At 42.0% G+C, this 288,358-nt stretch overlaps 1 protein-coding gene across 1 annotated transcript; it reads left to right on the forward strand.

Moving 5' to 3' along the window:
• The first annotated feature begins 33,696 nt into the window (after window positions 1–33,696).
• Window positions 33,697–222,600, forward strand: LOC106584045 (uncharacterized). Its single transcript, XM_014168854.3, has 60 exons — window positions 33,697–34,240; window positions 54,527–54,591; window positions 67,453–68,831; window positions 77,010–77,063; window positions 81,884–81,937; window positions 97,963–98,016; window positions 98,698–98,751; window positions 108,087–108,131; window positions 108,814–108,867; window positions 109,424–109,468; window positions 111,887–111,940; window positions 112,600–112,644; window positions 113,698–113,751; window positions 115,463–115,507; window positions 125,009–125,062; window positions 125,220–125,264; window positions 125,944–125,997; window positions 126,348–126,401; window positions 127,444–127,497; window positions 136,799–136,852; window positions 136,991–137,044; window positions 137,994–138,038; window positions 138,235–138,288; window positions 141,990–142,034; window positions 149,813–149,866; window positions 152,170–152,223; window positions 157,539–157,592; window positions 158,983–159,036; window positions 166,753–166,806; window positions 166,998–167,042; window positions 168,986–169,030; window positions 171,852–171,905; window positions 172,938–172,991; window positions 173,115–173,168; window positions 175,575–175,628; window positions 176,346–176,399; window positions 176,518–176,625; window positions 176,840–176,893; window positions 178,519–178,626; window positions 186,074–186,127; window positions 187,681–187,734; window positions 197,857–197,913; window positions 198,350–198,403; window positions 199,939–199,992; window positions 200,101–200,154; window positions 203,460–203,513; window positions 204,852–204,959; window positions 211,406–211,513; window positions 211,774–211,881; window positions 213,631–213,684; window positions 213,820–213,882; window positions 213,966–214,019; window positions 214,711–214,746; window positions 215,593–215,628; window positions 215,965–215,991; window positions 216,992–217,045; window positions 217,532–217,700; window positions 217,883–217,992; window positions 219,355–219,588; window positions 220,392–222,600. The coding sequence occupies exons 1-60, from the start codon at window positions 34,185–34,187 to the stop codon at window positions 220,536–220,538; spliced, it is 5,160 nt and encodes a 1,719-aa protein (XP_014024329.3). The 5' UTR covers window positions 33,697–34,184; the 3' UTR covers window positions 220,539–222,600.
• The last annotated feature ends 65,758 nt before the right edge of the window (window positions 222,601–288,358 follow it).

Genomic DNA, 288,358 nt, shown 5'->3' on the forward strand with positions numbered 1-288,358 from the left:
CAGACACGCTTATCCAGAGTTACTTGCTCAACTAAGGTAGTTAAACAACATACGGTACCGTCATAGCAAGTAAACATTTTTGTAACCGTTACTAAGAATGTTGTTGCTGTTCGGCCGGCTACTTGCAAATGTATTTTTATATTTTAAAATACAAGAATATATGTATTTTAATTAAATACATCACAAAATACAATTATATTTTGAGTTTATTTTGATGCATTGATCTCTGTGGTATTTTGTATCTGTATTTTGTAATTGTATTTTTGCGATTTTTAACCATCCCTGCCTCTTGAATTTAGCTGCTGTCTCCTGTTGTCAGGCCGATGCCCTCCTTCAGTAAGTTCCTGCAGTAATAATACAATTGTATTCTATTTCTCATTATAGGGGAGAGAAATAGACTCACTTAGGAGTTTGACTCTCAATATGGCTCGATGTGATTTAGTTGTATATTTTATTCTGCACAAATCATATATTATGAAGGTCATACCAAAGTAAAGTCAAATTTCCCAGCATGCTCTAATCAACACCTCACGGCACAACGCCTCTCCCCTATTTGACCTATATATTTTGTGTATGTATGGTATGTGTGCTGTTTTTAAATGTATGTAGTTCTGTCCTTGAGCTCTTCTTGTCTATTAATGTTTCCTCAGCATGACCCTTTGGAAGGTAGGATGTGGCGGTGACATCAGCACTAATGCAGCCATGGCAGTCATGGAGAAAACACTTGTTCAACATGGCCCAAAATGGACTTAATGACTGATACAGCTTCTAACCGCAACCCAGCATGGTCTCAGAAAGTCCTTAAGCAATCAGTATGCCCTAAGATGAAATAAAAGGTGTTGAGTCTGTCATGTTGCTTCCTCCTTCCCATAACTCTTAGTCATGTCTGTCATCCACTGAAGTCATCTGTCCGTGTACTGTAAGTCTGGTATTTTATTAGGATCCCCATTAGCTGTTGCGAAAGCCGCAGCTACTCTTCCTGGGGTCCACACAGAACATGAAACATGATATAATACAGAACATTAATAGACAAGAAGAGCTCAAGGACAGAACTACATACATTTAAAAACAGCACACATACCATACATACACAAAATATCTAGGTCAAATAGGGGAGAGGCGTTGTGCCGTGAGGTGTTGATTAGAGCATGCTGGGAAATGTAACTTTGCTTTGGTATGACCTTCATAATATATGATTTGTGCAGAATAAAATATACAACTAAATCGCATTGAGGCATATTGAGAGTCAAACTCCTAAGTGAGTCTACTTCGTTGTTTAGTTTTTTTCACCTGCAAAATCAGTAATAAGTAAAATAATGCTGATTTGCAACCTATTGGAATCTAGCCTGAGTTGAGATATCCAACAATATTCACCCACAATCTGCATTTGTTAGAAAACAACATTTGGGAGACTAACTAAAACATCTAAACTGGAACAGCCATTTCAGTAATGGGTGCAATAAATCCAACTAACACATATTGATTAGTTTAGAATTGTTCTTTTAAATCTTTGTGTAGTATAACGTAAATTAATTAATTGATGTAATCAATCAATGTACATGCAAAAACATAGATATTGAAACAAACAATTCTAAAAATCTAATTGCAATAGAGCATGCTGGGTAATTTAATAATGATTGGTGTGGTTTGGCAGACCAGCTAGAGACCATGCTGGTCCAGCATACAAAAAAAAAAAACGTTATCCAGGGGTCTTTGTAAGAGTGAAATGCTTTGTAAGTGTGAAATGTGTGAACATTTATTTTTTTTGCATATCAGGAAGGATTCTTTACTGCTGTGAGGGTTATGAAGAACCATCCTGTTCTTTCCTTCTCCACGTTTTCCTTTTATGCCATTAAATGCTACACTGTTAAAAAGTTCCTGTAATTTCATGGTACACTACAGGCTACTGGTTGCGGTGAAAGTAAGGTAAACAACAAGTTACTGAAATTTTCAGCTGAATTAAGTTGTTATTGCTGTAAAAGGACACTATACTGCTGAATGCTGTTTCCTTGAGACTACAGTATAGCTCACTTGGGATTTTAACTCACAACCTCTTGGTTGCTAATGACCTGAATTTCCTGCGATGCCACCAGGTCTGTGGGCATGACTGCAATTGGCCACAGATTTAATGGCAAGAATACATTTCTGCACTTTGCTAAAAGTTGCCCAGAATCAAGTCAATAATGCTAACATAAAAATAGCAGTGCTCAGGTACCTGGGGACTAATTTATGAACCTTGAGTAAATTGGCATTTATGAACCTTGCGTAAATTGCCATGCGCCATTTCATACATACACATGTTTCCTGTTATATATCAGACCCTCCATTCACCTTTTATCATGACAATAACACCCTTTATTTGCTGTAGGTCTATAACTTGAAACTATTGGCATTAACCCACGGCATGCAAAATACCAATTGTTGTTTAATATTTAGTTTATCAACAGATTATTGGGTTTCTATGTCCTGCCTTGGTATAGGCTCTGAGATTAAATAGGCAATGATGTCACGCTCCTATTGCACACCAATACTGTAGCCTACCCATACTGTCAAATATTTACAAAAGCTACCAGTCTATTTACTGCGTTGGCAGGATGTTTTAATCTTTAGTGGTAATTTATGCTTTATCTGGAAAAGGACTGTGTCCGTTTTCAAAAGAGAAAACAATGGCAAACTGTTTTGGACCTGTCAGCAGAACGTTTTAATTCAGCAATGTTTCGTATCAACTTTTCCCCCAACCTAAATATGATGGACTCCTTGTGTATTCTGAAACATTGTCTAAGGCAGGCTACAAAAAAATTATGCAATTATTAAATTTACAGTAGCTTACTAAGGCTTACTTCAATGTAAAATGTCAACTGTTCTACTAGGTCCAATTAAATGAGGGATGCGGATTATAATTTGTGGTAGCATATGGCTCCTTTGGGAATATGAACCTATCACGGCCAGAAAAGGTGAGGAAATAAAACAGATTTTCTCTCCTCAGTAATGGCAAATGGCTGCATTCTTGTTCATGTTTTTAGTTTTTTTATGAATACGCTTTTCATCATATCCCTGATTTGCTCAAAGTGCTTACTTGCCAGCTTTGAAATACAATATTACAACCACTAGCAGATGTGTGTACGCACGTTTGCAGGGAGGTGAGCACATTGTCATGTCAAGTTACATTTTTATATAAATGCCAAATTTTGCATGAACTGGCGCATGCACATTTTGGGGTATATTTTGTATATACGCACGGTTTATAAACGAGGCCCCAGGGTTGGGTAGGTTACTTTCTAAATGTAATCCGTTACAGTTTCTAGTTACCTGTCCAAAATTGTAATCAGTAATGTAACTTTTGTTAAATAAATGCTTTGGGGATTTGAACTTACAAGATTTTGGGCGGAAATGCATTAATGTTTCAGCAGTGCCTCCAGGTACATCTTTATTACCAAGAACATATATCCACACTCATTTAACATTTTACATTTTAGTCATTTAGCAGACACGCTTATCCAGAACGACTTACAGTTAGTGCAATCATCTTAAGATAGCTAGGTGGGACAACCACATATCTCAGGCATAGTAAGTACACTTTTCCTCAAAGTAGTTATTAGCAAAGTCAGAGCTAGAAAGGGTGGGGGGTGGGGGGGGGTCATCAAGTGCAAATATTGGTTTAGGAAGGTTATGTAAAAATAGAAAAATGGAGGAGGTAGCCAAGAGACCAGAGGTGGCAGAACGGAGTGCTTGGGTTGGGTTGTAGGGTTTGAGCATAGCCTGAAGGTAGGGAGAGGCAGTTCCTCTTGTTGCTCCGTAGGCAAGTACCATGGTCTTGTTAGCTAGGTTTGTATGCGTTGCTACTTTGTATGCGTTGTTGGTTGGCAACCTTTTACTTTACGTTTTTTGGAACAGATTCCTGTTGGAACGTTCCACAAATTATACCCACCCCTTCAAGCCTATCAACTCCCAAGATTAGGCTGGTGTAACCGATGTGAAATGGCTAGCTAGTTAGCCGGGTGCACGCTAATAGCGTTTCAAACGTCACTCGCTCTGAGACTTGGAGTAGTTGTTTCCCTTCCTCTGCATGGGTAACGCTGCTTTGAGGGTGGCTGTTGTCGATGTGTTCCTGGTTCAAGCCCAGGTAGGAGCGAGGAGAGGGACAGAAGCTATACTGTTACACTGGCAATACTAAAGTGCTTATAAGAACATCCAATAGTCAAAGGTATATGAAATACAAATCGTATAGAGAGAAATAGTCCTATAATTCCTATAATAACTACAACCTAAAACTTCTTACCTGGGAATATTGAAGACTCATGTTAAAAGAAACCACTAGCTTTCATATGTTCCCATGTTCTGAGCAAGGCACTTAAACATTAGCTTTCTTACATGGCACATATTGCACTTTTACTTTCTTCTGCAACACTTCGTTTTGCATTATTTAAACCAAATTGAACATGTTTCATTATTTATTTGAGGCTAAATTGATTTTATTTATGTATTATATTAAGTTAAAATAAGTGTTCATTCAGTATTGTTGTAATTGTCATTATTACAAAAAATAAAAAAATAATCGTCCGATTAATCGGTATCGGCTTTTTTGGGGGCCTCCAATAATTGGTATCGGCGTTGAAAAATCATAATCGGTCGACCTCTAGTACATGTACTGATAATCTATACTGAACATAAATATATGCAACATGCCACAATTTCTATGATTTTAATGAGTTACTTTCATATAAGGAAATCAGTTGATTAAAATAAATAAATGTGGCCTTAATCTATAGATTTCACATGATTGGGCAGAGGCACAGCCATGGGGAGGCAGACACAGCCAATCAGAATGAAATTTTCCTTATTTTATTTAAGAACAGAAATACACCTCAGTTTCATCAGCTGTCCAGGTGGCAGGTCTCAGACGATCCCGCAGGTGAAGAAGCCGGATGTGGAGGTCCTGGGCTGGCATAGTTATACGTGGTCTGTGGTTGTGAGGCCGGTTGGACGTACTGCCAAATTTTCTAAAATGACGTTGGAGGCGGCTTATGGTAGAGAAATTTACATTAAATTCTCTGGCAACAGCTCTGGTGGACATTCCTGCAGTCAGCATGCCAATTGCACGCTCCCTCAAAGCTTGTTTCATCTGTGGTATTTTGTTGTATGACAAAACTGCACATTTTAGAGTGGCCTTTAATTGTCACCAGCACAAGGTGCACCTGTGTAATGATCATGTTGTTTAATCAGCTTCTTGATATGCCACACCTGTCAGGTGGATGGATTATCTTGGCAAAAGAGAAATGCTCACTGACAGGGATGTAAACAAATGAGTGCACACCATTTTAGAGAAATAAGCTTTTTGTGCGTACAGAAAAATGTATGGCATCTTTTATTTCAGCTTCTTAGACATGGGACCAACACTTTACATGTTGCGTTTTATATTTTTGTTCAGTAAAGTATAATGTTACATTTCTCACCAATATTTTGAAAATAAGGTGCAATCATCGCTGTACTTTGAAATGTAGGGTGTGGCAATGTACAGGTGGGGTACATTAGCATATTTCAAATATATGTATATTTGTATCAACCATCAGTGGAAGTGTTGTACCAGTTTAAGTGGTTGATGGTTATGTTGTCAAAGGTTGAACACTTCTTGGCTCTGTCAATTTTGATATTTTTTGTAAGCATGTGTGATATTAAGGAGCTGCATTGTTAAAAGGTTGCTGTGCATTTAATATTAACCTAATGGAAGTTAATTGTTTGGAAGTTGCTGTGAATTTTGCATTACTAAATTAACAACTACCAGTCATTAAGTTATTGTAAAATTCAGTTACTAACTGCTAGTAACTCATTGTTAACTAACTGCCAGCTTAACTGGCAACCAGATGTCAGTAAGTTATTGTAAAAAACTAGCGATAGGGAAATGACACTTCCTGAAGCATTGTTATTTCTTTTATTATCATTATTTTTCCTTTTTCTCCCCAATTGGTAGTTACAGTCTTGTCTCATCGCTGCAACTCCCTTACGGACTCAGGAGAAGCGAAGGTCGAGAGCCATGCGTCCTCCGAAACACCGCCCTTCTCAGCTACACTGCTTCTTGAAACACTGCTCACTTAACCCAGAAGCCAGCTGAACCAATGTGTCAGAGGAAGCACCGTCCAACTGACGACCGAAGTCAGATTGCAGGCGCCCCGCCAGCCACAAGGAAATCCTGGCCAGCCAAACCCTCCCCTAACCCGGATGACGCTGGGCCAATTGTGCACCTTCTCATGGGTCTCCCAGTCACAGCCGGGCTGTAGTGACGTTTCAAGCACTGTGATGCAGTGCCTTAGACTGCTGCACTACTCGGGAGGCCCAAGCATTGAGGTTTTAAAGACAATTGTATCAAATAGGTTCATTAATTAAGGATTTAATCAACAAAGTGTACTGTACACTAGTGGCACTTGCTGGTGAAAATAATTTAAAGCAGACAAATTATTATAGATGACGTCCCACACTGCCTTTTTGTCTTCTACTAAACCAATACCAAACCAATCAGGTGGTTGTTCGACGAAACAAAGCTTCGGATGTCATTGATCCCGTGCTTCTGATAAAGAGATACAGGCATCAGCACATTGCTTCGAAATACATTGCGTAGCGATCTCAGAGCATGCCTCGGAGCTCCGGTATCAAACGTAACCTCACTACTAGCTGCCAGTAGCTCGCTGTCCGTCACACCTACTAAACATTCTTTGTGGTGAGCACACTTGGGACCCAGCCTCACCTGGCCTCAATCTCTCGGTTGGCAGCAAACAGACCTTCCTGCCACACCATCAGGTCAGTGAGCGTGACAGAGATCAGCCACAGTAAGTTACTGTGAATTTTACAATAACTGCTTGCAGCTAGCTGACAGTAAGTTATTGAAAATGTGCGCTATTTCTATGCTTCCCCGTCTTAAGTTTAGGTTTTGTGTCGAACTTTCGGTTTTGTACACCAGTTCAAAACTATGGCACAGTTGTCATTTCGACAGATCCGTCAGTGCTGCTGTGCATCACAAGAGACTTCACAAATGGGAGTTGTATAAAACATTTTTTACATCATTGATGCAATTTCAATGTTGATTTGTGTATCACCAAATTTATTGATATGATTTCATTGCAACACTGCTCACTGCATCCAAGTTTCTTAACATATGCGTTTCAAAGAGCTGTCAGTTAAGGCAAGCTCATGAATATAAGCTTCCTGCCCACTCATCCTGTCTTTTCAAACTACCTGGTATTTAGCCATGAGAGAAAGTACTTTTTCAAAGATGTTGAGCATTTTTATCCCCCCCCAAATATTATGGGTGCTATTTTAGTAACTTAAAAAAGCTATTTTAAATGGGAATCAGACTTACTTTTTCAGGACCTTTTTAAATTACTAGAAAATGCACAGTAATCGCTTAACAGTGCAGCTCTTGAACACAACACACTCTTACGAAGATTGTAGAACTAGGAGTAGACAAATGAGATGCTCAACTTTTGTCAACATAACGATTAAACCACCTCAATTGGTACAACACTTTAACTAACGGTTGGCAAAAGTCAACATATTAGACTTGGCCCTCAAATATGCTAAGGTGCCCCTGCCAGCACATTGCTCCCACCTACATTTCAAAGTGCAGTTAAAGTTAGATAAATAAGTAATATTACAACAATAACACCTTAATTCAACTGTAAAAATACTGTATTTGTACTGCAACTCAGTAGTCGATAACTTACTGTCAAATTACAGGTAATTTTTAATAGTGTGTACATAAGCACCTCAGAAGTGTCCTATAAGTATAACTGAAGAACCTGTCATTGGTTCTACCTTGACCAGAGGGTTCTTCATGAAAGGGTTTTAAATGGAACTCAAACTGGTTCCCCTACAGCGGGATTTCCCAAGGGGTGCACGTTTTGGGTTTTGCGCTAACACTATACAGCTGATTCAGATAATCAACTAATCATCACACTTTGATCATTTTAATCAGCTGTGTAGTGTTAGGAGAAAATCCAAAACGTGCACCCCTTGGGGTCCCAAGAACCGAGTTTGGGAAACGCTGCTCTACAGGGACAAATCAAAGGGTTCTACGTGGCACCCAAAAGGGTTCCCCCATAGCGACAAATAACAGAATGTCTATTTGGTCAAATCTTTTATCAAGCCTTATCATACCCAGAGATCCTGTAGTGTAGCAGGAAATTCAGGTTTGCAACCGAGAGGTTGTGAGTTCAAATCCCAAGTGAGGTCGACTCAAGTAATCAGAATTCTGCTGGTCTGCAAAATCTAGCCCATCATTATCATATTTCCCAGCATGCATTATTGCAGTTTGATTTTTAGAATTGTTTGTTTCAATATCTGTGTTTTTACATGTACATTAATTGAATAATTAATCAATACATTTTGTATACTACACAAAGATAAATAACATACATTTTCCAACTAATACAATCTGCTAGTTGGACTTATTGCACCCATTTACTGAAATGGTTGTTCCAGTTTAGATGGTTTAGGTAGTCTTATTCATTCATCTTTCTAACCTTGACAGTCATTTTGAATGCAGATTGTGGGAATCGATTAGCTGGATTCGAATAGGACTTAAACATAATTTTGCAAGCCAACATAATGTGACTTGATACTGGTTTTTCTTTAGCTTGTGCTGATCACCAGTGTCCAAAACACAGCGGATGCTGGTCTGCCAGCTAGACCATACTGTTCTGCCAGCAAAACCAGATAGACGATGACGGTCAGCCAGCAGAACCACTTAGACCATGCTGGTCAGACCAGCTTGACCAGCAAAGACCAGCACGAAGCATCATAAACCATCTTGAAATATATGAGGGTCTATGCTGTGTTTTTTTCAGAAGGGTTATTATCCGTGTTAGACGATTATCCTGTTGCATTAGCTGAACTTTACACAGAAATACAAGTACACAGCATCAATTACTACCACGCTAACAGTATCACCAGAGATTTAGGAAGAACATGTCTGCCCTTTCAAACAATTATCTCATCCCTCTCATGAAATTAAACAGGGATTAAGTAGGAAGGGAATTCTAGTTAGCAAGCATAAAGGTTCTCTCTGTTCCAAGGCCAGCTCAGCTCCACACAGACTTTACGCTAGACAAAGGACCAGCTTCAAAGATGAAAGTCAGGTCAAAGTCAGTTTCTGTTCTCAGTCTTGGTCATGCAGCTTCTGCCACAGCTACTACACCTCTCCTTTCCTCTTCTCCACCCACAATTCATCACTGATCATCACTGGGAAACAAAGCGTGTCCAGGGATATTGTAGAGTTATCCAACTACTCCACAGCCTAACTATAGCTCTGGCCAGCTTTTCTCAATAAAGACAATTTGTTTGAATTGTGGCAGATACATAACTTTTGTTAGTGATGCATGAAAAGTCTGTCCTATTTTGGCTAACATAGTGATAAAATCATACCTTTGCATTACACTTTATTCAACCCATCTGGCATTAATTCAGATCTATTGTATGTGCACCTGTGTTAAGATTCCCATAGACAAATCACGGCAACATTTCATTGCTCTCTGGCTACTTAGTCTCGAAAACCTGACCCTAGGCTACACCGTAACTAGGGTCTGGTTTCAATGCTGGACTCTTTTGGCATAGAGGAACTAGGTTACTCTCTACTTACTTACTTTATCCGCTTGAATAAAATACAAAATAGTTGCTAGCAAGATGGAGATCAGAGGTTATTTTTAATGAGTGCTAGTTTGCATCAACTACAGTACCTTAACTATATAAAACATGTATATTTGACGTTTTAGTAATTTAGCAGATGCTCTCAACAAGAGCGACTTACAGTTAGTGCATTAATCTTAAAATATCTAGGTGAGACAACCACATATCACAGTCAAATATACAGGATACTGACGTTCCATTCCAGCTAAACAATGGATATGGTTTTGCAAAAAAACACATTTTCATACATACTGTATCTAAACTGTATGAATAAAAAACTGGAGAACACACACACACACACACGAAAAAACCCATAAGCAATCATTTCCGATAAAAAAAACACAGTTGTGAAAAATGATCGGATACAGAATTTTGTAAATGAACTCAATTTTTACCCAGAAATGATTTGATATTGAGATAACAATGGCTGCATTGGACCTTTCAGTCTGAATATTGATATATTGACGCTATGTGTCACCAATTTTTGTTTGCTAATATAGTGTGTTGTCAAAATCATATTTTACACCAAAATAAGTTTATTTTTATAAAAAGTAAATTTACCCTATTCTTAGTCCACCGTACGTTTCACTGACATACCAACCACACGGTTGACATTTGTTTTGTTGAATTCTTGCTTTTTAGCCTTTATATTTTAAACGCCTAGAGTCGATGCCTGCATGAAAATCGAAATCCCCAGGAAAATCTGTCTGTTTAAGCTAAATATATGGGTTTTTTTTGCATGGACTGCGTCTCAATCCACCACATCCTCCAATGTCGGCCTTCCACATCTGCGGTGGAAGGTTGCTGAGCTACAGCGGTATTTGTCAGACCAGGAGACATCCCGTAAATTGGTCTTCTCACGAAAGGGTTTGGCCTAGAAACTAATTTGACAACTCTATGGAAAGATGAGACCCTCACTTCTGTCTGTAGCGGCCAAACAGTTTGGCTACACACTGTGACCCCTCTATAGAAAGGCCTCACAAGACTCGTCTGAAGGTAGTTCGGTACCAGTTAAAAAAATTAATGGAAGTATACAGTATATGGAGGTAGTTTGGTGCCAAAGAATTGTTAAATATGGGTCAACTTTTTTATAATAACTTCCTGATATTTCTTATATCTCTCAGATATAGGACAGACACTTTAAAACAAACTTCCTTTGGATTTATTTTTTGACTATCTGATTTTGCATGTATGAGTCTGTTATTCAGTGTGTTTCTATGGGCTAATAGCAGTAAGGTAGTCATTTATAGTTTACATATACAGTGCCAGTCAGACGTTTGGACACACCTACTCATTCGAGGGTTTTTCTTTATTTTTACTATTTTCTACATTGTAGAATAATAGTGAAGACATCAAAACTATGAAATAACACATATGGAATCATGTAGTAACCCAAAAAAGTGTTAAACAAATCAAAATATATTTTAGATTCTTTAAAGTAGCCACCCTTTGCCTTGATGACAGCTTTGCACACTCTCTCTGACAATGAATCCACAGATAAAAGGGGTAACCTAGTTAGTTTCTAGTAATCTCTCCTTGTTCAGTCTTCTTCTAATGTGGATTTTAAGGTATGTGTACATATATTTTGCATCGCTCGCACACGCAACGAGGCCGGTGTAATCAACATCTTAGACATTTTTTCAAACACAAAAGAAGAAGAAAATGGACTACTTTAAAATGGAGATAGCCTCAATGGTGTTGTCCATGCTGTCACCGATGCCGTAATGGCACAGATACAAAGATGAGACCTCTTTCCATCTCTATGACTAAAACCCACTTCTGTCTTTTCATCAGAACTTTCATGATCTACCTACATCCTTCCAGTGCTCACTGATTGTCAATTCTCCATATAAGTTTTGGCACCCTATTAGAGTTAGTATGATGCTCAAATGCAAAGATGATCATAAGTACATACAGATGAAGAAATATATCTATCGCTGGACACCCTGTACCATTTGGCACCCAGCAAGTGCACCAATAGACCTACTATACTAAATTATCCCCTAAGAAATAAAGCGCATGTCTTCAGTTAAATTGTGGCAAAGAAAGGATGGCTGTAAAAGAGTGAATTTTCCTGGGTATGTTCCTGGGTTGACATTGTTTATGCTGGAGAACACAGGTTTTTCCTCTCTCCTCCTCGGTAACAGAGAGAAGGGCATGTCATCAGTGAGGGTTTGGGGTGGGGGCCTCATTGAACACTGCGCGATAGCAGAGCAAACCCACCAGGGAAAAGCACAGGGGGAAAAGAAAATGTGGAAAAAGTATTTCCAATTCAAATGGAAAGTGCACAGAGCAAAAAGTCTAATTTACTGACGGATTTGATTTCCCTTTCTCTTTTTTTCGACATTCCCTTTAGTTTTTTTTCTCAGGTAGACTACAGTTAACTGTAAGCACAGACACATACAATGCTATGTTCCCTGCTCTGTGTTTTCCAGAACTGCTAATTGAGCATGTTCAGGAAACCATAAATGTTCAACACCGGTTGTTGGCGGTCGGAGACATGAATGTGATGGGGGAGGGTTGGGTATCAGTGTGTTCTGAAAGTTGACAGACTTGTTTTTGTGGCTTTGGTTGACTTCTGCAATACATGTGGAAAAAAAATTATAGATGAAAAAGAAAAACACATTTAATTCACTTGTTTCAAAAGAGGTGTATGCTTCTCTTTCTCTGCCAGGTTGAACAATAACACTGTTCACAGGGAACAAATAAATAAGTGTTTTTATGTGACATTCAACTCCAGCCTGAAATCCATTTATGTAATCCAGTCCAAAATCATCCATTGAAAAAGATGAATAATGCTCTACTAGAGGTTTAGAGGCCCTTTCAACACAACCATCATCATTCCAGTGTGGTTTTAGAATCCAGAGTGCATCCAGGGTTTAATTTGGCTACACAATCCAGGAGTGTCAATGTCTCCCTGTCTGTTTCTCTCTTTGGTCTGGGAATGTGTTGTCTCATGCTGCAAGTCCATTCTTACCTTCCAGCAGCCCAAACCACCCCTCCACCACACTAGACCCAAGAGGGTTACCTTCCCCTGTTCCCCAAATCCCTCTCTCCCTTTGGTCCCAGACACCCTCTTGTCCCTGAGCTCCCCTAGTTCCTCTCTTCTGTTCCTTCTCTCCTTCTACCTCTTCTTTTCCTCCTCCCATGGTCCTTGTGGGCCAACAACACATCCATCTACCAGCCCCGGTACACTCTGACTACCCTCGTGGCTTGTTTCGGCTCTACGCGGCTCCCTAACCCGACTTCTCTACCCAACCATCTGTTAGGCACTCCCCCAACTGTTGTTCACACTCTCCCTCATCCCCGCTCAGCGAAATCGCAGGCCTGTGTGACGGGTGGCAACTCACAAAACTGGACAGAAATTACACAGCTCCTTCACTCACACGATTACACAGCTTCTCTGCCTCTACCCCTCCTCTAATTAGAGAGGGTGGAATGTGTAGTGTCAGGTAGTAAGCACTGTGTTCCAAATGGCACCCTATTCCCTTTATAGTGCACTGCTTTTGACCAGGGACCATAGGGCTCTGTTCAAAAGTAGTGCACTATATATGGAATAGGGTGCCATTTGGCACTTAGCCAAGGTAAAGGTATCAGGTAGGGATAGGACTGTCTACCTGGACTTTCTACACATCACTTTCTCTGTCTGCTTGCCGACTACCGCTTGTCAGCCCAGTGACCGATGAGGTGTGAAGTCTGTTTACCTAATATATAGTGTGTTTTGAAAGAATACTTTGCTTACATTTGAGGTTTCCTGATAGTATGCTGTGTACATACTTGTGGAATTCCACTTGAGAAACCAAAGTCAATCGAGTCCAATCTACTTTTTCACCACAATCTCTTTCCTCCTTTTTCTATTTACCCAGCCGGGATTGACTTTGGCTGGAAGCAGGTCCTTTGAGGAAGAGAGCGTTTCCACACACACCACATTTACAAGCTTTTACAGTGAAATGTGCAGCTGAAAGAAAGACAATATGAGACTGACTGAACCACATGGTGTTTGGATCCAGTCTGCAGTAGGAAGTCAACTTTCTGCTGTTCAGATTACAGTAGAAGGGTGGAGTGGTGGAGGAGAGGAGAGTTGGAGGGGATGGAGAGGGGGAAAACAATAGAGCTGTGTTCGAATACCCATACTAACATACTGTATACTACATACTTAAATAAGCATCCCCCATTCAAAAAATGTAGAACCAGGAACAGATATAGCACTTGGTTCTCTCCAGACCTGACTGCCCTTGACCAGCACAAAAACATCCTGTGGCGTACTGCATTAGCATAAAATAGCCCCCGTGATATGCAACTTTTTAGGGAAGTTAGGAACCAATATACACAAGCAGCTAGGAAAGCTAAGGCTATCTTTTTCAAACAGAAATGTGCATCCTGTAGCACAAACTCAAAAAAATGTGGGGACATTGTAAAGTCCATGGAGAATAAGAGCACCTCCTTCCAGCTGCCCACTGCACTGAAGCTAGGAAACACTGTCATCACCGATAAATCCACGATAATTGAGAATTTCAATAAGCATTTTTCTACGGCTGGCCATGCTTTCCACCTGGCTACCCCTACCCCGGTCAACTGCCCTGCACCCCCCACAGCAACTCGCCCAAGCCTCCCCCATTTCTCCTTCACCCAAATCCAGATAGCTGATGTTCTGAAAGAGCTGCAAAATCTGGACCCCTACAAATCAGCCAGGCTAGACAATCTGGACCCTCTCTTTCTAAAATTATCTGCCGAAATTGTTGCAACCCCTATTAGTAGCCTGTTCAACCTCTCTTTCATATTGTCTGAGATCCCCAAAGATTGGAAAGCTGCCACGGTCATCCCCCTCTTCAAAGGTGGAGAGACTCTAGACCCAAACTGCTACAGACCTATATCTAACCTACCCTGCCTTTCTAAGGTCTATGAAAGCCAAGCTAACAAACAGATCACTGACCATTTCGAATCCCACCGTACCTTCTCCGTTATGCAATCTGGCTTCAAAGCTGGTCATGGGTGCAACTCAGCCACGCTCAAGGTCCTAAATGATATCATAACTGCCATCGATAAGAGACAATACTGTGCAGCCATATTCATCGACCTTTCCAAGGCTTTCGACTCTGTCAATCACTACATTCTTATCAGCAGACCCAACAGCCTTGGTTTCTCAAATGACTGCCTCGCCTGGTTCACCAACTACTTCTCTGATAGAGTTCAGTGTGTCAAATCGGAGGGCCTGTTGTCCGGACCTCTGTCAGTCTCTATGGGGGTGCCACAGGGTTCAATTCTCGGGCCGGCTATCTTCTCTCTGTATACATCAATGATGTCGCTCTTGCTGCTTGTGATTCTCTGATCCACCTCTACGCAGACGACACCATTCTGTATACTTCTGGCCCTTCTTTGGACACTGTGTTAACTAACCTCCAGATGAGCTTCAATGCAATACAACTCTCCTTCCGTGGCCTCCAACTGCTCTTAAATGCAAGTAAAACTAAATGCATGCTCTTCAACCGATTGCTGCTCACACCTGCCCACCCGTCCAGCATCACTACTCTGGACGGTTCTGACCTAGAATATGTGGACAACTTCAAATACCTAGGTGTCTGGTTTGACTGTAAACTCTCCTTCCAGGCCCACATTAAGCATCTCCAATCCAAAATTAAATCTAGAATCGGCTTCCTATTTCGTAACAAAGCATCCTTCACTCATGCTGTCAAACATACCCTCGTAAAACTGACTATCCTACCGATCCTTGACTTCGGCAATGTCATTTACAAAATAGCCTCCAACACCACTCAACAAATTGGATGCAGTCTATCACAGTGCCATCCGTTTTGTCACCAAAGCCCCATATACTACCCATCACTGTGACCTGTACACTCTAGTTGGCTGGCCCTCGCTTCATACTCATCGCCAAACCCACTGGCTCCAGGTCATCTACAAGTCTTTGCTTGTAGCAAACCTACTGGTCACCATAGCAGCACCCACCCACAGCACGCGCTCCAGCAGTTATATTTCACTGGTCACCCCCAAAGCCAATTCCTCCTTTGGCCGCCTTTCCTTACAGTTCTCTGCTGCCAATGACTGGAACGAACTGCAAAAATCGCTGAAGCTGGAGACTCTTATCTCCCTCACTAACTTCAAGCACCAGCTGTCAGAACAGGTCACAGATCATTGCACCTGTACATAGCCCATCTGTAAATAGCCCATCCAACTACCTCATCCTCATACTGTATTTATTTTGCTCCTTTGCACCCCAGTATCTCTACTTGCACATTAATCTTCTGCACATCTATCACTCCAGTGTTTAATTGCTATATTGTAATTACTTTGCTACTATGGCCTATTTTATTGCCTTACCTCCCTTATCTTGCCTCATTTGCACACATTGTATAAATACTTTTTTACCCTCCTGTATTATTGACTGTATGTCTTTTTATTCCATGTGTAACTCTGTGTTGTTGTTTGTGTCGAACTGCTTTGCTTTATTTTGGCCAGGTCACAGTTGTAAATGAGAACTTGTTCTCAACTAGCCTACCTGGTTAAATAAAGGTGAAATAAAAATAAATAAAAATGAGTATATGCTACATACTATAACTTAATTTTAGTATACTGTAAACGAACAGTATCCTTTAAGATGAGCGTACTAGCCCTTCACCTGTGTACTGGAAGTTGATGCTGTTGCTCTGCAACCTCTTGCTAGCTAGTTAGCATAACAAATTACTAGTTAGACATTTTATGACTTCGGGTGTGTTCTTAAATTCAACCTGAACTGCCAGACTGCACTCGTAAATTCAGAACGTTGTCAGATTGTCCGTTTGTAAATTCAGAGCGTTTCGCTCTCGGAGCACATACTGGATGCTTGGGCCGAGGAGTATGGTTGATTTGAGTGTTCTGACCTTACAACGGCAGTCAAGCACCCAAACTAACATTGCCTAGCTTTTTCCAGACACAAATGAGACCACTCTGACCATTTTACTCGCCCTAGCAGAGCTGGTTAGGCAGTTTTCATGTTATCCAGAGTGTTGGTGACTTTAACTGTGCTGCTGGCAACAATTTAATTATGTTTTTTTTGCCGACGTTTACTGACACTGGCCATATTCAACGGGTGTTGAGCGCTTGTAAATTCATTATTCTGCACTCTGGTACACTCAGACGAGAGTGCTCTGAAATTGGAGTAGATAGCCAGAGTGAATTTACGAAAGCGCCAGAATGTCCATTGAGAACGCACAACGACAATACCATTTAGCTAAGCTAAGAATGGCGGGAAGAATCAAGTCAATAAATGTTGGGTAGTTAGCCTATAGTTAATGTACTGGCAAGTTTGATGTATAAGTAGCCAACTAACATTAGGGAATGTTAGCTAGCTAACACCCTACCGGTACATACTGCTGTAATGATATGCTAAGTGGTTCGTAAGGACAGGGTAGCTAACAAATTGTCAGCCAACATAACGTGTAAGGTAACTTATTTGAAAAGTCATTACTTTATTACATTTTCTTAACATTTGTCATAATTAGTTAAAGCAATGAATTTGTATCCGCTCTCGTTGTACTTCGGCTGCATATTTTCCATAATTTCTTCAAATCTGAAAACGATGTGAAGCCACGCCCATTTCCTGAATTGCATTATGGGTCTTAAAGTACGGAAATAGTGTCCTCTGTGTGTATACTTCATATTTTGGCGAATTTAGTACGACATCCTGGAACTTTTAGCATACTAACTATATCCATACTATGACCAATAAGCATACTATATACTCAATTCACGTCACAAATAGTATGGTTAGTGCGTTTACCGTAGTATGAGTATTCAAACACAGCTTAGGTCTTTGAGGTTTTGGACCATTGCCACCTCCTGCACACATATGTATGATGCATTGACAAAATGTATTTATTGACAAAATGTATATACACAATACATTATTTTGATGCAGAAATCATGTAAGCATGAATCAAATAAGAGTAAAATGTATTTGAGCACTTAATCATCAGTTGAGATATGCATGCGTGTGTATCTCACTTAAATCAAGCAAGTGAGCGTATCTAAAGTTAGGATTATCGACGGGGGGGGGGGATTTCTGATCATGTAACTTTGATGTTCTGTCAGGCTTTTGTCTTCTTTCTTTCTTTCTTTCTCACACACTCCACATGCTACTCTCATCAGCATCCCCTGGCCTGCATGTTCCTCCAGCTCTTCTTAGTCATTTTCCAGGAACACTGTCCCATTGACAGCCGTTGTGGCTCCATCTGGCTCAGTTTCGGCAGATGTATTATTTGTATAATGCATGAGTAATGAAACTGTAAGAAAAGGCAACTCCGTATGTTTCAGAGGGGTCAGTGAACAAGCGGAACAGACCTGGGTTCAAATACTATTTGAAATCATTGCAAACACTGAAGCTGTTTGTTTGAGCTTGCCTGGTTAAATGGAAAAGTCCCAAAAGTTGTAAACCCCATCCATCTAGGCACTTCAGGCAGAATAAAGCAAATTCTAAAAGCATTTGTACGATTCCAAATAGTATTTGAACCCAGGCCCTGTACGAAAGAAGTCTGTCTGTCTGTGGGATGGATAGAGGAGGTATAATCGTCTGAGTAGTGGATACCACTTGGTCCTCTGCTGTTTCTCTCTGCCTAAAATGTTATCGTTTTTTAATACATGATGGACTCATTAATACACATCTGGACATGTGAAAAAATTACACTGTCTATTTTTTCCCCGATTCAAAAGAAGACGTCGACTGCTGTTGATTTCTTATGTGTCATAAGATCAAATTGAATAATCTGACAGGCCTCTTTCTTTCGAGGCCATACTATGCATTCACAAGTTCTACAGTACACAACAATAAGAAGTTTAAAGTGGAACTGACAGCATTTTAACTACTTTGCAGATATGAAACAAACAGACAATCATAATATCAGTAAAAAATATAACATTTCCAGTTTACGCTACAAAACCAACTTCATAAGAGGTTTTAAAAATAGGTTATATTTAACTCAACATTCAATGACGTACACTAAGGCATTGTTGGCAGAATAGATGGATGCAGTTCAATACATGATTAATATAATTCACCAATATATTTCTTGGTAGTCTGAAAAATATTGCTATCAGGTTGTAAATCACAGCTGGCCTGGTACATTGTTTGCTGCCTCCATTCGGGATGCACTGTTTCAGTTTCAATGACTCAATATTTTGGACAAAAACAGACAAATGTAACTAAGGCTGGGAATGTCAGTACAATCAAACTAGCAAGGGCAATGATCATAAGTCAGTCATAATGTGACTAATATGCTAGCGTATCTATCTATGTAGCAAGCTAAAAACACAGAGCCTAATGTTAGCTTGATAGCTAGCTAGCTTGTTACCTAGGAGGACATCATGTCATTGGAGAAGCGGGTGAGTGACTGACTTTTTTTTCGGTGGCTACACAGCTAGAAATGCACGTGAATCGCCTTGCTAACTAGCTAGCTATGCTGAACGACTGTTATCCAGTTAGCACATATATCTTGCGTTCGCAATTCACTCTGGCTAGCTATCTACTCCAATTTCAGATCTCTTGTCTGAGTGTGCCAGACCGCAGAATAAAGGATGAATTTACGAAAGCGCGAGACCCGCTTAATATGACCGGTGTCAGTGAACGTAGGCAAACAAAGTAATAGTTAATCACGAACGCTCTATATAACATGTAAACAGCCTAACCAGCTCTCCTAAGGCGAGTAAAATGGTCGGTGAGGTGATCTCTAATTTGTGTCTGGAAGTAGCTAGCTTGCAAGCTAGCCATCTTTAGCCAGTTAGCTTGGGTGCTTGGTTGGGACAAAGCATGCAATGTGTGTTTATCTAATGTTCTTTTGTTAGATTTTAGCTCATCTTGCTCTGGCTAGCATTAGTTGTTGATCTTGTTGTTGTTTATGTGCATTTACAGAAAGATAGCCTACCTTTTTATAGTTGTTTGATTAATAGGACTGTAAAATTCCCAAATGTAAGAGGAATCCCGTGTTATTTAGCTAAATATTTGCAGTGTATTTTATGGCTTTTGCCGAATGTGTTCTAATGATCTAAAGTCATGCTGTTGCAACTACATGTAAACACACAGTCCAGTTCAAAGTGAATGATTGCAGGCCCTTGTGGCAAATGGCTTGTTTGCATATAGGCCTACTGTACCTGATTGGCTATGGCGCACTGTTCTGTATAGACTCCGGCCTTGGACAAGGTTTTATTTACTGCAGTGTCTATTAATTGTCCAAACGCACGGCCGCTTTCCCACTCTGTATTGCTATAGAGTTTTCACAAATGCCTTAGTATTCGTAATTCCCAAACATTCTAAGAATTTATGGAAACGTGAAAATGACCATATCTAAGTGCTCGCTTGTCAGAAAATGTAAAAAAAAGTGTAATTCTTCCTGGGGGTGTATATGAACAGATTTGAATAAGATTTCATGTTGCTAAAATGCTGTATGTTACACTTTAACTATGTCCAAGTCATAGAGTGAATGAAAAAAGCTAATATTAAAGTAGCTCTTGCCATTCATCATTGATGTTTGATAGGCAGCACTTCAACACTTGTTTTCATGGAGGTAGAAAGGAAAACATCTGGCCAAGGCATTACTATCCTGAGATCCTCACTGATGGCAAATGCAGTCACATCCAAGCACATGCTCTTTTGTCCTCAGAGACTAGACTCCCTTTGATGGGGAAAGAGTGCTTGACTTGACCCACTGCGGAAGGATAGCTCTGGTTCGCTCCATGGTACAATGGCCATCAAATGCACCACAGTACTTAAGGCGCCATAAGAATAATGTCATCCGCTATCATTCATAATGCCAATTGCTATGCCTAACAGACTCTAGTCTCTCAATTTCTATGATCAAGAGCCATGTGCTGTTCTCAGTGGGTCCTAGACTTGAATTTTAACATACTTCACATTTTTAGATGGCTAGATATTTTGCTTTTATGCTTCTTTCAAAGAGCCTGCCAGGCTCGCTGAGCTGAGGAGCTCCCTCTGTTCCACCTGGGGATTTGAGAGAGAGAGAGGACGCTCAGCCCAGCCACAAATGTCAAATGAATCACTTATCACATATCACACTCAAGTTTAAAGTTTTATTGCTACGTTCTCCAGTACAGTGAAATGCCTTTCTTGCAAGCTCTATAAAGTAAAGTAGAACAAAAACACAAGAGAAATAGAAATAAGAGGAACAAGAGAAAGTAAGGAAGCTACAGTATATACCAGGTCATATTTACAATGTGCAGAGATACTGGAGTGGTGGGGTGGATATGTGTTTTCTCTCTGGTGTTGTTTCTACATCCTTAGCTAAATAACATTCACTTTTTACTACCACTTCAAAGAGAGTCCCATACTGTAGCAGATTGACAGAACTCCCATCTCATACCGTAACACTCCCTCAATAGTGATGCTAAGTCTGTGAAGTCCAGAGATATTGTATATGTCCCTTCAGTTATTTAGACATAGAATAGAATAGACACATACTAGACACAGACACATGCTCAGATTTCCCCTTTGTTTTTATTTTACCAGGATTGGAGTATATGTTGGTTTTTCCCCCTCTCCCTCCCCTCCAGTGGTCTTTGTTTGCAGGCTTGGTCTGTAAGTAGTGTTACTATATGTCCGGATGAGCAGAAACCTTAGTGGGGATGACAACTCCTCTAAAGATGAACTAAGGTCTTCACTAAAACCTGATCGGGCACTAAAGCCTGTCGGGCTGACTACGTGCCACGGACGTGAAGCTGGGTTCATCTATACCAGACTGGCCCAGGGTATGAGGTGTCCCAGAGATAACCTCATATTAAAATTTATCTCCAGGTTTCTATAGAAGTAGTTGCATCACCTTAGTCCCTGCTTTGTCTGCTTCCTACATTAAAATAGAAGCCATGGCATAGCCCATTCTATTCTTATGTTCCTAAGTAGAGGTAAGGAACAGTTAAAATATGACTGGGGGAGGGGTGGTCCAAAATAGGGGAGGGTTGTGTGGATTCTTATTGGGCACAGGGGAGGTTAGTGCATTTTTCCCCTGGTTTACATTAGCTGTTTTGCAGGCTTTCCTATATAATTTATTCCATCCTAGCCAACTTTCCCCATCTGCTTGCATGCACCTCCCCAATCACAGGGTTTTGGTACTTTCCTTATAACTACATTGTTAAAATAGAAAAACTCAAAACACCATTGTGTTGTGAAACCATGAAAATTAGTGCTCCTAAGATGATATCTGGTGTTTGGAGGGTGTTTGAATGTAAAGCCAATATAAGTGCTTTGATACACTGAATGTGTTTCAAAACAATTGGGTGTTTCAGAGAAATTCCACTCTAAGGGATCATTTAATCTAAATAGGTTTGCAGGGACCCCCCCTGGGTGATTCACAAACTCAGACAGGTGACAGCACACCAAACGTTCAGTTGAAACTCTCCAAAACAATCCCAAAAAAGAATGCGTCAATTAAAATGTTTGTAACATTTTTACAGCTAATGGCCGCTACATGCTTATGGTCCAAGTTTATGCTACATGTAGTTGTTAATTGACACGTCATTATTTGCACCGCTTGCTTGTTTGCCTACTTACAGGGGTTCTCAAACTTTTTTCATATCTGAAAATTCGAGACCCCAACCATGTGAAAATAACAGCCAATGTTAACTTTTTATTTGGGGCAATGGCAGTCAATTGATAAAAAAAGTATTTCTGATTGTCTTCTCAACTCAGCATTCAGTAACATGAGAGCTCAAAGGGCGCCATAGTTCTGTGCGGGCGCTCTCTGGTTTAATTGTATATTTTAGGTTAACCACATTACAATGATTTTGAGATACATACACTATATATAGGGGTGGGATTTACCTATTTAATGGGATTTCCCTATTTAAAACAGGGAAATCCCATTGAGGCCAAGGCCTCTTTTTCAAGGGAGCCCTGCACACAATCTTACAAATTCACAATATTACATTTCCAATGCAATAAAAACATACAATATTACAAGCAATGTAGTTAAGAAAAATAACTTATAAAACACAAAAAACAAACATATTCCTCAGTTAAAAAGTAATCAACCACATTGACATTCATATTGTTATCTTGATGCTGTATTTGCATAGCTTCTTTCATGTACAGTGCCTCCGGGAAGTATTCAGACCCCTTTACTATTTCCACATTTTGTTACATTACAGCCTTATTCTAATATTGATTTAAAAAATAATAATTCCCCTCATAAATCTACACACAATAACCCATAATGACAAAGCAAAAATAGGTTTTGAGAATGTTTCCTAATTTATTAAAAATAAAACCAGACATATTCTATTTACAACTATTCAGACCCTTTACTCAATACATTGTTGAAGCACCTTTGGCAGTGATTACAGCCGCAAGTCTTCTTGGGCATGACACTACAAGCTTGGCACACCTATATTTGGGGAGTTTCTCTCTTTCTTCTCTGCAGATTCTCTCAAGCTATGTCAGGTTGGATGGGGAGCGTTGCTGCACAGCTATTTTCAGATCTCTCCAGAGATGTTCGATCAGGTTCAAGTCTGGGCTCTGGCTGGGCCATTCAAGGACATTCAGAGACTTGTCCTGAAGCCACTCCTGCATTGTCTTGGCTGTGTGCTTAGGGTCATTGGCTGGTAGAAGGTGAACCTTCTCCCCAGTCTGAGGTCCTGAGTGCTCTGGAGCAGGTTTTCGTCAAGGATCTCTCTGTACTTTGCTCCGTTCAGCTTTGCCTCGATCCTGACTAGTCTCCCAGTCCCTGCCGCTGAAAAACATCCCCACAGCATGATGCTGCCACCACCATGCTTCACCGTAGGGATGGTGCCAGGTTTCCTCCAGACGTGATGTTTGGCATTCAGGCCAAAGAGTTGAATCTTGGTTCCACCAGACCAGAGAATCTTGTTTCTCATGGTCTGAGAGTCTTTAGGTGCCTTTTGGCAAACTCCCAGCGGGCTGTCATGTGCCTTTTACTGAGGAGTGGCTTCCATCTGGCCACTCTAACATAAAGGCCTGCTTGGTGGAGTGCTGCAGAGATCATTGTCTTTCTGGAAGGTTCTCAAGAGTGTGCAAAGCTGTCATCAAGGCAAAGGGTGGCTACTTTGAAGAATCTCAAATATTAAATATATTTTGATTTGAACACATTTTTTGGTTATGATTCCATATGTGTTATTTCATAGTTTTGATGTCTTCACTATTATTGTACATTGTAGAAAATAGTAAAAATAAAGAAAAACCCTTGAATGAGTAGGTGTGTCCAAACTTTTGACTGGTACTGTACATACATACTACATTATCCACCGGCTGGCCAATCCTAACCAAAGCCAATCAAGGCAAGGATCACAGACTAAATGGCAACTGAACTGTCAAATGTCAATCATGTCATCTAACACAACTGTACTGTGATTCAATCGATCTGAACAACCTTTCATGCCATGTACCATAATCTAGGTATAAAGACTGAGGTCAAATATATTAGCATAATGTATGACTGATCGATCACATTGAGCCCTCCCTCACGAAAATGTACTACTGAATTACTACTCATCAGTATTACACAAGATACACACAAAACCTACTAGTTTTACTACTTGATTGCTATTGAGATGTTTAGTAAAAAAGTAGTAGTGATTTATGTAGTAATTTAAGCAGTAATGAGTGGTAAATTGTGACATTTCTGTGAACATTAAATATTTCCAATTCAAATCACTACATAATTCTTCCTGAATGACTACTGTGTAACTACTGAGCTTTTGGGTATCTACTACGTAAAATCTACACATTCCTACAAAATTCCTACCTCCCGAGTGTGGTGTCAGGAAAATAACCTCACTCAATGTCAACAAAACAAAGGAGATGATCGTGGACTTCAGGAAACAGCAGCGGGAGCAGCCCCCTATCTACATTGACGGGACCGTAGTGGAGAGGGTGGAGAGTTTTAAGTTCCTCGGCGTACACATCACGGACAAACTGAAATGGTCCACCCACACAGACAGCGTGGTGAAGAAGGCGCAGCAGCGCCTCTTCAACCTCAGGAGGCTGAAGAAATTTGGCTTGTCACCAAAAACACTCACAAACTTTCACAGATGCACAATCGAGAGCATTCTGTCGGGCTGTATCACCGCCTGGTACGGCAGCTGCTCCGCCCATAACCGGAAGGCTATCCAGAGGGTAGTGAGGTCTGCACAACGCATCACCGGGTGCAAACCATCTGCCCTCCAGGACACCTACGCCACCCGATGTCACAGGAAGGCCAAAAAGATCATCAAGGACAACAACCACCCGAGCCACTGCCTGTTCACCCCGCTATCATCCAGAAGGCGAGTTCAGTACAGGTGCATCAAAGCGGGGACCGAGAGACTGAAGAACAGCTTCTATCTCAAGACCATCAGACTGTTAAACAGCCATCACTAACATTGAGTGGCTGCTGCCAACATACTGACTCAACTCCACCCACTTTAATAATGGAAAAATTGATGTAGTCAATTTATCACTAGCCACTTTATATTATATAATGTTTACTTACCCTACATTACTCATCTCTTATGTAGATAGTGTACGCTATACCATCTACTGCATCTTGCCATCTGATGTAATTAAATGTATCACTAGCCACTTTAAACAATGCCACTTTATATAATGTTCTCATACCCTACATTGCTCATCTTATATGTATATACTGTACGCTATACCATCTACTGCATCTTGCCATCTTGATGTAATGTATCACTAGCCACTTTAAACAATGTCACTTCATATGTTTTCATACCCTGCATTACTCATCTCATATGTATATACTGTACTCTATACCCTCTACTGCATCTTGCCTATGCCATTCAGCATCACTCATTTATATATTTTTATGTACATATTCGTATTCATTCCTTTACACTTGTGTGTATAAGGTAGTTGTTGTGAAATTGTTAGGTTATATTACTTGTTAGATATTACTGCATGGTCGGAACTAGAAACACAAGCATTTCGCTACACTTGCATTAACATCTGCTAACCATGTGTATGTGACAAATAAATTTGATTTGACATGTTCACTATTGAATTAATACACAATGCCTACACATTACTGCTGTATGCCTACTTAATCCCTATTGAATTATTACTGCAACCTGTGCATGTAGTGTTATCACTACTGAATTGTTCGTAATCCTTTTTCATTTCCTACATAAACCATTTTGAATTACTATTGAAAACTGCCACATGTACTATTGTTTGCCTATTCAAAATCACTATTGGCATCTTCTTTTCAGTACTATTACTACTAGACTAGTGCACATGTTATTTCTTCAAGTTTCTAACTGTACATATATCATCAAACAGTTCATAAAGAGCTTATAAAAACACTTTAATTAATTACATATTATATTACATATTTACACCTGCTAATCCCTTTGAGGCCTTCTTCATTCAGCTTTTACTTAAGTATCTAAAGATCCTCTTCTTTGTTGAAGCCACATTTCTCCACCACATAACCTTTACCTTTTAGAAAATAAAGTCAAGCACAAAAGACAACCAATTATAAGCCATTATCAATCATCTGAGGTTGCCCTAAGTCATCAGAGAAAAAACATTTGATAAACAATTTTGATTTCTTACCAACAATGGCCTCCAGTCATCTTTTGTCAAGGGCCTCCTTGGCAACAGGTCAAAATAGGTATGTAGAATGGGTAAGTATACTAGGATGAACATACTGTACAATTGGATGCAAACACATACTTATTACCTACTGTAGCATGAGGAAAACAGAGGCTACATAGTCACATTTCAATGGGCTAGCAAACAGCTAGGCTATACACAATACATCTCCATGACAACGGCAAAGACCATTTTGGCAAGCGATCTTTTTGATGTTGTAAATAGTTATATAAGCGGATAAACAATGACATTAAAGTATTCATAAAACATAAAGGAAAGTTAAACGTAGAGATGGTGCTAGCATGAGGGCTATGAAAGACAGGATGATGAAGGATGTAAAATGAGTTCATTCGGGAGTCAAACAGTAGCTAGCTAACAACAATCAACTACTTCCTGTTTTGTCTTCTGCGGTCACGAGCACAGGAAGTGCAACCACTAGGTGCAATATAAAGAACGTCCACTAGATGGGAGTAAAGCGTCTGGCTTCAGTTTTGCAGTTTGTTCGCTAACATTAGCAGTCATTGCGTGCATTTTCTTCTTCTATGAATGTTAAATTGAAGGCCATATCTCACTTTATTTTTGAAGAATATGAATGTGATAAATACTGTAATGACCTGACTACCCAGGGTCGTCACAATACCTTACAGATCTTTGAACTATCTTACTTTATCAATATAAAATGTGAAAGATGTGATAATGTCTTGTTGTCATTTGATAATTTGCAAAGAAAAGATAAAGCATTTGAAGTAGGTTTGTACTCATAATTTATTATCCTGGACAAAACTATATTTTCTTATGTCCTTTGATTGAGAATAAAGGCGTCCGCATACACATGTTCAGGTTTGCTCCTAGCAGAACTCGGCTAGGCGACGTGAACGTCTGCGCTCGCATACTCCCTTAAAATACCCTCGCTTGAAAAACGACAAGAAAGCGGCAATATTACTGTTTGTCCCTCTTGAGACGGCGTAAACCAGTACACGTTCTCCAAATAGTCCGAATTCATCTATGATAACTCAAGAAGTCTGTCATTAACGTTTTTGTTGAGGTGGTCTTAATCGCGAATTTTTACATCTAACTAAGATTTTTGGTGCAGTATTTCTGAAGTGAAAAAATGTGCATGAAAACTAGTCATCTGTCATAGAATGACAACAAACACTTCATTAAAGAATCCCTACTGTTGACCAATCATCAAAGAAGGGGCGTAGACTTCGGAACTTCATCAAGCCTCAATCATTTTTTTATTTTTGCTCGAACAGCTGAAAAAAAAAAGCCTGCCGAACGCTACCGAACACCAATATGATCAAAAACAGCACAAAATGTCATCATAATATATGTGAAAACTGTTTAAACAGGGAAGCATACAGTAAGTTTAATGTACATTTGACCTTTTGGAATTATCAATGTTTGTCAACACACCATATAAGAGCAGGGATTATAGGCCTACAATAAGAGGGACTTCCATTTACAGTATTTGGAAACTCCAAAAGAAGGGATGTAAGTCTGCACTAGACAGGATTGGAAACGCCATAATATTGTTTAGGAGCTTTAAAGAGAGGAAGCAACACCAAAAGAGAAGGGATCAAATTTTGCCCTACACAGAACTCGAAACACCATAATACTGTTTTTAACCTTTTCCGGGTACATTTTATTTTTTTAATTATTTCACCTTTATTTAACCAGCTAGGCTAGTTGAGATCAAGTTCTCATTTATAACAGCGACCTGGCCAAGATAAAGCAAAGCAGTGCGACACAAACAACACACAGAGTTACACATGGAATAAACAAACATGCAGTCAATAATACAATAGAAAAAAGTATATATACAGTGTGTGCAAATGAGGTAGGATAAGGGAGGTAAGGCAATAAATAGGCCTTAGTGGCGAAATAATTACAATATAGCAATTAAACACTGGAGTGATAGATGTGCAAAAGATGAGTGTGCAAGTAGAGAAACTGGGGTGCAAAGGAGTGAAATAAATAACAGTATGGGGGATGAGGTAGTTGGATGGGTTATTTACAGATGGGATGGGCTATGTACAGGTGCAGTGATCTGTGAGCTGCTCTGACAGCTGGTGCTTAAAGTTAGTGAGGGAGATATGAGTCTCCAGATTCAGTGATTTTTGCAGTTCGTTCCAGTCATTGGCAGCAGAGAACTGGAAGGAAAGGCGGCCAAAGGAGGAATTGGCTTTGGGGGTGACCAGTGAGATATACCTGCTGGAGCGCGTGCTACAGGTGGGTGCTGCTATGGTGACCAGTGAGCTGAGATAAGGTGGGGCTTTACCTAGCAAAGACTTATAGATGACCTGGAGCCAGTGGGTTTCGTGACGAATATGAAGCGAGGGCCAGCCAACGAGAGCATACAGATTGCAGTGGTGGGTAGTATATGGGGCTTTGGTGACAAAACGGATGGCATTGTAATAGACTGCATCCAGTTTGCTGAGTAGAGTGTTGGAGGCTATTTTGTAAATAACATCGCCAAAGTCAAGGATCGGTAGGATAGTCAGTTTTACGAGGGTATGTTTGGCAGCACGAGAGAAGGATGCTTTGTTGCGAAATAGGAAGCAGATTCTAGATTTAATTTTGGATTGGAGATGCTTAATGTGAGTCTGGAAGGACAGTTTACAGTCTAACCAGACACCTAGGTATTTGTAGTTGTCCACATATTCTAAGTCAAAACCGTCCAGAGTAGTGATGCTGGACAGGCAGGCAGGTGTGGGCAGCGATCTGTTGAAGAGCATGCATTTAGTTTGACTTGCATTTAAGAGCAGTTGGAGGCCACGGAAGGAGAGTTGTATGGCATTGAAGCTCGTCTGGAGGTTAGTTAACACAGTGTCCAAAGAAGGGCCAGAAGTATACAGAATGGTGTTGTCTGCGTAGAGGTGGATCAGAGAATCACCAGCAGCAAGAGTGACATCATTGATGTATACAGAGAAAAGAGTCGGCCCGAGAATTGAACCCTGTGGCGCCCTCATAGAGACTGCCAGAGGTCCGGACAACAGGCCCTCCGATTTGACACACTGAACTCTGTCTGAGAAGTAGTTGGTGAACCAGGCAAGGCAGTCATTTGAGAAACCAAAGCTGTTGAGTCTGCCGATAAGAATGTGGTGATTGACAGAGTCGAAAGCCTTGGCCAGGTCGATGAATACAGCTGCACAGTATTGTCTCTTATCGATGGCGGTTATGATATCATGTAGATGCACCCGGACTCTGGCAAGGTGTTACAAAAAGTGATGTTACATCACACTATGTCATGTTTCAGAGCACCTCAGGATGAATGTTTCACCCATGTGTTTCAATACTCCAGCAAATGTAAGATTTCGTCTCCTGTTAGGTGGTGGCAGCTCAGTTGCCGCTAGTTTTAGTGTTTACAAAGCACTTTATTTTAACAGTGTAGTACCCATATAGGTTGCCACCATCGGCTCTGGGCTCATATTTATCACACTCGCACCTTTTTGATATTTGCCTCTCCAAAGGCCACGAAACAACATGTTTCATTGCACATAATGAGTCTTATTATCAGAGTTATTGACCTCACAATAAGCCAGATTCAAGTAACTTCCATGACAGTTTTGTGGCGCTGAAACGTGAAGCGGCAGCCAGGCGCAATCAATCTGGAGGTGAACAGCACATGGTGCTGAAATTAGGCTAATTCAAGTAATTCATTTCAAGTTTTCATTTTAATTTGAATTAACTAACACGAGAGCTTTTGTTTGGAGCCTATTTCTTCCTTATAGGAAATAAGAGGTAGGGCTACCTGTTTGACAGATTAAATTATACGCTATCCATTGATTTGTCTGCCAATTACTCTAATAGTGTCACCACTCCTTAAATACCTGTGTCCGTGAAGGGCTTGGTGTGTTAAGTTAAAACCAGTGCTTGAATTGACAGGGTAGGCCTATGAGGGTAAGTTATTGCCTACTTTTTGTTTAAGATAATGGCGAAAACCATACCCCTTGTTAGCTTAAGACAGCGTTTCCCAAACTTGGTACTCGGGACCACAAGAGGTGTGTAACCGGTGTGAAATGGCTAGCTAGTTAGCGGGGTGCGCGCTAATAGCATTTCAATCTGTGACATCACTCGCTCTGAGACCTTGACGTAGTTGTTCCCCTTGCTCTGCAAAGGCCGAGGATTTTGTGAAGCGATGGGTAACGATGCTTCGTGGGAGGCAGTTGTTGATGTGTGCAGAGGGTCCCTGGTTCCAGCCCAGGTAGGAAAGAGGGACCCTGGTTCGGGGCGAGGAGAGGGACGGAAGCTATACTGTTACAGGTGCACGTTTTGGTTTTTGCCATTAGTTGATTATTTGAATCAGCTGTGTAGTGCTAGGGGGAAAAAAAACTAAACGTGCAACCCATGGGGTCCCGAGGACCGAATTTGGGAAACACTGGCTTAAGATTTTGAAGAAACTAAAATTGATTCTGATTATATAAAGCGATCTATAACAATGCTTTCTCTGTGACACTTTATGCTAGAATCGAAATGCACAAGAAAGACATCTCTAATGCAAATGGGGATATATTTGGGTCGTCTCTATGACATTCAGAGGTTGAGCTATAAAGTTATATAGCCGAGAAGTTAAAAAATATACTTCGCTTGGGACGTAATCTAATAGGCCTACAATGTGTAACTCTGCTATCAATTGAGCATTTCACTTTCTGTAAAAGAGATGTTTAAACCCAGGCCACTTTTAGGAACGCACTCATATCAGTAAAAAATATCTAATTCCCAGTTCATGCTACAAAACCAACTTTAGGTTTTAAAAATAGGTTATTGTTAACTCAATTCAATGACGTACAGTAAGGCCTCGTTGGCAGAATAGATGGATGCAGTTCAATGGATGATTCATATTATTTCACCAATACATTTCTTACTAGTCAAAAAAATATTGCTATCAGATTGTAAATCACAGCTGGCCTGGTACATTGTTTGCTGCCTCCATTCGGGATGCACTGTTTCAGTTTCAATGACTCAATATATTAGATCATAAACAGCTGAATATAACTAAGGCTGGTAATGTGAATACAATCAAACTAGCAAGGGCAATGATCACAAGTCAGTCATAATGTGGCTAATAGGCTAGCGTATCTTTATGTAACTATTAATTTAGCTAGATAAAAACACAGAGCCTAAAGTTAGCTAGCTGCTGGGAGGGTGACATGTCATTTGAGGAGTGGGTGACTGATCTACTTTTTCCCCGCATATCGTTTTTCGGTGGCTACAGCTAGAGACCCAGATGTCATCTGGTTAGCTAGCTAGAAATGTGAATCGCTTTGCCAAATAGCTAGCTATGCAGAACTTGAACGACTGTGATCCAGTTTTCATCTCTTGCGTTCGTAAATTCAGTCTGGCTATCTACTCCGATTTCAGAGCGCTCTCGTCTGTGTGCCAGAGCGCGCAATACCTAATAAATGTACGAATGAGCAACACCGCTGAATATGACCAATGTCAGTAAATGTTGGCTAAAAGTAGCTAATTAAATTGTTGCCAGCAACACACTCACTAATGCTCTAGATAAACAGTCTAACCAGCTCTGCTAGGGCGAGTAAAATGGCCAGAGTGAGGTGTTTGGAAGTAGCTAGCAAGCTAGCTAGGACGCTTGACTGCCGTTGTGAGGAACGCTCAGATCAACCCCACTCCTCAACCAGAGCGTCCAGTATCAATAGTGCAGTGTGCGCTCTGAATTTATGAACAGACAATCTGACAACAACGCTCTGAATTTACAAACACGCTCTGACACACTAGAGGCAATTTAGGACCGCACCCTTTGTTGTCAATCAAATTTATTTTGGCATCGATCAAATAGGTGGATAGGCAGGCAAGTTCCCATTCCGTTGTCAAAACGTGGGTTGGGACAAGCATGCATTGGCAGGCAAGCTGCAGATCGAGCAGGCTACTATTCCCCATCTTTACCAGTGCAATTGTTGACGGCCAAGTAGTTGAAAAAGTTGGAGAGGTTTTATGTAATGTTACCTCATTAGATTTCAGCTAATCTCACTCTGGTTAGCATTAGTTGTTGATCGTGTTGTTGTTGTGCATAACTGTAGGAGAGAGAGCCTACCTTTTCATGTTTTTTTATCAATAGGACCATAAAGATCCCAAATGTAAGGACTCCCGTGGTAAATGTGTAGAAATCCATTCAGGTGTATTTTGTGGCTTTATGAGAATGCGTTCTAATGATCTAAAGTCACGCAGTTGCTACTGGCGGTAAACACAGTCCAGTTCAAATGAATGATGGCAGGCCCACGTGGCAAATGGCTTATTTGCATATAGGCCTACTGTTGCTCTGATCTGCTATGGCACACCGGTCAGAGTAGACTCTGGTCCTGGACAAGACAGATGTTTTTATTGGTTTTATTAACTGCAGTTGATTAATTGTCCAAACGCACAGGCGTTTTCCCACTCTACATTCCTATAACATTTTCACAAATGCCTTACTTTACATCATTCCCAAACATTTTATGAATTCAAGAACGTGATATATGACCATTATAATATATACGTGAAAATGACCATATCTAAGTGCTGGCTTAGCAGAAAATACAAGTACAAATAAATAAAAATAAGTGTCATATTCTTCCTATGGGTGTACATGAACTGATTTTAATAAAATTACGTGCTGCTAAAATGCTGCCAGTTCCACTTAAAAATGTCCTGCATCGGGCCTCTGGGGTGGAAGGGTACATTTTGAAAGTATGCTAATGATTAGAATCATATGATGTCTTAGGTTGAATTATTTGCAAATTGTGACAGTTTCGTTGCAAACAAGACACTGGGTTGGCATCAGAGAAATGTGGCAAGATGAACGCATAGGCCTATCTCTCTGTCTATTCTTCCCTGAAACGTATGTTTTCATTATCCACCTTTCTTTTGGGACTTTTTGAGAGCGACATTTTTCATTGCAAGGAATCTGATTGTTTTGCGCTAATAAAAAGTTGGGTACGCTATCTGTTTTTCCCTAATCAACGCACAGAGAAATAGACATAGGCTACAAAACTAATTTACGAGAGACATTGTGTTATTGTCATTGATTTGATTGTGTACTACCAGATGTGTTCAAAATCGTGTTCAAAATCGTGTAGATCTATGAATTTGGCAGCTATTATATTAGCTAGCCGATGTTCTGGCCACTCAATTATTAGCTTAGAAAAAGTGTGGTATTAAAAAGTATGATAATGTAATGTAGCCTAATCCCAATGTAATATCACAACTTCCACTTCACTTCAATATATACTATTCTTAAAGTTTGGCTTATCGCCTTTGTGAGACCATACCATTTAAATTGCATTTTTTGTTACATTTCGGCTCTAACATTGATCATCAATTACATAAATGGATGGGGCATTGATCAGAACTGTGATGTCACAAGTCAGTATTGGTGAAATCTAACACTAGCTGCTACTTGGGATGAATACGGACGGCTCCTCATGTATCAGTGCAAGTCAAGGCAAATGCAGAATCTACAGCCTGGAGGTTAATAAGAAGCTCTCTACTATCTCTGTCGGTTGGAGACCACTCAATAGAAAACATCAGACTCGGATACCTCTTATGCGCACTGTAAATACCACATTTAAATATTGTAATTATTTGGCGCACTGCTCTGCTCTTCATACATTGATTCATATTTACAGTCACTACTTGCGTGCGCACCTCTTTGGTAGGTGGAGAGAAAATAATAATCACTCTCCGCGAACCCCAAAGCAAAGGAGTTGGGAGAAAATTTGAGTGAGTGGGAAAGCCGTGCTTGCTCTTTGGACTACATACAATGAAGAAATTCTAAGGTGGCAGTCTTCATTCATTTACGCTTCCTTTGGCTGTATGTAACCAAGGACTATCTCATGAACCGGTATCCTCTTGCGTGAAATTCTGTTTTCACTTAGAACTCTGCTTCCTGGACAAATGCATACAAATGCATTTAGGAGCCCAACGGACAAGGAGTGGACACGTTTCTCCCACAGCAATAACGTGAGTAAGAAATGAGCCTCACGGAAAAATTCATAGCCTAATGTAAGACTATTCGATTGTAAAATGCAAATAGAAATAGAAGTAATGCAATAGAAATGGATATGCAGTATGTAAAGTGCAATTTAACCAATTTTCCTTGACCAAACATAGGTTACACTTGCCTGTTCTGACAGGTCTGTGAGAGGAATCAGCTGAGTTTATTTAGCTTGTTGGCATTTTTCCATAAACTATAGAGTGTGCGCTGACCAGCACCAGCCTATAATAGCAAGTAGGCTTCTGTGAAGCAGAGATTGTAACTTGTTCGACACAAAAGAGAAACAATCGTTTCGGCTCAATTGGTTGTTAAAAATCTAATCATAGGCTAAATTAATTAATTGGGTGATAAATTCAGCATTTATCTTGTTGCCCGCTAGCATTCAGCCAACACTCTTGGCTTTGACCTCAGTGGCGGTTCTAGACCATTTCAACTGGGGGGGCCAAGCTGGTGCCAGTTGTACTGTTAGAGGGGCCAGTTACATTAGCCGTTATTGTTGTCATATCGTTTTCTTCACTGCATTGCAGGCATTAGCAGGCAAAAGACCATGTTCATAATCATCATCGTTGCCACTGTCTAATAGGATGTAAAAAAAGAACGATAGCAAAAATTAGTTATGTAAAAATGATTTCATACTCCACATTTAGGGGGGCCACAAGGGGGTCCAAAATTGTTCACATGGTCACTGGCCCCTCCCCCTGAACCGCTAGTGTTTGACCTCTCCAACAGTCATGTTGTACGCACAATTGATCTACCAGGTAATCCTCTAAACCCGGTTCTGGCTGCAACCTGGTTCCATCCTGCCCTCATTGCAAAGCTTTGTTTTTTTTTTGTTAGTCTTTTTTCACATAGGCTACAAGTAGCGTAACTGTTCTGTGAAATTTGGAGACCAAGTTGCCTTGCGCAACAATGATGGTGCGATTATCTGAGGCTTGTCCCAACAACCGGTCTTAACAAAAAGTTAGACCTCATTGGTATTGGCTAAACAAACATAAGGACATAATGCTTTATTATGTTCAAATTTCCATCTAGGCATGCTGTTTTTGCAGTGCTGTAACATTTGGCTGGGACTGTGGAGTGGTATTGAAATTCACATGCTCTTGGAAGACCACAGAGCATGTAGGACAGAGGAAGAAACGTTGGCAAGACGTCTGTTGCCAAGGAGTCTTTTTTTTATTAAAATGGAACACTATATGATCTAAAAGAGTAAAGCCAGACACACTCACTGTTTGTACATGTGTTTTGTATGTGTCTTATTCATTTGCCTTTACAAAAGTATGTATTGTGCTTATTCTCCCTGAGACAAGTAAAGTGTAATTATAGGAAGGTTATTATAGTTTTGTTTAATACTAGTTTTTATTTCTATTTGTTCTTCGATTTTTATTTTGAATTCAGTTTAGTTTTTGTTAGTTTTCAGACCTGATTTGCTAGTTTCTATTTAGTTTTTGGGAGATACCTGATATTTTCCTTGCCCCCCAAAAAACAATACCCCCCCCCCACACACACACACACACACACACAGTCTTGTACAGCTAACCTTGTGAGGACACACAATTCAGTCCCATTCAAAATACTATTTTTTTCTAACCCCTAAACCTAACCCGTACTCTTACCCTAACCTTAACCCAGAAACCTTAACCCTAAACCTAACCTGTACTCTTTCCCTAACCTTAACCCTAAACCTAACCTTAACCCAGAAACCTTAACCCTTAACCCTAAACCTAACCCTAGCTTGTAACCCTAAAACTAACTCTAGCTCCCAACCCTAAACGTAATTCTAACCCTAACTCTAATTCTAACCTTAACCCTAAATCCCCTAGAAACAGCATTTGACCTCGTGGGGACTAACAATGTCCCCAGTAAGTCACATTTTTGTTTGTTTACTATTCTTGTGGTGACTTCTGGTCCCCACAATAATAGTTAAACATGTCCCCACAATAATAGTTAAACATGTCCACACACACACACACACACACACACACACACACACACACACACACACACACACACACACACAGGTCTAAGGCACTGCATCTCAGTGCAAGAGGCATCACTACAGTCCCTGGTTCAAATCCAGGCGGTATCACATCCGGCCATGATTGGTTGTCCCATGGGGCGGCGCACAATTGGCCCAGCGTCGTCCAGGTTTGGCCGGGATAGGCAGTCAACTTTACTGACTTGCCTAGTTAAATAAAGGTTACACACACACACACACCACGCTGACCAAAAAGTTATTTTGTTGGCATTTACGTATGTCCCCATTACCAGTAAAACATAATCAAAATCTATTTCTTTAACTTACTTACTGTGCTGTTTCGTTGGTCATTTGTTCAGTCATTTCATTCTCAACCAGGATTTCATCTTACATCATCAGTGATGTTTCAGCTCTGTCTGTCCGTGGCCTCTCTTCCTCGTTGCACACTGTCACTGTGTCCATTTCCATCTTGTCCAGCTGTGTATGTAACATTTCACCTAAACCCTGTTTCTTGTCTGCATCGAAGTAGCGGTCTTTGTACCTAGCATCGAGTATGGTGGGGACGCAATAAAGAGGCTCAGAGAGAATACCACCGAATCGCTTGTTCACAATCTCAAGTACATTTCTTAGTTAACCCCACGGTCTGTGTCAGAAGTTTTGTTGAGCAGGCTTTTCAATGCCATGACAGAGGGTATGACGTCTGCTGCAGACGCAGTTGATTAGCTTATTTCTCAAGTCAGTTGTTTGAGTGGCGCTAGGAGTGTATTCATGTTTCCAAGTTTCAAACTTGTTCTCAAATGCTATTGAAATGGCAGCAGCGGTATGAGAACCAGCACATTCTTGAGCATGCAATACGGCTTTCCTCAGTACGAAATCCTCGTCGACCCACTGTGCTGTCAGACTCAGCATGCTCATGGGGTTGACATCGCTGGTCCAAATGTCAGTCGTGACGCCCATAGCAAGTAGCATAATGAATTCCATTATCTTGGCGTTATTGGATTTCACCTTTGAGTTGTCTCGCTGAAATGTTCTTACTCTTTCAAATGACTGCTCAACTTGTTTAGTTGTTGGAAGTGTGCGCTTAGTATTTTTCTGCTTTTGTTCTGTGTAGCGCTGTATTTTTCGTGGCGTCATCACATCATCTACTTATGTTATGTATGTATGCACGTCAGCTTTGACATCGGTTTTGCACATCGGCGTTAAACTAGACATCGGGCCAATTTTGCCACTTTTAGCTAATATCGGCCGATTCCGATATGCTCGCCGATATATTGTGCATCCCTAGTTTGTTTTGTGCTTTTGGGATGTCACTTGTGACTCCACACCCATTTTGATTAGCTGAGGTGATTTGGTCAATAGTGAGACTCTCTATCTAGAAACTATTTATCCTTGATTGTGATACAGTATTGGAAACATTGAACTCTCAACTTAATTATCATGCCCAAAAATGTCTCAAACACATTTACTTGAAGAACAGTGTAGATGCAAAGTTTGGTAATAGAACGACGGTTTGTGCTGTGTGTGCCGTCATTCTGTTACCAAACTTGGCATCTGCACTGTTCAATTAAATGTGTTTTTGTAAAGATTTCAGTGAAAATTGTTGAAAGTAGACCTTGTGCATAGAGTTGTGTGGTTTAACTTTGCAATCATTGGTTTTTGTTTGACATGCATTTTATGATAAACCAGAGTCTCAGCATCACTCCATTACTGTGGAATTGACCAAATACAAAAGATACAGTTTGGTCCCTTATAGAAAAAAAGACAATTTTACATGTGGAAAATTGCATGTGAAAATGTGTTTTTGAAACACTTCACATGACATTTCCAACTACAGTCTCACGTCAGAATTAGACATTCATCCATGTTTCTCTTTAGTCCAATTTCGAAGTTGTTTCAAACGTGTTGTAATGTTAAGCTAAGGCATTAACTCCGAATGGTTAAGGTAAGGGTTAAGGTTTGGGATAAGCTTAAAACAAAAATCTAAAAAACAACTTTCCGTCAGTGGATTTGAACATGCAACCTTTGGAATCAGAGGCAGATGCTCACGTGAAAGTATGTGGCTTTGGAACACTACACATGTGAAAACAAAAATATTGTTTTCAACATTGTGTATGTTTTGTATATTTTATTCAATCTGTCCTCACCTGGAATTTGAAAATCACAACCTCTTGGTCCACAGTATTCCGATCTTCCTGCTACGTCACCATGCCTGTGTTAATAAATTATTTCACCTGTATTCTTACAGGTCTTTGGACTTCAAAGTGAAACTCAGCTTTGCCAAAAATAAACTAAAGAAAAACTATTTTATATATATATATATATATATATATATATATATATATATATATATATATATATATATATATATATATATATATATATATATATATATATATATATATATATATATATATCATAGCCATTCAGGAGTAACATGGAAACAGAATAATATGGCCCACCAACATTAGACAACTATACAGAAAGATCTAAAATTGCTGAGATAAGTAAATTAAATCAATAATGAGAGAATAGTCAGATTAATTGATAATTAAAATAGCAGTGCAGGTGGCGCTCTTTTGCTAAGTGCAGAGATGTATTATAGGTAATGAATGTGTATGCAAATGCTACATACAGTGCATTCGGAAAGTATTCAGACCTCTTGACTTTTTCCACAATTTGTTACGTTACAGCCTTATTTTAAAATGGATTAAATAGTTTTTTTCCCCTCATCAATCTACATACAATACCCCATAATGACAAAGCAAAAACAGGTTTTTAGAAATCTTTGCAAAAAAAACTGAAATATCACATTTACATAAGTATTCAGTCCTTCTACTCAGTACTTTGTTGAAACACCTTTGGCAGCGATTACATCCTCAAGTCTTCTTGAGTATGGCACTACAAGCTTGGCACACCTGTATTTGGGGAGTTTCTCCCATTCTTCTCTGCAGATCTACTCAAGCTCTGTCAAGTTGGATGGGGAGTGTCGCTGCACAGATATTTTCAGGTCTCTCCAGAGATGTTGAATCAGGTTCAAGTCTGGGCTCTGGCTGGGCTACTCAAGGACATTCAGAGACTTTTCCCGAAGCCACTCCTGCATTGTCTTGGCTGTGTGTTTAGGGTCATTGTCCTGTTGGAAGGTGAACCTTTGCCCCAGTCTGTGGTCCTGAGTGCTCTGGAGCAGGTTTTCATCAAGAATCTCTCTGTACTTTGCTCTGTTCATCTTTCCGTCGATCATAACTAGTCTCCCTGCCACTGAAAACATCCCCACAGCATGATGCTGCCACCACCATGCTTGATGGTATTGGCCAGGTGATGAGCGGTGCCTGGTTTCCTCCAGACGTGACGCTTGGCATTCAGGTCAAAGAGTTCAGTCTTGGTTTCATCAGACCAGAGAATGTTGTTTCTCATGGTCTTAGAGTCCTTTAGGTGCTTATTGGCAAATTCCAAGCGGGCTGTCGTGTGCCTTTTACTGAGGAGTGGCTTCTGTCTGCCCACTCTATCATAAAGGACTGATTCGTGAGTGCTGCAAAGATGGTTATCCTTCTGGAAGGTTCTCCCATCTCCACAGAGGAACTCTGGAGCTCTGTCAGAGTGACCATCGGGTTCTTGGTTATTTTCTACCAAGAACATATCCACACACTCAAAAATAAGAGAATGGTTACAGTACAATGTTGTGCCCTGGATTACAAAAAGGTCAAGTAGCAATTCTGTTTGATTACCACGGAAAATACTGTAGTTATCTAGTAAACTTGCTAGCTACTTCCGTAGCAGCTGAACACATTCTACCGGCAAATTAAACACATTCAATGCAACTCCGTGGAAGGTCAGTTCCACTCCGCCTGTGCATTGGGAAACACACCTTCCACGTCGTTCACTATTTTCCATAGAACGCATTGCCCCTCGTTGATTATCCCTTACATAATGGTACATTTCTCTACACAATATGTTCGATGTACAGTCAGGTACAATCATTACAGCACTTTGAAATGTAGGTGGTGGCAATGTGCTGGGTTGGGCTCATTAGGATATTTGGGGGCATGGTGTAAAATATGTTGTATTTGTGCCAGCCGTCAGTGGAAATGTTGTATGAGTTTACGTGGTTAGTGAAGGTTATGCACCTCTTTTGACACTTGGTTTGGCAATCAGTGTAAGAACTTGTGACAATCAAGAGCTGCACTCTTAAGATGTTACTGTGCATTTTTCAGTAGCTTAATATTCAATAACTTGCAGTCAGCTAGCTGCAACTCAGTTATTGTAAATGTCACAATAACTTACTGTAGCTCATCGGTCACACTCACTGACCTGATGTTGTGGAAGGGAAGTGAGTATTACAAGGACATACTGTCGCAACTAGCTATAAAGGAAATATTATGTCTCTTTGGTATCACATGTGCTTATGTCAGCCTTTAACAAGGCTGGAGAACTGACAGTGTACAAGTGTATGCGAGTTTAGACGAGGGACTCAAAAACCATCCTACCAGTCGGCATAGCGGGACAAGAAAGCAAAAAAGATGGTGACGCCAACAACAAGCCAGCACTATGGTATGCATTGCTATGGTGATTCCAGTAAAAAAACGGTGCAACTACACATCCAGTAGAAAACAACACTAAGGCAGATAGTTTAAATATTTGAACTCTGTCAGCAAGTTCTGTCTACTGTGGAGTGACGATTTTCACCGTTTTGCGCTCATTGAAAACACTGACATCCGTTTACCGTCTACCATCTACCTCATACCATGTAAACGCAGCATTAGCGTTAATGAACAAAATACAACAGAGCATATTTGCTGGGATGACATTCCCTCTCATTGGAGACCAAAAAGAGCTTGCTGAAAGCCAGGCCTCCAATATTCTGATAGGCTGCCGTGGCTACAGTATGCTGCCAATTAACAAGTAATGTTTGTCAACAGAAGAGTCAGCGAAGCCATAGTACGTTACTAGCATGTATTGCTAGTGGCAGCCAGGTGCCTGTAAGTTGTGTGAATTTTACAATAACTTACAGTGAAGAAAATACAAATTCACAGCAACAAGTTGCCCTTAAATTACCAGAGAATTCACTTCTTACAGTGCAGCTCATTAGTGACACGTGCTCTAACAATGTTTACACAACAGACGGCATCAAAGGAGGTGTTCAACTTGCATCGGCATAACCATCAAGCACTTAAACTGCTACAACATTTCCACTAACACAAATACACATATTTGACCACATCCCCAAATATGCTAATGCTGCCCACCAGTACATTGCCCCCACCTATCAATGATGACCATTCCTTATATTGTACCCCAGGGGAAAACACTGTACCCTAGCCATACACTTATTTTTTTGTGTGTTAATACATGTTCCAAGTAAACCTAGTGGCGCTGCAGAAACACTGATGCACTTAACCAAGAGACTGCAAATCCAAATCCCTGAAGCATTCATGTATACTCTGTCAAGTGTCCTTCAGCACTGCTAGTTTTACGTTGATGTAACGTTGGTGGTGATAATTGGACAATTATTTACTTTATTCTGGGCAGCTTTTAGCAAAATGCAGGAATGTATTCCTGTCAATAAGTCTACTTCCAACATCTACTTCCAACTCACACTGTCAAACACGTAGATCCCCTGAACGCAGCTCACTTTCCAGCCCACTTTCCAGCTCACACTCTCAAACACGTAGATTCCCTGAACACAGCTCACTCTGCAGATCCCAATCACCAGAATTCTGATCACCTGTTCACACACCTGTATGTCATTATCACACACTATTTAGTTCAGTTCTTTGCACCCCATCATTGTGAGGTATTGTTTTTTTTTTTTGATGCACTTCTCTATTTGGAGCGCTGGTTTTCCCGTAATTTAATCCTCCAGTGTATGATAGTTTTTGCCTGCCTCACTAACGACGCCTTTTGCCTATTCCCTGCCAATACTTTAGCCTATTGGATTTCCTGTTATCAACCTATTGCCTGATCTCCCGGACGACGTTACTAGCCTTTTCCCTGCCAGTACTGTTGCCTTTTTGGTTTATGACCTTCTGCCTGCCTCCTCCTGCGGTCCTCTACAATAAACACCTGCTGCGCCCTGCGCTTGAAACCAGCTTTCTGTCTCCCATCGTGTTCATTACACATATCTCCATATGCTCACAAAGCTGGTGGTGTAGCAGGATATGTGGCAGGACATTTCAGATTGCTAGCGACCAAGGTTTTAAATTAAAATACTAGATAAGTCTGAGTCCCAAGTGTGGTCACAGTACAAAATAATATATATATATAATTATTATTATTTTTTTACAGTAATTGAAATCAGATTAATTTTGCATACTGTCATTTTAAAAGAAATAACATCTTCAAGTTGGTGTATACTGTAAACAGTATACATTGCAAAATGCAACAAAAAAATAAACGCAAAATGCAACAATTTCAACGATTTTACTGAGTTACTGTCACGTCCTGACCAGTAAAAGGGGTTATTTGTTATTGTAGTTTGGTCAGGGCGTGGCAGGGGGTGTTTGGTTTGTGTGTTTCGGGGTTTTTGGTTTATGTTCTAGATTATCTATTTCTATGTGTTTCTCTAGCTTGTCTATTTCTATGTTAGTTTTGTCAATGACCTCCAATTAGAGGCAGCTGGTTGTTGTTTTCTCTGATTGGAGGCCATATTTAGTTGCGTGTGTTTTCACTTGTGTTGGTGGGTGGTTGTTTCCTGTGTAGTCTGTGCACCTTACGGGACTGTTTTCGTCGTTTGTTTTGTTTAAATGTCTTCTCTTCAATAAAAATAAGATGATCAATATACCCGCTGCATTTTGGTCCACTCCTTACGACTACAGTTACAGTTCATATAAGGAAACCGGTCAATTTAAATAATTGAATTAGGCCCTAATCTAGGGATTTCACATGACTGGGCAGGGGCGCAGCCACGGGTATGCCTGGGAGGGCATAGGCACACCCACTTGGGAGCCAGGCCCAGCCAATCAGAATAAGTTTTTCCCCACAAAAGGGCTTTATTACAGACAGACAGACATATTCCTCAGTTTCATCAGCTGTCCGGGTGGCTGGTCTCGGACGATCCCGCAGGATGTGGAGGTCCTGGGCTGGCGTGGTTACACGTGGTTGTGAGGCCGGTTGGACATATTGCCAAATTCTCTAAAACAACATTATGGTATAGAAATTAACATTACATTCTCTGGCAACAGCTCTGGGAGACATTCCTGCCGTCAGCATGCAAATTGCACGCTCCCTCAAAACGTGAGACATCTGTGGCATTGTGTGACAAAACTGCACATTTTAGAGTAACCTTTTATTGAACCCCCAGCACAAGGTACATCTGTGTAATGATCATGCTGTTTAATCAGCTTCTTGATATGCCCCACATGTCAGGTGGATTATATTGGCAAAGGAGAAATGCTCACTAACAGGGATGTAAACAAATTTGTGCACAAAATTGGAGAGAAATAAGCTTTTTGTGCTTATTGAGATCTTTTATTTCAGCTCACGAAACATGGGACCAACACTTTACATGTTGTGCTTATATCAATAACCAGTTTTGGTATTGCCCTTGCTACAGCATCCATGTCTTACCTGAGGTGAATACCCTGCCATAGTAGATGACCACTACACAGTGTCTGTGATGGTTGAAGTGAAGTCAGAGTTTGTCAGAATAATGAAGTTACACCTTGGGGTCACTTCATGCAGAACAACACACACAGTGTTGAACATTCTACATTAACCACATCACCATATCTCCTCTTTGGTAATCAGCCTTTGTCAAATGGGTCTACTGTATGGACAGCTAATGTCTATCCTAACACATTCCTAATATTGAGTTGCACACCTTTTCGCCCTCAGAAAAGCATCAAATGTCAGGGCATTTTTTTAATTTTACCTTTATTTAACTAGGCAAATCAGTTAAGCACAAATTCTTATTTTCAATGATGGCCTAGGAACAGTGGGTTAACTGCCTTGTTCAGGGGCAGAACAATTTTTACCTTGTCAGCTCAGGGATTTGATCTTGCAACCTTTCAGTTACTAGTCCAACGCTCTAACCACTAGGCTATCTGCCGCCCCTTGGACTTGAAAGCGTTCTCCATTAAGTGGACTTAAAAAATGACATCAATAAGGGATCAAAACTTTCACCTGGTCAGTGTATGTCATGGAAAGAGCAATTGTTCTTAATGTTATGTACACTCTGTGTATATAGTATCATGTAATAATACTTTTTTGTGTAATAACATACTACACAATAATTACACGATGATAACTGATCTGAAACGGAATTTGGCAATTTGTCTGTCAACAATTAATGTTTATCATCTCTAGTTCCTATAAGTAGCTGAGTAATAACATCTTGGTTACCAAAGCAGTCGTAAAGTAACTATCCCCCTGGAATAAAGGCAGGCAGTTTATCGTAAAGTGATCCCTTCTGGGGTAATCAGTGTCTGGTAGGGCTTTTGGCCTGTCTGTTTGAGAGAGTGGAGAGAGTGGCCTTGCCCGAAATCTGGCTTGCCTACTGCTTACTTACTGCTTACTTATCTGCATACTGTGTAGTAATTGTACTACGTACTATTTAGCACATACTTTTTAGTAAAAAGTATGCAGTATGCCACGGCCGAAACATACTACTTTTGGTGCGATCAAGACAACGGGGAATTCAGAAATCAAACGAGCTCAGACTGGGGAAAATCCTGATGTTGGTGATCTTCAGGTTGGAGAGGTTAGAGCTCTAGAATGATGACTGAGTTTCTGACAAGTAATTCTGAGTTGAATGACCTTTCAAAGCGATCTTTCCAACTCTAAGCACCTTTATTTTTTGAGTTCCCTGTTGTCTTGAACACACCATCAGTTGTTTTTTGCTAACGTTTGCTAAGTAGCTAGCATTTGGAACAACATATTTTAAGGTAACTTGAGTGTACCATAGGAGACCATCTCTCCCACGCTGCTCGTGTTCACGCTGCTCGTGTTCACGCTGCTCGTGTTCACGCTGCTCGTGTTCACGCTGCTCGTCGCTGCTCGTGTTCACGCTGCTCGTTGGTGAGTGAATGCTCCTGTTACTTATCGCTCCCTAACTTGTTGACCGGTATTTTGGCTGACTGCCAGGCAATTTACTGCTTGTTCTACAGCACCAACTTGCAAGTTGGTCATCTCCTACTCGTATAGTGTATGTGCAGCCAGGATCCATACAGTGAACAAGTCCTCCGCTTTCTCTCTGTTTGCCATTCTGGTGTGTGTTGCTTGTGTGTTTGCCATTTCACTGGCTGTGCTTGTTTTGGGAGGGGGGATGTGAGCTGTATTTGCAAACCCACTGTAACTCATAGCCAACCTTTAGTACATTCCTGTCAAGAAGAGACCCGGATGCCCAGCTAGCCTGTCGTTTCAAATGGAGGTGTTTAACAAACGTTTTCAATGCTGCAGGAGCTGTGTTTATTTTGCTCTATTCCGGGACAATGTGGACCGTCCGGACTTTCAATGTAGCAACTGTTTCCTTGCAGAGGACTACAGGGGCGAAGTGGCTACTCTCAACAAACAAGTAGTGAATTTACATGCAGTAACTTACAAGCTACTGGAGAATCCACATCTGCCTACTTTCTGTTTCTCTTCTACTCCAGTAGCTGGACGCCGCTCAGGCCTGGTGGGAGTGTTGCCACCATGTCTCTCCACAGCCGACTGGCCAGTCCTCTACATGGATCCCTCTCCGAATGGAGTTAGTAGGATGCTTCTGGTTTACTTAGTGGATGTTCCTAGTCTTGACCCTATCAACCAGCATGGAGGTACGTCACTCGCCGTAGAATTAGAAAGCAGCGGCCTTTGACAATATGGGCCTCAATGGCTGTGGGAATCCTGGACCGGATACAGACTTCAAACAGCTTCGCTGCCCTGGATCCAGAGGTTCCAGCACCTAATAAAATACCAAAAATACCTTAATCCCTGGGGACTTCCACTTCAAGTTCGAATCTGGAGGTAGCTGCACCTCCTTCCCCTGTTCTGTCGCCCTCTCCGATGGCTTCTACAATGAATGAGGCTTCGTTGGTTATGGGAGGCTCAAAATGGGTGCCAAGAGTTGCAGACGTGCGAGATTACGCCTCTCGCAAGTTTTCAACGGGTCACTCAAATCATGCGAGGTGTAAGAATGGGCTGATTTCTTCTCGCATCTCGCCGGCTGTTGTTTTAGGCAGCTATATGGCAAGAAACGTCTCCGTTCCTGGAGCAAAAACCCTGTGCTACCCGACTGTAATAACGGAGCTGTGAGTCGGGAAGCAGGTGCAGGTGAATAAAACAACAAAACCAGTACCGAGACAATTCCATAAGGCTACATGCCAGTAAACAAGAACAATGCCAACTGGTGAGAAAACATAAGGGAGTGACATATAAAAGGGAGGAAATTAAGTCCAGGTGTGAATCATAATGATTAACAGGTGTGCATAATGATGAGTGCCAGTTGTGCGTAATGATGAATCCCAGGACTGGTGGTTAGTATTCTGGCAACGTTTTACGCCACAGGGGAGGAGCAGGAGAAGATGTGACACTGGCTGAAGCATTGACTGATCAAATCAAGCTCCTCAAAGGTACAGTATCTGAACTGGTTGTGTTAGGAGATCTAAATCTTGATTGGCTTACACATGCCTCAGATCAGTTTAGGAGTGTTTGTCTTGAGTTCAACTTGACTCCGCTAATAATGAAACCCACTCAGATTAATGTAAAAAACCTAACAAACTCCTCATTGACTGACCTTAACCGTCGCCATAAGTATTTGGCTAGTGGTGTTTTTGCAAATTATATCAGTGACCACTGCTCTATTGCTTGCATTAGAGATATCAAATTGAAAAACTCTGAACCTCGTATAATTGTGAGGATACATTTTAATAAATTATTGCCGAGGTGTTCTTTCATGATCTATATTATTCAGAGGATTTGTCTACTAGCTGCATAACAGACACCTGTTTTGGTACTTGATTTTTTCTAATCCATTTTTCCTCTCTGGCTGATAAACATGCCCCTCAAGCAACTCCGAGTCAAAAACCAAACTAATCCATGGTACTGTCTTGTACTCTGTGGTGGAAATTCAGTACTGAGAGAGACTTGTTAATTTCTTCAAACAATCATCTTTATTTAATATTGATTAATTATTGCAATAATGAAACCATCTATTTTTTTCCCCCTTTTTTCTCCCAAATTTAGTGGTATCCAATTGGTAGTAGTTACAGTTTTGTCTCATCGCTGCAACTCCCGTACGGACTCGGGAGAGGCGAAGGTCGAGAGCCATGCGTCCTCCGAAACACAACCCAACCAAGCCACACTGCTTCTTGACACAACGCGCATCCAACCCGGAAGCCAGCCGCACCAATGTGTCGGAGGAAACACTGTACACCTGGCGACCTGGTCAGCGTGCATTGCACCCGGCCCGCCACAGGAGTCGCCAGTGCGCGATGAGACAAGGATATCCCTACCAGCCAAACCCTACCTGACCTGGGCTCGAACCCAGAATCTCTGGTGGCACAGCTAGCACTGCGATGCAGCCACCCGGGAGGCGCAGTCCAACAGTCTTGACTGACTGTTAGGCTCTTAGCCTAACTAAAAACAATTAAAAAATATATTATATAGGCCCTAAAAAATGCTTAGTCATTTCTAACCTTCCCATAAGCCACCTTGGTTATCTACACACAGCCTTCCCTGTAGCTCATTTGGTAGAGCATGGTTTTTGCGACACCAGGGTTGTGGGTTCGATTCCCACAGGGGGCCAGCACAGGGAAAAAAAAAGAAGAAAAAAAAAAGAAATGAAATGTACTGTAAGTCGCTCTGGATAAGAGCGTCTACTAAAATGTAAAATGGTGTTTTACCCCCAACCCGGCTTAGTTTCCCAGATGCCAGGAAGATGAGACAATGAGGCATTGTTCTAAACTCGTCCAGACTATCTCTATCTCGGATCACACACACCACATCTTGTCTATGGAATGCCAGCTTTTAGGTTTTTATCACCAAGTCATTGTCAGCTCAAGCTATCTCTAGTAAAACCATATGCCCAGATTAGCTGCAGGGTGCTAGAGTGGAGACCATAAAACACAGCATGAGCATGACAGAAATATCTTACTGTTTGTTAAGTAAATAATTGTTACATATCCATCAAACAAGGTGAATACATCATTTTTCTATCACAACTCTCAGACCTCCTCTTGATAATAAATCAAGCCTGAGCCAAGGCTAGACAAACTGGTTCATTAACTGATTGGCAGCTATTTAGGCAATTGAGAAATAGGTGCACTGCTTTGGTTAAACATGCCAAATCAAACTACTTCCTTAGCTCTATGGCAGACACAGTTAGTGATCCCTCTAAATTCTGGAAAACTGTTAATTCACTAAAGCGGGGTCTAAGCAAGTATTTTAGACTCCTACATCATTACTGGAGAAGTTTATATTTGTGATGCCTTCAATCAGCATTTTATCTGGGCTGGTTTCAAATTTGAAATAAATCGTGGTCCTACTGTTCTTCCCACATACAGCCTCCAGCTGCCTCCATGGATGGTCAGTCCACCTCACATGACTTGGGAAATGGTAGTCAGGGTTTATATTTTTGGAAACTCACAGAAACAGAAGTCCTAGCTGCCTTTATCAGCAATTTACACCAAGAAGTCATTGGGGGTGACAATTTGGACCCGTCTTTGCTTTAGTATGCAGCGCCCCTCATTGCTGGCTCAGTAACACACATTTTTTTATTTAACTTTAGTATCAGGAAATATTCCAAAAGTGTGGAAAGCAGCTTTTGTGCTGCAACTCAGTAAGGGCAGGGATAGTAGTGACCTCTATGATTATCGACCAATTTCCAGCCTCCCTTGTCTTGTGAAAATCCTATCAACTGTATCATTCAGAGGATTTTCTTCCTTTTTAGCATAATGCTAGATAATAAAGGACAACGAAAGAAGGGATTAACTCTTTATCTCGAGTGTAGCCTATACACTGATTGACTGGTCTTATGGCTGACTGTTTCCCTATGTTGGATGTTTTCAGTTTGACATAAAGTGCCATCCACTTTGGTACTCAACAAGGCTTTATAGACTATAGCACTGGGTCAAGTCCCAGCATAAAACCCATTCACCTCTTTCCCCACTGAGCTACTGAGCACAGAGACATACCTTATACAGTGCAATTTATTTTTAATACATTTGCAAAAATGTCTAAAAAAATCTGTTTTTGCTTTGTTTTTATGAGGTGTTGTGTTTAGATTGATGAGCAATTTAATCAATTTTAGAATAAGGCTATATTGTAACAAAATGTGGAAAAAGTCAAAAGGGCCGGAATACTTTCCAAATGCACTGTAGCTGCCAGTCATGTCCACAAGACTAGAGGATGGCATCTCAGGCCACAGGTCCATAAAATGCTTCCAGGTCAAAGGTCAATAGAACATTTACTGAAAAATGTGCTGTTGTTTTGCTGGCTCACATTTGCCTGATGACTCCCACTGAATTTTTCCGCTGCTCTATCGATCACTATATACTTCTGTCTGAATCGTTCGTGGTAACAAGAGGCATTGTACAAAACAATGTAATCAGCGATTGGATCGTCTGTAAACAATAAAAGTATCAAAGGCAATGACGAATTTTCGAACCGTTGCTTTACTCACGTGTGTTCTGGTTCTGGGCCAACCTATCGGTTTCTGGGACCAATCAGACGATCCGAATGTGTTCGCATTCTAGAACGGTCGGTTTAGGAGTCAAATCCAGACTCATTGCAGAGAATAAACAAACATTTGTGGGTGTGGTGTGGCGTTTGGCCCGGAGCAATGAGTCTATGTAGCCAGGCTTGGTTTAGATGGTTGAGTCTTGATTTGTTATTATGTGTTTTAACAATAGACACTTTAGACAATGAAACTATCAAACTGACAGTCTACATTTGTCTGTGCTTTTGTGATTTGTCTGCAGGCTTTGGCGATTTGCTTTGTGTTGTTTTTCTACAGTAAGATTGTGATTTGTAAGGATCCAAATAGGCGTGGCACAATTACTGTATAACCATGTAAGCGGTGGTTATGGATGAAGACCATCAGGAAAATAAAATAACCGTCATAACTGTTTATTTGTTTTTAGAATTTTTTTTATTTTTTTATTTGGGAACGAACAGCTGACTGAAGTTGGGACTGCACGGCATTCATGCGGTCGAGTCCATTTCTGCGATAACATGGACTCAACGTGATAAAACTTTGTAGCTCCTTGCTGAAACAAGCAAGGTGTTCAAATCAAATACCAGTCCATGTGTTTAGCAGATGTTATTACGGGTGTAGTGAAATGCTTGTGTTTCTAGCTCTAACAGTGCAGTAATATCAAACAATTTCACAACAATATACACAAATGTAAAGGATTGGAATTAAGAATATGCAAATATTTGGGCGAGCATTTGCGCGAGCAGGATAGAATACAGTATATACATATGAGATGAGTAATGCAAAATATGTAAACATTATTAAAGTGACTAGTGTTCCATTATTGAAGTGGCCAGTGATTCCAAGTCTATGTATATAGGGCAGCAGCCTCTAAGGTGCTAGTGATGGCTATTTAACATCATTTAGCAGTCTGATGGCCTTGAGATAGAAGCTGTTCTTCAGTCTCACGGTCCCAGCTTTGATGCACCTGTACTGACCTCGCCTTCCGGATGATAGCGGGGTGAACAGGCAGTGGCTCAGGTGTTTGTTGTCCTTGATGATCTTTTTGGCCTTCCTATAACATTGGGTGCTGTAGGTGTCCTGTAGGGCAGGTAGTTTGCTCCTGGTGATGCATTGGGCAGACCACCCTCTGGAGAGCCCTGCGGTTGCGGGCGGTGCTGTTGCCGTACCAGGCGGTGATACAGCCCGACAGGATGCCCTCTATTGTGCATCTGTAAAAGTTTGTGAGGATTTTAGGTGCCAAGACAAATTTCTTCAGACTCCTGAGGTTGAAGAGGCACTGTTGCACCTTCTTCACCACACTGTCTATGTGAGTGGACCATTTCAGTTTGTCATTGATGTGTACGCTGAGGAACTTCAAGCTTTCCACCTTCTCCACTGCTGTCCTGTCGATGTGGATAGGGGGGTGCTCCCTCTGCTGTTTCCTGAAGTCCACAATCAGCTCCTTTGTTTTGTTGACGTTGGATGAGATGTTATTTTCCTGGCACCAAACTCCCAGGGCCCGCACCTCCTCACTGTAGGCTGTGTCATCATTGTTGGTAATCAGGCCTACTACTGTTGTGAGTGGCCACGCAGTCATAGGCGAACAGGGAGTACAGGAGGGGTCTGAGCACGCATCCTTTTGGGCCCCAGTTTTGATTATCAGCAAAGTGGAGGTGTTTTTTCCTACCTTCACCACCTGGGGGCGGCCCATCAGGAAGTCCAGGACCCAGTTGCACAGGGCAGGGTTCAGACCCAGGGCCTCAAGCTTAATGATGAGCTTGGAGGGTACTATGGTGTTGAATGCTGAGCTATAGTCAATGAACAGCATTCTTACATAGGTATTCTTCTTGTCCAGGTGGGATAGGGCAGTGTGCTGTGCAATGGCGATTGCATCGTCTGTGGATCTATTGGGGCGGTAAGCAAATTGAAGTGGGTCTCTAGGGTGTCAGGTAAGGTAGAGGTGATATGATCCTTGACTAGTCTCTCAAAGCACTTCATGATGACGGAAGTGAGTGCTACGGGGCGATAGTCATTTAGTTCAGTTACCTTTGCTTTCTTGGGTACAGGAACAATGGTGGCCATCTTGAAGCATGTGGGGACAGCAGACTGACCATGACCATCACAGCCCTAGATCCAAAGCTTTAGCAGTTGTCATACCTTAGCAGTTGATACCAATGTATGATATGTTGTCAAAGACATTTGTGAAGTTGTACTAGAACCATTGGATTACCGTGTTTGCACTGTGGTTGAGTTCAGTGTAGCCTATAGGAGGGAACATGATGCCAGAGTTATGGAGGATCAACAGCTATGGATGGTTTGTTGCCACTAATTGATTATCTAAGGGGGCTGCCAATTAGCCACATAAACAATATCGCTCTAAATGTCGCTGCTAACTAAATCACATTCTGCCAGTTGTCATGAAACATTATTAAGTTAGGAAAATTGCCTCCCTTTATTTTCCTTATGCTGATTATAAACAAGAGCTAAGTGGATTTGGCCTTGTTTGCCAAGTGAAATGTACTGTGAATGGCTTCCACTCTGTGCTTCCCTTAGATTTCCCCTTCATTGAGCCATCGTAAGGAATCAAAGGGCTCTATTCAGTCTGTATCACTGAAGTGTTACAGATTGCGTGCTAGAAATATAAAGGTAATTTCCGATTGAGCCAACATATGCAATGTTTACAGTGAATGCAGTCTCTGAACATTGCCTTGTAATAGCTACTGTAAATTGGACAGTGCAGGTAGATTAACAAGAATGTAAGCTTTCTGCCCATATCAGATATGTCTGTGTCCTGTGAAATTTTCCTCATGCTAATCACATTAGCCTATGTTAGCTCAACTGTCCTGGGGGGCACCGATCCCATAGAGGTTAACAGCTTCTACCCCCAAAGCCATAAGACTGCAGAACAATTAATCAAATGGCCGCCTGTACTATTTACATTGACGACCCCCCCCCCCGTAAGCATTTTACGGTAAGGTCTACACCTTTATTTGTCACATGCAATCTAAATGGCGCATGTGACAAATACGATTCGGTTTTTATTTGAACAGTAGTTAAGATGGGGAGAGGTCTGTCCATAATAAAGTGTTGCTCTGCCGTCTTAACAACGCTATAAACAGGGCATGTCCTACAGGTCCTAGTTTTGTGAAGAGGGACTTAGGAAAATTACAATTGTCCCAGAACAGGGCAGCACGGCTGGCCCTTAAATGTGCATGGAGAGCTAATATTAATAATATGCATGTAAATCTCTCTTGGCTCAAAGTAGAGAATAGATTGACTTCATCACTACTTGTATTGACATGTTGAATGCACCGATCTGTCTGTTTAAACTACTAGGACACAGCTCAGACACCCATGCATACCCCACACGACATGCCACCATAGGTCTCTTCACAGTCCCCAAGTCAAGAACAGACTATGGTGGGAGGTGCACAGTACTACATAGAGCCATGACTACATGGACACTATTTCACATCAAGTAACTCATGAAAGCAGTAAAATCAGATACATTTTTAAAAAACTGATAAAAATACACCTTATGGAACAGCAGGGACTGTGAAGAGACACACACAGGAACAGAAGCGCATACACACACATGATAACATATGCACTATACACACACATGCACATAGATTTTGTGATGTAGATATGTGGTGTGAGATTCATTGTAATGTTTTTAAGATTGTATATATCTACCTTAATTTTGCTGGACCCCAGGAAGAATGGGGATCCATAATAAATACAAATACAATTAAATTGCAATTACCAAAGTATTATGTAACATGCTAATAAAATGTTGCTCCAAAAGTAATGGCAGTTTTATTACACGAGCACAAGAACAGTATAATGTTAAGTGTTGACAATGCTAACGGTAACAAAACTGTAACGGTAACAAAATATGGCTATTAACTGTTGAAAGGAAACTAAATATCTAAAAACTGCCTTCTGGAATCAACTACAGCCAAGGTAGGTGGGAAATCATGTTAGTTTCTATTCTGAATAAACTACCCCTTTAAATATGTTATAGTGTGTGATTGAAACCAGAACACTGGACAAAAGTTTGAAGTTGTTTTTTGCTAAGCATATCCAACTTTCTTGTTTGTTTGCAAATGGCTTTGAATTTCTCTGCAATATTTTCAGGTATGATAAAATGAATAGCAGCTTTCAACCTTTTCAGTGGCATGCTGAAAGAGTCATACAATTTGCCCCCCCCCCAAAAAAAACACTTTACACAAAGCATAATTGAAACTATAGTTACCCCAGGTCTTGTACTTTCCCTTAGTTTCTTTCCCACATTTTCTCCAGCCAAATAGTATCGGGACCCACGGTTCAGAGTATATCAGCTGTGACGGAACCATGATGTCCTCAGTGTCAGTTGCATAAAATGTTTAGTTTGTTGTTGATTTATGACTGACGGTCTGATTGCAGTGTGGACAGACACTGCTTCCCAGTGGCCGTAGTCTATAGGTCACAATCTGCAGTGCTGCTAACTATGATTAGATGTTTGGGTCGTAATGAAGACTCAGAGCGCAGTATCCATGCTGGATGGTTATCATCTTACTTGTCTCTTTAGGTATGATTTGCGACTCGGATCCATCGACTCAAAATCAAGGATGTCTCGTATTTGTTTCCCCATGTTCCTTTCCTTGACTGTGTCGTTTGTCCCTGTAGGAGAACCCTCCTTCTGCTCCTGTCAATATGCACATTGTCTGCAGAAGAAGACTACCGAGCACAAGGTAAGCAGCCTCCACCCCCATCTCAACTCCATCTCTACATTGTAACAGTCTACACCAAACCTATGTCTGCCCCGCATCCATTAGCCATTTCTGTTGCCATATTTGTCGTCTGTTGTGGATGAGAGAGTGACCTTATCTAGCTATAAAGGGATGTCACTTTACAAAAGCCTGGTTTACTATGGCCTGTTCTTTCCTCCAAATGGAAACAGTTTAGCCATTTAAAGTTTTGAGTGTTACAGGGGGCTTGTGTGGGTGTGATAGGCATGGGTCTTGGTTGGACCAAGTGACATTTCACTTGTTGGCACCAGGCAGTATCTGAGAGGGAGGGTGAATACTGACTCCTGGTTGTAGAGTTGGAGAATGCCAGTACTTCTAATTTGTTGTTGCCATTGCATTTACATTTACATTTATGTCATTTAGCAGACGCTCTTATCCAGAGCGACTTACAAATTGGTGCATTCACCTTACCATTGCTTTAGGGTTCAAACTTGCCCAGAGAATGATATTACGTCAAATAAGTGATTTATGACATTACGCTATCATCAAGGACAAGAAATCTTCTTTGTTATGTGTTATTATTGGTATGTAGAGCTACTCTCCTCTTCCCATTCTTTTTTTAAAACCCTTCTTTATATGCTCTTGGTCCTCAGGTCCTAGAATACAGGTAGAGACAGCCCAAATAGCCTCCATTTCTTCCTTCCACTGACTCTTTCACGTCTCTCGCTCTCTCAAAGGTTCCAAAAGATAAGACATTTCACATATCATATTATGTGCAAATAGTTAAAGTACAAAAGGGAAAATAAATGGACAAATATGGGTTGTATTTACAATGGAGTTTGTTCTTCACTGGTTGCCCTTTTCTTGTGGCAACAGGTCACAAATCTTGCTGCTGTGATGGCACGCTGTGGTATTTCACCCAATAGATATGGGAGTTTATCACAACTCCCATATTTCAAATGTTTTGTGGGTCTGTGTAATCTGAGGGAAATATGTGTCTCTAATATGGTCATACATTTGGCAGGAGTTTAGGAAGTGCAGCTCAGTTTCCTCATTTTGTGTGCAGTGTGTGCATAGCCTGTCTTTTCTTGATAGCCAGGTCTGCCTACGGTGGCCTTTCTCAATGTTAATTTGTAATAATTTTTTGTTGTCTCATGATTTGGTTGGGTCTAATTGTGTTGCTGTCCTGGGGCTTTGTGGGGTCTGTTTGTGTTTGTGAACAGAGCCCCAGGACCATCTTGTTTAGGGGACTTTTCTCCAGGCTCATCTCTCTGTAGGTGATGGCATTGTTATGAAAGGTTTGGGAATCGCTTACTTTTAGGTGGAGGAAGAATTGAATGGCTCTTTTCTGGATTTTGATCATTAGTGGGTATCGGCTTAATTCTGCTCTGCATGCATTATTTGGTTGAATACTGAGGATATTTTTGCAGAATTCTGCATGCAGTCTCAATTTGGTGTTTGTCCCATTTTGTAAATTCTTGGTTGGTGAGCGGAAGCCCAGACCTCACAACCATAAAGGGTAATGGGTTCTATAACTGATTCAAGTATTTTTAGCCAGATCCAAATTGGGATGTTGATTTGTATGTTCCTTTTGATGGCATAGAAGGCCTTTCTTGCCTTGTCTCGCAGATCGTTCACAGCTTTGTGGAAGTTACTTGTGTTTAGGCCGAGGTATGTATAGTTTTTTGTGTGCTCTAGGGCATGTATTCCCAAACTGGGGTACCCCCAGCGGTACGCGCAATGCCGTCGGGGGTACACCAAATAAAAATGTGATTCACATTTTTATAACTACATTTAATTGTAATTTTTATTTTTTATTCTTCACATTTTCAAACAGTCCATTTAGTAAGGCCCGCATCCATAGAGACACATACCAACTCTACTGGTAGTACTGCTGAAATACAGTTGAAGTCGGAGGTTTACATACACTTAGGTTGGAGTCATTAAAACTCATTTTTCAACCACTCCACAAATTTCTTGTTAACAAACTATAGTTTTGGCAAATTGGTTAGGACATCTACATTGTGAATAATCTTTCCAACAATTGTTTACAGACAGATTATCTCACTTATAATTCACTGTATCACAATTCCAGTGGGTCAGTAGTTTAAATATACTAAGTTCACTGTGCCTTTAAACAGCTTGGAAAATTCCAGCAAATTATGTCATGGCTTTAGATAGCTTCTGATAGGCTAATTGACATCATTTGAGGTGTACCTGTGGATGTATTTCAAGGCCTACCTTCAAACTCAATGCCTCTTTGCTTGATATCATGGGGAAATCATAAGAAATAAGCCAAGACTGTAGAGAGACTTGTAGACCTCCACAGGTCTGGTTCATCCTTGGGAGCAATTTCCTAATGCCTGAAGGTACCAGGTTCATCTGTACAAACAATAGTACGCAAGTATAAACACCATGGGTGTAGCGGGGTGCGTAATTGGCGGCAGAGAAGTCAGGCGCAGGAGAGCAGAACTGGGTAACAACCGAAGATTTGTTAAGCAAAACCAATGGCATCCAGAACAACAAGATAAATGGGCACAAAAATAACCCATTGTGCGCTCACGGGGAACGTGCACAAGCACTACAATAAACAATCCCACACAAAGACATGGGGGGGAACAGAGGGTTAAACACAAAAGTAATTGAGGGAATTGGAACTAGATGTGAGGAAAAACAAGACAAAACACATGGAAAATGAATCGATGATGGCTAGAAGACTGGCGACACCGACCGCCAAGTGCCGCCCGAACAAGGAGAGGACCTGACTTCGGCGGACATCATGACGAAGGGACCACGCAGCCGTCATACCGCTCAGGAAAGAGACGCGTTCTGTCTCCTAGAGATGAACGTACTTAGGTGCGAAAAGTGCAAATCAATCCCAGAACAACAGCAAAGGACCCTGTGAAGATGCTGGAGGAAACAGGTACAGAACTATCTATATTCACAGTAAAACGAGTCCTATATCGACATAACCTGAAAGGCCGCTCAGCAAGGAAGAAAAAAGCCAGACTACGGTTTGCAACTGCACATGGGGACAAAGATCGTACCTTTTGAAGAAATGTCCTCTAGTCTGATGAAACAAAAACAGAACTGTTTGGCCATAATGACCATCGTTATGTTTGGAGTAAAAAGTGGGAGGCTTGCAAGCCGAAGAACACCATCCCAACCGTGAAGCACGGGGGTGGCAGCATTTTGTTGTTGAGGTGCTTTGCTGCAGGAGGGACTGGTGCACTTCACAAAATAGATGGCTTCATTAGGAAGGTAAATTATGTGGATATATTGAAGCAACATCTCAAGACATCAGGCAGGAAGTTAAAGCTTGGTCGCAAATGGATCTTCCAAATGGACAATGACCTCAAGCATACTTCCAAAATTGTGGCAAAAAGGCTAAAGGACAACAAAGTCAAGATATTGAAGTGGCCATCACAAAGCCCTGACCTCAATCCCATAGAAAATCTCTGGGCAGAACTGAAAAAGCGTGTGCAAGCAAGGAGGCCTACATACCTGACTCAGTTACACCAGCTCTGTCAGGAGGAATGGGACAAAATTCACCCAACTTATTGTGGGAAGCTTGTGGAAGGCTACACAAAATGTTTGACCCAAGTTAAACAATTTAAGGGCAATGCTACCAAATACTGATTGAGTGTATGTAAACTTCTGACCCACTGGGAATGTGATGAAATAAATAAAAGCTGAAATAAATAATTCTCTACTATTATTCTGACATTACACATTCTTAAAATAAAGTGGGGATCCTAACTGACCTAAGACAGGGAATTTTTACTTGGATTAAATGTCAGGAATTGTGAAAAACTGAGTTTACATGTATTTGGCTAAGGTGTATGTAAACTTCCGACTTCAACTGTAGATAATAAACAAAAGTGTTACATTTGCTCCTGCCACGCCCTCTACTGCTCATCCTGTGGTGTCTCCTTGACCTGCCGCCACTCCCCCAGTGCTCTCTCCCTCTCCCTGTGTGTGTGTGTGTGTGTGTGTGTGTGTGTGTGTGCAGAGACAGGTGCTGGAGTCAGAGCAGATCCCCACCAGCTGCAACCTGTTCCATAATCAAGACCTCTCAAATACTCAGTCCAGACTGCCAGATTGTAATTTCTGCTCACTAAGTCTACGTTTATAGTCGTTTGTTACTATTTAGATCCTGTCCCAACCCCTCTCGCTCCAGCCTCCGCACCTGGTTTCCTGCAACCCGCCCGAGCTTCCCCTGGCCTGCACTCCATCTTCCCTCTGTGTTTCAATACATACCTTGTTTAGGAGACATAGCAGTCTCCTTGTCTGAGTCTGCTCTTGGGTTTCCCTGTTCCACTCCGCGTAACAAAAAGTGAAATAAGCAATACAAAAAAATAACAGTAAACATTGCTGTGAGACGGAGTGAGAATGTAGTTGTACTCCCAGGTAAGGCCCTTGTTTCCAGTACCACTGAAGGCCACAATCTTTAGTCAGGCAGCTTGAAGATGTGTTGCCATCCAGGCCTATGTCACAGCATGCAGTGGCCTGATAGGGATATGACGACAAATACATTACGTACTTTTCCTCACCAAAGCCATATTAGCATTTACTGCACATGTTGCTAAACAATTCAACCATTTTGTTAGTGTCGCTGATAAATGGAAATTCACATGCTATATTCAGTTCATAAGCATTTACTAATACCTCTAAGGCAGTGTTTCCCAAACTTGATCCCCCCCATCGGTGCACATTTAGTTTTTTGCCCTAGCACTTCACAGCTAATTCAAATAACCAACTCATCAACAAGCATTGATTATTTGAATCAGCTGTGTAGTGCTAGGGCAAAACACTAAACGTGCACCGGGGCGGGGGAACCCTGCACTAGGACACAGGTATGCAACCCTGGTCTGGGAGTGCCACAGGCACGTCACGTTTTTTATTTAACCGACCTGGAAGACCAGGTGTGTTGAATTTAGGCAATCACTGAACTGATCAGTTGATCAGGGCTGTGTTCAGTACATAAAAACGTTATCGAACGTTCCATTGAACGGAAATGGTTTTGTACTGAATGACTAGTTGAAAAACAGGGAGGGGTTGTGGTTGCCTGCGGCACTCCAGGAACAGGGTTGCCTACTCCTGCTCTAGGGTCTTGTGGTGAAAGGACTGTTGTGCAAGGAATATGACAACAGCTTTCTTCCAGGGCCCATATTTACAAAGCGTCTCAGAGTAGGGCTAGTGATCTAGGATAACCTCCTCCTTGTAATTGTACGTGGTGTGAAGCTAGCTAGCTAACCTCTGTGTTGTCATAAGTGCATTGTTTGCTCTATAACCTGTTGATTCATATTCCTTGCGACCGTGATATATAGGCCAAAAGACAGAGACAATAAGAAGACACAGTGTCAGAATAAATTCACCCACACCTTTGTTTTATCACAAAACTAGATAGTAACCTCTGTCCAGTGAAGTACACAAAGCATATTGCATGTACAGTAACAGACAGTTACATGACCTAAAGCACGGTCAAGTAAGTTAATATTTCTGACATTTCCGGACCACTAAACAACTATTGATTTTGAACCAAGCAAGTCGTAAAGAAAACAGGAGCTGCCTCCACTGTTCCAGCACCATTTCAACTACAACATTTCAACATCATCAAATCACATCTGCTTAGTCTAATACAGTGACAACTAAAAGATACCAAAACAATTTAGTCCAATCAACATAAGTTAAATATGATGTGGCTGTCCATGGTTCTGATGTTTGTGTGTGTGTGTGTGCGTTTGTGCAAGTAGAAAAACATGTTGACTCACCCTACTTGTAGAGAAACGGTAGTGCCATCCTCATCTGTCATGTTGACGAAACGGTCTATGACTCTGTCACATAGGTAAACGCTTTTACTTTTTGTTGTGCTAAGCTACCAGGCTAAAATGCTTGCTCGCTAGCCTAATTTCCTTTTATGGGAAACATTAGCTAGTTAACATTTATCCTTCTACAGTGAGGGGAAAAAAGTATTTGATCCCCTGCTGATTTTGTACGTTTGCCCACTGACAAAGAAATGATCAGTCTATAATTTTAATGGTAGGTTTATTTGAACAGTGAGAGACAGAATAACAACAACAAAAATCCAGAAAAACGCATGTCAAAAATGTTATAAAATGATTTGCATTTTAATGAGGGAAATAAGTATTTGATCCCTCTGCAAAACATGACTTAGTACTTGGTGGCAAAACCCTTGTTGGCAATCAGAGGTCAGACGTTTCTTGTAGTTGGCCACCAGGTTTGCACACATCTCAGGAGGGATTTTGTCCCACTCTTCTTTGCAGATCTTCTCCAAGTCATTAAGGTTTTGAGGCTGACGTTTGGCAACTCGAACCTTCAGCTCCCTCCACAGATTTTCTATGGGATTTAGGTCTGGAGACTGGCTAGGCCACTCCAGGACCTTAATGTGCTTCTTCTTGAGCCACTCCTTTGTTGCCTTGGCCGTGTGTTTTGGGTCACTGTCATGCTGGAATACCCATCCAAGACCCATTTTCAATGCCCTGGCTGAGGAAGGAGGTTCTCACCCAAGATTTGACGGTACATGGCCCCGTCCATTGTCCCTTTGATGCAGTGAAGTTGTCCTGTCCCCTTAGCAGAAAAACACCCCCAAAGCATAATGTTTCCACCCCCATGTTTGACAGTGGGGATGGTGTTCTTGGGGTCATAGGCAGCATTCCTCCTACTCCAAACATGGCGAGTTGATGCCAAAGAGCTCCATTTTGGTCTCATCTGACCACAACACTTTCACCCAGTTGTCCTCTGAATCATTCAGATGTTCATTGGCAAACTTTAGACGGGCATGTATATGTGCTTTCTTGAGCAGGGTGACCTTGCGGGCGCTGCAGGATTTCAGTCCTTCACGGCGTAGTGTGTTACCAATTGTTTTCTTGGTGACTATGGTCCCAGCTGCCTTGAGATCATTGACAAATCCTCCTGTGTAGTTCTGGGCTGATTCCTCACCATTCTCATGATCATTGCAACTCCACGAGGTGAGATCTTGCATGGAGCCCCAGGCCGAGGGAGATTGACAGTTCTTTTGTGTTTCTTCCATTTGCGAATAATCGCACCAACTGTTGTCACCTTCTCACCAAGCTGCTTGGCGATGGTCTTGTAGCCCATTCCAGCCTTGTGTAGGTCTACAATCTTGTCCCTGACATCCTTGGAGAGCTCTTTGGTCTTGGCCAATGTGGAGAGTTTGGAATCTGATTGATTGCTTCTGTGGACAGGTGTCTTTTATACAGGTAACAAGCTGAGATAAGAGTGTGCTCCTAATCTCAGCTCGTTACCTGTATAAAAGACACCTGGGAGCCAGAAATCTTTCTGATTGAGAGGGGGTCAAATACTTATTTCCCTCATTAAAATGGAAATTCATTTCTAACATTTTTGACATGTGTTTTTCAGATTTTTTTGTTGTTATTCTGTCTCTCACTGTTCAAATAAACCTACCATTTCAATTGTAGACTGATCATTTCTTTGTCAGTGGGCAAATGTACAAAATCAGCAGGGGATCAAATACTTTTTCCCCTCACTGTACATCTAGCTACATATTGAACTTCCATCCCCTCAGGCCCTGGGGCACAACGATGTATGAATTAATGGTTGGATCAGAATTGCCGTTATAATCATTGGCCAGTACGGAGAATTAATAAGTAAAACCACAAGTCCAAATCCCTGTCGCCATCAATGGCTAATTTAGGAACAGGCCAATTTTAGCTAGCTGGCTAACTAGCCAGTAGAGGACAACAACACAACCAGATGCAACATTTCAAGTTTTTCTGTCAATGATGTTTACTCTCAATGGAATTTGATAAGGAGTGACACCAAAATGCATGCTGACTTTCCTTGACATTTATTTTTTTGGTGCGCCAGGACCATTCACAGTTGAGTTCGCTCAGTTTAGCTCAATGCTAATTTTGTATACTTTTTTTGTCAAGGGAGGCCAGATGCTCGCTGGCTTCCCCTGCCTTCAATGCTAAGGGCGGCAACAGTGTCATACTTGTTTGGACCAGACAGCATCAGATAGATGGCCTACACGTAGAGAAACAGAGTGGCACTGTTTCGCTCACTCAGATGCTTTCTCCTGTGAGATACATTCAGCCTCGTACGAATTGAAGGAAAATTATATGAAGCACAGTGAGACGAAAGATAAAATATTTTATGTATTTTTTGTTGTTTTTTTAACCTTTTTTGGGGAGGCTTCTCTTGGCATCTATGAATACACGCCACTGTAGCGAAGGTGACCTCTGTTGGTGGGGGTAAGCTAACGTTAGCTAGCTTTCCCCAAGCAGTTTGAAGACAGCTGGCTAGTTAATGGCATTTTAATCAACTTTATCGATCAATGAATAGCTAGCAAATATATTTGTTCACAACAACCTCTCCCTCAACGTGATCAAGACAAATGAGATGATTGTGGACTACAGGAAAAGGAGGACCGAGCATGCCCCCATTCTCATCGACGAGGCTGTAGTGGAACAGGTTGAGAGCTTCAAGTTCCTTGGTGTCCACATCACCAACAAACTATCATGGTCGAAACACACTAGGACAGTTGTAAAGAGGGCATGACAAGCCTATTCCCCCTCAGGAGACTGAAAAGATTTGGCATGGGTCCTCAGATCCTCAAAAGGTTCTACAGCTGCATCATCAAGAGCATCCTGACTGGTTGCATCACTGCCTGGTATGGCAACTGCTCGGGCTCAACCGGAAGGCACTACAGAGGGTAGTGCGTACGGCCCAGTACATCACCGGGGCCAAACTTCCTGCCATCCAGGACCTCTATATCAGGGGGTGTCAGAGGAAGGCCCTAAAAATTGTCAGAATCTAGCCCACCCTAGTTAAAGACTGTTCTCTCTGTTACCGCATGGCAAGCGGTACCGGAGCACGAAGTTGAGGTCCAAAAGGCTTCTTAACAGCTTCTACCCCAAGCCATAAGACTCCTGAACAGCTAATCAAAGGGCTACCCAGACCCCACTTTTACGCTGCTGCTACTCTCTGTTTATAATCTATGCATAGTCACTTAAACTCTTCCTACATGTACATATTACCTCAATTACCTCAACTAACCAGTGCCACCGCACATTGACTCTGTTCCGGTACCTCCTATATATAGCCTCACTTGTTATTTTACTGCTGCTGTTGAATTATTTGTTACTTTTATTTTCTATTTTCTATATTTTACTTATCTATTTTTTACTTAACACTTATTTGTATTAAGTTCTTAAAGCATTGTTGGTTAAGGGCTTGTAAGTAAGCACAGTTGTATTCGGTGAATTTGACAAATACAATATGATTTGATTTGAACTATGTGTTCCTTGTAGCAGCTAGTCGACCTAAGTCTTTGATGCATGCCTCCACACGAAAAAAGCCATAAATCAGTAGATACGTCATTTTCAACAGTGACCAGCACTGTATGTGAAGCTAGCCACAATAAAGATTAGCCATAATAGTGGAATTTGCGGTTCACCTTCAAAATAAAGGTCCCACATTGAAACGGATACAAATAGTGTAATCATGTCATATTTGCACTAGATGATGCTTGACAAGTTTGGAATGTTGTTATATAAATTCAACAAAAGAAATCATTTGTTAATTTGACAAAGGAAAAATTAGTTTAAATCGCACTGTGTATGTATTAGACTTCATAATTGCATTGGGGGCATACATATATTTCACAGTATAGCCTTGCCTATGGATTGTGGATCAATGAAATGGGGTATCAGCCGATTCAGTGACACCCACAGAACACAACTGTGAAGAGTTTACACACATATTATCATAGCAGCTCTTATTGGAGGACTTTGACTGTGGGAAATCGCCTCCTCAGTCAGTCTATTGTGCGTGTTAGACATTCATATTGCAATGTACATTCTTACCTATGGGTCCATGAAATGGGGTATCAGCCTACTCAGTGACATCCACAGAAGAGTTCACATCAGCTTTTCCCAAACTTGGTCCTGGGGACCCTAAGGGGTGCACGTTTAGTTTTTTGCCTGAGCAATAAATAGCTGATTCAAATAATCAAAGCTTGATGATGAGTTCGTTATTTGAATCAGCTGTGTAGTGCTAGGGCAAAAAACAAAATGTGCACCCCCCTGAGGTCCCCAGGACTGAATTTAGAAAACACTGGTTAACACATATATTAACGTCATAGCTCTTATTGCAGGACTTGTGAAACGAGCCACATTAGCTCACCAGTGAAACTACTATGTGTATCGAACATTCATATTCCAATGTACAGCCTTACCCATGGATCTTGGGTCCATGAAATGTGGTATCAGCCTACTCGGTGACATCCAAAGAATACAACTGTGAAGAGTTTACACATAATAACATCATAGCTCTTATTGCAGGACTTGACTGTTGGAAATCACTTCACTATTCAGCCTATTGACTGGTGAGCTAATGTTGCTCATTAAACGGCATTTTTCGAAATACGTACAATCTTATGCCGTTTACAGTTCAGGCATAGATCTATTTCCAAAGATAATGGTCTCCAATGTCACTCTGTTTGAATCTCCATTTTAGAGTATTCTATGATCGCTGAATCCATAATGCTTTTTGCTAAGTGTTTCCATGTGACTGTTTTAATGATACAAATTGGACAAAGGTAAATGTCAGCAACCATATGTTACCCCTTCCTCCCCAAATTTCTGCTGTTAACATTTATACTACGCTTTTCTAAATAAGTTATCACCTGTTCCATTTGACCTGTTACCAAGATGAAAGGTCGCAAGGTCGTATATGTGCAAGTCGTTCTAAAATAGCTGTGTTACCGCTTTGATGTCTGATTATTTACCAGTCTCCGTTCTTTTTACTGTGGTGAGTGTGGGTTTTGCATGCCCCCAAAGAAGCTATATCCTTTGCCATATATCTTATGCGTGCGCGCATGCAAACTGCTGGTGAAGTTCTCTTCACTCCTGTTCTGCCAAATCAATAAACAGTCTTTGAAAAGCTCCCTGAGCAGCTCAATGAACTTGGGGGTATGAGCTGTTTCAAAGGAAACTAGTGTTTCTGGATTAGCAATGAAAATACCTTCCACTGCTCTTTCTCCTCCAACTCCTCCTCCTCCTCCCTCCTACCCCTCCTCCTTCTTCTCCTCTCCTACTCTTCCCGGGATCTCCCCACTGACATTCTCCTATTTCCTGGATTCCACTGAGCGTCCACATCAGTCTGCCAGTTTGCCCTCCCTCCCTCCCTCCCTCCCTCCCTCCCTCCCTCCCTCCCTCCCTCCCTCCCTCCCACACACACACACACAGTTGTCTTCTGTAAAGCCGTTGAGTTTTGATTCCTTTTGCTTTTAATGTCCATAATATATTTAATACCTCTTTGTTCTCATTTGTCATATCATATGCTTTTTCCAAAATATTGTGCCGTGCTGTTGACATTTGTAATGCTTCCTTTAGCCATGTTATACCCTGATTCAAAGCTTAGATAGCTACTGTGCTGAGAAAACGCTTCACTGCTTTTTAAACTAATTTTTAAACACTGTTCTCTTGCTGAACTTCAATTTAAGCAGGTCTGACATGTAGTTTGAGGAATCACCTGGGAGAGAGGGAAATTCATGACTCAGCAGGAGAGAAGATCATGAATCTGTGGTGGCAGATTGATTCAAACAGGCCGTTTGAAACACACACACACATACTGTACTGTACCATCTCTCTCTCTCTATAGTCTCCTGTCTGGAGATGATTGTTGACTACAGGAATAAGAGGACCGAGCACGCCCCCATTCTGCTGCAGTGGAGTAGGTTGAGAACTTCAAGTTCCTTGGTGTCCACATCACCAACAAACTAACATGGTCCAAGCACACCAAGACAGTCGTGAAAAGATTGACTGAAAAGATTTGGCAGGGGTCCTGAGATCCTCAAAAGGTTCTACAGCAGCACCATTGAGAGCATCCTGACTGGTTGCATCACTGCCTGGTATGGCAACTGCTCGGCCTCCGACCGCAAGGCACTACAGAGGGTAGTGCGAACGGCCCAGTACATTACTGGGGCCAAGCTTCCTGCCATCCAAGACCTCTATACCAGCTGGTGTCAGAGGAAGGCCCTAAAAATTGTCAAAGACTCCAGCCACCCTATTCATAGACTGTTCTCTCTGCTACTGCAAGGCAAGCGGTACCGGAGCGCCAAGTCTAGGTACAAAAGGCTTCTACACAGATTCTATCCTCAAGCATGAGACTCCTGAACATCTAGTCAAATGGCATCCACACCACTGCCATTCTCTGTTGTCATCTATGTATAGTCACTTTAATACGTCTACCTACATGTATATACTACCTCAACTAACCGGTGCCCCCGCACATTGATTCTGTACCGGCACCCCCCTTTATAAATTGTTATATTTTACTGCTGCTCTTTAATTACTTGTTACTTTTATCTCTTATTTTTATCTGTATTTTTTTTTAAACTGCACTGTTGGTTAGGGGCTTGTAAGTAAGCATTTAACTGTAAGGTCTACACCTCTTGTATTCAGCACATGTGACTAATAAAATTGGATTTGATTTGGAACCCAGCTGCATGGCTCACTTGCCTGGCTGTCTGAGGAGGATTAGGTAATCTGTGATGTCAGTGCGGCCGAGCCTTGATCAGACCTTCCACCTATATATTCACTTCATGTTCCTCTTCTACTTGCTTTCCTTTCTTTTTTTCCCATCATTTTCTTTCTTCTTCTTCTATCTCCTTTCGTACCTCCTTTTGCCCTAGCATTTGTATATACAGTACATTGAGCAATCCCCTACTACCACCATGTTTCACTGGAGGTAGTAATGATGTTGATGTCCTCTTCCTATCACTGTTTGTAAGATTTTAAGATGTTGCACAGGTCTGACTGTCTAACTTACCGCTCTCCCCTCTCTCCTCCACAGGTGTCGATATCCTCCATCAGCTGGGCCTCACCGGCAGCAGAGAGACTCTCTCCTCTGGGATCAGCTCGCCCTCTCCTCCATCCTCATCCCCAAGAGCCGGGGTCCTACTCAGCCTGGATGCCCACATTGAAGCCCCCACAGGGAGCCTGTTCCCGCCGGAGCTCAGTGAGGAGTTTTCTGTTGTGGTGAGCCTGAGCTCCTGGCGAGCGAACAATGCTTTCCTTTTCAGCGTGCGTGACAGCAGGAACAAGCTGCAGTTTGGTATCCAGCTGCTGCCCGGGAAGGTGGTCGTGTACACTGCCGAGAAGACCTCCGTCTACTTCACCTATGACGTGCACGACGGGCGTCAGCACTCTTTCTCTGTGGGCGTGAGGCCACGCTCTGTGTCGTTCCATGCGGACTGCGGAGCGGTGCAGCAGAGAGAGCAGACGCTGACCCGGTCACAAACGCTGGGGTCAGGATCCGGAGGCCTGCTCACCTTAGGAAGGATGAACTCTAAAGCAGCCCAATTCCAGGGCCTCATATGCCAGCTGGATATCTACCCCCTGGCCCAGGCTGCTGCGCGCTACTGCGACTACCTTAAAAGACAATGCCGGCTGGCCGACACTTTCCGATGGCCCCCCGGCTCGGATATGGAGGTTTCCAGCTCCCTGGCTTTCTCTCCTATTCCTCTTTCTCTGGAGTCCCAGATGGTGGTGCCCCCCTTGTTGGCTGTAGACTCCCACACCCAGCAGACCTCCACCCCGGCCGGATCAGCCCCCACCCCCTCTCTGGAGGGGTCCGGGACAATGTATTTAAGCCCCTTAGAGCAGCTTCACCTGGGGGTCAGGATCCAGACCCAGAGCTCTCTGCTAGAGCACCTCAACTCCATCCATACCCCCGTCACTGCTGGCCACAACAGCCTGTCCTCAGGCACCCTCAGTGGGCTGGAGGCCCTGGGAATCACCCGCAGAAGTACCACCCCCAGTTCCAGATCCAGCCCAACAAGGCGCTCAACCAGGCAGTCTCCCCAGTCTGAGAACGACATGGAGGAGAGGAGCCCCAGGAGGCCCCAACCGTTCACCACAGACACCTCAGGTATAAAATCTCCTGTTAAGCAAACTCACTTAAAGGATGGCCAGAGGAACAGCTCCAGCTCCAGGCCTTGGGACTCTAACACCCAGCTCCAGCCCACTGACCACCTCCTGGACACCCAGTTCAGACCCAATGGCACCACCCTGTACCGGGAGAACCAGGTGGAAACCTCAGAGGAGCATGACCAGGAAGAGGCCTACGATGTGGACATGGGAGGCTACGACTATGGATATGAGGATCCAGACTACTTCTACGGAGACTATGACGGAGCTTTCCCCGGACCCAAAGGAGAACCAGGTCCTCCGGTAAGTGTTTGCAATACATAAATAGATTGAGAGTATGTTGAAAACATTTCTTTAAAGTGTGTTTCCCGCAAGTCAGAGCAGAGGTGTGCATGAGCAATGGGGAACAATTAGCAATTAAGCCTCATTTATGGCGATTATGCATTGAGTGTTCTGTTGGCCCTCTTTCTCAAACACATTCAATAAAGCAAAAAAATAAAAATAATAATAATAATTTGGCAGGGCTTTGTATTGATTTAGAGGCAAGGTGATGGTGTCGAAGCTCTTTTTTTCATGTATCAACAGGTGGTTAAAATAACATGTCATTCCTCTTGAAATACTGCCAGTGACTCGTCCTCACTCTTGTGAGAGTGGGGAGGGGTGTAATTTATAACTGAGGGTTGCTCCTATAGCCTACCGACAAAAGAGCATCCAACAGGCTGACATCAGCTAGCTAGCTGTAGAGGTATTTTTTCTTCTCTTAATTGACAACAAGACTGTACCATTCTGTCATATCGGTGACGCTGATCTAATGCTTATGGCCCCATGGCAGCCTCAGAGGAACACAGCTGATTGAGGTGTTTCCAAGTCAGTGGTGTTGCTGCTCAACCTTTCTCCTCAAGGACTTAAAGCCACAATCTGTCATTTATTTGATAATTGAAAAGCAGTAACTATAATTATTGCAGATTGTACCTTTACCGAGAGTAAGTCCGAGCCTAACTTCTGTTTCTCTAATTCAACTCCATGAGCCTAGTGCTGGTAGACATATGTTTTGGAGGCCAACCAAACCTGGTTACCAGGAGGTAATAAGTCAAGGAGTCAGATATTGACTTGCTTTTCCTTCCTCCTTGACTGAAAATGCAGCCATTTTTTTAGCAATACTCTCTGACAGGCTCCATATTTAGGATGTAGGGTCAGCGCAAAGACAATGGGTCAGTGTGTGATTGTGATGTCACCACATCCCATCCTGCACTCAGCGCTCCAGATTGAGAATATGGCTATGTTCCGTTCAGCGTTCTCCTGTGCTCCATACTCTCCCATGTTCAGTGCTCCCTGCTCCGTGCTTCATTTGCCTGCTCTGGAGTATGGAAGTACAGTGAATGGAACACCGAAAGTATCTCATCCTCAGATAGGCTTTGGCTTTGGCTCTGGCTCCAGATAGTCAGTATAGTAGCATATATTAAACACAGGTGATGTATATGAATAACCCTTTAAACCCTTTATTTTACAGCCCATTATTTAGCAGATACCTAGCTAGCACATAATGTTCTAAGAACCATATGTTTCTTAGAGCTTGGTGAGCACGTGGTTGTCCTATGGTTATTTTGTATACAACCTTCCCACAACTTTCTGGGAATGGTGCAGGATAGATGTTTGGCTTTGGAACATTCTCAGCACATTTACAGAACTTGACAAAAAAAATCGTATTTTTTTGGAATGTCATTACTTTAATAGAACGTTTCCTAAAAGTTCAAACATGGAAACATTTAATTGCAATTTTGGTAATGTTCTAAGAATGTTCTCCAATGGGTTTGACACTTGGAATGTTTTGAAATTGTTCCAAAAACATTAAGAAACAATGTTGTTCTGTGGGAATTTCAGTACTTCAACATAATGTTTCCTACAGGTTTCCTCATGGTTCTATTTAAAGTCATGTTCTCAAATTGTTCTCAGTATGTTAAGAAACAACTTTCTTCTGTAGGAATTTAAGTACTTCTACAGAACATTACACACAAGTTCCCATGTGGATCTATTTAATGTCATATTGTTACTACATTCTGGGAAAGTTCTCAAAAATGGTGTGACTTAAGAGATGTTTTCCGAACATTCAGATAATGTATGGTTCTCTTTTATGTCAGTTCTTGGCAATATTCTGTGAATTTTTTTTTTTTTATTGTACACATTAACATCAATAAGCTCAATTACGTTCTCAGAAAATGAAGAAAACTTTCCATAAAAAAACAATAAAATGTTTATACGTTCTAAGAATGTTATTTAAAAACGTACATTCCGCTATAAGCATCAACAAAACTTTGTATACCCTATCTTGTTAAGTGTGTTCAGGTGTGTTGGCCGTGCTCGCTAATTGGCCGCAGCTGATCCTAATGAGTTCTTGTTCCCTTTGAAATGGGGTCTGTTTGAATAAAACAAATGAACAGCTTTGTCTGCATAAAAAATCCTGGTGGTGCAGTGGATTTATTCCATGGATAGAGAACAGAAGATCAAATGTTTGAATCTCACTGATGCCATGTCAAGATAAAAAATAAATGTATTTTTCTGATTAATGCCTACAGAAATTAATTTACATGTGTCATATCTGTGCTTTAAGTTCCAAAAAGTTAATCCAAAATCAGCTAATAGTGTTATTAAAAGTCTTATTGAAGCATTCAGTAAAAGTTTTAAGGAAGTAATTCAAAAACCTCCAAATAACCTATAAATGTCTGTTCTCAGAGCGTTAATAAAATCTCCAAAGAAAACGTTCAAGGAACCAGAGATTTTTTTCTCTTCGTTTTACTGGTCAGGAAACGTATGGCTTTGTTTCTACAACCAACTTCCAATGAACCATATTTGCTAACTGGGTAGTTACTTTGAAATAACAAAAATTGCAATTACCTACTACTTGGTGCATTAACATTTTTCTATTTTGATTGAGCATCGTTGAGATTTGAGATCCAGTTTCACTCAATGCTGGGACGTGAGAAGAATGTTTGGGGGAGTTCACCCCAGCTGTACAGACACTTCAAATGCACTTTAAGAGGGAGGAAGTACAGATTACTCAATCGTCACCTTCATGATTCACATCCTCTTTCTGAAATACCTTTCACTGCTGGTACTATTAGTGCTACCTAGCCTCGTTCAACCATGCTGAACAATAGTGAGTGCAGCGTTAAGTCTGGTTTATCCAGGCTAAGTGTTACCTATAGTAGACAGCAAATTAACAGATATAGTATGGAAAATACTGTACCATAAATACAGTTTTAAGGTTTTGTTGGGCCCAACACGCAGTCAGCAGCACAGCTGTCATGCTGCTAATATTATCAACAGATCTTTGTTTTTTTTTGCGTGAAGAAGCCTCATGGTCTCAATTGGCCCTGTTGTTATGGTGAAGAGAAGGCGGTAGTAGTGTAATCACTGTTTCCATCACTGTGTGTGTTGGAGTGTGGCTCCATGAGCAAGCAGCTGTTTCTGTCACTGAGACATTCTGTCTTTGTCCCTCTGATATAGACGGAGAGGAATAGAATGTGCAGGACTTCCCCATAACTGCTCGCACGCACACATACAGTTGAAGTCGGAAGTTTACATACACCTTATCCAAATACATTTAAACTCAGTTTTTCACAATTCCTGACATTTAATCCCAATAGAATTTCCCTGTTTTAGGTCAGTTATGATCACCACTTTATTTTAAGAATGTGAAATGTCAGAATAATAGTAGAGAAAAGGATTTATTTCAGCTTTTAATTCTTTCATCACTTTCCCAGTGGGTCATAAATTTACATACACTCAATTAGTATTCGGTAGCATTGCATTTAAATTGCTTACGTTGGGTCAAACGTTTCACGTAGCCTTCCACAAGCTTCCCACAATAAGTTGGATGAATTTTGGCCCATCCCTCCTGACAGAGCTGGAGTAACTGAGTCAGGTTTGTAGGCCTCCTTGCTCGCACACGCTTTTTCAGTTCTGCCCACAAATTTTCTATAGGATTGAGGTCAGGGCTTTGTGATGGCCACTCCAATACCTTGACTTTGTTGTCCTTAAGCCATTTTGCCACAACTTTGGAAGTATGCTTGGGGTCATTACCCATTGGGAAGACCCATTTGCAACCAAGCTTTAATGATGTCTTGAGATGTTGATTCAATATATCCACATAATTTTCTTTCCTCGTGATGCCACCTATTTTGTGAAGTGCACCAGTCCCTCCTGCAGCAAAGCACCCGCACAATATGATGCTGACATCCCTGTGCTTCACGGTTGGGATTGTGTTCTTCGGCTTGCAAGCATCCCCCTTTTTCCTCCAAACATAACGATGGTTATTATGGCCAAACAGTTCTATTTTTGTTTCATCAGACCAGAGGACATTTCTCCAAAAAGTACGATCTTTGTCCCCATGTGCAGTTGCAAACCGTAGTCTGGCTTTTTTTATGGCAGTTTTGGAGCAGTGGATTCTTCCTTGCTGAGCGGCCTTTCAGGTTATGTCGATATAGGACACGTTTTACTGTGGATATAGATCCTTTTATACCTGTTTCCTCCAGCATCTTCACAAGGTCCTTTGCTGTTCTGGGATTGATTTGCACTTTTCGTACCAAAGTACGTTCATCTCTAGGAGACAGAACACATCTCATTCCTGAGCGAAATGACGGCTTCGTGGTCCCATGGTGTTTATACTTGCTTACTATTGTTTGTACAGATGAACGTGGTACCTTCAGGTGTTTGTAAATTGCTCCCAAGGATGAACCAGACTTGTGGAGGTCTACCATTTTTTTCTGAGGTCTTGGCTGATTTCTTTAGATTTTCCCATGATGTCAAGCAAAGAGGCACAAAGAGTTTGAAGGTAGGCCTTGAAATACATCCACAGGTACACCTCCAATTGACTCAAATGATGTCAATAAGCCTATCAGAAGCTTCTAAAGCCATGACATCATTTTCTGGAATTTTCCAAACTGTTTAAAAGCAGAGTCAACTTAGTGTATGCAAACTTCTGACCCACTGGAATTGTGATACAGTGAATTATAAGTGAAATAATGTCTCTGTAAACAATTGTTGGAAAAATGACTTGTGTCATGCACAAGTAGATGTCCTAACTGACTTGCAAAAACTATAATTTGTTAACAAGAAATTTGGGGAGTGGTTGAAAAACAAGTTTTAATGTCTCCAACCTAAGTGTATGTAAACTTCCGACTTCAACTGTACATGCACATACAGACAAATAAACACACCTTTTTTGTATCCCTTTATTTATTATTTTGTATCATTCCATAATAGTTTTTCCACGACTGTCTGTGTGTATTATGTCCTGACCGTCATACTATTTCATGCTGCTGTTTAGCAGCTTGCTACATTGTGAACACAGTGTCATGGGAGTGTGATTCCTCAAAAAACAAGGTTTTAGATTTTCACGACATTTATCCATAGAAGGATCCTTTGAAGGAAAGTGTTTTGACATATTTTTGAAATTTTGAGTTGGAATATTTGTGATATTTTGTTTTGTCTTTAGGAGTTACAAGGCAAGAATGAGTGTCACATGATGCTTTACCGCTTGCTCTGTAATATTAGTGGTATTTTGATTTCAATAACACTTTTCTTACCTTAATATATGAATCTTGGAAAATATTAACATGAATATTGAAAATGTACCCTTTTTGATTAGGAAAAGTTTTTGATATATTGTTAAACATAAAATACTCTACGGGAATATCAAAGTTCCAGACTGGAATCTGTGCAACTTTTAGATCCAATTTGTAAGCATTACTAACAGAGTGAATGTGAAAATGGTTCAAAATGGTCACCGTTTGCTGTTGATTTGCAGGGTGTGGAATGATACAAGTAAAGGGAGGACTGTGATTGGTTACGCTGCCAACTATGCCACTTTCTATGTATGAAATGGGTAGTAACTTTAAAACTAGCAGAGATCCCACTCTGAAACTTTATGTTAACAATATATACAAATATTTGCCAAATACATTCTTTCTTTTTGTATATAGTCATGTTTATATTTTCAATATTGTGTGTATCAATGTGTCCTAATAGCAGAGGCTGGTGCTCTTGCCTTAGTTGAATTTTAACTTTCAGATTTTTATAATTTTACAATTAACCATGTGACAATGATTTGAGAAATGAAAACGTAATAATTGAAATTAAAATGTGCCTATATATCATGACTTTCACTCAGATAGGTAGAAATGGTAGGATAAATTGTAAGCTTCCCCAAACTTGAAACTTACGAGCTGCTTATGGTCTTTACTATAACACCCATTAATGTTGTAAATGACTATTGTAGTTAGAAATGGCAGATTCTTTTATAGAATATCTACATAGGCATACAGAAGCCCATTATCAGCAACCATAGCTCCCGTGTTCCAATGGCACGTTGTGTTAGCTAATCCAAGTTTATAATTTTAAAAGGCTAATTGATCATTAGAAAACCATTTTGCAATTATGTTAGCACAGCTGAAAACAGTTGTCTTGATTAAAGAAGCAATACAACTGTCCTTCTTTAGACTAGTTGAGTATCTGGAGCATCAGCATTTGTGGGTTCGATTACAGGCTCAAAATGACCAGAAACAAAGAACTTTCTTCTGAAACTCATCAGTCTATTCTTGTTCTGAGAAATTAAGGCTATTCCATGTGAGAAATTGCCAAGAAACTAAAGTTCTCGTACAACGCTGTGTACTACTCCCTTCACAGAACAGCTCAAACTGGCTCTAAGCAGAATTGAAAGAGGAGTGGGAGACCCCGGTGCACAACTGAGTAAGAGGACATTAGTCTAGTTTGAGAAACAGACCCCTCACAAGTCCTCAACTGGCAGCTTTATTAAATAGTACCCACAAAACACCAGTCTCAACGTCAACAGTGAAGAGGCGACTTAGGGATGCTGGCCTCCAATTGTTTAAATGGATTGGATCTTTATATACACTAATTCTTGCCTTGTAACTCCTACAAAATCATTATTGAGTCTTAAAGGAGGCCTGGGTAAGACCAAAATATATTCATGTTCCAACTTTAAGTAATTACTTCTCAATTATGATTTAATATAGTTCACATAATTTCAGTTTGTGACAAAACAATCAGTCATTGTGTAGGGAATCATTGTACCATCTAAACCGCTGTGAAATATATTTTCCATAACCAAAAATATTGTATTTTCAGCTGTTTGAAGCTGGTGTACAAAACCGAAAGTAAAAGACGCAAAAATTTAACTTAAGAACGGGAAGCATAAAAATAGCGCACATAGAACATATCTACTGCTTCTTAGACTTGCTTTCAATGAGAATGACAGATCTATAACAAAAATGTCTATGTGCATTTGGTCGGGTTACCGAAGAAGTTACATATTGCAGCTTTAACAAAGTATTATCGGCCAAACTGCAAGCGAAGGCTTTCTGCACCACTGGTAATCAGCATTGACATTTCTGACTTTGACTTTGTATCTCAGACTCATCATTAAAGGAAGTAACATTGATTTCCCATTAGCATCTAAGTTGCTGTTTATCATCAGTGTGCCGGACAGAATGGCTAAGTAGCATCAAGCCTGCGTGTCCGCCACATAAACTATTTACATTACAATTATGCATGAATTAAACAGAACAGGCAAGGCTACAGTATTTGCTGCTTTCTCCCGCCCAGTCCATTACTTTATCCAATCCTCAGGTGTGGGACAAATGGTGGACATTTACTTCTACTTAATACTCCTCACTTTATTTTAAACATGTAGTGTATTTGAGGTTTAAAAAAAGGCTTCTGTAGTTTATAATTTCCACTTTCAGACATGATTTTCCCTTACACAAAATGTATCAACCTCTACAAAAATGTCCATTAATTATAATCCACTTAATAATGAACATTTTCTGTTGCTGCAGGATTATTTTCCCACTGTAGCAAACTGGCTGAAATTAAGATCCTACATCTGTATCCCGTTTGAGAGAGCCAAGCTGAAGTCTGACTTGTTTGCAAGTTAGCTCCTTACTCCACATCTCTGTGGATGTGTGCATTTGTGTAAGTTTGTTATGAATGCGTGGGATGGAAAAAAAGCTACCACATAACATACCAGGTTTAATGTAATCTAAGTCATGTTTTACAAGTACTGTACTAGAGTCTTCAGTTCCAACTCTGTAATTTAAAAGTATTCAGCACATTCGTTTTTTTCCCTCTCTTTCTTCTTTTACATCTTGGGTCGAAAAGAACATGAAGTGGAATCATACCATGCTTTTCCTCCATGGTTGTTTTGCCATGACAAAGAGTTTATCTTCATCCCAGAACTGGCTTGAGGCATAGTACTTCACGCTCATCCAGACAATGTAACATGATATCACCATCCTCTCAAAGCTTTGCCTCCTTTGATTTGAAATTGTCTAGGCCTCTTACATAAATACAGTATCCACCTACCCACATCTAACTGTACATTAAACAGCATGTTATCACTTCTCAATTAGCAAGTTATTTGTGTGTCTGTAACATCTCTCTCGCTCTCTCTCTCAATAACAGGGTCCTTCTGGTCCCCCTGGTCTACCTGGTCCTGCTGGGAAGAGAGGAGCTCGGGTGAGTACTGCAAACCATGTCACACCTGTGGTCATGTGATGCCATTGTGCTTCGGGAGGTGCTACACCCCTCCTTGAGGTGATACTGTAAACAGATTGAAAGAAGATCCCTTTCCCCAGATTTGTTTTAACCCTAGCAGTCTTGTACAGTGCTATATGGTGCTATAAAAAGTTGTTTTTTTTAGAGGATATTACAAGGTCGTGCTGGCTTTTGAAAAGGATTCTTCAGAGTTTATTTCAGGACAGGTCTTGAAGTGGCTAGTTCTGGTTCTCCGTAAATTGAGGTCAGGTTTATTGTCCTGATGAGGCGTGTTCATACCTGAGAGCACTGATACACACAACGCTGACACACACACTCTCAACACTGACACACACTTTGTGACTGAAAATGCATCACTTACACATACACTTCTCAAAGCACTCTCACTCCATCAACAGTCCCAACAGACATAGCAATGACACACGGTCTGCGAGTTGATATACTTCTCTATGCACTTCATCACCATTAATCCACAGACACAAGCTAGACACAAGCCAGTTGTCAAGACCAGTGATCCAGCACCATTACAGAGCTGCCGACGTTCCAAAAAGAACCAGGGATGAGCTGTAATGGTGCGTATGAATGAGATAGTCCTATGAGAGGATAATGCATACATGTTTACTTTACTGTAGGGTTGGGCGGTATAAAGATTTTCATATCGTCATACCGTCCTTCTCTCATTCCGGGATTTATAGTATTGTCGGCTTAGTACACAAGGGGACGTAGCACAAGTACTAGCGGATTTCCATAGTACTAGCTAAATATGCTAATGAGCGCAAACGAAAATAAACTAATTGCAAAGACAGGCAATCCAGCTCATAAAGTTCTACATATATAGGTAGCAGGTACAGAATACATTTTTGTTGGTGAGTTTGGACATTTACAAGCAAATGTGAACGAGAGACATAGTGCAAATGAACAATTTTTGGATGCATGGTAGTCTGAAGGAAAAACAGCACTGACTCTGGAGCAGCATGTGTACAAGCTGTGTCTTTGTGGTGTCTGGAGTCACTAGGGCAACGGAGCCTTCTTTCTCTGCTCTGAGAAGAGGGGCAGAGGAGCAGACTCAGGGGCCGGGAACCGAAAGGATAATTTTTTTTAGGATATCAAGATAGCAGTGGCAGCTGTACAGGTAACTCATACAAAGCCCTTTGACTTCTCAAACATGGCAGAAAGCTAAGAATATACGATACCCCATCTCCTCATTAATTCAGCGACATACTTAGCTAACTAGCAAGTTAAACCAAATACACAGCTGGACTCACCGGCTCCTGCTTTCTCCCGTTGTGCTCTTTACAAGCAAACGTGACTCGCTCAACTGTTCTGGGGTCTAGGGAACTACGTTAAGCTTCATAATGTAAAATAATGTGACAAGTGAAATGAAGAACATAATCTCTGTCTCCTAACGTATCGCACAAGTTGGCTGCATGTATTCACTTAAATTGGCTACAAATATTAAAATTTATTGAAAAACTTCAAAGAAATAGTTTCAACGGTATTGAAAGTATTGAAAAACCATCCTGTGGCTATTTCCAAATACCCCAGTATACAGTATACAGTATATATTGTATACTGCCCAAGCCTTCTTTACTGGCTCTTGGAGCATCAAGAAATCAGCTCCTGCTGCTACATCAGTACAGTGCTGTTCAGTGCTGTTCAGTACGTGTCTCTGTTCTGATGTTGTTGAGACTAAATTGTACTATAGTAGAGTTTGATCTCTGAAAGCAACGCTCTGATCACTGACCACACTGAGATCATTCAAATCCAATCAAATCAAATTGTGTTGGTCACATGCGCCGAATGCAACAGGTGTAGTCTTTACCGTGAAATGCTTCAAAAAAGACATTTGCACAAAAAAAACGCAATAGTAACACAATAAAATAACAATAACGAGGCTATATTCAAGGAGTACAAGTACCTAGTCAATGTACAGGGAAGTAACGAGGTAGTTGAGGCAATTGAGGTAATACAGCATGTACATTTAGATAGGGGTAAAAGTGACTAGGCAATCAGGATAGATAATAAACAGAGTAGCAGCAGCATATGTGAAGAGTGTGAAAGTGTGTGTTTTGTGTGTGAGCATATGTAGTGTGTGTGTGTGTGTGTGTGTGTGTGTGTGTGTGTGTGTGTGTGTGTGTGTGTGTGTGTGTGTGTGTGTGTGTGTGTGTGTGTGTGTGTGGTGTGTGTGTGTGTGTGTGTGTGTGTGTGTGTGTGTTGGAGTGTCTAATGAGTGTGCATAGAGCCAGTGGAAGAGAATCAGTGCAAAAAAATGTATAAAAAATGAATAATAAACGGGGTCAATGTAAATAGTCCAGGTGGCCATTTGATGAACTGTTCAGCAGTCTTATGGCTTGGGGGTAGATGCTGTTCAGGAGCCATTTGGTCCCAGACTTGGTGCTCCGGTACTGCTTTCCATGCGGTAGCAGAGAGAACAGTCTATGACTTGGGTGGCTGGAGTCTTCAAAAAAAATGTAGGGCCTTCCTCTGGTATAGAGGTCCTGGATGGCAGGGAGTTTGGCCCCAGAGATGTTCCTGGGCCAAACGCACTACCCTCTGTAGTGCCTTTCCGTTGGATGCCAAGCAGTTGCCATACCAAGCAGTGATGCAGCCAGTCCAGATTTTTTATTTATTCTTTATTTCACCTTTATTTAACCAGGTAGGCCTATTGAGAACAAGTTGTCATTTACAACTTGGCCAAGACAAAGCAAAGCAGTGCGACAAAAACAACAACACAGAGTTACACAAACAAACGTACAGTCAATAACACAATAGAAAAATCTATATACAGTGTTTGCAAATGTAGAAGAGTAGGGAGGTAAGGCAATAAATAGGCCATAGAGGCGAAATATTTACAATTTAGCGTTAACACGAGTGATAGCTGTGCTGATGATGATGTGTAAGTAGAGATACTGGGGTGCAAAAGAGAATAAGAGCAAGAGGACAAATGACAATATGGGGATGAGGTAGTTGGGTGTGCTATTTACAGATTGGCTGTGTACAGGTACAGTGATCGGTAAGCTGCTCTGACAGCTGATACTTAAAGTTAGAGAGGGAGATGTAAGACTCCAGCTTCAGTGAGTTTTGCAATTCGTTCCAGTCATTGGCAGCAGAGAAGATGCTCTCACTGGCTCAGCTGTAGAACTTTTTGAGCATCTTCAACATCACTAGACATGTTTTGCTCTTAATGTTCTGGCATTTCTGAACATTCTGCTATAGAGAATGGATATATATATATATATATATATATATTTATATTTAACTAGGCAAATCAGTGAAGAACAAATTCTCATTTACAATGAAGGCCTTCCCCAACCAAACCCTAACCAGGACGACACTGGGCCAGTTGTGCGCCGCCCTATGGGACTCCCAATCACAGCCGGTTGTGATACAGCCTGGAATCGAACCAGGATCTGTAGTGACGCTTCTAGCACCGAGATACAGTGCCTATCACAGTTAGCCAGCTATACTCAGGAAGACCACAGGTGCACCTCTCTCTGTTTTATCTTTGTAAAGTCTTCTTTATTACACACCACGCCTCTTGGTTACGCTTGTTTAGTGTGTGTCAGACAGACAGGGACCCTCCAGCAGCCAGCCAGGCAGCCAGTAAAAGTTGTCTACAGGTAAACTACTGTATAATGGTAAACACTTGTGGGACCCAACTGTGGAGACATATGGTTTACATGCAGTGTGGTGACCCATAGAGGCATAGACATTCAGAGGGAGGCTTCGTTATGGGGTGGAAAATGACTGTAATGGGTGATTGTGTCTGTGTGGGCTGCGAACTCTGCTGCCTCAGCAAGATACAGACCTCCAGACCTCACTGTGCTGTACTCACCTGTATTGTACCTTAGCTAAATCCCACACTCCACAGGTGGCAGCATTTTATGCACAGAGAACAGACCCCCATTTTAAATAATCTGCTCAGGACTGAGAGAGGAAAACGATAGGGAGAAATAGGAGGAGGGGGGAGGAGAGAGTTACAGCGATAGAGCGAGATGGGTAGTTAGATAAATGGGGAGAGGAGGGAGGGAGGCAGAGGGGGAGAGAGATCCTTTGTTATGGGGTTTTACTGGAGTCTCAGAAAGTAGAGAGCCGGGGGAGAGGTTGGGGGCTGGGTGGTAGAAAGAGACTGTGACACCACAACACAACTCAGTGTCAAGAGGACACACAGACACCTTTAAAACTAGGTGTGGGTCATCATTACCCCTACATTAAGTCTCTGTCATCTCCTGATCACAGACTGATTACTGTTATGAGAGAGAGCAGAGTCTTACCTCATAGCTTTAGTTTGTAGTGAGTGTTTTAGAGAGAATGCAGCTTAAGTCAGGCAACAGCAGGGGTGCAGATGTGTGTGTGTGTGTGCGCACATGAGCATGCACGTGTGGTTGTTCCCACATGTGTGAGTTGTACTCAAAGTGAGTGCATGTATGTTATAAGGTGTTCCCTTGAAAGTGCACTCTTGTACGGTTTAAAGGTAGGGCATAGTTTGGCACATGAAGAAGAAAAATGTGACATAAAATATGTGTAATACTCAGAAAAAGTCTCGCTATATCTCATCACAGCCTACAATCACTGACTCATTCAGCAGTTTTATCTACCTTTAATCTTTGTAGCTAAAAGATGGGAACTGTTGCTGACATACAGTATGACTAATTCACTGTACCGTTTACACCTTCTGTAGAGACCCATCCACTTAGCAATAATGCTATGCTGTCGTTGTGATCTAGTAGATCTACTGTAAATGAATCTCTCTCTCTCTCTCTCTCTCGTTGTCTCTCTAGGGTCCTACTGGTCCACATGGAAACCCCGGCCTGCCTGGTCTTCCTGGTCCCAAGGTGAGTGCCCTAATCCTGGGTTGGGGGGCACAGACATCCCCCTTGAGCTCCAGAGAGAGCCTTGTTAATGTTGTGGGATGTGGAGTCCCCCAGGGGTCAGCCAGGACCAGTTTTATTGACAGGGCCCTGGCTGTAATGTTCAATGTCATACTCTGACTCCCAGACCCCTTTGCTCCAGAAAAAGGTAATGTCTAATCCTAGTGGGAGGGAAGCAGTACCTAATTAGTCTCTGAAATCCCAGACCTAGGGCAGCAACAGCACTAGGTCTGGGATTAATTACAGATTCTCATGGCAACTTCAAAAAGGGCCAAAAATTGTTCTGGGGAGGGTCCTCTTCAGACAGAAGACTACAGACAGAATGCTCCCAACAAATCACGAGGCAGACATGCCAGAACGTTATAATTCGAAACCTGAGTTTGCCGGCAAAATGTTAGCAGTAGTTTTAGTAAAGGTAGTTGATGCAAACTAGCCACTTGGGAAATGTAGTCCTTAAAAATACCTTCAGTGATCTTCATCTTGATAGCTACTATTTTGTGTCCGGGGATGTTTATGCTAGGGCATCAAGCGGTTAGTGCAGTGATGTAGGAAAGACGGATGTCCCAACTCTGCCCTTTCCTCTACACTGTAAAAATAGAAAGACTCAAAACACCATGATTGTGTAATGAAACCATGGAATAATGGTGCACCTAACCTGAGATCTGGTGGTGGAATGTAAACCCAATGTAAGTGTTATGATACACAGACAGTGTTTTAAAACAATAAAAGTACTCTAAAAGACCCAAAGTGGTTTTTCAATCTGAATATTAGTGTTTTCAAGAAAGTGTTGTTAAAACACTTTTGGGGGTTTTCGGTGCATGTAAAAGGTGGGACAGGCGGAAGCTGTAATTGAATCCCACTTCCTATCTTGCCACGTGGCTCTGTTTTTAGAGGATTGTGGGTATTTCAAACATTTTACACAGTGTTATATGCATGTTTGAAGAAAGACAAGTATACTTCTATATTAGTATTAAGCAGCTTGTTGTACCATGAGGTGTAATGGTGAACAAATATCGAAATCTTCAGGCAAAATGACATCAGTTATGAGACAACCCATTCCCACATATCCAACTTTTAATGATAGAGGCAAATTGCAGTAAAACCTCTAGTTACTACTGTGCTCAACAATACCTGCCAAAAATGGATTAAACTGGCAAATGATCAGATACATAAATCAATGTTAAACATTAAAGTACTCCAGAAGAAGTGATCTAATTTAGCAATAGACAGGATTTGAAACACCACAATAGTTTTAGAGGAAACGACACCAAAGGAGAAGGTATCTAATTCTGCACAAACAGAACTCTAAACATCATACTTGTGTTTTCAACCTTTTCCATTAGTGCTCCCAGTCCCTGGCAAGGTGTTGCGTAACACTTGACTAAAGGATGTTACAACACACCATGAAATGTTTCAAAACATCTCAGGACAATGTGTTTCAATACTTTAGTAAAGTTAAGGTTGTCTCCTACGCATTGGGGGCAGCTCAGTTGCCACTAGTTTTGGTGTTACAAAGCACTTTTAACAGTGTATACCAAACTGATGTTCTATACGTACAGAAGTGTTAAGCTGGTACATTGTGGGAGGCAACCCGTCTGTCTAGAGAGACTAGCATCTTACTAATCTTGGGGTCAACGTTATGATTTTTTGTTTAACTTCTGAGGAATAGTACTTCATTTAATATTTTGTCATTATGGTTGGCAATTTAAATGAATGGTAAGCAACATTACTCTGGTACAGAGTGGGTGGTAGGTGCCTAATATTGAGATAAAAACGTATATCGCTATGGTGCTCAGATCAACGTGTCTTTGGAAGGGATAGACTCTTCTCGGGCTCCCGAGTGGCGCAGCTGTCTAAGGCACTGCATCTCAGTGCAAGAGGCAGTCTCTGGTTCGAATCCAGGCTGCACCACATCTGGCCGTGATTGGGAGTCCCATAGGGCGGTGCACAATTGGCTCAGCGTCGTCTGGGTTTGGCTAGGGTAGGCTGTCATTGAAATAAGAATTTGTTCTTAACTGACATGTCTAGGTAAATAAAAGTTACTTTTCCCAGGTATTGCTGTGGTGAATAGCAGCAGCAGAGTTTTTAGGTGGAAAGTGCCCCGTGGGCATGACAGAGGCCTTTGATTGGTTGTTATTTGCTGATGGAGGAGGGGAAAATACCTGTGTCTGTCATTTGATTGAGTAGGCAGTTAAAGGGGAGGGGCGGGACGGGAAAAGAAGGGATGGTGGTTAAATAGATGCATGTAAAAACCCCTGCTGTTGGTGAGGAGGAAGGGGTGTTGATTAATTTCATCTTGAAAGAGAAGGATACACATGTATTTCCCTAAATTATAAGATAACCTTGCTGTAATGTGAAGTCTCTGATGACTTTTAATGCAAGGGGTTGACTTGACCTCAGTCCTGAACTGGTGGGTCCATTAAATTTACTTGCTCAAGTTCACTCATTCCGAATTAGGCTTAGATGAGCAGAAATATAACATGAATACTAACAGTGATTGTATTAAAGGCTGACATCGGCAATATTTTCTGGATTATGTTTTAGTGATGATAGCTTGATGTACCGGCTCTGTTGATAACTAATGGACTAACAATTCCGAACCCTCTGATTGTAGATCTGTGCCTTTAGGGCAGTTTCCATATTTTGAAATCAAATTTAAATGTGGAGAATTGACTGCATATGCAAGACGTTGATATGTTTAAGAAAATTTACCGTAGAAAATTCCCTGTCTACACTGAATTCGAGGTGCTCCGAAACCGGTAGCAGATGCTCTTCTCAGAAAACCTCTTTCCTGAAAAGTCGTGATTCTGACAGAGAATATTATGACATGGAGATCTTACAGCCATTTTAATAGAAACGACAACATTGGGGCCCACCAGATCAGATCATATGTTCTGAAACATACAGTATGTGATTATACTGTAATCTCCTAAAAGAGCTGGCCAAATTCATACCATTCATACCATATTTAGTACCCCCATAACTTGCAGTGCGAGCAATGATGATAAGCATCATTGCTCAATAGCACTGCGATTGTGGGTTAGGGCTTTTAAGTTCACCCCTCAGTCTACAATACCGTTCAAAAGTTTAGGGTCACTTAGAAATGTCCTTGTTTTTTAAAGAATAGCAATTTTTTTGGGCCATTTAAAATAACATAAAATTTATCAGAAATACAGTGTATTTACAATGTAATGTTGTAAATGACAATTGTAGCTGGAAACGGCTGATTTTTTTAAATGGAATATCTACATAGTTGTACAGAGGCCCATTATCAGCAACCATCACTCCTGTGTTCCAATGGCACGTTGTGTTAGCTAATCCAAGTTTATAATTTTAAAAGGCTAATTGATCATTAGAAAACCCTTTTGCAACAGCACAGCTGAAAACTGTTGTCTTGATTAAAGAAGCAATACAGCTGGCCTTCTTTTGACTAGTTGAGTATCTGGAGCATCAGCATTTGTGGGTTCGATTACAGGCTCACAATGGCCAGAAACATAGACCTTTTTCTGAAACTCGTCAGTCTACTCTTGTTCTGAGAAATGAAGGCTATTCCATGTGAGAAATTGCCAAGAAACTTAAGATCTTGTACAACACTGTATACTAATCCCTTCACAGAACACCGCAAACTGGCCCTAACCAGAATAGAAAGAGGAGTGGGAGGCCCCGGTGGACAACTGAGCAAGAGGACAAGTACAATAGAGTGTCTAGTTTGAGAAACAGACGCCTCACAAGTCCTCAACTGGCAGCTTCATTAAATAGTACCCGCAAAACACCAGTCTCAACATCAACAGTGAAGAGGCGACTCAGGGATGCTGGCCTTCTTGGCAGAGTTCCTCTGTCCAGTGTCTGTTCTTTTGCCCATCTCCCTGGGATGTCGTCACTTCATTATTGCCCGCACCTGCGCATTCATGTGAGTTCATGTGAGGCGAGACATTTTTCAAAAACGTTTTTCAAGACACAGGAGAGGTCGGGTTGAAACATTACTGATGTTTCACGTTAAAAATGGGCCTAAAGATTGATGCTAAACAACGTTTAACATGTTTGAACGAACGTAAATAGATTATTGTTTTTTTACTTTTCGTCGTGACTTTCCCCCCCCGCCCTACTTTTGAGGAGCCTACCGAAGCGCTATCAACATGGAATAACTTGGAGTTATTTGGACATAAATTATGAACTTTGTAGAAAGAAACCACATTTGTTGTGGACCTGGGATTCCTGGAAGTGCCAATGGATGAAGATAATCAAAGGTAAGGGATTATTGACAATAGTATTATTGATATTAGATGGTGCTAACCTGTATATCCGAGCCTATTGTTCTTAGCACAGCACCCCGTTTATTGCAAAGTGTGATTTCCCAGTAAAGTTATTTTGAAATCTGGCAATGCAGTAGCATTTACGAAATGTTAAACTATAATTATTTGAATGACAATATTATAATTTACCAATGTTTTTGAATAGTAATTTTGTAAATTGTAACGTTGATTCACCGGAAGCATTTGAGGGGAAAAAAAATCTGAATTTCACCGCTACTGTAAAATGCTGTTTTTGGATGTAAATATGAACTTGATGGAACAAAAAATGCATGTATTGTATAAGATAATGTCCTAGGAGTGTCATCTGAGGAAGATTGTCAAAGGTTAGTGCATAATTTTAGCTGGTTAACTGCTTTTGGTGACGCCTGTCTTTGAATTGACAAAACATTACACACAGCTATTTTCAATGTACTCTCCTAACATAACCTAACTTTATGCTTTCGCCGTAAAGCCTCTTTGAAATCGGACAATGTGATTAGATTTAGGAGATGTTTATCTTTCAAATGGTGAAAAATAGTTGATTGTTTGAGAAATTGAAATTATTAGATTCTTGCAGTTTTGAAATTCCCGCCATGGTCTCTTGACAATAAATCCCAATACCGGGATAAGATCCCCAAGAGGTTAATGTTTTATTTTTATTGGCGAGTCTGAGATATGTCTTTTTCTTTGCAACTCTGGACAGAGGAACAAAAGGTACCCAATTGTCATACTTGAGTAAAAGTAAAGATACCTTAATAGAAAATGACTCAATTAAAAGTGAAAGTCAATTAGGAAAATTCTACTTGAGTAAAAGTCTAAGTAAATGTAATTGCTAAAATCTACTTAAATTAAATCTACTTATATTGAGCAAACCAGACTGCACCATTTTCTTGTTTTTTATTTATTTATGGATAGTCATGGGCACTCCAACACAGTCATAATTTACAAACGAGTACTTTTGTGTGTCAGGAAAAATGTATGGAGTTAAAAGTACATCATTTTAAATTAGGAATGTAGGTAAGTAAAAGTTGTAAACAATATAATTAGTAAAGTACAGAAGTCATTTTTGGGGGTAAGTAGTACTTTAAAGTATTTTTATTTAAGTACTTTACACCACTGCTATTTGCCATATATTTTTCAACTGTGCTGTTTCAAAAAAAGTTCTGAACCTTTCTATTCTCATAGGTTCTACAGATTGTAAATTAGCAAAAATATTTATCCATAAGGGTATTATTATATTATTGATCGATTGACTATGACTTTTCAAATCACCCAGCAGTGCTATTTGCAGAGTTAGCTTCAGGTAAATGTTGCAATTCTTCAGCCATTCCTGAACCTGCGACCAAATACAAAATACATATGGACACTACCAAAACAAATTATTTAATAAATCAGTCTCTTGCAGCAAAATCTGCAGAGCTGGGATGCTTGTATCCTCGTATATCAGAGTAAAAAAATATGGGCTGGCGCACACCCAGAGATAATAATTTTGTGTAGAGGTGCTGACTAACGGCGAATAAACTATAAGCTATAAAAATAGACAGTCACACACTCCATATACAGTTGAAGTCGGAGGTTTACATACACCTTAGCCAAATACATTTAAACTCAGTTTTTCATAATTCCTGACATTTAATCCTAGTAAGTATTCCCTGTCTTAGGTCAGTTAGGATCACCACTTTATTTTAAGAATGTGAAATGTCAGAATAATAGTAGAGAGAATGATTTATTTCAGCTTTTATTTACTTCATCACATTCCCAGTGGGTCAGAAGTTTACATACACTCAATTAGTATTTGGTAGCATTCCCTTTAAATTGTTTAACTTGGGTCAAACTCTTCCAGTAGCCTTCCACAAGCTTCCCGCAATAAGTTGGGTGAATTTTGGCCCATTCCTCCTGACAGAGCTGGTGTAACTGAGTCAGGTTTGTCGGCCTCCTTGCTTGCACCCGCTTTTTCAGTTCTGCCCACAAATTTTCTATGAGATTGAGGTCAGGGCTTTGTGATGGCCACTCCAATACCTTGACTTTGTTGTCCTTAAGCCATTTTGCCACAACTTTGGAAGTATGCTTGGGGTCATTGTCCATTTGGAAGACCCATTTGCGACCAAGCTTTAACTTCCTGACTGATGTCTTGAGATGTTGCTTCAATATATCCACATAATTTTGCATCCTCATGATGCCATCTATTTTGTGAAGTGCACCAGTCCCTCCTGCAGCAGAGCACCCCCACAATATGATGCTGCCACCCCCGTGCTTCATGGTTTGGATGGTGTTCTTCGGCTTGCAAGCCTCCTCCAAACATAACGATGGTCATTATGGCCAAACAGTTCTGTTTTTGTTTCATCAGATCAGAGGACATTTCTCCAAAAAGTATGGAGCAGTGGATACTACCTTGCTGAGCGGCCTTTCAGGTTATGTCGATATAGGACTCGATTTACTGTGGATATAGATACTTTTGTACCTGTATCCTCCAGCATCTTTACAGGGTCCTTTGCTGTTGTTCTGGGATTGATTTGCACTTTTGGCACCAAAGTACGTTCATCTCTAGGAGACAGAACACGTCTCCTGAGCGGTATGACGGCTGCATGGTCCCATGGTGTTTATACTTGCGTACTATTGTTTGTACAGATGAACGTGGTAGCTTCAGGCGTTTGAAAATTGCTCCCAAGGATGAACCAGAATTGGGGAAGTCTACAATTTATTTTCTGAGGTCTTGGCTGATTTCTTTAGATTTTCCCATGATGTTAAGCAAAGAGGTACTGAGTTTGAAGGTAGGCCTTGAAATACATCCACAGGTACACCTCCAATTGACGCAAATGATGTCAATTAGCCTATCAGAAGCTTCTAAAGCCATGACATCATTTTCTGAAATGTTCCCAGCTGTTTGAAGGCACAGTCAACTTAGTGCATGTAAACTTCTGACCCACTGGAATTGTGATACAGTGAATTATAAGTGAAATAATCTGTCTGTAATCAATTGTTTGAAAAATTACTTGTGTCATGCAAAAAGTAGATGTGCTAACCGACTTGCCAAAACTATAGTTTGTTAACAAGAATTTGGTGGAGTGGTTAAAAAATAAGTTTTAATGACTCCAACCTAAGTGTATGTAAACTTCCGACTTCAACTGTATAAACTCCCAGTAATTTATTAGGTGATTTACCCAATAAATTACAGGGTGTTTATATATGGCGTGTGCGACTCTCTTTATTTTCATAAGCTTATAGTGTATGCCCATATATAACATTCTATTGGTTGCAAGATTTTTGTATAATAATTTCAATTGAAAAACTCTTTATTTTTGAATCTGGCATAGTTTTGTGTATCAGTTCATAAACCATGTGCCATGAAATTGGTACATCAAAAATCTCTTCCCGCTCTCCCTCTCTGCCAGGCTGCCCTTCATTACGCACACCTGTCACCATCATTACGTGTTTCAGGGCTCACTGTACTCACCTGGACTCCTTCACTGTTGATTGCCCCAGCTATCGGTTTGTTCCTCCATTGGTTCCCCGTGTCAGCATTGATGTCGTTATGTATTCATGTCCAGACGCTGTCCTGTTCCATGTCCATTGTTAATTAAATGTTCAATCCCTGTACTTGCTTCCCGTCCACCAGCGTTGATCCTTACAATTTTCTAATCTATGTGGCACAGCTGTCATTTTTTTGGTCCTTAAATTAAACTGGTTCACAATTTTCCTTAACCAATTTTGGTCTTTAATGCACGGCCGACAGACAAGTTCCTTACTTTCTCCACCTTCCACTTTTGCGGTAATGTAATTTTGGGTAGAGCAGACATTTCCATATATTTTTGTTAGCCACATGTGACATAACTCCACCAGTCTTATTTATGATCTAATTTACAAAGATTATACACATTTTTTTCTCAATTAGTATATATGAGTTTAACAATAATATTATATTTATTTAATGTTGTATCTTACATTTTGATGGCCATAATAAATAGACATGCCGATAATGGACAACCTTGTTTTACTTCTCAACAGTTTAATACTTTGAAAAGTAGCCATTATTTACTATTTTACACCTAGGATTACTATACATAACTTTGACCAATTGTATAAGAGATTCTCCAAAACTGAAATATTCAAGGCATTTATATATAAATTCCAGTTGTACTTTATCAAAGCCTTTTCAAAGTCAGCTATGAATACCAGGCCTGGTTTCCCAGATTTTTCATAGTGTTCTATTGTTTCCAGTACTTGTCTTATATTATCTCCAATGTATCGTCTATGTAAAAAACCTGTCTGATTAGGATGTATAATATCCAACAATACCTTTTTAATTCTATGCGCTATACATTTTGCTCAAATTTTTGCATCACAACACTGAAGTGTAAGGGGCCTCCACATTTTTTTCAATGGACTGGATCTTTATATTTACCACTTGGGTCCTGTTTCAGTAATAATGGAATTAGACCTTCTTGTTGAGTAACTGATAATCTACCCTTTTTTATATGAGTGGTTAAAACATGCTAATAACGGTCCTCTGAGTACATCAAAAAAGGTTTGTTTTACCTCAACTGGTTTTCCATCCAGCCCTGGAGTTTTCCCAGACTTAAAGGCTTTAATTGCCTCAAGACGTTCCTCCTCTGAAAGTGCCCATTTGGCAATGTCTGGTTGTCTTAACTCACCACGTACACCACTAATAAGCTGAGCTTCTCAGTAATTTTTTCTTTGCCTCACACATTGTAAATAAAGTCTGTTTTTTTTACATTCATTGCAAATTATAGTTCCTCAGTATTTGAAAAATCTTTCCAACAGTCACGGCCTCGATAATCACCAAGCCTCTGTGTGAATTAGTAAACTATCATGATCCGATGTTCCCATATATCCAGTGGAAACATCCTAAAAAACAGCTGTCTGTCCCGAGCTCACTGGCGTGGGAAACTCTGAGAGCCTGGAATAGGATAGTTGATGCAACGTTGCAAGTGTGCTAGCAACAGCTTTGGGCCAATCCAGTTGATGATTTGATACAATGTTGCACTTCACTAGCAATAGCTCAAGTCAAGACAGCTTGAAGGGAGGCAGACAGGCGGAGTAGAGAGATGAATATGATTGAAAGAACAGGAATTTTAATCAGGATATTTTCTACTGTATTTATTTCTCGGCTTTAGGCCTATGTATTTTACTTAGTTAACGATGGAAGTTATAGGCTTACTGCTGCATTGGCCTATTGGTTCTATGTGCTAATTTCTTTAGCCGCCAATGGACCACAGTGTATCAATGTGTCCTAATGGCAGAGGCTGGTGCTCTCGCCTTTAAATTCAACTAACTTTCAGATTTTTATCATTTTACTTCAGACTTTATGATTAACCATGTGACAATGATTTTGACAAATGAAAATGTAATTATTGAAATGATAATGTGCATATATCATAACTTTCACTCAGATAGTTAGAAATGGTAGGATAAATTGTAAGCTTCCCCAAATTTGAAACTCACGAGCTGCTTATGGTCTTTACTATAACACCCGTAAAAAAAAATGCAAATAGGCAAGCGCCTGCACACACAGGAGGTCATGTGAAAAAACGTGCCCGTCTATGGATATCAAAGGACCGTCCAATTGGTTCGTACTGGTTCCGGCCATAAACGGTTTACTGTTTCATGTAGGGGCTATGTGATTGTTTTGTTCTTTACCTGAAAATGATGATTGTGAAACGTTTTCCCAAGAATATTGTGTAACTGTATAAGTGGAAGAACACACCTGCTTCCCAGCCAGCCTTTCCCAAACCTCTGGAATCCTGATGGTTAGGGGTTTATTGCTGTTGGTTTGCCTCATATGGGAATTGTATTGTTCTTGTCCTATTCAATGGGAATATAGAGACGGGACAGGGAGACTCGTTTAATGTCTTACATGTGGTAATTGAGATAATTTCCTTATTTATTAGCAATTTAATTACTTTAATAGCTTAAATTGCTGTTCTTGTGTGACGTTCAAGATGGCCATCAATGTGGATGGATGCATTGTAGGCTCGTCACCTTTCTCATCTGTATCACGAGTCGTCATATAAACCATAAAAACAGCTGGAGTTTTTCAGACTCAGCTAGCTCTGACAGGGATGTGGGATGTGGGCTGTGCTGTGCAGACGGCTGTGGTGTGGTGGCTGTGGCCAGGTCGTTAACCTAACCTTGTCTGTGGTGAGAGTTGGTTGGGAGTTGGCACCAGACGCCCCTGTAGTTGGTGGGTAAGCTCCAATTCAAACCCTACCCATTCACAATTTGGGAGTGTAAACAAAAACATTATACAATTTCATTATGCTGCCCCTTGTCAATTTCACTATAATTCTGATGTGAAAATAGTATTTCTTTAAGTGGATAAGTGTAGGTTTCAGTTGTTTGTGCATAGTTGGACAGAAAATTGTACTTTATGTAAATCTCCCTTACTGAAAAACCACATGATTGGAACAATTAATATGTGAATTTTCACATGTGAAAATGTTGTTTAGGAACATTACACATCACATGTGAAAACAAAAATGAGTCGTTATGATACACAGTGCTTTTAACAGTGTTTACAATTGACATATTTGACGTACAGTGCATTCGGAAAGTATTTAGACCCCTTCCCTTTTTCCACATTGTTACATTACAGCCTTGTTTTATTTAAGTCAACAATCTCGTCAATATACACACAATACCCCATAATGACAAAGTGCAAACAGGTTTTTAGACATTTGTGCACATAAAAAAATAAATCCTTATTTACATAAATATTCAGACCCTTTGCTATGAGACTCGAAATTGAGCTCAGCTGCATCCTGTTTCCATTGCTCATCCTTGAGATGTTGAAACAACTTGATTGGAGTCCACTTGTGGTAAATTCAATTGATTGGACATGATTTGGAAAGGCACACATCTGTCTATATAAGGTCCCACAGTTGACAATGCACTTCAGAGGAAAAACCAAGCCATGAGGTGGAAGGAATTGTCCGTAGAGCTCCGAGACAGGATTGTGTCGAGGCACAGATCTGGGGAAGGGTAGCAAAAAATGTCTGCAGCTTTGAAGGTCCCCAAGGACAGTGTCCTCATTCTTAAATGGTAGAAGTTTGGAACCACCAAGACTCTTCCTAGAGCTGGCCGCCCAGCCAAACTGAGCAACCAGGGGAGAAGGACCTTGATCAGGGAGGTGACCAAGAACCCGATGGTCACTCTGACAGAGGTCCAGAATTCCTCTGCGGAGATGGGAGAATCTTCCAGAAGGACAACCATCTTTGCAGCACTCCACCAATCAGGCCTTTATGGTAGAGTGGCTAAACGGAAGACACTCCTCAGTGAAAGGCACATGACAGCCTGCTTGGAGTTTGCCAAAAGGCACCTAAAGGACTCTCAGACCATGATAAACAAAATTCTCTGGTCTGGTGAAACCAAGATTGAACACTTTGGACTGAATGCGTCACATCTGGAGGAAACCTGGCACCATACCTACGGTGAAGCATGGTGGTGGCAGCATCATGCTGTGGGGATGTTTTTTAGCGGTAGGGGCTGGAAGACTAGTCAGGATCGAGGTAAAGATGAATGGAGCAAAGTACAGAGAGATCCTTGATGAAAACCTGCTCCAGAGCACTCAGGATCTCAGAGTGGGGCGACGGTTCACCTACCAACAAGTCAACGACCCTATGCACACAGCCAATGTCCTTGAGTGTCCCAGCCAGAGCCCGGACTTGAACCGAATTGAAAATCGCTGGAGAAATCTGGAAATAGCTGTGCAGTGACGCTCCCCATCCAACCTGACAGAGCTTGAAAGGATCTGCAGAGAAGAATGGGAGAAACTCCCCAAATACAGGTGTGCCAAGCTTGTAGCGTCAAACTAAAGAAGACTGGAGGCTGTAATTGCTCTCAAAGGTGCTTCAACAAAGTACTGACTAAAGGGTCTGAATAGTTATAGTTCAGTTTCTTTATTTTTAATACATTTGCAAAAAAATGTAAAACCTGTTTTTGCTTTGTCATTATGGGGTATTGTGTGTGTATATATATATATATATATATATATATATATGTATGTATGTATATGTATATGTATATGTATATGTATGTGTATATGTATATATATGTATGTGTATATATATATATGTATATATATATATGTGTATATGTATATATATGTATGTGTGTATATATATATATATATATATATATATATATATATATATATATATATATATATATATATATACATACATGTGTGTATATATATATATATATATATATATATATATATATATATATATATATATATATATATATACATACATGTGTGATATATATATATATATATATATAATATAATATATATATATATATATATTACAATATGGCTGTAACGTAACAAAATGTGCAAAAAGTCAAAGGGTCTGAATACTTTCCGAATGTGCTTTACATGACTACATTGTGTTTGTTTATTTATACATTAATTATTATTCAACATGTCGTCACCTGGGATTTTAACTCACAACCTCTTGGTTCACGGCATTCCAATTTTTCCTTCTACACGACCATGCCTGTGTTGATAACTGATTTCACCTTTGTTCTTACACTTGAGTTCAAAGCGAATCTCAGCTTTGCTAAAAATAAACTCAAAAACTATCATATTTATCATAGTGTCATACCGGTCGTATTGAGGAGACCAAAACTCAGCGGGTATAGTGATCATCTTCTTTATTTACTAAATAAAGTGAACACTTAAACGAAAACAATAAACGACAACCAACAGTTCTGTAAGGTAACACAACTATACAGAAAGCAACCACCCATAAAACACAAGTGAAACGAACACAACTAAATATGGCCTCCAATTAGAGACAACAACAACCAGCTGTCTAATTGGAGGTCATTTCCAAAAACCAACATAGAACTAGAATAAACATAGAAATATAAAACATAGATCAAAACCCCCAAAATATCAAAACACCCACAACAAACACCCCCTGCCACGCCCTGACCATACTACAATGACAAATAACCCCTTTTACTGGTCAGGACGTGACACATAGTGATTCAGGAGTAACAATGAAACAGAATAATATGCCCCACCAACATTAGACAACTATACAGAAAATCCTCAAATTGCAAAAATCTGTAAATGAAATCAATGAGAGAATGGTCAGATTCATTGATAACTAAAATATCAGTGCAGATGGCACCCTTTTGCTAACTGCAGATGTGTACTTTACTGCTAAAAGTTGCCCAGAATCAAGTCAATAATTGTGCGATTACACCAACGAAAAAGTAGCAGTGCTCAGGGACATTAACGCATTAACGCTCTCGGGATTTGAACTTTTAACCTTTTGGTCTGTAGTGCATTAAAGTTCACCTTTAAAAAACACAAAAACAACGGCTTTAAACTGTATAACTTATCAATGCACCATCATACCAGTTTATGTAATGCTTAACTTTATAATGAATGAATATTTGGTTACAGAACTGCTATTTCTTACTGATCTCTACAGCTTCCCTTCAAAAAGGAATCCTTTGAAATGATGTCAACTTATACTGGATAAGTTACTGGCTAGCTAACGTGGTACCCTTCCCCAGATCTGTGCCTTGACACTATCCTGTCTCGGAGCTCTACGGTCCATTCCTTCGACTTCATGGCTTGGTTTTTCCTCTGACATGCACTGTCAACTGTGGGACCTTATATAGACAGGATGTGTGCCTTTCCAAATCATGTCCAATCAATTGAATTTACCACAAGTGGACTCCAATCAAGTTGTAGAAACATCTCAAGGATGATCAATGGAAACATGATGCACCTGAGCTCAATTTCGAGTCTCATCTGAATGCACTGTATTACACAAGATCATGTTTTCACATGTTCACATGTTGTCACGTGTAGTTTCATGTTAGCACATGTGGAAATGTTGCATCCCCATGTTGTCACATTTATTTCACATGAGATCATGTTTTCACACGTTATCACATTAACTTCACATAAAATCTCATGGATCACGTAAAATTTATGTGGTTTTTCTGTAAGGGCTTCGGGACCGCACACAGAGACAGCAATGTCCTGTTTTCCTCTCTGATTTGTCAGAAAGAGGGCTCAGACATTGATGGATGTGTTCTGGTGTGCCCTTTGACCCTGTAGTGGACACCATGGGAGACCAGCGATGGCCCTTGAGGCTTCCCCATTGGGTTCTTTTGAAACATCCTAAATCACTATAGCTAACACCACATACACACACAATGACTCATCCTCAGACCCACACTGGAGGCGGGGTCGGAGAGAGAGGAACTCTTTGTCTTTGTTTGTAAATTGTGTTGTGAAGTCTAAGGGATGAAGGGAAGAAACAGAGGGATGAGAAAATAAAAAAACAAGCAGACCTGTGTCTGTCTGAGGTCCCTGGTTGATGTGCTGAAAGCTGAAAAGCTTCAGTTTGACGGTTGTTTGAGCGCAGCATGAAATGTTATGACCAATGGCTAGTGGGATCTGATAGAGGCTTTAAATGAACGCCATGCACTGTTGACATTTTTCAAACAGAGAAGAGAAGAAGAGATAGAATCAAGGTTTCACTGCCAGTAACTTCTGCTGCGGTACAACACACACACACACACACACACACACCCCTTCCTGCCCTTAACAGATGAATGCTTGAATGGGCTGTCAGTCAAAACCAGTGAAATGTAATGCTCAAACCCCCGGAGAGAACTACTTGTTGAGAGCAGGTAATCAGTAGTGATGAACAGGTATTGTAGTATATGCCTCTGAGGTGTCACCTGTACTCGGGCAGAGCATCCCTTGACCAGACAACCCAGAGTCTAAACATGCACTTCTGTTAAGAGGGTAAATAAAACAATGGCTTAACATTTGTCTCAGGCCCCGAAAATGTGGATTGTATGTCATTTCGTGTTTAGGCGTACTGAAGTAAGAGTACTCAATGGCCTGGGAAATGTTTGGACTTTCATTGAGTGGAGGGTATAGAATAACCTTGAATTACTGTGACATGTTATGGTTAAAAAGGGGAAAGTAGGTGTCTACAATGCAATCATCCTTTTGTAGCATTCTGTCCCTTTGTTAGTGTGTGTACGTTTCCACTGTCTGTATAGGGGTCCCGTGTGGTTCAGTTGGTAGAGCATGGTGTTTGCAACGCCAGGGTTGTGGGTTCGATTCCCACGGGGGACCAGTACGGGGGGAAAAATGTATGAAATGTATGCATTCACTACTGTAAGTCGCTCTGGATAAGAGCGTCTGCTAAATGACTAAAATGTAAATGTAAAAAAATGTATCTCCTCAGCTCTGGGGTGGCTTTGTAACTCAAGAGAAGCTTAGGACCCATCCCCACCAACCAATCATAGTTGTCAATAACTTAGTCAGGTCTCCAGTCATTGGCTGAGACTTGAAAGATGCTTTGCAGAAAGCCATGTCAACCTTAACGGAGGAACAGCACAGATCTCATAAAGGAGATAAGAAGTGGTGTCTGTAAGTCACTCACACATCACCCCTGAAGCCACTGAGGAGTTTAGTTTGTTTGGAAATCTTACCCTGTGTGAATGAGCCTATCACTTTGTTGTTATTGGAAAAGACGGTACTGTTGAATCGGGTGGCGAACTTCGCCACAGTAAAGAGCAGCACAGATATTATTTTTTTTACCTTTGCACTTTGATCCCCCCTGTATGTAGTGGAGGAGGTTCTGGCTGCTATAAATAAGTGCTGACCCTGACTCTCTGTGTCACTGTCAGGGATCTAAGGGCGATCCAGGACTGTCCCCAGGCCAGGCCCCCCCAGGAGACAAGGTAAAGAATGATCTGACCTAGTCTAGTCTGGCAGCAGGCAGGCAGGCAGACAGACAGACAGACAGCATGGCTTTCTCTCTCTGTTTCTCTCTCTGTTTCTCTCTCTGTCTCAACATCTAACTGTCCCTCAATCCCTCGCTACTGGTTTTTCTGTCTGCTTTCCATCTTCTGCTCTCACTCTCATTCTCTTGCCTCTCCTTATTCACCCCTTCAAAAACCAATACTTCACTCAACCACTCTGGCCCCGTATCTTTCAACTTCACTTTAGCAACATCTGTTCCCTTTTTCATTTACTCCACAACTACACGTTTAGAGGTTTTCTAACCCTTCGTTCTGACCGGTATTTCCTCCTCTCCTCTCTCACTCTCTCAATTCATGCCAACTTCCTTGTATCATTCTCTTCATCTCTAATCATATCCTGTACTCCTCTGATATTTATCTTCTGATATCTTAGTGTCTCTCTCTGTAAAGCTTTGGCACAGTTGCTACCTATTATCAGTCAGTGATATTTCTGTTGGCCTGGGTTCTAACCATTTCCAGCTGCAGCTCCCTGTTTCGTCTCATTTAATATCTGCCTTCTAATCCTTATCTGATATCTCTTAATAGTTACAGTTCATTGACTTGCTAATAACTTGTTGGATCAAGTCTAACATTGTCATGGTTTTCTCCTTTTGTTTCCAGGGTGACAGAGGTCCACAAGGCCTTCCAGGTCCAGATGGGTTTGCAGGTCCAACGGTAAGAGTTTAACGGTTATAACATCGGGGCTTTTTTTTAAACCTCTGGCTGTGACATACTGTAAGCATATTATCTAAAGCAACTGTCATTCCATTGGCTCTTTGAAGGCATAAATGATGAGAACTGACCGTGATCCAATTAGATTATCAGATTGTCATTTAATGAGTTCCCTGCATGAGCTTCTGTTCTGAATCTGAGCTATTTCCGCTCGCCTCACACATGATGTTCCCGCTGTATAAACTTCATAAGTATTAGCCACACCTTAAGCAGAGGCCTCCAGTGGGTCCTGGCTGTGTTCAGGAATCAGGATAATGTTACCCATTCACAGAGAGGGTCTGTCTCTCAGACAGGGGCCGGGGAGCTCCTAGTCCTAAACCACCTCAGCCCACCCTGCTGTCGCTCCATAGGGCTGGACACACACGCACACAGATACACACGCACGCATGCACACACACGCGTGTGCGTCGCCCCGGGACCCGTCTGCAGCCGGGCTCCGGGACTCCTTGCCTGAATCTTTAAGAGTAAAGGCATTCTGAGGGAGGTTATGGCCCCTGATGACAGGCACACCATCCGATGCCTCTTCAAAAGAGAAAATGGCATGAGGAGAAAGAGGAAGCAGAGAAGGAAACCAATTAAATTCATACATCAGCACGCACAGCTCACACAACTCTCCTCAGTTTAGTCTCAGAGATGAGAGCCCTTATCTGTCTCAACATGCAGCAGCTGGCTGTGGACTGCTACTTTAAGCCGCTAGCCCTCCTCTGTCTGTCCCTCAGACCTGGGTTCAAATATTATCCTTTCAAATAATGTAGCTGTGCTTGATAGAGCTTGCCTGTTGCATGGAACCAATAGAAAACTCCAGGCAGGCTAAAGCGAACACTCAATATATTTGAAAGATTTCAAATAGTATTTGTACCCAGGTGTGATCTCCAAAGGTTGGCCTTTACCTTGCCTCCCAGGAGGACACAGACCAATGTTTGCAGTAGCTGAACCTAATACCCAGGCCATCAACTGTGCCCTGGGAAGGTATTTTCAGAGGAAATGACTTCAGCCTAAGCCCCTTACCCCCGAGTAGGCTTTTTATTGAGTGTGAAGGTTCCTGTGTCACAACCTAGGAAACGGTGGAGGAGAGGAGCTACACGGAAACGCAGGCCTGTTAAAAAGGTTTCGCTCTACTGTCCCCCCAAAATATGAGTTAGCTAACCTACTTTTAGCAACAACATTTGTTGTTGTTATGGCCGTCAATGACAAATTATAAAGTTGAAGATAAAAACAACAGGGTTTTAAATGAACGAAAAACTCAGTTGCATTACAGTTAGAAGGATTTGTTGTTTGTTAAAAGCTTAGGATACTCTTTGATTGTACTACTGGTCTGCCCAATTCCGCAACATGCTAACATGGATCACAAACAGACAAGTCTCAATGTGGATTCTGATAGAAGCTCAATCCTGTGGTTCATTGCCTCTAAGATCAATTATATTCATTAATAACTTTACTGAAGTGGGCAACATAGTCAAAACCTTTGTGATTTACAGCACCCTACTAGCATGGAGGGACTGTAAGAAATACCTGGGCATTTCCTCCCAAATATGTTCTCACTCGCCTATAGTATGCAACCCAGACTTGCCAAAAGCCCTGAGTGATGCCATCTTTAATCTTTGGCATACTCTAGCGATCAGGACCTTTTCAGACCTGTTTCATCAGAAAACCACTATACTGAAATCCTTTCAAGTGAATTCAATGTGCCAAGATCCATAAAAAAAATAAAAAAATCTACAAATTAGGCACGTCATTTCCTCATTTACTTTCAATGGGAGGTTTAGAGCTCAGATGAATGAAATTGAGTCCCTTCTTGCTACAGCACAATCCATTAAAGGTAAAATATCTTATATCTATAGACTCCTTTCTGAGAAAGGGCGTTCCTCCTTTACTCCTTTGAAAATAATCTGGGAAAAGGACCTTGGTCTGACTATCAGTGAAGAGTTATGGGTGGATGTTTGTGACAGGGTATACTGCTCCTCTACTAATGTAAAAATGAAAGAATCTAATTACATTTTTTTTTACTAATTGTATTACACCCTAGTGAGACTCCATAGAATGAATACATACATTTCTCCTGACTGTAAAAGGTGTACCTCTGAAAGTGGAACCTATATGCATGTGTTTTGGAGTTGTAGAGAGATTACCAGATTTTGGCACTCTATACATACTGTGGCACAGAAAATACTAGATGTATAGTTTGGTATGACCCCGTGTATCTATCTTCTTAATGCCCAGCAGGAATTTGTTCTTGATCATGACAGAGAACTTGTTTATGACTATCACATACTTTGCTAAGAAATGTATTCTTCTATTGTGGGCTTCCAATACTTCTCCTACGTTTAAAATGTGGATTGACCAGATTGTTGACTTTCTTTCTCTTGGAAAGCTCACTTATGACCTCTGCAAGAGACAGCCCAAGTTTGATAGACTCTGGTCTCCACTCCTCAACTATATTTCAAATGGAAAGAGTAAATGGGGTGATTAAGGAAATGGACAGATACATGTTGTGTAAGGTGCTGTTATTACTAATTCTTTGCTTGTCGTCTCAGCTAAGGCTGGAAATAGCTAATAGGAACGCTGATAGTGCTGCTGAAGGTTTGTTTGTTTTGTTTTATATTTTCTTTTCTTATATTATTTATGTCTGCCACATCCGTGAATGTGGAATGTGTTTTGTAGGTTGATTGAAAACTTAATAAAACTTTAAAAGCTGAGGATAAGCACTAGTTTACCTAAATTCAGGATCTGGCTGTAATACAAAGACAGGATTATAAACAAGCCGTCTAGGCTTTGAATGAAATATCTCATTTTTATTGAACCGTTTATACATTTTATATTAAATTATTATTTCGGATTTCCCTCGTAATCCAGTTGTTTTCTGCTTTAGATGTTTCTCATCATGTTTTATGGTAAAGACGAGGAGTACTCAGTTTCATGAAGCATCCAACAAGTTCATTTGTGTTTACGCTCATGGAATGTATCCTGGTTTGACTCTATCAGAGTTAACTGTCATAAGACCTCTTTGGGCTACAGTGTCAAGGAATACTGACCAAGCACAGTCACTTGTATTATACATTCAACTGACCTACATTTAGACACAGTTTAGCATCAACTGTTCATTTATTTGACATCTGAATGTTTTCTGACCGGTACAAGACCTTTCTTGACACTATCAAGTATGGTTGAATGGTGGGAACCCGGTTACCGAGATTTACAAAGATTTACCACCCACAACCACTCCCTTTTCCTGGGATAAATAACTGCGAGAAACCTGTAAATGATAATTCATTATTTATATCAACAGCATGACGCAAAATGGAACTGTTCAATTATATGCAATGTCTATATCTGGTTTCTCTAAGGCCTTCTTTCTGCTCTCTGCATCATCAATCATCAACGCTCATGGTGGGGACAGACTGTCCATCTCAGTATGGAGTGCAGTTCACAATGCATATAGACCTATCATCTCATCATGGTAACTTTTTTTCTTGTGACAGGTAGGCCTACATTTGCTGCAGCATAGCCTATTCTACAGTAATATAAGGACTGAATGTGTGTCTAATTTACACATCTCCGTCTGTCTTTCGGGGGTCACCATATTGTTAAATGTAAAGATAGATTTTTTTTATTGCAGCTTTAGAGTTTTAAAACAGCCTATCACTTGAATATCGTTGCTTTAAATCAGAGCACGCACGAGCAGTCTGTCTCTACATAAATTCCATTCAAATTGCATCCAAAATAGATTATCCTGTTCAAGATATTCTAGCCTACCTCTTTCAGGTAATACATTCAATGCAGTATTAGCCTTATAGCCTCTGTCTCTTGCGCAATACATACTCACCTGTGCTCAGCTGCCCTCTCTCCCTAAAAAAAAACGCTCCTGTCACGCTCTGACCTTAGAGATCCTTTTAATTCTCTATTTGGTTAGTTCAGGGTGTGACTAGGGTGGGCAATCTAGGTTTTCTATTTCTTTGTTGGCTGAGTATGGTTCCCAATCAGAGGCAGCTGTCTATCATTGTCTCTGATTGGGGATCATACTTAGGCAGCCTTTTTCCCTCAGTTTGTGGGATTTTGATTTTGTATAGCTGCTGTGAAGCCTGCAGAACTTTACGTTCATTTTGTATTTTCTTTGTTTTGTTGGTGTTCATTTTAATAAAGGTAAAATGTTCGCTTACCACGCTGCACCTTGGTCTAATCTTTACAACGAGCGTAACAGCTCCTTAGCCCTTGGAGACCCATGCAGGAAATTAAGACTAGAATAGTTTGCTGGACATTGTCTTTTTTACTTTCATTTCTTATATCAATAGTCTATTCGAAGAGGGAAGCAAGCTCTTGTTTACTGTGATTGCGGTAGGCTATAGCAGTTATTTATTCAGACCCATAACCGTTCAATCTACGTGAAGAGAAGTGAAAGCCATTTGCATCTAAGTCTAGTCCTATATTATTTAAGCATGTCATTAGAATAATGGTAAAATAACACTAGGGGAAATATTATGAAAGGTGTATATATGTGTCAGCCTACTAATTATACAAATAGGCCCTATTATATTTCAAAATCAAATTCGCTAGCCTATACATGTTGTTATGTGTACGCTGGGAGTTGGGAAGTAAGTACAGGGAGTGCAAATGTAATAATAAATAGAACATAGTACAAACCAAGAAACACGAAAAGCGTACAGACATGAAACAGAAACAGAGTCAATAACGCCTGGGGAAAGAACCAAAGGGAGTGACGGATATAGGGAAGGTAATCAGGAAGATGATGGAGTCCTGGAGTCTCATGAGGCGCAGGTGCGCGTAACGATGGTGGCAGGTGTGCGTAATGATGAATAAACTGGCGGAGAGGGGGAGCGGGGTTAGATGTGACGGTACCCCATCCCTGATGCGCTGCTCCAGCCGCAGAAGAGGGGCAGTCCTGAGGACCAGGAGCGGGTCGTTCGCTTCTGCTGAGGCGCGGGAACCTGTAGAGCCGGCCGAGGCGCGGGAACCTGTAGAGCCGGCCGAGGCGCGGGAACCTGTAGAGCCGGCCGAGGCGCGGGAACCTGTAGAGCCGGCCGAGGCGCGGGAACCTGTAGAGCCGGCCGAGGCGCGGGAACCTGTAGAGCCGGCCGAGGCGCGGGAACCTGTAGAGCCGGCCGAGGCGTGGGAACCTGTCGCGCCGGCTAAGGCATCCCCGGTTGCTTCGGCAGCGGCACCTGGACCCGACGTCACCAGTAAATCCCTGTTGCTTCCCTTTGGTGAGGTGTGATTCTGTTTCTGTGTTATATGTCTGTACGCTACTCGTGTTTCTTGTTTTGTTCCATGTTTCATTTATTATTAAATTCACTTCCTGTACTTGCTTCCCGACTCCTAGCGTACACGCTACACATGTAACTTTGTAGGCTGCAGGTGCTGCACCAGAATCGCATGTTCTCTTAGCTTTATCATGGTTTGAACGAGGTGCGTAATTCCATTCCATATAATACAGTATAATACATTACGGTACAGTAATACAGTTCACACTAAAAAAGATTAGCCTACTGGAGCTTGTTTCATTTATTTACCCAAGAGAGCATATATATCTACATATGTTTTTTGGGGGTTTGTCTGTCGTGCGTAATGTGCAGTAGCCTATAAACCTATATCATACAGTGCCTTCGTAAAGTATTCAGACCCCTTGAATTTGTCCATGTTAGGTTACAGCCTTATTCTAAAAAGTATTTCATGTTGTGCTCATGAAATGTATTTCATGTATGTCTCATCAGGCTCAGGTATCATCAGGTTCAGGTATCAGGTATCATCAGGCTCAGGTATCATCAGGCTCAGATATCATCAGGCTTGAATTTCTGATCAAAGTTTTAATCAAATACAGACAGACCTATTTATATGCTTTATATGCTTTTGAATGACACTTCCTGTTTTGGCAGGAAATACTGGGTTACCTGGGAGTAAAGTGATTTGTTCTCGGGGTGGAACATTTGTAAAATACGGGAAAATATCCAACTCTTCGAATCAAGGATTACTGACTAAGCATATTCACTTAATTATACAGTACATTCGACTGGCCTCACATTAGAGTGATGTCAGTATAGCATCAACTGTTATTTCATTGGACATCTGTTTTCTAGCTAGTCATGGTAAAATTGTGAAATGTTTGTCCTTGTATGACTGTCTTTATGAAATGTGATGATATTTGAAGTAAACCAGATCAAAGTATGAAGACCAAAGTATGAAAAATGACTGTTACTTCTCCATTGATAAAGTTTGATCATAAAGTTACTGGTCCCCCTCTCCTGTGTCAAACACTTGGGTTCATTATTAAGGGGACAAGGTGGCATCCCCTTAACGCTCATTTTAATACACCAATAGTAACATGATCTTACCTAATTTAAATAAATACCGCCTTGGAACCAACATTGGAGAAGGCGTGTTTGCAGAGGGGCGTGGTTTATATAGCTAGATAGCTACTCTACTGGTGCCAAAATTTGACTGTAGGGTGTCAGAAAATATAATTACAAGTTTACCCTATTCATCAATGGCTAAGATACTATATGCTTTCATCTGTGTCTGGTGTTAGCTTCCGTAGTTACTGGCTACTTAGGTCTTCAGCCAGCATAGAACAAAAGGGGGAAAGGGTTGTTCAAAACTCAGATGCAGCTGTCAAGTCAACACATCTGTCAGTGCTGCTGTGCATCACAAGAGACATCATTGATGCAATTTCAATATTCAAGTTGCTTTGTGTTAGTGATGCGGAACAAAGCTCCCTGAAGCATTGACGCTTTCCAGCCAATTGGGTTGAAAATAGGTTCATTAGCCGAGGCTTTGAACATCACAGTGTACACTAGTGGCACCTGCTGGTCAAAATAATTTAGAGCAACCAAATTATGAAAGATTATGTCCCACACGCTGTAGCGCAGGCGCGGAGTAACCTTTTTGTCTTCTATCAAACCAATACCAAACCAATACCAAACCAATACCAAACCAATCAGGTGGTTGTTCGATGAAACAAAGCTTCGGACTTCATTGATCATGTCCTACTGATAAAGTGGTACAGCCATCAGTACACTGCTTTGAAGCAAACTGCTTAAAGATTTTGACGCATGCCTCGGAGCTCCGGTATCAAACGTAACATCCATACTTTGGGTATCACCAAATTTGCTTAAGATGATTTTACTGCAATACTGCTCATTGCATCCAAGTTGTTTGACATAAGCTTTTCAAAGAGCTGTCAGTCAAGGTGAGCTCATGAATATACAGTGCTTTCGGGAAGAATTCAGACCCCTTGACTTTTTCCACATTTTGTTACGTTACAGCCTTATTCTATAATTTATTAAATAAATGTTTTTCCTCAATCTACACACAATACTCCGTAATGACAAAGCGAAAACAGTTTATTAAAATAAATAAAAAATAAAAAAACTGATTTACGTAAGTATTCAGACCCTTTGCTATGAGACTCAAAATTGAGCTCAGGTGCATCCTGTTTCCATTGATCATCCTTGAGATGTTTCTACAACTTGATTGGAGTCCACCTGTGGTAAATTCAATTGATTGGACATTATTTGGAAAGGCACACATCCTGTCTATATAAGGTCCCACAGTTGACAGTGCATGTCAGAGCCAAGCCATGAGGTCAAAGGAATTGTCTGTAGAGCTCTGAGAAAGGATTGTGTCGAGGCACAGATCTGGGGCAGGCTAACAAAACAATTCTACAGCATTGAAGGTCCCCAAGAACACAGTGGCCTCCATCATTCTTAAATGGAAGAAGTTTGGAACCATCAAGACTCTTCCTACAGCTGACCGCCCGGCCAAACTGAGCAATTCGGGAAGAAGGGCCTTGGTCAGGGAGGTGACCAATAATCCGATGGTCACTCTGACAGAGCTCCAGAGTTCCTCTGTGGAGATTGGAGAACCTTCCAGAAGGACAACCATCTCTGCAGCATTCCACCAATCAGGCCTTTATGGTAGAGTGGCCAGATGGAAGCCACTCCTCAGTAAAAAGGACATGAAAGCCCTCTTTGAGTTTTCCAAAAGGCACCTAAAGGACTCAGACCATGAGAAACAAGATTCTCTGGTCTGATGAAACCAAGATTTAACTATTTGGCCTGAATGCCAAGCGTCACATCTGGAGGAAACCTTTCACCATCTCTACGGTGAAGCATGGTGGAGGCAGCATCATGCTGGGGGGATTTTATTCAGCAGTGGAGACTGGGAGACTAGTCAGGATCGAGGGAAAGATGAATGGAGCAAAGTACAGGGAGATCCTCAGACTGGGGCAAAGGTTCTCCCTTCCAACAGGACAACAACCCTAAGCACACAGCCAAGAACTCAGTCAGTCAGGGGCCCTGTATTGGGAAGTAACGATTCACCGATACACTGTAAGCATCGGTCCCGAATTCCAATGTTTATTAAGATAAAAGTGCATCGGTCCGCGGTCCCTAAATGTCACATGCATCGGTCAGAAAATGTATTAAAATGCTATGAATTGATATGCCTCAGATTTTGTTTTGATTGTTAAGGTTCACCATCAGCAATAGCTTTGGTTGTTTTGCTTTGAACAATCGGAGTATATGGTCATTTTTAGATATACAGAGTAAAGTTGAAAATGTCATAACAAGGACACCAATCACAATTGGCCGAAGCGAGAGGAGAAGATCACTCTGTAAAAACGTCCAAACGGTCGAAACCATTCGATTTTGAGATGGGGTGGAATTTGTGAACAATAAATATTTATACTTTACTAGCTCAAACACTTAATGTGCAAGTTAATTAGTGGGTGATGGTGATTTCAGAACCAATCTGATAGTGGTACAGTAGATGCCTAGTCTACATTAGGTGTTAGGGATGTGCATCTTTCCCTTTCAAGACAATTTGACATGTATCTAGACACATGGGCTCAGGAAAAATCTGTTTTAGTTACAGGAAAAATCAGTTTCAGTTTGAAATGATTCGGTGCGATTCAGTTTCATTAGAGAACAAATCGATTATATTTGGTTTGATGCGATACGATTCAATGCATTAACATTTGTTGTGTAAACACATTCATTATTCCATTCTTAATTAAAAATCTGCTGCTGATGGAGCTCATGAGCTGGGCACATCTCTGAGCTGGATCTGTCTGAGCTGATGTGTGTGTGTGTGTGTGTGTGTGTGTGTGTGTGTGTGTGTGTGTGTGTGTGTGTGTGTGCGCGTGTGTGTGTAAATGATGTATGACTATGGTGTATGTACTATGTAGGCAACTGAGCTGAGCCATAAGAGAGAGCAGGTGATATTCTCCTCTCAGTCTCATTTAAGATGTTTTCTTTCTCTACCTGCAGGGTCCTAAGGGCTATCCAGGGCCACAAGGACAGCCTGGAGAACAGGTGAGTCGTTAGTGTTCATTGTGTCAAACTTGTCCCTTTTTATTTTAGGAAAAGGCCAGGTCACTGATCTCATTATGGACCATTTTTGGGCTAGAGCATGACACACACACACACACACACACACACACACACACACACACACACACACACACAAACACACACACATAAACACAGAGAGAGAGAAAGAGTCAGGCAGCTGTAGCCTGGAAGTCATTTGGTATAGTCACTCTTCAGCTGTCTCTGTATTGTCACCAATTCCTCAGCCACTCAAGAAGCTAACAATTAACATGTTTCCCCTTTCCACACAAATGTCCTAAAACGGAGTGCACTCACGCAGCACACTAACAAAGTAAATTAAGGTGTTGAGATGACTTCAGCACCAGGTGCCACTCTGTGCCCCAAGGTGATTGTTCAGGCTGGAACTGGAAGGGGAGGAGCCAGAGAGAGAGAGAGTGTGTGTGTTCTGCTACAGTCTGGCTGTACTCACTGTCTTACTGGAAGCACAGAGGAGGGGAGGGGGATGGGTGAGGGCAAACAGTGGCTGTTTTATTCCTGAGTTGGCAGCATTGGCGAGGGCCAATGTTTATCTTCTTTCATCCCTCTCTTTTCTCTCTTTTCTCTCTCTCCATCTCTCTCTCTCTTTGTCTCTTTCCCCCCCCCTCCCCCCCCTCCTCCTCTGCAGGGCATACCGGGACTCCCAGGAGTGTCTGGGGATGCAGGTTACCCTGGCAGGCAGGTGCAGTGAATATGCTCCAGATTCCTCCATCCGTCCTCTCGGCTTGATTACATTGCACAGAGTTCCACATCACTTCCTGTGTGCTATCATATTGCTGTACTCAAAAATGCACATCATGTCCACCTGTCTCTCCCCAAACTACAGTAGTGACACACTCCTCAGTCTCTTTAGTGAAAAAAACTGTCAACTAGTGACCTTTTTGCTTGAAATTTTTATTCAAATAGCTAACACTTGACTCCTTATCATTTTGATTTCAACTATATATTGAATAACAATTATTTTGAAGAAAGGTGTTGTATAAGTATAATAGACGACGAATCTTTGAACTAAACGTTTGTGCACAACAATGATAACAAGGAAGTGTAATGTAGCTGAGAGTATGACTGGCATCTTTCCTCATTCCTTTTTACTCCTTAAACAATTAGTCTATGCAATCAAATTATTAATTCCCTACCTGTCTAAAATGTACAATTTAGTGTTTTATGTGTGGAAGTTTATTGTGTAGCAGACAGTCTCTCTTCACTGTATTGTGTGATGCTGCTCTCCTTTGTTGCAGGGTTTGGCTGGGCCAGAAGGTAACCCAGGTCCTAAAGGTGTACGTGTAAGTACAGCTCCCTACTACCCTCCCCTCCACTTTACTCGGCTCTATTAGAAGGAATAGTTAATTTCCTGAAGGGATTACCTGTCTGCTCCACTGGGAACGGCTGATCTATTAAGAGGGCCTGTGTTGTGTTAACAAGGTGCTGGCTCCCACTGCAGCAGATTCCTCTGGGAGCAGGTCTGGGATCTGTTTTCGCTCAGTCGAGCTTCTGCTCTGTTGCGAGAGCAGCTCATTCCTTTCCCCAGGAAGCACAGGCGTGCTCTCCCTCCGCTAGAGAACAGAGGGAGGGAAAAGAGCATGGGCTGGAGCATAGATAGAAAGGTTGGGAGGAGGGTATGAAGAGGTAGGTAAATTAAAAGTAAAAAAAAAAGGTGTAAGGAGAGTCCCTCAGTTTGTCATTTTTGTTTATGCCAACATGATGTCAGAGACAGAATGATATATCAGCCTATTAGGGAAAACTACAGGGCTCACTGAGTTTGAGGACATCTCTAGTAGTTTTCCATTGGGGGGGAGGGAGGGAGGGAGGGGAGGGAGAGAGAGAGGGAGAGAGAGAGAGAGGGAGAGAGAGAGGGAGAGAGAGAGGGAGGGAGAGAGGGAGAGAGATTTAGTCTTGCATCCATGTTGTATTATGTTTAAGTGAAGGAAGAAACCAAAACATAGCAGATAAGCCACCAGTCCGCCACTATCCCACACTGCTGTCTGCTCTTATTATAGAAGTCTCCTGTCCCCCACACTGGACTAGACTCTGCCTCTTCAAGTGTCCACTCCTCTCCCTTTTAGCTAGTTAGGATGAAAGCGAAAGCTTGCCTTCCATATTTCCCTCTCATTTTAGTGGTGATTTGTGAGGTAATGGTGATGAGGCGTTATTTGCTATCGCCAGATGAGTATTATGTTCCATACTGATGAAATATGGACATGCCTGATCTCCTCTCTCTGAAGCGGTCAGCAGATCGTAGCCTGTCAGCAAAGAGGGATGAGTAATTATGAATTTAAATGTTTTGAAAGATGCACCGCTAGTTACTTTTTTTTTTACAACAGAGTGGAAAAATGGCCGCATGTCACTTTTCTTCTCTCGGGTGGTCAGCAGCTCTTAGCCTGTCAGCTAAGAAACATCTTTTTTAAGGTTGCACCGCATGTTACTTTTCAATCGAGCATGGATAATTGGCCACTTGAAACGTTTCTATTTGGCTCTTAGCCTGTCAGCTAAGACAGTTTTTTCCATAGATGTAACTTTTCTAGTGAGCAGCATGGATACAGGACCAGTTGACCTGCTTCCCTAGCCATGAAACACTTCTATTTCACGGACGGAACTGTTTCGGCTGAATGAGACCTCGGTGAAGAGTTCCTCTGACAGAAAGATGGAACGGTAGAATGAGAGAAAGGAGAGGCGGAAAGATGGAGATTTATCCCTCTCATATCTGTCCATGAAGCCAGACAATGTATCATTAGGCTGATCGCTTGGCTTCAGTTTCAAGTATTTTTTTTAAAGTCAAAGTGTGTGTGCTTGCATATTGCATTTTTATATTTTTGTATTTAACCTTTATTTATCTAGGCAAGTCAGTTAAGAACAAATTCTTATTTACAATGACGGCCTACCAAAAGGCAAAAGGCCTCCCGCGGGGAAGGGTCAGGGATGAAAAAAATAAATAAAAAATATATATATATGTGTGAACATGCCAGCACTAGAGTAGGGGTATATCATCATCGCTAATCTCTGATCTGGCTACAATCAAGACTGCTACATACGTTTACATACCTGACATGCAGGATTCCCAGAACTCAGTGAGTTCAGAGACACTATTGCTTTGATGGGCTTAAGATAAACCTGTTCAGGTATTCAACAGTCTGCTACATGTCACTGTGGTTTATCTGAATCAAATCAAATTGTATTTGTCACATGTGCCGTGAAATGCTTACTTACAAGCCCTTAACCAACAATGCAGTTAAAAAAATAGAGTTAAGAATGTATTTACTAAATAAACTAAAGTAAAAAATGTGAATAAAAAGTAACACAATGAAATAACAATAACGAAGCTATATACAGAGGGTACCGGTACCGAGTCAATGTGCAGGGGTACAGGTTAGACATTTATCTACTATACCATCAGAGAGATATGATGATTTATCTCTATGCGTATACTCTACTGTAGGTCCAACTGTTCAACTTCCATTGTCTGAGGGTGACTGATGAATCTTCATTTCAGTAATGCCCCGATGTCTTATCCATCAGTAGACAACATAAAGATATGTTGTTCTGTACAATCTGTCCAAATGATGTCTTCCTTAGATGTTGATGGTGGTTTTAAGACTTTATTACGTGGTCGTACACGCTCATGACAAGTCTTACTTTGCATTATACCTCCAGGCAAAGTGTTACAAACTGGTTCAGATGTACTGTATGTGTGCTTTGGTTTTCAGGGTTTCATTGGGCCTCCTGGTATAGCTGGTTCAGCCGGGCAGGAAGGGGAGAGAGTAAGTGTCACCTTGATTTATGCAGCATGTGCACCTAATTAAGTGTCTGTCAGGTAGGAGACATTGTCCTCTTTGTTTGCAATAGGTGTAGGATATAACCAAGTCTACTGGCTAACTCATCCTATCAGTTGTACTCCTCTTGAACCTTCCATGTAGACATGGACAGGACGAGGGTCGTCAATATCAGTAAACTCGGATCTAACCAAAGGCAATTCATGTTGCATTTCATCTATTTCGGAGCTATTAAGCAACAGGAAAATATGTGGTTAGCCCTGTTTAATTGTATGGTTTTATTTATTGATCCAAATGTTTGCTGATACTGACAAAGCAGCTACAGTGATCTCTCCTCAGGGAGTTCTGATAAGGACAATAAAATGTCTAATAACTCAATTTACCACAATGCAATGCCATGTTGTATCAGTGGAAAATATGCTCCTTCATCATGAAATAAATCATAAGTCCCCTGGACCGTAGTACAGTGTTTATGATCCCTTAATAACTCAGCTTGCTCTCTTAGCCTGGCAGTAATGTCTAATAAAAAAACCTGGATGATTCATTCTGTGAGGGAGGTCTTGACTATGATTTTGTCATAGATGAATTACACAGCAAACGGTAGTCAACTTTCCTCATCTGAGAGTTTCCTTGTGTTTTTTTCCCAGGGTATTCCCGGTCCTGTTGGGAAGACCGGTCCCAAAGGAAAACAGGTAATGGATTACACAACACCACACAGCTTTGAAACCAGTGATATTCCTGGACAGGGGGGAAAAAAGCGAATGGTCCGCATACATCCTCTGTCAATAACTGTGGTGGTCCAGTTTGTGGAAAACGTCATGCACTATCAAGAGGGTCGAACGGGGAGATGAGAAGAGTGGATAGGATAAGGAGAGTGTAGAGGAGAGGAGATGAGGTGGGAAAAATAGAGGTCAGAAAGAAGTGTTATACAACCCATAATGGTGTACATCTGCTATTCCCACAGAAGTAATCATTTACCCTCAACACAGGAAGCCCTAAGGAATTTTAAAGCCAAATCTTGCCTTCATCTGTATTCTGTGAGTGTTCATTGCTAATGTGCAAATGCACTCGGCATATTCAGTGCCAAAAGTAACAATTCACACACAGCCAAAAATAGATTACTCGTGAAAAAAAAACAACCTATGGACAGGATGCCAACATCATGAGGATATGCATACCTTGGCATTCAACTTGGCATTTGAGTGAGTCTCTCCCACTGCTAGTCAGGTTGGCATAGGAAAACAGTGTCTCACATACAGAGATGGAGTAACCAAAGGCATGACATAGCAAAAAAAGCAATAAAAACACAAGTGTCAGTGAGCAAGGCATCTGACAGCTTCTCTATGCTGTGGCCAGCTGGGATACCGAGTGGGCCGATGGCCCAGACCAGGCACACCAGCATCTGACTGTGAGTGAGTGGAGAGGGGTTATCAAAGCCTCTTTCTCTCTCTCTCTCTCTCTCTCTCTCTGGAACTGGAACTGGAACGCTGGGGATGGAACACTCAGAGCTGGAAGTTCTGGAACACAGAGGAGAGAATGGAGAACATCAGAACATCCCACCATATGCAAATAGGCAGGTGTAGACAGGCAAGGAGGGCCAGCGCCCTTTGCACTGTGCCATCTGATAGGCCCACAATGAAGAGATTATACCCAGGAGCATCTGAATATCTAAAGGAGCCCCTTAACTCCTAACTGAACTGCCAAAATTGTGTAAATTAAAACTTTTGTCGTTCTTTTGTGTGCAGGGAGTTGTTGGAGATGTTGGTGAAAGGGGTCCTCCTGGTCCTGATGGCGACGAGGTAAGATCTACGTCCCTCCTCTTAAAGGGATAGTCCGAGATTTTGGCAATTAAGCCCCTTTTCTACTTACCCAGAGTCAGATGAACTCGTAGATACCATTTTGATGTCTCTGCGTGCATTTGAAGCAAGTCGGAAGTAGTTTCGCGAGCCGTTGCTAACTAGCGTTAGCGCAATGACTGGAAGTCTACAGGCACATCCCAGTCGCTGAGCTAACGTTACTTAGCAATTTCCTTCAAACTGCACACAGAGACATAGAAATGGCATCCATGAGTTCATCTGACTCTGTGTAAATAGTTGCCAAAATCTAACACTATCCCTTTAAATCAAATCAAATTTGTCACATGCGCCGAATGTAACAGGTGTAGACTTTACCGTAAAAAGCTTGCTTACAAGCCTTTCCCAATGATGCTGGGTCTAAAAATAATAATAGAAATTAAAAGTAAAATAGTAACACAAGAGGAATAAAATAAGATACACAAGTAAAAGATCCATGTGCAGCGGTATGAGCTATCTGAGGTAGAGAGTACGTGACAGCAGGGTAAAGTTACTAGGCATCAGGATGGATAATAATACGAGTCACCTAAAGAACAGAGTAGCAGCAGCATATGATGAGTGTAAAAGTGTGTAAGTGTGTTTGTGTAATGTGTATGTATGTGTGTGGGTTGTGTGTGTGTGTGTTTGTGTATGTGGTGTTTGTGAATGTATTTGGGAGTGTCAATGTGGTGTGTGTGAGTGAGTGTGTATATGGTGTGTGTATATATAGTCTAGTGTGCGTATGGTCAGTGCAAGATAGTTTGGGTACCATTAATTAACTATTTAGCAATCTGGTTATTTAGCAGTCTGGTTATTTAGCAGTCTGGTTATTTAGCAGTCTTATGGCTTGGGAGTAGAAGCTGTCTCAGAGCCTATTGGTCCGAGAGCCGATGCTCGAGTACCCTTTGCCCGTTGGCCTGTTTCCGGTTGCCAAGTTTGTATACTCTATTCAGTCTCTAGCAAAAAAAAATCACACTCCAGGAACAATGTTGTGCACCCCTGCTCTATGACTTTTAGGAGATTAGCTTTGCTGAGCTGAGTTGTGCCATGTACAATATATAGACAGAGCAATTGTTCTCTTTTGGCCTCAGAAACGCCAGGGTTGACTCAACCGTATGGTTTAGATTAGAACACACTCTCTGTACTGTTTCTCTACGTCTATAGCTCTGGATGAATGAGCTCAGCCCAGGCCCAGCAGTCAGTAACGTTGTAGAGCTCAATGTGTTGAGATGATCTGCAATCCGTTACAATTTCGCAGGGCTGTCTGTGTTGGGCAGATTCCAACAGAACAGCAGGTACAGGGAATCTCTTTATAGAGCTGGCAAAGTATGCTGCAGATTAGCAAATTGGATGTTTCCCCTCTTCTGATTGTTCTGAGCCTGTTTTCTTTTATTGATTTAAAAAGTTTTGTAAAAGCACTGTTTAATGTATGTAGACTGAGAAGCAACAAAGAAGAGAGTGTGGTTCATAGCACAACATGGTTTGTGTTATGATTAGCTGGATCTGGGTGTGCCAGACTGCGTGATATTGTCATTTGGAGAAAAGCTTTACTATCCTGTGTGTGGCCCGAGCGTGTGTGTACGTCTGTGTGTGTGTGCCTGGGTGCATGTGTGTGTTTATGTTCACATGTGTGTCCATTGCTACCCTGTACTCATGATGTTCCTGTGGTGTCCTATAGGGGCCTGTTGGTGGGACTGGCATGGGTGGCTTCCCTGGTCTGAGGGTGAGTATTACACAACATTACACATCAGCCTTTTTAGGGAGTTTTTCCTAGCCACCGTGCCTCTACATTGGCATTGCTTGCTCTCTGGGGCTTTAGGCTCAATTTCTGTATAAGCACTTTGTGACAGCTGCTATTCTAAAAAGAGCTCTATAAATACATTTGATTAATATCTTTATTCATCTGTTGTGTTCTGGTCAAGGTCTAACGTTTTTATCTTTATGTCGTAGAGGTTGACGTTTACTACAGTAGTAACTTAGCACCCACTTTGAATGTGGTGTGCATTCGTTCATTTCATCATTCATTCATTCTGGTATGTTTGATTTTGATGCAGTTTTGGGAAGATGTTGGGATTTAGTAGGGTCTGATGCTGTTGATTCCTCTCTACAGTACTTCTCTCATGCAGATGTAGGATCTTAATTTGATCACTTGTTGCTCAGAATTGTCCTGCAAAGCAGGAAATACAAACGTGCGTCGTATTTGAGTTTTAAAACGCCTTCTGAAGTTTGTAGTTTCCACTTTGAAATATCAGACTGGATTTTCCCTAAAGAAAAATGCATCAGCCTCTACAAAAATGTCCATTAATTATAATCCACATAATAATTCACATTTCTTCTTGCTGCAGGATTATTTTCCTGCTGTAGAAAACTGGCTCAAATGAAGATCCAGATCTGTACAGTGTATTATATCCACATCAAGCCCAAATCAAGCCCATTTGTCTGTAGATTAAATGTTTTTGGATAACTGCTTTGTATACTGGAAGAGTAAAAATTCTGATGAATGGGGAATCTGCTCTGACTTGCTCTGATAAATGGGAATCTCTAACTAGTACCAGTCGTTTCTTGGAGAGGTAGTGCCAATACTCCAACCAAGGTCATTTGTTTTGAATGGTAACAATATATTCCTCACCCTGCCTACTTGTGACGCGCTTAGTGCTGTGCTCTGCAGGTCATGACTGCCCTGCCAAAGGTGGATTACCAATATTTGATTAACTTTAAAGACATGGCGGCCTGTCAAGCCCTGAGCTGAGTGAGGGAGAGAGAGACAGAGAGAATGAGCGAGTGAGAGAGACAGAGAAGTAGATAGAGAAAGCGGGAGGGCGAGCGAAGAGACCAAAAGAGGTCCCACTTTAAATTACGTTCAGCTTATAAAGGCTCCTTCATAATGCCTTCAGAAGCACTACATAAGTGTTACAAAGCATTGTTAACCGTATGTCATGTTTTATAAAGGGTTCATAAATGTGGCATAACTGTGTGTAATAATCACCATTGTCAAATGTGACGGTGAGACGTGACTATGAGACATGGCTGTATCTAGGGGGATTGGTATTTAGGTGAGCCTGCTAACTACATTTAGGCTAGCTAGCAATTGTTGTGAAGTCACTGAAATTATTTGAAATAACCATTGAGGTAGCTACAGTATATAATCTAACTAAACACTTAACTACTACAAACTACAAACAAATTTAAATGACAATAAATAAAGGTTAACTTATTTGTTTTTCGCTGTTCAGTGGCAGCACAAATGGGCATTTGATTTACTAACTCATCACATGATCAGCATCTCGTCAGCAACACTAAAAAAGTACTTCCGGGACACGGAATTCCGAACATTTTCAAATTAAAGTGCCCCACATAAATGTGTCAATAACTATAAATGATATATACAAATAATTGTCTAAACATTAACAATGATTCATATTTGTTCATATTTAAGTGACATTTGCATTAAATGTGGATTTTGAAACATGTTCCAATGTCAAATAAATGCCCCCAATGCAAATAACTGTATAGAGTTGAAGTCAGAAGTTTACATACACCTTAGCCAAATACATTTAAAATCCGTTTTTCACAATTCCTGACATTTAATCCTAGTAAAAATTCCCTGTCTTAGGTCAGTTAGGATCACCACTTTATTTTAAGAATGTGAAATGTCAGAATAATAGTAGAGAGAATGATTGATTTATTTCAGCTATTATTTCTTTCATCACTTTCCCAGTGGGTCAGAAGTTTACCTACACTCAATTAGTATGTGGTAGCATTGCCTTTCAATTGTTTAAACTTGGGTCAAACATTTCGGGAAGCCTTCCACAAGCTTCCCACAATAAGTTGGGTGAATTTTGGCCCATTCCTCCTGACAGAGCTGGTGTAAGTCAGGTTTGTAGGCCTCCTTGCTCGCACACACTTTTTCAGTTCTGCCCACAAATTTTCTATAGGATTGAGGTCATGGCTTTGTGATGGCCTCTCCAATACCTTGACTTTGTTGTCCTTAAGCCATTTTGCCACAACTTTGGAAGTATGCTTGGGGTCATTGTCCATTTGGAAGACCCATTTGTGACCAAGCTTTAACTTCCTGAATGATGTCTTGAGATGTTGCTTCAATATATCCACTTAATTTTCCTCCCTCATGATGCCATCTATTTTGTGAAGTTCACCAGTCCGTCCTGCACTAAAGCACCCCCACAACATGATGCTGCCACCCCCGTGCTTCACGGTTGGGATGGTGTTCTTCGGCTTGCAAGCCTCCCCCTTTTTTCTCCAAACATAACGATGGTCATTATGGCCAAACAGTTCTATTTTTGTTTCATCAGACCAGAGGGCATTTCTCCAAAAAGTACCATCTTTGTCCCCATGTGCAGTTGCAAACCGTAGTCTGGCTTTTTTTATGGCAGTTTTGGAGCAGTGGCTTTTTCCTTGCTGAGCGGCCTTTCAGGATATGTCGATATAGGACTCGTTTTACTGTGGATATAGATACTTTTGTACCGGTTTCCTCCAGCATCTTCTCAAGGTCCTTTGCTGTTGTTCTGGGATTGATTTGCAATTTTCGCACCAAAGTATGTTCATCTCTAGGAGACAGAACGCGTCTCTTCCCTGAGCGGTATGATGGCTGGCCCCATGGTGTTTATACTTGCGTACTATTGTTTGTACAGATGAACATGGTACCTTCAGGCGTTTGGAAATTGCTCCCAAGGATGAACCAGACTTGTGGAGGTCTAGAGTGTTTTTTCTGAGGTCTTGCCTGATTTCTTTAGATTTTCCCATGATGTCAAGAGTTTGAAGGTAGGCCTTGAAATACATCCACAGGTACACCTCCAATTGACTCAAATAATGTCAATCAGCCTATCAGAAGCTTCTAAAGCCATGACATAATTTTCTGGAATTTTCCAAGCTGTTTAAGAGGCACAGTCAACTTAGTGTATGTAAACTTCTGACCCACTGGAATTGTGATACAGTGAATTATAAGTGAAATCATCTGTCTGTAAACAATTGTTGGAAAAATGACTTGTGTCTTGCACAAAGTAGATGTCCTAACTGACTTGCCAAAACTATAGTTTGGTAACAAGATATTTGTGGAGTGGTGGTAATGACTCCAACCTAAGTGTATGTAAACTTCCGACTTCAACTGTATGTAATACATATTTACTTAGAGCAAGAACTATTCTCGGTGCCACAGTAAAAGTGTTGTAGGGAATACTCTGTAGGGTCTGTTGAATGTATATATGCTGTCATTTCAAGAGTTTTGCTGGCCTTTTAGTCCACCCATTCCATTGGCGGCTGAATCACATCACATGTGCGCTTACTACAGAAAACCTGCTAACCAAACAACAGTACAGGGCATGCTCACTGAACTAAAGGGCAGCTACACACAAAAATGTTTTCCCAGACCTCAAAAGTCATCACCTGATGTGATTTAAGCATTACTGTGAACACAGAAAATCCAATTTTGTTGTTTATCTATTTAAAATAGTGTAAAGAATCTGGGGTAAACCAGATTTTTTTTTAGGAAATCCGAAACCTGGAAAAACAAAACCAAGAAAACAGAATTTGGGGGGGGGGGGAAAAGAATTAGGCAATAAAATATAACTGATTTTAAATGTCCCTACCAAAATGTTTTGGTACTTTAGTGTGTGTGTCATCCTGCATCACATCATTTTGGGGTAAGTTGAGGTCAGGTCCAAAACTGACTATGCACCCAAGAGGTTGGGCCATCCAAGAAATGATTTCGTAAAATATAATATAATTTTATCCAAAGTGACTTACAGTACAGTTATTCGTGAATACATTTATGTATGGGTGGTCCCGGGAATCGAACCCAATATCCTGGGGTTGCAATGCTCTACCAAGATGCATGACAGGGTTATAAATGCTTTGTGAAGCCTCAATTTAATATGATTTATAAGGCCTTTATTAAACGGTGCTTATGTCACCCTTTATAAAGCACAGAATTATGTAATATTTGACGTAGTGGGTTATGTCACATTTGACATTGGTGGTTATGTCACACTTTTATGCCACATTTATGAACCCTTTAAAGCATGACATACGGTTGTAGATGATTTGTAACACATGTATGTAGTGTTTATAAAGGATTTATGAGGGCTTACGAAGCCTTCACAGGCCTGGGCAATTCCAGTCCTCAGGGGCCTGATTGGTGTCACACTTTTCCCCCCATCTCTAGCAAACACACCTGATTTAAACTAATAGCATTTTTAACTGAAGATCATGATTACTTGATTATTGGAGTCAGCTGTGTTAGCTGGGGCTAGGGCAAAAGTGTGACACCAATCAGACCACAGATGACTGGAGTTGCTCAGGCCTGCTATAAGCTGCACATTATTTAAAGCTGGAGAGAGAGAGAGAGAGAGATAAAGAGAGAGATGGAGAGAGGGAGGCAGCCCCCCTTAGAGAGCCTGTCCTAGTGCTGTCTCCTGAGAGGGAGAGAGAGTGGGATGAGTGAAAGAAATCCATAGCAGCTCTTACCTAAACTCATACATACTCCCATGCCATTTTAAGGCATCAAAACATGTCAAAGTGTCCATCCAGGCCATATAAACAGTATAGTGTTGCACGTAATGATAGATACTGTATTACCTCCACCCATGACCTAGCCCGTACCCCATCCCTCATACCCCCATGACCTCCATAACCCATTCCTCCCCACGGGGCTGCTGAGGTGAAGTGAGGTTTGGTCCCTGACCCTGGCCTCCCTGGGAAAGCTGTGTTGGCCGGAGCATGGGAGGTTGGGAGGTTGGGAACCCTCTCTCTCCATCAGACAGATTTACGGGGTCACCACGAGAGGTGCTCAGAGGGATGGAGATTCCTCAACCATTGCCACGGCATCCGGCCATAACTCAACCGCTACACCTTAACTCAACCCTAACTCAACTGCCACGCCAAGATCCTCACAGAGTCTGACTTGCCTGAACTAGTGACACAAGATGGCAGACAGGCAGCATGACTTACGTACCCCGGGAATTTGATCTGACTCAGATGGAGGGCTCTGACCCATCCCCACAAATCAAGCTGTTCTCTGGACAGGACACAGCATGGACATGGTCAGATCAGGCTACTGGAGGTTAGGCCTACCAGGGAAACGCAGCCAGCTCTGTTCCAGCCGTGACAAAAAGTTGAGGCTACATTTGTAGGATATAGATCATCCTGCTCTTATTGCTATTCAACATCACACAGATTCTCTTGCATTTTCTATTCCTGGTGTACTGTATGTCTATGACAAAAACTGTTGAGTGATCATCTTTGAGAAATAGTTCACGTAAAGTACATACATTTAGGATGAAGTATTGAAGTGTAATGTATAACCCAGGAAAGGACACATGATGACAGGTCTCGATTTGTTAAACTGAATCGCTGGCTGGTAAAGTTGCCAATTGGATAAATTCCGTTCATGTAGTTACATACTGTGCTCACATATTTATAGGCCATGTTATGTTTTACAGTCACTAATGTATTGCCAATTCAATACAACATTATTGTAAGTGCAGGTACTTTACATGAAATATTACTCAAACATGATAATTTTGAACAGCAGCTCTACATCCACGATGTCTCCCTGTCTGAAAAGCATCTGTGTGGGGCTCACAAAGACTTTACGAATGCTTTGTCAAGTCTTTACAAGTAATGGTTTGTTTAAAGTGAGACCGAAGTGGGTCTACATGAATGGCAGCCTACAGTATACAGGGCTCTGTCACGTCAGACATTTCGCCCCAGAGGAGAGGCGGTCCCACAGCAAATCCCAATTCAACCCATCCCAACTCTACGAACCCGGGACACTTCCATCATGCTGGAATTAGAATCCCATGTCTTCCAGGCATTTGTTATGTGAGAGGAAACCCAACTAGTGTGGCGACTGATTCCTCATGTCACTCTGCCCCCGCCCCAACCCCGCCCCGTGAGGAAGTCTTTCAAATTCACATTTCAAACAAATTGGTGGCACCTCCTCTGCTGATTGATCCACATCTATCTCTCTAGCCCACACTGTCACCCCTGCCGTCCTTATGCAGGAGACAGACATGCAGGCCCGAGCCCCTCTCCACCACTATTCCTTACTCCTCTCCTTCTGTCCTCCAAAACTCATATTGTTGCTTCAATTTTTTTCCCCCCCTCTACTTTTCCCTTGAAGCATCGTTACCCAATTCTGGAGAGCTTCATTATAAACAAAGTCGTGGCAGTGAGCCTCGACGCGGTTAGATCCTATAGCATGTTCCCACAGTACAGCCATGATGGATCAGATCTGCTTGGTGTTTGCCATTTTGACTGACAGACTGGGTTGTATTGTGTGGTTGGGTTAAGTCGTCTCCTATCCATCATTGTTATTTCTGTGTGGTTGGGATTTGTGTGTCTTGTCATTAAACAAAACCCCAGAACACAACCAGTACTGTGGTTGAATGGCTTTCTGCACTGATGCTCATCACCCTGTTTACATACTGTATATGTGAATGCCTGAGTTCCCTTCCCAAATGACGGTGGAATGGGAATCGCTGATTGGGCTTGTGCTGTATGTTTGACCCAAACTCAATCTGTCCATTTTAAACCACACATATAAAACAAAATAGGACAAAGGGTTTTACCTTTTCTTCCATTGACGTTTCTCTCCAGGAAAAAGAGAGAGAGAGAGTGGTGTGTGAAGCTTTGCATTCAGAGCCAAAGCGTAATAAACTCTTAAATGTACACACTCTAATGGGGCCAACACGCACACATATAATTTAATGGTACACATTCCATAGGTCTGATGTGTGTAACATATATGATCCTCTGTTACAGTGGCGTTGTGTTCGATTGTTTTAAAGGAATAGAAGGAATTCACCAATGTGGTTTTCCTGAAGTTTCTCTAAATCATTGGTTTCTCATGTGGGGAGGGGGAGAGGGAGGGTGGGAGAAAGGGAGAGAGAGAGGGAGAGAGAGAGAGATTGAACCCTCTCGCAGGCAGCAGGTGGTGTCCATCTTATCTGTCGTTCCCCCGTATTGTTGCTGTGTGTGGGAAATTGAAGTTTGATTCACTGGATCAATTGGTTGGCCCTGAAAGGAGAGTGGTGGGGTATCGCCTTACACCAATTGTCTGTTCTCAGCCCGTAACTTTCATATGCCCTCAGTTGAAAGCGTTCTTTATGAAGTGCGTGCGATTTGTCTTCATCCCGCCGTGCCATTACCCAGGGAGACTGAGCATCAAACACAAAATCATACTGAGACCAGATGGACCTCTGCTTTTAAGCCACATGTCCTTAATGACATCGCATTAAGCTCTTTGAGGGGCGCTGGATGCTCGCCGGATGGAGTTTCCTCAACCGTTGCCAAGGCAGCTTTGTGAAGATTCACAAAAAAACGGAACTCATCATGAGGGGCCGCAGTGGCTCGTGGGTCTGCGTACCCACATCCATACTCCCAATTCTACATTCCATTTTTCCATGGGGCGGAGAAAAGATTTTCGATTTTATAACTAATTTCATGCAATTATACTAATTTTGCCATGGGGTGGAGGTCAATGTTTGCAGTTTTTAATATGATAACTGATGATCAATGGGCCCCACTCCGGTCGGCAATTCAACCATGCTTACTACAAGATAGCTGGCCGCTTGACTACCTTACCAATCTAAAAAATGTTTGCTGACATGGGCTAATTGAGTGACTGCTGATGCACTACCAAATTTCGAAATTGCACCTTGTGTATTCTATTATTTTAACTCTCAACAGTAAGTTGAGACCCCGACTCATTTCACCCCTGCATTAGAGGCTCCCAAGTGGTGCAAGACACTGCATCTCAGTGCAAGAGGTGTCACTGCACCACCTGGTTCAAATCCAGGCTGCATCCCATCTGGCTGTGATTGGGCGGTGCACAATTGGCCCAGCGTTGGCTGGGGTAGTCTGTCATTGTAAATAAGAATTTGTTCTTAACTGACTTGCCTAGTTAAATAAAGGTCAAATAAAATTTGAACAAAGGACAACTGCTTTCAGTTATTCATCCTCAGCTGCTCTTACCTCTTCCACTAAAGTCTCCATGCATACAACTGATTATTTACAAAACCACTCCATGTTTTTCAACTGCATTCACTTATTAATTCTCAGCTGCTCTTATAGTACCTGTTCTCTGAAGTCTTCATAAATCATAATTTACCACGGTACTTCTCACGTTTTAGAACGTGAAGAAGCCTTACTGGTTTCTGTTATCTGAAGTCTTCATAAATCCTAATTTACCACGGTACTTCTCACGTTTTAGAATGTGAAGAAGCCTTACTGGTTTCTGTTATCTGAAGTCTTCATAAATCCTAATTTACCACGGTACTTCTCACGTTTTAGAATGTGAAGAAGCCTTACTGGTTTCTGTTATCTGAAGTCTTCATAAATCCTAATTTACCACGGTACTTCTCACGTTTTAGAATGTGAAGAAGCCTTACTGGTTTCTGTTCTCTGAAGTCTTCATAAATCCTAATTTACCACGGTACTTCTCACGTTTTAGAATGTGAAGAAGCCTTACTGGTTTCCGTGACAGCGGCTGGCAGAATCTTTTGTATAGGTTAAAAGTAGGAGGAAGCAAAGGTATCTGTCCAAGAGTACAGGCTGGCTCTGATGAAGGGAGCCGTATCTGTGTTTGTGCTCGTACTTTATCAGTCCCTCCTGTGTTGCTGGAGCTGCACTTCTCTCCAGATCTGGTGACAATCCCCTCAAAGCACAGTATTGGGTAACAGAGCCACGCTGGTAGGCCAGTAGGCCTGGAACGCATAGAATCACTTACAGAGCTGGCCCTCGGTCCCACGCCCTCAGCCCATGTAATTACAACGATTAGAACAATCATTCAGACCCATTTCCAGCAGCACAGTGTCTGGTCACTCCTACCATGTCCATGTCACAGCTGATTAGATGTGACGTTACAGTTGTGCGTGCGCTATGTTCCAGTCACGCGTCCGCACGTGTGGACGGCCCAACTCCGAACGGACACTTTGCCAGCACAGGCACAGCTTGGAAGTCATCATAGGCGTTGACTCACAGGAATGTAGTGTTTAGGTCCCAGGCGGTAACCGCATGTGTCAAAATAATGGGCTGCGAGTGGGGAACGGATTTATTGGATGTTTCTTGTGAAACATGTCCTTCATTGTCTTGCGCTGTAAATCTGAGCCAGTATAATACATACTGTATACTTGATGAATTGTGTGTGTGTTTGTGTGTGCGCGCACATGCGTGCGGTATCTTACCCTACTCCCCCTTCTCTCCACAGGGAGACCCAGGACCTGAGGGACAGCGAGGACTGACTGGCATAGTGGGAACTATGGTAACTACCCAACCTCTCCTCTCTTTTCCGTTCTCTTCCGTTTTCCAGTCAGTCTCTCTGCATCTACGTATATCGGTCTCTGTATCTTCCTCGGTTCCCTTTTTCAAAATGGCTGCCACTGAGGACTCCCTCCTCTCCTATTCCCTCTCTCTATTAGGGCCTGACTGGAAATGTGGGGCTGCCTGGATTGAAAGGTGATAAGGTGATCTAAATATTTATATTATTGTGAATGATCTATCCCAGTGTGTGGATGAGGAGAGTGTGTTTTACGTTCAAGTACATAGTGAAGGGAATGAGATGGGAGTAACAGAAGAGAGGAATGAGGATTTGATATGCAGTACAGAACCTAGAGCCTAAGAGTTATTCGGCTGTCTCCATAGGAGAACCCTTTAAGAAAAACATTTTGGTTCCAGGTAGAACCCTTTTGGTTCCATGTAGAACCCTTTTGGGTTCCATGTAGAACCCTTTCCACAGAGAGTTCTACATGAAACCCGAAAGGGTTCTACCTAGAAGCAAAAAGGGTTATCCTATGGGGACAGCCGAATAACCCTTTGCGAACCCTTTTTTCTAAGAGTGTACATCTCAGTACAGTATAAACTTGAGAAATAGAGATGTGTTTTTTAGATGTCTTTTCCCCGTTCTGGGTCTGTTGTACCCCTGACTATGATTGTTTCCCCTTTCTAATGATTATACAGTTCATCGATCAAACTCTTGATCTTAGTTGCTGCTTGACTTTGGTAGGATGTATCTCCTATAGGATGGGTTAGATAGACACCTGAACATGGATGGGGAAGTGGTGTGTCCCTCCCTGTGTTGTTAACACTGTTCTCTGAGGAGCAGGTTGTTTGTGTTATATCTCTGTGTGATGCTGTAACATTCAGGGTGAACCTGGACTAAGGGGGGAACCAGGAAAGTTTGGTTACCAAGGTGACAAGGTAGGTTTCCCATCCGTCTGAATATGTTTATTGATTTTAAACTATGCTGGGTCCCTTGCGATACACACACACACACACACACACACACACAGTGAAGATAAAGCCCAGTGCTGCCTGTCAGAAGTGTGATGTAGAATTAACAACCTCAGGTCCCTCTCACATTGTCTATCCACACACACACACACACACACACACACACACACACACACACACACACACACACACACACACACACACACACACACACACACACAGACAGAGAAAAAAAAGTAAAAGAGAGGGAGTCAGATAATGAGTGATGGAGAGAATAGGAGCATAAACATGTGTTGTGTGTTTGTTTGTGCCCCCAGGGTGCTGCTGGCTTACCTGGACCTCCTGGACTCCTTGGGAAAACAGGCCCACCTGTACGTAGTGTGTGTGTGTGTGTGTGTGCGCACCCGTCACATAATTAATGTAACGACCCCAGTAAACACCCTGTACCTTTTAGCGACTTGCACTTTGTTCCAAACAGACCATATAACTGTCCGAAACTCAAACTCTCTGCCTGAAAACTAATATGACAAATTCACGCAACATATTTAGACCATCTGTTGGGTCCTGCATGAGTCGATTACAGTCAACAAGGGAGTATGTTCTATAGTCCTAGCATAGGTTATTTTCTTTAATTTTACATTGAATTAGTATTTTTAGCACAGAAAGCTAAAACCTGCGCAGTTTGGCATAGTATTAAGTGAATATACCGCAAAGACGCTCCCATATTTTAAAGCTAAAGCTGTCCAATTACGTGTATGCTTCACATCTGCCTGAGCAAGTGTTTGCCCTCCCTGGCATATCCACTTGGGCTGCAGACGCCAGTCAGTCAGCCACTGTGGCATCACAGCAAGACCATATGAATATTTGTTCTGACAAAACAAATAAACACCAAACCAAAAAAACTCTGATAATACTTGTATTTCCCTTTTGACCCACATTTTAAATCGCAGAATATCATAAGTGGCACATAAACACAAGCCACATGCAGGAACAAATCGGATGCTCAAGGGGAGGGGGCGTTACTGCCGATCCAGGAATACCCACATGCAGGAACGCCCCGAATTGCGGGCCGCAATCACACACCATTGGTCACTGTGGCATCACAGAAAGACCATATTAATATTTGACAAAACAATACACACCGTGCCTTCCTTCTCAGAAACATTGGCAACTGTCAAATAGAGTGATGGTGAAGACTTACTACAGAGAAACCGATATTATGAGTGCCAAGCTTTTATATGCCTTATGTTGTTTTTGTGCAAAATATACATTATGCATGTGTGGGTGTCTGTGTGTGAGAGTGAAAGACAAGAAGAGAGAAAGATGCTTGGCATTCGTTAAGTAAAGGTAAAAAAAAAAATGTTTTGATGTTTCCACTGTTTGTGTTAATGTTTTCATGTCTCTGTTTGACAGGGTAAGATGGGTGACATCGGACCGCAGGGACCTCCCGGCCCACCAGGACCTGAGGTAAGACAACTAAACACTGATATCATTTAAGCCACACTATTTTAGATGTGTGATAGTACAGTCTGTAGCATCCTAATTGAGCTACTGATAATGCTCAGTATTCTATCATAAACTTCTGTCATATAGCGCTATAAATGGTAAAACAAGCAAACCGAACCAATCATAAAAACATATCATCCTGATCTAAACGTCTGTTCCTACACAATGTTGTTTTAGTCAGGTTCAAATTTTTGCTCTGTTGGGAGCATATCGTGCACCTGTCCTATTACCTGTCAGAGATTAGATTGTTTCCAGTTCCAGTTTCAACTTTATTTTCCCAGAGGGAAATTAGTGGCAGGGATGAGACAGCAGAGATGGGACAGCAGAGATGGGACAGCAGAGATGGGACAGCAGAGATGGGACAGCAGAGATGGGACAGCAGAGATGGGACAGCAGAGATGGAACAGCAGAGATGAGACAGCAGAGATGAGACAAAGAAACGGCCCCTGCTCTATTACCTGTGTTCTGTCCAGAGATCAGGTTGTAAACAGATACACCGGGAATTTGTATTTATTTATTTCACCTTTATTTAACCAGGTAGGCTAGTTGAGAACAGGTTCTCATTTACAATTGCGACCTGGCCAAGATAAAGCAAAGCAGTTCGACACATACAACAACACAGAGTTACACATGGAGTAAAGCAAACATACAGTCAATAATACAGTAGAAAAATAAGTCTATATACAATGTGAGCAAATGATGTGAGATAAGGGAGGTAAAGGCAAAAAAGGCCATGGTGGCAAAGTAAATACAATATAGCAAGTAAAACACTGGAATGGTAGATTTGCAGTGGAAGAAAGTGCAAAGTAGAAATAGAAATAATGGGGTGCAAAGGAGCAAAATAAATAAATAAATAAATACAGTAGGGGAAGGGATAATTGTATGGGCTAAATTATAGATGGGCTATGTACAGGTGCAGTGATCTGTGAGCTGCTCTGACAGCTGGTGCTTAAAGCTAGTGAGGGAGATAAGTGTTTCCAGTTTCAGAGATTTTTGTAGTTCGTTCCAGTCATTGGCAGCAGAGAACTGGAAGGAGAGACGGCCAAAGGAGGAATTGGCTTTGGGGGTGACCAGAGAGATATACCTGCTGGAGCGCATGCTACAGGTGGGTGCTGCTATGGTGACCAGTGAGCGGAGATAAGGGGGGACTTTACCTAGCAGGGTCTTGTAGATGACCTGGAGCCAGTGGGTTTGGTGGCGAGTATGAAGCGAGGGCCAGCCAACGAGAGCGTACAGGTTGCAGTGGTGGGTAGTATATGGGGCTTTGGTGACAAAACGGATGACACTGTGATAGACTGCATCCAGTTTATTGAGTAGGGTTTTGGAGGCTATTTTGTAAATGACATCGCCGAAGTCGAGGATCGGTAGTATGGTCAGTTTTACGAGGGTATGTTTGTCAGCATGAGTGAAGGATTCTTTGTTGCGAAATAGGAAGCCGATTCTAGATTTAACTTTGCATTGGAGATGTTTGATGTGAGTCTGGAAGAAGAGCTTACAGTCTAACCAGACACCTAGGTATTTGTAGTTGTCCACATATTTTAAGTCAGAATCGTCCAGAGTAGTGATGCTGGACGGGCGAGCAGGTGCAGGCAGCGATTGGTTGAAGAGCATGCATTTAGTTTTACTTGTATTTAAGAGCAGTTGGAGGCCACGGAAGGAGAGTTGTATGGCATTGAAGCTCGTCTGGAGGGTTGTTAACACAGTGTCCAAAGAAGGGCCAGAAGTATACAGAATGGTGTCGTCTGCGTAGAGGTGGATCAGAGACTCGCCAGCAGCAAGAGCGACATCATTGATGTACACAGAGAAAAGAGTTGGCCCAAGAATTGAACCCTGTGGCACCCCCATAGAGACTACCAGAGGCCCGGACAACAGGCCGTCCGATTTGACACATTGAACTCTATCAGAGAAGTAGTTGGTGAACCAGGCGAGGCAATCATTTGAGAAACCAAGGCTATTGAGTCTGCCGATGAGGATGTGGTGATTGACAGAGTCGAAAGCCTTGGCCAGGTCAATGAATACGGCAGCACAGTATTGTTTCTTATCGATGGCGGTTACGATATCGTTTAGGACCTTGAGTATGGCTGAGGTGCACCCATGACCAGCTCTGAAACCAGATTGCATAGCGGAGAAGGTGCGGTGGGATTCGAAATGGTCGGTAATCTGTTTGTTGACTTGGCTTTCGAAGACCTTAGAAAGCCAGGGTAGGATAGATATAGGTCTGTAGCGGTTTGGGTCAAGAGTCCCCTCCTTTGAAGAGGGGGATGACCGCAGCTGCTTTCCAATCTTTTGGAATCTCAGACGACACGAAAGAGAGGTTGAACAGGCTAGTAATAGGAGTTGCAACAATTTCGGCAGATCATTTTAGAAAGAAAGGGTCCAGATTGTCTAGCCTGGCTGATTTGTACGGGTCCAGATTTTGCAGCTCTTTCAGAACATCAGCTGACTGGATTTGGGAGAAGGAGAAATGGGGAAGGCTTGGGCGAGTAACTGTGGGGGGTGCAGTGCTGTTGACCGCGGTAGGGGTAGCCAGGTGGAAAGCATGGCCACCCGTAGAAAAATGCTTATTGAAAATTCTCAATTATAGTGGATTTATCAGAGGTGACAGAGTTTCCTATCCTCAGTGCAGTGGGCAGCTGGGAGGAGGTGTTCTTATTCTCCATGGACTTTACAATGTCCCAGAACTTTTTTGAGTTTGTTTTTGCAGAAAGCAAATTTCTGCTTGAAAAATCTAGCCTTGGCTTTTCTAACTGCCTGTGTATATTGGTTTCTAACTTCCCTGAAAAGTTGCATATCACGGGGGCTGTTCGATGCTAATGCAGAACGCCACAGGATGTTTTTGTGTTGGTTAAGGGCAGTCAGGTCTGGAGAGAACCAAGGGCTATATCTGTTCCTGGTTCTAAATTTCTTGAATGGGGCATGCTTATTTAAGATGGTGAGGAAGGCATTTTTAAAAAATAACCAGGCATCCTCTACTGACGGGATGAGGTCAATATCCTTCCAGAATACCCGGGCCAGGTCGATTAGAAAGGCTTGCTCACTGAAATGTTTCAGGGAGCGTTTGACAGTGATGAGTGGAGGTCGTTTGACCGCTGACCCATTACAGATGCAGGCAATGAGGCAGTGATCGCTGAGATCTTGGTTGAAAACAGCAGAGGTGTATTTAGAGGGCAAGTTGGTTAGGATGATATCTATGAGTGTGCCCGTGTTTACGGCTTTGGGGTGGTACCTGGTAGGTTCATTGATAATTTGTGTGAGATTGAGGGCATCAAGCTTAGATTGTAGGATGTCTGGGGTGTTAAGCATGTCCCAGTTTAGGTCACCTAGCAGCACGAGCTCTGAAGACAGATGGGGGGCAATCAGTTCACATATCGTGTCCAGAGCACAGCTGGGGGCAGAGGGTGGTCTATAGCAGGTGGCAACAGTGAGAGACTTGTTTTTAGAGAGATGGATTTTTAAAAGTAGAAGTTCAAATTGTTTGGGTACAGACCTGGATAGTAGGACAGAACTCTGCAGGCTATCTCTGCAGTAGATTGCATCACCGCCCCCTTTGGCCGTTCTATCTTGTCTGAAAATGTTGTAGTTAGGGATGAAGATTTCAGAGTTTTTGGTGGACTTCTTAAGCCAGGATTCAGACACGGCTAAGACATCCGGGTTGCTAAAGCAGTGAATAAAACAAACTTAGGGAGGAGGCTTCTAATGTTAACATGCATGAAACCAAGGCTATTACGGTTACAGAAGTCATCAAAAGAGAGCGGCTGGGGAATAGAAGTGGAGCTAGGCACTGCAGGGCCTGGATTCACCTCTACATCACCAGAGGAACAGAGGAGGAGTAGGATAAGGGTACGGCTAAAAGCTATGAGAATTGGTCGTTAATGACGTCCAGAATAGAGAGTAAAAGGTGCAGGTTTCTGGGGGCGATAAAATAGCTTCAAGGTATAATGTACAGACCAAGGTATGGTAGGACGTGAATACATTGGAGATAAACACTAACCAGAACAGCAATGTACAAGGAATATTGACATTAAGGAGAGGCATGCTTAGCCGAGTGATCATAAATGTCCAAGTGAGATACAGACAGCTAGCCGGGCCATAGGTAGCAAGCTGGCAGAAGATGGAGGGAGGTCTGTTTTTAGCCACCACGTGCGTTTCCATCTGTAGATTAGTGGGGTTCCGTGTGGTAGGGGGGACCAGTCCAATTGGCAAAATAGTTATAGTTATAGTGGCCCAAGAAAATTGTCCGATAGACCTATTAAGATAGCAGCCGATAAGACAGCTAACGATTAGCGGGCCGCAGATGGGCGTTCAGGTTACATCGCGACGGAGGGGCCAGTTGGATAACTCCCTCGGCAGATAACGTCGGTAGTCCAGTCGTGAAGGCCCGATGGGGCTCCGCATCGGCAGTAAAACGGGTCCGGATAGGTGATTGTAGCCCAGGAATGGCTGATGGAACTCTTCAGCTGGCTAGCTCCGGAATAATTGATGTTAGCTCCGGGACAAGACGTTAGCCAATAGTCACTCGGGTAGCAGCTAGCTAGCTGCAAGATCCAGGTGTAAATGTCCAGAGCCTGCGGTAGAAATCCGGGGATATGGAGAGAAAAATAGGTCCGGTAGGCTCTGGTCTGAGTCGCGCTGTACAAAACTGGCGATAGCTTTTCGAGCTAAGGGATAGCTGATGACCGCCAACCGTGGCTAGCTGAACTCCAACGTTAGCCAGTGAACTGGCCAGCCTCTGGCTAACCTCTGGCTAGCTTCTGTTGTGGATTTCAGATTTGAGGTAAATAATACTTTTTTTTAAATTGGTGAGGCGGGAGAGTGTTTTGAGGTTGAGTTTTTAGAAAAAAATATATAAAAAGATATGCGAAGAAAAGATGTAAATATATACAGTATATACACGGGAAACGACAAGAGGAGGACAACGGACATCTGACTGCTATGCCATCTTGGAAAAAGAATGTGAAAATACAACGGTACAGGATGGAAGTAACTGATCCTCCAGTCCAAACACAAACATGACACTATAACTACACGAACACCATAAAACCCTACCAGCCCCACGTCTCTCTCTGTGTCTTTACTCTCTAATTAGACAGTGTGTAAAAGCAACTTGGGCACAGGTCCATATTAACTATAGTTATTGCCTGATAGATGCCAAAACAAAGGCACTATCACTATGGTTTCTCCCAGGTTGTGTCATACACAAAGATACTTACATAGATACACACACAGATAAGACAGTGTGTAGAAGCAATTGGCACAGGTCCAGTGTAGTGAATTGTTTTTTATGACTGCTACATATCTACAGTACCAGTCAAAAGTTTGGAAACACCTACTCATTCAAGGGTTTTTCTTTATTTTTTACTATTTTCTACATTGTAGAATAATAGTGGAGACATAAAAACTATGAAAAAACATACAGAATCATGTAGTAACCAAAAAAGTGTTACACAAATCAAAATATATTTTATATTTGAGATTCTTCAAAGTAGCCACCCTTTGCCTTGATGACAGCTTTGAGCACTCTTGGCATTATCTCAACCACCTTCATGAGGTAGTCACCTGGAATGCATTTCAATTAACAGGTGTGCCTTGTTAAAAGTTAATTTGTGGAATTTCTTTCCTTCTTAATGCATTTCAGCAGATCAGTTGTGTTGTGACAAGGAAGGGGTGGTATACAGAAGATAGCCCTATTTGGTAAAAGACCAAGTCCATATTATGGCAAGAACAGTTCAAATAAGCAAAGAGAAACGACAATCCATCATTACTTTAAGACGTAAAGTTCAGTCATTCCAGAAAATCTTTGAGAGTTTCTTCAAGTGCAGTCGCAAAAAACATCAAGCGCTATGATGAAACTGGCTCTCATGAGGACCACCACAGGAAAGGAAGACCCAGAGTTACCTCTGCTGCAAAGGATATGTTCATTAGTTACCAGCCTCAGAAATTTCCACCCAAATAAATGCTTCACAGAGTTCAAGTAACAGACACATCTCAACATCAACTGTTCAGAGGAGACTGCATGAATCAGACCTTCACGGTCGAATTGCTGCAAAGAAATCACTACTAAAGGACACCAATAATAAGAAGAGACTTACTTAGGCCAAGAAACATGAGCATTGGACATTAGACCGGTAGAAATCTGTCCTTTGGTCTGATGAGTCCAAATTTGAGATTTTTGGTTTCAATCGCCATGTCTTTGTGAGACACAAAGAAGGTGAACAGATGATCTCCGCATGTGTGGTTCCCACCGTGAAGCATGGAGGAGGAGGTGTGATGGTGTGGGGGTCCTTTGCTGGTGACACTGTCAGTGATTTATTTAGAATTCAAGGCACACTTAACAAGGATGGCTACCACAGTATTCTGCAGTGATATGCCACCCAAGTTAAACATGTGCTCTTTATGACTGAATGTAAAAATGAGGTGAATTCAAACATTTAATACTTCTCAAAAGGCACTGAATTGGTGGAACAACCCATCTACTGTTTACATTTTCCCATCCCAAGAGGTTAAATAAAAGTAATGACTATGGTAAGTGCCTAAGTAACTGGGTTGACCGTAACAGGTTGGACGATTTCAACTTAAATCAGCTGTAAATCCCCTCGTGAAAGGGGGAATGGAAGCTTGTGTGCAACAGGGAGTGGCAATTGAATGCAAGCTTCACAAAAAAATAAATAATCACTAACAGAATCCACCACAAAACACAAGTAAATGGCCAAAAAGTGTAGAACCAGCTCACCTACTTTTACACTGTCATTTGACTAGTAGATGTTCAATGTTTCTTCTGAAATAAATATTTAAAAAGGAATAGTTTCACCATATTAAAATGAGAGTTCAGTTCACTTAACGCGGGTTGGCATTTATTGGAATGGCTCATGTACTGGAGGCTACGCTGCAGGGTATTCACTAGCTGGCACAGCCACAAAGTCATAAAATCTCATTTTAAGCACAATCCTAACCTTAATCTTAACCACATGCTAACCTTATGCCTAACCCTAACCTTAAAGCGGCAATCAGCAGATCAAACAATAACAAAGTTAATTCCCTGGCTCTGTGTTGGTAAAAAGCTGAGGGATGAGGCTAGAGAAATGTAACTACTCTCAAATTAAATGACAGAGCTATGGATGCAAGGAATGACTATCCATGATATGAAAATAGTTTAAACCATATAGTGTTTGTTTCCATTGACTTTTTTGCAAACATTGGAGTAAAACAAGCTTATATTATGGTTTCTGATGGGGTACAGCAGTTGAATTGAGCTTATGAGGTAAGTTATATTCTTCAATAATCAATGGGTACATATCATTTATTTATGAGTCTATAAATGTATGTAGCAACTGCAGATTGACACTACTTTTTTTTATTTAACAAGGCAGGTCAGTGAAGAACAAAATCATATTTACAATGATGGCCTACCCCAGACCAATTGTGTGCTGCCCTATACGGACTCCAGATTACAGGCAGTTGTGATACAGCCCGGGATCAAACCAGGATATGTAGTGACACTGCCAATGTCATGCCTTAGACCGCTGCATTTTTTTAACTAGGCACATCAGCTAAGAACAAATTCTTATTTACAATGACAGCCTACCCTGGCCAAACCCAGACAACGCTGGGCCAATTATGCACCACCCTTTTGGATTCCCAATCACAGCCAGATGTGATACATCCTGGATTTGATCCAGGGTCTATAGTGATGCCTCTTGCACTGAGATGCAGTGCCTTAGACCGCCGTGCCACTCGGGAGCCCTTTTGACTTGGCCCAGAGAGATTCATCCCAACAAACATCCACATGCTCAGGCAAACAGGGTTGACAGACATAAATGAATCACTAATCACATGAAATAAATAATCTTCAGAAATGACTTTGTCAAAACAACAAAATAACCAGGGCTTTACAATGATGGAAAAAACTTGGAGAAATGTTGGGGTTAAGTTACTTAAAATCTTTGTAGAAGTCACAGAGGGTGCATGGAGGGACAAATTATGAATTTTACACTGTAGCAAGTTTTTCTTTCATAGAAAAAAATCTGATTGATTAAATTCACCATGTGGTCTATATTAAAAGACACTTTATTTAATATAGGCTTTTAAAATTCAATATTGGTGCACAATTTCTACTTAACATTTGAAATGGGTGCAAAAGGCACTCATTTCGTGGAACGACCCAGATAAGCAAACAGATAAGACACGGTAGTGAACTTGGGGGACAGAGTCCAACCTGGGAGGACAGGATACACTCGCCAAGCCAACTGAACCATCTGAAAAATACATTTATAGCACTCCTTAAATCCATTACAGAAATAGATAAAGTAAGCTTTCCTTCATCCCTGTGTCACATTGCTTTTGATTTACTCTCAGTCTAGCATATCTAACAGATAGGAGATTAGGAGATCACCAGTAAAGGGAATAAACAGATCCTGTAATGTTCTTGATGTGTGCATGTCATGTGAAACACATGTTTTATCAAACTGAATCCAACAACGGCTCACTTTTCTTTATCGTCCATCGTAGAAACGTTAGAACTCCGCTTTATGGGTTGTTGTATTTCCACTGTGTGTTGCCTTGTCAAGATCAAAGAGCCCAGAAAGGTTCACTCCATTTAACCCTATTAAAATGCCACACCTGTAAATCTGATGGGTCTCCATCCATTACTCCCTCTCCCCCTCTCCTCCATCAACTCCCCCCACACCGCTCCAACCCCTCTACCACCCCTGTTTTAACTGAGCCAGCCATGCCGTACTGAGGCAGGTGTATCTGACAGTCTTCACCCAACATCGCTCTCCATCACCCCCTTTACAGCATGTTCCGATAGTCAGGGCTTAACTGTCTTCTCTATAAATACGTATTTATCACTGTTGCCAACTGTGGCTTACAAAGGGGCAGTGTGCTCTCTGTTCTCATAATTGAGAATCCGTAAATAAAGTAGTCTATTTAAAAAAAAAAAAAAAGTCAGTGGATCCAAATGAATCCCTCTCTCATGACCCTTACCCTGCCACGAATGGCAATGCACGTGCATGTAGTCACGCTATGTGGAAATCCTACTCTCTCTTTCTGTACGCAGACATACAGAAATGAGGATGTTATAGAATGGAATATAAAGTAATTGTATACATGTAGGTGTGTTCCGGAGTTCAGGTGTGTTGTGCTAGATAAAGGTGTGGCGTCAAATTTACACGATCACATCAGTCATGTGACTAATGATGTCAGTCAAAGAACTAGGTGGTTCCTTTTAAACTCCTTTTTTTGTACTCTTGTCTTGTCTTCTCAGGGTTTTCCTGGAGACATCGGTGTGCCAGGTCCCAATGGCCCCCCTGGACCTAAGGTATATATATAAAAAAAGAGGCATGAACTGTTTTCACAACTCAACTCTATCCCAGAAAAAAAGACTTAATCCTCAGTGCATTTTTTTCCTCATGAGGGTTAATGTGTATGTTTTCACTAATATCCTGTTCTGTTTCAGGGTCTCCAAGGTGCCAGAGGGCCACAGAGACCACCAGGGCCAAAAGGAATAGAGGTAATAGATTTGTATTCTCCCTTTCGATCATCACTAAATAGATTACACTCAAAATACTGCACAGACACATCTAATCAAGCAGGTAGCAAGCCAGATCATTTGTGTAAAAGGAGTTCAATTAAGATAACGTGTTTGCATTGGATTATGAAACAGAACAGCGAGTTCATAGAGTCTGTTCATACTCAGCATTTGAACCTGCCACCAGTATTGAGGCACACGTTACTAGTTACAGGCTGTGCTGCCAGGCTCGGGTTGTGTGGAGTGGTCCCAGGGCATGTTCCACTGTACAGTATGATGTCATGATTCATCACAGGGTGCTAATAAAAACAAGGCAGGCCAAGCCCGGGAGTTTTCCAGGCAGTAGTGGAAAATAAGAACAGAATTCTTGGCAGTGTGTACAGCGTGTACAGTGTTAGTTTTGGCGTCCAACTCAACTGTGGTACAGAGTTGGAAGGTCCCACGCTCTCTTTCTCTCTTTCCTGGCACAGAGTATTATTGTATAACCTGTAAGAAAATGCTGTGTAGTTCAATCACTATAGCATTGATGTAATTCACTTTCACTTAAACTGATCAGAGAAAATGCCTCAAAGCAGAACATGTTTCGTAGTGGAGACAGAAATCAGGTATGCTTAACATTGTATTTATCAAATGCTCCTTCGGGTAGTGAACATGGAGAGAAACATCCAGGTGACTTTGATAGAGGGAACACAATGATTGATGGTAGTACACACCCACCCACCCACACACACACACACACACACACACGCTGTTGCATGATCTACAGTATGTGGCATGAACATTGGTAGATCTATGCACATGGGATGAGATGAGAAATTGGGATTGTTATTCAGCCAGTGTTACTGCCAGTGCCAAGTGATATTACCATATCTCCATATCCAGCTGTATGCAATGTATTGCACTGTGTTTAACAGTTTTACTGTGTTTTCAGGGTGATGAGGGGCCCCTTGGCCTTCCTGGCGGTCCTGGCCCCCCTGTAAGTGTCTCCAGCCTGCCATCCTATCACAATATAGATAAACCACTGTGCATGTTTTCCCATTGGCCCCAACCTCCACCCTTCTCCAGGTGTTTCACATGTATTAGTTATTGCACAGGAAGCAATATAGATGAGATGTGATTCTAAACAAGCATGAGTATCCTGTAATCAACAGTATTCGTTTTCATTTTCTCAGGGTAGACCTGGAAGGAAAGGCTACATTGGCGAATCTGGCCCAGAGGGACTGAAGGTAAGAAATTACTATCAGCTTGAATACCTCCCACCAGAGGAGGCTGGTGGGAGGCGCTATAGGAGGACGGGCTCATTGTTTTGGCTGGAATGGAATAAATGTAATGGAGTCAAACTTGTGGTTTCCATATGTTTTGATGTGTTTGATACCCATTCCATAATTCCATTCCAGCCATTACAATGAGTCTGTCCTCCTATAGCTCCTGCCATTAGCCCCCTCTGGTACATACAGTATTGGTCTGTTTAGACAAACCACCAGCCACCCAGACAACGTAATGTGAGTCGATCAAGTACATTTGCTGATATGGTCGAGTGTGTGTTTGTCTAACCATCTCTTTCCATTGGCCTTCCACACATGTTAAGTGTCTAATCGTGAGCTAGCTTTCCAGAATGACAACAGTAAGCCATAACCAGGTTGCCAGGAATCCTCCTTTTTTTATGAAAACACACTATCTAATCAACATGTCTTGGTTAAACGTTTTTTCTTTAAGTTAATGAAGGGTAAAATTCCAGACTTGAGTTTGAGTTGCACCCAATTTTGCCGTCAGAACAGCCTCAATTCGTCGGGGCATGGACTCTACAAGGTGTCGAAAGCTTACCAGAGGGATGCTGACCCACGTTGACTCCAATGCTTCCCAAAGTTGTGTCAAGTTGGCTGGATGTCCTTTGGGTGGTGGACCATTCTTGATACACACACAAACAAACTGTTAAGCGTGAAAAACCGAGCAGTGTTACAGTTCTTAACACACTCAAACCGGTGCGCCTGGAACCTACTACCATAACCCATTCAAAGGCACTTCAATCTTTTGTCTTGCCCATTCACCCTCTAAATGGCACAAATGCACAATCTATGTCTCAATTGTTTCAAGGCTTAAAAATCCTTCTTTAACCTGTCTCCCCCCCTCCATCTACACTGATTGAAGTGGATTTAATAGGTGACATCAATAAGGGATAATAGCTTTCACCTGGATAAACCACGGTCAGTCTATGTCGCGGTTCCTCATGTTTTGTACACTCAAAACCACTGATCACGTCACACCATTCATTCCTATGTGAAGACTCAACAGTGCTTTGAAGCCAAATTAAGTCGGTGAAGTTGGCTTCTCATGGAGACATGACATGCACAGTTTGAGCTACTCCAGGAAGTTACGTTGCAGGCTAGCTCAGTGTTGTCCACTCTCATTGAGTAAACTGAGTTGAAGGCTGACCAGGGTACTGCAGGCTGCCATTAGCAACTAAATATCCTTTTAACTTCTTCTGTGTGCGATTCTCAAATAATCAGTTCAATGACATACTGTACATCTGGTATATTAGAAGCAATTATTGGCACTGTGATTTTCTTAAAAAAAATTATATATATATATATATATATATATATATATATATATATATATACTGCTCAAAAAAATAAAGGGAACACTTAAACAACACAATGTAACTCCAAGTCAATCACACTTCTGTGAAATCAAACTGTCCACTTAGGAAGCAACACTGATTGACAATACATTTCACATGCTGTTGTGCAAATGGAATAGACAACAGGTGGAAATTATAGGCAATAAGCAAGACACCCCCAATAAAGGAGTGGTTGTGCAGGTGGAGACCACAGACCACTTCTCAGTTCCTATGCTTCCTGGCTGATGTTTTGGTCACTTTTGAATGCTGGCGGTGCTTTCACTCTAGTGGTAGCATGAGACGGAGTCTACAACCCACACAAGTGGCTCAGGTAGTGCAGCTCATCCAGGATGGCACATCAATGCGAGCTGTGGCAAGAAGGTTTGCTGTGTCTGTCAGCGTAGTGTCCAGAGCATGGAGGCGCTACCAGGAGACAGGCCAGTACATCAGGAGACGTAGAGGAGGCTGTAGGAGGGCAACAACCCAGCAGCAGGACCGCTACCTCCGCCTTTGTGCAAGGAGGAGCAGGAGGAGCACTGCCAGAGCCCTGCAAAATGACCTCCAGCAGGCCACAAATGTACATGTGTCTGCTCAAACGGTCAGAAACAGACTCCATGAGGGTGGTATGAGGGCCCGACGTCCACAGGTGGGGGTTGTGCTTACAGCCCAACACCGTGCAGGACGTTTGGCATTTGCCATATAACACCAAGATTGGCAAATTCGCCACTGGCGCCCTGTGCTCTTCACAGATGAAAGCAGGTTCACACTGAGCACATGACAGACGTGACAGAGTCTGGAGACGCCGTGGAGAATGTTCTGCTGCCTGCAACATCCTCCAGCATGACCGGTTTGGCGGTGGGTCAGTCATGGTGTGGGGTGGCATTTCTTTGGGGGGCCGCACAGCCCTCCATGTGCTCGCCAGAGGTAGCCTGACTGCCATTAGGTACTGAGATGAGATCCTCAGACCCCTTGTGAGACCATATGCTGGTGCGGTTGGCACTGGGTTCCTCCTAATGCAAGACAATGCTAGACCTCATGTGGCTGGAGTGTGTCAGCAGTTCCTGCAAGAGGAAGGCATTGATGCTATGGACCGCACGTTCCCCAGACCTGAATCCAATTGAGCACATCTGGGACATCATGTCTAGCTCCATCCACCAACGCCACGTTGCACCACAGACTGTCCAGGAGTTGGCGGATGCTTTAGTCCAGGTCTGGAAGGAGATCCCTCAGGAGACCATCCGCCACCTCATCAGGAGCATGCCCAGGCATTGTAGGGAGGTCATACAGGCACGTGGAGGCCACACACACTACTGAGCCTCATTTTGACTTGTTTTAAGGACATTACATCAAAGTTGGATCAGCCTGTAGTGTGGTTTTCCACTTTAATTTTGAGTGTGACTCCAAATCCAGACCTCCATGCGTTGATAAATTGGATTTCCATTGATTATTTCTGTGTGATTTTGTTGTCAGCACATTCAAATATGTAAAGAAAAAAGTATTTAATAAGATTATTTCTTTCATTCAGATCTAGGATGCGTTGTTTAAGTGTTCCCTTTATTTTTTTGAGCAGTGTGTATATATATATATGATGATTGACCACGAAGTTTGCCATTTTTCCATTCACTATAATGGGGGAATCCTGTTTTCTACTAACAATGCCTGCAGTACTGATATCAGCCTTGAACTTCCGGGGCTACAATGAAAGGAGCAGTCGGTTTCCCCTGCACAATGCCTTGTGCCATCGTCTTCACTGCGACACAATGTAGCAGAGGTTTATCAGTAGGAATTCCCCTTTAGTGTTTTCCTCAAAATGCCATGCAGTAAGTCAGAGTCTCTGTATTGGGTACTTGGGTTAGTTGGTTGTCTAATAGATGTGTTGCACCTCATTATTAAGAAGGAATTCTCCCTGGGCTGTCATTAGAGCATTTTTACATTTACATTTTAGTCATTTAGCAGACGCTCTTATCCAGAGCGACTTACAGTAGTGAATGCATACATTTCATAATTTTTTTTCTCCGTACTGGTCCCCTGCGGGAATCAAACCCACAACCCTGGCATTGCAAACACCGTTGCAAACACCATGCTCTACCAACTGAGCCACACGGGACCCCAGAGCATAATGGCAACCCACAGGAGTGAAAGAAACAGAAACAGAGGAAATCAAGAGCATCTCCATGTGTGCTTTAATCATTTGTTTATTAACCCTGTGCAAGCTGTTGATCATGTGGAAGTGCAACCAACGGCTGGATCTTAATGCACACAGAAAGCTAGCTGACTAATGTTCTGTTTTGATGTTCTGGTTTTCAGGGGGAGACGGGGGAACTTGGCGGCCTTGGAAAAAATGGACCGCAAGTGAGTCTGGTGTTTTGAGCTGACAGTGCACACATGAAAAAACAGCAGAGCTAGCGGCAAGATGAGATACTTCCAATTCGTTAATGTACAGCAATTGGAATAAGTACTTAAGCCACTACTTCCTGCCGAGAACATGAAGGTTTTCATTATGTTTTTCCCTATCCCCATAGTATATGAAGAACGTTGATGTAGAGTGGTTGGTTGGTTGGCTTTCGTTAGTCTGAGTGCAGTGATGGAGATGTAAGGGTCCTTAAGGGGATTTGTAGGGTAGGGAGATGGAGGAAGGAGGAGTGAAAGGATAGAGGAGGAGGTGATGGAGGTAGTGGAAGAGAAGGCAGGGAGGAAGAGGTCGAGGATGAGGGGTAGGGAGGCGGAGGATAAATAGAGAAGAGTAGGAGGCAGGAGCATAGAGGAAGCTACATTAGTATTGTTGATGTCTTGCTGTTATCCTTCTGACCTACAGTTCATGTAGTCCTAGAGAGGAATTTGCTCCATGCATAAAATGAGTGTGTTTCTATCCAGACATTGGCAGAGCACCACTGTAGAGTATAAGGAGCTCCAGTGAGTGATGTTCTGTGGAAGTGACCTCATTTTGGACTTGCGTTCTTTTGTTTGTGCGAGACCCAATTGTATGGGGAGTAAAAATGTCTCGTCAAGGAAACTAACTGCATAACTGGAATCGTGTTGTTGCCCTTAGCAACATACACAAACTGTACATGTATACAGTATAAATGCGCTACAAAACAAAAAGAATGACTATCCAGATGTTTGGCCAGTGTCTGAATCAATCTATGATAATCAATCTTCATTCATCAGTAACAAGTATTTTTAATGGCTCCAGCACTAATGGAACAAAAACATCAGTGGCCCAACTAGTTTTTAAAATATCTGTGGAATAATACAATCACTTTGGATTGGTCTAATTAACTGCAAAACTGCAATGTTTCAAAAGTCTGCCTTTGTTGTTTTATGGTCCTGATAGTCTTCTGATACTCAATACAAACACAGCAACATGTTTTCCTATGCAAGAAATCCACACACAAGCCTCGCTTACATCTCATATCTTAATGCATTATGCCTCTCTGTGTTCATCGGGCCCCGTAATGCTTATATTTGCAGTATGTGCGTTGTGGAACCCACTGCCACCAAACACGCCTTGTGTGTGTCTGATTGTATGCATCCCAAATGACACCCTATTCCCTACATAGTACACTACATTTGACCAGAGCCCTGATCAAAAGTTGTGCACTATGTAGGAAATAGGGTGCCATTTGGGACATAATCTTTTTTTGTTGCATAGAAGAGCAAATATCAGAGGTCTTAAACCACCCACCACAGACTGTTGCTAGCGAGCTAGGGCCCTTTGAAGCCAAGGAGCCTCAGGCTCCATGTAAAAAAAAATATCTGCTGGGAAAACACATGGAGGCTCTAATGAAGGCCATTACATCACTTTCCAAATAAATATCATCTGGAAGGTCTGAGAGAGACTGTCGACAGGTTGGCTAGCTGCTGGTTAGCCCTGGGTCAGCATATTCCTGGGCTGTTTGTGATTGTGTTCACTAAGGCTTCATTGTGTCACCCTGAGAGCCCTTACAGCAACATGTTGCCCATAAACTGTTTGAACCGATCATTTATTGGGAGTTTGTAGGAGGTGCTGTATTTTGGGCCATTTCAGGGTGACCCCCCAATCAAATCACAGTAATAAAAAAAATGAAATGCCTCTGAATTTAATTACTGCCGAAGGAATTGACAGATCCGTGGCTTGCTTTGAAACATGTTTTTAATGCTGTCTTTCCAGTACACTCACACATGAGACTAGTAGCACTTGACAACAGAGAATGTCTTCGTTCTCTTCTACAGTACCTACAAAGGTCATTTCAGTCTCTCTCCTTGGCTGCTGCTCTGCTCTACTTATAACCTTCACTGTGACACACATCTGAACCCAGGGCTAAGAAAGCAGACAGACACACACACCTGAGAAAGCAGATCGCTGCAGACTGAGCTCGAAAACTGAAGCCCCATCTGAAGAGGCCCTGTCATAGAGAGAAAGCCCTTGAACCAGTTTCCTACTGTTAAATGATACAGGATACTAGTCTTGGGGGTTATCCAGATTGTCATACCTTCATACCGACCTTGTGCCATACCGGGATATTCGGTAATGCAGGCACTGAACACAAGGGGCATTATTTTCTAACCCCACTACCTCTGTAATCCGAATGTTAGCGATGCTAACAAGTACATGTCAAATCCCATAGAGAATACTAAGCAAATGCTAAACAGTCTCTGACTAAAACTATTTTAAGGAAAGACATCCCAGCTCATAAAGGTATACAAGTAACGAAAAAATGCTACTCACAGTTTGCGGCAAAAACTGTAAGACTGGCCAATAGCTACTACCCCCAGACCATCAGGCTGCTGAATAGCCACCACTAGTCAGCTACCTGCTTCCCCCCCCCCCCCCCCCAGGTGAAATGGAGCTGTGAAATGAAGATAGTGTTCTTCTTTTCACCTATCTTCTTTATCTCCTAACGTATTGCAGAAGTTGACTGATGGTATTTACGTAAAAAAAGTACCAACAAATATTAATGTCTTAAAAAACTTACAAGAAATAATTTCAATGGTATTGGAATATACGGTATACCGCCATGTTGTCCCAATTCATGCCTCAATTAAGGGATTTTGTATGGATCTGGAAACACTAGTGTTCCCATGCTTCCCAAGGCTGCCTGCCTTTGCCTTCACTCACAGACACTACAGTACAAATCAGTTGCCTGCATGCCTGGGGCTATGCTGGGACTTATTCCTTACAGTAGAGATGTGTTCTGCGGTTGCCTACTGTGTTTTCACAAGTTAGTTTGTTGTTTAATTAATACATTAGAACAGACAGGAATGTACATACTAGCTATCTGGTTTGCACCCACTCTTATCACAACAGCTGTGGATGATTAAGACTCCGATCCACACACAGAAACAGAGACTCTCAACTGTCACACACAGGAGTGTTCAGAGGACCCAGTGTACTGTACAGCACTGCAGTGTCTGTCTGCGTGCGTCTTTCACACCTCTGGCCATATTGCCCCAGCCCCAGTGGCCTCTCTGTTTAGCAACTGCCAGACGGCATTGGCTTTACATTTTCCAGGAAAATCTCCCTTCTTCCTCCCCCTTTTTTCCTCCCATCCTATTTTCCCACTTCCTTCAATCGCATCAACAACTAATGGAGTCCAGAAGTGTGGTCACAATTCTGGCTCTGTGTATGGCTCTGTCTGTCCCGATCCCCGCTCTATACATCCCTCTTCTCAGACTCAGACTGGAGTTCTACAGACTACATCTAACCTGCCACAGATGTGTCCTGTCTCTGTCAAACACACCACATATTGAGGAACTAAGACTTGATGGGGGAAAGATGGAAAATACATTTTGAAAAAGACAAGAAATATAGCCACAAAAAACACACGTCGAAGTAACAGTACGTCTCTTGTGCAACAATGAAATATTGGTCATGCGTATTTGCCTCACACATAGTAAGACAACAGTGACCACACTGGGTTTAGTGGTTGGCCAGACTGGGGACGTTTTCACCAGCCTCCCAGGATGCACTGGAGGCAGGAGACGCTGCTCCTCTCGTATCCTATCCACTCCTCTCCTCTCCGTCGACACTGGCGCTGGGCCAAACCTCAGCCCTTTATCCAGCCCTTCATTCTCATTTTTACATTAGCGTGCATTCTCTTTGTTAGCCAGCGTTTTAGGCGAAGGTCAGTAGGATGTTACATCACTCTTCTAGTGAGAGTAGAACTGCTGCTGTAGGCCTACTACAAAGGACTGGGTGGCAGAACACAGTATAGAATCAAATCACTTTTGATGTGCCGAATGCAACAGGTGTAGACCTTACCGTGAAATGCTTACTTACAAGTCCTTAACCAACAATGCAGTTCAAGAAGTTAAGAACATATTTACTAAATAAACTAAAGTAAAACATTTAAAGTAAAACATTTAAAGTTACACAATAAAATAACAACAGGGGTTACCTACCGAGTCAATGTGCGGGGGTACAGGTTAGTCGAGGTAATTTGTACATGTAGGTAGGGGTAAAGTGACTATGCAAGATAATACACAGCGAGTAGCAGCAGTGTAAAAACAGATGGGAGGGGTGTCAATGTAAATAGTCCAGGTGGCCATTTGATTAGCTGTTAAGCAGTCTTATAGCTTGGGGGTAGAAGCTGTTAAGGAGCCTTTTGGACCTAGACTTGGTGCTCCGGTACCGTTTGCCGTGCAGTAGCAGAGAGTACAGTCTATGACTTGGGTGACTGGAGTCTTTGACAATTTTTTGGGCCTTCCTCAGACACCGCCCCGAGTATATAGGTCCTGGATCGCAGGAAACTTGACCCCAGTGATGTACTGGGCCGTGTGCATTACCCGCTGTAGCGCCTTGCCATACCAGGGGTACGCGCAATGCCGTCAGGGGTACGCCAAATAAAAATGTGATTCACGTAAAGAATAATTATAATAATTGTCTTCACATTTTCAAACAGTCAATTTAGTAAAACCCGCATCCATAGAGATACATACCAGCTCTACTGGTAGTACTGCTACTACCAGCAGTACTACACCTCCACCTGTCAACGACACAAGTTGTTCTGCTTCCACGAGCACATCCAATGCTAGCATCAGTAATTCTACATTTGTTGTTAGCCTAGCTAGCATGGACACTGACAGTTGTGAATCTGATGCAGCCTGGGAAAGCAACGAACAACAGACAGGGACGTTGGACCATCGAAGAGGCACAAATATAATGAGAACTACATTCATTTGGGGTTCACTTACACTGGGAGTAGTGCCTTTCCTCAGTCACAGTGTGTTATATGTGTAAAAGATCTATCTCACAACTCGATGAAACCTTCACTCTTGCACAGACATTTAGAAACAAAACAAGCCAATTTGAAAAATAAGCCACTGGAGTTTTTTGAGTGAGAATTAAGGATACCTTTTGAGTAGGTAGACATGTATAAAATCAACAGATAACATTAATAAGAAAGGGCTAGAAGTGTCTTATATGGTGAGCTACCGAGTGGCTAGGACGGGCAAGCCCTATACCATTGTGGAGGACTTAATTATTCCTGGTGCCGCGGATATGGCTGGGACAATGCTGGGGGAAAAGGCCAGAAAAACTATACAGACAATGACTTCATCAAACAACACTGTTTCACGATGCATCAGTGACATGGCAAGAGATGTTTTGAAACAATTACTGCTTCGCATACGAGCCAGTGAATTCTATGGGTTACAGCTGGATGAGTCAACAGACGTGGCGGGCCTGGCACAGCTCCTGGTATACAATTGAAGTCGGAAGTTTACATACACTTAAGTTGGAGTCATTAAAACTCGTTTTTCAACCACTCCACATTTCTTGTTAACAAACTATAGTTTTGGCCAGCGTTTTAGGACATCTACATTGTGCATGACACAAGTAATTTTTCCAACAATTGTTTACAGACAGATTATTTCACTTATAATTCACTGTATCACAATTCCAGTGGGTCAGAAGTTTACATACACCAGTTGACTGTGCCTTTAAGCAGCTTGGAAAATTCCAGAAAATTATGTCATGGCTTTAGAAGCTTCTGATAGGCTAATTGACATCATTTGAGTCAGTTGGAGGTGTACCTGTGGATGTATTTCAAGGCCTACCTTCAAACTCAGTGCCTCTTTGGTTGACATCATGGGAAAATCAAAATAAATCAGCCAAGACCTCAGAAAAGATTTGTTGCAGACCTCCACAAGTCTGGTTCATCCTTGGGAACAATTTCCAAACGCCTGAAGGTACCACGTTCATCTGTATAAACAATAGTACGCAAGTATAAACACCATGGGACCACACAGCCGTCATACCGCTCCGGAAGGAGATGCATTTTGTCTCCAAGAGATTAACATAATTTGGTACGAAAAGTGCAAATCAATCCCAGAACAACAGCAACGGACCTTGTGAAGATGCTGGAGGAAACAGGTACAAAAGTATCTATATCCACAGTAAAACGAGTCCTATATCGACATATCCTGAAAGGCCGCTCAGCAAGGAAGAATCCACTTCTCCAAAACCACCATAAAAAAGCCAGACTACGGTTTGCAACTGCACATGGGGACAAAGATCGTACTTTTTGGAGAAATGTCCTCTGGTCTGATGAAACAAAAATAGAACTGTTTGGCCATAATGACCATCGTTATGTTTGGAGGAAAAGGGGGGAGCTTGCAAGCCGAAGAACACCATCCCAACCGTGAAGCACGGGGGTGGCAGCATTATGTTGTGGGGGTGCTTTGCTGCAGGAGGAACTGGTGCACTTCACAAAATAGATGGCATCATGAGGTAAGAAAATGATGTGGATATATTGAAGCAACATCTCAAGACATCATTCAGGAAGTTGAAGTTTGGTCGCAAATGGGTCTTCCAAATTGACAATGACAAGCATACTTCCAAAGTTGTGGCAAAATGGCTTAAGGACAACAAAGTCAAGGTATTGGAGTGGCCATCACAAAGCCCTGACCTCAATCCTATAGAAAATTTGTGGGCAGAACTGAAAAAGTGTGTGTGAGCAAGGAGGCCTACAAACCTGACTCAGTTACACCAGCTCTGTCAGGAGGAATGGGCCAAAATTCACCCAACTTTTTGTGGGAAGCTTGTGGAAGGCTTCCCGAAATGTTTGACCCAAGTTAAACAATTTGAAGGCAATGCTACCAAATACTAATTGAGTGTATGTAAACTTCTGACCCACTGGGAATGTGATGAAGTAAATAAAAGCTGAAATAAATCATTCTCTCTACTATTATTCTGACATTTCACATTCTTAAAAGAAAGTGGTGATCCTAACTGACCTAAGACAGGCGATTTGTACTAGGATTAAATGTCAGGAATTGTGGAAAATTGGGTTTAAATGTATTTGGCTAAGGTGTGTGTAAACTTCCGACTTCAACTGTATATAGTGTACGTGGTATATTATTGCGGGAGAATATTGCGTTAACGGGCCTAAGATCACCATGCTCAATGCCATGTGTCAGCTGGAGTGGTGTAAAGCTCGCTGCCATTGGACTCTGGAGCAGTGGAAACGCTTTCTCTGGAGTGATAAATCACTCTTCACCATCTGTCAGTCTGACGGATGAATCTGGATTTGGCAGATGTCAGGAGAATGCCACCTGCCTGAATACATAGTGCCAACTGTAAACTTTTGTGGAGGAAAAATAATGGTCTGGGGCTACATCATACAATGGCATTCTAGACAATTCTGTGCTTCCAACTGTGTGGCAACAGTTTGGAATTAGATTTTTCGATGAGCAGGTGTCCATATACTTTTGGTCACATAGTGTATATGCCTCTCATTTCTTTATCTACAGCAGTGTGTAGCCTAGGAATATGGCTTGTGAATACTGTGAAAGGAATGTCTGTTTTTATTGCCTTGTTCATACAACCCCAAATTAGCATTTGACATGATTTGCATTGCCTCATTACTTTTTAGCAACATAAAACATTGCATGTACTAATTAATTACAACTGTTGACTTTAATGTGCTCAAATTTCATTGAGGGATTTCCCCTGGTTCCTTAATTGTAATTTCCTTTTACAAGCATGTGATTGCAGTGCTTTCCCCATCCTTACATCACCATTACATAGTTATCTATGACCTCTATGAAGATACTGATGGGTGGGGATCATGTCTCCTCTAATAGACATACTTTACCCGGATGTTTGTATACTATTGATCTCTCTCTCTCTCTCCCTCTCTCCTTTGCAGGGTCCAGCGGGCCTGATCGGGATGTCAGGGGGAGTAGGAGAAGCTGGTGAAAAGGTAGCATGTTTTTTTTAGGGCCATTAGGCTGTCAAAGTAGACTTAGACGTCTACAACAATAATATCACAAACATCACCCAGCCATTGCTGTGTTCCTACTGTCTAGATTTCAACCTTCCCAAGTTCTCTCATGTCACTCCGCACACTCCACTGGCTTCCAGCCGAAGCTCGTTTCCACTACAAGACCATGGTGCTTACCTACGGAACAGAAAGAGGAACTGCCCCCCCCCCCCCCCCCCACCCCCACCTTCAGGCTATGTTCAAACCCTACACCCCAACCCGAGCCACCTCTAGTCTCTTGGCAAAGAGAAAATAGATAAATAACCTGGACTGGCACTTGCACTTAACCCCCCCCCCCCTTTCTAGTTCCGACTCTACTGATAGCTACTTTATTTCAGTAGCTACCTAGCTATTTTAAGATGAATGCACTAACTGTAAATCACTCTGGATTAGAGCGTCTGCTAAATAACTCAAATGTAAAATGTAGATTTCAGTAAACCAACCATGCATGCATCTCAATCTCACACATTGAAATATAACTTGCAATGTAAAGTGGTCTTTTCCACTTTGTGGCAAAGAAAGCAAATGTGCGCGCGCACACACACACACACACACACAGACACACATACTACACACACACACACACACACACACACACTCACACACATACTACACACACAGGGCTGGGTCATAAGTGAGTCATTTTAAGTGCTGATGCTGTATGACGAGAGAGACACCATCGAGGCTGTTTCCCCAACTAGTTCCTATGCTGAAAACCAGTGGTGGTCGGTGCCGTTTAAGATGAGGGAGGATTATTTTTTTTCATGAGCATGGCCTTATTTCTATTACAGCATGTTGGATGACTGTCATTCATATTCCATTCACCCAGTTCAACGTAACATCGATAGCGTTAGGCTACTACGTGATACTCACATTTTCCCTGTACCCATCATGAGGTTGCTACAACCTAACCAATGAATGAAAGTTTACTTTCATCGAGAGAACTTTGAGTAATCAAGGTGACAGACAGTGACACGTTCAATACCGCCTCGCACATATCTAGCTGATCTAGGGTGTAATCATTAGTCCACCAGTTGCAAATGAGAGTTTCTATTGGACAAATACAGGTATGTTTATCCCCGTTTCATTCAGTTTAAGAAAAGTTTTTTAACGGAATCGACGGAATGAATACACTCGCAGATCACACGCTAACACAGTTCACTTTCATAGCAGCCACATAAAAACAGCATGATCACTTTGCTCGTTGTGTATATAACTCCTTCTCGCAACTATGTACTCGCTCTCCTCACCTTTTCTCCTCAACTTTTCCCTTCGCTTGTGGACTTCAGTGCACAACACATCAGCTGTCTGTGACAAGATGAAAACAACTTTCCAAGTCAAACCTTCTTATCATGACAGCTAACCACTACACACAGCCTTCATCGTTGTCACCTCATAGTCAACATACTGTAGCTACTAGAACTAATGCGTTAGTGAACCAGCTACAATCATGCAGTACAGTGTACTGTTTAGCAATACATTTATAAAAGCAAAAGCTTACCTTGACTTGGAAGAGTTCCAGAGTTGGATAGGCATAACCAGCTAGCTAACTTACTGCAGTATCCTCCTCTGTTTGATCATATGGTGCAAACTGAAAGTATTTTGAAAGTTACATATCTTCAAAACTTCATTGCTGACTAGCAAAACATTCTGGGTCTATGTCAAGAATGGACTAATGAAATAAATACCAAAATATCGTTTTTGGGTGGAGTTTTCCCATAGATTCAAGGCCTGGGTTTAAGAGCTGTAAGTGCAGCGTTAGGTGGTGAGCTTTGATAGTTTGATGTATGAAGGTTAATAGTAATAATAGTTATACATGTCTGAATTATAAATGTGTTTTTTTGCATTTCCCAACTCTCCCTGAGAGTGGGGTCACAGCCTGAGTCTGCTATTGGGGCGGCAGGTAGCCTAGTGGTGGGCCAGTAACCGAAAGGTTGCTAGATTGAATCCCCGAGCTGACAAGGTAAAAATCTGTCATTCTGCCCCTGGTTAACACACTGTTCCTAGGCTGTCATTGTAAATAAGAATTACTTCATAACTGACTTGTCTAGTTAAATAATAATTTAAAAAAAGATCAACGGTGACCCTGGAGCAGATTCTTTTTATTTTTTTACCTTGGCAGCTCAGGGATTCGAACTTCGGCTACTGGCCTAACGCTCTAACCGCTAAACTACCTGCTGCTCCGTTGAGGTTGGTTCAGCGGTTAATGATCCCTCTCCTTTCCTGTGTCTTCTGTTTCTCAGGGAGGCCGTGGTCCTGCAGGTCCATTGGGTCCTCCTGGCGAGAAGGGGTCCGGGGTAAGTACCGAACGTCTACGTATGCACCACTTAGCGAGGGTGTCTGGAACTGTTGCGCTAGTGGCATTGCATGTCTGTGAATGATGTAGTTGTGGTCCATCTCTGAGTAGGAATGCTATTTCATATCTTTGGCTTTCAGGCCTGACTACCTGTCGTAGTGTTCCGTATACTGTCATTGAGTGATTCTTCACAAAACCAGGACACTGAAAAACATGATTTGTTGGATTTTCACTAAATTGAAACTATGGAATTGTCATTTGGGAGGAAGGATTGTTGACATACTTTTAATTACAAATGTCAAATATATGATGAATAATTAACCAAAGTTGGCATATTTATGACATTTTGGCTTTACCCAGGCCAATATAATTTTTCATCTGTAGGTGCTACAAAGCAACAATGTCTGTCATTTGAAGGTTTACAGCTTGCTCTGTTGTATGAGTAGTATTTTGATTTCGATACAAAAATTGTATATACAGTACCAGTCAAACTTTTGGACACACCTACTCATTCAAGTGTTTTTCTTTATTTTTACTCTTTTCTACATTGTAGAATAATAGTGAAGACATCAAAAATATGAAATGGCACATATGGAATCATGTAGTAACCAAAAAAGTGTTAAACAAATCAAAATATATTTAGCCACTCTTTGCCTTGGTGACAGCTTTGCACACTCTTGGCATTCTCTCAACCAGCTTAGTGAGGTAGTCACTTGGAATCCCTTTCAATTAACAGCCTTGTTAAAAATTAATTTGTGGAATTTATTTCCTTCTTAATGCATTTGAGCAAAGAGAAACAACAGTCCATCATTACTTTAAAACATGAAGGTCAGTCAATCCATAAAATGTCATTAACTTTGAAAGTTTCTTCAAGTGCAGTTGCAAGAAACATCAAGCACTATAATGAAACTGGCTCTGATGAGGACCGCCACAGGAAAGGAAGACCCAGAGTTACCTCTGCTGCAGAGGATAATTCATTAGAGTTACCAGCCTCAGAAATTGCAGCCCAAATAAATGCTTCACAGTGTTCAAGTAACAGACACATCTCAACATCAACTGTTCAGAGGAGACTGCATGAATCAGGCCTTCATGGTCGAATTACTGCAAAGAAACCACTACTAAGGACACCAATAAGAAGAAGAGACTTGCTTGGGCCAAGAAACATGGACATTAGACCAGTGGAAATCTGTCCTTTGGTCTGATGAGTCCAAATTTGAGATTTTTTCGTTCCAACCGCCGTGTCTTTGTGAGACGCAGCGTAGGTGAACGGATTATCTCCACATGTGTGGTTTCCACCGTGAAGCATGGAGGAGGAGGAAGTGTGATTGTGTCGGGGTACTTTGCTGGTGAAACTGTCTGTGATTTATTTAGAATTCAAGGTACACTTAACCAGCATGGCTACCACAGCATTATACTGTGATACGCCATTACATCTGGTTTGCGCTTAGTGGGACTATCATTTGTTTTTCAACAGGACAATGACCCAACACATCTCCAGGCTGTGTAAAGGCTATTTGACCAAGAAGGAGATTGATACAGTGCTGCATCAGATGACCTGGCCTCCACAATCACCTGACCTCAATCCAATTGAGATGGTTTGGGATGAGTTGGACCGCAGACTGAAGGAAAAGCAGCCAACAAGTGCTCAGCATATGTGGGAACTCCTTCAAGACTGTTGGAAAAGCATTCCAAGTGAAGCTGGTTGAAATAAAACATGTTTAACCTTTATTTAACCTGGCAAGTCAGTTAAGAACATTCTTATTTACAATGACAGCCTACCCCGGACGACGCTGGGCCAATTGTGCACCGCCCTATGGGACTCCCAATCACGGCCGGAAGTGATCCAGCCTGGATTCGAACCAGGGACTGTAATGACACCTCTTGCACAGAGATGCAGTGCCTTAGAGTGTGCAAAGCTGTGTGCAAAGCTGTAATCAAGGCAAAGGGTGGCTACTTTGAGGAATCTCAAATTTAAAACATATTTTGATTTTTTTAACACTTTTTTTGGTTACTACATGATTCCATATGTGTTATTTCATAATTTTGATGTCTTCACTATTATTCAACAAAAATAAAGAAAAACCCTTGAATGAGTAGGTGTCCAAAATGTTGACTAGTACTGTATATATGAATATTGAAATATATGAACATAACTATTGAAAAAAAGTACATTTTATTTGTCTAAGTTCTCAATATTAATGTTGAACATAATATACTATTTGAGCATATCAAAGTTCCAGAGTAGGTTCTCTGCTAGTTATGGCCCATTTTATACAGAGCAATTGGCATAGGAGGAAATGTAAACAATCACATGGCTCTCCTTTCACTTGTATCATTGCACATCTTGCAAATTACTAGAATGCTCACAACTTGGATCATAAAAGAGATCCAACTGGAACGTTGATATTCCCCTAGAGTATATTATGTTCACCAATATATTGAACAATTTGCCAAATCAACAATTATTTATTTTCAATATTCATGTTTATATTTTTCAATTTTCATAAATGACTTATTTTTTTTTTAATGAAATCAAAATACTACATATTACAAGGCAACCCGTAAAGCTTAATTTGACACCAATTGTTGTTTTGTAGCACATACAGATGAAACAAGATGGAGTCTTAAAGGAGGCCTGAGTAAGGCCAAAATGTTACAAATATGCCAACTCTAATATATTATTTCTCAATTATGCTTTTAAATACAAATTTCAAATATATGTCAACAAGCCTTCCTCCAAAGGATCATTCCATTGATAAAATGTTCTGAAAATCCCCAAATGCTTTGTATTTTTTTTCCTGGTTTCGTGAGGAATTACTCAATTGGAGCCTCCAGATTCTTAGTCAGTCCTGTATATTGTTAGTATGAATGCTGTGTTCCAGCTCTTCCCCTTGGGGGCTCTGTGAATGATCTTCTCCTCTGTAGCTCTGACCTGTAACTCTCTGTCTGTGAGTGCTCTCCTCTGTCTGTGACCTGTGTCTCTGTCTCCCTTTGGTTATGTCCTGTCTGTCTGTGATCGCTGTAGTGGAGCTGAGCTCTTTGAGTGTTGTACTGTTCTGTTGTGTATGTCTGGAAAAAGAGACAGAGAGAGGGGCTGGCCCATGTCATGTCCCTAGCTGGCCTACGGCCTGTGGTGGACAGATAGACAGACAGGTCCAGGTTTGTGGATATGGTCCCTTTCCTGTGCTCCCTGCCTGGCTGGCTGGCTGGCTGGCTTGCTCCCTGGCTGGCTGGCTGGCAGCAGCCCATTCTGTCCGTCGGATAAGTGATGGTGGCCCTGGCCAAATCTTCCTGTCCTGTAACACAGCCACACTTCAGAGGACCACAACCACAAAGTCAAGGGCTTCAGGAATAATTCAGTGTTGATGTCAACCTTCTTTTCTAACATTGTTTTGTTTGGAGAAGATGGGATGGAGTTTCTCTGTAAAGATTATCTTGCTGAGCTCAGCAATTTTCTGTTAGTTGACTGTTGCCATACTTCTGTACAACGTTGGACACACACTGCTCCCTGTACTAACCAGAAGTCGTGGTCCTGTTCTTTACTCTTGTTGTGACGCTCTCTGGCCTTAGTTTGAGCTTAGTGCGCTGAAGGGGAGACGCTTCTCAATAAATCAAGGAAAAATGACATGGCCCCAGTCCACTAGAATGAACATCTTCCTTTGCATATGTATTTCTGCACATATAGTTGAAGTCGGAAGTTTACATACACCTAAGCCAAATACATTTAAACTCAATTTTCCACAATTCCTGACATTTAATCCTAGTACAAATTCCCTGTCTTAGGTCAGTTAGGATCACCACTTTATTTTAAGAATGTGAAATGTCAGAATAATAGTAGAGAGATTGATTTATTCCCAGTGGGTCAGAAGTTTACATACACTCAATTAGTATTTGGTAGCATTGCCTTTAAATTGTTTAACCTGGGTCAAATGTTTTGGGTAGCCATCCACAAGCTTCCCACAATAAGTTGGGTGAATTTTGACCCATTCCTCCGGACAGAGCTGGTGTAACTGAGTCAGGTTTGTAGGCCTCCTTGCTCATACACACTTTTTCAGTTCTGCCCACAAATGTTCTATAGGATTGAGGTCAGGGCTTTGTGATGGCCACTCCAATACCTTGACTTTGTTGTCCTTAAGCCCTTTTGCCACAACTTTGGAAGTATGCTTGGTGTCATTATCCATTTGGAAGACCTATTTGCGACCATGCTTCAACTTCCTGACTGATGTCTTGAGATGTTGCTTCAATATATCCACATCATTTTCTTTCCTCATGATGCCATCTATTTTGTGAAGTGCACCAGTCCCTCCTGCAATAAAGCACCCCCACAACATGATGCTGCCACCCCCGTGCTTCACGGTTGGGATGGTGTTCTTCGGCTTGCAAGCCTCCCCCTTTTTTCTCCAAACATAACGATGGTCATTATGGCCAAACAGTTCTATTTTTGTTTCATCAGACCAGAGGACATTTCTCCAAAAAGTACCATCTTTGTCCCCATGTGCAGTTGCAAACCGTAGTCTGGCTTTTTTTATGGCGGTTTTGGAGCAGTGGCTTCTTCCTTGCTGAGCAGCCTTTCAGGATATGTCGATATAGAACTCGTTTTACTGTGGATGTAGATACTATTGTATCTGTTTTCTTCAGCATCTTCACAAGGTCCTTTGCTGTTGTTCTGGGATTGATTTGCACTTTTCGCACCAAAGTACGTTCATCTCTTGGAGACAGAACGTGTCTCCTTCCTGAGCGGTATGACGGCTGCGTGGTCCCATGGTGTTTATACTTGCGTACTATTGTTTGTACAGATGAACATGGTACCTCCAGGCGTTTGGAAATTGCTCCCAAGGATGAACCAGACTTGTGGAGGTCTACAAATTATTTTCTGAGGTCTTGCCTGATTTCTTTTGATTTTCCCATGATGTCAAGCAAAGAGGCTCTGAGTTTGAAGGTAGGCCTTGAAATACGTCCACAGGTACACCTCCAACTGACTCAAATGATGTCAATTAGCCTATCAGAAGATTCTAAAGCCATGACATCATTTTCTGGAATTTTCCAAGCTGTTTAAAGGCACAGTCAACTTAGTTTATGTAAACTTCTGTCCCACTGGAATTGTGATACAGTGAATTATAAGTGAAATAATCTGTCTGTAAACAATTGTTGGAAAAATTACTTGTGTCATGCACAAAGTAGATGTCCTAACCGACTTGTCAAAACTATGGTTTGTTAACAAGAAATTTGTTGAGTGGTTGAAAAACAAGTTTCAACTGTACTTCACTTTTCTCTCTAATTGTCTGTCCTTTATTGTGGTTTCTCTTTTGGTCCAAGGGGTATCCAGGCTTACCAGGAGGTCCCGGTGCCTTCGGTTTGCAAGGCCCACTTGTAAGTGTTCATCAACTTCACTAGGATATGAACTGTGTTTGGATCCCACTTTATAGAACGTTTGGATGGTTTATTCTATCCTCCTCATCCCCTCAGGCACTCTCTCTCTGTCTCTCTCTTTCTCTTTCTCTCTCTGTCTTTCTCTCTCTTTGTCTCTCTCTTTCTCTCTCTGTCTCTCTTTCTCTCTCTCTCTCTCTCTCTGTCTCTCTCTCTTTCTCTCTCTTTCTCTCTTTCTCTGTCTCTCTCTCTCTTCCTCTCTCTTTCTCTTTCTCTCTCTTTCTCTCTCTCTCTCTTTCTCTTTCTCTCTTTCTCTCTCTCTCTCTTTCTGTCTTTTTCTCTTTCTCTCTCTCTCTCTCTCTCTCTCTTTCTCTGTCTCTCTCTTTCTCTGTATTTTTCTCTTTCTTTCTCTTTCTCTGTCTCTCTCTTTCTCTTTCTCTCTTTCTCTCTCTTTCTCTCTGTCTCTCTTTCGCTCTCTCTCTCTCTCTCGCTCTCTTTCTCTCTTTCTCTCTCTTCTCTTTCTCTCTCTGTCTCTCTCTTTCTCTTTCTCTTTCTCTCTCTTTCTCTCTGGGTCTGTCTTCCTCCCTCCCTGTGAGTGCTCACTTGTGGGAGAAGAGTAGTTATATTTTCCTCCTCTCAGTTGGGCTTGTGACACATATAAATGATTAACTTAATTGAGTGAAGAGATGAAATACATTGACTCCCCTGATTCCTATTTAATCTCTGGTCTAAGCTATCGTAAACACTTTAATTGTGGGATTAATATGAATACTTAAATCGAGTGGGAAGCTTTGTCATGAATTATATTTTTCCATCGCCTTGATTTGCACTATTAACACTTAACATTTAACTGAGTAATTCAATATCAATTAGCCTCTTTCCCACATTAAAGTCTGGCCTTCCGTAAAGACAGTTCTTCACTAGACTGATTGTTAAACAGCACTGAATAGCAGCTTATTTCCTCTTGCTCATTTGGACTGTCTGTAGGCGACCGGGTAGGGTTGATAGATTTTATATACAGTAGATAGACAATGCTCATTTAGCCTCATTTAGTCAGTATAAACACTCTGACTTAATACAACATCCTCTGCAGCATCCACATCCATAGCTGGACGATCAGATCACACACCGTGTGATCAAGAACAGGTGGAATGTAGATGATCTTCTGCTCCATTTCAAACAGAAACAGTCTGAATTTCTATGTAATTGATTGGATAACGTCTCACCTGTGACCGTGCAACTGAATTAAACGGTCATGAATTCTCTTGAAGACATTCAATAACAATCTCTCTCTCTCCAACCCCTCCCCATCGCTCTCTATCTCTTGCCCTCTCTCTCTCTCTCTGTCCACTCTCCCCCTGCCTCCCTCTTTCCATCCCTCTCTACGTCCCAGGGTCCTCAGGGGCAGAGGGGTACACCAGGGGTCCCTGGGTCAAAGGGCAGAAGGGTAAGAGAGCTCTGTTTTTGCCGCCATCCACTCTGTTACCCCCCTCTGTTCAGTTCTACCTGATGAGTCATCCGTAACGATGTGAGCTATGATGGACAACTGGAGCCTAACCGTGATTTAACCATAAACCCTAACCCTGAGTTTCCTTCATCAAACACCAGTGTAACGTTTCATCCAAGAACAGTTCATCTGAAGATGAGAGGTGAGGGTGATTAAACAGCGTGTGTTTATTCTTCACTGGGACTATGATCACATTATTAGACGCTGACAATTGTTTTACGAGCACCGTAAAGAAGTGAGTCAGAGATTACAGGGCTCAGGCGTTAATGTCGAGCTGGTGAGACATCTTGTGGCCTGAAAGGAGTATGGCACTTACAGTACATTGACATAGTACTGTACATAGCAACCATGGACTTGACATATTTGACATGATCAAAGCTAATGGAATCTTATGATCTGTGGTGTGAGACTGCATAAGATAGCCTGTCTTTCAGCAGTAGTATCACTGTTGTTAACTCTAAATCAGTTGACTGAGGGCTTTTCACTATACTGTAACCCTACGTAGGCAGGGACTTCTACAGAAGATTACTGTGTCTGTACTAGTCTGTGGGTAGAGATTTATTAAAGTGCGATGTTGTAGACGTCTCCCTTGTAGATTCCTACATTTACTGTAAATCCTTTCACAAGTGATGGATGGTTTAGACCAGCGTTTCCCAAACCTGGTCCTCCAGTACCCCCAACATTACACACTTTTGTTGTAGCCCTGGACAAACACACCTCATTCAGCTCAATGATGGCTTGATGATTAGTTGAATCAGGTGTGCTTGTCCAGGGTTACAATAAAAATGTGTACTGTTGGGGTACTAGAGGACCAGGATTTGGTAATCACTGGTTTAGACTACTGTGTCGAGGGTGTGAGGTGACTGGGTACTCTGCGTCAGTGACTACATTTACATTTGAGTAATTTAGCAGACGCTCTTATCCAGAGCGACTTACAGTAGTGAATGCATACATTTCCTACATTTTTTCTCTGTACTGGTCCCCCGTGGGAATCGAACCCACAACCCTGACGTTGCAAACACCATGCTCTACCAACTGAGCTACACGGGACTAGGTAGTAGAGTAAGTGCCTCTGCCCGTCCGTGGTGCCAGTGTGCCAACCAGGTGGGTGGTGCCAGGGGCCAGTCCAGTCGGTGCCATGGCCAGTCGGTTGCAGTGTTCCATCCAAATGTGCATTTATATCAGCAGACAGAAGTAAAGAGGACATGCTAACGAGAGACGCAGAGTTCCCAGTCACCACGCACTCACTTTCACTGTGGTCCGCTAGCACTCTCCCTTCATTTTTTATCCCTCAGTCTTTCCTGCTCTCTCATCGTCTCCTTCTCCTGTCTCACCTGAAGCACACAAACAAGATATATTAATTCCATACCCAGCAAACATGACCCCATTGGCACCATGTGGGCATTCGGAGAGCAAGGTGGGCATGGGCTGGCTTCCATTAAATAGTACCCGCAAAACACCAGTCTCAACGTCAACAGTGCAGAGGCGACTCCGGGATGCTGGCCTTCTAGCCAGAGTTCCTCTGTCCAGTGTCTGTGTTCTTTTGCCCATCTTAATCTTTTATTTTTATTGGCCAGTCTGAGATATGACTTTTTCTTTGCAACTCTGCTAAGAAGGCCAGCATACCACTGTTGATGAGACTGGTGTTTTGCGGGTACAATTTAATGAAGCTGCCAGTTGAGGACTTGTGAGGCGTCTGTTTCTTAAACTAGACACTCTAATGTACTTGTCCTCTTGCTCAGTTGTGCACCGGGGCCTCCCACTCTTTCTATTCTGGTTAGGGCCAGTTTGCGCTGTTCTGTGAAGGGAGTAGTACACAGCGTTGTACGAGATCTTTAGTTTCTTGGCAATTTCTCACATGGAATAGCCTTCATTTCTCAGAACAAGAATAGACTGACGAGTTTCAGAAGAAAGTTTTGTTTCTGGCCATTTTGAGCCTGTAATCAAACCCACAAATGCTGATGCTGCAGATACTCAACTAGTCCAAAGAAGGACAGTTTTATTGCTTCTTTAATCAGGACAACAGTTTTCAACTGTGCTAACATAATTGCAAAAGGGTTTTCTAATGATCAATTAGCCTTTTAAAATGATAAACTTGGATTAGTTTATACAACGTGCCATTGGAACACAGGGCTGATGATTGCTGATAATGGGCCTCTGTACGCCTATGTAGATACTCCATTAAAAATCAGCCGTTTTCAGCTACAATAGTCATTTACAACATTAACAATGTCTACACTGTATTTCTGATCAATTTTATGTTATTTAATGGACCAAAAAAATAGCTTTTCTTTAAAAAACAAGGACATTCTAAGCGACCCCAAACTTTTGAACAGTAGTGTATAGTTTCATTTTTAAATTAATATTTCTCAAAACAACAGATTAAACGTATTTAGGCCAAGAGATCCGTGGAATAAGTTTAGAGGGTGTAATAAAATACAATACAATGTAATATTATTCATCTACAATTTATGTTCTTAACAAAGGGCAACATGGCCTTGGGAAGCTCACAGGAATATTGGTATCCACAGTGCTCCACCAAATATACATTTTTCAATGTAATAATTATTGTGATCCCCAATGATTATATAGTTTTACATAAATGCACTGTAATTTAAAGCTAGAATCATTAGTTGCTACGTGCATTTTTTACCTATTGAGTCTTGAAGAATATAATTTAGAAATGCCTCAGGAGCTTACTTTAACTGTTGTACCCCATCAGAGCCCAAAATATAAGCTTGTTTTACTCAATGTAAACAATGTAAATGTAAACAAACAGTGTATAGCCTCAAAACATTGGTAAAACTATACTTTTTATATCAGTCCTTGCATCCATAGCTGTCTATGAATTTAAGAGTGGTTACAGTTCTCCAGTTGTGGAATTGCAGAACATTAGCTTGAAAACTGCTAAATGTTTTATCCGATGCCAAGAAGTGGGCCTTTAAAACGTTTGCTGTTTTAATCTCACTCGCGTTATGAGGGGGTCCCTGATGAATTTCCTATTACAAAAGGGTTCCCGCTGCCAGAAAGTAAGAGAACCCGACAGCCCATACCAAGCCCAACACAGGCTAGTTTACAACAGCCAAACCCACACCACCCAGTTTGAGGCAGATTAAAATATTTGGGGTCATGGTTTGCATTTTAGATATTTATCAGACACTCTTATCCAGATAGATTTACAGGAGCAATTAGGGTTAATTGCTTTGCTCAAAGGCACATCGACAGATTTTTCATCTAGTCAGCTTGGGGATTAAAACCAGCAGGCTTTCAGATACTGGCAAAACACTCTTAACCGCAACGCTGCCTGCTGCCAGTTCTTTTGTGCAACCTACTGAGAGTGTCGTTCCAGTTGTAGTGTTCTGTTGTGTGACGTTAAAATGTGTTATATTCTTGTACACTGCCAATTATTAAGTATTTTTAAAAAGAGTTAAATAAGTGCATATGACATATGAGAACCGTAGCCCTTTGCGCTCAAACCCGTATACGAGTCAAAAATGGCAGATTTGGGCACTGATAAACACCTAAATTGGAACGTAGTGGCTTTACAATAACATGCTATACATGACGTCAGAGCTGTGGCTCGGCGCTTCACAGTGCTGTATGGTTTTGTCTGACAGCTGTACTGAACTTGAGCACCTTACCGCGACCAGAAGTTGCCCAATCCCTCCTGCTATTTGGGCAAATTTGGCAAATGTTTTGTTGTCAGACTGATGCAAATGCTGTAAATGAAGAGGACTCGATGTATTTTGAAAGATGAGATGTAGAGGATTATAATAAATACCGTCATACAAGCAAGCCAAACACCCATGAGTCCAAATGTGCATATATGCATCAAATTAAATTGTAATAAATACATTATAGATAAATCAATTCCTATTAAATAAGGCTCATCTGCTCAATGTGGGAAGCCTAAATGGGGCAAATATTTTAGCCTGCATTTGGCCCACATCGTGCCAATGTGGGCATGTTTGCTGGGAAATGAAGGGCTTATTTCAGGCAAAGTGAGGGCTGCCCTCACCAGATATGGGCTGACCACACTGGGCAAATGCCTTGGGGGCCAACGTGGAGCGGATGAACAAAAGAGTTTACATGGGGCAAATATTTGAGCCCGCATTTTGCCCACATTGTGCGAATGTGAGCATGTTAGTTTGGTACAAACATTCCTACATAGGCTATGATTCTCACAAATGTTTCTCTGCTGACACACACTCAAAACACATGACACACACACACATCCCATTGACTGTATGCTCAGTGTTTACTATAAACCACACTGGCGTTGCCATGCGGTTGGTAGCATTTCTTGTTTTGTTAAGCCATACTATAGTTCTCCTCAATCACCCTTCATAAACAGACATGGCTAATAGACATATCTGATCTTTCCGTTGAATCACAACACACGCTACATCTAGAACACTACAGAACTTCTAGAACCAGAACACTAGAGTGTTTCGTTACAGTAAATGAGGAAAGTGTAGTGTTGGCAATGATTTGATTGCCCTCTGGTATTTTGGGAACATCTGTTCTGATATAAACATACATGACTGTATACTCCAGTGTTTATCGCTCGTGTACTACGGGCTAAAGTACTATACAGCAGCAAAGCGGTACAGCTCAGGTCGTTGCCAGTCTACGCCGCCACCTGGCCAATCTTACAGTTGTTATCTTAACCCTACTCATGGCCTTCTCTTATGGTTCACCCTCCAAGCTATAAAGACATAACGCCTGGGTGATACAATGTGGCACACTTGAATTTGGCCTAGATCAGGAAGAATCGTATTCCTTATGTTACGTTTACAATGCATTATGTCACAGTGTATGGTAGGACAAAGAGAAAGTGCATTCTAGGAATAGTATGTGACCCAGTAGGCTGGGAACATACAGAGGATCTCTGTATGTTCCTAGACTACAGGTAACTGCCAAAATAAAGGAAACGCCAACAGGAATATTTTACTTTCACCCCTCTTATCTCTTTCTCTCTGATTTATTATCCCTAAGAGCAATTAAGTCTGGGAAGATGGCACGCTTGGTCTCAGGACTGTGTTTTTTATTGCTCCGTTTGATGATCTTACATAACTATACAAGATATTACCTGCAGTCAAATAGTAGATATGACCCAGTAGTAACTACATGTAACTGCCAAAATAAAGGAAGCCACCAACATAAAGTGTCTTAATAGGGCATGGGGCACCACGAGATGCCAGAACAGCTTCAATGCGCCTTGGCATAGATTCTACAAGTGTCTGGAACTCTATTGGAGGGTTACGGCACCATTTTTCCATGAGAAATTCCATCATTTGGTGTTTTGTTGATGGTGGTGGAAAACGCTGTCTCAGGCCCAGCTCCAGAATCTCCCATAAGTGTTAAATTGGGTTGAGATCTGATGACTGAGACACACACACACACACACACACACACACACACACACACACACACACAAAACCCTTTAGCTCCTTTGAGACCCCTCTTTCAAAGTCACTGAGATCTCTTCTTCTAGCCATGGTAGCCACAATAATGGGCAACTGGGCATTTTATACTTGATCCTAAGCATGGTGGGATGTTAATTGCTTAATTAACTCAGGAACCACACCTGTGTGGGTGAAGTATAAAATACTGTATCCCTCCAGAGCCGCCCCTAGCCTTTTGAGGGCCATAAGCAAGATTTGGTTGGTGGGCCACCCCACCTCACAGGCAAAACATTTTAGTGGACCCCGTCTTGCTGCTATTCTATACATTTTGCCATGGGGCGGAGGGAAAATCTTAAAATTGTGTAACTTATTTCATGCAATTCTACACATTTTGCAAGGACTTATGCCATGCTAATATGATATCTCAGTGAGCGTGACTAACAAAATCAATGGGAGCCCCCTGGTGGTCAGGGCACGTGCCCTTTGTGCCCGCTCGGTAATTTGCCCATTATTGCTAAATTTAGATAGCTGGCTAGATTAATTTACCAATATAAAGAATTGTATCAGACATGGGCTAATTGACTGACTGTCAGTGACTGACAAAACATTTAGAAACTGCACCTAGTGTATTCTACTATTCTAACTCTCAAAAGTCAGTTGAGACCGCAACTGAGTTCCTAAAAAACTGGTCATGGGGGCCCCTAGGGGCCGGAGGCCCTAAGCAACCACTTCTGTCGCTTATGCCAAGGCCAGCCCTGTAAGCGTTTCCTTTATTTTGGCAGTTAACTGCATATGTGGACTATGAACTACAGTAGTACTATAAACTATTACCTGCAGACAGACAATAGCTAGGGGCCAATAGGTCAGTGTGACGCATAATCCTTTACCTCTTGACCTACTGTCTTTGTGTCTTTCAGTTGTCCTCATTGACCTCACAATGTGTAATATCGCTCGGCTATCTCTGGCTTTGATATCTCACTTGGCTCACTCAATTGACCAATTCAAGTAGGGGTTGAATTTGAGTAAGATTTAGTATTAATGATAAGTGTGTGTGAACTTCAACAGAGGCGTCTGTGCTAAGCCATATAACTGACTGGGCGAGGCTTTTGCAATAGTGCTTGTTAACTAACCTGAATGAGCCATTCACCAAACTGTAGCCTACAGCTTTAGGATCAAGTAAAAAAAAAAGTAGCAATTTCCAATTCAGCTAATTCAATTTATCCTTGCATTTCTCTCTTTTGATTTGGCCTGACTAGCGGTGGCTCTGCTATCATTTTGCTTGGCCTTGACAGCCAGGTGGACATCTGGCCGTGTATGATGGAGACCCATATATTATATCCACTCACTCACATAGCTGTGTTGAATAGTTTTATGAGTAAGAAAACACATATTTTGACTCTGTTTGACTTATTTTCCCGCTGTATCTTTGGCCCGAACCAAGGTAAATGTCGTGTGTAGCTTAGCAGAGTCCACTATAAGCAGACAGAGCGGCACAGTCCAGTAAAGCACACACACACACTTCTTAAGACTGAATGTGGCTTTTTACGTATAAGTATTAAGGACAGAGTGGGGGAGAGAGAGAGAGATGGGGTTGCTGGAAATCCCTACCTGTGAGGCAGGAGAGGAATGTTAGAACCTCAGGGAGTGACACAAAGAGGAACAGACACAACAGTCCAACCAGACAGGACTGGAAGAGCACAGCATCAAAGCAGCCTGGAGGGGTCTTATTTAAAGATGGCTATCTCCATCCTCTATCTGGGCCTGCAGAGAGGGATTGGTGCTTGGGAGGTCGGGGGGGGGGGGGGTTAGGTAATTACTCCCAGGTTGTGGATATTAAGTCTCTATGGAATTCCATGTGTTTAAAGAAAATAAAAAAGGCCTGCACAGTACACTGCTCCCATATGCTGCTCTCAACACCAATGCCCCTATGTATTTGATACTCCCTTTGCTCTTGCCTCAACCCCATTATTTTATTGAAACATTGTAGATGATTTGGTTAAACCCATATCCCATATTGTACACTACTAAGTAGTTGTGTGTGTGTGTGTGTGTGTGTGTGTGTGAGTGTGTTGCCTGTATTTACGAGTGCCGTTGTATGATGTGACCGTTGAGTGGTTTGTAAACAGAGTTGGTTACAGAGAGGACTAAGCTGTTTCTGTGTCATAGAGACCCGGCACACACACACACACACACACACACACACACACACACACAGACATGGCTAAGCAGCTGTGTTTCCGTATCATAGGGGCCGAGGGGTGCAGAGGGTCCACTTGGGGAACCAGGGCCTGAGGGCACCAAGGTAAACATTCTTTTAAACATATTCTCACCCTCCGAAGAATAACATAATGTATGTCCTCATTTAACCTACCTGAAAACCTTGTTCTGTGCACTTTGACCTGATTAAAAGTATCTTATTGCTGCCTCACTGAGATGTCTCTCTTTCTTTCTATCGCTCTCTCTCCCTCTCTATCTCTCTCTCTCTCTCTGCAGGGAGAGCAGGGTGAAGGTGGAAAGAAAGGGGAGCCTGGGTTCATTGTGAGTACTCTGCATTATTTTGGGGGTCACCTGACTTGAAGGAGTGAAGTGTTTACTTTCTGCCACACTTTCTTGTCCCCAGACCTAGCACAGGCCTCAAGAACGTGTCTGATTTTTATTTAACATCAGCAAATGTGTACACAACGTGTGTGTGTTTGTGTGTGAGTTTGTTCCTGTGTGTCACTGAGCATGTTTCTGCACATGCCTCTGTTCTTATACTGACTAGAGTGCACATGGAAAAGTCTCCAGGAGACCACTAAAAATAATTGAATCTCAACAGCAAGTCCTTTCTGGTTCACCTGACTAATGACAGGCCAGAATGAGACAGGGTTACTTCCTGTCACCCCTGCCTCCGAAATCATTCTACAGAACGGACCCCACTGTTAAAGGAAAAATTCACCCAAAACCACTCATTCCTTTAATTTACAGTGTTAAATAACACTAAAGAACAATATTTTTTTGTGAACAAATGTTTCATTTTGGCGTTATAATAAGGTTGGTAGCAACCTGGAAAATTGTTGTGGAAATCGGTTGCAGCTCAGGTCGACCACAAAATCCACAATGCAATGGTCTCTCTATGGGCCGGCTGGTTAGCAAACATTACTACACACAATAATACCAAAGACAATATCAGCATGTAACGTAGCTAGTTAGCTGTAAAATCAACCAAACACTATACATTTAGAAGTCTACAATCTCACTATGTTCAACCTGCAGATTGATGTGCCTCACAGAGTGGAGTCTGACATTCGCAACAGCAGATATACTTTTGAGGAGATGGGAAACGTTGCCCATGATACTGTAAGTCAATGGGCTGCGCGGTGCATTCTGGGCGATTCTGGGACAAGGAGCTCTATCCTTCAAGGAGTAAATGGGAGTGTATTGGGCTCTAGGTCAAAAACATTAGCACGAATTTCGTTAACAATAAGTACAGCATTACAAATATTTTCCAAGATAATTAACCATGCGATGCACACTGGAGTAAAGAGGCAGACAAATAGGAAAAATGTGCTAGACCCTCCGTTAAATTACACATTTCTCAAGGTAGGAATATCGCAAAAATATGGTCAATGGCTCATTTGTGTTGGAGCCATTGAAAAGAACTCCAATATATTAAACATATGTTATTCCTACATTTGAATAAAAAGGTTACCCTTGGGACGCTATGAGCTAAGGTTTAAAGTGCCGTTAAGATCTGTGTGGGAGATCATTACACTTTAAGGTTTTTATTTGCGGAGTGTGCCATTCTTCTGAAGGCTATATCAAGTTATAGTCAAATAAACAACCTCTTCCAGCTCACAGTGACGAAACCTGAGCTAAAGAGGAGGTAAAATAGGCCTGCTCTGTATTTTGAAAGTAATCACTGATTCTCTTTTTGTTTTGGGGGGGGTGAAAAACATAAAACAACCTACCCCCTGGCTTTATATTTTCTAGTGTCATTGTCTCCAATTAGGTTGGGGCGATTTCATTAAAACACATCCTGTATATTGGGTAGAGCCATTGGCTAAAACAGCAGACCCAAAGGTCGGATGGAGAGTCAGGGGAGGTACTTGGATGAATCTAGATGAGTGTAATGGTTCCTAACATAACGGACCAGTGCACTTGCAACATCTCTGACTCTTTGATGTCCCTATGTCATAATATTATGACCGCAAAAGGATACATTTCTGTTGAAAGTTGGACAATAAAGCATCTCTTCTAATCTATCTTTGATATCTTCAGTGGCATTTTCTTTTACAGAGGACAGTTCAGTTAGGAGCAGTAATGTTAATGGGTGAACTATAGTACCTCCACTAAGTTGTGGACATCCTGGACAATGGAAGACATTCATAAGACTTACATAATACGAAGAGGTGCATTTAGTCCACTAGGGATGGTACTGGTACACTCATCATGCAATTATCGTCCCTGACCCATCTATTCCATACCTTTTCCTCTTGCAGGGGAAAGCTGGCGGTCCAGGGGAGAGAGGTCTACCAGGGAAACCTGTGAGTACCTTGCATTCACCTATAGTATCTCCGTTTCCTTTGACAGGTTTGATTGAAAGGTTCTATAAGGTAAAGATACCTACCACTGTGAACAACAACACCACAGCTACATGAGACGTACTAAAAGTCCTGGCCCCATAAAGAAATTCCACTACAGCGTCCTACCTGTAATATAAGCCCTCATTAAAAAGGTGCACTAAAACAACAAGGTGTGTATAAAAGACACATTTGATTGACTAAAACAACCGAGAGTCAGAGGGATAAATTGAAGTGTGTGCGCGTGTGTGTGTGCATGTGGGCGCTTTCGGTGTGTGTGTGTGTGTGTGTGTGTGTGTGTGTGTGTGTGTGTGCGTGCGGACACATGTGACTGTTCCACAGTGCCCAGACCTTGAGGTCTGTCTGGCTGCGGTGCGCTTCCACTCTCATGTGTCCCTGGCGGCGGTAAACGGAGACTGAGACGTTTTAATGTAGAAACGGTCTTTGCAACGAGGGGAAAGATCTGCGTTTGTGCTTAGTTAATGATGGATTGCAGAGTTGAAATATAATCGTTGAACTACATAGCAGTTCCCTACTGAAGGGAAATGAATTAAAGAAACACGTATACCAAAGTACTTCGTATTAACAGTGAGCTGCACATAAATGTTGGTGTTGGCTGCTGTCAGCCAAGTACACACACCTTTCTCTCTGTGTCTTTCTTTATCTCTGTGTGGCCAGAGGTGATGATTGTCAATGTTGTGCTCCCGAGTGGCGCAGCGGTCTAACGCACTGCATCTCAGTGCTTGAGGCTTCACTACAGACATCCTGATTAGAATCCAGGCTGTATCACAAACAGGACGTGATTGGGAGTCCCCATAGGGCGGCGCACAATTGGCCCAGCGTCGTCCGGGTTTGGCCGGTGTAGGCCGTCATTGTCAAGAAGGATTTTGTTCTTAACTGACTTGCCTGGTTAAATAAAGAATGCATAAAATAATAATGCCGAATAGAACCTGCTGCATGCTCAATGAATCTTGAATCCATTCACAGATGCTTGGCCGGTTCATTTAGTTTGATAAATGACCTATTTTTCAGCTCTCTTAAGTCACGCCTTGGTGTACGACTTGACAAGCGATGTTTGTAATTGTTTTTAACTGATGTGTCGCTGCGCGCACACACACACTAGCAGCGACCTGTCCTGCTCAGTGTCTAAATGCCATAATTTGTATAAAGCGAGGTCTATGAACACAGATCAGTTTGTGTGTTTCAGGGGGAATGGGTGTAGTTACCGTGGGTGTTAAAACAGGTCATTCTTCCTGAGCGGTAAAACACACAATGATGCAACTGAAAAGCCCCACTGTCATGACATGGTGAGCCCACGAAGTCCCTATCCCCATGAACCATCTCTAATGTACATTGATGTACAGAAGAGTGGAGTTTTAGGTTGGGGTGCGGGTTCCGTTGAGCAGAGTTTGATGCTCTTACAACAGAGACCCTCTAATCCTCAAAATTAAATTCTTTAAAACTACAAGGAAAGATTTTCCATCCAACAGTATGTTTACTCCAGTATCTGACAGTATGTCTACTGCCGTCAGGACTTAAGTTAACATAGATCTGACAGGCAGCGTAGAGGAGCTGTATATTCTCCCCAGTGACCTCTAGAGCCACAGTGCCATCTTGTGTTCAGTGTTGCAAAATACATATTTGAGGGGCAGTGAGACTGCAAGTGTGGTACTGTACTGAAGTCATCTGAAGTCATACAGTATATATCTCTCTATCAATCTTCACTAAAACTAAGCTGCGGTTGAATCAAATATTTATGAATCAGAGGACGGTTGCGTGCACTTTATGATAGCGACATTGACGAATGGCTTCCTTAACCTCCACCATGCTTAGATCAACAGGCTGGATGTTCTGTTCAGTCCTCTCTGACACATTTTAGGAACATTTGTGCAAAACAAAGCTTTGATTTACAGTTTTATTAAATATATTCCCGTCTTATGTTGACTCTTGTGATTTACAATGTTTTCAGCACTCTGTCTCTAAGAGTTCTGAAAATGACCATTCCCGTTTCTTTCTTTTTTTTTAATCTCTTTGTTTTGTGCTGTTGTACAGACATATTTCATTTGGTTATTATGTTATTTGGGTATTTTGAGTAATGCTTTACACTTACCGTTACAACAGGGGTTGTAAATAGTAGAACATGTAGTGGTCCCTTACTGGCACCTCATGTGAAAGAGTTACAGTACTACAGAGATAGTTATGTCATAGCCCAACTTTAACATCCTGACTTTGCACTTCTATACTAAGTGTAAGTGGAATTTGTAACTCTGTTGTTCTGAATGATGTAGAATTTATTTCAGGGACAAAGGAATATGACACCGACGCTGAGATGGCTAAGCTCTGTATATTTTGTTTCTAACATCGCGTAACTTTGTAACCACAGTGGGCAAGCGATGTGTGTAGAATATCACGCTGATCATAGATGAATTCAGCGACATAATATTTCAGATCAGATGTAATACCTTTGACACACCACTGAAAGCCACAGTCAATAGCTTTTCCCCAGTTGTAACAGAAACTGTTGCCCAGTGTTTGTGTTCAGGATGCTATGGATCAGATTCAAGAGTCAAGTTTATTGGCTTGTCCCTTCCCAACTTCTCAACGGGGACTTCTCAATTCCTGGAATATTATAATTCCCCCCACTTTTTTTCTGCATGATTTACTGGTTTGTATGTTTGCTTCTCTAGTCTGATCCGATCCATCGTTAGTCCCTCTGGTAGGCTCTGTATCTGGTTCATCCTGTAATGGGACTATATGTTGGTGACCTCTGACCTGTCTCTCTCAGGGGAAAGCTGGGATCCCTGGCAGCACTGGAGAGAGGGGAGCCCATGGTGAACCAGTGAGTATCAATCAGTCAATCAATCAATCGAACAGTTGTCACAGCGCTTTACAGTAACCCTGCCTAGACCCCTAAACACATTGGCTGCTTGCACACTAGAAGGAATAAACCTGACCTCCCTTACAACCTGATGAGGGACAAATCTGTGACATACTGTGACTGACTGTTCTGTGCGAAAAATGTCTGACTATCATTGTGAAGTGGACATTCATTAGTACAACGATTAAGCCTCTCTTTCTCCTGAGGCATATCCTGACAGGGTAAAACATGTCAAGCTGTCGCTCTCAATAGTTTGTTCACCCAGTCTAAACATTTAATCAGCTCTGGTATTACTCAACCCCCCTGTTAATCAGTGGTTCCAGGGCTCTGTGAAACACAATCAGGGAGGAGCGGGGTGATTTTCATGTGGCTGATGGGATGTGTGTGTGGCTTATTTTTCCAGCCTTTGATACTGACTGTGCACGTGCTCAGACACACATTAGACACACGCACACAAAGGGAAGGAAACACACATGCGTGCACGCACAACGACACACACATACACACACTTTACCCCCATATTAGCCCTCTCAAGAATAAGTCCCCAAATTCTCATATTTCATGGGAAACAGTGGAGAACCCCTCAAGAACATCAACAATGTCAAACAAATATTTGCCTAAGTTAATTCAATAACCCCCATATCCACCATGGTTTACGTTATGTTCAGATTATTTGACTAAATTATTTCAGTAACCCCCATATCCACCATGGTTTACGTTTTGTTCAGATTATTTGACTAAGTTATTTCAATAACCCCCATATCCATGGTTTACGTTTTGTTCAGTTTATTTGACTAAGTTATTTCAATAACCCCCATATCCATGGTTTACGTTTTGTTCAGTTTATTTGACTAAGTTATTTCAATAACCCCTATAGCCATGGATTATGTTATGTTCAGTTTTTGCCTTGCACTCAATCAAGCCATGATCCACCACATCACATGACATCACAGTAACCCCTGAGACCACTGATTGGCTGATTCTCTCCTCTAGGGGCCCAAAGGACCCACGGGGGACGTAGGACCTGATGGAGAGCAAGGACCTGAGGTAACTGTTGTTTAATTTAAAGACTGGTTTGCTGTGAATTTCACTATACATCTGGACACACTCGCTGACTCTTTCTCACACATACACACTTTTTGTCTTACTCCTCTTCTCTTTTCCACACAGGGTGTTCCTGGCGGAGAGGGGGAACCGGGTCCAGTTGGAGAACCTGGGATAAAGGTCAGTGTTCTGGAGAACTACTGATTGTGGATTTAAACCTCACAAAACAAAATGACAGCCAGACACATCCAAGGCCCATCCATCAGTCTTACTACAGCTCAGACTACAGCTTCGTAGATGTTACGTCTCTTATTTAGGGGAGTCTGAGCAATTCTTGACCTTTTCTGATTGACATTTTGGTTTACAACGCGTTCTGTGAACGTCGCAGGGTCAAGCGCTTTATAGCGCCAGAAAGCCCCATCTGTCTGCCTTCCGCTACCACTCTGTCAGCGGAGCTGACTGAAGTGTCAGGTTTCACATACCATATTTGATTAAGGAGTGATGTGTCAAATTTTTTGGCTTAACCAGACAAATAATCAATTTACTCTCCCTCTGAGCGACGGGGCCCAGCCTAGGAGACGGCATATTTAAAGGGGACAGTCTAGCAATTTCAGCAATCGTGTAGTGACCGGAGGTTCGGCTCTTTTTGCTGAATCTGATCTTTTCAACTCGTTCAGTCAAAAGAACAAATCTTTCGTTCATTTGAGTCAGTAATACCCAGAGTACGCAGGGCCCCCTACCAGCGAACGATGAACTAAAAACTCGAAACAATCACAATACTGCCATCTTGTTCACCATAGGGGGCTTATTGGAGCGGTCATTTGTGACTGAGCCTTATAAAAGTCTGCTTCAAACAATGCACATTCGTGATTGCTAGGCATACAAATACAATCATTTATTGACACCTTTGAAACGAGGTCTAGCTGCAGCCACAACCGGACTAGATTGTGAATGACTCTTGGCGGAATGCAATTGCCTGACTGCCGCCCGTTCAGGGAGATTATTTAGCACCGTATCGTTTGCGAGCTGCACCACCACCCTATGTAAGGACCGACACTGGAGTAGAGAAGCAGGTACGGGGAGTCAAACATTTAATCGGAACAGACCAGGAACAAGACAGGCACAGCGTCAGCACACGGGTATACAAGGACATATGACAATCGATGCTGAAGCGGGAAACAGAGCGGTGGAACAGACAGATATAAGGGAGGTAATGACAGAGGTGACTGAGTCCAGGTGAGTCCAATAATCGCTGATGCGGGGGAAGACGGGTGTGCGTAATGATGGTGGCGGGAGTGCGTAATGCTGGAGAGCCTGGCGCCCTCGAGCGCCAGGGGGGCAGAGTGGGAGCAGGCGTGACACCCTCAAGCGATTTGTTTTCTCGAGTTCAAGTGTTGAGCAGAGGAAGGCTGTGTATGTTTTGGTTCTTCAAAGCTGTGTCCATAACATTCAATAATCAATTAATTGCATTCATTCTTGCACCATGTGATCAATTATCCATGATCCTATTATCCTAAACATGTGTTTTTCTGCTTGCAGCATGATCTTTTTTTTCTATGTGTATGTGATATACAGTTGGTGGTCGGAGCACGTCTCCAGAGCCACATTGCGGCCAGCAGGTCAAACAAGACGGATTTAGAGCTCTCAACATGAAAAAATACTCAATAGATTTGGAGAATTGAAACACGTTCTCTGCGTCACAGAGGAATGAAATCACGCTGTGTGTACAGCTGAAGTTGTAATGAGTCTACAGACATTCAAATGGTGTCTCTGTTGCTCAGAGGAGGCTTGGCAGAAAGTGCTATGTCGTTGGTTATATGAAATGTGGCCAAAATTGTAGTATCACTAAATAAAATCATATTTATTTTACAGTTATAAGGTGAAATCTTATAGTAAGTCATTTATAATTTAATTGTATCGGCATTTAGAAAGCCTTTCAGTCATTTGTTCTATTTTAATATTTTCATAATATTTGTACTATGTACTTGAGCTTGTGTCCTCAAATGTAAGTACACCTCAGCAATGTATAACAATTTTTAACAGAAAGGTGAGTTCCAGACCTTTCTAGAACTATGCAGCATTACTAGTTAAGGGTTATGGCCGTTTCATGAAAAATGACTTTTTGGTATGTCTATATAGGCAGAAATCTACATTTGCCATAACGTCTAGTTTGCCGCCTAGCCTACTCCCCCATTGAACTTGTATGGTTGATGTACCTCAACATGATTAAAGTTGCCTTAGGAAAGAGGGCGATATTTCAATGTTAAGCGGACCCAGGTCCTATTAGTAGGCTACCCACAATCCTCAGGGAGGGTTATGGCTTCTGTTCTGTGAACTCCTGATCACCCCTGAGTGGCTGTTAGTGTCCCTCTGAGAGGTAGGTGACCTCGTGAGCACTTGTGTGAAAAAAGGCGGTCAACACTCGCAAATAAAGTACTTAACATGTCAGTAATACTTTATTTTCAAGTCGTTTTACTCATGGGCTACAGCACCTAAAGACTCAAATACATAACTTAGAGTTTAGCTTGTCTTATCGTCTTATTTTTGGATATACTCCTGAGCACTTCTGTTGTTGTGTCCCTGCAGGGCGATGTGGGGCCGTTTGGAGGAGAGGGGGAACAAGGACAGCAGGGAATGAGAGTGAGTCCTGAGTCCTTCAAAATACCTTTTAATCTCAGTCTATGATTCTAATCCTGCTCTGCTTGTGTTTGGGAGAATCCGATATGCCAGTATATTTACTCTGCCCTCATTTGATGGAGGCGTGTAAATCCTTGGGCTGGAGACGGCCCGGAGAAGGCCAGGGCAGCGTTGCGACTGATTTGTTTTTGTCTTTTGGACTGTATCGATAACCTTTTAGGGATGTCGGAGGAGCCCGTCTCTCTCTCTCGCTCTCTCTTTCTCTCTCTCTCTTTGGGCAAGAGGAAAGCCCCGCGGAGACTTAGAAACTCCCCGTAGAGAAAGAGAGGGTCCTTTGTGTCCAAGCTTACACTCAGAGATCCTGTTGATGATTATTCAAACAATCACACTGTTTTTATTGTACATTCTTATTGACACTAATAACTAAATTCTCCAGACATTTTGGATTATTGGTGTACGCAATAGAGAAAAGAGCAAGCATTCTTCCGTTAACCCCAATGGCTTACATATGCCGGAAGGAAAATATAATCGTCATCACAGTCAGGCTCTTTCCAAATCTACAAGAACACACGTGTTACACATGTCCCATGCCCTGTGGGTCTGAGTGTACATATATACGTACTGCCCAATAAATTCATTCCATAGGAACGTTTGGCATGCTATTAATTGTAACAATAGGTGTCGCTATGGTTTTGGTATTGTGTGATTCTTTGTTTATAGAGTCTTCCAGGTCCTGCTGGTGAGGACGGGCCCCTGGGAAAAGATGGTCCAAAGGTAAATATACTGAATGTTCAGCCAAATTACGGTATTTGTGTTCTCTATTACACATTTGACCTCCACTGCGTAATATTTTGCTGAATGCTATATTTTGCTGTCCCTATCTTTGCCTCAGGGAGAGCCAGGGGACCGTGGGCCAATGGGCGAGGCAGGGGACAGGGGGATAGAGGGAGACCCTGGGCTTCCTGGGGCCACCGGACTGGCTGGAAAATGTGGTTTCCCTGTAAGTGTTTCTGACAAACAAAAAGTACAACAATAGAGCCAAACGTGATGATGCCTATGGGTCCCAGTAGGGGGCAGTCTTCACTTTAACAAAGCCTTGTAGTTCCTGGGGCATTCAAGGTGGTGTGGGCACACTGCAACAAAGGAGGTGTGACAAAGGTCAGTAGTCTAGACAAGTCTATAGATTGTTTCTAATGAGTTTGACTCTCTACCAGGGACCAGAGGGGAAACAGGGTCCCCTGGGAAACCGTGGTCGGCATGGCAAGAAGGTAACCATTCAGATGTTTTACTAGCATGTGTTGATACAGTGCCTTCAGAAAGTATTCATACTCCTTGACTTATTCCACATTTTGTTGTCTTACAGCCTGAATTCAAAATGGATTAAATGGATAATTTGTTTTCAACCATCTATGCACAATACCCCATAATGACAAAGTGGAAACATGTTTTTAGAAATGTTTGCAAATTTATTGAAAATATTACAGAAATATTTCATTTCCATAAGTATTCACACCCCTGAGTCAATACTTTGTAGAAGGATCTTTGGCAGTGATTACAGTCTTTCTGGGTCTATAAGAGCTTTCCACACCTGGACTATGCAACATTTGCCCATTATTATTTTCTAAATTCTTCAAGCACTGTCAAATTTGTTGTTGATCCTTGCTAAAAAAAAACATTTCAGGTCTTGCCATATATTTTCAAGTAGATTGAAGCCAAAACTTGAATTAGGCCACTCAGGAACATTCACTGTCTTCGTGGTAAACAACTCCAGTGTAGATTTGGCCTTGTGTTTTAGGTATTGTCCTGCTGAAAGGTGAATTCATTTATCCTGATAAACTCCCCAGTCCTTGACAATTACAAGCATAACCATAACATTATGCAGCCACCACTATGCTTGAAAATATGGAGAGTAGTACTCAGTGATGTGTTGTATTGGATTTACCCCAAACATAACACTTTGTATTCAGGACAAAAAGTGAATTACTTTGCCATATATTTTGCAGCATTTCTTTAGTGCCTTGTTGCAAACAGGATCCATGTTTTGGAATATTTGTATTTCTTTTCACTCTGTCAATTTGGTTAGTATTGTGGAGTAAGTACAATGTTGTTGATCCATCCTCAGTTTTCTCCTATCACAGCCATTAAACTCTGTAACTGTTTTAAAGTCATCATTGGCCTCAAGGTGAAATCCCTGAGCAGTTTCCTCCTTCTCCAGCAACTGAGTTAGGAAGGATGCCTGTATCTTTGTAGTGACTGGATGTATTGATATACTATCTAAAGTGTAATTAATAACTTACTTCACCATGTTTAAAGAAATATTTAATGTCTACTTTTTTTCATTTTTAACCCATCTACCAATAGGTGCCCTTCTTTTTGAGGCATTGGAAAACCTCCCTGGTCTTTGTGGTTGAATCTGTGTTTGAAACTCACTGCTCGACTAAGAGACCTTACAGATAATTGTATTTTTGAGCTACAGAGATGAAGTAGTCTTTCAAAATATAATGGTAAACAATATTATTGCGCACAGAGTGAGTCCATGCAACTTATTATGTGACTTGTTAAGCACATTTTCACTCCTGAACATATTTAGGCTTGCCATAACAAAGGGGTTGAATAGTTATTGACTCAAGACATTTCAGCTTTTCATGTTTAATTAATTTGTAAACATTTCAAAAAACATAATTCCACTTTGTCATTATGGGGTATTGTTTGTAGATCAGTGACACAAATCTAAATTTAATCAATTTTAATTTCAGGCTGTAACACAACAAAATGTGAAAAATGTCTGAAGGCTCTGCACATCACTTGGATCCTCATCATCAGAGATAAATCAGTGTCCATGCTGCACACACACACACACACACACCTACCTTTGTTGTTGTTTTGTGTTCAGGGAGAGGCAGGCAAACCAGGTCATATCGGTGAGACAGGGGACATCGGGGACATCGGCCAGAAAGGGGGCACAGGACTGAAAGGCGCCAGAGGAACCAGAGGCCCTGCAGTCAGTACCCACTTTCCTTTTATCCCAGTATAGTCTGTGACCTAACTTCCTGTGTGGGAAGCTGACAATTCTGATTAATTCTGTTTAACAAAGTGGCCCTCATTAGTACTGAAGGGCGTAAATCTGTAAGGTATTTTTTTTTTTTTTTAGGTCTTCCAGTTTTATGTACAGTAAAGAGCGAGCGATCCAAAAGTAAGCTCATACTGATAGTCACTGAAGGATCAAGGCTTTGTAATAAAAAATGATCTGGCCAAGAGGACAGCATCCATGAAGCTATAGTCTCAACAATAAACACTTGAAATGGGACTGTTTTAGTGTCCTCATTGATTGAGATGAGGTAACACACTCAGCATCCTACCACCCAGTAGAAATGGTTATTGGTTATTGACACTCACAAACACGAACACTCACAATTGACTTATTACATATATTGAACACAAATATGAACGCAACATGTAAAGTGTTGGTCCAATGTTTCATGAGCTGAAATAAAATATCCCAGAAATGTTCCATATGCACAAGAAGCTTATTTATCTAAAATGTTGTTTACATCCCTGTTAGTGAGAAATTCCCCTTTGCCAAGATAATCCATCCACCTGACAGATGTGGCATATCAAGAAGATGATTAAATAGCAGGATTATTACACAGATGCACCTTGTGCTGGGGACAATAAAAGGCCACTCTAAAATGTGCAGTTTTGTCACACAACACAATGAATGCCACAGATGTCTCAAGTTTTGAAGGAGCGTCCAATTACCATTCTGACTGCAGGAATGTCTAGCAGAGCTGTTGCCAGAGAGTTGAATGTTAATTTCACTACCATATGCTGCCTCCAATGTTGTTTTAAAGAATTTGGCAGTACGTTCAACCAGCCTCACAACCACAGACCACGTGTAACCACACCAACCCAAGACCTCCACATCCGGCTTCTTCACCTGCAGGGAACGCCTGAGACCAGCCACCCGGACAGCTGGTTCAACTGTGGGTTTGCACAACCAAAGAAATGCTCACCTTCGATGGCCACTGGCACGCTGGAGAAGTGTGCTCTTCACCGATGAATGCTGGCTTCAACTATACAGGGCGGATGGCAGACAACGTGTATGGCGTCGTGTGAGCGAGCGGTTTGCTGATGTGAACTTTGTGAACATGGTGGCGGTGTGGTTATGGTATGGGGAAGTACAGGCAGGCATAAGCCACAGACAATGAACACAATGGCATTTTATCGATGTCAATTTGAATGCATAGAGCTACGGGGACGAGATCCTGAGGCACATTCATCTGCCGCCATCACCTCATGTTTCAGCATGATAATGCACAGCCCCATGTTGCAAGGATCTGTACACAATTCCTGGAAGCTGAAAATGTTTTAGTTCCTCCATGGCCTGCATACTCACCCAATGAGCAACTTTGGGATGCTCTGGTTCGATGTGTACGACAGCGTTTCCAGTTCCCGCCAATATCCAGAAACCTCGCACAGCCATTAAAGAGGAGAGGGACAATATTCCACAGGCCACAATCAACAGCCTGAAGGAGATTCAACAATCAACAGCCTATTCCCCCTCAGGAAACTAAAAAGATTTGGCATGGGTCCTGAGATCCTCAAAAGGTTCTACAGCTGCAACATCGAGAGCATCCTGGCCGGTTGCATCACTGCCTGGTACGGCAATTACTCGGCCTCCGACCGCAAGGCACTTCAGAGGGTAGTGCGTACGGCCCAGTACATCACTGGGGCATCCACTGATGTACTGGGCTGCCTGCCTGCCATCCTGCCTGCCAAGCTGCCTGCCATCCAGGACCTCTACACCAGGCGGTGTCAGAGGAAGGCCCTAAAAATTGTCAAAGACCCCCTACTGCTACTCTCTGTTCATCATATATGCATAGTAACTTTAACTATACCCACATATACATACTATCTCAATAAGCCTGACTAACCGGTGTCTGTATATAGCCTTGCTACTCTTATTTTTCAAATGTCTTTTTACTGTTGTTTTATTTCTTTACTTACACACACACACACACACACACACACTTTTTTTTGTTCTTTTTTTCCCCCTTCACTATTGGTTAGAGCCTGTAAGTAAGCATTTCACTGTAAGGTCTACACCTGTTGTATTCGGCGCACGTGACAAATAAACTTTGATTTGATTTGTTGAGTGGCATTAGGGAATTGGTGGTCACACCAGATACTGACTGGTTTTCTGATCCAAGTCCCTACCTTTTTTTTAAAGTATCTGTGACCAACAGATGCATATCTGTATTCCCAGTCATGTGAAATCGCTATATTAGGGCCTAATGAATTTCTTTCTACTGACTGATGTCCTTATATAGTGTGACTGAGTAAAATATTTTAAATTGTTGCATGTTGCGTTTATATTTGTGTTCAGTGTAATCCCCAACTCATTGGCAGGTCTGTGATATTCCATTAATAAGACTAATGGCTAATTTCCCTGAGTGTCTCTGGAGAATAACCAACTGTAAATAACCAACTGTAAAAACATCTGAAACAGTGAAAGCAGCCCTGAGTACACTAGCGGTTCTGGGGGGGGGCAGGGGGGGCCAGTACCCCTGTTACAACAATTTTGGACCCCCTTGTGGCCCCCTAAATGTGGAGTATGAAATATTTTTTACATAACTAATTTTTGCTATCGTTCTTTTTTTACATCCGTTATTAGACAGTGGCAACGATGATGATTATGAACATGGTCCTTTGCCTGCTAATGCCTGCAATGCAGTGAAGAAAACGATATGACAACAATAACGTCTAATGTAACTGGCCCCTCTTAACAGTACAACTGGCCCCAGCTTGGCCCCCCCCAGTTGAAATGGTCTAGAACCACCACTGCCTGAGTAACCTAAATATTACATTGTTCAAACCTGGCCAAGCCTCGGTCGGCTCAGTAGCTCAAAACTAATGCAAAGTGATCTGAGTCTTTTCCTATGTAATTCCATTATAAGCCCTAAAGCTTTGTTCCCTTTCAATCGGTCAACTCAGTACAACACAAGCTATGGGGGGAGTTCACGCACTACCGCCCTCTCCTCAAGAGCATTAGAACACGTGCCTCTCCGGAAGCCCTGCCTTCCACATGATAAACCTGAGGCACGGATTCACTCCTTCAATTCTTCTGCTCTTCACCTCGAGCTGAGCAGAACAATTCAGGCATTTCTTAAAAAATAATCAAAATGTATCAGGCTAAACTGTCCCACTTAAGGAGGGGATGCACACATGTTGTCTGTTAAGTAACTCGTTTTGTGAAGTTTCCTATCAATTCTTCTGCCTGTTTAGCCTGGCTAACTGGCTGAGTAAGATTGCAAACACAACCAAAAGGACCAAGGCTAACAAGACAGGTTCGGGTTTAAGACCATGCACAAATAAATAAAAAGATACTCACGTTAAAAATAAATAAAAATAACTCCCTCCAAAGATACTCTTATGGCTTCTTCTCACAAGTGCCTGTACCTCGGCTGGGTCTGAGTTACGGAACCCAGGGATGAATTGGGGCTTGTCCTGTCTGTCTGACGCATGTGAAAGCAGCCCTAGCTCAAACCATTTGCTGAGTGCTCTGTCGCCGGCTAAGGTAGGACACTTGAAGGAAGAGGGCGTCCGGGTCGGTGTGCACTCCATACCTCTCTTCCCAGACCTGGCCGATGATCTGGTCTAATGTGGACGGGATCAGGCTAGCTCAACAGCGCTGCATAGCGTGCCGGTCAGGTTAGCGTGTTAGCTAGCATACTGCCACTGGCGATTCCTGTCTCACATGATGGAATTGTTTGTGTAGCTCTCTTATTAAAAGTAACAAATAATTAAACAGCGGCAGTAAAATAACAATAGTGAGGCTATATACAGGGGGAACCGGTACAGAGTCAATGTGCGGGGGCACTAGTTAGTCGAGGTAATTCAGGTAATATGTACATGTTGATAGAGTTAAAGTGACTATGCATAGATAATAAACAGAGTAGCAGCAGTGTAAAAGAGGGGTCTGGGTATCCCTTTGATTAGCTGTTCAGGGGCCTTATGGCTTGGGGTAGAAGCTGTTAAGAAGCCTTTTGGACCTCAACTCGGTGCTCCGGTACCGCGTGCCGAGTGGTAGCAGAGAGAACAGTCTATGACTAGGGTGGCTGGAGTCTAACAATTATTAGGGTCTTCCTCTGACACCGCCTGGTATAGAGGTCCTGGATGGCAGGAAGCTTGGCTGGGCCGTACAGACTGGGCTGTACACATTACTCTCTGTAGTGCCTTGCGGTCGGAGGCCGAGCAGTTGCCATACCAGGCAGTGATGCAACCAGTCAGGATGCTCTCGATGGTGCAGCTGTACAACCTTTTGAGGATCTGAGGACCCATGACAAATCTTTTCAGTCTCTTGAGCGGGAGTAGGCTTTGTCGTGCCCTCTTCACGACGGTCTTAGTGTGTTTGGATAGTTTGTTGGTGATGTGGACACCAAGGAACTTGAAGCTCTTAACCTGCTCCGCTACAGCTGGTGAGATGAGAATGGGGGCGTGTTTGGTCCTCCTTTTCCTGTAGTCCACAATCATCTCCTTTGTCTTGATCACGTTAAGGGAGAGGTTGTTGTCCTGGCACCACACGGCCAGGTCTCTGACCTCCTCCCTATAGGCTGTCTCATCATTATCGGCGATCAGGCCGTTGTCATCTGCAAACTTGATGATGGTGTTGGAGTCTTGCCTGGCCATGCAGTCATGAGTGAACAGGGAGTACAGGAGGGGACTGAGCACACACCCCTGATGGGCCCCTGTGTTGAGGATCAGTGTGGCGGATGTGTTGTTACCTATCCTTACCACCTGGAGGGCGGCCCGTCAGGAAGTCCAGGATCCAGTTGCAGAGGGAGGTGTTTAGTCCCAGGGTCCTTAGCTTGCCTTCCTCCCCAGATGTTTGCTGTGACAACAGTACCCCCAAGTGGCACAACCGATCGGGTACGAAGCCCCCGAATCCGGATTGGACTGGGGTTCAAGCAAACATCGGCACTTAAAAATATTTTTTATACCCAAAGTTCCAAAGTGTTTCATGGGTTTCAAGAGTTGTGTCCTCCAAATGTCAGCTGAATAAAGAGTAAATTCCCCACAGTCAGACACTGAAAATTGTGGAAATTGAAAAATTCTCCCAGTACGCAAGGTGATGTTCTACCCCTTCAGATGGCACTATTTCGGGAGACTCTCTGTCTGTGTCAACCAATTGCCCTGGATTATGTGAGCAGTGAAGTTGGGGTACAGGCTACAATTTGTTGTGCATCCCTGTGCAGTGTCTGGGGCTCAGGATATTGGACTACCTGGATAATTGGCTGGTGGTAGCCTAGGGAGCGGGTGGTGTTACATGCATCCATGCTGGTTTCCCATGTTCAGTCTCTGGGTTTCATAGCGGATCAAGAAGAGCTATTTGGCTCCATCTCAGTGCATTTCGTCTCTAGGTTTCGAGTTAAACACAGTCGAGAATTGTGGGTTCTTGTCCCTGTATAGGGAGGCCGGTTTTCGTGCTGCTTGACCCAATTTTGTCTGTCATTTTTGCCAGTGCCTGTGCCTATTAGGGATGATGGTTTCTATAATAGCAATAGTTGCCCCCAGGCTGATGCTGATGCAACCTTTCCAGCGGTAGTTAATAGACACTCGCTTGGACGCACCGTGCCAACTAAACCGGTCACTCCGGGTGTCCCCATCATGCCTACAGCTCTGGCTCGGTGGAGGGACCCGCTCTGTTGATGCTGGGGACCCCCATGGGTCGAGTTATATCCCGCAGGGTGATCACGACAGACGCATCCCCCCAAGGGTAGAGTGCGCTGTGCAAAGGCAGCTCAATTCGAGAGTTGCGGACAGTGTCGCAGAGCGTGCTGCACATCAATTAGCTGGGGCTTTTGATGGTGTACATAGTACTCAGGTGCTTTTTCCCATTCTTGCCAGGCCAACATGAGGACCAACAGCGGGACAGTGGTGGCATACATCAACAGACAGGGAGGGGTGCGGTCTCGGTTCCTATTGTCCAGTGTGGACTTTCCGTCAGTGGCGGTTCTAGACCATTTCAACTGGGGGGGCCAAGCTGGGGCCAGTTGTACTGTTAGAGGGGCCAGTTACATTAGACGTTATTGTTGTCATATCGCTTTCTTCACTGCATTGCAGGCATTAGCAGGCAGAAGACCATGTTCATAATCATCATCGTTGCCACTGTCTAATAACGGATGTAAAAAAAGAACGATAGCAAAAATGTGTTATGTAAAAATGATTTCATACTCCACTTTTAGGGGGGCCACAAAGGGGTCCAAAATTGTTGTCACAGGGGCACTGCCCCCCCCCCAGAACTGCTAGTGCTTTCCCTCACTCCCTAGGCGCCTCACAGGTACGGATATCCGGGGGGTGGTCTCTTGTTTTATCTCTTGGATGTCACTGCCGCCATTGTAGCCCACAGTGTGAATACGGCTGTGGCAGGATAGGATCATTAGGCAGCGCACAGATTGCACAATACCCGGGCACTGCAGGTCTGCCGTGGGCAATTTCAATTGGCGTCCGCTGGGGTTGGCTTGGAGCGTGATTTCATGTCTCCATAGCTGTGGTTCCGTGTGGCTCATTTGGTAGAGCATGGTGATTGCAATGCCAGGGTTGTGGGTTCGATTCTGGAAAAAAACGGGGGGAAAAAATGTATGAAATGTATGCATTCACTACTGTAAGTCGCTCTGGATAAGAGTGTCTGCTAAATAACTAAAATGAAAATGTGAAAATGTAAAATGTCTGTGTTGTACCAAATTGACCAACTCAAAGGGAATGTACAGTTATGACTATAACTACTGTTCCCTGAAGGAGGGAAACAAGGTAGAACACTTGTTCGGCCCCACGCCGCCCAGTTCTGGGCTCGGTGAAGAGCGGTTCTGAATTGAAGGAATGAATCCGTGCCTTGAGTTTATCACCTTTGGAAGGCGGGGCTTCTGTTGAGGCACGGTGTTCATTGGCCTTGTCAGGCCAAGTGCTCGAACTCCCCCCTAGCACTCGAACTCCCCCTATAGCTGTGTTGTACCTTGTTTCCCTCATTCAGGGAACAGTAGTTATAGTTCTAACTGTAAGTTTTTTATAGCAATTAGCAGCTTGCTAATCCGGTAGTATTTGAGCCTATTAGGTTCTGTTGTGAGTTGTAAAAGCCTGATGTCAGAAACAGAGCAGAGGATACGAATAATCGTTTTTTCCTTGCAGCACGGGATCACACAGGAAAATGAAGAAAAAGCCAGGATGTTCCTTTCAGTTGAGAACAGAACTTATTTTCCAGAGTTAGGCCTTGAAAACGCTGTTGTGATAGCCGGTGAAGGAAAATATGTATGCCTTAGTGTCATACAACTCCTTAGTTCCATGGATTCAGACGCCAAGGTTATATTTAGCATTCCCACATAGTACAGATAGAATATCAAAACAAATGGCTGTAAAAACTAATGTGTGGCTGTTTTCTGCATCATTTTCAGGGTCGTCCGGGAGTTATGGGGCCTGAGGGGATGCCTGGAATGGCAGGATACACAGTGAGTTACTCCTGTTTGGCTATAATAACAACATACACACACTTCTCTTTCTCTCAGTCTTTCTCTTTCTCTACATCACTCCCTCTGTCTCTCTCGATCTTTCTTTCTCTCCTTCAGTCAATGTCTCTCTCGGTCTCATGCACTCACTTACACACACCACACACACACACACACACACACACACACACACACACTAACAACAACACAGGTGTGAATCTAAGTCCTGTTCTGGTGACATGTCACATACACCAAATCATGACTCCAGAATTTCCTTATCAGATTTGTATCTCTTCACCTCAGAGCAGTACTTGACTTGGACAGGAGCTCACCAGAGCTGAATACCGGCACCTTAAAATGTTCTACTGCTTGAGCTCCTGTTCCTCTTATAGAATATTAGATCATAAGTATTGTGGAGATCCTGCACCTAAATATAAACAGTACCGGCACCCAAAATGAGTACTGGCACTTATTTCAGTCCAAGTCAAGCACTGCCTCAGAGAGATTCACCCCAAAGGATCTGACATGGTCCTTGCTCTACTTTGTTCTGTTCTGACACATCCCACTGAACACAACACGCCCTCAGGTCATCTCTAAGTCTCTTTAAGCCCATTCCAGAGTTCCTTAAAGAGGTGGCATCCATTGCCAACTCCCCTGGCTGTCTCTTTCTGTGTATTTTTGCATTGGCTTTGAACCTTCACTCTTGAAGTGAAATAATGTGTGGATTGGAACCATCTTTTCCTCTGACAAGCAAGGTGTGGCCGTGGCCGCTGCCTCGCCTTCTGGCTTCTCTCTAGTCCAACACAAGACAACAGAACACCTGGTGTCGAATCACTACCAAGCTTGCACACACACACCCATACACCAACAGCGCTCTGCAGCCAAATACAAGTAGACTACAGAACACCTGTGTCGTATCAATACCAAAGCAAACAAAATGTCAAGCCAGAACAGAGAAGTTAAGCCAGACTGGAAATGGTAAAGCCAATCCCCAAACTTAAAACCAAATTCTTTGGCACCCCAACAGCCAGGTCATTGCCAGTCGTCATTCTGTTTTTTTAGTCAAACACAACTAGACAACAGAATGTATCAATAATACCACAGCAAATACACACCTAGCCAAACAGGAACAAAGAAGAAAGGTAAATTGGATATGGTCAACCTCAAACCCTTATACCCAAATCCTCTGGCAACTCCTGAGGACGCCAGGTCATTGCCAGTCTAATTCTGTTTTTTAGTTAGATAACGATGTAGGGCACCACAAGTTCACGTTGTATCTATTTAGTTAGTTTGTATTGTACACTCACTCTTAGCTTGCCCACACACCCCACCCAAGTTTTTGAGTGATTTCTGAGGGCCTGCCAAATAAGTCATTATACCAGGGAAATATCTCTCCTTTGCTGTCCTTAGTGTGTTTATTATAAGGCATCATGATTAACACTGTTAACACATGTTGACAATCTACGCCTTGTCAAGTTCTGTGTTATTCTACTGTCTACAGTGAGTTGCAGTATATGACTTGTCAGGTGAATAATCATGGGTTTGGTTATTCTTAGGGCCACGCCGGTAAGCCAGGATCCATTGGACCTCCTGGGCCCAAAGGTGAAAAGGTAACCTGAGCATTTGCATGTTTTTTTTGTCCTCCTTCTGCACACAGTATTATGTTTTTAGCCTTTTGAAAATATACGCCATGTACAGTGCCTTCAGAAAGTATTCATACTCTTTGACTTTAAATTTAAATGGATTAAATATTTTTTTCTCTCACCTATCTACACACAATACCCTATAATGACAAAGTGAAAACATGTTCTTAGAAAAAATTGAAAATGTATTGAAAATGAAATACAGAAATATCTCATTTACATTAGTATTCACACACAATACTTTGCAGAAGCACCTTTGGCAGCGATTGAAGCTGTGAGTCTTTCTGGGCAAGTCTCTAAGAGCTTTCCACACCTGGATTGTGCAACATTTTCCCATAATTTTTAAAAAAATTATTCAAGCTCTGTCAAATTGGTTGTTGATCATTGCAAAAAAAAAAGAGACCACTACAAAATTATCAATTTCTCTGGTTTAACTATTTATAGGTATGTTTTGGGGTAAAATTAACATTTTTGTTTTATTCTATTAACTACTGACAGAATTTCTCCCAAATTCCAAATACAAATATTGTCATTTAGAGTGTTTAAAATGACAACTGGAGGACCACCAGGATCAAGACCCTGTCATGGCCAGCCCATGAGGAAGATGGAAGATGGATGGTCACAAGCCATCAAACAAAGCCGAGCTGCTTGAATTTTTGCACCAGGAGTGGCATAAAGTCACCCAACATCTATGTGAAAGACTGGTGGAGAGCATGCCAAGACGCATGAAAGCTGTTATTGAAAATCAGGGTTATTCTACAAAATATTGATTTCTGAACTCTTCCTAAGTTAAAACATTAGTATTGTGTTGTTTAAAAATGAATATCAAATTATTTTCTTTGCATTATTCGAGGTCTGACAACACTGCATCTTTTTTGTTATTTTGACCAGTTGTCATTTTCGGACAATATTTTTTATTTGGAATTTGGAAGAAATGTTGTTAGTAGTTTATAGAACAAAGCAAAAATGTTAATTTTACCCAAACACATACCTATAAATAGTAAAACCAGAGAAACTGATAATTTTGCAGTGGTCTCTTAATTTTTTCCAAAGCTGTATATAACATCACTAAAATCTAAAGCCGGCAGTAATGTACATCATACCAGCTCCTTCCTGGCCTCCAGAGAAAAACAAGCCTTATGCTGGTAATAAAAACCTATTTTCAGCTTGAGCTTCTAAATTCTCTACATGAACAGTGAAGCTCAGCTTGTCATCCACCCACACTCCCAAATATTTGTACACTTTGACCTGATCTGATCAGTTACATAGTATGTCCATCCATTAGTTACATGCATGGCATTAGAAAATACCATGCATTTTGTTTTACCTGAATTCAGAACCAGCTTCAAATCATACAAATTCTGTTGTATGATGTTAAATGGTCTTTGGGCATTTTCAAAAGCTAAAGATAAACTACTACCACTTGCATAAAGAACAGTGTCATCTGCATAAAATGAACATCTGTTGTTTTAATATGGTCCCAAATGTTGATGATTATACAAAATGAACAACAGTGGGCCCAAAATAGAATCTTGCGGAACACCTGAGCACAACTCTATGGACTCTATTTACAACCATCCGCCATTGCACATTTTGTACGATTCGATAGTTAATTTATAAACCAATCTAGAGCATGACCAGTAATTCAATAACATTTTAACCTTTGCACTAACACAGCATGGCCCACGGTGTCAAATGCCTTTCGACAAATCAATAAAGACAGACACACAATGTAACTTCTTGTCAAGAGCACAATGGATGTAATTTAAAACCTTCAATGTTGCTGAAACAGTGCTGTGGCCAGACCTAAAACCTGATTGCATTCCATTTAAGATGTTGTTTTCTTGGAGGTAGGCCTTCAGCTGCCTACTAACTAAGGATTCCAGTACCTTAGACAGTACAGACAATTTTGATATGGATCGATAGTTGTCAAGTAGCGAAGGATCTCCACCTTTCAGGAGAAGCAGTACAAAAGAAGATTTCCATAACTTTGGGATTTCCTTAATGTCAAGCGTGAGGTTAAAAATACGTGTTAAGGGGGAGCAATGATTTCTTCAGCTAGGTGTAGGAGGCGGGGGCGTCAAGATCATCAGGGCCAGTGGATTTCTTTCTATCTATTTCTTTCAGGGCTTTACGCATTTCTGAAACAGAGAAGGATGAGAAGAAGAACTCTGGTGAAGGATTGCACAGGGGTGTCAGATAAACTCACAGGGGGCTCATTTAGACACTTAACCTTTTTAAATAAACTGCATCTAGAAAATGCTGATTTAAGGCTTTCAGAATAGAGGTTCTCTCAGTTACAATCTGTGTGTCTACCAACAATTGTTTGGGAAGCTGCGTATCTTTTTTGCACTAAAAACCTTTCACTACTTGCCAAAATTGGGAGGGATGATTTAAATTATATGAAGTAGATTTAAGGTAGTGGTCTGCTTTCAGTTTTTAGGTTCTAGCCACACCCAGATTTCAAAGACGTTTAAAAGCCATCCAATCATCCGTCGAACCAGACCCTATTGCTTTAGCCCACATGGCATTTTGTTCCCTTATGATTTTAGTAAATTCATCAGAAAACCAAGGGTTCTCTCTGCCCTTAATCCATTTTTTTTTTTTAAAGGGGCATGCCTATTGCATACATCCTGGAATGCATTGTAGAAGTAAGAAAAGGCTAATTCGACAGCAGGGATTCATTCAATTCTATTCCATTCAATGCTAAATACTTCATGTTAAAAACCTTCAATATCAAACTGCTTCCAGTTTCTTTTCATAATGACATGTGGAGATCACTTAGGAATTTTACCATCTCTCACACAGGCAATAGCACAGTGATCATGTATGTAATTTGTCAAAAATACCAGATGCATTAAAACGATGAGGAGTATTGGTTAAGATCAAATCAATCAAAGAGGATTTCAGATGATACTTTACATTCAACCTACTTACACTGTTGACAATCTGAGTGAGATTATAGGTATTGCATAGAATTTTTAGTTGATCAGAGCTAGATGTTAACCAATCCTGATTCAGATCACCCATCAAGACAAACTCAGAGTTGACATGCTGTGATAACAATTTGAAAATACCATCCAATACAACCCCTGCCGACTACTTAATTCGGCAGGGGTAAGAATTTCAGGACCTGGGTTAGATTGCACATTTCCAGACAGTAGAAGCAGCAAGATAATGGCAAGTCTAGATTGGGGTTTACAACATTTGGATTTACAGACAGCACTTGAACAACAATCCACAGTCACCAGAGTCTTTAACGCCACATATTTCAGGAGATGTGTAAAGTCCAGAGACATGGTTAAGTACCAAGAGAACAGTCCTGACATGTAAGGGCAAGAGTCCGATTTCTCACATGTTGTTTGGGAGAAATGTGCAGAGTTCTCGAATGCATTTACAGAGCAAGAGTGTGGTTTCTCCCAAGGCACGAGGGAGAAACAGTAATATATTCCCTCATTCACAGAGTAACGGGCTCTAAAAGTATTGCCAACATTGTAAATGCCAAGGGTAGACAACAGCAAAATGAGCAACAGCAGCATGTTTGTTTATTGCCCTATCAATTAACATAAGAGAGAGAACACAGCGCTAAGCACGTACAAAGTTAACAGAACAATCTAAGATATGTAGCCAACACCACGCGAAACACAAATATTAAATTAGCTATGACTTCATACAAAGCGTTCCTTAATAATAATACAAACATAGCAAGAATCCCCAATCAAATAGTCCAACAGCAGATCAGTAAAAAGTCTGCAGTGTATGCTAATGATGTGGGCGAGCAAAGCTCCGGGGAGAGAGAGAGGGAGTGGCAGGGGGCCCCTGTACCAGATTGGGAGAGACAGACCAGGTCAGGCGGGGAGCAGTGCAGCAGGTAACAGGAGGAGGCCGAAGAGAGGCCCTCAACTAGGCAGGTCGAAAACAAAACCATGACGGTGATACAATCGCTAACCAGAACGGTAATAAAATCTCTAAAATCCAGACCAGAATGGATAGTCATGTAAAAGCAGGGAGTGGAATGTTTGGTGGGAGCCTCTTCCAAGTAAAGCTAATGTGAGGCAACTCTACAAAAAGCACACATATTAGATCACTGTCATTCATATTCCATTCACCCAGCTCAATGTAACATCAATAGGTTTAGGCTACTACATTATACCAACATTTTCCCTGTACCCATCATGAGGTTACTACAGTCGTGGCCAAAAGTTTTGAGAATGACACAAATATAAATTTTCTCAAAGTCTGCTGCCTCAGGGTCTTTAGATATTTTTGTCAGATGTTACTATGGAATACTGTAGTATAATTACAAGCATTTCATAAGTGTCAAAGGCTTTTATTGACAATTACATGAATTTGATGCAAAGAGTCAATATTTGCAGTGTTGACCCTTCTTTTTCAAGACCTCTGCAATCCGCCCTGGCATGCTGTCAATTAACTTCTGGGCCACATCCTGACTGATTGTAGCCCATTCTTGCATAATCAATGCTTGGAGTTTGTCAGAATTTGTGGGTTTTTGTTTGTCCACCCACTTCTTGAGGATTGACCACAAGTTCTCAATGGGATTAAGGTCTGGGGAGTTTCCTGGCCATGGACCCAGAATATCGATGTTTTGTTCCCCGAGTCACTTAGTTATCACTTTTGCCTTATGGCAAGGTGCTCCATCATGCTGGAAAAGGCATTGTTCGTCACTAAACTGTTCCTGGATGGTTGGGAGAAGTTGCTCTCGGAGGATGTGTTGGTTTTGTGAGTGAGTAAATTGTGAGTGAGCCCACTCCCTTGGCTGAAAAGCAACCCCACACATGAATGGTCTCAGGATGGTTTACTGTTGGCATGACACAGGACTGATGGTAGCGCTCACCTTGTCTTCTCCGGACAAGCTTTTATCCAGATGCCCCAAAGAATCGGAAAGGGGATTCATCAGAGAAAATGACTTTACCCCAGTCCTCAGCAGTCCAATACCTGTACCTTTTGCAGAATATCAGTCTGTCTGTCCCTGATGTTTTTCCTGGAGAGAAGTGGCTTCTTTGCTGCCCTTCTTGACACCAGGCCATCCTCCAAAAGTCTTTGCCTCTCTGTGCGTGCAGATGCACTCACACCTGCCTGCTGCCATTCCTGAGCAAGCTCTGTACTGGTGGTGCCCCGATCCCGCAGCTGAATCAACATTAGGAAACGGTCCTGGCGCTTGCTGGACTTTCTTGGGCGCCCTGAAGCCTTCTTCACAACAATTGAACCGCTCTCCTTGAAGTTCTTGATGATCCGATAAATGGTTGATTTAGGTGCAATCTTACTGGCAGCAATATCCTTGCCTGTGAAGCCCTTTTTGTGCAAAGCAATGATGACGGCACGTGTTTCCTTGCAGGTAACCATGGTTGACAGAGGAAGAACAATGATTCCAAGCACCACCCTCCTTTTGAAGCTTCCGGTCTGTTATTCGAACTGAATCAGCATGACAGAGTGATCTCCAGCCTTGTCCTCGTCCACACTCACACCTGTGTTAACGTGAGAATCACTGACATGATGTCAGCTGGTCCTTTTGTGGCAGGGCTGAAATGCAGTGGAAATGTTTTTGGGGGATTCAGTTCATTTGCATGGCAACGAGGGACTTTGCAATTAATTGCAATTCATCTGATCACTCTTCGTAACATTCTGGAGTATATGCAAATTGCCATCATACAAACTGAGGCAGCAGACTTTGTGAAAATTAATATTTGTGTCATTCTTAAAACTTTTGGCCATGACTGTACAACCTAGGCTATGAATGAAAATGTTAAACGTATAGAATGTTACAACTATCTCTGCAGCACTCCACCAATCAGGCCTTTATGGTAGAGTGGCCAGACGGAAGCCTCTCCTCAGTAAAAGGCACATGATAGCTAACTTGGAGTTTGACAAAAGGCACCTAAAGACTCTCACACCATGAAAACAAGATTGAACTCTTTGGCTTGAAGGCCAAGCGTCTTGTCTGGAGGAAACCTGGCACCATACCTACGGTGAAGCATGGTGATGGCTGCATCATGCTGTGGGGATGTTTTTCAGTGGCAGGGACTGGGACACTAGTCAGGATTGATGGAAAGATGAACGGAGCAAAATACAGAGAGATCTTTGATGAAAACCTGCTCCAGGGCACTCAGGACCTCATACTGGGGCGAAGAGTCACCTTCCAACAGGACAACAACCCTAAGAACACAGCCAAGACAATGCAGGAGTAGCTTCGGGACAAGTCTTTGAATGTCCATGAGTGGCCCAGCCAGGGTCTGGAATGGAACCTGATCGAACATCTCTGGAAAGACCGGAAAATAGCTGTGCAGCAACGCTCCCCATCCAACCTGACAGAGCTTGAGGATCTGCAGAGAAGGTGGGAGGTGTGCCAAGTTTGTAGAGCCATACCCACGAAGACTCGATGCTGTAATCGCTGCCAAAGGTGCTTCAACAAAGTACTGAGTAAAGTGTCTGAATACTTATGTAAATGTGATATTTCAGTTTTTTATTTTTAATAAATTAGTAAACATTGTCATTATGGGGTATTGTGTTGGGCTCCCAAGTGGCGCATTAATCTGAGGCACTGCATTTCAGTGCAAAAGGCGTCACTACAGTCCCTGGTTTGGATCCAGGCTGTATCACATCCGGCCATGATTGTGTGTCCCATAGGGCGGCGCACAATTGGCCCAGCATCGTCTGGGTTTGGCCGGGGTAGGCCATTATTGTAAAAAAGAATTTGTTCTTAACTGATTTGCCTAGTTAAATAAAGGTTAAATAAAAAAAAGATTGAGGGGGAAAAAAACAATTTAATACATTTTAGAATAAGGCTGGAACGTAACAAAATGTGGAGAAAGTCATGGAGTCTGAATACTTTCCAAAGGCACTGTATTTAGTGTAGTTTTATCTAAAAAGGATAACTTTTTTTATGTTTTACTATTTTAATTTTAATGAAATTCACTGAGGACAATCGTCCTCTCCTTCCTCCTCTGAGCCATTCAGAAATTCACTGTCTTCTTGGTAAGCAACTCCAGTGTAGATTTGGCCTTATGTTTTAGGTTATTGTTCTGCTGAAAGGTGAATTCATCTCCATAGCAGTGGGAAGTAAGAGTGCTGAGTGTTCTGCAGCACCCCCAGAAAAATAGTCATACAAAAAAATTATATGCAGACTGTATATATACAGTACCAGTCCAAAGTTTGGACAAACCTACTCATTCCATTTTTTTATTTATTTTTTACTATTTTCTATATTGTAGAATAATAGTGAATACATTAAAATTATGAAATAACACATATGGAATTGTGTACTGTAGTAACCAGAAAAGTGTTAAACAAATCAAAATATATTTTATATTTGAGATTCTTCAAAGTAGCCACCATTTGCATTAACAGCTTTGCAAACTCTTGGCATTCTCTCAACCAGCTTCACCTGGAATGCTTTTCCAGGTAGCCATGCTGGTTGAGTGTGCCTTGAATTATAATTAAGTCACAGACAGTGTCACTAGCAAAGCACCCCCACACAATCACAACTCCTCCGTGCTTCACGGTGGGAACCACACATGCGGAGATCATCCATTCACCTACTCTGCGTCTCACAAAGATATGGCGTTTGGAACCATAAATCGCAAATTTGGACTCATCGGACCAAAGGACAGATTTCCTCCCGTCTAATGTCCATTGCCCGTGTTTCTTTACCCAAGCAAGTCTCTTCTTCTTATTGGTGTCCTTTAGTAGTGGTTTCTTTGCAGCAATTCAACCATGAAGGCCTGATTCACGCAGTCTCCTCAGAACAGTTGATGTTGAGATGTGTCTGTTACTTGAACTCTGTGAAATATTTATTTGGGCTGAAATTTCAGAGGCTTGTAACTCTAATGAACTTATCTTCTGCAACAGAGGTAACTCTGGTTCTTCCTTTCCTGTGGCGGTCCTCATGAGAGCCAGTTTCATCATAGTGCTAGATGGTTTTTGTGACTGCATTTTAAGAAACTTTCTCTTGAAATTTTCCAGATTGACTGACCTTCATGTCTTAAAGTAATGATGGACTGTTTCTATTTTCTTCTTTGAGCTGTTCTTGCCATAATATGGACTTGGTTGCAAAGGGAGGATATACAGGATTACTGGAAACTTTCAAAGGTCGAAATTGCAAAGAAATGTGCATTTGACAATTGCACTAACTTAACAGCAGCTGAAAATAGAGCCCATAGTATACATTACTATATTACGGGTATAGGGTTGCAAAGCTACCCGTAATTTACCAAAGTTACTGTAATCTTAAGGAATTTGGGTAATTTGGGTAATAGAAAATCTAAGGCAATCTATTGTAATTTTGGTAATTTGTACTTGAATAGCTTTAAAAATATATATATTCATATAGAATTCTTTTTTTTTTTTTATCTGTCCGTATTGTCCATGAGTTTCTACTAGATAGATCATATGGTTCCAGGGAAAATAGTATAATTAATGAAAAAAGGATCTAACCCTCTAATGTACATCGTTGCCCTCAGGAAACAGAAAACCTTTTTGCCCCACAAAAAGGAAGAAGGAACCCCAGAATCAGGTTTGAGAGGCAGTGAAATACTAGTTTATGCCCAACTTTTATTTTTTTATAAAAAGAGTGCATCTTTTTACTAGTGGCCCTTTTGGGTACTTCAGATTATCACAGCCTTATCACATGCAAAATATATGAAATCATTAAATAAGATAATTTAAAAATTAAACATAGAATGACATAGCAGTAAAACATTATCCTAAATATAAACCATCAACTTTGTGAATTCATTGGTCTTTAATAGGATACATATTATTTCAATAAATAAATGTTTGAAAATATCTGATTTTCCTTGGTGTTTTAGTACCCTTATGGCACAGTGTCGCCCTGAGGTAGCAAAAATGTATTTTCTTTAAATGTGGGGGATAAAAGTGATGTTTTACTATTATTATCAGAAAGCCTAAATCTTATTTTTTTGTGGGAAAAAACAAAATGTGTGCAGCAAAGGGCTAATCAAGAATGGCATTTTTTTCAATTAACTCTGAAACTCTTCCAACTATTGACTCTGTTCACAACTGCCACCAGTTTGATGCCAAAACACAAATATTTACATAGTAAAATAAATAGTGTCAAACAATATATATAAAGTAGATTTCATGCTGAAACCATCCTATTAAACACCAATCTTTAGGATAATGTTTTACTGCTTTGTCATCCAAAATATATATATTTTTGACCATATATTTTACATGTGCCACAGAGGGACAGATATGACACCTGTGCTAATCTGAAGTACCCAAAAGGACCACTAGATGTCTTGTGATAGATTACATAAAATCCTTGAAAGCAGACATCCCATTTTTTTATATGTGGGCTATTACATTATTTTAACATGCTCCTGTTATTATTTAGGATGTGCATAAAAAAACATGGAACGAGAGATGAGATAATCTAGTGAAACTCGTATTTAGAAATATTTATAACTTGCTTATTGAGAACGTGCCTCATGCATACAATACAATTTACGGGCACCAGTATTTTTTATTTGAGAAGTGCAATGCGTAAAGGCCAAATACTCGTTAAAGCCAATTACAAAAATGTTGACTGTCAACACTCCAAACATATTGAGCAAACACTGGATTTTTTTCTTCTTCTGTTGCTATCACTCGTTACTGTAGCCTATGCTATTTCATAAACTGTAGTATCAATCCTTTAATGGACTAGGATATTCCATGCCCCCTAGCCGAGTTGGAGTTGAAGACAGCGCAAAGACCCTCAATAACCTGCAGAACTTAAGACCTGTAGTATTAAGCCATGGAATGGCTTGATTGGCCAGTGAGTGGTCAAACCCTCGTTACACATACAACTTGTTTATTCATCAAAACCCGCCCTTTTGTGCCACCGCCAGCTATTGGGCTCATGACAGCTGTGAAAATATTCCGGACACACTCCTGGACCTATTGCGTTACCACCAGAGCTTAGATTTACCATCGCATTAGGCTTAATAAAATAGAGCTCTATAAATCTTAGATCTCCGTGTTCAGCGTATTTTAGGCTAAATGTCCTGAGTTATGAGTTGATTAAGTTTGTTGTGTCAGTGTGTGATATGTTGGCGTGTTGTGTTTCAGGGTTACCCCGGAGAAGACAGTAAGACATCAGGACCTGCCGGGCCACTAGGTGAACCAGTAGGTCTTGCCTTTCTTCAACTTATCCTTCCTTTTCCTATGTGTGTGTGTGTGGCTTAGGGGTGAGTTAGAGAGGGGTGAGTCACCCTATTAAAGGATTATATGAGTTTTCTAATAGTGGTGTTGCTTGAGGTATAGCTGTCTAACCACGCTGAACAGAGGTCCAAGAGAGTGGATGTCTAAAGTGATATAGTAGATGGCCCTCAGTACAGATGGTAAGCAGTGTAACCTATGAGAAAGACGGTATTAAGGGCTAAAGCCCATACTATGACAGATACAATGGCCCTTAGTGTTTCACTCCAGCCTAAACTAAGATGATTCATGGCAGAGAGTTTAAGGTGAAATACAGCCGTTCCTCAAAATATTCAGAGCCCTAATGTACTCTTTGTTACAAAGTGGTCACCCTGCTCATCTGATGCTGTGTGTGTTTTGGCAGGGTCCCCCGGGCGAGCGAGGAGATCGCGGAGAGCCTGGAGATGAGGGATATCAGGTAAAACCAGCATACAAACCACAACATCAAATGTATCAAAAAATCACTTTTCATGTTGTTTTTCTGTTCTGCTTCCTTTCTTTTTTTTTGGTGCTGGGTTGAAAAGCAGGCCTGTTGAGACCACACATGCATATCTGAGACACGGAGCATCCCGGATTACTGAATTCCTAGGGATAAGCCAGGAGGAAATCTGGTGCTATTGGCGTAGACACTGAAAACTCACACTGATGAAACACACACACACACAAACAGTTCAGATCAGGTGTAAAGTTAGCAGTACAAGATGAAAGTTGTGGCGAGTGGAATCCCAGAATCCCCTGCGGCACGTTTGCCAGAGTTCTCCCCTCCTATAAATAGTTTCCCAAAACGCAGCCCTCCTCAGACAGACAGCCAGAGAGAGAGAGAGAGAAAGAGAGAGAGATGGCTTTAAAGGCCTAATGCAATGAGTAACAATTAAGTAGCTAACTGTGATTGTTTTCAATCAAAATGGCCAAAAGGAAGAAAATAAATGCTTCTTACAAGAGCAATTTCTCAAGCAAGAATTTTGCTAGGACTGTCTGACGTTGGTCTAATTGGGGAGGGGAAGACTGACACATAGCTGTTATTGGCAGAGAACTCTCTGTCCTATTGGTCTATTAACTCATTTACCACCTGGTGATGTCACCAGGCAGGCCAAAACCCCATCCCACCAAAACAGGCTGAAATTTCAGGCAGTCTTTTCAAACAGCTCTTACACTAAAAGAGCATTATCATAATTTTCACAATTTCACATTATTATTCCCACCTCGTTTGGAAATATATATAAAACACAGGAAAGTTTTGGAGTGCACTGGGCCATTAAGCATTTATAAGCATTTTTCTGCTGAACTGGATCTGGGTTCAAAGTCACAGTGGCTAATCTTTATTTGGCAGTTGTTGAGAGGTTTGAGACTTTCAGGATTCCATTAAACTAAAGGTCCTTAACTCTACGTGTGTGTGCGTGTGTGTGTGTGTGTGTGTGCGTGTGTGTGTGTGCGTGTGTGCGTGCGTGCGTGTGTGTGTGTGTGTGTGTGTGTGTGCGTGTGTGTGTGTGTGCGTGCGTCCACGGCCGGGTCGACCTATGGGACTTCCCCCCCACTTAGTGGTAAATTTATAGAGCCCATTTAGTCGGAGCCACCTACAGCCCACTGTAATAAAAAAATGTACCTACACAGCTTGGCCTGGGAACTACAGTACTAAGTGGGTTTGTTATTCTTATGGTATGCACCTTAGAGGACTACATGGTGCTTACTGCTGTTGAAAGAAATATCGATACTTGCACACTGTTTAACGCTCCCAAGTTGTTATTGTGAAACATTTCAACCTGAAGGACCAGGCTTACCTCTGACAACCTTGTGTAGCACATAGTGGAACAAGACACAGTTGACTGTCCCCTGACCCCTGGCTGTCACTAAATGACCTGACTTAATCTCCTCGTTTATATACCCAGATGAAGTGACTTTGTAGCTGTAGTGTTTCACCCGAATATAATGTGTTTGTCTCGTTGTTGTTTTCAGGGTCATATTGGTACCTCTGGACATCGTGGGGCTGTTGGAGCGCCAGGCCTCCCTGTAAGTCCAATACAATACTCCGTGTAGGTCTTATCAGCATCGATTTCTGTGTCACATTTGGCACGTTGACATAAGAATGAATCAAATAAGTGTGATTTTGTTGTCTAGGGAACACCAGGGGAACCTGGAGAACAGGGCCCAAAAGGAGAAATGGGAACTCAGGTGCGTGTATGATTATTTGTGAATCCCTGTGTCTGATTCATGCTGCTCCAAGCTTGGGGAAAGGAAAGGACAGAGTTTGTTAAATCATGTTTCTCCTAGATCTCTAGATGAACTGTTACAGTATACTGTAGATGGTCAATAAAGTGTTATCACCAGGCTACTGCAGAAGCCTTCCTACAGGCTTCCTTGGCTCTGAACACCATGAAGGGTTAGGTTTAATAAGCAATCACATGTCAGTACTATGATAGAAGAGGAGACACTCACTTCCAAACTACAGTTCCTAACACGATAGCCATTAGATAACCGGAGAGATAACTGGTTTTAACCTATCCCTCTTTTTGCTCTCGATCAACAATCTGAGGTGCCAGTACGTAAAAGCCTTCTCTCCCCTTTGCTTGGTTCTGCTACCTTCTCATAACAGAAAACATGAAGGGAGAGACAAAAACTATTTTATTGCCATGAAATCAGACTGGGCCAAAACAATGCAGACAGGCTTGAACATCGGTGCCTTTGATATTAGAGAAAGAGGGATGAGGAATGAAGGGAAGGGGGGGGGGGGGGGGAAGGAGAGAATTGTTTGTTTGGCCACCCACTGTGCACTTCATGCTTCGAAGTGTTCCGTCTGATTTCCACAAGGCAACTCTTCATTTTCTTATTTCATTCTCTGAAAAGGAAAGGCAAGCTTGAGAATATATACTGGAATGCAGAACGTTGGCATTGGTTAAACTTTTGGGAAAAATGAATTACTTCACTTCAAGTCTGAATTACTTCACTTCAAATCAGAATTATTTTGTTTCAAGTCTGAATTATTTCACTTGAAGTCTGAATGATTTTAACTGCAGCTTAATAATGTGAATATACATTTTCAGCTGTGAAAATGATTATTTCTTACATAATGTTGCTGTTCATGGAATGTAGCTCTTTATGTACAAGTATATTATTCTTTGATCTACATATTTCCTAACCCAAGCTGAGTTATCTACATGCTGTACCTAGTTAAACACCTTTGACTTGTTAAGACATGTGAGTTGGCCTATTTGCCTATTTTATCAGATTGAGTGGATACTGCATAGAGAGGATTTCTGTGAATGTATTCACCTTGGCATGGAGTTTTGAACAGAGTCTGAATGTGGTCTTCACATGTTGCATGCAAGTTAGGCCTTCTTAGAAATATATACCTTACTAGAGTAACACAAGACTAGAGGTCCATGAGTTAAACATGCACTACACAGAACTGTATATGTATACGTCCATTTAGTTTACAGTAAAGAACTAAGCCTAAAGTAATCACACACGATGCAAAAATAATATTTTTAAAGGATTTGTTTTTATTGGTTACTAAACAGTTGGAATGTGTACGTATGTCTATGTCTATGGTTGTGTGTGTGTGGGTGTGTCTGTCTGTGTGTCTGTGTCTGTATGTGTCTGTCTGTGTGTACAGTGGGGGAAACAAGTATTTGATCCCCTGCCGATTTTGTACGTTTGCCCACTGATAAAGAAATCAGCCTATTATTTTAATGGTAGGTTTATTTGAACAGTGAGAGACAGAATACCATCAAAAATATCCAGAAAAACGCATGTCAAAAATGTTATAAATTGATTTGCATTTTAATGAGGGAAATAAGTATTTTACCCCCTCTCAATCAGAAAGATTTCTGGCTCCTAGGTGTCTTTTATACAGGTAACGAGCTGAGATTAGGAGCACAGTCTTAAAGGGAGTGCTCCTAATCACAGCTTGTTACCTGTAAAAAAGACACCTGTCCACAGAAGCAATCAATCAATCAGATTCCAAACTCTCCACCATGGCCAAGACCAAAGAGCTCTCCAAGGATGTCAGGGACAAGATTGTAGACCTACACAAGGCTGGAATGGGCTACAAGATCATCGCCAAGCAGCTTGGTGAGAAGGTGACAACATTTGGTGTGATTATTCGCAAATGGAAGAAACACAAAAGAACTGTCAATATCCCACGGCCTGGGGCTCCATGCAAGATCTCACCTCGTGGGGTTGCAATGATCATGAGAACGGTGAGGAATCAGCCCAGAACTACACGGGAGGATCTTGTCAATGATCTCAAGGCAGCTGGGACCATAGTCACCAAGAAAACAATTGGTAACACACTACGCCGTGAAGGACTGAAATCCTGCAGTGCCCGCAAGGTCCCCCTGCTCAAGAATACATATATATGCCCATCTGAAGTTTGCCAATGAACATCTGGATGATTCAGAGGACAACTGGTGAAAGTGTTGTGGTCAGATGAGACCAAAATAGAGCTCTTTGGCATCAACTCAACTCGCCGTGTTTGGAGGAGGAGGAATGCTGCCTATGACCCCAAGAACACCATCTCCACCGTCAAACATGGAGGTGGAAACATTATGCTTTGGGGGTGTTTTTCTGCTAAGGGGACAGGACAACTTCACCGCATCAAAGGGACGATGGACGGGGCCATGTACCGTCTAATCTTGGGTGAGAAGATCCTTCCCTCAGCCAGGGCATTGAAAATGGGTCGTGGATGGGTATTCCAGCATGACAATGACCCAAAACACACGGCCAAGGCAACAAAGGAGTGGCTCAAGAAGAAGCACATTAAGGTCCTGGAGTGGCCTAGCCAGTCTCCAGACCTTAATCCCATAGAAAATCTGTGGAGGGAGCTGAAGGTTCGAGTTGCCAAACGTCAGCCTCGAAACCTTAATGACTTGGAGAAGATCTGCAAAGAGGAGTGGGACAAAATCCCTCCTGAGATGTGTGCAAACCTGGTGGCCAACTACAAGAAACGTCTGACCTCTGTGATTGCCAACAAGGGTTTTGCCACCAAGTACTAAGTAATGTTTTGCAGAGGGGTCAAATACTTATTTCCCCCATTAAAATGCAAATCACTTTATAACATTTTTGACATGTGTTTTTCTGTTTTTTTTGTTGTTATTCTGTCTCTCACCGATCAAATAAACCTACTATTACAATTATAGACTGATAATTTCTTTGTAAGTGGGCAAACGTACAAAATCAGCAGGGGATCAAATACTTTTTTCCCCCACTGTATGTGTCTGTCTGTTTGTCTGTCTGTGTGTATGTGTCTGTCTGTGTGTCTATGTGTATCTGTGTCTGTGTGTCTATGTGTATCTGTGTCTGTGTGTCTATGTGTATCTGTGTCTGTGTGTCTATGTGTATCTGTGTCTGTGTATCTGTGTCTGTGTGTCTATGTGTATCTGTCTACGTGTCTGTGTGTCTATGTGTATCTGTCTATGTGTATCTGTCTATGTGAATGTGTATATTATTAGATTGTGTGTCTGTGTGCGTTTTTACAGGGCTTAGAAGGAAAGAAAGGAGTGAGGGGCCTGACTGGGACCGCTGGTGTTGAAGTAAGTATCACATCACCACAATGCAGAGTGGACAAAGACTGAAGGAGATGAGAGAGATGTAGAGAGGTACAGAGGGAGGAAAGAGATATACTGAACCGTACGTCCTGTACTGCAACAATAAAACCCAATGCAATAAATTGCGTGGAGAGGACATTTACATCGCTATGGACTGCTTTGTATGGGGGAGAAACAGGGTGAGAGAAGCGGAGAGGGCGAGAGAGAAACAGGGAAGGAGAGATTATGGGGGGAGGTCGTGGAGTGATGGAAACAACACAGAAAGAGTTATTGCGGAGAGCATGCTGAGTGATGGTATTTACAGAGCACTCCATAACTATGTCCAGAACATATACTACCGTTCAAAAGTTTGGGGTCACTTAGAAATGTCCTTGTTTTTGAAAGAAAAGCACCTTTTTTTTTTGGTCCATTAAAATAACATCAAATTCATCAGAAAAACAGTGTAGACATTGTTATTGTTGTCAATGACTATTGCAGCTGGAAACGGCATATTTTTTATAGAATATCTACAAAGGTGTACTGAGGCTCTTTATCAGCAACCATCACTCCTGTGTTCCAATGGCACGTTGTGTTAGCCAATCCAAGTGTATCATTTTAAAAGGCTAATTGATCATTAGAAAACCCTTTTGCAATTATGTTAGCACAGCTATTATGTTAGCACAGGGTTTTCTAATGATCAATTAGCCTTTTAAAATGATAAACTTGGATTAGCTAACGCAATGTGCCATTGGAACACAGGAGTGATGGTTGCTGATAATGGGCGTCTGTACGCCTATGTAGACATTAAAAATCAACCGTTTCCAGCTACAATTGTCATTTCCAACATTTTCAATGTCTACACTGTATTTCTGATCAATTTGATGTTGGACAAAAAAATGTGCTTTTCTTTCAAAAACAAGGACATTTCTAAGTGTCCCCAAACTTTTGAACGGTAGTGTACACTCCCCATGAAGTGACATTTCATTGGGTTTGTTTTGTTGAAGTAGCAAGACAGAATGTTCAGTGCAGTATACAGCATAGTCAGTCTGTACAACATTAGAACACGGCAATAGGTTGAGGTCGAAATGAACTTCCCTTTACTTTCCATGAAACAGTTATAGATCCCAGTCCATCACTGCCAGTCAGGAATGCATCTCTTAATTCCAGATGTCTCTGAAGGTAGATGTATATAGAGCCAATTAATGGGGGAGGAGGGACTGGGGGGACTGGAAAAGGTTGGGAGATGAGAGGGTTAGTGTGTCGTAGCATAGGTGGTTGGATCAACAAGTATTTCCATGGAGACTTGACAGATTGAGTCTGATATTGTTGTTTTGTATTTCCCAGGGGGCCATTGGTTTACCTGGACCCAGAGGCATGGAGGGATACGCTGGGCCTGACGGCCTCCCAGGACTAGTTGGGTTACCAGGTTTTCCAGGGAAGGCTGGGCGACAGGTAGGCATCATATCCCGAAAAGATCTCACAGTTTCCCTTCGAAATTCAACATACTATGGATGAACGTCTATTTGTGACGCATTCGTTCCGCATGGTTACAGGGTTAATTATGTGTGGTTACAGGGTTAAAACAGAAACAACTCAAAGGGTTAAGTTTCATTTCAAGTGGTTGAGATTAGGGCTATGGTTTGGGGAAGGTTTAAAACAAATTACCATCAGGTATCATCAGTATTCTCAGTATTCTCCACGGCTTGCTAGGACGTTGTGAACTGCCGTGGCGCAGGGGTCTAAGCAGCGCACACTGGCTCCACACATCTAGAGTTTGCTCCCTGTGCTGGGCAACCATTTTTTCCGGTGACTGCAGAGGAATGCATATATCGACGTTCTCGGGACCTTTTCAAACGTCCGTAATCGTAGTGATCACTCTACATATCCTGTCCCTCACACACACACACACACCAGTGGAGGCTGGTGGGAGGATCTATAGGAGAATGGGCTCATTCTAAGGGCTGGAATGGAATCAATGGAACGGAGTCAAACATATGGTTTCCATATGTTTGATGTGTTTAATACCGTTCCATGATACTGTTCCATTTGATTCCATTCCAACCATCACAATGAATCCGTCTTTCTGTAGCTCGTCCCACCAGCCTCCTCTGACACACACAGTCGCAAAAACAATCAAGCACTATGATGAAACTGGCTCTCACGACTACCGACACAGGAAAGGAAGACCCAGAGTAACCTCTGCTGCAGAGGAGAAGTTCATTAGAGTTAACTGCACCTGAGATTGCAGCCCAAATAAATGCTTCACAGAGTTCCAATAACAGACACAGAACATCAACTGTTCGGAGGAGTGTTCGGAGGAGACTGCGTGAATAAGGCCTTCATGGAAGAAACCACTACTTAAGGACACCAATAAGAAGAGACTTGCTTTGGCAAAGAAACACGAGCAATGGTCATTAGAATGGTGTAAATCTGTCTTTTGGTCTGATGAGTCCAAACTTGATATTTTTGGTTCCAACCGCTGTCTCTTCGTGAGACGCAGCGTAGGTGAACAGATTATCTCCGCATGTGTGGTTCCCAACGTGCAGCATGGAGGAGGAGGTGTGATTGTGTGGGGGTGCTTTGCTGGTGACACTGTCCAGGATTTATTTAGAATTCAAGGCACGCTTAACCAGCAAGGCTACCACAACATTCTGCAGCGATACGCCATCACATCTGGTTTACGCCTAGTGGGACTATCATTTGTTTTTCAACAGGACAATGACTCAAAACACACCTCCAGGCTGTGTAAGGGCTATTTGACCAATAAGGAGAGTGATGGAGTGCTGCATCAGATGGCCTGGCCTCCGCAATCACCCGACCTCAACCCAATTGAGATGGTTTGGGATGAGTTTGACCGCAGAGTGAAGGAAAAGCAGCCAACAAGTGCTCAGAATATGTGGGAACTCATTCAAGAGTGTTGGAAAAGCATTCTTCATGAAGCTGGTTGAGAGAATGCCAAGAGTGTGCAAAGCTGTCATAAAGGAAAAGGGTGGCTTCTTTGAAGAAACTAAATCTAAAAAATATTTTGATATGTTTAACACTTTTTTGGTTACTACATGATTCCATATGTGTTATTTCATAGTTTTGATGTCTTCACTATTATTCTACATTGTAGAAAATAGTAAACATAAAGAAAAACCCTTGAATGAGTAGGTGTGTCCAAACTTTTGACTGGTTGTGTATATATAAATATCCACAACACACACGCACACACATACACAGACAGAATGGGGCCCTATAATCTGTCCCTGAACCAGAATCTCGACTCTTGCCATTCACCAGTTTTCAGGCTTAATATTGTCATAATACGTTCAATACTTACCATAATTGGGAGTTTTGCTATCTTCATTACTGCCATTACAGCCGGTATGTACTTCCAAAAAATGTGTAAATAAAAAGATGCATGCATCTGGAAAAATGCCTTGTCTGGAAAGAATCCATGTATTGTTTTTGACCAAGTGTGCATGCACAAAATCCACGCACGAATCAGCAGCACGAAAGTAGACAATATAGGCTATGTTTTTACAGTGATTGTATATTTCTAGATAGGCTTTATTTAGTGTATTTTATTTCCGTTACTAATATTGCAGAAGCAGTGCGCAAAAACACTATTTAGATTCTTTCCAGACAAAGCATTTTTTTCAGTTGCATGTACCTTTTTATTTAGACCTTGTTTGGAAGTACATACTGGCCCTAATGGCAGTAATGAAAATAGTTGCTCATCGAAGCTCCACTCTTTGGTAAGTACCAAACGTATTTTGACATTATTAAGCTTGAAAAGCTGGTGAATGGCAAGTTGAATGGGTACTTCCTGAGTTTAAAGGAGAATCGCCATATTCAGCGTCTCCTGTAAACCCAGATACTGGTTCAATCTATCCCTAAACAAACTCTTGCCCTTTCCATGCTATACAGTAGGTCACAGTAAATCAGGGGATTATTGCATTGCGTAATTGAACTTTTGAGAGCCATTCTCTCAGCATGGTTAAATCTCTGTGGCTGACAGTCTGACACACTGTCTGAATCCGAGTGATTTTTACGATCCACCTCTTTAATACATTTTTACCTTTTAAAACCTTTTAAGGATCGGACACTTTTTTTACATTTCCGCCTAAAATGACAACCAAATCTAACTGCCTGTAACTCAGGACCTGAAGCAAGGATACATATTTGGGACTCCCGAGTGGCGCAGCGGTCTAAGGCACTGCATCTCAGTGCTAGGTGTGTGTCACTACAGACCCTGGTTCAAGTCCAGGCTGGATCACAACTGGTGATTGAGTGGCACGCAATTGGCCCGGTGTTGTCTGGATTAGGGTTTGGCCAGGTTAGGCCGTCATCGTAAATAAGAATTTGTTCTTAACTGTCTTGCCAAGTTAAATAAAGGTGATATAAAATACAATTTGAAAGAAAACACTTTGAAGTTTGTTGGAAATATGAAATAAATGTAGGAGAATATAACACATTAGATCTGATAAAAGATATTGCAAACCAAAAAAATGTATTTTCTATTTAAATGTTTTGGCATCAGCGTTGAAATGCAAGAGAAAGGCCATGCATTCAGATAGATTTTGACTACCAGATGGCAGCAGTGTGTGTGCAAAGTTTCAGCCTGATCCAGTGAAGAATTACATCACTTCACAATATTTTGTATCAAGTCTGCCAGTAGTTTGCCCCAATGTGCCGAATTGGTCAATTGATACATTTTCAGGTACATAACTATAGAGAACATACAAAAATGCTATGGTAATGAAACATTTAAGTTTACACACTCCCAGGAATGTCCTACATGATAAACAATTAGCTTCCCTACAGAAAAGACACTCAACTTCACACATCTAGATAGCCGGGCGGGGTGGACGTGGGGCCAGAGACAGCAGGGGTTCAAACTGTAGAACCCAGTTCCTACATTTGAATATAGAAATGGATTTGATCAAACATACCTATGCTACATGTTATCTCTGGGACCCTCAGGATGACAAATCAGAGCAAAATTACTGAGTGTAAATTCATTATTTACCTTCAGAGGTGAATGTATCAAACCAGTTGCCGTGATAAAAGTGTTTTGTTGTTGTGCACTCTCCTCAAACAATAGCATGGTATTTTTTCCATGCCTCCTTGCTCAAAAACCTCACTCGTCTATTTCTCCTGCCACGTAACACGTAGTCACAACACTAGCTATGTCACAGGAAATCTCCAACAAAGGACAAACTAAAGAATGTACCGAATAAAGTTATGAGATTATCCCATTATTAAGTAGATTAAGACAACACATTATAAATGTGTGGCTAGACTGCGATCAGGATGAAAGACTCCTGTAATCCATTCAATCCACATATCACAGGACAAATTTAGCTTTTAATGGATTCAATATGGCTGACCCTCCCAATCCCATCTCCCTCTCCTTCTGGACCCGTATTCTTATAGTGTCTCAGCACTGATCTAGGACCAGGTCCACCCTGTCCAGTAATTATAAACTAAAAGGCGAAACTGATCCTAGTTCTAAACTCCTACTCTCTGAGATGCTTTATGAATACGGGCCCTGCTCCCACCAGCTGTGTTTAAAGTGCTGAAGGATATTCGGCAGAAAATGACTGGTCATTAAATTACTTATTTGATTTGTTTGGGTTTCTGTGGTCAGAGCTCAATGGGATTCTTTATACTAAAGGCTGCAGCCCCGGCGGCCCTGAGTATGCAATGATTTTATGCATGATGTCCTTTCCCCTGCTCCCCAGACAGCCATACCGGCAGTGTAGGCCCTTCGGTATAAGCCACCCTGTCTGTCAGTTACATAAGAAGCAGGTCTGGTAGCACAGAGGCAGTTAGGGAGGGAGGTATTTACGGTGAAAACACACAGACTCTCTCACACAGAGAGGGAGATCCCAGCAGGAAACAGCCATGGTGATTTTACACACATAGATTTTACACACATAGTACATGTACAATACTATACATGTACAATACTGTACATGACTGCTTCAGCTACCCTGGAGGGACAGACTTAACGGAGTGTTTTACAGTACACTCTGTCCCCTTCCTCTTCCTCCTCCTCTACTTGTTCAACTCTTCATCACCATCATCACCATCTTCTTCATCCTCCTCCTCTTCTTTCTTCCTTTTCTTCTCCACCTCTTCCTCTCCCTCCATGTCCATGTTTAGAATTGGTTGAAATGCATAACCAGCGAACGGTAACCCTGCTGGTCAGCAGCTGTTTTTGTTGGATCCTGCTCTCTGTGGGTCTAACCTGTGTCAGACAGAGTCAGGGGAGCCCTTGTTATTAGTGAATAACAAGCAGGAGACTGATGAGGACCATAGCATAGACTAGCCTCTGTGTCCCCCTGACCTGACCACCATCCCCCAGACCTAGTATCTTCTTACTGACAAAACAGTCTGACCACTAGCTGTCTATCACTCTGTCTTTCTCTGTCTCCTTCTGTCTCTCTCTCTCCTCTCTGCCACTCTGTCTCTCTCGCTCAGTCTCCCATGCCTCCTTGCTCAAAAACCTATTCCACTGGGTGCAGGTAGGACATGAGTTGCTCAAGCCTCTTAGCCAGAGTAGTAATGCTAAAAGCAAAGAGGTTTATGTATTACAATTATTTGACATTTGACCTAATGCAGGTGGGTTAATATGTCTGGTTAAGAAAGAACAATGTGGTTCTCAGACCAAAGCCTACTGTGTAGTAGGATGGGACATTATTACCTATTAGTCCCACTTGAGTGGGTAGTGTATGAATAAGTATGTATGGGCATGCCGTGTCCTGAGTATCCCAGCCAGAGTTTATTAAATCCCTCACTAATTTGATAAACAAGACAATTGCATTACCACTCCTTATGCAAGACCAGGGATTGAGATTCTACCAACAAACCTAGACCTCTGTAATTCAAAACCACTTTCTTCTGCCGTTTTGGAGGGATCATTTTCTCTCAGCGTTTGGCGGTGTCATGAGTTATCCTCGCGCCTCACGGCCGGCGATCGAGCCAGGAACAGTAGCTGCTGTACGTGCAGCCAGCGCTGGGCCACCGTTGGCCTGCAGTTGGAACGGGAAACGACTGTGGTTGCCGGCGGCTCAGTGCGCTATAACAGTTCAACAACAGTCAGTCATTTTGATGGACGTTTTTGAAGCAAATTGTCAGGAAAGATTATAAGTGTGAAGACCTACTTAAGTGCTACTGTTTAGAGATCTGACTGTCAAAGTCAGTGTCTGACTGTCAAAGTGTAGTCAACTTACACACAGCTCTGACACACACTTACCCCACCAGACATGCCACCAGGGGTCTTTTCACAGTCCCCAAATCTGGAACAAATTCAAGAAAGCATACAGTATTATAGAAGGACATTATTGATAAAATAATGAGCAAACCTGGTTTCAAAAAACAGATAAAGCAACACCTCATGGCACCACGCCTCTCCCTTATCTGACCTAGATAGTTTGTGTGTACGTGTTGATATGTCTGTTCTTGTCTATTAATGTTCTGTATTACGTCATGTTTTATGTTTTGTTTGGACCCAAGGAAGAGTAGCTGCTGCCTTTGCAACATCTAATGGGGATCCTAATAAAATACCAACAAAAACAAGCCAATGGCTGACTGTCAAATAAATGTCTGACTGTCAACGCCAATGTCTGACTGTTAAAGCCAATTACGGTCTGACTGTCAAAGTCAATGTCTCTTTTCAGACACAGACAGACAAGTTGATCAATATCGTATTCAGGAATTATTTATTAGACTTTTCAAATACAGAACCTGGCCCATGAATCAGTGCTGATTAAATGTCACTTTTACTTAATCACTGGCTACACGTACCATTTGTTTAGCAGGCTTTTTCATGCTTTCCTTTCAGCATGTCAACGAGTTTAAATTTGGTGTGCCCATGTTGACTGTGTCTCTGTGCTTTCTTTCCTCAGGGTCAGCGAGGCACCGTGGGGCAAGAGGGGGCAGCAGGACTACCTGGTCCCAGGGGGGAACTTAGTCTGCCTGGGTTGGTCGGAGAGAGGGGGCCTGCTGGAGACAAGGTACCAGTACCATCGTATCAGTACCATCGTACGATTACCATCGTATCACCCCACACCCTGTTACCTCCTACCCCTATGACTACTCACCATCAACCTTACAGTCTTACTCTAGCCTCAGATCTGTACTATATAACCAACTCCTATGGTGTTTGGCATGACAAGGACTAATGGAGTTGGCAGGACAGCACCAACAGATCTGGGACCAGGCCTACCTTCTACCCCATAACCTCTGACCCCTGACCTCTATGTGCCGTTTCCAGGGGGAGCCTGGCTTGGCAGGAGAGAGGGGAACCCCAGGAATCAAAGGCATGGAGGGGTCGTCCGGAGACCAAGGCAGAATAGGGGACCCAGGACTCAAAGGACAACCAGTGAGTGCTTCCCGTCCATCCAGTCATTTTAGAATATCGCCAACTGTCTTCTAACTGGTCACAGTTTGTTAAAAGATTCATATATTTGACATCAACAGCTCACCAAAGGTTTAAGCATTGTGTTGAGGTACTATATTTACTTGCACATCTACTTGCACATCCTCATCTGCACGTCTATCACTCCAGTGTTAATTGCTAAGTTGTAATTATTTTGCCACTATGGCCTATTTATTGCCTTACCTCCTTACTTCATTTGCACACACTGTATACAGATGTTCTATTGTGTTATTGACTGTGCGTTTGTTTATTCCATGTGTAACTCTGTGTTGTTGTTTTTGTCGCACTGCTTTGCTTTATTTTGGCCAGGTCGCAGTTGTAAATGAGAACTTGTTCTCAACTAGCCTACCTGGTTAAATAAAGGTGTATATATGTATATATATATATGTATATATATAGATGTGTATATATATATATGTATATATATATATATATCTATATCTATATATATATATATATCTATATCTATATATATATCTATATATATATATCTCCTATCTATATATATATCTCTATCTATATCTATCTCTATCTATATCTATCTATCTATCTATCTATCTATCTATCTACTCTATCTATCTATCTATCTATCTATCTATCTATCTATCTATCTATCTATCACAGAGGGTTGGTTTGTTATGTACTGCTTTGACACTAATTCAAAGATAAGCTCATAACAAGGCGTTTAGTTTTTCTCTCTGCTCTGTTGCCCTAGAAATGGGTTAATAACCCTATCACATACATTCTTTATTACCTGGAATCTCTATATATAGCCGTAGGGGCTCTGTGGTGGGGTCAAAAATGTGCGTCTCTCATAGTTTTCCACCCGAGTCGAGTTACAAATGATCTAGGTGAGACGAGGAATGGAAACATTCCGCTTGGCAAGGCCGGCTTATGTAAGACTTAACCAGACTCTCACTCCAGGGACCAAAAAACAAGGTGCTCCATTTTTCTTATCACTCGCCCCCAAAAAACACCCTCCCATCGCTCCCCCTTCCCTCCATTCCTCCTCTTTCTCTCCATCCCTCCCTACATCTCTCTTTCGCGCCACCACCTCCATTGCTGCTGGTGAAATGGAGACCTGGTTCAAGCCCCTACGGTTGGATCACCTTACCTTGCGTCTTTCAGGGAAGAGAGTTTCGAGGCCAAACCTCTTGGTTAGAGAAAATAGACCCGGCTGAAGGATGTGGATGATTTGAACTGCGCAAACACATCACTTTATTTTGCTACTGCTGAGGAAAGACAGACAGGCAGGCAGGCAGGCAGGCAGGCCCCAATGTGCTACTGTCTACAGTAAGACGGAGTCTTCGTGACGCAGTTTTTGTGTGAGGGATCTGCGGGTTCCTTGGAGTTAGACAGGGTAATGGATGAGAGGGCAACCAGAGACCAAACCAGAGACCAAACCCCTGTCTGGAACACATACTGTAGCAGGGAGGGGGATTGGGATGAGGGTAAACATAAACTAGGTTAAATGGTTTCATAACATAGCCTACAAACTTTACAGTGCACACTCAATTTTTTGAGGCGACAAGAGGTTTGTTCAGTTATCAGAGCAATTTGTGGTTCAGTGAGAGTGTATTTGTTGGTATTGCGGTTCAGTTATATCAGAGTGTCTGTGTCTTGTGGTTGAGTTGTGTGTTTCATTTGTGGTCCAGTTGCATCAGAGTGTGTGCTTGTGTCTCTGGCATGCAGGGGGAGTCGGGAGACCTGGGGATGATTGGCTTCACTGGGTTTCCAGGACCTAAGGTGAGTCAGAGGCTCTGAGAGATCACCACAGACATTGATCACCCTTGCCTGCTCTCAATGAGCTATTCCATTCCCTCCACTGACAAATAAAAAGGGTTGTTATAAATGAAAGACTGTGTTCTGGGTTTTTCATAGGGGCCAAATGGAGATTTGGGTTTCAAAGGCATACCTGGTCCTAAAGGTCCTCTTGGCATCCTGGTAAGTACAGAATTAGCACGTACTTACTGTTGCAATAAACATGGTGTGTTTGTGCTGATCTCTCCTCTATGCGTCTGTTTCAGGGTTTCAGTGGACCTGTTGGTCCAGAAGGGATGATTGGCCCAATGGGGAAACCTGTAGGTCCAGTGTGTGTGTGAGAGCACGTGTCCATGTGTGTGCTTGTGCATGTTTATCTGCCAATTTGACTCTATACACAGTGACTGCACGCATGTGAGAGACAGGTTAAATGATCCGTTTTAAGATTGGGCACTATCCTTTCTCGATGTGTTGCTATTTTTTTAATCGTAACATTTATTTAACTAGGCAAGTCAGTTAAGAACACATTCTTATTTACCATGACGGCCTAGGAACAGTGGGTTCTGGGCAGAACAACAGATTTTTACCTTGTCAGCTCGGAGATTTGATCCAGCAACCTTTCGGTTACTGGCCCAACGCTCTAACCACTAGGCTACCTGCCGCTTTAACTGTCCGTAACTGTCAGGCCAAAATAAACCAAAATGAATTGATAAGCCGCGCTGTTGTCAAAGTCAGACATTTTTCTAGACTAGAGAGAGAGCGTGTGTGTTCATGACTCCTCAGCCATAAACCATAAATCAATGAAGTTCAAACCTCAGGTGTTCGTTTCCATCATTTTTATGTGATCTGTCCAATCTAGTCCCACTTACCCGGTGGTGTGTTACAAGTCTGTTACTTGTGTTTATATGAAGGGCATTATACTACAGGAATAAAAGAGTTAGAAGAACTGAGGGTACCTGTACTTCTGAAAAGAAACCACTGTATTCAAAAGTCACATTTTCTCTTTCAAAGGGACCGAGGGGGCCAAAGGGAAGCCATGGGGAAATGGTGAGATGTCTGCATAGTCATATAATCCATTACACTCAGTAAGCATTAGGAAAATCACAAGTTGATGTGTAGGTGTTTAAATGGTAAACTAAAGATGACACCTCCTGCACAGTATGTGTGTATAGACAAATGATCCCATTAATTCCTTGACCTTGTTTGCTTTGCATGAACTTGAGTGACGGTCAGTGTATTCCGAGGTAAAAAACAGACGGCCACAGTGCCTGGGTAGACTCATGATGAAGGTAGCTGTTGCAGAGTGATTTCCAGTGCACAGCGAGCCACGCATGGGGCCTTACTGTACTTTCTGCCTCTCATGTAAACAGCGTGCAGGAAACGCTGTGTCATAGTGTTATCGCTGGGATCTTCTGTGGGGGTTATTGTATATACTGTTCTCTATTACGGCTCCCACTCTGCCATGTGAACTGTTTTAAGCTTCTCAGACTCATAGACAGTTACACACACAGTAGAGAGAGACACACACACACACACTAATAAGAAGCTGCTGCCTGCCGAAGGCTGCTGTTGTAGTAATTTCGTGTCAGTTCCCTGATCAGCCAGTGGGGGCGATTGAGCTCCATTACAGAAACACAAGCAGAGCCCTCAACAGACAAAACCCCTGCTACTGACTGCAGCTCTTCAGCTCTTCTGACTGTACTTCCTGATTATGTTATGATAGGACTTGTTTAAAACAGGTATATTATATCAAACCTGTAATGTTTATATGAACATATATTCAATCTTTGTGTGAAGTTTCGAGAGTACTGCAGGTGCATCAGATATGCTAAACATTGTGTTGTCATTGCATGGACGCCATTGTAACACCATGATGTTGTGTTTGTTTCTCAGGGACCCCAGGGACCACAGGGACATCCAGGTCCCAGAGTAAGTGTTCCCCTCCCATTACTACATTATGTCCTAACCTCTCTTAGTGAGTGGGGCGGCAGTAACCTTGAGGTTAGAGAGGTGGGCCGGTAGCCGTAGGGTTGCCGGTTTAAACTCCCAAGCTGCCTGTGGGGGAAGTCTGTAGGGAGTGATCCAGCAGCCAGCGGGTTACCAGCTTCAATATCCCTTTATACTACCTACCGGAGTTGTGTACTTCAGCAAGGCTCCAGAGGCACTGACCTAATTCTTACAGTTTACTTGACAGTTCTATGGTTTGTTGTCTTATCTCTTTATTTCGTGTTTATGTCAAAATACGGTCTGTGTTCTCTCTCCCAGGGTCTCCCAGGTGCTCCTGGACTGGCTGTAAGTATCCTGTCTGATTCACAGATAGTCATTCAATTACATCATCTTAATAGATCATTTATCTTTGTCTTGAACCCACTGTTTAACCATTGTATATCTTACATCCATTATGTAAGCTATTTATGTGGGTGATTTATAGTCAGTTATAAACACTCAAGCCAACGTTTTTATATTGACGTTATTCACCCAAACGCCACTGTTCCTGTTGGTTATGAGTGCACTTGTTTGATTAAAAGTGGTCATGTAGAGATTAGAGGCGAGGTCAGGTATGGGTGTGTGGGGGCCAGACCTCATTGCCAGAAAGACTGACAGGGGTGTTTAGCTGGTTTAGAGAGAATAGCGGGAAGACAGGATAGGGGAAGGGCAAGGTATCTCGCTGAGTTTCACACAAAATCTGGCCAACAGAAATCAGGAGTGTGACAAATATGCTCGCCCTAGGCGTCTCTCTCTGTCTCTCTCTCTCTCTCTCTCTCTCTCTCTCTGTCTCTCTCTGTCTCTCTCTGTCTGTTTCTGTCTCTGTCTGTCTCTCTCTCTCTCTCTCTGTCTCTCTCTGTCTCTGTCTCTCTCTGTCTCTCTCTCTCATTCTCTCTCTATCCCCCCCACTCTCTCTCTGTCTCTGTCCTAGGCTTGGTGCCAGCCTAAGCTTAGATAAGGCTTTTGAAGGAATGGGAAAAAGCAACAGTCTCATGGCTGCAGGGCCAGCGGTAGCATAGTAGCAGAGCATACCGTATATTATCTGTGTAGCCTTTCCTTCCCTGTGTGAGCTGCTTTCAACAGCCATTTAGAACTATAACCATAAAATTAAAACAACAAAGCTGAGATGTCATTGTATTTCTGTTTATGCAATATGTACACGTCGTGGTAATCAGGGAGGGGCTTTTAATGACATTGATTAATATGCCCCCCACTACTTTGAAGAATTTGTAGATTTGTTGATACAGGTCCTGGTGTACTGCTCTTCTATGCGACTAAACTGCATTTGTTGGTGTTGTATCCTCAGAGACGAATCGAGTATAACTCTCCGTTGGAGTCCAATGGTGCCTTAAGGACAGAGGTAAAGCACTCAACCTATTGCACATTTTAAAATGAGATAACTGTAGTCAACATCCACTGTAAATACAGTCACTTTTAAGTGTTGATTTTGCAATAAAAAAAATATTAACAAAAATCTTCCTGTTCTTTTTTTCCTATTTTATACTCTGCCTTTCCACATGTGTGGGAACATGCCTCCAAATAAACCTTTAATTGATTGGTACACATGTAAAAAACACTTTGCTTGGCACACATCATAAAAACATCAATGCAACTTTTCCAAACATCGTATGTCATGGGGTTTCTGTGGGTGACTACGGGTTGTGCTTCTGTGCATGCACACTTGTGTATGCATGCGTCTGCATGTATTCATGTTTGATCCACTGCATGCGTGTTCCATCCATGTGTCCATGCTTTGGTTTGGCTGTCTCTATGGCTTTGTCCTCTAACCTCTTCCTTTGCTGCAACACTATGGCCTGTGTGAACTATGCAAACCCTGCTAACCTAGACCTACCAGAACACCGAGATGTCCCTCCCAGACCACAACGCAGAGATCTTTAAGACCCTACGCTACCTGAGCAGTGTGATCGAGAGCATGAAGAAGCCATTGGGAACCCGGGAGAACCCAGCACGGTTCTGTAAGGACCTGTTGGACTGCCAACACCAGCTCTCTGATGGTGAAAACTTCCTAAAACTGCTTCACAGAACTTATCCAGATGTCACGGACACTTTGTCCCAATCTCCATGAATCAATATTCTATGAATAATCTACAAACTTCTATTTAGTAGAATAGTAAGTATTTGTTATTCGTATGACTGTGTTCTTTCTCTCTGGGGTTGGATGTTGCGGTGCCTATAGGACTGTTCTGGATCGACCCTAACCTGGGATGTCAGTCAGACGCCATTGTGGTCTTTTGTAACTTCACTGCAGGCGGGCAGACTTGTCTCCACCCAGTAGCTTCTAACAAGGTAATCTAGCACTGCACTCCAATACTGCACTCCATCACAGGACCTCCAGCAGATCCATAGCAGTATTAATTCCAAAGACTGATATTCTCTAGGTTTAAAGTTTAACACATTTACATGTGCCTGGTTGCAATGGCACGACCACAGAGCCATAGGGGCATTTTCACTAACACATCTGTCCTTCCTTTCCTCTGCAAACCTCAGCAGTATTGTACAGGGATTTTTGGTAAATTGTTATTGCCACTGTCATGCGAAATGGCCATGAATTTCCAGCTGGTGCCATCACCGTTTCCTTGATTCCTGTCACATCTGCACAGACACACATTGATGTTGACAATCTGCGGTGTGTGTGTGTGTGTATGTATGTGTTTACATATTAAACAACCACACATGGAAACGGTTTATGGGTTTATGAAATGCACATCCCTTTGTTGAATATAATATGTGTATGATGCCTTGTCCTTCGGTGTTGCTGATGTAGCCTGGAAAAGAGAGAAACGCAGGTTGAGAGTTCGCCGGCAGTTCATTTGGTTTTGGCGCCGACCGTTTGTCGCACTGCATTTACCGTTTCTCATCATGCCTTTTGTTATCAATGTTACTATTCAAGTGAGGTTTCGGTAATCGCTATGTAAAGTTAAAGAATTGTTTGCAAACGTAGCCTCCTGCTGCGACGGGAGGTTATCCATTATATCAACCAGATACTCAAATGGCCGCTCTAACAATGAAAAGAAATGTCTTAAAAAATGGAGGGCAGCTGGGAGGAGGCAAGATCAGGTGGCACCATTCTAACCAATGAGAGGGCAGGCACGCGTGTGAACAACAGGCACAACTCTGACATAAAGTATTTTTTCTCAAAGTTGCTGGGATGTGTACAGTTTTCAGCCGGCATCACCTCGCCGCCGTAAATAAACACCCTCATTCTGTTTGCACCGTATCAAAGTGTCTGCATGTTCACTGTAACCTCCACTGCTAGGGCAGCCTCTGTGTGTCTGTGTGATAATCATTGAGAGTTTGAAATATTGGAAGTTCTTTTGTCTGTACACGCAATATGGTAATTTCTCCCCAGACACAGTAGATTTTCAGCATCATTTTGGAAAGCTGAGCTAACACACTGCTTGATGTGTGCCAATGGTCATTACATTTACATTACATTTAAGTCATTTAGCAGACGCTCTTATCCAGAGCGACTTACAGTAGTGAATACATACATTTCATTTCATACATTTTTTTTTTCGTACTGGCCCCCCGTGGGAAACAAACCCACAACCCTGGCGTTGCAAACACCATGCTCTACCAACTGTGCCACAGGGAAGACCATCCCCTAACGTTTCTCCATCCCCTAACCTTCTTTTGCTTGCCCCACAGCTGTCGTTCGGGGTACATAAGGTCCAAATGAAGTTCCTCCACCTCCTGAGCACAGAGGCCAGTCAGGACATCACCTTCCACTGTCTGAGTGATCTGCCCCTCAGCCCCACAGACACCTACAGCGCTAACGGCCCAGGACAGGAGTACCGGGACAGACCACCGAGGTTCAGGGGATGGAACGGACAGATGTTTGAGGCAGACACACTACTTGAACCTCTACCAGACGAGTGCAAGGTAAGGAGCCGGAGGGAGGAAGAGATGTCAAAATAAAATGTAATTTATCACATGCGCTGAACACAACAGGTGTTACAGTGAAATGCTTACTTACAAGCCCTTAACCAACAATGCAGTTTAAAAAAATGTGAGTTAATAAAGTATTTACTAAATAAACTAAAGTGGGAAAAAAAAGCAACACAATAAAATAACAATAATGAGGGGGGGCTATATACCAAGTCAATGTGCGGGGGTACAGGTTAGTCAAGGTAATTTGTACATGTACTGTTGGTAGGGGTAAAGTGACTATGCATAGATAATAAACAGCGAGTAGCAGCAGTGTAACAAAAAAAGGGGGGGGGGGGGTGTCAATGCAAATAGTCTGGGTGGCCATTTGATGAATTGTTCAGCAGTCTTATGGCTTGGGGGTAGAAGCTGTTAAGGACCTAGACATGACGCTCCGGTACCTCTTGCCATGCGGTACCAGAGAGAACATTCTATGAATTGGGTGACTGGAGTCTTTGACAAGTTTTTGGGCCTTCCTCTGACACGTCTAGTATATAGGTCCTGGATGGCAGGAAGCTTGGCCCCAGTGATGTACTGGAACGTACGCACTACCCTCTGTAGCGCCCTCTGTATGTTTCTTTCACCTCAGAACTGGGTGTGGTATTCATAAAGCATCTCAAAGTAGCATTGCTGATCTAGGATCAGGTCCTTCCTGACCATGTAATCTTATTCATTATAATCTAAAAGGCAAAACGGATCCTAGATCAGCATTAACCATTGTGTGTCAATTGCTTCATATTGTATATTTTCCCTTCTAGATCCAAGATGGCAGCTGGCACCAGTCACGCTTCTTCTTCCATACTCAGGACAGCTACGAGCTCCCCATCGTAGACATACAGGAACCACCATCGTCACAGCCCAATCACCTGCTACACCTCGAGGTGGGACCTGTCTGCTTTCTGTGAGGTCATCTATCGCCAGCCTGCCTGTCCAAAATATGAACTATGAAAAACCAAACATGCCATAAGCAACCCAAAATGTCTGCTCCCCAAACCAAAGAGAATGTAAGCCCAAGCGGAGTTGGTCAGGTCTACTCCCCCACATGGTGACAAACGCCCTGTTCAATCGATGGTAGACTTCTGCGGAAGAACTCAATCCATAGGAAACTAGGCCAGCTTAGTGTAAGATGGCTGCAGGAGAGCAGTGTATACAAATGTTTGTCAAATAAATGTATAACGTGTGTCTGTTTTTTTGTTTGTTTTGTTTTTCAAAAGTTGCTTGGGTTCATTGGAAAGTTGGTCCCTGAACTCAAGATAGGATTCATTCGCACGACACCCTCCAAAAACAAACTCAAATCCTGTGCCTCCAACCCCTTTCCTCCTTCTCCCCCATATACACCCTTTCACCCATCCTCAGAAGGGGCCTAGCTATCCGAAGGAAAGCTCTATGGCCTTTGTGACAGGAACACTGTCCAACCAAAACTTTCTAAGAGTGCAATAGCTTGTGGATTAAGTGTGAGAGATTTCATATTGCAACATCAATCGAAGGTCAACCACCAGTTCGGGCGGCCATTTTGTTTTTTTTATTCACGTTTGAATCATGTTTGAATCTGTTGTACAACAAGGCTGGGCGTTTACACCTTGGGTGTGTCCAAAATGGCACCCTATTCTCTATGTAGTGCATTTGGTTAACTTAGGGCCCATAGAGCTCAAACACAGTGTACTACTGTATATAGGGAATAGAGTTCTATTTTCGGACACAGCCCTAGACAGATGGTGCTCTACCTCCTGCTTGTATGCCCTCTAAGTATAGGTGCTTGTGTCATGTTATTTTTTTGTCTTTACAAGTTGTATGTACTGGTTACATCAAGATCTGTATTGGTTGTAAGAGTACTTATTTGAAATTTGGTAATTTCTACAGTAATTTATATGAACCATCTGTTGATGTATTCCATTTTTTTTTTGCTTTTACTTTTCATTTTTATTTGGTAGGTGGTAACTTATCATTGGTGCTGCAACAGAAACAAGAGCTTGAGACATCAGTGAGTTACGAGACAATTTTCCGGTGTATATTTTGACATTATATGGTTGGTTATTTATATCCTTTTGTTCACATTACTGTACCCCAATAAATTATACACTCAGAGATCTATTTCGTCAACTCCAAACTCAGTCCAAATAACTATTTATGTAAAAATGTGTACTTGTATACTATGTACACACATTATGTCTATGTTTATTGTATACGTTCATGTTCACTACAGTGGTGGTTGATAGGTCATACTGGCAGCTAGCATAGGCCAGAGCCAGAAGACATATGAAATAGCAATGATCTTGTTCTTTATGTTACATTAAACATAGTGTAATTAAAAAAAGTATACATTGAACATGTGTAAACATGAAATATGTTGACATTAAATAAATGAAAAGTCCCAGTACAGTCAAAAACTAGATTTCCCTGTGTTTTATATGTATATTTCCACTCTGAGGTTGGAGAAATACTTTGAAATTCTGAAAATGATTATTGATAATGCCCCTTTAATGTAAGAGCTGTTTGACAAGAAATTTCTGCCTGTTTTGGTGGGATGGAGTTTTGGCCTTCCATGGTGACATCACCATGTGGTAAATGAGTTAATAGATCAATCAGAAAGAGAGTTACAAAACTCTCTGCCAATAACACCTTATTTTCAGTTTTCCCCTCTCCACTCAAACCAATTCCAGACAGTCCTAGCAACATTCTTGCCTGCCCTTTGCTAAGAAGCTATTTTCTTTATTTTTTTGCCATTTTAATTTAAAACAATCACAGTAAGGTACTTCATTGTTACCCAGAAATTATTTGACATTGAGATAAAAACAGTTGCATTGGACCTTTAATACATAAATACCTTCTTGATATTTTGTTGATGTTCATAACAGGGTTGTTCCACAAAAAGTGCCTTTTGTGTCTCTTTCATAGTTTATGTAGAAATTGTGCACAACTATTGAATTGTAAAAGCCTGTTATTTTAAATAAAGTACCCTTTAATTTAGACCACATGAATAATTCAATAAATCTGAATTTGAATATGTATAAAGGCCATGCTAAAGTGCCAAAATTCTGCATTTTGACACGTACCTCCATCAACCCCGTGTCACTTCTATGAAGAATTCAACCCATTTAATCCCCCAAACATTACACCATAATTCTAACGCCTTAGTTATTTTGTTGCTTTGACAGTCATTTCTGAAGATTCAAATGTATTCATGTGATTGATTAGTGATTCATTTACGTGTGACCCTCATTTTAAGGTCAACCCTGTTACTGAACTCTCATTTTAAATATATATAAAAAAAAAATCTAAAAAAACATTGAACATCTAATAGTCAAATCCTAGTTTAAAAGCAGGTGAGCTGGTTCTACTCATTTTGGACATTTTCTGTTTTGTGGTGGAAAACTGAGTGGGTTGACCGTTACACATCAACCCTGTTACCCGTAGATAGACAGGCCAGAAATGTTTTAGCAATGTAATTTTTGTTGGTGAAGCTTGCATTCAATTGCCACTCCCTTTTGCAGACAAGCTTCCATTCCCCTTATCACAAGGGGATTTTTTTTTTTGCTGATTTAAGATGAAATCGTCAACCCTATTACTTAATTTGGCATTTACTATAGTAATCTTTTTACTTAACCTATTGAGATAGGAAGAACTGTTTTTTAAATTAAGTTGAACCATATGCTCTTTATGACAGAATGTTAAAATGAGGTGAAAATGTTTTTGGGACCAATTGTTAGAATGACCCAACAGTATAAAGTGGGGGAAAAAAGTATTTGATCCCCTGCTGATTTTGTACGTTTGCCCACTTAAAAAGAAATAATCAGTCTATAATTTAAAAAATCCAGAAAAACGCATGTCAAAAATGTTATAAAATGATTTGCATTTTAATGAGGGAAATAAGTATTTGTCCCCTCTGCAAAACATGACTTAGTACTTGGTGGCAAAACCCTTGTTGGCAATCACAGAGGTCAGACGTTTCTTGCAGTTGGTCACCAGGTTTGCACACATCTCAGGAGGGATTTTGTCCCACTCCCCTTTGCAGATCTTCTCCAAGTCATTAAGGTTTCGAGGCTGACATTTGACAACTCAAACCTTCAGCTCCCTCCACAGATTTTCTATGGGATTAAGGTCTGGAGACTGGCTAGGCCACTCCAGGACCTTAATGTGCTTCTTCTTGGGCCACTCCTTTGTTGCCTTGGCCGTGTGTTTTGGGTCATTGTCATGCTGGAATACACATCCACGACCCATTTTCAATGCCCTGGCTGAGGGAAGGATGTTCTCACCCAAGATTTGTCGGTACATGGCCCCGTCCATCGTCCCTTTGATGCGGTGAAGTTGTCCTGTCCCCTTAGCAGAAAAACACCCCCAAAGTATAATGTTTCCACCTCCATGTTTGACGGTGGAGATGGTGTTCTTGGGGTCATAGGCAGCATTCCTCCTCCTCCAAACACGGCGAGTTGATGCCAAAAAGCTCCATTTTGGTCTCATCTGACCACAACACTTTCACCAGTTGTCCTCTGAATCATTCAGATGTTCATTGGAAAACTTCAGACGGGCATGTGTATGTATTCTTGAGCAGGGGGACCTTGCGGGCACTGCAGGATTTCAGTCCTTCACGGTGTAGTGTGTTACCAATTGTTTTCTTGGTGACTATGGTCCCAGCTGCCTTGAGATTATTGACAAGATCCTCCTGTGTAGTTCTGGGCTGATTCCTCACCGTTCTCATGATCATTGCAACCCCACGAGGTGAGATCTTGCATGGAGCCCCAGGCCGAGGGACCTAAAACTTGCCTGTTCGAGTTGCGACAACTGTAGCAATTTTGACTAACCTTAACCTGACAGTTCTTTTGTGTTTCTTCCATTTGCGAATAATCGCACCAAATGTTGTCACCTTCTCACCAAGCTGCTTGGCGATGGTCTTGTAGCCCATTCCAGCCTTGTGTAGGTCTACAGTCTTGTCCCTGACATCCTTGGAGAGCTCTTTGGTCTTGACCATGGTGGAGAGTTTGGAATCTGATTGATTGATTGCTTCTGTGGACAGGTGTCTTTTTTACAGGTAAAAAGCTGCGGTTAGGAGCACTCCCTTTAAGAGTGTGCTCCTAATCTCAGCTCGTTACCTGTATAAAAGACACCTGGGAGCCAGAAATCTTTCTGATCGACAGGGGGTCAAATACTTATTTCCCTCATTAAAATGCAAATCAATTTATAACATTTTTGACATGCGTTTTTCTGGATATTTTGTTGTTATTCTGTCTCTCACTGTTCAAATAAACCTACCATTAAAATTGCAGACTGATCATTTCTTTGTCAGTGGACAAACGTACAAAATCAGCAGGGGATCAAATACTTTTTTCCCCCCACTGTATATGTATTATGAAGTCCAACAGTGACCTGGTTAAAAACTAGACTCGAACGAACCATCTTCATCTCGCGAGCTCCCATTCTGTTTCGATACGCAAATACCGTGTAGTGAAACACAATGTGAGCTCGCGAGACCAGGATGGTTCGTATGAGGCTAGTTAAAAACTGCAATTACAGAAAACTGCTTATCTATCATAAACAGTGCAACTTCAAACTTCCCCTACTCATAAAGTTTGCATTATTTTTTCAGAGTCCAACACACCACACTGGTATCGAATTACTAAAAAAATGTTTCATTGGAATAGTTTGAATTCTTGACACCATCTCTCCTAGTTCCAGTAACAGTGAAACCTTGCTGTAAGCTGGAAACTGCAGATGCTGGTAACAAGGAGAGTCACTGTTCAAGGAAACCTCTTTTCTGGGGTTCTGCCCGGGAAACTGATGACTAACGTGTTTGTGACTGAACAGAGAGAGAGAGTGTGTGTGTGTGTGTGTGTGTGTGTGTGTGTGTGTGTGTGTGTGTGTGTGTGTGTGTGTGTGTGTGTGTGTGTGTGTGTTTGGTGTGTGTGATCCTTTCAGCAGGGGACACTCAGCACCATGTTACCCACTATCCTTACAATAGCTGAATGGTCAGCTGCATCTTTACAATAGTTTGAAACTCTGAAACTCCTCTTTGGAAATCTATCTTGGTTTTAGCCTGCTTTGTTCATATCATATTTTATACTTACATAAAATATTCTATTTTCCATTTGACCAATGATTAATTTATTCAACAAAAGTAGGCTATGTAGAAGGAGAATGTGTGTATAATGTTCTAGTCAATATCTTTCCCTGCTTTTGCTAAGCGACATGCTTAGAACACAAAAATGAACTGTACTAATCTCAAATCAGGTGCTCATTGAAGGTTCCCTTTTTTATTATAATGGGCACATCTTCACTGATTTATCACCGGGCTGATTCTATATTGTTACATTTCCTATTCAAAATCATGCACGTAATCTGTACATCACCAAGTTTAATCACTTGGGCTTTTCTTCCATTACAAATGTGATGTTTTCTAAGACACAAAAGCTGATGTTCCTTTTTTAAATTCTATTACACTAGCAGGGACAACACAAAACTGTTGAGGACCTTATGACTTGAGAGATGCTATGGCATGGCAAACCCTGTGTTACCATGGATAGGGGACAAAGCAAATAAACCACGAGAAACAAAATGCCAGACTTCTCTTGAGCTAGAGCGTGAGAACATTTTGGATTCAGATGTTTGATCTTGTTTGACCCACCTTCGTTGGAGATTGTTGCATTTGTCTCCTCCTAACTAAGATACAAGAAAAACAATGCATCTTTTGTTATTGTATTTCCATTAGACATCAGTTCATCTCCCCTGGTCAATGTGTCTGGGAAAGGCTTTAGTTTTATAGTCAGCCCTAGTCCTCAGAACAACACAGCTCGTATTGGAATCCATCGGTCCGCACGCATGCATGCATGCACGCACGCAGACAAGCATGCACGCTGGTTGACAGACTAATATGCAGCATATTCAGAGAGAGAGAGATCTTCCACACAATGTCCTGTATTTCATGCATACCAACACCAGGGGGCCCTATTGTGCAATGTCAAGCCAAACCGGACTACATTTGTCATATATTTTCTCCACGTGTAGAGAAAGACGGTATGGTACAGTTCAGATTGTTTTGAGAGAGACAGAACTGCGAGAGAGTAACTTAATGAAATCCCTAGCAACCCACGTGCTGCTACAAGACCATGGTGCTTGCCTACGGAGCTGTGAGGGGAATGGCACCTCCGTACCTTCAGGCTCTGATCAGTCCCTACACCCAAAGAAGGGCACTGCGTTCATCCAACTCTGGCCTGCTCGCCTCCCTACCTCTGCGGAAGCACAGTTCCCGCTCAGCCCAGTCAAAACTGTTCGCTGCTCTGTCACCCCAATGGTGGAACAAGCTCCCTCACGACGCCAGGACAGCGGAGTCAATCACCACCTTCCGGAGACACCTGAAACCCCACCTCTTTAAGGAATACCTGGGATAGGATAAAGTAATCCTTCTACATTCTACCCCCCCCCCCCCCCCGAAAAAAAGATATAGATGTACTATTGTAAAGTGGTTGTTCCACTGCATATCATAAGGTGAATGCACCAATGTGTAAGTCGCTCTGGATAAGAGCGTCTGCTAAATGACGTAAATGTAAATGTAAATGTGATGTCCACACCCACTTTGGCTCCTATCATTCAAAGTATTGAACTTTGAGGCTGATGATCAAATCAAATCAAAGTTTATTTGTCACGTGCGCTGAATACAACAGGTGTAGACCTTACAGTGAAATGCTTATTTACAGGCACTAACCAATAGTGCAAAAAAGGTATTAGGTGAACAATAGGTAAGTAAAGAAATAAAACAACAGTAAAAAGACAGGCTGTTTACATAGCGAGGCTATAAAAGTAGCGAGGCTACATACAGACACCGGTTAGTCAGGCTAATTGAGGCAGTATGTACATGTAGATATAGCTAAAGTGACTATGTATATATGATGAACAGAGAGTAGCAGTAGCGTAAAAGAGGGGTTGGCGGGTGGTGGGACACAATGCAGATAGCCCAGTTAGCCAATGTGCGGGAGCACTGGTTGGTCGGCCCAATTGAGGTAGTATGTACATGAATGTATAGTTAAAGTGACTATGCATATATGATAAACAGAGAGTAGCAGCAGCGTAAAAAGAGGGGTTGGGGGGCACACAATGAAAATAGTCCAGGTAGCCATTTGATTAGCTGTTCAGGAGTCGTATGGCTTGGGGGTAAAAACTGTTGAGAAGCCTTTTTGTCCTAGACTTGGCACTCTGGTACTGCTTGCCATGCGGTAGTAGAGAGAACAGTCTATGACTGGGGTGGCTGGGGTCTTTGACAATTTTTAGGGCCTTCCTCTGACACCGCCTGGTGTAGAGGTTCTAGATGGCAGGCAGCTTAACCCCAGTGATGTATTGGGCCGTACTCACTACCCTCTTTAGTGCCTTGCGGTCAGAGGCTGAGCAATTGCCATACCAGGCAGTGATGCAACCAGTCAGGATGCTCTCGATGTTGCAGCTGTAGAACCTTTTGAGGATCTCAGGACCCATGCCAAATCTTTTTAGTTTCATGAGGGGGAATAGGCTTGGTCGTGCCCTCTTCACGACTGTCTTGGTGTGTTTGGACCATTCTACTTTGTTGTTGATGTGGACACCGAGGAACTTGAAGCTCTCAACCTGCTCCACTTCAGCCCCGTTGATGAAAATGGGGGCGTGATTTGTCCTCCTTTTCCTGTAGTCCACAATCATCTCCTTAGTCTTGGTTATGTTGAGGGATAGGTTGTCATTAAGGCACCACCCGGCCAGGTCTTTGACCTCTTCCCTATAGGCTGTCTCGTTGTTGTCGGTGTCGTATGCAAAATGAATGATGGTGTTGGAGTCCTGCCTGGCCATGCAGTCGTGGGTGAACAGGGAATACAGAAGGGGACTGAGCACGCACCCCTGGGGAGCTCCATTGTTGAGGATCAGAGGGGCAGATGTGTTGCTACCTACCCTCACCACCTGGGAGCGGCCCGTCAGTAAGTCCAGGATCCAGTTGCAGAGCGAGGTGTTTAGTCCCAGGATCCTTAGCTTAGTGATGAGCTTTGAGGGTATTATGGTGTTGTACGCTGAGCTGTAGTCAGTGAATAGCATTCTTACATAAGTGTTCCTTTTATCCAGGTGGGAAAGGGCAGTATGGAGTGCAATAGAGATTGCGTCATCTGTGGATCTGTTTGGGTGGTTTGCAAATTTGAGTGGGTCTAGGGTTTCTGGGATTATGGTGTTGATGTGAGCCATAGCCAACCTTTCAAAGCACTTCATGGCTACGGACGTGAGTTCTACGGGTCTGTAGTCATTTAGGCAGGTTGCCTTTGTTTTCTTGGGCACAGGGACTATGGTGATCTGCTTGAAACATGTTGGTATTACAGACTCAATCAGGGACATGTTGAAAATGTCAGTGAAGACACCTGCCAGTTGGTCAGCACATGCCAGGAGCACACGTCCTGGTAATCCGTCTGGCCCCACAGCCTTGTGATTGTTGACCTGTTTAAAGGTCTTACTCACATCGGCTACGGAGAGCGTGATCACACAGTCGTCCGGAACAGCTGATGCTCTCATGCATGCCTCAGTGTTGCTTGCCTCGAAGCGAGCATAGAAGTGATTTAGCTCGTCTGGTAGGCTCGTGCCACTGGGCAGCTCGCGGCTGTGCTTCCCTTTGTAGTCTGTAATAGTTTGCAAGCCCTGCCACATAAGACGAGCGTCGGAGCCGGTGTAGTATGATTCAATCTTAGTCCTGTATTGACGCTTTGCCTGTTTGATGGTTCGTCGCAGGGCATAGCAGGATTTCTTGTAAGCTTCCGGGTTAGAGTCCCGCACCTTGAAAGCGGCAGCTCTACCCTTTAGCTCAGTGCGAATGTTGGATGAAATCCATGGCTTCTGTTTGGGGTATATACGAATGGTCAATGTGGGTACGGCATCCTTGATGCACTTATTGATAAAGCCAGTGACTGATGTGGTGTACTCCTCAATGCCACCGGAAGAATCCTGGAACATGTTCCAGTCTGTGATAGCAAAACAGTCCTGTAGTTTAGCATCTGCTTCATCTGACCACTTTTTTATAGACTGAGTCACTGGTGCTTCCTGCTTTAAATTTGGCTTGTAAGCAGGAATCAGGAGGATAGAGTTGTGGTCAGATTTACCAGATGGAGGGCGAGGGAGAGCTTTGAACATGTCTCTGTGTGTGGAGTACAGCTGACCTAGAATTTTTTTTCCCCCCTCTGGTGGCACATTTAACATGTTGTTAGAAATTATGGCCTTTCTCTTGCATTTCAAAGATGATGAACATTTTTATTTTTATTATCTTTTACCAGATCTAATGTGTTATATTCTCCTGCATTCATTTCACATTTCCACAAACTTCAAAGTGTTTCCTTTCAAGTGACATTAAGAATATGCATATCCTTGCTTCAGGTCCCGAGCTACAGCCAGTCAGTCATCTTAGGCGAAAATTGAAATAAAGGGTCTGATCTTTTAATCACATTTTTACTCCTGAAGTTATTTAGGCTTGCCATAACAAAGGGGTTGAATACTTATTGACTCAAGACATTTCAGCTTTTCACTTTTTATTCATTTGTAAAAATATCTAAAAACATAATTCCACATTGACATTATGGAGTATTGTGTGTGTAGATCAGTGATACATCTACATTTTACATTCAGTCTGTAAGAAAATGTGGAAATCGTCAAGGGCTGTGAATATTTTCTGAAGGCACTGTATACAATTGCAAAAATAATCATTTGGTTGAGTTTATGAAGGTCTTAGGTAACATTAGAATACAGGATTGTTTTCTTTTCAGTTGCATTTACTTTAGTTTGTTACTGTAGGTTAACCACTAAAAACACCCCAATTCAAGTGTTAGCTAAATCCATCACAGAGTAATTCATTATTATTTTGTTTTGTCAGGTCATGAACCTAATAACATTTATTTCAAAAGAACAGAATAGCATAATTTAAGTTGTATTAATTTGCTAGTCTGCGCTTAGTAGCATAGACTATATGTTGCCACGAGTGAATGCATGGAACTGCGGTTATTCTTGGAAAAAGTTTTAAAATAGAGCCCATCTGCTAAATATTCATAGTTTGGTAAAAATAGATTTTTTTGAAACATTATATTCGGATAGGCATTTTCCAATAGATTATAAATCAAAACATCTGACATGCATGAACCTCGGTCTGTAGGATAATTTGGAAAAAGTTTGGTAAGCGCCATTCCCTTATTTGTGACCGACCGCCTCGATTCGGTCTTATCTACTGTAGCAACATTTGAAATAGTGTTTTTTTTTTACTTTGGATAAAAGTAGAGACTCAGAACTAGAAAATATCATAACATACTGTACACTTCAGTTGAGGAACAATGGGAAAGTAATTCTTGTAACCCCACTTTTGAGAAAATGGCCCGTGAATGTTTTGGTACACCTACTGGAGAGCTCTTCTTTGTCTACACCCATTCAGCATCGTTCACACCCTCTTAATCCTTAGTCCTACCCATCTCTTTAAGGATTCACGTGTGAGGCCATGTAATAAACACACACGATATCAAATAAAATCTAAGTTTATTTGTCACATGCACAAGATACAGAAGGTGTAAATGGTAGAGTGTGTTAGTACTTGCATACTTGCGTAGTAGCAATATCAAAAACAAAGTGTCCAGATAAAAATATTTTATCAATATTTTATCATTATTAGATGACATTTACCTGACACACTTGTCTAAATTGATCGGTCATGTGAAGGAAATGCTATAACCATCCCTCACCACATCTAGTTAATTGGATGGGTCACAATTGTCTAGACATGTACACATGTTCATGAAATACAATCAATGGCCGTAATGATCCCCAGACACACCTGCTAATTTGATGGGTCATGAAATAATCCGGCCGAAGTGGAGTCTTTTGTTGAGAGGTAGTTAGCTAGATAAATAATTAACCGGCATAACCCCAACTCATACTACTACCAATACAAACATTGTCATAGCTGTAGTATGAATCTGCAGGTAGCTAAAGCTAGAAAACTAGGTTCAATGTTAACTAGCTAACTTTAGGCTATATCTAGCAATGTCAATGGATTTCTGATTCAAATAATATTACAACAGAGATCATACATGTAACGTTAGCTAGCGAGCCAGCAAGCCACCGTTTGCTAGCTAACTAACAGTATGCTTTAACTTGACTTTCGGACAAAATTTGAAACGTATATCTGGAAAATGTAGCTAGACTCTTACCTGTACACATGGATGAACGCTTCACGGCAGACTGGAACCATTTACCTCTGTTTTGTTTGTAGCTACATCTTGTTTGGCCAGCTTTGTGTCAAGTCACTCTGGTTCACACTGGCCGTGGCGTGTGCAGAAAGTAGTCCATCACTTTTCCCTACTGAGCTGTTGATGGTGCCTACTAGATTCAGGGCATCAATGTTGTTGAGAAAAGTAGCAAAACGTTTGTAGTTCTCGATGGTTAATGTTATAGCTTTCAAAAACGGTGCGGTAGAAAGGACTGTCAACACATACTGAACAGCTCACATTATAGACAGAAGCGTGCTACATGGCAGATCAATCTAAACTCATCTCCTGGCATGTCCAGCCCATACATTATCTCAGCCAATCATGGCTAGTGGGAAGGATCCTGACTTTTTCCATGGCTAAACCAACTAGGCTCATAATTTAACAATTTTATTCATATTTATGGATGGAATACAAGTTTGTTATTAAGGCCCCTGTAAGTTCACATCTTACAGAAGGCATTTCTGCCAAAAAAACACATTTTGATAAAAAATAAATGTTTACGTTCAAATGCTGCTCCTGTGAAGAAGTGAAATGCAAAATACGCCTCGTTTCCTGAAATGAGTCACATTTGTTAATTACACATGCTGCTCTGTTCATCAGTCTCTTCATTCACAATTTGACAATTTGTAATATTGTCACCCATCACGCTATTGTCAATTTAGTCTTGTCTTTAGGCCACATCTTTTATTTTATTTGTGAAATTAGTTTAGATATAGTTTAGGTGTAGTTTCGATGGGCCATTATCAGATCGCCAGCCAACTCGGGTGAAGGAAGGGCAGGGGAAAAAGTGTATGTCCTCCTAAAACTGCTTATAACACAAAGTCTGTGATGTCGAAATCTGAACAATGTCAATGTGTTAAACAGACTTATTTAGGAAAAGTCAAGGACAGAGGGGGACATCACTTTTAAAATGGAAGAGATATACATTTTTTAAACTCATATGATGTCAAAATGAAGCTCTCAGCGCTTCTAGTTTTAACAACCTTTCTACCTTTTTTATATCAAGATGGAACCAATTTCTCTTCAGGGTTTTATAACGTAGCAGTTTCAGTGATTTAAAGATATGGGAGTGGGGTAGACTGCACCACCTCCCAAGGTCAGAAATGATTGGGTAACCCTTCTACAGCCAAAACATCAGTAAAGCTGGAAATCCTTAGATTATGTAAAAAGAAAAGTATGAAAGTAGTCTATTCTTGTACACTGTACGTGTAGGTATGTGTAGTGTGAAGGTACACTATATATACAAAAGTATGTGGACACCTCTTAAAATTAGTGGATTCGGCTATTTCAGCCACACCCGTTGCTGACAGGTGTATAAAATCGAGCAAGCAGCCATGCAATCTCCATAGACAAACATTGGCAGTAGAATGGCCTTACTGAAGAGCTCAGTGACTTTCAACGTAGCACGTGGCACCGTCAAAGGGTGCCACCTTTCCAACAAGTCTTTTTGTCAAATTTCTGTCCTGCTAGAGCTGCACCGGTCAACTGTAAGTGCTGTTATTGTGAAGTGGAAACATCTAGGAGCAATAATGGCTCAGCCACGAAGTGGTAGGCCACACAAGCTCACAGAAGGGACTGCCGAGTGCTGTAAGGTGTAAGAATTGTCTGTCCTCAGTTGCAACATTCACTACCGAGTTCCAAACTGCCTCTGGAAGCAACGTCAGCACAAGAACTGTTCGTCGGGAGCTTCATGAAATGGGTTTCCATGACCAATCAGCCACACACAAGTCTAAGATCACAATGCGCAATGCCAAGCATCGGCTGGAGTGGTGTAAAGCTTAACGCCATTGGACTCTGGAGCAGTAGAAACACATTCTCTTGAGTGGTGAATCACGTATCACCATCTGTCAGTCTAATGGACAAATCTAGATTTGGCGGATGCCAGGAGAACGCTACCTGCACAGGATGCATAGAGCCAACTGTAAAGTTTGGTGGAGGAGGAATAATGGTCTGGGGCTGTTTTTCATGGTTTGGGCTATGCCCCTTAATTCCAGTGAAGGGAAATCTTAACACTACAGCATACAATGACATTCTAGAGGATTCTGTGCTTTCAACTTTGTGGCAACAGTTTGGGGAAGGCCCTTTCCTGTTTCAATGACAAATGCCCCTGTGCACAAAGTGAGGTCCTAATAGTTTGTTGAGGGGGCCTCCCGAGTGGCGCAGTGGTCTACGGCACTGTATTGCAGTGCGAGCTGTGCCACTAGAGATTCTGGGTTTGAGTCCAGGCTCAGCGCAGCCGGACGAGACCGGGAGACCCATGGGGCGGCGCACAATTGGCCCAGCGTCGTCCGGATTAGGGGAGGGTTTGGCCGGCAGGGATGTCCTTGTCCCATCGCGCAGGTGCACAGAGTTTCCTCCGACACATTGGTGCGGCTGGCTTCCGGGTTAAGTGGGCAATGTGTCAAGAAGCAGTGTGGCTTGGTTGGGTTGTGTTTTGGAGGACGCACGGCTCTCGAGCTTTGCCTCTCCCGAATCCGTACGGAAGTTGCAGCGATGAGACAAGACTGTAACTACCAATTGGATACCACGAAATTGGGGAGAAAAAGGCTTTAACCTCTGGACGGGCTCCGTCCCCTATACCCATTAGCATAACAAAATGTAATATATATTTTTTTTTCAAATATAGGACTATTTTATATCGTTTTATAGATACACCTCTCCTGAATCGAACCACGTCGTCCGATTTCAAAAAGGCTTTACAGCAAAAGCAAAACATTAGATTATGTTAGAGGAGTATATCGTAAAAGTAGCCACATAGCCATTTTCCGACCAACCACATGCATCACAAATAACCAAAAAACAGCTAAATGCAGCACTAACCTTTGACAATCTTCATCAGATGACACTCCTAGGACATCATGTTTGTTCGATAAAGTTCATATTTATATATAAAAACAGCATTTTACATCGGCGCGTGACGTTGACTAACTATTTTCCCTCAAATGCGTCCGGTGAAACAGCGCTACAATTTACTAAATTACTATTCGAAAACATTTTTAAAATGTAATATTGTCATTCTAAGATTTATAGATTAGCATCTCTTGAAAGCACCTGCAATGCCAGATTTAAAAATAACTTTACTGGGTAATCACACTTTGCGATAAAAGGGGATGCGATACTCAGAAAAATAGGCTACCGTTACAGGTCAGCGCCATCTTGGCACAATCGCATATCAAATCTACTCTTGTATACTATTGTCAATAATCCCTTACCTTTGATTATCTTCATCAGAAGGCACTTCCAGGAATCCCAGGTCCACAACAAATGTATTTTCGTTCCAAAAAGTTAATCCTTTATGTCCCAATAGCTTGTTGTTGTTAGCGCGTTCTGAAGGCTGCTCCAAAAGTACTGTCGTTCGCGGGACTTCTCTCTCAACAAAATGCATTTTTTTAAATTTAGGTTCGTTCAAACATGTCAAACGTTGTTTAACCTGTCTAGGCTAGGCGGGACGAATTCGTCCCACCTACGTAACAGCCACTTGCAGCCTGTGGCGCGATTTTCAAAATCTTAAAAATCCTATTACTTCAATTTCTCAAACATATGACTATTTTACAGCCATTTAAAGATAAGACTCTCGTTAATCTAACCACACTGTCCGATTTCAAAAAGGCTTTACAACGAAAGCAAAACATTAGATTATGTCAGCAGAGTACCAAGCCAGAAATAATCAGACACCCATTTTTCAAGCCAGCATATAATGTCACCAAAACCCAGAAGACAGCTAAATGCAGCACTCACCTTTGATGATCTTCATCAGATGACAACCCTAGGACATTATGTTATACAATACATGCATGTTTTGTTCAATCAAGTTCATATTTATATCAAAAACCAGCTTTTTACATTAGCATGTGACGTTCAGAACTAGCATACCCCCCGCAAACTTCCGGGGAATTCGCTAACATTTTACTAAATTACTCACGATAAACGTTCACAAAAAGCATAACAATTATTTTAAGAATTATAGATACAGACCTCCTCTATGCACTCGATATGTCCGATTTTAAAATAGCTTTTTGGTGAAAGCACATTTTGCAATATTCTAAGTACATAGCCCAGGCATCACGGGCTCGCTATTTAGACACCCGGCAAGTTTAGCACTCACCATAATCATATTTACTATTATAAAAATGTCATTACCTTTTGTTGTCTTCGTCAGAATGCACACCCAGGACAGCTACTTCAATAACAAATGTTGGTTTGGTCCAAAATAATCCATCGTTATATCCGAATAGCGGCGTTTTGTTCGTGCGTTCCAGACACTATCCGAAATAGTAAAGAAGTGTCACGCGCTTGGCGCAATTCCTGACAATAAAATTCAAAGTATTCCATTGCCGTACGTCGAAGCATGTCAACCGCTGTTTAAAATCAATTTTTACGTAATTTTTCTCGTAGAAAAGCGATAATATTCCGACAGGGAATCTCCTTTTCGGCAAACAGAGGAAAAAATCCCAAAGGCGGGGGCGGTCGGGGTCACGCGCATAAGCTAGTGTCTCTTGATGGGCCACTTGAGAAAGGCGATAATGTGTTTCAGCCTGGGGCTGGAATGACGACATTCTGTTTTTTCCCGGGCTCTGAGAGCCTATGGAAGACGTGGGAAGTGTCACGTTAGAGCAGAGATCCTTAGTAAATGATAGAGATGGCAAAGAAGTTCCAGAAATGGTCAGACAGGCCACTTCCTGTAAAGGAATCTCTCAGGTTTTGACCTGCCATTTGAGTTCTGTTATACTCACAGACACCATTCAAACAGTTTTAGAAAATTTAGGGTGTTTTCTATCCATATGTAATAAGTATATGCATATTCTAGTTACTGAGTAGGAGTGGTAACCAGATTAAATCGGGTATGTTTTTTATCCAGCCGTGTCAATGCTGCCCCCTAGCCCTAACAGGTTAACCTCTTGGGGCTAGGTGGGACGCTAGCGTGCCACCCGTGGTGCACTCCATCAACAGCAGGTGCATTTCAAGAGCGGCAAATTTGAATCCAAATAAATGTCAAAATTCAAATTTTTCAAAAATACAACTATTTTACACCATTTGAAAGATAAACATCTCCTTAATCTAACCACGTTTTACGATTTCAAAAAGGTTTTACGGCGAAAGCATAAATTTAGAGTATGTTAGGACAGTACATTTACAAGAGTTGTGTGTAATGTTTTGTCAAGTCAAAGACAGGGTCACCAAAACCATAAAACCAGCTAAAATGATGCACTAACCTTTTACAATCTCCATCAGATGACACTCCTAGGACATTATGTTAGACAATGCATGCATTTTTAGTTCTATCAAGTTTATATTTATATCCAAAAACAGCGTTTTACTATGGCATTGATGTTGAGGAAATCGTTTCCCTCCAATAACCGGCAGTCAAGTCAGCGTAACAAATTAAATAATTAAAATTAGAAAACATTGGTAAAATATTATATTGTCATTTAAAGAATTATAGATTTACATCTCTTGAACGCAATCAACTTGCCAGATTTAAAAATAACCTTACTGGGAAATCACACTTTGCAATAATCTGAGCACTGCGCCCAGAAAAATACGCGTTGCGATACAGACTAGACATCATGTTGGGGAGATCTAAAATCGAAAATACTATGTAAATAATCCATTACCTTTGATTCTCTTCATCAGATGTCACTTCCAGGTATCACAGGTCCATAACGAATGTAGTTTTGTTCAAAAAAGCTCATCATTTATGTCCAAAAATCTCCGTCTCGTTAGCACATGATGTAAGCCAGCCGGACTTCTCGTCATGAACGAGGGGAAAAAATATATTTCCGTTCGTTCAAACATGTCAAACGTTGTATAGCATAAATCATTAGGGCCTTTTTTAACCAGAACATGAATAATATTCAAGGTGGACGAATGCATACTCTTTTATAACGTATTGGAACGAGGGTACCCAACATGAACTCGCGCGCCAGGTGTCTAGTGGGACATCATCGTTCCATGGCTCTTGTTCGGTCAGATCTCCCTCCAGAAGACTCAAAACACTTTGTAAAGGCTGGTGACATCTAGTGGAAGCAATAGGAAGTGCCAAAATATTCCTAAACCCCTGTGTTTTTCAATGGGATAGGTTTAAAGTCAATACAACACATCAGGTATCCACTTCCTGTCAGAAAATGTCTCAGGGTTTTGCCTGCCAAATGAGTTCTGTTATACTCACAGACACCATTCAAACAGTTTTTGAAACTTTAGAGTGTTTTCTATCCATATATAATAAGTATATGCATATTCTAGTTACTGGGTAGGATTAGTAACCAGATTAAATCGGGTACATTTTTTTTATCCAGACGTGCAAATGCTGCCCCCTAGACCCAACAGGATAACATAAATCTTTAGGGCCTTTTTCAACCAGAGCTCCAATAAGATTCAAGGGGGATGGTTGCATTGTCTTTCTAAACGTTTCGAAAGGGGAGGGCAGCCAGGGGCGCCGGCGTCATAATGGTGATGGCCCTCTCCATGTGACCACTTTCCACAGACTCTCATTCTGTCAGTTTTCACAGTAGAAGGCTCAAACCACTTTGTAAAGACTGGGGACATCTAGTGGAAGCAATAGGAAGTGCTCAATGAACCATAGCTCACGGTGTGATTTATAGGCAAAGTGATGAAGTTGAGTCCGGAATTCAGAATTCCACATCCTGTTACGATCTGTCTCGGGGTTTTGACTGCCATATGAGTTCTGTTATACTCACAGACACCATTCAAACAGTTTTAGAAACTTTAGGGTGTTTTCTATCCACAAGTATTAATTATATGCATATCCTAGCTTCTGAGTTTGAGTAGGAGGCCGTTTAAAATGGGCACGAATTATTTTCAAAAATCGCTGTAGCGCCCCCTATCCTAGGCGACCGTCAAGAGGTTAAAAAAATTATTGGTTTGTTGAGATCGGTGTGGAAGAACTTGAACTGCACAGAGCCTCACCTCATCGAACACCTTTGGGATGAATTGGAACGCCGACTACGACCCAGGCGTAATAGCCCAACATCAGTGGCCAACCTCACCAAAGCTCTTGTTGCTGAATGGAAGAAAGTCCCTGAAGCAATGTTCCAACATCGAGTGGAAAGCATTCCCGGAAGAGTGGAGGCTGTTATAGCAGCAAAGGGGGGAGGACCGACCCCATATTAATGCCATGATTTTGGAATGAAATGTTCGACGATAAGATGTCCACGTACCGTTGGTCATGTAGTGTATGTGTGAGTAAGACAATGCTTTCAGTGTTTTTGAAAAATGTTGGGTGATAGATGGAGATGTCCAGGTGATTCTTCTCAGCAGTGGTATGAAGCTATCAAATCCAAGTCCCAAAAAGCAAATGAAGCCTACTTAAAATACCTTTCAATCTCAGCTTTCAATCCCATTTGAATGGCACTATCAAAATCGCACCTGCACATCTCAATAATATGATTTGAAGAGGTAATTTTCACATTTCTCTCATGGCTCTATTGTTTTGGGCACCCATTGACATTCTTCAGATATAGTTTGTGGAGATACAGTCTATAAGAGACCCCGACCAAATACCGCTCTCAGCAAGTATCTGAATTGGATTGTGATTTGTGAATTATGTCTTTGTGTTTGGATCATGTCCCAACTGTTAATTAAAAAACTAGGCCCTGGAGAAAACCACTTCAAGATCCCTTGACATTATTATGGACGTTTTAATGTTTTCTTTTGGATTCCGCAATCTTACCATGGATGGATGGATGAAGGGGCCCATTTGTGGTAGTTCAAATGAATGATTATTTAAGCCTTGAAAATAATGTGACTCCCTGCAAAACACCTTTCACACATGCGTTTGAAGTATGTTGTCAAAAATGACCTACTGTATCTACTGTCTTCAATCCAGAAGAGGGTTTTTAAACATATTACTGCACCGTTGTATCTATTGCCCTGATCACCAGAAGTATTGCATGGACTAGTCTAGGTCAAATAATGGAAATATACTTGTGGACCTAGGGCTTAGCTAATAAAATAAACTAGCTAGTCTAAAATAGTTACAGGCCTAACCTTTTATAGTCTCCATCAGGTGTTGGAACCAACATTATTTTCCAATAGTTTCATTCTGAACCACTTTTTTTTGTTTCTTCCCACTGTTCCGGCCAGCAAGATAAAATTCTGAACCGGTTCGAACCCCCCCCAAAAGTACCGGTTTATATAGTTCCTTTCTCTTCCTTTTTTAACCTGTGAAATCAACAGTTTTTTACATTTAGCTCTTTAAATTACTTCCCCAATCAATGCGGATAGAGCAGACAAAATAGTTCTTTACATGCGTAATGGATAGACAAGTGTAGCCTATGGCGCATGATGTGACTAAAATTTTGCAGGTGGGGAGACAGACAGAGAGGGTTGAGGAGGAGTCTTGAATTAGGTCCACAGAATTATACCTACGAGGAGCGGCTTCTATGGAGGAATTTTGACTGTTCTTTGAGCTAGCTAGCTAACAAGTTTGAGCTAGCTAGCTAACAAGCTTGTGTGTGCAGAGCGGCACCAAAATTAAAAACACGTCTTACCTTTTTTATAGTTAACAAATCCAACGTGAAACGTGATATAACTAGGCCTATAGTATCCTTAAAACTAGCATTGAAAAAGTCAATTCATTCTTCTCTAGGTAATTACAAATCTCTCTCTTCTGAATCAATCTTGTAATGTCAGTACAGTAGCGTATACTTCGGAGAAGGGAGGGGCAGGAAGCCTAAACACGAACAGACAAAGCTTTTCAGCTTGCAGACAGACACTGGAATATATTTCTGAGCGACTGAGTGAGGGCTTTGCATAGGCACTTTGTTGCGTTTTCTTGCGGGACAAGAAAAAATGCCTGGAACGTAAAATAACGTTATTAACCGTTTCCCGTGCTTTTAAAATAACAATTCTGTTCCGGAACAGCATGGATCACTTTCGTTCCAGGTTCTGTTTTTGTTCCTAGTTATTTTCTGGTTTTCATTTCTGTTCCTTGAACCGGTTCAAACTTCTGGTCTCCATACCCATTCACTCTGCACACAGTTAGTCCCAGGTGATGACTGACAAACTGCAGGGTTCTACACTCAATGTTTCTACTGGTGGCACTGGTGGATAATGACCTGGCCTTTGTCCCATAATGTGCCTGCATTCCATACAGAACCAGGCTAATAATGACTAGCCATTTTTTTATGAGCATGCCCTTGTGTTCTTACGTTGATTTTGATAGATTTACTGTAACAGCAAAGAAGTGTATTTATTGCAGATTTCAAAGTGCCATGTGTTTCAAAGTGCCAAATCCTCTAGAGGACAGAATAACAAAAATGTTCCCACTGATTTCCCCCAGTTTTTTCAGGTTTTTAACTCTACGGAATCAGTGTCCCTATACTGGGACGGTTGATGCTAATGTGCGCTAACATGTGCTAATGTGACTAGAATGACGTTGTAAGTAACAGCAAACTTTCCAGGACATAGACATGTCTTATATGGGCAGAAAGCTTACATTCTTGTTAATCTAACTGCACTGTCCAATTTACAGTAGCTATTACAGTGAAAAAATGCCATGCTATTGTTTGAGGAGAGTGCACAACAACAAAAAAACCTTTATCACGGCAACATATTTGATACATTCACCTCTGAAGGTAAATAATGTACTTGTATTCAGAAATCTTGCTATTATTTGTCATTCTGAGGGTCCCAGAGATAAAATGTAGCATAGTTGTGTTTGGTAAAATCAATTTTTATATTCAAATGTTAGGAACTGGGTTCTACAGTTTGAACCCCTGCTAGCTCCACACCCAACCCGCCCGGCCATCTAGATGTGTGAAAGTTAGTGTATAAGTTAATGATCCATCATGTATGACATTCCTGGCAGTGTGTAAACTTACATTTTGTATTAACATATCATCTTTGTATGTTCTCTATAATTATGTATTTGAAAATGTATCAATTGACCAATTTCTCACATTTGGGCAGACTTGATAGAAAATACTGTGCAGTATTGCTTCACTGGATCAATCTGAAGTTTGCACAAACACTAGTGGCCAGAAACTGAATTGCTCCTAAACTGCAAGATTATATTATGGCCTTTCTCTTGCATTTCAAAATGACAGAACAAAAAACAAATTGAAAACGCATGTTTTTTTGTTTGTATTATCTTTTACCAGATCTAATGTGTTATATTCTCCTAAATTAACTTCACATTTCCACAAACTTCAAAGTGTTTCGTTTCAAATGGTATCAAGAATATGCATATCCTTGCTTCAGGTCCTGAGCTACAGGCAGTTAGATATTGGGGTATGAAAAAAAGGGCCCGATCCTTAATTAATCTCAGAATCACACTTAAAAAAATAAAATAAATAAATTGGGTGTTCTATGTTCACAGCAATGCTTAAACTCCATCAGGGGACCATTTTTAAAGTCTGGAACAAGTCTGAGTAATTCGATATTGTTTGTGTAGTTACCTTTTAATTCAGGTGTGCACCAGCCAAACAGTTGTGTTGGGCTAGCGATGTTTCTGTATCACACTTGTGATGGAGTTTTCAAAACAAATGGCCACTGGATTGATGTAAATAATCATGATTCTGCCAGGTAGGCTGCTTTCCAGTTGCCTTTAGCATCGCTAACAGCTACACAAAATGGTAGACATATAGGCAGCAGGGCTCGACATTCAGGTAAATTTGCCAGTGGCACAATGGGTCAGTGCCAACCAGTGGCATGTATTCATGGCTGCCAAAGGAAGCCAGGCTCTCCCGAAAAATGTACCAAGAAAAAAACATATAAAATAATTACTTTCGTCTCTCTGTGCTTCATAATTTTTCTTCAATTTGCAAGAGGCTGAATGTATCTCACTGGCGAAAGCATCCAAATGAGCAAAACAGCGCCCCTCTGTATAGCCCATCTATCTGATGCTGTCTTGTCAAAAAGAGTATGATATTGTTGCCGCCTGTAGTTTTGAATGTAAGGGAAGCCAGCTAGCATTTGGCCTCCATTGATAAAAATATTATACAATAATAGCCAGTCTTCGTTAAGCGAAAATGAGTGAGCTCAATTCTGAATGGTCCTAGAGCACCAAAAAAAAGTGTCAAGGGGAAGCCAGTTTAGATTTGGCTTCACACCAATCAAACCAAGCGTCATTGACAGAAAAACACTTGAATTGTTGCATCTCATTATGTTGTTGTCCTCCGGTGGCTAGCTAGCTATCTAAAATTGTCCCTTTCCTAAATTAGCCATGGATAGAGATAGAGATTTGGACTTGTAGTTTTACTTAATTCTTCACTGTGTCTTCTTATTGTTTCGGCCTTAGTCCTATATATCACGGAGGCAAGGTATATGAACTAACAAGTTAGAGCAAACAACACAATTGTCACAACACAGGTTATACTATGGCTTTTTTCCCAATGGCTTGGCTCCCTGGCAAACGACTCAAATGATCATCTGGTGAGTGGAACAGTTTTTTATTGCAAGATCACGTTGCTGTCAGCCATCTCTTTGAAAATAACTTGGGAAATGCATATAAATATATGGATGAACGATTGTCGGGCAGCATAGTCAAGATGCAATACATGGTATAAAAATACAGTATATTCATATTGGATGAGTAATGCAAGATATGTAAACATTATTACAGTTGTATTATTAAAGTGACTCGTGATCTATTTATTAAAGTATCCAATGATTTCAAGTCTGTATGTAGGCAGCAGCCTCTCTCTGTTAGTGACAGCTGTTTAACAGTCTGATGGCCATGAGATAAAAGCTATTTTTCAGTCTCTCGGCCCCAGCTTTGATGCACCTGTACTGACCTCGCCTTCTGGATGTTAGCGGGGTGAACAGGCAGTGGCTCGGGTGGTTGTTGTCCTTGATGATCTTTTTGGCCTTCCTGTGACATCGGGTGCTGTAGGTGTCCTGGAGGGCAGGTAGTTTGCCCTCGGTGATGCATTGTGCAGACTGCATCACCCTCTGGAGAGCCCTGCGGTTGTGGGCGGTGCAGTTGCCGTACCAAGCAGTGAAACAGCCCGACAGGATGCTCTCAATTGTGCATCTGTAAAAGTTTGTGAGGGTTTTAGGTGACAAGACAATTTAGTCAGCCTCCTGAGGTTGAAGAGGCGCTGTTGCGCCTTCTTCACCACCATGTCTGTGTGGGTGGACCATTTCAGTTTGTCGGTGATGTGTACGCCAAGGAACTTAAAACATTCCACCTTCTCCACTGCTGTCCCATCGATGTGGATAGGGGGGTGCTCCCTCGAATGTTTCCTGAAGTCCACGATCATCTATTTTGTTTTGTTGACGTTGAGTGTGATGTTGTTTTCCTGACACCACACCGAGTGCCCTTACCTCTGACTGTTGGTGATCAAGCCTACTACTGTTGTGTCGTCTGCATGCATGGCCACGCAGTCATGGGTGAACAGGGAGTACAGGAGAGGCTGAGCACGCGCCCTTGTGGGGCTCCAGTGTTGAGGATCAGCGAAGTGGAGAGGTTGTTTCATACCTTCACCACCTGGGGGCGGCCCGCCAAGAAGTCCAGGACCCAATTGCACAGGACGGGGTTGAGACCCAGGGCCTCAAGATTAACAATGAGTTTGGAGGGTACTATGGTATTGAACGCTGAGATGTAGTCAATGAACAGCATTTTTACATAGGCATTCCTCTTGTCCAGATGGGATAGGGCAGTGTACAGTGCGATGGCAATTGCATCATCTGTGGACGTATTGGGGTGGTATGCAAATTGAAGTGGGTCAAGGGTGGCAGGTAAGGTGGCGGTGATATGATCCTTGACTAGTCTCTCAAAGCATTTTATGATGACAGAAGTGAGTGCTACAGGGCGATAGTCATTTAGTTCAGTTACCTTTGCTTTCTTGGGTACAGGAACAATGGTGGCCATCTTGAAGCATGTGGGGACAGCAGACTGGGATAGGGAGAGATTGAATATGTCCGTAAACACACCAGCCAGCTGCTAGGGATGCCATCTTGGCCGGCAGCCTTGCCAGGGTTATACGTTTAAATGTCTTACTCACTTCAGGCCACGGAGAAGGCGAGGGAGAGCCTGCAGTCCTTGGTAGTGGTCCACATCGATGGCACTGTATTATCCTCAAAGCTGGAAAAGAAGGTGTTCAGTTTGTCTGGAAGCAAGACGTCGGAGTCCGTGACGTGGCTGGTTTTCTTTTTGTAGTCCGTGATTGCCTGTAGATCCTGCCACATACTTCTCATATCTGAATTACAACTCCTTTTTGTCCCTATACCAACATTTTGCCTTGTTTGAATGCCTTGCGTGGAGGGAATAACTACACTGTTGATATTTGGCCATATTCCCAGTCATCTTTCCATAGTTAAATGCGGTGTTTCGCGCTTTCAGTTTTACGCCAATTCTGTCTATGGTTTCTGGTTAGGGTAGGTTTTATTAGTCACAGTGGGTACAACATCTCCAATGCCCTTCCTTATAAACTCACTCACTGAATAAGCGTATAAATCGATATTATTCTCTGAGTCTACACGGAACATTTCCCAGTCCACGTGATCAAAACAATCTTGAAGCGTGGATTCCGATTAGTCAGACCAGCGTTGAATAGTTCTTGTCACAGGTACATCCTGTTTGAGTTTCCTGCCTATAGGACAGGAGGAGCAAAATGGAGTCGTGATCAGATTTGCCAAAAGGAGCGCAGAGGAGGACCATATATGCATTCTGGAAGATAGTATAACAATGGTGTTTGTTCCTGTCGGAAGTTAGAGTAGCAGTGATCCAGTGTATTGCCCGCACGAGTGCTACGATCAATATGTGACTGACCGGCTCAAATCGGTCTTGAGGCAAAAATTTTAATTGGATTTTCTACATTGGTAAAAAGTAGAGACTCAGACCTACAAAATGGTATATCATACACTGCATTTTTGAGGAACAATGGGAGAGTAATTCTGCTTTGAAAGTTGATAAACTTGGAAACTCACTTTTGAGAAAAGGGCCTTTGAATGTTTTGGTATCTACTGGAGAGCTCTCCTTTGTTTACATCCATTCAGCATTGTTCACACCCTCTTAAGCCAGCCCCACCCATCTCTCACATGTGAGGTCATGTGCTGAACAGTGAGTAGTGTAGTAAAGATTAAGACTAAAAGTGGTATTAGCCTACAGTAAGGAAAAATTCTTGGAAAACAGAAAATGTGCAGATAAAAATATTAGATGACGCTTACCCAGACACGTCTAAATTGATGGGTCATGTGAAAGAAATGCTATAACCCTCAGCCACATCCAGTGGTGGAAAAAGTACTAAATAGTCATACTTGAGTAAAAGTATAAATCATTTCAAATTCCTTATGTTAAACAAGACGGCACAATTTTTGAAAGCATTTTTATTGATGGACAGCCAGGGGCACACTCCAACACTCAGACATAATTTACAAATGAAGCACTTGTGTTTAGTGAGTCTGTCAGATCAGATGCAGTAGGGATGACCAGGGATGTTCTCTTGATAAGTGTGTAAATTGAAAAAAAATTCTGTAAAATTGTAACAAGTACTGTTGGGTGTCAGGGAAAATGTATGGAGTAAAAAGTACATTATTTTATTTTGGAATGTAGTGAAGTAAAAGTAGGCAAAATATAAATAGTAAAGTAATGTACAGACACCCCCCAAAAATACTTTAGCGCTTTAAAGTATTTTTACTGAAGTACTTTACCCCACTGCCCAGTAATTAAAGTTAAAATTGAAATTAAGTAAACATTTCAATGGTGTACCAGCAAAATTGCAGTGGTCTGAAGAGATAAGTTCATTCTCTAAATAATATTTATGTGATTGAAATGACACCCACCCAGTATTCAAGAGCATGTTGTCTCAACCGATGGCGGGCACAACACAAAAAACTCAATGACGTAAAATAGGGTCTAATCTACAACTTATGCGAATATAAAAAACAATCTATGTTTTTAAAGCTTTTTTTTGTAAGCTTTTAAATTACATCAAACTCAACCATTTATCTTTTCCAGTGATGAAGCATGGGTGTCTCATGAGATGGTGGGATATGCAAAATGAGTCAACTTTGAACACCTTTTATTTCCTGAATGTTTTGGCATTCAGGCCCAAAAAGCCACTTTCTGTCATCTTCTTCCATGGGCAAATATGTATGAAATGTTTTGTTTAAATCAAAAGGGATGCTGTCAAAGTGATTGAATTCGAATGGATTTACCCATTTTCAAGGTAGGCTATTCCATGATGACTGAATTATGCATTGCAAATATTCAACCAAGACTTTAAACTTTTTAAATACCTGGTTTGCATACCCATTCATGCCTTAGCATTTACTGATAGCTATCATAACTTGGAACATCTTTCCTACTGCTACCATTGTCTGTCTTTGCTCCACTCACCCGCCAGCTGTTTGAGAGATGCACTCTCTCTCTACCCAATAGATGATCTATAGGCTATACTTGTACAGAGCTCGTGTGATAAATAATCAATATAACGAACGAACAGCTTCGGGAATCCACCTATTTTTTTATTATATAGCCTAGATTAAAAATAGCATTTTTACAATATTTCTTTCAATGGCAGACCTCTGACAAAGCCTCCCCGGTATTTTGAGCCTAGTCACTGTGGCGGTAAAGCAGGAACAGCGCCAACCAGTGGTCAGAACCTGGTACTCTCACACTACTTCATGGTAATTAATGCAAGTGACTTCAAATACTACATTCTCTGAACAGAGGAAAAAAAACATCAACCGAATCACAGCGAATACATTACATAGTATGTAGAAGCAATACTCCAAGCTGTAGCTTCATACTACTTGTCAAACATAGAGAACTGATACTGTATACTGGTTGTTGGGGTGGGATTAGTATGGGGTGTGGGGGGGTCCATGGATTCCTCACGTCTTACTCATTAGTAGGAAGAGGTGGGGTCCAAATCGGATGTTGCCTAATATATTAATTGAATATTATCTGAATCCTATAAATTAAAATGGCCAATTCTGGCGCAATCAATTAGCTTCAATGCTCAGATATAAATTCAAATGTCAACAAAATAATGTTTCAGGAACAGCAATCTTACCTGTTTCTAACTACAGAAACAATGTCAGAACAATTTGAGATGATAGGGCTCATGGCTTGCTGAAATGACATTTACAAAAAAATAGGAGAGTTCGTATTCTATAAAGTGCCTTCATGGATGTTTTGTCCTTAGACAGCCAGAGGTGACTTTGACTATATCAATCTGTTGTGTTCAAAGATAGACCAAAACATTTATACAGCTTTTTTTCTTGATATACAGTTGAAGTCGGAAGTTTACACACACTTAGGTTGGAGTCATTAAAACTCATTTTTCAACCACCCCACACATTTCCTGTTAACAAACTATAGTTCTGGCAAGTCGGTTAGGACATCTACTTTGTGCATGACACAAGTAATTTTTCCAACAATTGTTTACAGACAGAATATTTCACTCATAATTCACTGGATCACAATTCCAGTGGGTCAGACGTTTACATACACTAAGTTGACTGTGCCTACGGCTTGGAAAATTCAAAAAAATTATGTCATGGCTTTAGAAGCTTCTGATAGGTTAATTGACATAATTTGAGTCAATTGGAGGTGTACCTGTGGATGTATTTCAAGGCCTACCTTCAAACTCAGTGTGTCTTTGTTGACATCTCGGGAAAATCTAAAGAAATCAGCCAAGACCTCTGAAAAAAATGGAAGGCCTCCACAAGTCTGGTTCATCCTTGGGAGCAATTTCCAAACGCCTGAAGGTACCACGTTCATCTGTACAAACAATAGTACGCAAGTATAAACACCATGGGACCACGCAGTCGTCATACCGCTCAGGAAGGAGATGCGTTCTGTCTCCTAGAGATGAACGTACTTTGGTGCAAAAAGTGCAAATCAATCCCAGAACAACAGCAAAGGACTTTGTGAAGATGCTGGAGGAAACAGGTGACAAAGTATCTATATCCACAGTAAAACAAGTCCCATAACCACATAACCTGAAAGGCCACTCAGCAAGGAAGAAGCCACTTGTCATCGTCGTGTGTGTAGGTGGCAGGGAAGTCAGGCACAGGAGAAACCAACTTGGTATAACTGGAGTAGTTTAATAAAGAAATAAAAACAAACTCCAAAACCAACATACATAAATAAAATAACATGGGAAAAATAAACCCGTCGCACACCAATACAAAATACACGAGCCCATAACAAACAAACAATCTCTGACAAGGACATGAGGGTAAACAGAGGGTTAAATACACAACATGTAATGAATGGGATTGGAACCAGGTGTGTAGGAAGACAAGACAAATCCAATGGAAAATGAAAGATGGATCAATGATGGCTAGAAGACCGGTGACGTCGAGCGCCGAGCACCACACAGAACAAGGAGGGGCATCGATTTTGGCAGAAGTCGTGACACCACTGCTCCAAAACCGGCATAAAAAAAGCCAGACTGCGGTTTGCAACTGCACATGGGGACAAAGATCGTACTTTTTGGAGAAATGTCCTCTGGTCTGATGAAACAAAAATAGAACTGTTTGGCCATAATGACTATCATTACGTTTGGAGGAAAAAGGGGGAGGCTTGCATCATGTTGTGGGGGTGCTTTGTTCCAGGAGGGACTGGTGCACTTTACAAAATAGATGGCGTCATGATGAAAGAAAATTATGTGGATATATTGAAGCAACATCTCAAGACAGTCAGGAAGTTAAAGATTGGTCGCAAATAGGTCTTTCAAATGGACAATGACCCCAAGCATACTTCCAAAGTTGTGGCAAAATGGCTTAAGGACAACAAAATCAAGGTATTGGAGTGGCCATCACAAAGCCCTGACCTCAATCCCATAGAACATTTGTGGGCAGAACTAAAAAAGTATGTGCGAGCAAGGAGGCCTACAAACCTGACTCAGTTACACCAGCTCTGTCAAGAGGACCGGGCCAAACTTCACCCAACTTATTGTGGGCAGCTTGTGGAAGGCTACCCGAAACGATTTGACCCAAGTTAAACAATTTAAAGGAAATGCTACCAAATACTAATTGAGTGTATGTAAACTTCTGACCCACTGGGAATGTGATGAAAGAAATAAAAGCTGAAATAAATCATTCTCTCTACTATTATTCTGACATTTCACATTCTTAAAATAAAGTGGTGATCCTAACTGACCTAAGACAGGGAATTTTAACTGGGATTAATTGTCAGGAATTGTGAAAACTGAGTTTAAATGTATTTGGCTAAGGTGTATGTAAACTTCTGACTTCAGCTGTAGTTTTGGTGCTAACTAGAAATGTGTACTTTGATCAAATTGTATATCATTAGCTAGGTTTCTGTAATGTTTATGCTGGGAGTCAGGAAGCAAGTACAGGGAGTGTATTTAATAAATAAATGAACATAGAACAAAACAAGAAACACAAGTAGGGTACAGACATGAAACACAGAGTCAATAACGCCTAGGGAAAGAACCAAAGGGAGTGACAGATATAAGTATGGTAATCAGGAAGGTGATGGAGTCCAGGTGAGTCGGATGAGAAGCTGTTGCGCGTAACGATGGTGACAGGTGTGCGTAATAATAAGTAGACTGGCGACCTCGAGCGCTGGAGAGGGAGTATACATAACAGTTTCTATCCAATTTGTGACATATTTTCATGCAAACTTTCAAAAATCTGCATAAAACAATATGCACATTTTCCTACCAGATATGTGTTTCCATCAAATTGACTTGTTGCAGATAAAAGGTTGTTTGTGATGTACTGAATAAAACATACAAGTTAAATGTGTTTCCATCGCATTTTCAACTATACTAATGGTTTTGTCGCAAAAACTGTTGCGTTATATATCAAGTGTACACACTCTGGTCTTGGCAGGTGCGTTCTAGCCAACAGTTTGCAGATACAGTGCAGGTAGACTACCTACATTATGAGATAATGTTTATATTTGTCAAACGGCAGCTAAGAATCTATCAACATGTCACCAGAATAAGACCTAAGATATTTATTGGAAAGGAGTATCAATCTCATCACTTTGCACATTCACCCCCCAGTGAAGTTCATCATCATTTATTTAATCTGTAGCCTAATAAACTTCATGCTTTCCCGAGTCTTAGTGGGAGGACCTGTCATGGAAATTCAGTACTGAGAGAGACTTGGTCATTTCTTCAGACAATCATCTTTATTTAATATCGATTAATTATTGCAATAATGAAACCAGAGCCCAACAGTCTTGCCTGTTGAGCTGAGCAGCCTAACTGATAATGATAAAACAGAGACCTTATATAGGACTTCAAAATTCTAAGTCAGACTGGTTCCATCTCCCATAAGCCACCTTGGTTATCTACACAGGATGGTGTTTTACCCCCAACCCGGCATAGTTTCCCAGATGCCAGGAAGATGAGACAATGAGGCTTTGTCCGAAACTCTTCCAGGCAATCTCTATCTCGGGTCACACACACCAAATCTTGTCTATGGAATGCCAGCTTTTAGGTTTTTAACACCAAGTCAGTCATTGTCAGCTCAAGCCATCTCTAGCAGACTAACTGCAGGAAGCTAGAGTGGAAGCCATCTCTTTACAGAAACACAGATTTTAAACAGAACAGAGATGTCCTACTTGTTAAGTATTAATTGCTAACCATTAATATCAAACAAACCAGGTAAATATGTAATTTGTCTATCACAGACCACACAACATATCATTGTGTGACTCCAAGTTTACTTCTATATGATGGCTATTATATTATTATAAGGCACATGAAATGGTTGGATGGAACCTGGTTACTTACAGTATGTCCGCTTTTCTGTTCCCTAGCTGTGTGAAGAAGCACAAAGAGGAGTCATTATTCAGAGGAGTTTGAGACAAGACGGCATTCGGAGTCCACTCCAAGATGGATGAGATTAACCTACTGTGTTGTGAGACACCATACCTGCTATCTTTCAAAAATAGTGTGTGCCTGTGTCACAATCAAAGGTGTGTGAATCCCAGGACTCCATGTCAAGCAGTGATGATGGTCACTGAGTGAATGGACTATCCCGGGTAAACTAACATGAATTGAATTAAGTGTAACTGTGGCCTCCTGTGTGCCCCTGGTAGACAACAGGTTCTGGGAAGACAGGGAGGATGGCAGACAGCGCCAACAGAGATGCCCTGGTCCGCGGCCCTCCTATTCATTTAAGAGTAAGTCATTCATCCACCACCTCTCATTTAATTGATTGGATTTATATGGCTCCCAGGCTCATCCCATAGTGAGACATTGAAACAAAATTGAGGTGAGTAAATTGTATTTTAATGATTACTTTATTGGCAAAGTGGGCAAACTTGGGCAGGAAATGCCAACAATGAATAGTGAGCCATTGTATTCATGCATAAAAAAAACAAATAATGAAAGAAAATAATTGCAAGTTTGAATTTTGCAAAGTTAGTGTGGGAGAGGTGGAAAGGGTACTGTTAACAATCAATAATGACAAACCTTCTGGCATTGACAACTTAGATGGAAAGCAACTGAGGATGGTAGCTGACTCTATAGCCACTCCTATCTGTCATATCTTTAATCTGAGCCTAGAGGAAAGTATGCCAGCTCTAAGCAGCTCTGTTGGAAATAATTGTGTTTGACCAAATACATTGCTATTTCTCTGTAAACAAATTAACAACAGACTTTCAGCATGCTTATAGAGAAGGGCACTCAAATGACGGATGATTGGTTGAAAGGAATTGATAATAAGAAGATTGTGGGAGCTGTACTGTTAGATTTCAGTGCAGCCTTTAACATTATTGACCATAACCTATTGTTGAAAAAACATATGTGTTATGGCTGTTCAACCTCTGCCATATCGTTGATTCAGAGCTATCTATCTAATAAAACTCAAAATGTTGGATTGTGTCATGCTAGACTGCGGAGAAAAAGATTGGGAACCCCTGCTATATACAGTTGAAGTCGAAAGTTTACATACACCTTAGGCAAATACATTTAAACTCAGTTTTTCACAATTCCTGACATTTAATCCTAGTAAAAATTCCCTGTCGTAGGTCAGTTAGGATCACCACTTTATTTTAAGAATGTGAAATGTCAGAATAATAGTAGAGAGAATTATTTATTTCAGCTTTATTTATTTCATCACATTCCCAGTGGGTCAGAAGTTTACATACACTCAATTAGTATTTGGTAGCATTGCCTTTAAATTGTTTAACTTGGGCCAACCGTTTCAGGTAGCCTTCCACAAGCTTCCCACAATAAGTTGGGTGGATTTTGGCCCATTCCTGCTGACAGAGCTGGTGTAACTGTGTCAGGTTTGTAGGCCTCCTTGCTTACACATGCTTTTTCAGTTCTGCCCACAAATGTTCTATAGGATGAGGTCAGGGCTTTGTGATGGCCACTCCAATACCTTGACTTTTCTGTCCTTAAGCCATTTTCCATAACTTTGGAAGAATGCTTGGGGTCATTGTCCATTTGGAAGACCCATTTGCGACCAAGCTTTAGCTTCCTGACTGATGTCTTGAGATGTTGCTTCAACATATCCACATAATTTTCTTTCCTCATGATGCCATCTATTTTGTAAAGTGCACCTGTCCCTCCTGCAGTAAACCCCCCCCCTACAACATGATGCTGCCACCCCCGTGCTTCACGGTTGGGATGGTGTTCTTCGGCTTGCAAGCGTCCCCCTTTTTCCTCCAAACGTAATGATGGTCATTATGGCAGAACAGTTTTATTTTTGTTTCGTCAGACCAGAGGACATTTCTCCAAAAACTCTGATCTTTGTCCACATGTGCAGTTGCAAACCATAGTCTGGCTTTTTTAATGCGGTTTTGAAGCAGTGGCTTCTTCCTTGCTGAGCGGCCTTTCAGGTTATGTCAATATGGGACTCGTTTTACTGTGGATATAGATACTTTTGTACCTGTTTCCTCCAGCATCTTCACAAGGTCCTTGTGTTGTTCTGGGAATGATTTGCACTTTTTTTTAAATTTGCACTTTTTCATCTCTAGGAGACAAAACGTGTCTCCTTCCTGAGCAGTATGACGGCTGCGTGGTCCCATGGTGTTTATACTTGCGTACTATTGTTTGTACAGATGAACGTGGTACCTTCAGGCATTTAGAAATTTCTCCCAAGGATGAACCAGCCTTGTGGAGGTCTACAATTGTTTTTACTAAGGTCTTGGCTGATGTATTTTGATTTTTCCATGATGTCAAGCAGAGGCACTGAGTTTGAAGGTAGGCCTTGAAATACATCCACAGGTACACCTCCAACTGACTCAAATGATGTCAATTAACCTATCAGAAGCTTCTAAAGCCATGACATCATTTTCTGTAATTTCTGTAATCCAAGCTGTTTAAAGGCACAGTCAACTTAGTGTATGTAAACTTCTGACCCACTGGAATTGTGATGCTGTGAATTATAAGTGAAATAATCTGTCTGTAAACAATTGTTGGAAAAAGTACTTCTGTCATGCACAAAGTAGATGTCCTAACTGACTTGCCAGAACTATAGTTTGTTAACAAGAAATTTGTGGAGTGGCTGAAAAATGAGTTTTAATGACTCCAACCGAAGTGTGTGTAAACTTCCGACTTCAACTGTAGGACCAAGCCATTCAAATCATCAGACAGCATCCTTGTGCTGTGCCCCCTGATCATAGTAGGTAGGCCTTGTCACTTTGGTTGTAATCATTATTTCAATTGAATTCAATGAAGGGGGAAGCTAAAGCAATTTCTTTCAAGTACAGGGAGGGACGGTGGTGCTTTTTTGTTTTTATGACACCTTGAGTTGGACCCCCACCCCCATTCATTTTCGAAGGATCCCTAAAGCTGGTGATTAGTTCCATCGGCTCTTGCCAGAAAGACTTTGAGAGTGTGATGGATGTCTTTGCCGCAACATCGATTAATGTTTTCATAATTTTCAAGACGTTTCTTGGAGCACACTCCAGCATTTCTAACAACTTGCCTACACAGCTCTCTTTCTTGGAAATGGATTGGAATAATTGGAATATGAGCAAATTCTTTATGACTAAATTATGTGGTTTTGGCTTTGCTCTCTCTCCATGGCGCTTCAGGTAACTGGTTTGTTCTGAGCTGAAGCCCATAACAACAGACAGACATTCATTTAAAATTGCACTTTAAGAGAGCTACTCAGTCTGCCAGCCCAGTCCCTTACCTTACCTGGATTCATTTAAGACTATAACATGCAGAGTTTTATATAATGGTGCGAGGTAATTTGTTTTGCTTCGGTATGGTTCAGTGGTCACAAATCTATCAATAAAATGAGACTGATTCTTCTAAAAGAGAGAAGTCTGGCTGGCAGGTAATGTGAATGTCTGTGGCTTTCTTCCAGAACATTCTAGATGTAATAGTATAATATAATAAAAAGAGACAGCGGGAGGGAGCCTGGTGGTTACTGATGGGGTACCTGAATGGCTAGCTACCTGTCAGTAAATCTGTTGTTTAACTGTCTCTCTCTAGCTAGTCACAGTCATTACGGTGCTAACCAAGTGCCAGAAAGGAAAGGTGACGAGAATGAGAAGTTCTTGGAAAATAACCTCCTCACTCAATGTCAGCAAAACAAAAGAGAGAATCATAGACTTCAGGAAACAGCAAAGGGAGCACCCCCCTATCCACATCAATGGGACAGCAGTGGAGAAGGTGGAAAGTTTTAAGCGATTGAAAACAGCTTCTATCTCAAGGCCATCAGATTGTTAAACAGCCACCACTAGCAGAGAGAGGCGGCTGCCTACCTACAGACTGGATATCATGGGTCACTTTAATAAATGGAACTTTAAGAATGTTTAAATTTCTCGCGTTACTCATCTCATATGTATATACTGTATACTGTATCCACTGTCTATTCTTTACTATCTATTGCATCTTAGCCGCTCTGTCATTGCTCATACATATATTTTATACTTATATATTCTCATTCCATTCCTTCACTAGATTGTGTGTGTTAGGTTTTGTTGTGGAATTTGTTAGATATTAGGTTTTGTTGTTGCCACGTGTGCTCCCTCTCCGGCCTCTAGGTCACCAGGCTGCTCGTGATGGCGCACAGCTGTCACCATCGTTACGCGCACCTGCGCATCATCACTCACCTGGACTCCATCACTCCCCTGATTACCTTCCCTATATATGTCACTCCCTTTGGTTCCTTCCCCAGGCGTTATTGTTTCTGTTTCTGTGTCATGTCTGTGCGTTGTCCGTGTTTCTTATTTTGTATTATGTTGTGTTTATTTTTCAAAACACTCACTCCCTGAACTTGCTTCCCGACTCTCAGCGCACATCATTACAGTTGTGGAATTGTTAGATATTAGGTTTTGTTGTGGAATTGTTAGATATTACCTGTTAGACTGCTGCACTGTCGGATCTAGAAGCATAAGCATTTTGCTACACTCGCAATAACATCTGCTAACCATGTGTATGTGTAACCGATGTGAAATGGCTAGCTAGTTAGCGGTGGTGCGCGCTAATAGCGTTTCAATCGGTGACGTCACTCGCTCTGAGACCTGAAGTGGTTGTTCCCCTTGCTCTGCAAGGACCACGGCTTTTGTGGAGCGATGGGTAACAATGCTTCTTGGGTGGCTGTTGTCTATGTGTGCAGAGGGTCCCTGGTTCGATCCCAGGTTGGGGCGAGGAGAGGGACGGAAAGCTATACTGTTACATATGTGACCAATAAAATTTGATTTGGTGGTTCCAAACTTTTTCCATTTAAGATTGATAGAAGCGACTATGTTCTTGGGGACCTTCAATGCTGCAGAAATTTTTTTGGTACCCTTCCCCAGATCTGTGCCTTCACACAATCCTGTCTTGGTTTTTGCTCTGACATGCACTGTCAACTGTAGGGCCTTATATAGACAGGTGTGTGCCTTTCCAAGTCATATCCAATCAATTGAATTTACCACAGGTGGTCTCCAATCAAGTTGTAGAAACATCTCAACGATGATCATCTCAAGGATACACCTGAGCTCAATTTTGAGTCTCATAGCAATAGATCTGATTGATTTCTGTTTTAAATGTTTTTTCTCGCAAACATTTCTAAAAACCTGTTTTCGCTTTGTCAACATGGGGTATTGTGTGTAGATTGATGAGGGCAAACAACTATTTAATCAATTTTAGAATAAGGTTGTAAAGTAACAAAATGTGGAAAAGGGATGGGGTCTGAATACGTCCCGAATGCCCTGTATGATTGATACAGTTATAAGATGACATGGTGTCCTACCCAGGGTTATTCTGAACAGAAGAAGCCTATGTTTGTCGACTGTTAAGAAAATTAGCCTTGGCACATGCACATTAATGCACTCATGACTCTTTTCTATGAGCACCAAAATGAAGATCTATTTCCCTGAACTGCTTTGTGAAAGCCTAACACTGTAATACTGTATTTTATAACTTACCTAGTCATGTTGGAAATAGAACAATCTTTCAAATGATGCCCAACTGACCCAGATGGCCATTTATAATGGACTGCTTTTTGGATTGTGTAAACACCAGTAATTGTGTGAGGGTGGGGATGCAGGGTTGTGTTCCAAACAAAACAACTGCAAGTGAGCTTGCTCTAGCTCCTCAACTGCACAGCTAGGAGAGTTAAAAAAAAATGCACCTTATAGTTGAAGACTCTTCTTTGTGCATTGAAATTACTCAGGAAATGTGCACACTTTTGAGAGGTGTGTGGCCACTTGAAGACACCAATGTTTTATTATGTTGCAACTACAACACATTTTCCAGGAATATTTTTATGTTACTGAATGTATCCAGAGTATTTTCAGATTTAGTTATCAAGAAATGTGGCTAAAATTATAGTAAATGTAAAATGCACATAAAATCAACAGTGTATTGTTTGGATTCAGTCTTGTGTCAGGTGAACTGTTGCCCTCACCCTTGGTCAAATACTTTTCCCATAATCTCCAAACTGTTCCCTTTCAATTGCTTCCATGGTTATGCATATGCTTTTCATATTTGTTCTGTAAGAATCATTTAAATTGAACCATATCCATGTATGTTTGTTTATGCAATGTGCTCTCTCTCTTTCCCTCACTCTCTCTCACTTATTTATTCTCTCTTCCTCTCTCTCTCTCCTTCCTATGTCACTCCTATCTCCCTTCTTCTGTCTTCCTCTATCTCTCTCCCTCTTTCCTATGTCACTCCTCTCTCCCTTCTTCTGTCTTCCTCTATCTCTCTCTCCCTCTTTCCTATGTCACTCCTCTCTCCCTTCTTCTGTCTTCCTCTATCTCTCTCTCCCTCCCTCCTTTGGGCTCCTGAGTGGTGCAGCGGTCTGAGGCACTGCATCTCAGTGAAAGAGGTGTCAATACAGTTCCTGGTTCAAATCCAGGCTCTATCACATCCAGCTGTGATTGGGAGTCCCATAGTGCGGTGCACAATTGGCCCAGTGTCATTCAGGTTTGGCCGGGGTAGGCAGTCATTCTAAATAAGAATTTGTTCTTAACTGGCTTGCCTAGTTAAATAAAGGTTACATTCCCCATCCCTCCATCTTTCTGTCTCTAGGCTAAGGGACTGACAGCCCAGGTGAGGAGGCTGAACATCACATTGAGGTTCCTCCCCAACACATTCACCAAGGGCAGAGAGATCTCCACCATCTGTCTCAAGAAGTAGGTTCCACCCAGACAACAGGGCCATTTACAATAGCGTACATCATAGCAAAACATTTTGTAATGGGAAAACAAAATCTTACCGGACAGGTTCAGGTAGTACAACCCAATTTCTTCCTGACCTAGGTTGTTTGTGGCTCAGCGAAAATGAGACAGTGTTTGCTTCCCCTCTGTACGACGACCACTGATTGTACAGGTGGGTCTTTCACCTATATCCGAAACCAATACTAGCACTCTATTTATAGCAAAGTAAAAAAAATAAAAAAAAATACTTCTATATTCAGTCAGGTGGATGAGGATCCTCATGTTTCAAGATCAGAGAAGTGAGTGTTTTTCTTTGCCACGGGATGGCGCTCTTGTTAAGTCTTCACCACTCCTGTCATGCAACAACGTGTGTGTGTGTGTGTGTGTGTGTGTGTGTGTGTGTGTGTGTGTGTGTGTGTGTGTGTGTGTGTGTGTGTGTGTGTGTGTGTGTGTGTGTGTGTGTGTGCGTGCATGCGTGCGTGCGTGTGTGTGAGCGAATGAGAGTGTGGAAGCCAAAGCATCTGTGGTATTAGCATGCTCTCAGAGGGATTCAAATGGCTGCTCAGTGTTTTAGAGGTTACTTCTGGTCAGCTCAGGCAGACCGCAGGCTACTCAGGCAGATTTAAGCCACGTGAAAGGCTTGACAGGTAATATAACAAAGTGAGCTCTAGGGAGAGAGACTTGCAGCAACATTTGAAGTTACTGGTGTCGAGTAATGTATTGCTGCCTGTAGCCGTCTGACCGGCTATGTAGGCTAAACCAACCTTGTCCATATGTCTAGGTCTCTCTGGGTGCATTATGTGAACTTCCAACTTGTGATGTTTCGCTGGACTTGATGTTGTGTTTCTATAGCAACCTATTACCCCTCCATAGCCCTAAGCCCAGTATTTTTTTACTTGAAATGTTTCCCTTCTTTCTGACATTCCCTCCATCATTTCCGTTTCCTTTTCTATTTTCCTGGATTTCCTGCTCTGCTGCAGGTGTTCCCGTCTTTCCATGTTGGACACCTTTTCCTGAAGGGATATTGTTCTGCCACTTCACTGCTATTTCCACTGTAACCCTCTCCATTTCCCTGCTACCCGCATGGAAGGAAACATAAACATTTGACCCATACGCTTACTAGAAAAATAAACATTTTTGTAAAACGTCTGTAATGTCTCGATGTTGTAAGATGTCATTCAAAACTGTAATTGATTGAACCTTATGCTAGCCAGTCCACTCTTTTCCATTCTTAATATATTGGCTCTGGCACAGTCCAGTCTCCCTGGTGTTGTGCAGTTTTAATGTGAGCGTTATTGCCAGAAGGTGAGGCAACATTATGTAAGGAGAGGAGCAGAGTAGCAAACCTCCTTCTCCTGGAAGTTAGCCAGCTAGCAGATTTTGTTGATTGTACCATTTATTTTCAGGTTTTATATGAAAATGCAACACTGGGGGTATTACATTTAAAATAAAATAAATATTTGTATCAATTATATTACTGACAGTGTGCATGCAGTCCTCCTGTTGCATATTGGGAGTTTCCAAGAAAGAGACAGACCAAAAGAGGATTCTTTAGGGCAGTGTTTCCCAAGTCCAGTCCTCTAGTACCCCCAACAGTATACATTTCTGTTGTAGCCCAGGACAAGCACACCTGATTCAACTTATCAACTAATCATCAAGCCCTCAGTGAGTTGAATCAGGTGAGTTTGGCAGGGGCTTCAACAAAAATGTGTGCTGTTGGGGAAACTCGAGGACTGGAGTTGGGAAACACTGCTCTAGGGATAGGAAATAAATCCCATTCCTCTAGCAGGCAGCAGCATTCTAGAACTATTCCAGTTCCAGGGTAGAATCTTCATCTCAGCAAGCTCTGTGGTTGACTGTGTGGAAGCAGCAGCCCTTTTTACAATGGAAATCTCAGAAAAACAACAGTTTCACCATTTGAGGTCTTCTTGCACTCTGACAACAGTGTGCTGTTTACACAACCCAACCAAATGCACACAGGCAGGGACAAAACAGCAGCAGGAGGAGAAAATGGGTTTGAGAATGTACTTAGTACATTATATAAAAAGCAGATGTTTGAGCAGTGTGACTGCAGATGGTTAGCAACATATTCATGCTACGTACTCACACTGCCAGTGAGGCAATCATTACACACACTGCCATTTAGAGGCAATCATTATACACACACAGTCAGAGAGAGGGAATCATTATTGGCGGCTTGCTTTAGAGGCTTTCATGCTTGGCTGAGGTGTGTGCGCATCCACATGCACTGGTGCGAGTGTGTGTGCCTGCATGTGTTTGTGTGCCCACCTCTCCCTGGCGACGGATGTCAAAAACAGGGCACATTATAAAGAGTTTAATCACAGACCCGCGCTAGCTTTTGAACTAAACCAATGAGTTACAGATATGTAATAGCTGGCAGAGGGTGTGGAGTATTTGTTAGGATGAAAGGAAGAGGCGCATTCTGTCAACTCGCCCTGTTTTCTAGGTCAAAGGTCAGGTGATTCTTTGTGGCTTCACTGGCTTGCTAACAGAAAAACGTGTGGTTTGGAAATGTTTTCGTGGCCTCCTGTTAGCAATGTTTTGTCCTCTTCAAGAAGAAGCTCGTCAACTGTTTTTCATTAAAACAATTATTCGCTTTTGTTCTACTTTATTGGATGGAAGACAGCACTGCTGTTACTTACTAGCAATCAATACCCTGGTACAGTACAAGTCACTGGGGATATGAAGGGCACAAACACACACACACACACACGTGATAATTACTTTTAGTATGTAAGTGGATCCCCAATGTACTGCTATTAGTGCCTTTAGGTAATCACCCCTCCACACATGTACAACATAAACCTGAAACATAATGGGACCCAGCCAGAGTATGATCTGCTTAACTTAGTATACAGGCAACACCCAAATTACAACAATTGTCAGAAGTATGCGTGTCATCAACACGCACAGACACACACTACTGTCATCCACACACAACACACACAGTACTTCACCATCACCCCATGACTTGTCCTTCTCAGTGGGCTGGTTGAGTCAAGCTGTGTGGCCTGTCTGTCCTCCACCATGTCTCAAACTCTTTCCCTGTCTGGTCAGTCTCCTGGAGGCCTGGTACCACTGGAAGCACAGTCCATTCCCCCCACATCACAGTGTTGGCCATCTCTCGCAGAGCAGAGGAAGGATACAGTATGCATCAAGCCCATGGTGTAATTTAGGAATTAACTCAGCCACTGAGCCCCACGCCAGCTCCTACAGAGGGAAGCTTAAGACACGTCTGCCTGTAATCTTTCTATCTGCATCTCCCCCCCAATGACTGAGTTCTGTTGTTCCACCCAGAGCATCTGGACTGGAACTTCCCAAGCTGTGGTGAAGGATGTTGGAGAAGGAGGGGGTCCACGTCCTGTCATCTCTACCCCGAATACACCCAGAAACACCCACATACCTCCCGCACCCCTAAACCCTGGCATAGGCTCCTGTCCTCAGGCACAGATGTGCGGAGGAATACGGAGTGGTGGTATGGACTCCTTGTCAGGCCTGTTATGTTCTCTTGTCTCGATGCCCCCAGCAGCTTCCATTACTAATTTAATCCGTACAACTAGTCCAGGCTAATTTATACAACTGTCACCGTCTCAGTGATATTGACAGGGCTTGCCTGCTGTCTAGTTTCACTTCTTTTCTTTGTGGGAGCTAAGGGCACCTTCCTAAAAGGCAATGCAATAATATGCACTGCGGCTACCTCTGTCTGTGATGGCTGTGCTTCTGCATGTAGAACATGTTATAATGCTATTGCTACCCCATGCCCCCAGAACATTGAAAACAATTTCATGGGAGGGGGTAGTAGACATATACATAATTGGTAGCAGCTCCCTGTCTGATACTCAGCTACCAAGCCAGCCATTAGGTAACTTGTTTAAATGCAAGCCACATGTTTGATAACCACCATATTGTTGTTGGAGGTGTCCTTGTTGGCAGTTTGTTTGGCACATACTGACACTGAATTCTATCAGTTGGATAATGTGTTTCTATCTGCATCAGAGATTTATTTTTGTGTGAGGTCACTGCGTTGGTGGATATGTTATTTGTCACGCATCAGGGCCTCAAGACTTCAATATGTTTTCATATTACATATTTTCAAGGCCAGTTGTTGTGCTCTTGTTTCTTATACAGTACTAAAAATAGAACCTTAATAATACAGTTCGTCATGGAAACAGAACAGAGACAAAGAAACCTTGGAACTGTGGTTGCCATGGGTTTGTGGTTGATAAGGGTGGTCATAGTGCTGCCCAGTGATACATTATACATTCCAAAGTATGTGGACACCCATTCAAAATAGTGGATTCGGCTATTTCAGCCACACCCGTTGCTGACAGGTGTATAAAATCGAGCACACAGCCATGCAATCTACATAGACAAACATTGGCAGTAGATTGGCCTTACTGAAGAGCTCAGTGACTTTCAATGTGGCATTGTCATAGGATGCCACCTTTCCCAAAAGTCAGTTTGTCAAATTTCTGCCCTGCTAGAGCTGCCCCGATGCTTTTATTGTGAAGTGCTTTTGTTGTGAAGTGAAAACGTCTAGGGGCAACAACGGCTCAGCCGCGAAGAAGTAGGCCACACAAGCTCACAGAACAGGACCAGGACGTGCTGAAGCGCGTAGCACTCACTACTGAGTTTCAAGCTGCCTTTGGAAGCAATTTCAGCACAAGAACTGTTTGTCAGGAGCTTCACGAAATGGGTTTCCATGGCCGAGCAGCCGCACACAAGCCTAAGATCACCATGCGCATCCCAAGCGGCGGCTGGAGTGGTGTAAAGCTCGCCGCCATTGGACTCTGGAGCAGTTGAAACGCATTCTCTGCAGTGATGAATCCCACTCTACCATCTGGCAGTCCGACGGACGAGTCTGGGTTTGGCGGATGCCAGAAGAACGCTACCTGCCCCAATGCAAACTGTAAGTTTGTTGGAGGAGGAAAAATGGTCTGGGGCTGTTTTTCTTGGTTTGGGCTAGGCCCCTTACCTCCAGTGAAGGGAAATCTTAATGCTACAGCATACAATGTCATTCTAGACGATTCTGTGCTTTCAACTTTGTGGCAACAGTTTGGGGAAGGCCCTTTCCTGTTTCAGCATGACAATGCCCCAGTGCACAAAGCGAGGTCCATACAGAAATGGTTTGTCGAGATCGGTGTGGAAGAACTTGACTGACTTGCACAGAGCCCTGCCCTCAACCATCGAAAACCTTTGGGATGAATTGGAACGCCAACTGCAAGCCAGGCCTAATCGCCCAAAATCAGTCAAGTCCCCGCAGCAATGTTCCAACATCTAGTGGAAAGCCTTCCCAGAATAGTGGAGAATGTTATAGCAGCAAAGGGGGGACCAACTCCATATTAATGCCCATGATTTTGGAAAGAGATGTTTGACGAGCAGGTGTCCACATACTTTTGGTCATGTAGTATATGAGTGGTGAGAAGGCTGGCCACTTGAGGCGTGATGAGAGATTACTTCTTGCATCCTCCTGATAGAAGCCCACTGCTACGCTAGGTTACACACACACACTGTTTCAAGCACAATGTTATTGCCAGGGCTCAGAAATTTTAGACTGTCAAGTTCAACATTTTGTCCTTTCCAAACAAGAAAAATAAACAAAAAATGAATGTAGAGCACACAATATTACTTCCAGAGACTTCAAAAAAACCACACTGATCACAAGCTGTTCTGCTGCCTTGTGAGGAATTCAGAAATCTGGTGTTTGTTTGATTCCCCTCCTTCTAACCCCATTCCCTACTGGGTTGTTGAAAGCAACAATATATTTGTAGGAACCAGGATTTGAACTTAGCAACAACGAGTCCAACTAGCATGTTTGTTTTTTGGTCGTGCAGTAGCTGAGATAAAATTGCAAAACGTGTTTTTGTTGTGTGTGTGTTTACAGTGTGGGCCGCTTGCAGGTTGATTTTCATGTAGAGTAGACACTACGGCTGGAAAATAAGCAGGCGGAAGAGGAATGCCAGTTGAAGGGGAGGTGAACTTGACGTTTCTTGATGAACTTGACATTTCCATGTAAGCTGACAGTCACAGACCGCTTCTGGCGTTTTAAGTGTTTTAGGCTCTTTCGACCACATGGACAGGCAAACAGACAGGGAGACTATCAGACAGACCGGCAGGCAGGCAGGCAGGCAGGCAGGCAGGCAGGCAGGCAGGCAGGCAGGCAGGCAGGCAGGCAGGCAGGCAGGCAGGCAGGCAGGCAGGCAGGAAGGCAGGCAGGCAGGCAGGCAGGCAGGCAGGCAGGCAGGCAGGCAGGCAGGCAGGCAGGCAGAAGACCTATGCCATGCTTTCACTGTGCAGTCAGGCAATATGTAAACATAAGTTAATCTTACTCAACTTGCCATGTCATCTTCTCACCATTCGCCCATTTTGTTTGTATGGAAAATACTTGTTGCGTTCCTCTGTCATCTCTTCACTCTTATCCCTGACAGTGAGTGAATGATACCACATATTCCTGGTATGCAATCCTGACCCAGCCTGAGGTGCATGCACGCACCTACACAGCCCGGCCGAGCCCTTTTTCCATCAGATAAAATAGTTTCCATTCGCCATCAAGGCAGAACAGTGCCCAAACACCTGGTGTTTCTCCCTCATCCTCCCCTGTTTTAACCTCCACCCCACCACCAAGCCAAGTCTCTGCCAAGCCCAAGCAAACACTCATAAATTCCTCAGCAGCCTAGAGGGGCATGGAATACCTTTGCACCTGCATAGGGAATCCCCTCACACCCTCCGCAACTAGCCCCCACTACTGCCTGCTTGTCCTGGCCCCCTCCTCCTCCTTACACCCTCCCCAGCCTAGCCAACCACCACCCCTGCCTGCCTGCCCCCCAACCTCACACCCTCCCTAATCTCCCCCTCCCCTTCTGCACATCCAAGTGGAAACTCAAAAGCTCCTTTTCAATGGATGTTCTGCCAGTCTACATATTTCTCTCATTTTTTTTCAACCCTCCCCACCCTCCTTCCTCTCCCTCTGTTTTCCTGAGAAGAAAATGTCTCCATTGGAGACTCCCTCTCTTGATTGTGTAACGTTGCCATCTGGATGAAAGCACCACCACTGCCATCAGAACCCCAAAGCACAACCAGAAGGGTTTGAGGGGAAGGAAAAGAACGAGTGATGGCACGAGCTCAGCTGTGGATCCAGCTGTTAGGAGAAGGAGGAAGAAGAGGGTGGGGGTGATGAAAAAGAAGATGAAGAGGAGGATGATGATAACTTGATGCTGCATGCCACATACTGTACACCCTATCCTGCTCTGTCCTGTCTTGACGATGCCAAGCTGGACACGATGAGGAGAAGGAGTGCTGATGAAGACCTGCCGCTTAAATACCACATGCAACCTGTTCTGTTCTGTCCCAGCCCCAATGACACCCAGCTTTAAGAGGAGGAGGGTAATGATTAAGATGTTGATTGAAGACTTGACACTGCCTACCACACCTCATGCACCCTGTTCTGTTCCGCCCTAGCCCTAATGATCCCCTGCTGTAGCCCAGCATTCGTGTACCAGACCAGTCACCGTGAACCTAGGGTCACCCTTACCCTTTGAAAACGTTCTGCTCTAAAGCAGCTAATAATAAGGTCCATGGTGTGCATAAGCAGTTACACCAGGTTCTTTGGATCCGTTTGAGCCCTAACCCACAATGTCCCGCAGGCCTCAGCTCCTCCTGTCAGGCTTTAGCATGTGTCTCAAATGGCACCCTATTCCATATATAGTGCCTTGGTCAAAAGTAGTGCACTATATAGGGAATAGGGTGCCATTTGAGATGCAACCTTAAAGGGGATTACACATCGAGATGGGACTCCACCCAATGGCATAATTTCTCCTGCCCTTGGACAACATGATAGGACTCAAAGGAGGACTGAGTCTTTGTAGTTTGGTTGAGTCCAGAGTGTGCGGGACGCCAGGGAAATGCATGATAGAACTCGGACACCACTGAATTACGGCAGCCAGACACCAAACGCAATGTGACCTCATGTTTTCAGATTTGATTGATCACTGATAATTACTGGTAGTGTGATTTTAAGTATATTTTCTTCTTGTTAATTTAGTTTCTTGTGACAGACTGTTCCCATTAAATGGTAACGTCTGTCGGCAGAACCTTTATGTTCTCTGTCATGTCAGCTCATTCAGCCGCCGTGGTCACTAAAGCCTTGTTCATACTAGCAGTATGAAGTGACTCAAATCCAATTTTTTCCCTTACCCGATTAGAATCGGATGTTTTTCCTGCCATCTGATCAGCCAAAAACGACATGGAATCTGATATTTTCCTAGTCAGATTTAAACCACATTCATAGGTGGTTTGAAATCAGATACAAATCTGATTCCTAGCCATGCGACTTATGTGAAAGGTCAAATCATATTTGTTTGCCCTCAAGTGTTTTTTTTGTGTTATTTGGCATATCCTGTTGCTTGCTAGCTACTCTGTTGACAGTCTGACAAGAGCATGTGGTAGCCTCTACGGGCTAGGGGGCAGTATTGAGAATTTTGAAAAAAATATGTGCCCATATTTAACTGCCTCCTACACCAACTCAGAAGCTAGGATATGCATATTATTAACAGATTTGGATAGAAAACACTCTGAATTTTCTAAAACTGTTTGAATGGTGTCTGTAAGTATAACAAAACTCATATGGCAGGCAAAAACCTGAGAAAAATACAACCAGGAAATTAGAATTTTGTGGCTGTACTATTTTTGAGTCATTGCTTATAGATCACACAGTGACAAAGGATTCATTTCGTACTTCCTACGGCTTCCACTAGATGTCAGCGATCTTTATAAAGTTGTTTGAAGCGTCTATGATGAACAGAGACCGAATTAGAATGAAGGGAAGTTGACGTCCCTGGGATGTCGTCACTTCATTATTGCGCGCACCTGCGCGTGCATGTGAAGCGAGACATTTTTCAAAACGTTTTTCAAGACACAGGAGAGGTCGGGTTGAAATATTACTGATGTTCCACGTTAAAAATGGCCCTAAAGATTGATGTTAACCTCTTGGGGCTAGGTGGGACGCTAGCGTGCCACCCGTGGTGCACTCCATCAACAGCAGGTGCATTTCAAGAGCGGCAAATTTGAATCCAAATAAATGTCAAAATTCAAATTTTTCAAAAATACAACTATGTTACACCATTTGAAAGATAAACATCTCCTTAATCTAACCACGTTTTACGATTTCAAAAAGGTTTTACGGCGAAAGCATAAATTTAGAGTATGTTAGGACAGTACATTTACAAGAGTTGTGTGTAATGTTTTGTCAAGTCAAAGACAGGGTCACCAAAACCATAAAACCAGCTAAAATGATGCACTAACCTTTTACAATCTCCATCAGATGACACTCCTAGGACATTATGTTAGACAATGCATGCATTTTTAGTTCTATCAAGTTCATATTTATATACAAAAACAGCGTTTTACTATGGCATTGATGTTGAGGAAATCGTTTCCCTCCAATAACCGGCAGTCAAGTCAGCGTCAGAAATTAAATAATTAAAATTAGAAAACATTGGTAAAATATTATATTGTCATTTAAAGAATTATAGATTTACATCTCTTGAACGCAATCAACTTGCCAGATTTAAAAATAACCTTACTGGGAAATCACACTTTGCAATAATCTGAGCACTGCGCCCAGAAAAATACGCGTTGCGATACAGACTACACGTCATGTTGGGGAGATCTAAAATCGAAAATACTATGTAAATAATCCATTACCTTTGATTCTCTTCATCAGATGTCACTTCCAGGTATCACAGGTCCATAACGAATGTAGTTTTGTTCAAAAAAGCTCATCATTTATGTCCAAAAATCTCCGTCTCGTTAGCACATGATGTAAGCCAGCCGGACTTCTCGTCATGAACGAGGGGAAAAAATATATTTCCGTTCGTTCAAACATGTCAAACGTTGTATAGCATAAATCATTAGGGCCTTTTTTAACCAGAACATGAATAATATTCAAGGTGGACGAATGCATACTCTTTTATAACGTATTGGAACGAGGGTACCCAACATGAACTAGCGCGCCAGGTGTCTAATGGGACATCACCGTTCCATGGCTCTTGTTCGGTCAGATCTCCCTCCAGAAGACTCAAAACACTTTGTAAAGGCTGGTGACATCTAGTGGAAGCAATAGGAAGTGCCAAAATATTCCTAAACCCCTGTGTTTTTCAATGGGATAGGTTTAAAGTCAATACAACACATCAGGTATCCACTTCCTGTCAGAAAATGTCTCAGGGTTTTGCCTGCCAAATGAGTTCTGTTATACTCACAGACACCATTCAAACAGTTTTGGAAACTTTAGAGTGTTTTCTATCCATATATAATAAGTATATGCATATTCTAGTTACTGGGTAGGATTAGTAACCAGATTAAATCGGGTACATTTTTTTTATCCAGACGTGCAAATGCTGCCCCCTAGACCCAACAGGTTAAACAACGTTTGACATGTTTGAACGAACGTAAATAGATTTTTTTTTTTACTTTTCGTCGTGACTTCCCCCCCCCCCCCCCGCGCTACTTTTGAGGAGCCTACTGAACGCGCTAACAACATGTAAAAACTTGGAGTTATTTGGACATAAATTATGAACTTTGTCGAAAGAAACCACATTTGTTGTGGACCTGGGATCCCTGGAAGTGCCTTCTGATGAAGATAATCAAAGGTAAGGGATTATTTACAATAGTATTATTGATATTAGATGGTGCTAACCTGTATATCCTAGCCTATTGTTCTTAGCATAGCTCCCCGTTTATTGCAAAGTGTGATTTCCCTGTAAAGTTATTTTGAAATCTGGCAATGCGGTAGCATTTACGAGATGTTAATCTATAATTCTTTGAATGACAATATTATAATTTACCAATGTTTTCGAATAGTAATTTTGTAAATTGTAACGCTGATTCACCGGAAGCATTTGAGGGAGAAAAAAAATCTGAATTTCACCGCTACTGTAAAATGCTGTTTTTGGATATAAATATGAACTTGATGGAACAAAAAATGCATGTATTGTATAACATAATGTCCTAGGAGTGTCATCTGATGAAGATTGTCAAAGGTTAGTGCATAATTTTAGCTGGTTATCTGCTTTTGGTGACGCCTGTCTTTGAATTGACAACATTACACACAGCTGTTTTCAATGTACTCTCCTATCATAACCTAACTTTATGCTTTCGCCGTAAAGCCTCTTTGAAATCGGACAATGTGGTTGGATTTAGGAGATGTTTATCTTTCAAATGGTGAAAAATAGTTGATTGTTTGAGAAATTGAAATGATTAGATTCTTGCAGTTTTGAATTTCCCGCCATGGTCTCTTGACAATAAATCCCAATACCGGGATTAGAGCGGGAAAGGGTCCTCAACAAGTTTTAATAGCTTACATATGCATTAGTGAGTGTGCTAGCAAGCTCTACAGCTAGCTAGCTTGTTGACTGTTGTGGCTAGCCAAAAAGGACATTTGAACATTCAAATAAATGGGAAACTTCCGTGGCAAGCATTGTCGTCACCTTAGATTGGTAAACAACGACTTCTGAGTGAGAGGAAGCAAGAGCACCACCGCCAATCAGCCTACACCCATTGTTACTATGACAAATAGCATAGCATGTGATCAAATGACTACTGTCTGAACACACACATCCGATTTGGTAACTTGTAACTTGCTGTTTGGACAGTCAGTATTCTAAAACGTATTTGAAAAATGAAATTGATTTGAGCATTAAGGCCTGCAGAGTGACAGGCTGGGTTGGGATGCTGTGCTGGGTTGGGTTGGGTACTGTACGTGTGACAGCAGCCACAGCGACTGCTTTCTGTTAGTGGGGTTGTTAAATATTTTGCATGTTTAGAGAGGACACCTAGCAACCCAGTTACATCCATAGAGTGCTTAAGTCTAGGTCTGCCACTGCACCCCAGAGACTCAGGACTCAACATGGGATATCCGCCAGCTGGAGTTGTAGTGTTGAGCATGTATGTCATGGTCGTCCCCATGACAACTCGGACTCAGTACACACACACACACACACACACACACACACACACACACACACACACACACACACACACACACACACACACACACACACACACACACACACACCACACACACACACACACACACACACACACACACACACACACACACACACACACAACAGCAGAGCTCAGAAAGCTCACATTGGGTTTAAAGTCTTTGTTTCAGTCTATTGAATGTAGACAGATATTCACGTTGTGCCAATTGCCCATATTGACAATATTTTCTTTGTTTTGTGCTTTAGAGAAAATAGGTTCCTGTGCCACCTGAAGTTCCTGTTCCCTCAGAGAACCTCAGAGTTCACTGAGAGAAGGTGTGTGTGTGTGTGTGTGTGTGTGTGTGTGTGTGTGTGTGTGTGTGTGTGTGTGTGTGTGTGTGTGTGTGTGTGTGTGTGTGTGTGTGTGTGTGTGTGTGTGTGTGTGTGTGTGTACAGTGCCTTCGGAAAGTATTCAGACCCCTTGACTTTTTCCACATTTTGTAACGTTACAGCCTTATTCTAAAATGGATTTTTTAAAAAGATCCTCAGCAATCTACAGACAATACCCCATAATGAAAAAGCGAAAACACATTTTTAGAAATATTTGAATATTTCCTAGAGCTGGCCACCCAGCCAAACTGAGCAATTGGGGGAGAAGGGCCTTGGTCAGGGAGGTGACCAAGAACCCGATGGTCACTCTGACAGAGCACTAGAGTTCCTCTGTGGAGATGAGAGAACCTTTCAGAAGGACAAGCATCTCTGCAGCACTCCACCAATCAGGCCTTTACAGAGTCCACTCCTCAGTAAAAGGCACACGACAGCCCGCTTGGAGTTTTCCAAAAGGCACCTAAAGACTCTCAGACCATGAGAAACAAGATTCTCTGGTCTGATGAAACCAAGATTGAACTCTTTGGCCTGAATGCCAAGCATCACATCTGGGAGAAACCTGGCACAATCCCTACGGTGAAGCATGGTGGTGGCAGCATCATGCTGTGGGGATGTTTTTCAGCGGCAGGGGCTGGGAGACTAGTCAAAATCGAGGCAAAGAAGAACAGAGCAAAGTACAGAGAGATCCTTGATGAAAACCTGCTCCAGAGCTCTCAGAACCTCAGACTGGGGCAAAGGTTCACCTTCCAACAGGACAACAACCCTAAGCACACAGCCAAGACAATGCAGGAGTGGCTTCGGGACAAGTCTTTGAATGTCCTTGAGTGGCCCAGTCAGAACCCGGACTTCAACCTGATCGAACATCTCTGGAGAGACCTGAAAATAGTTGTGCAGCTACTCTCCCCATCCAACCTGACAGAGGTTGACAGAATCTGCAGAGAAGAATGGGAGAAACTCCCCAAATACAGGTGTGCCAAACATGTAGCGTCATACCCAAGAAAGCTCGAGGCTGTAATCGCTGCCAAAGGTGCTTCAACAAAGTACTGAGCAAAGGGTCTGAAAACACAAAGTAAATGCAATATTTCAGTTCATTTTTCATTTTTTATAAATTAGCAAAATGTCTAAAAACCAGATCCTAGAGAGTGACTGTAGTGTTGCCAGAAGATTGTATCAGCACCCATTTATTCTGTAATAGTGGAGACTATTGGTGAAGTTGTATCCCCCATATATAACTTTCTATTGGTTGCAAGGATTTTGTATAATAATTTAAATTCAAAAGGTCTAAGTTTTGAATCCGGCATTGTTTTGCGTGTCAATTCATAAACCATGTGCCATGGAATCGGGACATCGCAAATCTCTTCCTAACTATTTTGCAATCTATATGGCACAGCTGTCAATTTTTTGGTCCTTAAATGAAACTGGTATACAGTTGAAGTCGGAAGTTTACATACACTTAGGTTGGAGGCATTAAAACTAGTTTTTCAACCACTCCACAAACTTCTTGTTTACAAACTATAGTTTTGGCAAGTAATTTTTCCAACAATTGTTTACAGACAGATTATTTCACTGTATCACAATTCCAGTGGGTTAGAAGTTTACATACACTAAGTTGACTGTGCCTTTAAACAGCTTGGAAAATTCCAGAAAATGATGTCAAAGCTTTAGAAGCTTCTGATAGGCTAATTGACATAATTTGAGTCAATTGGAGGCGTACCTGTGGATGTATTTCAAGGCCTACCTTCAAACTCAGTGCCTCTTTGCTTGACATCATGGGAAAATCACAAGAAATCAGCCAAGACCTCCGAGAAAATATTTGTAGACCTCCGCACGTCTGGTTCATCCTTCGGTGCAATTTCCAAATGCCTGAAGGTACCATGTTCATCTGTACAAACAATAGTACGCAAGTATAAACACCATGGGACCACGTAGCCGTCATACCGCTCTTGAAGGAGACGTGTTCTGTCTCATAGAGATTAACATACTTTTGTGCGAAAAGTGCAAATCAATCCCAGAACAACAGCAAAGGACCTTGTGAAGATGCTGGAGGAAACGGGTACAAAAGTATCTATATCCTCAGTAAAACAAGTCCTATATCGACATAACCTGAAAGGCCGCTGAGCAAGGAAGAAGCCACTGCTCCAAAACCGCCATTAAAAAAGCCAGACTACGGTTTGCAACTGCACATGGCGACAAAGATCGTACTTTTTGGAGCAATGTCCTCTGGTCTGATGAAACAAAAATAGAACTGTTTGGAGGAAAAAGGGGGATGTTTGTAAGCCGAAGAACATCATCCCAACCGTGAAGCACGGGGGTGGCAGCAACGTGTTGTGGGGGTGCTTTGCTGCAGCAGGGACTGGTGCACTTCACAAAATAGATGGCATCACGAGGAAGGAAAATTATGTGGATCTATTGAAGCAACGTCTCAAGACATCAGTCAGGAAGTTAAAGCTTGGTCACAAATAGGTCTTCCAAATAGACAATGACCCCAAGCATACTTCCAAAGTTGTGGCAAACTGGCATAAGGACAACAAAGTCAAGGTGTTGGCGTGGCCATCACAAAGCCCTGACCTCAATCCTATAGAACATTTGTGGGCAGAACTGAAAAAGTGTGTGCGAGCAAGGAGGCCTACAGCCCTGACTCAGTTACACCAGCTCTGTCAGGAGGAATTGGCCAAAATTCACCCAACTTATTGTGGGAAGCTTGTGGAAGGCTACCCAAAACATTTGACCCAAGTTAAACAATTTAAAGGCAATGCTACCAAATATTAATTGAGTGTATGTAAACTTCTGACCCACTGGGAATATGATGAAAGAAATAAAAGCTGAAATAAATCATTCTCTATTATTCTGACGCTTCACATTCTTAAAATAAAGTGGTGATCCTAACTGACCAGAGACAGGGAATTATTACTAGGATTAAATTCCAGGAATTATGAAACTGAGTTTAAATGTATTTGGCTAAGGTGTATGTAAACTTCCGACTTCAACTGTAGCTATACCATGATATTTACATTGCTACTAAGTAAACCTCCAATTGGTCCCCACTATTTCACCCGCTAAAAGCCCTCATCTTGAGTTGAGTGACCGGCAGACCACCCCTGACCCCATGGCCCCCGAGACACCGGGACACATCCTTCGAAAAGAGCACACAGTGTCACCCACAGGACAGATGTAAATCAGCTGCCAAAAGCCTTTCCATCGCTCTCACCTTGATTTGTATTGTATATACTTATTAAAAATATATAAAAATCCTGCTTGTCTTAATTTCCATAATTAACAATTGTGAAATGTAGGTAGTTTAAGCAAAGGATTGTTGCCTCTTACCAGTATTGCCATTACAAAAATTACATTTTGGCAAGCAATTATTATTTTATCAAACAATTGTGATTCATCCTGTATATTGTCCTTAACATGTTTACTCCCTAGCAACACTCACACACTCAACCCCTTTGCCCACAAACAACCATAAACTCAGATGCTCAACAGTTGTTCCATCCCAGAGCCCAATTTAATTAAGAAAGGCCTTGATTTATGAACGCATATACAGTTGCAGCTGTATGAGAAGGCATGTAAAATTGAGCAAAAATGGGGAGATTTGATTATCCATTGAGATCAGATATACCCACTTCCCCTAAAACACAGACACGCGTTTCCCCATTGTGACCATATTCTCAAACATCTCTGTGCAGTCAGAACTTTGATGATTTTGTGCCACCTGGGCCACAATAATATACCCCCTCTCTGAATGTCTGTGTGTGACCGGAATCCCTACCGACTAGATACAAGGTCGTCAAGGTTCTCATTAGCAGCTTTGAGAATATCCTTGTATATTATGCTCTCACATCAGGGGGCTTTGGCTTTGTAGGACCAACCCTGCCAGGCAGGCTCAGAATCTTGAGAGGGCAGTGCTACTTTAGTAGGTCTCTGACCACATTCATCTTTCTGATTTGGCTGTGTATAGGCTACTTACAGTAGGCCCATAAAACAGATAAGGACTTCTCCTTAGCGTATGGGTAGCTCAGGTGGGTGACTAGGGTTGGGAACAGTTCCATCATGATTTTGCCATTTATTCACATTGCCAACCATTTTGAAAAGAAGGTTGACGATATCCGATCCTCGTTTGCTAAGTCAAACGACACCGCTGGTCCTGCTCACACTGCCCTACCCTGTGCTTTGACCTCTTTCTCCCCTCTCTCTCCAGATGAAATCTCGCGTCTTGTGACGGCCGGCCGCCCAACAACCTGCCCACTTGACCCTATCCCCTCCTCTCTTCTCCAGACCATTTCCGGAGACCTTCTCCCCTTCCTCACCTCACTCATCAACTCATCCTTGACCGCTGGCTACGTCCCTTCCGTCTTCAAGAGAGCGAGAGTTGCACCCCTTCTGAAAAAACCTACACTCGATCCCTCCGATGTCAACAACTACAGACCAGTATCCCTTCTTTCTTTTCTCTCCAAAACTCTTGAACGTGCTGTCCTTGGCCAGCTCTCCTGCTATCTCTCTCAGAATGACCTTCTTGATTCTAATCAGTCAGGTTTCAAGACTGGGCATTCAACTGAGACTGCTCTTCTCTGTGTCACGGAGGCTCTCCGCACTGCTAAAGCTAACTCTCTCTCCTCTGCTCTCATCCTTCTAGACCTATCTGCTGCCTTTGATACTGTGGACCATCAGATCCTCCTCTCCACCCTCTCCGAGTTGGGCATCTCCGGCGCGGCCCACGCTTGGATTGCGTCCTACCTGACAGGTCGCTCCTACCAGGTGGCGTGGCCAGAATCTGTCTCCGCACCATGCGCTCTCACCACTGGTGTCCCCCAGGGCTCTGTTCTAGGCCCTCTCCTATTCTCGCTATACACCAAGTCACTTGGCTCTGTCATATCCTCACATGGTCTCTCCTATCATTGCTATGCAGACGACACACAATTAATCTTCTCCTTTCCCCCTTCTGATAACCAGGTGGCGAATCGCATCTCTGCATGTCTGTCAGACATATCAGTGTGGATGACGGATCACCAGCTCAAGCTGAACCTCGGCAAGACGGAGCTGCCTTTTCCTCCTGGGGAAGGACTGCCCGTTCCATGATCTCGCCATCACGGTTGACAACTCCCTTGTGTCCTCCTCCCAGAGTGCTAAGAACCTTGGCGTGATCCTGGACAACACCCTGTCGTTCTCCACTAACATCAAGGCGGTGACCCGATCCTGTAGGTTCATGCTCTACAACATTCGCAGAGTACGACCCTGCCTCACACAGGAAGCGGCGCAGGTCCTAATCCAGGCACTTGTCATCTCCCGTCTGGATTACTGCAACTCGCTGTTGGCTGGGCTCCCTGCCTGTGCCATTAAACCCCTACAACTCATCCAGAACGCCGCAGCCCGTCTGGTGTTCAACCTTCCCAAGTTCTCTCACGTCACCCCGCTCCTCCGCTCTCTCCACTGGCTTCCAGTTGAAGCTCGCATCCGCTACAAGACCATGGTGATTGCCTACGGAGCCGTGAAGGGAACGGCACCTCCATACCTTCAGGCTCTGATCAGGCCCTACACCCAAACAAGGGCACTGCGTTCATCCACCTCTGGCCTGCTGGCCCCCCTACCTCTGAGGAAGCACAGTTCCCGCTCAGCCCAGTCAAAACTGTTCGCTGCTCTGGCACCCCAATGGTGGAACAAGCTCCCTCACGACGCCAGGACAGCGGAGTCAATCACCACCTTCCGGAGACACCTGAAACCCCACCTCTTTAAGGAATACCTAGGATAGGATAAAGTAATCCTTCTAACCCCCCCCCCCTTAAAAGATTTAGATGCACTATTGTAAAGTGGTAGTTCCACTGGATATCATAAGGTGAATGCACCAATTTGTAAGTCTCTCTGGATAAGAGCGTCTGCTAAATGACTTAAATGTATATGTAAATGTAAGTTGGCCCACGTGTAGATTGTTACCCCACGGTATTAAAACCACTCCAAGAACGTCATCGATCAAGATCACGATTTTACTTTTGGTTTGTTCCTTGGAACTCTTTTTGTCTCTCTCCCTCTCCCTTTCGCTCTCGTCTTCAGGTTATCAGATGACCAGACTTGAACAGATCCTCAACCCCTACATCCACCCTACAGAGTCTGAACCAGTGAGATGTCAAAAGTAAGAAGAACACTCCAGTCTTATATAATACACTGAAGCACTGATTAATTCCATTGTTGATCTACTGTTCTTGGAAAGTATTTGAATGCCTACAGTAGCTTCTTTGGCTCCATCTTTCCTCCCAAACAGAGCCTGGCTAACAACAGCCTCACCTGGTCTACAGGTGCTCTCTTGGCTATGGCTGAAGATACATCAATTGGTCCTGCATTACACAAGCTAGAAACAGAACAAACCAAGATGGAGACTGGTCCAGAGAGAGGAATGGCAATATCTCTGAGCTGAAGCCAGGGCCCAAATCTAGCTGGAATCTACACACAAAATATATTAAGGCTTGAACTATGTTTCATTAGACATTTAAGATATAGAAATTAAATTAGACTGTGGTTTTGGGTCTCACTGTATAGTCTACTCAACAGCTGGAAGAGAGAGTTTACAATGTGATAATAGAGTCCAAAATCAACACAAGTTAGATGGGTGGTTTGGATGACCTACTTAGTGTGATTTCCACTGTTGTCTCGCCTGAAACGGCTAAAAGAATCTTATTACAACAAACACATACACACACACACAATGTAATTACTGCGGGGATTTGAGCAACGTTGACTGACTGCTCGACTCCACAGGCGGTGTGTTAAGTCACTGCGTTCTCACGTTCAACACTCAACGGGAGTGGTGCAAATAAAGCTAATTAGATTCCAGTGAATTACTGCTGTTGAAATGCACAAACCGCCAGGGACTGAAAGTGAAAAATTGCCAGTATGATACATGAAAGCTGCAATGTCAGTGCTGCAAAGCCATTGTATTACAGTATCTTCATTTTGTCCTTGAAGCAGTGCCCTCCAACCAGAAGTCATCACATTCTTTAAAGTATTGCCGTCATTATCAAGGGGGAAAACCTTGGCTCTCTATATCAAGGTAAATATTTATTCAGTTGCTATAACATGCAAATGTTTTTGGATTATGTCTCCTACTGCTGTCAGAACAGCTTTAAATCAAGTCTGTCTCCCATAAATGAGTCTTCTATAACAGGGCCTGACTACGGTATAACATGGATGAATATAGAAATACCCTGAATATAATTGATTAAAGGCCCAAGTGTGAATTCAAGCCTCCCATCCCATCCCCTCCTCAGACCAGACCAAACTATAATTTCACACTTTGTCTTACAGGTTACATAACATTGAACACGTATGATTGCATTTATGTTTGGGGGGTTTTCTTCGTGAGAAGTGTGCTGTAGGAAAATATTTTATTTCATGTTGTTGCTGTAACATTCTTGTGGTTTTGTGCCGTAAAACATTTATTGTGGTATTCTGCCCTGAAATTGGATTTGGTAGTACACATTTTTTGCTGGAAACATGGTGTTTAGTCTTAGTGCTCACTGCTCAATGAGTAGCTAAGTAGTACCTCAGTAGAGCGAGCATGCAGCCTAAAGGGTCATGACAAACATCAACACCATCATCCCAGAGACCCTAGACCCACTCCAATTTGCATACCGCCCCAACAGATCCACAGATGGCGCAATCTCAATTGTACTTTACACTGCCCTCTCCCACCTGGACAAGAGGGGAAATAACTATGTGAGAATGCTTTTCATAGACTACAGCTCAAGGTTCAACACTATAGTTCCCTCCAAGCTAATTACCAAGCTCAGGACCCTGGGACTGAACACCTCCATCTTCAACTGGATCCTGGACTTACTGACGGGCCAACCCCAGGTGGTTAGTGTAGGCAACAACACCTCCGCCTCGCTGACCTTCAACACGGGGGCTCCTCAGGCGTGCGTGCTTAGTTTCTTCCTGTACTACCTGTTCACACACGACTGCGTGGCCACGCACGACTCTAACACCATCATCAAGTTTGCTGATGATGGTGGTAGACATGATCGCCGACGGTGATAAGATGGCCTACAGGGAGGAGGGCAGAAACTTGGCAGTGTGGTGCCAGGACAACGACCTCTCCTTCAATGTCAGTAAGACCAAGGAGCTGATCGTGGACTGCAGGAGAAAGAGGGGAGAGCACTCCCCCATCCGCATCGACTGGGCTGTAATGGAGTGGGACGAGAGCTTCTAGTTCCTCGGATCCAGATCACTAAGGACTTAACATGCTTCACACACACCCTCATAGTCATGAAAAGGGCACAACAGCGCCTCTTACCCTTCAGGAGGCTGAAAATATTTGGCATGGGCCCTCGGATCCTCAAAAGTTCTACAGCTGCACCATCGAGAGCATATTGACTGGCAAATGCTCCGCCCTCGACTGTCGGTGGTGCAGATGGCCCAGTACACACTGGGGCCGAGCTCCCTGCCATCCAGGACCTCTATATCAGGTGGTGTAGAGAAGAAGGCCAGAAATGTATAGACTTCAGCCACCTGATAGACTGATCCCTCCCCCACCGTTCGGCAAATGGTACCGGAGGATTGGTTCTCGGACCAGCACGCTCCGAGACAGCTTCTATCCCCAATCAATAAAAATGCAAAATAACCATAAGACTCCTAAATAATTAATTAAATGGTTACATGGACTATACCCAAATTACCCCTGTCTTGCACGGACTCTATGCACACTCAGAAGACTACACTCGGTGTATAAAACATTAGGAACGCCTTCCAGATATTGAGTCACACCCCCTTTGGCCTCAGAACGCGTCAATTTGTCAGGCCGTGGACTCTACAAAGTGTCGAAAGCGTTCCACAGGGATGCTGGCCCATGTTGACTACAATGCTTCTCACAGTTTTGTCAAGTTGGCTGGTGGTGAATCTCTACCCCGACTAGCTCGTTCCATCTCATCCCACAGATGGATTGAGATCTGTTGACTGGGAAGGCCACTGCAGTAAGCTGAATTCACTGTCATGTTCATAGAACCATTCCTGAACAATTCTAGCCTTGTGGCAGTATCCTGCTGAAAAAATCAATTCGCAGATGGATATTCTGCTGCTATTAAGCGATGCACCTGATTGGCAATGATGTTCAGATATCCTGTGGCATTCAAACGTTGCTCCACTTTTATCAAGGGGCCCAATCTGTGCCATGAAAACACACCACACACTCAAACAACCTAGCAGTGCTCCAGGCACGTACTACCATACACCGTTCAAAGGCACTTAAATATTTTGTCTTGCCCATTCACCCTCTGAATGAAACACATACACAATACATGTCTCAATTGTCTCAAGGCTTAAAAGTCCTTCTTTAACCTTTGTGTGTATAAAACATTAGGAACGCCTTCCAGATATTGAGTCACACCCCCTTTGGCCTCAGAACAGCGTCAATTTGTCAGGCTGTGGACTCTACAAAGTGTCGAAAGCGTTCCACAGGGATGCTGGCCCATGTTCTCCTCCTTTTCATCTACACTGACTGAAGTGGAATTAACAAGTGACATCAAAAAGGGACCATAGCTTTCACCTGGATTCACCTGATCACCTGACCACCTGTCATGGAAAGAGCAGGTGTTCCTAATGTTTCGTACAGTGTGTATATATGAACTATATACAGTGCCTTAAAAAAGTATTCACACCCCTAGACTTGTTATAACCTGAATTAAAAATGGATTACATTGAGATTGTGTCACTAGCCTACACAAAATACCCCATAATGTAAAAGCGGAGTTATAAATACACTGCTCAAAAAAATAAAGGGAACACTAAAACAACACAATGTAACTCCAAGTCAATCACACTTCTGTGAAATCAAACTGTCCACTTAGGAAGCAACACTGATTGCCAATATATTTCACATGCTGTTGTGCAAATGGAATAGACAACAGGTGGAAATTATAGGCAATTAGCAAGACACCCCCAATAAAGGAGTGGTTCTGCAGGTGGGGACCACAGACCACTTCTCTGTTCCTATGCTTCCTGGCTGATGTTTTGGTCACTTTTGAATGCTGGCGGTGCTTTCACTCTAGTGGTAGCATGAGACGGAGTCTACAACCCACACAAGTGGCTCAGGTAGTGCAGCTCATCCAGGATGGCACATCAATGCGAGCTGTGGCAAGAAGGTTTGCTGTGTCTGTCAGCGTAGTGTCCAGAGCATGGAGGCGCTACCAGGAGACAGGCCAGTACATCAGGAGACGTGGAGGAGGCCGTAGGAGGGCAACAACCCAGCAGCAGGACCGCTACCTCCGCCTTTGTGCAAGGAGGAGCAGGAGGAGCACTGCCAGAGCCCTGCAAAATGACCTCCAGCAGGCCACAAATGTGCATGTGTCTGCTCAAACGGTCAGAAACAGACTCCATGAGGGTGGTATGAGGGCCCGACGTCCACAGGTGGGGGTTGTGCTTACAGCCCAACACCGTGCAGGACGTTTGGCATTTGCCAGCGAACACCAAGATTGGCAAATTCGCCACTGGCGCCCTGTGCTCTTCACAGATGAAAGCAGGTTCACACAGCACATGTGACAGACGTGACAGAGTCTGGAGACGCCGTGGAGAACGTTCTGCTGCCTGCAACATCCTCCAGCATGACCGGTTTGGCGGTGGGTCTGTCATGGTGTGGGGTGGCATTTCTTTGGGGGGCCGCACAGCCCTCCATGTGCTCGCCAGAGGTAGCCTGACTGCCATTAGGTACCGAGATGAGATCCTCAGACCCCTTGTGAGACCATATGCTGGTGCGGTTGGCCCTGGGTTCCTCCTAATGCAAGACAATGCTAGACCTCATGTGGCTGGAGTGTGTCAGCAGTTCCTGCAAGAGGAAGGCATTGATGCTATGGACTGGCCCGCCCGTTCCCCAGACCTGAATCCAATTGAGCACATCTGGGACATCATGTCTCGCTCCATCCACCAACGCCACGTTGCACCACAGACTGTCCAGGAGTTGGCGGATGCTTTAGTCCAGGTCTGGGAGGAGATCCCTCAGGAGACCATCCGCCACCTCATCAGGAGCATGCCCAGGCGTTGTAGGGAGGTCATACAGGCACGTGGAGGCCACACACACTACTGAGCCTCATTTTGACTTGTTTTAAGGACATTACATCAAAGTTGGATCAGCCTGTAGTGTGGTTTTCCACTTTAATTTTGAGTGTGACTCCAAATCCAGACCTCCATGGGTTGATAAATTGGATTTCCATTGATTATTTTTGTGTGATTTTGTTGTCAGCACATTCAACTATGTAAAGAAAAAAAGTATTTAATAAGATTATTTCTTTCATTCAGATCTAGGATGTGTTGTTTAAGTGTTCCCTTTATTTTTTTGAGCAGTATATTTTTATATATATTTGTTTTTTTACAAATTCATTAAAAAGGAAAAGATGAAAATGTCTTCAGTCAGTAAGTATTCAACCCCTTTGTTATGGCAAGCCTAAATAAGTTCAGGAGTAAATATTTGCTTAATTAGTCACATAATAGCTTGCATGGACTCACTCGTGTGCAATAATAGTGGTTAAGATGATTTTTGAATGACTACCTCATCTCTGTACACCACACATACAATTATACTATACAATATACTGTCTGACTCTGTAAAGCCAGTTGGGTTCTCAATACATCCCACCGACATGAACAAACACCATTGTTATACTATCTTCCAGAATGCTTATTAGGTCCCCCCCGCACTCCATTCGGCAAATCGGACCACGATTCCATCTTGCTCCTCCCCTCCTATAGGCAGAAACTCAAACAGGAAGCACCCATGTTAAGGACTATTCAACGCTGGTCTGACCAATCGAAATCCATGCTTCAAGATTGTTTTGATCACGCAGACTGGGATATGTTCAGAGTAGCTTCAGAAAATGTTATTTGTCACATGCGCTGAATACAATAAAATGCTTACTTACAAGCCCTTAACCAACAATGCAGTTTGAAGAAAAATAAGTGTTAAGTAAAAAATTTATTTAAAAATATATATATATAATAATTAGAGAGCAGCAGTAAAATAACAGTAGCGAGGCTATATACAGGGGGTACCGGTACAGAGTCAATGTGAGGGGGCACAGGTTAGTTGATGTAATTGAGGTAACATGTACACTACCGTTCAAAAGTTTGTCTCTAAGAAATGTCCTTGTTGTTGAAAGAAAGCATATTTTTTGTCCATTAAAATAACATCAAATTGATCAGAAATACTGTGTAGACATTGTTAATGTTATAAATGACTATTGTAGGTAGAAATGGCAGATGTTTTATGGAATATCTACATAGGCGTACAGAGGCCCATTATCAGCAACCATCCTGTGTTCCAATGGGACGTTGTGTTAGCTAATCCAAGTTTAAAATTTTAAAAGGCTAATTGATCATTAGAAAACACTTTTGCAATTATGTTAGCTGTCACGACTCCCGCCGAAGTCGACCCCTCTCCTTGTTCGGGCGACGTTCGGCGGTCGACGTCACCGGCTTACTAGTTGCCACCGATCGATGTTTCACTGTTCGTTTGGTTTTGTCTTTATTGTGTACACCTGTTTTGAGTTTCCCTAATTATGTTCATTATTTAAACCTCTGCATTTCCTGTTTGTCTTGTCGGTGATTGTTTGTCTGTTTTGTGTAGTTGGAGGTGTTTCTCCTAACTATGTATTTTTTATGAGAAGATGGATTGATAAATTTTAGTAAATATGTTTTGTTTACCTTCATCCCTGTGTCCTGCGCCTGACTCCTCCACTTCTCTAAGAAAATCCGTTACATTAGCACCGCTGAAAACTGTTGTTCTGATTAAAGAAGCAATAAAACTGGCATTCTTTAGACTAGTTGAGTATGTGGAGCATCAGCAATTGTGGGTTCGATTACAGGCTCAAAATGGCCAGAAACAAATAACTCTCATCTGAAACTCATCAGTCTATTCTTGTTCTGAGAAATGAAGGCCATTCCATGCGAGGAACTGCCAAGAAACTGAAGATCTCGTACAATGCTGTATACTACTCCCTTCACAGAACAGCGCAAACTGGCTCTAACCAGAATAGAAAGGGGAGTGAGAGGCCCCGATGCACAACTGAGCAAGAGGACAAGTACATTAGAGTGTGTCTAGTTTGAGAAACTGTGTCTCACAAAGACACAGCGGTTGGAACCAAAAATCTCACATTTTGACTCATCTGACCAAAGGACAGATTTCCACAGGTCTAATGTACATTATTCGTGTTTCTTGGCCCAAGCAAGTCTCTTCTTACTATTGGTGTCCTTTAGTAGTGGTTTCTTTGCAGCAATTCGACCATGATGGCCTAATTCACAGTCTCCTCTGAACAGTTGATGTTGAGATGTGTCTGTTACTTGAACTCTGCAATTTCTAAGGCTGATAACTCTAATGAACTTATCCTCTGCAGCAGAGGTAACTCTGGGTCTTCTTTTCCTGTGGTGGTCCTCATGAAAGCCAGTTTCATCATTGCGCTTGATGGTTTTTCGACTGCACTTGAAGAAACTTTTAAAGTTCTTGACATTTTCCGTATTGACTGACCTTCATGTCTTAATCCTTTGACGTGTACAATCACATAATTGTGATCATTGTTGAGTAGTCCCTGCAGCGTACAATCTCAAATACGTGATTGGAACAGTAGCAACAAATGATGCAACAAATGCATCTAAACACCATTGTTGTCTGAACAGCATCTACATATTTTTTTGTACTGATGGTTAATGAAGGTCTTAAACTTTATTCCTCAATTTGACCTTTTGTTGTATAAGATAAATGTGAACTTCATCATCCAAGCATCACACGGAACACATCCACAGCCAAAGTCATTCCATACCCAGTCTAAATAAAACGTTGCGCTGACAAAAACATAACATAAGTTAGCGACCTAACAGCTAGACTAGTTTACAATGTACCACATCTCTGGTGAGCACAAGAGACTAATGTAAATGCTGTTTAGAAAATAAATGTGTGTCTGCTAAGCGTACAGCAGCTAAATTATTTATGATGGCAGCCATGTTTGTTTACGTTTGACAAGCAAAAACTCCCTAATGAAAAATTGCAATTCACTATAAAACACAAATAAACAAAGTCAAAGATGGCTGCGCTCATTGCCTGAAAAATATTAACTTAGTTTAGCCACTTTTCAGCATATTACAAATCGTTGATGTACTTGTTACAGTGTATACAAGAAGCACCGCACATGACTTGACAATTCGTTTTCTGTTTTTGACAAATCACAAAGCAAATAAAATATTTTCTCTTCACAGATCATCACATCAAATACAAGCCTACTGCCTAGCCTAACCGTAGCGCAAAAGCTAAACAGTGATAAAACCATTTTAAGGGGGTTTGTCGGGGGGTTAATTTCATTTGTGGGGGTTTTTAAGTCCATGTGTGGTAGAAATGGGGGAAGGTATCGTGGGGGGATATGATGCAGGAAATACTACTATGATGAAGGATTTATCAATAAATGGAGGCCAAACACAAGAGAAGGTTATACGCTAAATACAAATAAACCCCCTGGAAAGGGGGGTCTGAGCTGGCAACCCTGAGGTACCAAAGTTACAATCTCATGCCGCGTTCAAGACAATTGGGAACTCGGGAAGAAAAAAAATAAACATTTTGGATGGTCATCCAATTTGGAATTCCAACTCTGGAACCCAGGCCTCTTTCTAGAGCTCTGACTTTCCAACCTGAAGATCATTGACGTCAGGATTTACTAAGTATTTTTCACTGTTGTCTTGAATGCACCATAAATCAGTCGAGTGAACTATTCCTTGTTATAACATCTTTGGTCTGACAGACGTGCCTTCAGACAGTGCCTTCAGTAAGTATTGACAAACAGAATGCTTTGCATGATGTCAACAAACATGGTGCCACACATAGCTGGCAAATAGCTTAGCATTAGCTCATCATAATCAGTACAACATTCAAGTATTTTACACACATCATATGTGTCCATTACAATCTATGCAAGAATCGGAATGCATGATTTGTCACCAGTACTTGAAAACATTAAGTACATTATGATCCATACATACATATGGTGTGCTACAGCAGAAACGACAACACGATTTACAGAAAATAAGTCACTTACTTTGATAGGAAAGCACACATGTCTAAAGTCCAATTTGTAAGACAAACAACCATGAAGGCAATGCGGGTGCCAGCCAGAAAATGTGCTGGGGAAAAAACGTTTGTGCAAGGCCAGTTCTGACTGAAGATGTGCAATGTCTTAATCCTTGATCTGAGGAAACACATAAGGTTGTGCTTGGGCTCACGTTGAAGAGAGAAGTTTGTCCGCTCAGTAAAGGTAAATTGTCCGCAAGAGTGAAATGGGCTACTTCTTATGTGAATTAACAAGGAGGTGGAACACACCTCAATTAGAACTGTTGTTCGAAAATAAAACTTGTTTGAAAATAATTTGAAATTGACAAGTTGAAACATAGCCTATTGATAATTAGCAGGCAACGTGCCTTGGTTGGAGGGTAACTGTCCTGTTGCATACAATCACATTTTGGAACAGTGAGAACATTCTGACATCACATGCATGAAAAAAACTTATGCAGGGGTGATGGGTAGAGATATTTGGAACTCGCGTGAAAAGGTTAAAGTAATGATGGACTATTGTTTCTATTTGCTTATTTGAGCTGCTCTTGCCATAATATGGATGTGGTCTTTCACCAAATAGGGCTATCTTCTGTATACCATGCCTACCTTGTCACAACACAAGTGATTGGCTCAAAGTCATTAAGAAGGAATGAAATTCCACAAATGAACGTTTAACAAGGCACGCATGTTAATTGAAATGCATTTCAGGTGACTACCTCATGAAGCTGGTTGAGAGAATGCCAAGAGTGTGCAAAACTGTCTTCGAGGAAAAGGGTGTCTACTTTGAAGAATCTCAAATATAAAATATATTTTGATTTGTTTAACACTTTTTTGTTTACTACCTGATTCCATATGTGTAATGTCATAGCTTTGATGTCTTCACTATTATTCTACAATGTAGAAAATAGTCAATATAAAGAAAAATTATTGAATACGTAGGTGTTCTAAAACCTTTGGCTGATACAGTATATAACAAATTCTAAAAACATGTTTTCACTTTGCCATTATGGGGTATTTTGTGTAAATGGTTGTGAAAAAAATAAATATTTAACCCATTTTGAATTCAGGCTGTAACACAACAAAATGTGAAATATGTCGAGGGGTATTAATACTTACTGAAGGCACTGTAAATCCATTTCAATCCCACTTTGTATCAATGAAGTGTGAAGAACTCCAAGGGGGGTGAATACTTATGATAGGCACTGTATTATTCAATTATATTGCATCTATCAGCAGGGGGAAAAGGCAAGCAATAAGGCCTGAGGGGGTGTGGTATATGGCCAATATACCGAGGCTAAGGGATGTTCTTACAAATGAGTGCCTGGATACAGCTTTAGCCATGGTATGTTGGCAATATACCACAAACCCCCAAGGTGCCTTATTGCTATTTTAAACTGGTTGCCAACGTAATTAGAGCAATAAAAATGTATGTTTTGTCATACCCGTGGTATACTGTACGGTCTGATATACCGCAGCTTTCAGCAAGTCAGCATTCAGGGCTCGAACCACCCAAAATATACAATTATCAATATGCCATTCAAATGGAGTGGCTCAGGAAGGAGCCATAATGCTCTTCACCCATACACTGACTATGGACAATGACATGGCATCCCTTTCCATGCGATAGTTGATTTCAAGTCATCCTCACGTTGGTTGGAAAGAAGACTACGAAGTCTGGCATCGCAAGGAATCCCTCCATGTCAGTTATGTGGCATTGCTCTTTCTGGTAACTGGCAACATGGACATCAATTCCATAGAACTGTCTGGATTCTCAATTATATTGAAACACTTTCGTTTATTCAAAGAAGCTGCATTCCATCAATCTCCTCTTTGGTGGTTGGATCATTGCTGGTAAATAGAATACAGACAGAGACACTACGTCACGTTTGGTCCCCCCGACACCTCCCAGCTGTGTGCTGCCTGCCTGCCTTCCCTGGCCTGGCCAGTACAATGACACACACTGCTTGGACTAGGCTCACAGCACTGTGACTTAATAAGAGATGAAGTGAGAGCTTTAACACTCATCCCCACAGTAGGAATGTTTTGAATATGTGAACGACATAATGAACGACATAATAAACACAGTGTTCCATTTTCATTTGATTTAATTTTCGATTGCCGGCTTGCCAGAAAAAGGCAAACAAAAGGAAGTGAGAATTCAATTTCGGTAGACGAAATATAACATCTGTCGTTATTCTCCGAAGTCCACAGTGTCCTTTTTTTATTTGGACATGATTGACTCGAGAAGAACACGATTAAAATGCAGTAATACAAAATAAAATTGCATACTCTCTAGCTCCAGGGACATTATACTACTTCTACTCTCACCTCTTTTCCTGTCCCTAATCCTTCATCTTTCCCTCTAAAAACGATTTATCTTTCACACTCTCCCTTCCATTACTCTCGCTCTCTCACCTCGACACACCCCTGTCTTTTTGTTTCAACCTATCTCTCATCCTATTTGATCTACAGTCTGCCCTCTAACCTTCCATCCCAGTTCCAGTCATGTAAAGCAGGCTAGGGGTCTTTG

The sequence above is a fragment of the Salmo salar genome, chromosome 23 (assembly GCF_965601325.2).
Source record: "Salmo salar chromosome 23, fSalSal1, whole genome shotgun sequence".
NCBI classification, from domain to species: domain Eukaryota; kingdom Metazoa; phylum Chordata; class Actinopteri; order Salmoniformes; family Salmonidae; genus Salmo; species Salmo salar.

Coding starts and splice junctions, on each gene's coding strand:
- LOC106584045 (XM_014168854.3), top strand. CDS start 34,185: ATGCATTTAGGAGCCCAACGGACAAGGAGTGGACACGTTTCTCCCACA. Junction 175,629..176,345: donor AAGGACAGCAGGGAATGAGA/GTGAGTCCTGAG, acceptor CTTTGTTTATAG/AGTCTTCCAGGTCCTGCTGG. Junction 219,589..220,391: donor CTCTACCAGACGAGTGCAAG/GTAAGGAGCCGG, acceptor TTTCCCTTCTAG/ATCCAAGATGGCAGCTGGCA.